The sequence below is a fragment of the Cheilinus undulatus genome, linkage group 17, assembly GCF_018320785.1.
Source record: "Cheilinus undulatus linkage group 17, ASM1832078v1, whole genome shotgun sequence".
Classification (NCBI taxonomy): Eukaryota; Metazoa; Chordata; class Actinopteri; order Labriformes; family Labridae; genus Cheilinus; species Cheilinus undulatus.
The window spans coordinates 41,203,468-41,491,825 of NC_054881.1; the positions used below are offsets into that span (position 1 = coordinate 41,203,468).

Here is a 288,358-nt window from a genome sequence, read left to right on the forward strand (position 1 = left end):
TCATACAGAATGCAATGATGTGTGCTGAACCCATCAGCAGTCATAAATCAGCAGGGATACTCACTGTACAAAGGTTTAAGAGCTGAAACTGCAACATGTCTGTAAATCACATCACCACAAACCAGAACTGATTCAACAACTCTCTTTCTACAGATTAAAGGAGTCAGATTTGTTTCTGAACAGAAAATCAACCTTTTGTCTCAACTTTTTTTCCCTTTTTTTTCCAGCATGCTTTGACTTTCCAGGGAGCCCATGGCTAGAACCTCCATGTGGATAGATACATTAATGACAATGTGTACTAAATACTATAAAACGAGTTCAGATGCAATTAATCCATAGTAGCATAAATCTAAATCTGAGGGTGCAACAAGCTTTATGCTATAAAGGAGGATTTAATTTCACATTTAAATACACCACTTTGTTGAGAGAAAGAGCTGTGATTGGCTGTGGGAGCTGGGAGGCGATAATTGGGATCAGATCGACTTCAGCTGATCACGGCTGGGCGTATGACTACCATGCTCATGAACTAACAACAAAACAAATTCAACTTATTTAAATTTTGTTTTTGCTACAAACTTTTTCATATGAATCAATTTGTGCTGTGAACAAAATAGTTCAAACTCAGTCACAGCAGGGGCCGGATTCTGGATTTAGGTCTAACCTGAGGGCCTAACAGGGTCAACATTTAACCATGACCTATCAACCTCATTTTTACCAGCAATAAAATATGACAAAAACCATCACTGATGATAAATCATTTAGAAATTCAAAAAAGCAAAAGTGATAAGTTTAAAGGCTCAAATCTGAGATAAAAATTCAAAATTATTGTTCAGAAAATCAGAGCACAATATTGAAAATAGAAAAATAATGTTTTTAAAGAGCAAATATTCGAGGAAAAAGTTGAAATCATAAGTTTGAAATGTCAAAATATGAGATCAAATCTGAAATCATGAGTTTAAAAGTCAAAATATGACTTAAAATTTTAAATTGTGAGTCTGATAGGTCAAAATATGGGATTAAAAAGCCAAAATTAGGAGTTGAAAATGTCAAAATATGAGCTAGAATTCAAAAAGATGACTTAAAAAGTTAAAATATGACTTAAATTTAAAATTGGGAGTTTGAAAGTAAAAATTATTAATTGAAAATGTCAACATATGACAAAAGAATTGAAATCATGTGTTTAAAAGTCAAAATATGGGAAAATAAAGCCAAAGTAAGGAGTTGAAAAGGTCAAAATAACTTAAAATTTAAAATTGGGAATCTTAAAGATAAAAATTTGACATTTAAAGTCCAAATTATGAGTTGAAAAGGTCAAAGCATGAAATGAAAAATCAAAATCATGTTTCAGTCCTAATTTTGAGATGCAAAATTGAAAATATGAAATAAAAACACACATTTATTTCTTTCCCCACATTCTTGACTTTTTATGAAATCTTTTTTTATTCTGTACTTTTTCAGGTTTTTATGGCTTAACAAGGAAATTTTAAATGATTAAATTAAAGTTTACATTTTTATACTGGAGGAAATCTGCAGACCTCATACTGGTGGGCCAGTTAGAATACAAATATGATAGGATAATCGGTCCAGGGCCCTGGTTTGGCCCCTAGGCCTTGAGTTTGACAACCCTGGACTAAATAATCGACATGACAGTCAGACAAGTGTATTAATACAAAATCCTTTGTACAGCAGCAATTAGCTGAGTGATTCTTGCGCTGAGTCCATTGTCTCCATCAGTGTCCATACCGAAAATACCAGAGCCATGTTTGTGGATCCATCAGGGACAGAAACCCTGATCTTGAAGTTCATTGGTGACGAAGGTGTTTATATATTAGGTCCTCATTGATCCACATGCCAAAGTGTTTATATTCAGTTACTTTTTCAATTCTAAAGCCATTCACTGTAAAAAAAAAAAAAAAAAAAGATGCATGATCAACGTTTCTGGCCCTGGAGAACAGCATGAATTTAGTTTTACTTTCTTTTGGGGTTGGCGCCCCCTTGGGGGTTATGAGACACTGAAATGGGGTCTCCTGATAACCCTAAAAAAACTATGAATGTATTCTAAATGACACTGTTGCCACTTTACACCAGTTTCATCAAACTTTAACCCATTTTCATCCCTTTTCCCACAGATTTTTGCCAATTTTAACACATTTTTGCCACTTAAAACTCTTTTTGTCCATTTTAAACTTTTACACCAGTTTTTTTTTTTTTGCCTGTTTTTTCCCCACCTTTAAACCAGTTAGATCCACTTTCCATGTAATGCTGCCTCTGTTCACACATAACTGCCACTATTAACCACTTTTTACACCCATTTTAACCACATTACACAATTTGGTATGCCCGTTCCTGCCAATTTTAACCTATTTCTGCCAAATTTTGATTATTTTTCTGTCTCAGTTAACCCTTTTTTGCCTGTTCATAAACATTTTTCATCCACATTTCCTCCCATTTTTGCCCATTTAAAGCCATTTCAGGAGCTTTATAATCCCCCCTTTCTACTATTTATGCCCATTTTTGCCACTTTAACCCATTTTGGCCATTTTTGCCATTTTTTGAAATCCATTTTACCTCCTTCTCCACAATTTTTTGCCCTTATTAACCTGTTTTAACCTATTAACCTATTTTAAGTCTGGCTATAACAAAAGGGATTTACATTTTTAAGAAGGTTAATTACTACATAAATTAATGTATAAGAGGGGTAATTTTTCAGTTCAAATATAAAATATGGATATCACAGCTTAACATTATAATAGACGAGGATTTTGTTGACCTTTACGGGTCCCAGAAAGCTCCATCCCCTCCATTAGAAGAGTAAGATATTTCCTATGAGATTAGTCAGTAGAATATGTCACAGGTGCAACAACACACAGACTCATGTTTAAATATGATCTGAAGCAAGACCTTCAACTAGTGGTGACTCCAGTTTTTAAAATTCCACCACTAGATGGCAGCATTATCGTAGCAATGCAGGCCGCAGGATTGACAACAAAGTTGGCAGAATTTCATCATCCACATGTGGACACAAAGGAACTAGTACTATTAAAGTATGTTCTCATGAAATCATTCCCATGATTAAACACACTTAACCATTATGATGATGATGGCCTAACTGTGGGAAATCTACATCTGGATTGGATGTAGGCCTGAGCAGATGCATCAGGCAACATGATTTAGATACCCACAGAAACAGGCTGTTCTTCCCTTTTAACTGTTTTGTGCTCCTATTAATAAAATGATTTCATTGAATTGTTCTGTGAACCATTCTGTCTGATGTGCTCATAAACAGGCCTGCTTTTCTCAACCTTTTCTCTGTCAAGGCATCCTTAAAAGTTTAAAAATCAATGCATTTTTAAATGCGTTACATGAAGTGCATTGTGGTGGTGTAGCCCTTAAAGACACTTTAAAGTCCCTGTAAAGTGAAATCGAAACTTTGTGTTTTAACACACTAGATATGTTGGACTAAGGATGCTGTAAACATATGAAACACTGAGATCTACTGCATGTGTGGCTGAATTTTAGATTTAGACCATTAGAAAGTCTCTCACCTCTTTCCTAGCTTGCCTTTATTTGGCAAGTATCATGACATCACCAGTCTTGATGGGGAATTACCCCGCCCCCCCATGCTACCACAATATGAAATCCCAGAGCAGTTCATCTCAGTGCAGTAAGCTGACGTCATCGCGTTCAGCGAAAGTTAACAGCCAGTTACATGCTAGGTTTTTGTACATTGTGAGGAAATGTGTCATTAAAGGTATCATAATGGAGAGATTTGTGCCAGAAAACAGTAAATTTAATCCAAATTTATGCCTCTCAACTCTGGCAAAGGGCCAGTAAAGGCCTGAATATACTCGAGCGCACTGCCGCGTAGTAGTTTCCTGTGAAATTTCCCATGAAATCCTAAATTTCCCACAATCCTTGCGCGTTGTTTACATTTTTCTGTCATGGCGTCCTACACTGGTGATGAGAAAGAGGAGCTGCTCTGCCTGCTGGCTTTGCAAAGCAATAAAGAGACGGTGGTATGTACGGCCATTAAATGCCACAAGAGACGAGAAAGAGGAGTATGCCATGTTGGTGAAGAACACATGCCAAGCAGTGTTTTGTGTGACACCAGTATGCCGAGCAGAGTCCGCACGGTCGTAAAATTTGAGCTTTGCACGCACTGGCCTTACGGACGTCCGCTTTGAGTCCGCGCGGACCTCCCTGGAGTCTGTTCCACACATGTTTCGCCTGAGTATGTTTGGGCCTTTAGTTGTTCTCTAATCAGAAGTATTTTTTCATAATCTCAGAGGATCTTATCACTTGTGAGTGGGCGTGGCTTCAGCTCATTCAAATGACATGCCCACACCATCCTACAGCAGATTTTCTGCCTAATTTCTTATGACTTTGAAGCTTAATTTGATAAACTTAATGATGTTTTTCATGACTGGAATTTGGCCTGGTGGTTCATACTACAGTAGCCTGTCATAGACCAAACTAAAATAAAGATTTTTTTTAATCACTTTACGGGGACTTTAATACACTTCACACTCCACAGCACCTGCTCAGACTAAAAAAAACATCATGACCTCTATATGAATGTGATTTAAAGAGCATATGAGAACATTTTTGATTATTTGTGCAGGTATTTCTGATGATCTTCATATTCATAATAATTCTTAGTCACATATAAAGCATTTTGAAGGTACCTGATCATGCCAGAGCCAGAGGGCACCCCAGGCCCCCTTTATTAAAATGTCTTGTGGAGAGGAAATGTCAAAAGAGAAGCTCAGATAAGTTATAAACAAAATAAAAGAGTAATTCCTGGTCAAAATGACCAAACCATTAGTAGCAAATAATTATGTAACATAATTGCATAGAGGATAAAATAACCAATGTAAATAAAACAAGAAGCCTGATATAGAAAATATAAATACATGTATATTTATTAGTAATCTTGGCATTGAGCCTAGGTTCGTGATGCTGTTTAAAACTAGTTTCCTCTATCTACAGATGTTTGGTCTCTGCTTGTGTCAGGTCTTGTGGTTCATGCTGCACCAAAGTTTCAACAACACCCTGTTTGCTAATGGTAGCTCGTGCCAGTTGTGGGCTAATCTAGGGTGTTGTCGGCAGCACGCATAATTACTTTTGGTCTTTCCACGAAGACAAAAGCAGAACGAGAAAGTAGGATTGGGTACCCAGAAGTTAGCAGGCTATCAAACCCTTCGGGGGGTTGTTTCATGCAACATCTGCCAAGGGTGGTGACCCTGTTGAACCTCCCCCTGAACCCCCACCCTTCCACCCTCCACATGTTTCAGCCCGCATTTCAAACCAGCTCTGTCAGAGAACCGAGTGAGTGGACTCCGATATTTGTAAAGGCTTTATTGGACTACCCTGCAGAGACATCCACCCCCCCCACCAGCCATTTTTTTTTTTCTCTCTGTGCCTGTGCGCGCGCAGGAGCAGCTGTCATTGGGTCGAAGCGGGTGCCCGCGCGCGCTGGCTGCATATAGCGAGAGACTATCTTGTTTGAAGATTATGCAGCAGCTCCTAGCCATCTTGTACCAGACAGGATGAGACTTTGAAAGAAAAACAAACTACGAGCGTTGGTGGCCTCCCTCTGTTTTTCTTCCGGAGAGGCAGGTTGACAGGAGAATACCGCAACAAGGCGCAACAAAAAAATCACGTCTGCCTCCGTGTGTGCTGGAAGCACCTCATACGAGTAGTGGATTATTCCGAGGACATCGCACTGAAACCATGAGCTGGGGGTCAGAGCTATGGGTGAGTCCTGCTGCACTTGTACATCGCCTTTTCTCCTTTCACTGAGCTAACGGTTCTGAGGTAAACGTGCGCGTGACACGGCGCAGTGTGCACCCGTGTTTGCCGCTAAAACGACGTTTAATATGCGCAGCTTTTGCGGGGTGCTCAGCCACCGTGACGTTAGCCAACTAATTTGTAGCGCTAATCAGCGGGGCTTATGGATTTTGGCTTCAGTGACTCGCGCTACATTTCGTCTTAATTATCCGTATGACACCATTTAGCTAGTTGGCTACAGCTAACCGTCCATTTTAGTCCGTATTTCAGCGTTTTTAACCACGCTTGCACACACCCCCTCAACACACAGCGGCTATTCCAGCCAAAGTTGTTGAAGCTGTATAGTCATGTAGCAGTTAACTCGTGTTTAGTTTCATATCTGTGTATTTTACAGGCTGTATGGTTACCTAGAGGAAGTAGACAGGGTTAACTTCTCTTTTTTTGGCCACAGAAGAAAGGGTAGTTTTGTTACTAATACTTCTGTACAATTGCGAAATATGGAGATATGAAGTGGTTAAAAACATTCAGGTGTCCATATAATAGTAATTCAACAATACCATTTAATACCCCGTTACACCCAGGAGTCCTGCAGGCACAATGAAGTAGCTGAGAGAAATAACACTACCACAAGTGTAGCTAATTACCATGCGGAATGGTCCTTTACAGCAGTGGTTCTCAACCTTGGGGTCGGGACCCCCAGATGCCTTAAAAGAACTAAGAGTATATTTTTTAAATAATGCTGTTGCCACTACACCAATTTTACCAAATGTTGACCCTTTTCATCCCTTTGTAACACCAATTTTGCCAGTTTTAGCACATTTTTTTCCACTTATAACCCATTTTTTGTCAATTTGAAACCCTTTCCATCACTTTTTCTGACTGTTTTTGTCACTTCTAAACCATTTCTTGTTGACCCTCCGTTGACCCATAATTGCATCTATCAACTGTTTTTTTCAATCCCTCTGCCCATTTTAACCACAGTTAACCCATTTTTGCCCATTTATATCAATTTTTCTTCTCATTCCACCTAATTTACACAATTTTTCTGCACTTTATAGCCATTTCAGCCACTTTTTAATAGCCTCTAACACTTTTCGTGCCCGTCTTTGCCACCCTAACCCATTTTTTGATAATTTTTTCCACTTTCATCCAATTTTGGCCACTTTTAAACTCAGTTATATTCGTTAAAAATCCAATTTCACCACCTTTTTACCATTTTTGCCATTATGAACCAATTTTAGCTATTTTAACCCATTTCAATTATGTTTTTAACAAAAGTTTTTTCATCTAAAGAAGGCTAAATGAATAAAAAGATATTTGTTGATGAGAGTGGTTATTATTCAGGTCAAAAATAAGATATGGTTTTCACAGGTTAACTTTACAGTAGACCATGGTTTAGCAGGGTCCCAGAAACCTCCCCCTTTATAACTCCTTTTGGGCAGCCTTTTCTGCACATGACTGTTCTTGGAGGTTCCTGGCTATTTAACCACCTTCAGGTCCAGTGGGGGTCCTGGTCTCTAGCGCCTTTATTTTGGGGGTCGTGGGCTGAAAAGGTTGAGAACCCCTGCTTTACAGGGCAGCGTTGTCGCTAATGTTAGCATCACTATGTTGCAGCTGGTGAAGGTGGCACAGCTATCAGCTGACTACTTAGTTGTTATTTGGCTGCTCTGTCATAATAAGCCAGGTGTTTGCACAGATATTGTGTTAATATCCCCAAAAGAGCTGCAAAACAACAAATACATGTAGGCTGGTTTGAAGAATTCACAGTATTTCCCTTTGACATGTATGGAAGTGGAAGCAGAACATGGAAATACTCAAATATCTTGTAATAATGATGATAATTATAGTAATACATTTTATTTATAAAGCACTTTTGATCAAAGTGCTATACATAGAATTAGAAGAATAAAAATAAAAACTCCTGATAATAAGAACATTTAAAACTCTGCAAACATACTAAAACTATAGATGAACGGTTTGAGACTCAGTAAACAGTAAACAAGTGTTTCAGCTTTGCTGTAAGTACATCAGTGGACGATGCCTGCCTGATGTCTGCAGGTGGACTGTTCCACAATGATGTGAAGGGGAAGAAAAAACCCGCCTACCAGCCGTCTTTTTACACACCTTTGGGATGCATGAAAGCCCAAAGCATGTGCAGGTATATATAGAATCACCAAATTAGACAAGTATGACGGTGCAATGCCATTCACTATTTTAAAAGGCAGAAGCAGCACCTTTAAGGTGGCTCTGAACAAGAAGCCAACGGAGAGGCCAGCACTAGAATATCTCGCTCAAATTTACTCGATCTGTCCAGAGCATGAACTGCTGTTCTGTACCATCAGACAGACCTCAAAGACTCTTTTTTGGCAAAGAACAGTCTAATCACTAAGAAACAAAAAGCTGAATAAGGATCCCAGCATCCTGGAATGATACGTTCTTGTGTACAACTATGTATGCATCTCTCGTGCAACGTTACATCCAAAGATACACTTATTTATTCTATCCGTTTGCAAATAATCATGCATAAGCATGTCTGTATATGCAAATTCTGTGCAACAGGGCTATGTGCAATCATATCAGCACTTTAAATAAACAGGCCAAGGGCAAATGTGCAATTTCCACTTATAATCATGTGCAATACAACGGCACTACAGCACTTCAGCACTTTATTCCTGGTCAGTCAGCATAGTCATATAGGCACCTTCTGATCTTTACATGATATTGTACTGTGATTTTTGGTCTCTATGTGTTGTGCTTGATGTATCCTCATATATGTACACCCTCAACCTGCCGGGGACTATGGATGGAGTCAGACTATGGTTACAATCTGGCATGGCATGTTCAATAATGTCTCCTATAATCAATCAATCAATAAATAGACACATTTGAATGGAAGTATTCACTGTCAGATTATCTAATGTAAGCTATATTCTGCTTCTCATCATAGGTAATATTTAAATTATGAGTAAATAATTACATTAAAGGCTTGATAACCCTAAAAGAACACATACTTTTAAGGTAAAATTCCTGTAAAATGCTCTAACTTCTTCAAAACCTGTTAAATATAGATTATTAACCATTTCCTTCTCTAAAGAGCAGAAACCAGAAGCCTACCCCCACAGTTAACCTGCACAAAGCAAATCTGGGATGGCCTTGTATCTGATTTATCTTTGATTTGGTTCATCAACATCTCTTTCATTGTGAGCAGAACAGAAGTAGAACCTCACTGACCTGACTAAGAAATTCCTATGAGATGATGCCACTTTTTATTCTGAGGATTGCTGAACTTCTTACAACCCTGCAGTAGCTCTTATCAAGCCAGCTGCCGTATCGCTGGTATTTCCCCATAGTCAGACATGCAAGTCCTTGTGTTAAGGGCAGTATGATGTAGACTAAAGCACTTAAATATTCAAGATTACAGGACTGTGCCGAGCTATTTTTACGACGTGATAATGAGCAGTTGTGGCGAGAGGAATTCCTGTTGTCTAAGGTTGTGTTTCAGTGACTCGTGTTGTTGTTTGGTTGTGGGAATGATGCATTGGGGGAGCTGTCGTTCTGCTGTGTGTGCTGGCAAACTGCCTGGAAGACGCTGCCCTGTTGTGACAGCGTTCAGTGTATGTTAAGTCTAAATCAGGGGTGTAACACACAATCCCAGCAAGGGCCTGATTCTGAATTTGGGTCTAACCTGAGGGCCCAACAAGGTTGATATTTAACCATTGAGTGTCAACCTAAATGATTTTGAGATTAAAAGGTCAACTCGATAAGTTAAAAACTAAAAATCTTGAGATAAAAAGTCAAAGTTATAAGTTTTAAAGGTAAAAAACATGACATTTTAAGTGAAATAATGTTTTTAACAGTCAAAATATGAGATAGAATACTGAAACCATGATTTTAACAATCAAAATATGAGCTGAAAGTCAAAATCATGACTTTTAACAGTCAAAATATGAGCTGAAAGTCAAAATCATGACTTTTAACAGTCAAAATATGAGCTGAAAGTCAAAATCATGATTTTTAATAGTCAAAATATGAGCTTTAAGTCAAAATCACAGGTTTAAAAGGTAAAATATGAGCTAAAAGTCAAAATTAGTAGTTTAACTGATCAGCAAAACTGTGAAAAAAATCTAAATCATGATATTTAACAATCATAATATGAGATAAACATCAAAATCGTGAGTTTAATATGTCAAAATATAAGATCAAATTTCAAATTCATGAGTTTTAAAAGGAAAAATATGAAATCACATTAAAAAGCACGAGTTTTAAACGTAATAAATGAGATAAAAGTCAAAGTTTGGAGTTGAGAAAGGTCGAAACATGAGATAAAAGTCAAAATCATGGCCTTAAAAGGTCAAAATATGATTTAAAATGTAAAATTATGAATCTTAAAGGTAAAAATATGAGAGGAAAAAGTCAAAGTTATGAGATGTAAAGGTTAAAATATAAAAAAAATAGTCACAACCATAACTAGTGTGAGATGCAAAATTGAAAATCTTGAGAAAACACAAATTTCTCCTACGTTCCTGACTTTTTATCAAATTATTTTTACTGTTTACTTTTTTAATTTTTGAGACTCAACAAGGACATTATGAATCATCCAGGCTAAGTTTACATTTTTATACTGGGGGAAATCTGCAGACCTCATACTGGTGGACCAGTTCTAATAAAAATATGACATGATCTGGTGGGCTGGGTATAACTGCACCACGGGCTGGATTTGGCCCCCAGGCCTTGAGTTTGACACCCCTGGTCTAAAAGATGGCATGTTCTTAGCATGTGACCTGCAAAATCATCAGTAAGTCGTTGCATTGAGCTGGCACACCTGCAGAAGCCCTCACTTTATTTACTCAAACTTAGATTTGGACTCTTCAAGTGTATGGTTGCATAATTTTCTAAATTTAAACATCTTCCCTTCTTCAGTTTGAGTGCATGGACTCACATCTCTGCACAACACCTGACCCCAAACAGCTGCAGTGAAGTGAGGCATTTATTCTCTGATAAAACTGCTGTGTGAAGTCAGTTTTAGGAGTTCAAACCTTTCTTGTTTTGGGTCTGGAGATGGGGATTTGTTTTCCTTTCTAAGAAAAAAGGAGGAGACGGGGGTTGCTTCCTAGAATTCTTCGCTAATTTACCTGGTCCAAAGTTCACAAGCAAACCTCTGGTGTCCTACATTCTTTAGGTTTTCCTGGTGATGTAAGTGTTTTTCCTCTCCTCCTGAAATGCTTGACTGAGAGAAAACGACTGCCCAGGTACTCATGCAGAGCATGCGTAGCCTGAGGGTCTTTCATAAGTCTGGAAAACATTTGAAAGGTTTTTTTTTGCAAAAAATTATGTATCACAACCAGATGCCTGCTCTTTTTTACCGAAGCGGGTTGAATGGAATCCAGACACTTGTTACGTTAATCTTAGGGCTGCAACCAAAGTAGAGCGATACTTTACAGGTGGCTGTTGCCCCTGGAGACTGAACACAGCCTGTTATGTTTTTGCCTTGAACCTGATCAATCAGTGAAAACATACGATAACGCAAGAGCTGTTGCTCTGGCAGCAGCAACACTGTATGTAGAGCAAGGGCAGGATGCTGTGGGTTAGACTACAAGTGCCTTTTACTTACTAGGAGGACTGCAGTTCAGGGTTTTTTTCACTGATTGAGACATTAATGCTCATTAGTATATATACAGTCCATGGTGATGTCCTTGAAATGTTCTTCTAACATCCAACACCTTAATATAATCAACTTAAATTGATTTGGTGTTTTAGGAGCCTAGAGTTCTGCCATTTTAATCAGAGATCCTTGACTGAAACAAATGAGATGGTGCAACATGACGGATGAGGGATGATGCACCACATGCACGGCACATTTTACCATCCTGTTGCCTTGCTGCAAACAGAAAAGTAAACGATATTTCAGGAAGTGAAGTCACAGTCAAGCAAGATTTCTCAACCTCAGCACTCTGGTGAGATATTGCGAACAGATCCTGCTCTGATATTTCCCCCCTGGTTTAAGACTTTAGACTCCTCTGGATGCATAAGAGGGCCTGGGCTGTGCTTTGTCAAACTAGTAGTTTACTTGATATGAAACTGTAAATGTTGAGCAGGCTGGCTGGCATGGGTCTCCAAAATGCTGAATGCCTTTGGTGCAGCATCATAGCACTGATTATAGTCTTCACTGTGCACTTGAAGACTCTGGGAATGTTTGCTGCCTTGAAAGCCATCAAAACATGTGCAATAAAACAAACAAGGTACCAGAAGTCATATGAAGTTTGCTAAAGGACGCTCTGCTGCAGTAGAACGGCCTCAAGCAAAATCAAATTCAGTCTCCATTGACCTGCAAATCTCCTGAGCTTTAAACTGCACTACGCTCTCCTGCTGATACACTGGGAGGCTGGAAAGTTGAGGTCATAGTCTCAGAAAATGTCTTTCTTTCTGTGCAAACATCACATGCATGCACACTGCAGAAGAACACAGAAGCCTCTCCAAAAGACTCATTATGTACAAACGCAACCAAGGAAGAAGGAAGTCAAGTGTGGTGAAACATGTGACTGTTTTTCAGCGGAACAAGCGCCAGAAAAAATGAAATTATAAATGATTCTGTAATGGACTGCAGAGACGATTCTGTAACTGTTTAGAGTTAAGTTAGTAGAGAGTTATAGACCACAACTTCTCACAAGGATTTCCTTTTAGGGTTCTGGTGTTGCAACGTGGATGTGTGCTCCTACAACAGGTGTGACAACGAGCAGGCTAGAGTTGACTCTTCAAAAGTTTAGATCAGTGTTACTCAACCCTGCTCAGCAAAAGAGCCAAATTGTTGAAAAATACCTTTCTAAGAGCCACAATCTAGTGGGGAAAGGTGGCAAAAACGGCTTGAAGTAGCAATAAAAATAAGTTACAGGTGGCAAAATGGTCCAAAAGTGGCAAAGCGTGGCATAAAATGAGAGAAAAGTGACTAAAATGGGCAAAAGCAGTCAAAAGTGGCAAAACAGGGCAAATAAAAACAGGACACAAGTGGTTTTTAATGGCAAAAGGTAGTGTAAATGGGTGAAAGTGGCAAAAAATGGCAGAAAAGGGCAAGAATGGGGGAAAAGTGGCAAAAAGAAGTGGCAAAAATGGACATAAAAGTAGGAAAAAGGTGGTATTTAATGGCAAAGGTAGCTTAATGGTGTGAAAAAGGGCAAAAATAGGATAATTGTGGCAAAAATGGGATAAACAGGACAATTATGTTTGACAGTTAAAGCTTTCCTGTATAAGTCTGGGGAAACAAACTGATTAATGTGGTTAATTCTGAGGTCCAAGTTCCCTTTTTTAAGGTTTTCTGGGTTATGATATTTTAAATGAAGACATGAAAGAGCTACAAACCAGAAATCATCACACGTGGCTCCAGAGCCACACGTTGAGTATCACTGGTTTACATGCATGCATTAGAAACATCAGTATGGTCTTTAAATCTTTAAAAAAGTTTAGCTTTATCCCCTGGCTGTACAAACACCGAAGTGAAGACAACTTTCCCACTGAAATAATGTTTCACTTCTTGTGAGTGGTTCATTTGGAAACTGGATGTAGGCTACTTGACTGAGGGCTGCATGCAGGACTTCACTAAACCCTGGCAGTCTATGGAAAAGTGTCTTTCTCTGTCACATCACTCACTAAAGAGGCGTTATGGACAAGGCTGAAACTCTCTTCAAAGAGCAGCAGCTCAAGGTGAGTCTAACTGCAGGGGGGTCACCAGCACTGGGTCTTAGATACAGAGCAGATTTGCTCATGTGTGGTCCCTAATGGACCCACACTTTGTTTATTTGGTGTTAGGTGTGAATATGTTTCACTGTCGTGCCTTTAGGGACAGCTGGAGCAACGAGCGCTTTATCCTGGGGAGTTTTCTACTACTAATATGGTACTTCCCTACTGATGGTCACTGAAGCAGCGTTGTGAATAGGAAGTTCCGTTGCTGTGGCTTCACTGACTTGTTGTCTTTCACATTATAAAGTGTCCTGGAGTTTTCCAGAAGGGTACAGACAGATCAATTCAATCAAAGCCAGTTGTTCTGTGGCTTTCAGTAGCAGCTGTGATCTCCTAGAAGTGTTGTTTTGAGTTCCAAACAGTCCGCTGTTACACTGAGATTTCCTCACTCTCTTGGCTCAGACTCCCTCAGGGTCCTCTCTCTTCCCCTCCTGCTGCTCACTTGACATTCAAGGCTCCAGGTTTGAAACCCGAGCCAGCTTGTTTCCTTCTGTCAGTGTGTTGGCTGGACTCATGGGGGGTCAGAGACTGAAACCTTGGCCAGACTGACACTCCTGCAGCCCCCCCCCATTATTAAATCTCACACTCATCGCCACCCACCTGCTGACTCAGTGATACCCCCCTGAGCACATCTACTCCTCACCCCTTTCTTTGAACCTCCGTGATGGTGAAATAGTAATGAATGGATCTGATCTGAGGCCACAGACTGCACCCCAGGGAGTGTAGGGGTATCAAAAGGAGAGGAGGATGAGGGGGGTGGGTGAGGGGGGGTTTCAAACCAAGAAGGTTCAAAGATGAATTACAATAAGACAATCCTACAGACTGCCTCTGCTTTCAGACTGGAAAAAGGAAAAAGGTGTTATCACTCCCTGGAAAAATAGGGAATGTTTCAGAGATTCTTCAGTTCTAATCATATACACTTAAATGCTTTTAAAGAAGCATTTTCCATACTCTTATAGAGAGACAGAAGTGTTCTCAAAGGGCATTCTCTGGCGATGTGCCGTCCCTCTTCTTCCCCAGAACAAAGAGAAGCACAGGTCTGAGCTATTTTGTCATCTTGTCCCTGTAAAGGTGACTCAATCCTTCCCACCACAGACTGTTGCAGCCTCTAATCTTTAGTCATGTCTCTTCTGTTATTTGTAAAGTCCTTGTAAAGCCTCTAATCAGTGCTGCGACAGTAAGAATTATTCTGCCGTCAGGTCTCAGTCACACGAGCTCTGACTTACTATCACCTGAACCTCACTGCTTCCCATGCTCTCTTAATTACGGCCATATTGTACTACATACTGTAAGTGTCATTTGTTCTGAGGCTGTGACAGCATTGATTTTTCTTTAACAGAGTAATGGAGTAACACTAGCAGGGAGATTGCTCGTGCTGTTTTATGACTGTGAAGGACGGTGAACAAAGGGCTGCAATCTTTTCTCTGCAACGTCTCCTTTAAAACTACACATAGCTACAGGGTTCTGTCAATGTAGACGAAGAAATGTGAAGCATATGGTAAAAACAAACGGGTCTCTTTATAAAGCAAAATATAGGCTATATGCTGTAGAGCGGTGTTACTCAACCCTGCTCAACCAAAAAGCCAAACTGTTGAAAAATACCTTCGCAAGAACCACAATCTAAGTGGTGAAATTGGCAAGAACAGCTTAAAGTAGCAATAACAATGAGTTAAAGGTGGTAAAAATGGTCATAAAGCAACAAAAATGGATGTTAAGTGGTGAAAATGGGGAGGAAAAGTGGAAAAGGGGTCAGAAAGTAGCAGAAATGGGTGAGAAGTGCCAAAAAATGAGTTACAGTTGGCATAAAATGGTCCGAAAGTGGCAAAACCATGGCAAGAAAGGGTGAAAAGTGACTAAAATGGGCAAAAAGCAATCCAGAGTGGCAAAAATGGGCGAAAAAAGAGGAAAGAAGTGGTATTTAGTGGCATAAGGTAGATGGAAAGGGTGAAAAGTGGAAAAAAATGGTGAAAAAGGGCAAAAATGGGATAAGAGTGGCAAAAAGAAGTGGCTTAAATGGGCAAAAACTTGGGAAAAGTGGTATTTAATGACAAAAGGTAGCTAAAATGGGTGAAAATGGGATATAAGTGGCAAAGAAATGGGTTTAAAGTTGCAAAAAAGTATCAAAATGAGCAAAAAAAAGGAAAAAAAGTGGTATTAAATGGTGAAAGAGGCTAAATGGGCAAAAAATGCAATAAAAGTGGCAAAAAGTGGGTAAAAAGTTGCATAAAAGTGGCAAAAATGGGCAAAAAAGTAAGAGAAAAGCAGTATCCAATGGCAAAAAAGTAGCTTAAATGGGTGAAAAGTGGCAAAAAATTGTGAAAAGGTTTTCTGGGGCAATAATATTTAAAATTTAGACATAAAAGAGCCACGCATTGAGTATCACAGCTGTAGAGCATGACCGATAAGAGATTCCCCCTAGATCTATAATGGTCAAAATAATTACACTTTTTTGACAAAAAAAAATTACAAAAAAAGTCTTTAATGTCAAAGTGAAGAACAGATTTCTAGGTAAAATAAGTGACTGCATAAATATCCACCCCTTTAAAGTGACTGATCTAATTCCACAGAGGTCTGGTCAGTTGGTGCTACTAGTCTCACAATTAGTAAAGTGGGGAACTGAGTGCAGTGAATGTGTCTCCAGTCATTGGTTAATCAATAATCCTGGCCACCATTGCACCATGGAGACAAAAGAACACTTCAGAGTTTGGTTAAATCATCATCAAAAAATGGAAGGAATATGTCACGTGTAAATCTGCCCAGATCAGACCGTCCTCACAAACTGAGTGAGCGTGCAAGAAGGAGACTAGTGAGAGAGGACACCAAGACCCCTATGACTCCTCTGAAGGAGTTCCAAGCTTCAGCAGCTGAGATGGAGAGACTCTGCAGACAAAGATTTATGGGAGGGAAATCTGGACTTCAGTTCACCAAAAGGCAGGCATCAGACAAGATGCTGTGATTGGGGGACACCAAACACTGCACATCACCACAAATGCACCATCGCCACTGTAAAGCGCGGTGGTGGCAGCATCATGCTGTGGGGATGCTTCTCAGCAGCCAGCCCTGGAGGGCTTGTGAAGGTAGAGGGTAGAATGACAATAGCAAAAAATAGGAAAATCTTATTCAGTCTGAAAGATAACGACAGCTGGGGAGATTTCTTTCTGGCGAGACAATGACCTGAAGCATACAGCAAAAGCTACACAGAAATGTTTGAAGACAACAAGGGGAATGTTCTGGAGTCAAACCCAGACCTCAATCAAGATTTTGTGGCTGGGCTTAAAAAGGGCTAAAGGTGACTCTGCTAAATACTGACTAGTATTTGTTTAATTGACATCAATTTTTAGACATCTGTTTTCACTTTTCTCATAAATCCCGTCTCATCTAAAGGTTAAGGTGCATCTGGAGGTGATGTGAGAGAAAGAGAGCTTCTCTTGGATCGCTGTGGTGCACAGCAACAACAATCCTCATCCATTATTGAGTCACCTGTTGTGATAACTGAGTGACACCTTTTAGAATGCGAGTTGTGTTACTAAGTTGACATGCACCTAAAGATTATGAGACAGGATCGGTCATACAGGTAAACAGAAGCAGGAGAAGTGCCGTGTGTATTATGGGAGATGTGTGTGCATGCATGTGTGGACAGTAGAACTTAGAGGAAGAAAGTTAAGCAAATCAAAAAAGCAAATAGATGTCACAACAAATATTTGCTTCAGAAAGCTTGCACAATGCGAGTGTTTCTTATAATGTTCTAAAGATGCTAGTGTAAATTTTATTAGCTTTGTTTCTCAGCTCCCCATCTGCCTTGCAGGAAGTTGGTGAGGCCGTGGGTTTTGCTGCTTCTGTTCCAGTAGTGGTCTGTTATTGTGCTTCCTTAAATCTCCTCGTATTAAAGGGATACCACATGTGGCCAGCGCACATGTTCAGAACCATGTGAACCGTTTTTTAGCAGTTACTTTATGGCTGCTTAATGTGAAGTGATTCAAAGCGGTAATGAAAACTGGCTCGTGCAGCTGCACACTTACCACACATTTGTCTCCCACAGCTTGGAAATAATCTAACTGAAGATAGGTCCAGCTTTTTATTCCTGCCCACTCTTTGCCGTTTTTTTTTAGATTCTTCATTACTGATTTTTTTTATCGTCTTCTCTCTCCTTTTATCCCACTGACTCGTCTTTTTCTTTCTCTGTAATTGCCCTTGTTTGAACAATGTTCATGGAAACTTCAGAAGAAAGCTTGTTTGTAAAAATCCCATCTAATTGTTTTAGATTTTAGATCAAAGACAGGATGAATTAACCTTACATATTCCTTTTATTTAAAGGCTGTGTGGGCCTGAAGAGGCCTGCTATGAGATCATACATCACTGTGGTCTACTACAGCTTTTAAATCTCAAATATCCTTGTTGCTGTAGCTGGAATGTATTAGTTAATCTAGGAGTTACTTATTATAGGTCAGTATGTGGGATGTGAGCATATTTATAATGTGTATGATACCATGGAGTGGTCCTGGCATTTGAAATTCTATCCAACACTTACTCTTAGTTTGTACAAGTTTGCATGTCTATAAAATAGTTGCTAGCCTACAATTTTGATTTATTTATATAGAAAACCTTGGATGCACCTGACATGCATGCAAGTGTGTCAAACGTACTCAGAGATCTGAGTCTTTCCAAAAAGAGCTACCTGCTGATCATGTCAGGAAGTTTCTAAAGATGAGAACTCTTTACTCATATCCTGAAATAAGGGCGGAGTGAAAATGCTGCCAAGTGATTCATTGAACCACCCAGGTCCACCCTAACCGTAAAATCACTTCATATTTTTACTCAAGTTCTTCTAAACCCCCCTGAAGAGAAACCATAAAGTCATCAGTGTTAAACAGTGATACTCAACCTGTGGCTCTGGAGCCACATGTGGCTCTTTTGTGACTATTTGTGCCCTTTTTTTGGTCTTAATTTGAAACATTATTCCCCTAGAAAACCTTAAGAAAGGAGTCTTTTTTGCCCTTTTTAACCATTTTTTCCACTTTTGATCCATTTAAGCTACGTTTTGCCATTAAATACCACTTTTTCCTACTTTTTTGCCCATTTTGCCGATTTTTTCCCCACTTTTTACCACATTTATCCCATTTTTGCCCTTTTCACAGTTTTTTTTCCCCATTTTTACCCACTTCATTTACCTTTTGACATTAATTTTTTTTTCCCTACTTTTTTTTTCCAGTTTTTGCCCATGTAAGCTACCATGTAAGCTGACATGTGTTTTGCAACTTTTTACCCATTTTTTTTAACCACTTTCATCCCATTTATGCTCTTTTTCACAGTTTTTTCTCCCCATTTTACCCACTTCATTTACCTTTTGTCATTAAATACCACTTATTTCCTAGTTGTTGCCCATTTTAGCCACTTCATTTTGCAACTTTTATCCAATTTTTGCCACTTTTCACCATTTTTGCCCATTTATGCTACCTTTTGCCATTAAGTACCACACCATTTCCTACTTTTTTGCCCATTTTAGCCACTTCTTTTCGCAACTTTTTTCCCATTTTTTGCCACATGAATCCCATTTTTTGCCCTTTTTCCTCCCCATTTTCACCCATTTAAGCTGCCTTTTGCCATTAAATAATACTTGTTTCCTATTTTTTGCCCATTTTTGCCACTCTTTACTGCTTTTTGCCTGTTTAAGTCACTTTTCACTCATTTTTTTGCAACTTTTTTCCCATTTTGTACCATTTTTTGCTACCTGTAACTCACTTTTTGTCACTACTGACCCGTTTTTGCTGCTTTCTGACCCATTTGCTCCCCATTTTCACCCATTTTTGTTGCTTTTTGACCATTTTTGCCACCTTTAACTTATTGTTATTGCAACTTTAAGCTGCTTTTGCCACCTGTCACTGCTTAGATTGTGGCTCTTGCAAAGGTATTTTTCAACAGTTTGGCTCTTTGGTTGAGTAACACTGCTGTAAAACCTTAAAATGTTTGTAGTACATTACAAAAGCTACAATCAGAAAGTCTCTGAGGGTTTGCAGGTTCAGTTTGTTTGGTCCAATCGAGTGCAAAAAGCAGAGGATCTGAAACTACGTGTGCAGTCAGACAGGGAAATGTAGTATTACAGTAGGTAGGTGTTACATTTTTTCTACAATTAACCGACACACTGATGACATGCTTTGCTTATTGTCAGAATCAGTGTTCAGCAGCTTTATTTGCTTAGCAGCAGCAAGTCCATGAAAAAAAAATCAAAACCAACCATATTTGTTAGCCTGTACTGCCAGATATTGCACTAATTACAACTTACAGTCACATCCATCATACCAGATTGAAAACTGCAAGGACAGATCTTTCTAGCTGCTCTGGGATGTTTCTAAGATGAAGGAAGTCATTCTTACATTTGCTTATCAATTCAGTTTTTGTTGACTCGTGCATGTGAGTTTTTCTCCATAGCAACAGTGGTTACATAACTTACAAAACAGGCCACAACCACAGCTCAGGTTCATAAACAGAAGACATGATATGTCCCAAGAGTAGGGGAGGGAACTGCAGAGTAGAAAACGACATGATAACAATTAGATGAAGTCATAATTAGGATACAATAACAGCGGCTTTTTCAATTAGAATATCAACGCTTTGCACCAGTCCCTAATAGTCGTGTCAGGATGTCAGTATTTACATGTATTGAAATTTTGTCCCAGCCTACTCAAGAGGAAGCAAAACTATAAATCTCAGTTGCAGGTATTGTGCTGTATTGCACTTTATTCTTAGTTTTTGAGCAGGTTAAAAAATGTACTGTCCTTGGTAGGCATTGTCCAGTATTGCTTTTTCCAGGGCTGACTTATTAGTAAATCATGAGACCGATAACCAACTTAAACAATATGCTTTAGAGGTGCCAGAAAATAACAGTTCACGTCAGAATCACATATATTAATTTAAAAAAGTAAGTAGACTATCAGCTAACTGCTGATTGGCACTGACGATGAAATATTGTCTGTTTCAGGTCAAAGACAGGTGTTATGGTTAAAATAGTGACCATGCTAATTGATGACTTTACTTCAAATGCCTGTGGGTAAATAATAGATATGGAAAACTTAAAAACCCTGTGTTGAGTTTTCCATTAAATTCATATTTCCTTAGCATATCTTAGACGTAACAGAAAAAGTTCATTGTTTAAACAATGTTGTTACTATGACAACCTGAGTTTCAGTTTCTGAAAAACACGTTTCCTGTTTAAGCCCACACATTTTATTCATGTTAAAGTATTTTGCATTTTAAGCACAAATTACTGTTTTCTTTTTTGTTGTTGTAAACACCGGATAAAAAAACGCTATCTTGGCCCCATTTTACCAAGCTATTTAATGTCACATAGTCATTTCCAGTAGTGATGCACGATAAGTATTTTTTTGAACCGATACCGACAGCTGATTGTTTCCTACTCCTGATGGCCGATAACGGATAATAACTGATAACTTTTTTCAATTGTGGGATTTTAAAAAGTAAGTTTATTCCATGTACTTATGCACATCTGGGGGTGGGTAAGAAAGGGATAATATGTAGTGAGCAAAGATGTTTAAAACTAATTCTAACCAACATTATTCCCTTTTCCCTGGAATAAATTCTTGACAAGTGGTCAAATCTGACATTTCAATGAACTAAACAAGAATTCAGCTGACTCATGTCAAATCCGACATAAAAACAAATGATAACAGGCTGTCAAACTTAACAAATGGAGATTTTTGGGTGTCTCTTTTTTTGTTTTTGCTGCATAAGTTAGAAATAGAGCTGATGTTTTACATAAAGATTAAGAATATACACTGATATAAGTCATATCAGAGATAGGTTAAGAATGTAAAGTCCACCGAGTACTGCGGCGCCACCTACTGTTTCGGAATGTGTAGTCTCGTGAGAAAGAAAACAAACGCCTTTATTATCGATGGATTTTATTGGTTTATATTTTATTATTGGCAAAATTAAAATATGTAAAATATATGTGTTATCGGCCGATAATTTATTGGTGCTGATAATTATCATGCATCCCTTATTTCCATCCCCTTAATGCACAACAAATTAGAGCAGATGCTAAATTATCACCTCTCCATAAGAAATAGAGGCAGTGCTATGAATTAGGAATAGATTTTTATTGAAACCAGTTCTGAATCAAATCATGAGCCCTGGAATCTCATCTCTAATACACATATATTATGACAAAATTGACTTAATGTGACTAAATTGACATTAAATGATCAAAAAAGCAAAATGAAAAATTTTTCTATGACACTCTCCTGGGTCTCATATGACCCCTAACTAATAATCTAGGGTTGTGGGCGGGATATTAGGGGAGATCTTGGAGCATGAAAACAGCCAGAGAGGAAGACAGACCTCACAGGGGAATCAACGTAGCACACTTTTTAATTGACTGGATCTACTAGTGATGGGTAAAATAAAATACTAATACAGATAATTGGTCTGATATCGGCCCTGGTAATCAACCAGGCTGATAATTGATTGACTCTTTGGTGTCTTTAACCCTCGGAACCTCAAGTCAGTTTTTGCTGTTTTTGGAATGCCTGTAATTTTTATGGAAAAATGCACGTAGAATCTGAACCCTTTTTAAGCACTATCAAATTGCAAACATCTATCTTTTCATGACAACCTGGACTTTCAAAATTTGTGTGCTGCAAAGGTCAGTGTATTTTCTGGCAGATTCATTTCCTGAAACACGATGGAAACACAATAGATGGCTCTTGTTTTGACATGGTGACATGACTTCCCTTTCCTCGAGAATTCCATTAAATGAAGAAAACAAAATAATGGAATTGAAACAAACAAAAATTGGACCCTGTTTTTAAAATGTTGTTATTCGTTGTTATTCGTTTTTCCGTTTTTGAAAAATGGAAAAACGCTCGTTTTTCTGTTTTTTTCTTTTTTGGTCAAAAATGAAAAACTGAATAACAAGAGTTTCTCCCATTTTTTGAGTCTGGTTTCAACCAGGAAATGGATCTGCCAGAAAATACACTGACCTGCAAAGATGTCAGACAAATGCATCAAAAATTAAGTGACTTGAAAAAACAAGTAAAAGAATAAAGCCGAGGTTAAATCTCATAAAATGTCATACAAATCACCCAGATCAACAAAGAGCAAGCCTTTTCACATCTGCCTTTAGTTCCTACAAACCTTGTCCTCCAGGAGAATAATAACTTTCTAACTAACACAGATTAGAAATGCTCACTTTCGTTTATCTTCACAAAACCAATGAACATTTTGTGCACATGCTGTTTTCCAGTGAGTAAAATGTGCACGAATCCCATTTCAGGACGGCAGACGTCCTGTTTTCATTATTTGGGCCATAAAAGGATTTTTTAAATTTCCTTTCCAATCTGTTTGATTATAATCTTGTCTCTTGTTGATCTTTCAGTGGCCCTGATTGGTCGCCAAGAAGACAATAGAAGGAGAAACTGTAGCATTGCGATTGCCAGGCAGACAGGGAGTTGTCTTTTACTTTTGGTGTCAAAATTGAGGGCTGATAGCAACACTGCTAAGTTTTAACACAATAAATAGTCATAATATCATGGATTTCGTAATGTGGATTTGTACTGTCAAAGCTCTGAATAAACACAGCACTCCGTGCCGAGGTTAAAATGTTCTGGAAGGGAAATTAGAGCCAGGAAATAGTTTGTAGATTGGAAAAACCAGTCCATTACAGGCACCAAGCCCTGGACTTACTGGTATAACTTCACTGTTTTTTACCAGGGATGTCAAACAGTCCAAAAAGCAGATTTCATGAGGCCTGCAAGACATTTTGGGATGTTTTTGTGTCTAATGAGGATTCCATAGATTAAAAGTGCATGCATATTTATCAACTATTAGTGGAAATGTTGGTTTATTTGGCTGATTTAATAAAAGCTAAGATGAAGAGCCAGTTTGGAGCTGAGCTGTTTTTATGCTGATCTGAGCCAAATGATCCAGGCCACTAAAAAGAGCCAGAAATACCATCACTAGATTGCAGGAATCTGGCATGAACAGTTTTTATCTTTAGATTCGATGGTCCTCAGCAAATTTAAGGGAGGAAGGGGCTGAAGTGTTGTCAAATCTTGACATTAAGCTGAAGGAAACCATGCCATTAACCACAGTGGCTATGTGTATTAATGTTGGTCAGAGGTCAAACCAGGCAAGACTAAAGAATCACAAAAATCTGGCTCAAAATAACCCCGCTGTATTAACCATACTTGTCTAATTGGCTTTCACTGGCAGGTATCATCTGCAAAAACAAGGGGAAATCAAGGTTTGAGATGAGAGGGTGATGGCACCTATCCTGATGGAGTTGTTCTTAATGAGGATATATTTGATCTCATCAACCTGCGGCTGTAGTGAGTAAATAGCCAAGGAAAGCGGAGCAGCCTTACATGACACGGTCAGAGCGTTGCACACAGATCTATTTATGAACTCAAACTGTAAGCAAATCTAAAAGTCTGTGTGAGTGTAAAAACACATAAAACACAAATCTGTTTCATCTAGTCTCTCATTTGCTGCCATCATGTCTGCCAGCAGACTTAATTACACTCCGCTTCTGTTTGTTCCTGTGAGACTTTCCCTCATGTTGAGCCCCATCACAGCTCATCAGTACACAGTCTAAATTTAAAGACTGACACCTATTGGCAAGGAAGTGCAGCAATCATAGAAGTGCAGTTATTTTGTTAAAATCATGGTGATTCCACGCAGGACGGTTCACGTGAGGCATTTCATGGCAAAGCCTTGGCCTGAGGTTCACCTGAACTATGCAGAGCTTCTGTACTATTAATGGACAGCCCAGGGTGTCATTTACAGTGAGACAGTGTTAGCTCATAACTTTGCCATTCAAACAGTGTTCATGCCTCCTGTTAATGTTCAGCTCTCTGGAAACGTGAAGATAGAGCCTGTCTGAAAAGTGGATTTGTTAACCGACAATGATTATACAATATGGTGAAGAAAGAAAAGAAATTGGACTCTTTTTTAAATGTTGACAGTGAAATTCTACTGTGAAAATTGAATTTTATTCCTAATAGCCCAGCAGGGTGACCAGGGTGATCTTTGTCGGACAAGAGCTTTTCGACCAAACATTTGTTTTTGACCAATCGAATGGAAGCCGTCACCCTAGTGACAATTTTTTTTTTTTGGTTCATTGCAATCTTGATTTTTATAAATGTAGGGCTGGGGACACAGTTTGAGTTTGATGAATGATCTCTGTTTTGAGCGGCCTCATAAAAAAGAAAGAGGGAAAAGGGATTTAAAGAGAACAGCTGTCCAACTAGAACCATGGCATGTACCCATAGCTTATATTTTTTTTATCAGTCTAACATGAAACGATGGACTACATTCAGTGTGTCAAAGGAGGCATGAAACAGCAGAATTATCCCTCTCTGTTTATCTGTAGAGCCTGTATCAGACACCACTTGCAAGGTGGAAATGATTTTTATCCGTGAATGATTGCTTAAGGCAGTGGTTTATAGATATAGAGAGTAAGATGAGAGGCCTACCTTGGTGTAGCCTCTGTCTGAAATATCTCCACACAGCTGAGGGAGGAGTTGATATCCTCTTGATCTCTGCTGCTAACTGTTGGCTACTGCAGCTACTGGTAGAATGTTAATAGGTGTGCAGAAGGAATTTCAAAATAACAGCGTAGATGAAATGTGATGGTGTAAATTGATATTTTGACTCTCTATCAATCTGATTGGATAACTAAGCGACCAAAGGGTGTATCGATAAACATCGATGGATTGTTACACCCCTAATAAATAATTTAATTGACTCATAATTCTGGTACAGATCTGAATTTAACTGTTTGACTAACGACACACATCTCCACATGCTATTTAGTCTTCTGGAGTTCAGGTACTGGTACTGTTGCAGGGCTGCAGCTAGATAGGACTTCCCAAGGCACTCCTTGCCTTCACAGTGAAGGACTATGAGGACTTCACTGCCTTTTGAATGTCTCGTTTCACTTCAAGAAACTCATAGACTGCTCAGTGGACAAGTCAAAGGTCATCTGTACCTCATGGTATCAAATACTTTATTTTTACTGCTCCCTTTAGCCATTGAAATTCACCTTTCTATCCATAACAAGTTATTTTTTCTGCAGTTAAGCCAGTATCATTAGCTACCATAATTTTTTTTACCTGGGACCATTTGACTAAGCCACTTTGTACATGCACTCCTGCATGTTTCTTAATTTAAACATTGCATTCTCCTAATTGGCACATAGTTACAGACAGCTCCAGTCTAACAGTCACATTTATAGAGTGCATTCAGTAGAAAGAAGCTGCAGTCACACCTCTGATTTATCACCCTTTCTTATCCACATAATGTTTCACATTTACAACAGATGGCCTGGCTCAGGCAAATCTGGATTGTCTTTAATTTGTTAATTTAACAGAAGGGATAAATTTGATTAAAGCCATTAGCTCGCTCTGTGATTGTAAACTGTAATATAAAGTGCCCCTGCATTTAACACACATTGTGTTCAAAGTTTTCCTTAAACCAGAGTGTGTTACGTAAGAGTTAAAGAGCTTTTTACTCAGAAAAAGACCAAAACGTCTCAGTGAGAACAATGGCTAATGTGTGTTTTCTAGTTAGGAGGATTAATCCATATAGCATGACGCCCTATTGGCCTGCCAGAGTAGTTAGAAGGGGGTGTTGTAATCAGATTAAAAACGCCATTTATTCAAGTGCTCCCCTGGTTACAACACTCCTGTTCTTTCTCTGAGTTCTCTGAGTTTGGCTTTATTTGGTGACCATATTCCTGAATAAGGCATCAAAGTGGGTATATGCTGTGTTTGAATCTGTTCACACTCCTCTGTTTGGTCGGGACTTCTCACTCCCCTGAGGTGGATTAACTTGGTTTGGTACTTATTTTTCATACTTTATCGTCACATGAAAACCGTGACCATGATGCGCAGAAGAAGCGAGTTTTTCGTCTTCCTGGACAATGTTTATTCAGTGATAGGGGATAAGGAGGAGCGGCGGGAAGAGCTGACTCCCTGTGAAGAGTATCTACAGGTGCTGCTGCAGATGAAGATGATCAGTGCTGTAAGTGAAACAATCATTAACCCAGTGTTCCCTAACTCCAGCCCAACATCCTCACAGTATTCAGAAAACTAACTTTTTGAAAATCTGTATTAAAGCTCCTGTGAGCAGTTTTTAGCTGATTAAACTCTGAAATTGAAAAACTGATGCCTCCATGTCTTCAACATTTACAGATATTCAGCCACAGGAAGTGATAACTCGTAATTTTTACTGCCTATAACCACCGCCACAGGATAAGATCAGATGAGGGAGTTACAGCACACCTCTAAAGAAAAGAGCCTTTGTTTACATTCAGGAGAGGGATATGCTAAGAGACTTGACACTTTACTATCAAAAATATTCAAATACAATCCATCTCACTAACAATTGGTGGTAAAATTGCAGGCATTTCGGTTTCGCTCTCTCCCACAGCTAGCGCATAACCAGTGTGCCAGCTGTTGTTCCTCTGACAGTGGCTCACTGGCACCCAGGAGCTGCCTTCAGATGAGAAATTTTTCACAGTTCAATGAAATTTATTCTTGTTGGAGATCAAAACTTCTCTATTCACATGGATTAGGGCTGAGCAATTAATTGAAAATCAGATTAAATTGCAATATGGCCTACTGCAATTTACAAATCGCACAAGTTGCAATATTTCTTTAACTTGAAATGTGTGAAAATACCAGTTAAAAAAAACAATTTTTCAGAGTTTATGAAGACTATGCAAACACTACTAGAGTGTCAAATTTTGTATGATGGTGTAAAAAAATCTTCATTTTAATGTTTAATGTTTGTTTGCCTTAATCAGAATGAGGGACTTAAAAATGATAATGCCCTTCAAATAAAGCAAATGACATCAAATTTGCAAATGAGCCACAATAATTACTTCATAATATCTAAAATTGATGAAGCTTAGTGTTCACAAAAGTCATACCCCAAGTTGCGATCAGTTGACAGAAAGCTTCACCTCCTCCACCCCAGCCTCCCCCTTTATAGCATGAAGCTTCCCCTCCTTCACCCCAGCCTCCTCCTTTATAGCATAAAGCTTCCCCTCCTCCACCCCAGCCTCCTCCTTTATAGCATAAAGCTTCACTTCCTCCACCCCAGCCTCCCCCTTTATAGCATGAAGCTTCCCCTCCTCCACCCCAGCCTCCTCCTTTATGGCATAAAGCTTCCCCTCCTCCACCCCAGCCTCCTTCTTTATAGCATAAAGCTTTCCCTCCTCCACCCCAGCCTCCTCCTTTATAGCATAAAGCTTCCCCTCCTCCACCCCAGCCTCCTCCTTTATAGCATAAAGCTTCCCCTCCTCCACCCCAGCCTCCTCCTTTATAGCATAAAGCTTCACTTCCTCCACCCCAGCCTCCTTCTTTATAGCATAAAGCTTTCCCTCCTCCACCCCAGCCTCCTCCTTTACAGCATGAAGCTTCCCCTCCTCCACCCCAGCCTCCTCCTTTACAGCATGAAGCTTCCCCTCCTCCACTCCAGCCTCCTCCTTTATAGCTTGTTGCATACTCATATTCAGGTTCTTGCTACTATGGATGACTTGGTTCTGAATAATTTCACCATTTTCAATATACATTATTATAAATGTGTGTATCTACATGGGGATATCTAGCTATGTACTCCCTGCAAAGTCAAAGCAGCTGCTTGACTAACCCAGGGAGCATCTTTTGAGCAGAGCCCTTCTCTGCCAAGTAAAACTCTAGTAGATCCATTTTGCAATAAAATGATTAAATGTATGATGTATGTTCCTGGCTGAATTGAATTGAATTGAATTTGTTGAAAAACACACAAGATGAGGAACCTAAGAATAATCGCATATTAAATTGCACTTGCAATATTGGGGGAAAAAATCACAATTATATAATTTTTGCAAATCGTTCAGCCCTAACATGGATGCTAAAAGATATGATCTGATTCAGTTGTGCGTGCTCATGCATCAGACATTCGATCTGAATAAAACTGCTCAGACATGTGCTGTATCGTCCCACCAGTCAAATCTACTGTAAATTTGCTGTAGAAGAAGAAATGGTTCTACTGTGCATTTGTTGTGAACAGACTGCTGCCACTATACACCGTCTGATCGCTCGTTTTTTTCAACTCCTCATCATGAGAAAATATTGCTCTGCTCTCTTGTGTCTTCACCTTATGTAATCTTTATTTTTACCTGATTTTATTTTTACACGTTCCTTTGTTGTTTGCTGCAAACAGCTCTTTCTGATGCCCTTCATTAAAATTTTTAACTGCGATTAATCTCAGGATTTCTTCAGTTAATTGTGATGAGTCCCACCCTTTCTATCCCGTTCTAAAATACCTCTGCTTTGCATTTTCGTCTGTTTTTGTGTCATTTTAGATTTTTCTACCCTCCTGAACTAAGGGTTATTGACTTCTAGTTTTGGCACAGACCTGCATTTATAGTTACTTTGGAGATTTAAACATGAATTTAAATATGGTCCACTGAGCTGTCTGTGAGATTTTAAAGGTGATTGAGATATTATGGAGGGCTGCACAGTGGCGCAGGGGTTAGCGCTGTTGCCTCACAGCAAAAGGGTCTCTGGTTTGCTTCCTGGTCAGGGCCTTTCTATGCAGAGTTTGCATGTTCACCCCGTGCATGCGTGGTTTCTTTCCAGGTGTTCTGACTTCCTCCCACCACCAAAAACATGCTCATTAGGTTAACTGGTGACTCTAAATTGGCCGTAGGTGTGAATGTGAGCGTGTCTGGTTGTCTGTCTCTCTATGTCAGCCCTGCGATTGACTGGGACCAGTCCAGGGTGTACCCCGCCTCTTGCGCAATGACAGCTGGGATAGGCTCCAGTCCCCTTGCCATAAGTGGTATAGAAAATGGATGTATGGAGACATTAAGGAGTTGTGATGGACTTACTTTACATCTTTCTGGCTGCAGTGATTTAACCAAAGTTTGTAGATGGCAAAAATAAATCGTGATTAATCGCAATAAAGAAGTAGTAGTGCACTAATTGTACATCGTAGTTAATTGCAATTAATCAGATTAATCTTGACAGCCCAAGTAAATGCTCAGCCAAAATGAAAAACAGCCACATATCAAAGTTCAATATTCATCTGAAAAGAGGAGCGAAGGCTAATGGTGCTAGCCGCTAATGTTAGCCACGCTGTACAGAGTAAACAGGCTCACATCACACCTGCTGAGTCTGACACAATGACCCTGTGATGGATTTGACTTTTCTTGTCTTTAGTTGGTTAAATGCAGTTTGAATAGCTGTTAAGCTAAATGGGGAAACAGATGCATAGGATTGTTGTTAATACATACATAAAGACGTCATGTCATGTAGGGCAGAGAGACGCAGCTAGACAAAAAAACACCCCAAACAGGAAGAGATCAGATCGAGTGTTTTCATGGATGCTGATCCGAACAACAATCGGCATAAACCATTCCTTTCACTCTAAATTTGGAAAGCTTCTTTCCAAATGAGCCAGACTGGAGAATATTTTTCTGAATGAAGACTTTATATGAAGCCTTGTGAATCAGACATAGCTACTGGCTCTTGGTTTTTACAGCAGCAGGGTTTGCGGTGTCTTCATCAGGGCTTGCAGCTTTGATAGAGCTGGTTAGCTTGGGGATTTCTCATAAAAGTTCAGCTTCCCTCTGTTATTTATCCCTTTGGGATTTTGGTTTCTTCTCTCACCATTTTCCCCACATATGTTTCACACTTTCCACAAAGTTCCTGCTACTATCCAAAATTTATATGCTTACTCATTTATTCATTGGACAATAGGTGGGCCAACTCCCTATAAACCAATCAAAATGACCTTTCCACCATTCTGGTGTCATGACGACTCTAATGTAGAACCGACTGTTCTTCCAGAGACTGCTCCAGATTGTGGATTATTGGAAAAGCTTTGCATACTTGTTGTGAACAACATAAAGTTGCTGAACCAGTAGTTTATAAGGCATGGATGAAGCTGAGCTGACTTAACCCTCTGGTACCCCTTGTGCCAAAAATGCACACTTAGTTGATATTTAAAAAAAACAAACTTTGCCCTCTTTCACAATTAATATTACCATGTAGTTGTAGTTTTTGTTTATTTTTGCACAATTTTCAAAATTCTGTCCCAGCCTTAACAGTTAGCCCAACATAAATAAAGTAGCTAAACCTTTTTTATAGCGTTAATATCCCTGCTGTGCATAAAGTCCCCATTGAAACCCATTCAAACCACTTCTTTGCAATAATCAAAAAATAAGTTATCTAATTTTCATGTAGTACCTTGGAAAAAACTCATTTTTTGTGTATTCTGCATCTAAAAATAAGGTGACATCATCAATGAAACATGGCATTTAAAGGGTTAAAAAAATTAAAATGATTGAGTATTTGACATTTATGGTTAGGGCTGATCTTAAATGAGAAAAATATAATTCAATAACAGTAAAACAATTTTGAAATGTATGATATTTATAACATGATTTAAAGGTGTGCATTTTTTGCACAGAAGAGTGAAAACGTGAGTATTTTAGAATAACTGACCTCACAAAAAAACTAATAATGAATTTTAACCAATGTTGCTACTAATCAATGACATATGCCAGGCTGCAGTCATCCATAAATAAGTTATTCACTTTCAGTGTAGTATCTTGAAAAAAATCAATTTGTTTTTTTTCCATCAAAAATTTTTGTTTACATTACAAACGTGGCTATTAAAGGGTTAAAAGATATGCCAACTATTGAGTATTTGGTATTTTTGTTAATGGCACAAGTTGATGAAACAAGGAAAACATTAAACAATTAAAAATAAACTAATATAATTTTTTTATTTACAGTAATAACCACCCTGTGCATTTTTTGCACACTAGGAGGAAAATGAGGCAGCCATTTGTAAGGATACCAGAGGGTTAAGGCTTTTGCAGGATCTAAAGACAAACTAAACCTGAAACTGTTGTGTTTTTGAACAGTATTTGTAGATTTTGAAACTGTTAGTACAGTAAGAGTGTTAGCATTTCCCCCATTTTTGAGTCCATATTGAAAGTTTGAGTTAATATTGAAAGTTTGAGTTAATATTAAAAATAGAGTGTATAGGAAATCTTTGGTATGAGTTACGACCAGTAAAAGGGCTTCCACTTTGATGATAAAGACGTCATTAGAAGCCACTTTAAAAAATCCAGCAGTTAGAGTTTCTTTTGTGATGTCCATGAATGAGCTGTCAAACCTTCCAGTTACTATGACTCACAGCAGCAGTTTCCTGTTGCTTAACCAGCCCTGGTATCTCTATCGAGTGAAAGGGCTACTCTTTAGAGTCCATGCAGAGTGGTTAAAAAAACAACACGGCTCTGGCACATGCAAGCCCTCAGAGAAGAGAAAATGTTTTGTGAGCACAGGAGGATGATACACGTGTGTGGACGCCAACACACATTCTTAAATTTCAGACCGGCAGAGGCGTTGTTTCTATAAATATCTACATGGCATGCAAACAAGAGCTAGTACACATAAGGTTGCACACCAGGCCAAACAGCTGTTCATATCTGGAGAAAGCTGGCATGTATTTTAGCCTGTATATTGGTTTTCTGTAAGCGTGTCTTGTGCTCTTTCAGAGGGCTGTTTTGCATATTTTCACCTAGTATCAGGCAGTTGCAGTATGATCCTAGTAATAGTGAAAGTCTGATAGAAAATATCAGATCTGAACTCAGTAACGGGCTGGAATCTGCCATAACGTCAGGGTAGGGTTACATATACTTCTGCTCCTGTTCTGGCTAATTTTGCCAACATTTGAGCTACAAAATGAAACCCTTTGTTTTCATTCATGTGTTAAATCCTCATCAGCGTGGGTGGGCTACTCCTTCTCAACCTTTAATAACCCAAAGGGAAATAGCTGAGGGCAGCTGTTCAGCAGTCGAGCACATGATCATCAGCCTTTGTTTATGTGTTTGCATGAGAGTAATGGAGAGCTAGGATACTTTTAATATTTTCAGAGACTCTTCTCCGTCTCAGAGGTCACACCGGGCTATGGAGGCATTGTTCCACCCTACTTTCTCACACAAAGCCCAGAGTGTGTCTCAGAGAGGGTTTGGCATCTCCCACTAAATATTTGTTCTTGCTGCTGGACGCCCACGGTCATGAATCGAACTGAAGAGCTGCTTTGACCGTCTCACTGACGACTTTAGATTTCACTGGCTCCTCTCTGAGTCATCTCTGCTGCGTTTAGGGGACTAACACACTTGTTTTCTGACACTTTCCTTCTGTTGATGAGCCAGGGCTTCTTCTGGAGGAACAATCGGGCTATTCGTTAATTATTTGAATTGGCAGGACACTCAAAATCTAATGAACAGTTTTGGATAAAAGACGTCTATTTCTCATCCTTCGCATTTTAACTGAAGTTTTAGGGTTTGTCTGCTAATGAGGCTCTTTTGTGTTCACCATGTTGGTTTTGAGACTCGCTGTACTAGTCCAGAATGTGTCAGTTAAAACAAAGATGTTATTCCTTTAATAGTGTATCGTGATGATACCAGCATTTCAAACTTTGTTATAAGATTAGAAAAACTCAAATGATGCATATGCATATTGATCAGTATTCCTGGCTACCATTACACCATGAAGACAAAAGAACTCTCCAAGCAACTCAGAAAGATGCTTACTGAGAAGTCTAAGTCAGGGGATTGATACAACAAATAGTCCAAGGCTCTGAACATCCCAAGAGTTCAGTTAAATCCAGCATCAAGAAATGGAAGGAATATGGCACACCTGCCTAGATCAGGCCGTCCTCACAAACTGAGTGAGCGTGCAAGAAGGAGACCAAAGAGAGTTCTAGCTTCAACTGCCAGGAGAGCAGCAAAGAGAAAGCTCCTGTTGAAGAAAAGTCTGATTAAATCTCGACTAGAGTTCGCCTAAAGGCGTGTGGGAGACTCTATAGTCAAGGGTAAGAAAGTTCCCGGGTTTGATGAGACCAAAATTGTGCTTTCTGGGCATCAGACAAGACACCAACTGCACTTCACCACAAACACACCATCCCCACTGTGAGAAACGATGGTGGCAGCATCATGCTGTGGGGATGCTCCTCAGCAGCCGGCCCTGGAGGGCTTGTAAAAGTAGAGAGGAAAATGAATGCAGCAAAATATCGGAAAATCATGGAGGACAGTCTTATTCAGTCTGCAGTAGAACTACGGCTTGGGAGAAGATTAATTTTCCAGCAGGACCACTGACCTGAGGCATACAGAGAAAGCTACAGAAACAGTTTAAAGACAGCAAGGTGAATGTTCTGGAGTCGAGTCAAAGCCCAGACCTCAATTCAAGAGAGAATTTGTGGTTGGATTTGAAAATGGCTGTTCACGCCTGATCCCTGTGCGACCTGACAGAGCTTGAGCAGTTTTGCAAAGAAGAATGGAGTAAAACAGTGTCCAGAGTAGGGCTGAATGATTTAGGAAAATAATGTAATTACAATTTTTTACCCAGTATTGCGATTGCGATTTAATATGCGGTTATTTCTGAAGCTCCTCATCTCATGCATTTTCCAACAAAAATAAACAATAATTCATTCTAAACTATAGCCAACACAATATTAGACTAAACTAGGGCTGAACAATTTTGAAAAATATCTAGTTGTGATGATTTTGACTCATTTTGACTCATTTTGCAAATTGGATATGAACTGTTGTATTACAGTGAATGATAATTTTATATCATTCTTATAAGAAAACACATAAAAATGAAGAAATATGATTTTTTTTGGAACACTAGTCCAAAAATATGCCACTAAACAGATTGCATGATATGTAATAGGGGTGTAACTATTCATCGATCTGGATAAATATATCGATTGTTTGAGCAATGATTCAGTCAAATCAATTGAAAGTATAACAATCGTTTTCCATCACCATTTTTACCTTACGCTTTGATTTGAATCGTCATTCTGAGAATCGACATGGCATCATATCATGATGAAACTGGTGATTTGAACTCCTAATATGTAATGCATAATGTCTCTGCTGCAAAAAGCATTTTGAACTGGTAGATTGACACAAATTTTAGGTGAAAAAAATATTGCACCTTCTGCGATTTGAAAATTGCAGCAGGCCATATTGAGATTTAATCTAATTTGCGGCTAATTGCCCAGCCCTAGTCCAGATGTGTCTGATTTTCAGACTTTTTTAGTGAGTTTTCTGCTTTGAATCACATATTTCTTTTGGAGACTATCTTTAAGCAGCGATGAAGCTTCAAAATAAAAGCATACTAAACTCCCTCGTTGTCGCTCAGACTGCACTGATGTGACATAATCTCATTGCCTCAGAGACTTAGCTTCTACCTCCAACATTGGACTCCAGGAAGCTCTCATTGAGTTTAGGGTATCTCAGATATTTAACGCACTACTCCATTCACGCCCCTCTCATCTGCTGTCCTGACACAGCACATTAAACCCTATAAAAAGGACAAAAGCATCTGAAAAGCCTCTCGTCCCTTTGTCCTCCCTCCAGGAGAACATCTGTCCCCTCTGCCTCTCTGCTGGATCCTCGCTCATTCTGGCGTGACATCTACTTTTCTTTGCCCCAACAGGTTTCCTGTCAGGGGCCGGTAGACTCAAGGAGACACCAGGGAGCCAATCAGAGAGCTGGAGAAAGATGTTTACAGATGAATTACGCTGTTAGGTCTAGTGTCATATTTGCAGAAACGTCACTTTTTATTTTTTTTCTTATTGAATGAATGGTTTTCAAAGTAAACAGTAAAGCCACTATTTTTATTTGGCATCAGTTATCTGTTTTTGGGTGAGCTCAAATAGCCAAACCCTTCACTTTTCCATAAGATGCTCTTTAATGAAGCCCATTTAAAGTCTGTACCTTATTACATTATCATTTAAATGAATGAGTGATCTATTTGGGAAGACTTTTATGCCTCTGTGCTGGCTATAGCTGATGTCAGAGATATACCATTTTTGGGCTGTGCGTCTGTCCTCCTGGGCGTTTTTTGTGAATGTGATATGTAAATCACACTTAGAGGAATCTTGCACACATCTCCACTCAGAGTCAAGGAAAGCTTTGAGTGAGATTAGGGGTTTTCTCTGATTGACTGATTCATCTGCATTTACATCTTTTTCCATCTTCACCCCACAACTTATTAGTCAGCTATTTCCTCTTGTTCTTTTTGGTCAGTGTGCCAGCAAATTGATTCCCCTTTTCTCTCTTCTCTTGCGTTTTTAATGCTCTATTGATTTCTGCTGTGATCATCAGAGCAGCAAAGTGACCTCTGCAGAGGTGCTAAGGCAAGAAAAGTCCCCAGGAGCTGTTTTAAGAGGTTTTCATGTTAACAGTGCCGTTCTTGTTGTAAACTGCTACCTTACCTCACTGGATCTGTTTTTGGAGTTCTCCTGCCATGATCTCATTAAATAACATGCGCGACCATGTGAAAAGACTCTTATTTAGCATTGTGTGCATTCCTGCAGCTTGACAGGTGCGTTATTATTTAAAGGAGGAAATTTTGGTGAGGCCACAGAGCAGGTCTTCTATTTATTGCAGACTGTGTGTCTATGAAACCATCTGTGCATAGAGATAATGAGTGTAACAGCAATGCAAAAAGAGCAACTTAAAATACCAGAGATGGGTTATGTCATGATGTGGACGGTGTCATCTGGTAGTTGTGATGATGCTCTCTGCTGCCCTCTGTGGCTGAAAGGAGAAGAACAGGAAGCTGTAAAAAATCACCTGCTTCTATTTTAAAACTCAGGCGTTGCACTTGGTGAGAAGCATCACAGACTTGTTCAGCCACTGGTGGGTTTTTTACTTTGAAGAGGGAAGACATGAAGTTTCATCTATATACAGGTGCATCTAAAAAAAAATTAAATATCATGAAAAATTCATTTTTTTCCTGTGATTGAATTCAAAAAGACTTTTTAGGTTTAATGTTGATTTTAACAGCTTAAAGCTCTTGAAAATTAGAAATCTACTGTCTTCGAAGGGAAGGAAGGAAACTCATAGTCCAATGTTATCATTTTTATTTTTTCTATTGTAAAATGTAGCCTTTTTAAACTGTAAACCTCTTTATAAAATAAAAGAATTACCTTTTTTAACTTTAACTTTAACTTTACCTTTATTGTCCCCTAAAGGAAATTTGCTTTGCAGGCAGGTAAAAAACATAGAACATAGAAAACAAAGTCACATAAGTTTAAGTTTAATGTTTACAGTGTGGCACACTGACGGCCTGTTAGCCAGACCAGAATCAAACAGTGATGAAAAGCGGTTAAAAAGTGGCAGGAATATGTAATTTAAAACACCAGAACCCAATAATAGCTTCAAAATGAGGTAACAGTTAGCGAGGATGCTAGCACCACTGCTACTGATCGCACACATGTGCATTGATTTCATCAATGAAACAATGAAGTAGCTAGTTTTAAGCTAGCATTAGCTATCAAACACCTCCTAGCTAGCTAGTAACCATTCAATACTTTACATAACAGCATTAGAAACATGTAAATTCTTGGCTACAAAACATGGGCAATTAGCATGCTAACTGTAAGCTACTACTACTTTTATGGTAATGTTACTTTTTAAAGGATAGTGCTTTCTAGCTTACATTATCTTCTTAACTTCTACAACAATCTATGTTGAAATTGCTTTCTACAGAATATGTTAGCACGCACAGAAAGAAAAATTGGGTGGCAGTAACATTAGCTGTTGTGTTAGCCTTTTGTGACTAATGCCAGGGTTTCCTCCAGGATTTTTTGAAACTGTAACATTACCACGACTTTACAAATAAAAAAAATCACTGAAAATTGAACATGGATATTCCAAAGCTGTCAAAATAATGTTAAGAGTTTAAATGTCTATATTCTGAAAACTAGAAGAAAATGACATTTTTTAGTTCTGTTAAATTAAATAACGTGGACATGCCACAGAATAAACACACAAGCAGTTTTCAAAAAATGAAAATGATATTCTTTATGCTTTTACTTTTCCTCCCTCCTTTCAAACATACAAAAACACTTCAAGATCATACTAGTGACAACAGCCTGGGGATATGATCTGAATGAAAGACTCCTATAGTGGGATTCTGCTGTTATTACGCCCTCTTGCAATTATTTCATCCCAGAGGAGCCACAGGTCAGCCTCAGCCTAGAAAAGTTATTCGTTATAAACATTTATCACTGACGTATTCAACAAGCTAACGTTAGTTCGTTCATGCTTGTTGCCAGACCGACCCGCACTCACGGACGGACACACAAACGGTCTCTCCTCTAGCCTGTTATACACACACAGACACACACCCAACTGCTCCTGAGCCTGACAGTCCGTCCTTGTTGTTTTTATCCAGTCTCGTATCGTAACAGAAACGGAATTAAAGTTCCACCAGAGTTTTTGCGACAAAAAGCTGCTTTTAGATCGCTAGCGTCTCATCTCCATCATGAGATGCCGTTGATGATGAATTTATCTATACAAGTTTATCGCTAATTATGGCATTATAATCAGGGAAGTACTAAACTAAATGAAATTAAAGTTATCAGCTGCCTGTGTGTGACGACAGACAGGAAGTTGAGACGCCGGTGTTCGTTTTTCAAAATGAAGTTACAGAGCAGTGTCACATTTAATGATTGCAATTTCAAACTCCTATTATGGTTCATAAATGTGTGCAGATACAGACTCTATGTTTATATGGATCCATTCATACAATATAATTTACATTTTTAACATCTGAAAATAAAAGATCATAATTCTGAAGGCATGGCGGCTTTTATTTTGGCGTGGCAGTGCGCCACGATCACCCTGAATGCACTTTCTTTCTTTGTTTCTTGAAATATGCTAATTTCAGAAGCTGGTCAATGCCAAAGCAGAAATATTCCTTTAACTTGTAGAATTTTACAAGCCTAGAACATGATGTTGTTTGTATAAAATAAGAATAACAGAAAAGAGATTTTGAGATAAACGCTGCTATTTACCACTCTGTAACCGTCTTTAGGTGACTTTTAATGGGCTTCCAGGGTTTTTACAGCCAAAGTTTGCACGTTAAGACCTGCAGTCTTTTACACTTTAGTGTGACTTCAGTTTTCATCACCACAGGCTGCCGCTTGTATCATAACAACACTTGTTTCCTTCATCCTGAGAGGAAAATTGGCCTCTGTGGCCTAACGTAGATGGGATTAATATGTGACTACACGCCTGCACAGCGCTCACCAGTGTCAAACATTTGTCCTTGAGTTTGTCCTACATTCACGTTGAACATAGAGGAACCAGAACTCTGCATTGCAGGGTTGCAGGTCAGCGTGCTCAGAAGAGTTCTGAAAGATCTGATCTGGACTGGAAGCTAAATAATGTGCATTAGTTCAGATTAACTGAAAGTCTAATACATTAAACTGGACCATAATCTCCATCAGCAGTTGGGAAGGGCTGGAGGTCAGGAGACTGATCCTTAAACAGGCACGTATTTGTTTTTCCTCCAGCGCATGAGCAACATACATTTATATTTAGTAATGGCTGGGATTCTCCTTTGTTCTCAGTTTGAACCTGTTCCCCATTTCCCGGATAATAAAACAATATTTAGCTGGGTGGTTGTATTTATTTTCTTTCATGTACTACTACAATAGTATGTGCAGCTCAGTGAGTCAGGTCCTACAATAACAAGCAGACCAGGCCTGGCTGGTTTCCTGCAGGGATCCCTCCTGTTCCCCCTCCTGTAGGAACAAGGTCAGGTGTCAGAGGCCGCACATGACAGAAAGGAGGCTGGGCTAGAGCAAACACAGGAGTTATTAGTCTTTCAGCACGAGGCCCTTACATCGGAAGAGGTTTTACAAAAATCCTTTTGCACATTGAAAATGAGCCCCTGCCCAGCCAACTGTGAGAGAAATCCTGACGCTGTTTAATTTGCATGCAGAGCACACACGCTAACTTATGTAACTGCAGAGTGAGTCATTTTTAGATTTTTAGATTTCATTTTCTTCATCATATCTAATCTCTAGTCGTAGGCTCTACATAGAGATGCAGGTTCAACAATCGTCTACATCATGCTTGATGCATCCAGCATTTCCTTACTGAAATGCATCAGAAAAGCTCAAACCTAACTCCTTTCAAAAACATGCAATTTAAAAGTTTCTTCTCTTAAGAAGAGGCCTGACAAAGCTTCACTTTTTACTTTTCACAATGATGCTAATTTGGCAGATTTTATTCCTGTTTAATGGTAAGAAAGTCACATTAAAATTTGTTTAGTTTTCTGTCTCATACCACTAAAGTGAACACGAGTATGGCCAATATCTTACATACAGTTTTATTGTTGAAATGAGACGTATGAGGTGATCTGCATTACTCTGGAAAAAAGAGAAATAACAGCCTTTAAAATGTGGGCTTAAAGGACAAATGAGGAATGGAGTCTTACCTGATGGTTGTCATATGCTAACTGCTAGCTTCATCAGAACAAACATCAAATTATTTGTAAACTAATGTGCAGATAATGCCATGTAGAGATAATTTCAGGAGTTTTTCTTTGGTCATGAAGCCCCGTTGTTTAAGCTCTTTTCTAGTTTTTCTACCTGAAATGCTACACTGACAATTGGCTCAAAAATGTGGTCAATATAATTTAGCTTTTTGACAAAAATGAAAAAAAGGAATCCTCTTTAAAGTCACAGTGAAATCAGATTTCTACAATGACAATTAAATGTAAGATGAAATAAGTGACTACTTAAATATTCAGCCCATTCAAGTCAGTATTTAGTAGCAATCACAGCTCTGAGTCTGTGTGGATAGGGCTCAATCAGGCTCAAACATCTGGACTCATTCTTCTTTGCAGAACTGCTCAAGCTCTGTCAGGTTGCACAGGGATCAGGCGTGAACATCCCCTTTTTAAGTCCATCCACAAATTCTCTATTTGGTTGAGGTCTGGGCTTCGACTCGGCCACTCCAGAACATTCACCTTGACCTTTAAACCATTTCGGTGTATTTTTCTCTGTGTGCTTCGGGGTCGGTGTCTTACTGGAAAACAGATCTTCTTTCACACTGTAGGTCTGTTGCTGACTAAATTAGATTTTCCTGCATTTTGTCGCATTCATTTTCACCCTCTACCTTCACAAGCCTTTTCAGCTGCCAAGAAGCATCCCCACAGCATGATGCTGCCACCACTGTGCAGCTTTACATGTGTGCCATATTCCTTCAACTTCTTGATGATGGATTTTACTGAACTCTGGGGAAGTTCAGAGCTTTGGAAATGTTTTTGTATCCATCGCCTAACTTGTACTTTTCAATAACCTTTTCTTTGATTTGCTTGGAGTGTTCTTTTGTCTTCATGGTATAATGGTAGCCAGGAATCCTGATTTACCAATTACCTTCCAGGAACAGGTGTCTTTATACAAAATTATATAATATGAATTAGCCTTTAAGGCAGGGGTTCTCAATATTGGGGTCGGGACCCCATTGGGGGTCGCAAGACCCTGAGATGGGGTCTCCAGATGCTTTAAAAACTAAGAATATTTTTAAGAAAATACACTGTTGCCACTTTACACCCACTTTGGCAACTTTAACACATTTTTGCCACTTAAAACCCATTTTTTCTCAATTTTAAACCATTTCCACCGCTTTTTTCTGCCTGTTTTTGCCACTTCTAACCAAATCTTGACACTCTCCGCCTATTGTTGGCTCTGTTGTCCCATTATTGCCACTATTAACCCCTCTTTACCGCTTTTTATGCCATATTTCAACACTTGAAATGCCCATTTTTGCCAGTTTAACCCATTTCTTCCAATTTTTGCCTCAGCTAACCCTTTTTTTTTGCCAGTTAATATCAGTTTTTCATCCCATTTCACTAGTAGTGCCACCTATTTTTGGCACTTTAATGCCATTTCAGCCACTTTTTAATCCCCTTTTACCACTTAATATGCCTGTTTTTGCCACTTTAAACCCATTTTTGCTTTTTTTTGTTATTTTTGCCACTTTATCTAATTTTTGGCACTTCTAACCCATTTCTGCTACTTTTAAAATCCAATTTCACCAACTTTTTCCACTATTTTTTTGCCATTATTTACCCATCTTTTGAACATCTTTTAATTCTGTTTTTAACAAAATTATTTACCTTTTTACTTTCACTTATGAATGGCCTTGTCCGCACATGACTCTTGAGTGTGCATGTCTGTGTTCAGCCACATTCAGGTACAGCGGGGGTCTCCGGTCTCTGGCACCTTCATTTAAGGGGTCTCGGGCTGAAAAGTTTGAGAACCACTGCTTTAAGGGAGGATACCAGACATGTCTGCACAAGTGAATTAAAATTTAACTCAAAAATGACTGTATGACTTGAGGCTAAAATTTCTAACAAATGCATCAAATGCACAGCGCTAGGTCTCTCACCAGCTGTAATAGCTGGAGGTTGATGTAAGTGCAAAGACTACATGACTGTGTACTCTTGTCTGACACACTTTCCTATAATGTGTTGCTGTCTTTGGAATTTGCCTCACCACCACTCATTATTTATTAACGTGCTCTTTCTTTCTCCCGTATTTGTTTACGACTTTTCCATTTTAGTGGACTTACCGCCTCTCCTACCTCGTCTGATGTTTGCTGAAGATTCATGAGCTCAGAGTGACTCATCATATTTCACATCATGATCTTAATTTAACCTGCATTTTACTGGATTTAGGGTACTGTAGGGTGAAAAGTTTAAGGGGTTCCAGGAGAGGACCCCCCCCTCCCCTTGTTAATTTAATCCCCTCCCATGTAATCCCGCCTCTACTGTCAGTTCTACTCCTTTTAAACCTCCCCCCTCTGTTTTTCCGCTCTCTCTCTCTCCCTCTGTCCCTCACCATCCTCCTCTCTCATCCCACTTATTCCACCTTACGCCTGATGGAGCATTAAGCCTGAATGCTGTAGGCAGCATTGGCCTCAGATTCAGAGTGAACCAGTTTAGCAGCAGTTCCTCTCCGTGCTCTCTGGGATTCTTCCAAAAAAACGGGAAATACTTCGGCTCTTTCTCTGTGGTTTATTTGTTATCGTGTGGGAGTGGGGTCAGTGGGACATTGTTCCCAACCCTTCCCAACGTTCCTGCCTCATTCTCGATTGGATACCTGGGAAATAAAGATCTCTTGTGGATGTTAGCCTCCTCTGAACTGACCCCGGCTAGCTGCTCTTTTGGATGGAAATTTTCTGGATTTTGCTGGTTCAGGAGGGTAGACGTTCCACCGGATAAGATGGTACCCCTGCAGAAAAGGGTAATCTGAGTTATGCATGTGGAGGAGTGTGGGCTTGGAGACAGGCAGGCTTTGTGTGGCTGCTCTGTTTGTGTGCCTACTTCTTGCAATAATGGAATAAATGCAGTTTAATGACTTTAATTGGCATGTAGGCCTGAGAGTAAGCATACTTTTAAGCATTAGAGTTTTTATAGGAGCAGAAAGCAGCAGAAACTAGGGGGGTATGCAGAGAGAGGCTGTCTATTGTGTTTTATCTTGTCATTCTTCTTTTGAGTGGCTTGTTGATGAGTGATTACTCACTGAAACTGACAACAATGCTTACTGGAAAGCCCCTCTCACTCACAGTAATCTCCATTGTTGTCCTTGAGTGCTTCAGTTAATGCATTTCTGCACCTTTAAAGGTGCCACGGTGCTTCTATGTGCTCAAAAAGCTACATATCTGTTTTAATAAACTGTTGCGTGCTCTATTTAGGTCTAGCTTCATAAAGAGATATCTTAAAGGGCTGTGACACTGCAGGCTACAGACGTCTCTCGAACTTCTCATCACCACAACCACTTCCTGTAATATGAAAAGGCTTTTAAAGCAGAGATGCATCAAGCAGTTGGAACACTGTGAAGGCTTATTCTAAGTGACACTTTGCATGGTTAAGGTGTGGCGCAAGAGAAGGCTAGGATAAAGACGCCAGAAATGGGAGAGGAGAGGATGGGGGACTGCTTCAGCTACACCAAGGTCAAACTTTGTTTTGTACATCTTTACACTCTAATTTAAAATGTTTGGAAGATCAGTCATTAGCTTTGGTAGCATCTGTATCTTTCCCAGACCGGGTTGAATTTCAAACCTCAGCCAAGTAGAAGCTCACTTTTTCCTTTAAAAGTCAACTTGTGAAAAATGAGTTCAGCCTCAACAGCTGTATTTGGTTAACAGATGTGGACTCTGCTAGTGCCTGTTATTTTTTTTTTATTTTTAAGAGGATATCAATAAGAAGCTGAGTTGTCACACTTGCTCAGAGTCAGCCGAGGTCCAGGACTTTTAAGGTATTTTATGTGTAAACTATTTGAACTGCATCCATGGGTGAGGGCCAGATGCTTTCATTCGATCACTGACTGTGAATAAACACATTGAGCGACACATTTATGCCTGATTGCTTTGGTTAAAGGGTCACTAAACATCTGGCACAAGGCTGAGTGTGTGGGGTTTTTTTTGTTTTTGTTTTACGACAGCGCCATATGAACGTATTGGTTTTTATTGTTTCTCAGGGAAATGAGCTTACGTAATGTCCTCATGAAATTGATTTAATCTACTGTTATGCCTCTCTTCCTTTCCTTTTGTCAGTATTTTTGATCATAAATGGCTATCCCTGGTTTTTTGAATGATTTAATCATTGTATCTTCTTCCCTCCTGCAGGATCAGTTTGACAACTTGGAGAAGCATACACAGTGGGGGATCGAGTATTTGGAGAAGTACACCAAATTTGTCAAGGAGAGATCAGAGATCGAAACCAACTATGCAAAACAAATTAGGTGAGTGACTGATGATCCATATTCTTGGTTTGAAATCCAGCTGGTTCAGATAAAGAACGCCCCCATCCTTTCAAGGCAGGATTTGACCTACTAAAGTGTCCTTGAAATAAGAGACTGGATCCTTTCCTGGATCCTCATTATGTTGCTGACCGTGACTTCTGACCTCCCTCTGGAGGGTAACCAAAAGAGAATTTTCTTAAGCAGTTTTATTGATCATAAAGATGTCATTGCAGTTCCATAAAAAGCATGTTAGCTGAATGCTAAGTGTAGCGCTGAATAGACAGGCACACAGATTGTGTCTGTTCTGACCTCTGGAGGCAATTAGTGTTTTAAATACTTCACTACTTTTTAAAGCAAATAGTGTGCATACTAGGGATGCATGATGTTATCTGTATGATATCAGAATCAGCAGATATGAAAATTTCTGCCGATATTTGGAGCAGTATTTTGGCTATAAAAGTTTGCCTACATGAGATTCTGCCCCAAGTGGAGGAGTTCAAGTATCTTGGAGTCTTGTTAATGAGAAAGGAAGAAGAATGGAGCAGGAGATCGGCAGTGATGCGGTCTCTGCATCGGCCTGTCGTGGTGAAGAAAGAGCTTAGTTGAAAGGCGAAGCTCTCGATTTACCGGTCGATCTATGTTCCTACCCTCACCTGTGGTCACGAGCTGTGGGTAGTGACCGAAAGAATGAGATCACGGATACAGGCAGCTGAAATGAGTTTCCTCTGCAGGGTGTCTGGGCTCTCCCTTAGAGATAGGGTGAGAAGCTTGGCCATCCAGGAGGAACTCAGAGTAGAGCATATGGAGTATGAGGTGGATCTGGCATCAGGTCCGGATGCCTCCTGGATGCCTCCCTGGTGAGGTGTTCTGGGCAGGTCCCACTGGGAAGAGGTCCCGGGGAAGACTCAGGACACACTGGAGAGACTAAGGCTGAATCCCAATTCTCCCCTTAACTCCCAATCTTACCCTCAATCTCAACCCTCAGTTAAGTTAAGATTTCAGACTGTAGAGGGCAGTAATGTGCCAAAACTGCGTAGTCTGTTGATTCAGAGGAAGCAGAAGAAGAAGAACGAGAACGTGTTAATACTCAACCAAATAACATGTATAAACACCACAACCACGGACATATTCAGTAGAAAGTCACCGTATAACATGGCCATTAGCTAACGCCAAACACCAGCTGTAACTCGTAGGCTTGTCCGCAACGGCATGGTTACCAGCTTACGATCCTAAAAAAAAGTAAATGATGTGCTACAAAAAGGCAAATAATCCATAAAATAACATTAAACTAAGATATTGGAGTGGTTTTTGTCATTTTTAGATCTCTATTAACAATAGAGATCCATATCCATAAAGCCCTCAAACTCACCCCTCAACTCAACTCTCGGGAGAATTGGGACAGCCCTTGCACTTCGCAGGAACGCGCATTTTGAGACTGATGGTTAAGATTGAGGGTTAAGGGGAGAATTGGGATTCAGCCTAAGTCTCTCGGCTGGCCTGGGAATGCCTTGGGATCCACCGGGAAGAGCTGGATGAAGTGGCTGGGGAGAGGGAAGTCTGGGCTTCCCTGTTTAGGCTGCGGCCCTGTGACCTGACTTTGGATAAGCAGAAGAAGATGGATGGATGGATGGAGTTTGCCTACATTAGCTGTAAATATTGTAATATATTATTATTCATCATAATTGCTTACACTTAAAGTGTGTTTTAAGGACTGATAGTTGTTAACTTCATCTATAAACTTCAAATTGTGTGTTTAAAAAACTGAAGTTTTAGGTCTGAACTACATTTAGATATTGGGTATTGGTATTATTTTGTAAATAAACTGCAAAAATCCATAATCGTGCATCCCTAGTTTGCAGAGAAGAATGAAATTGGCTTCCTTAGTAGCATCAACATTACAAGTCAGCTTTCTGATTGGACCTGCTTGATGACACGCATGGAATATCGACTTTGCAAAGTTTATCCTGCCAGGATGTAAACAAAGAATGGATATCATCGATAGCATCCTAAAGGAGCGGAGTGATTTGGCAGTATTTTGATCCAGAGAACAAGGATACAGTTAATTGTAAGGTGTGTCAGCTTACACTGGTATATAACCACTCGACTGAAGCATACGCTCAGTTTCACTCCACTTGCTCCCTCATGCTTTGATCCCATGTTAAAGACACAGAGCTTGTTATGGTCATTTTTTAAGTGTTTGTTTTTTTAACGTCACAGTAGCCAACAAAATGCAATTTCAATGTGCATTTAACAGGATTCAAAACAGCTGCCTTGGAACATCCTTGGAATAATAGGCAATATTGTAAAGCTATGATGCCATATTTTTAGCTTTTACAGAGGGAAAGAGAGTGTGCATTGTCTAAATTGCATTTCCAGCAAAGATGCAGGAGTTTACCTGTAAGTAGAAGGAAGAAATTGCTCAGTTTTGGAGCACAGGACTTGTGGGTTTGTTGCAGTGGTATTGAAACAGATACTGATGCTTTGTAAGATCACATCTAAGAGGAATATTCTCGTTTCGTGACAACCCTTAACCCTCCATCTCTCTTTTTTTTCCTCTTTGAGAGTCTCTCTGTCTGCCACTCTCTTCCTCTCTTTCCTGCATACACGCTGTCTGTTGTTATTGCGAGCTTCTGCTTCAGGCGAGAGGAAGTCAGGTTATGGGGGGGATGGGGTGGAGCTTATGTATCCATAGAGACTACTAGGTATCAGTATTATCAACCCCAGGTCTGACCCAGATTTTTTTCCTCCTACCACATGTGCTGGCCCCGCCCCCTCCAGTTCTCCCCACTCTGTGTGTGTTTTGGTGCAGTCAGTGATTTTTTTTTTAAAGGCGGTGATGAGAGCATGAGCAGTCCTGCACTTAAAGGATCCAACCTCTAAACCCCGACACAGTGGGAGATACCCCTGAAAATCCTCAATCCTTATCTCTAAAGAGGCCTGGCAATATGGCTAATGCTCTCAGTATTGACCCCCCAGCCTCCTATTTCATAGTGACCAGCCAATACCAATCCAATATTTACATAGCATCCCCCTTCAGCAGATTCTCTACGGACCACGTCAGTCCTCTTTTGAGAATTAAGTCAGCTTGAGATAATAGGACTAGCGGTCTGTGTTTACATGCACGCATTAACTTGCACATACATGCCCCTGCATGCAAGAGCTTTTAAGCTTATAGACAAACATATTTAACATTAACAAATTAATGCTGTTTTATATATATTTCTATTGTCTTGATAGCTGATCAGTTTGCTTATTTTCCTCTATATCCTTAAATTAAACTCAAGGACTTTCACAAACTTGTAGATTAGCATCACTAAGTTTGTTTTATTAATTTTATTAGCTATATCGCTGAAGTTTCTAATGTATATATATTGGATTTAAAATTGCTTGGTCACTTTGTTTACTTTCTATAGTGATGCATTAGTCTATTTTACTGTTTTTTTTCTGTTTATAGAGGGATTTTATAACTGCTGAAAGATTTTACTGTGACCTGCCAAGGGACTGCAGATGTAAATCAGCTCCAGGCTGCCTTCACAAGAGATGTCAAGCCTGATTTTATTCCCTTTTTGCACCCCAGATGATCAGGGCACATAGCCCATGTGTCAATTCGATTGTTTTACTGCTTTACTTTTCTGGAGTTGAAAATATAAAATATTTGATGTTTATTATTCCAGGCTGGGCTGCTTCTGAAAGAACAGCAAAAGAGTGCGAGCAGATAGAGCAGTGTTACTCAACCCTGCTCAACCAAAGAGCCAAATTGTTAAAAAATAAATTTGCAAGAGCCACAATCTAAGAAGTAAAAAGTGGCAAAAAGGGTGAACGTGGCAATAAAAATAAGGAGACAAAAATAGTCAAAAAGTGACAAAAAATGGCAAAAAATGAGTGAAAAGTGACCAAAATGGGCAAAAAGCAGCAAAAATGTGGCTAGATTTGGATAGAAAGCAGAAAAGAGTAGCAAAAATTGGATAAAATGGGAAAAACTGGCATTTAATGACAAAAGGCAGCTTAAACAGACAAAAAAAATGGCAAAAAAGGAAAAGATTGCAAAAAGTAGGATTAAAGTGGTAAAAATGGGTGAAAAGTGGCAAAAAGAAGTGGCAAAAATGTGCTTAAAGCAGCAAAAATGGGTTAAACCTGGCAAAAGGGGTTAAAGTGGCAGTAAAAATAATTTAAAGGGTGGCAAACATGGTCAAAAAGGGGCAAAATAGGCTAAAATGGCAAAAATTGTCAAAAAGTGCCAAAAATTTAGTAAAAAATGACTAAAAAGGGACTAAAATGGGCAAAAAGCAGCAAAAAGGTGGGAAGATATGGAAGAAAGGCAGCAAAGAATAGCGAAAATGGGAGATTATTTGGCATCTAATGGAAAAAGGCAGCTAAAATGGGCAAAAAATGGCAAAAACTGATCGAAAAGGGGCAAAAACGGGGGAAGAAGTGGGGAAACTAATTAATGTGACTTGCAGTCAGTATTTTCTGAGGTCAAAGTTTCCCTTTTCAAAAGTTTTCAGGGGGAATAATACTTTAAATTGAGAGATTAAAGAACCACAAATCATCACAAAAGAGCCACACGTTGAGTATCTCTCAGATAGAGTATCACCAACCTGATGCACTTTATAATTCAGAAATATAAAGACAACTAGGGCTGCAAGCAGCACCAAGGGCTCTCTCACCCTGGTACATGAGAGCATGTCTGAACCCCTGGTGTAGAGCAACTACTGGGTGTTGCCAAGCGGCAACCTCCGGTCCTGAAAAATGAAGCCAATGCAAAAGTGCAAAAAATTGCAATGCAAAGAGTGTCCACCTGAGGTTGGGTGCAGGAACACCAGAAGTACCATCTGAACACCTGCTAAAAAGCCGGTTTTTACCCTAGAAGTAAACTGGTTTACAGCCTGGTTTGAAAAACCAAACATGTTTTATTAGCTAATGTCTTCATGTGCTCTTACTGTACGGGGGGTGAATTGTTTTTGTACCACAATCGTTTCAACTATATTTAGAAAAAAAAACTCACTGCAGACTGATTGGCACGTCTCATTTGATTGACAGATAGCTTGACAGGCAGAAGCTATGTTTTTGTCAAGCAGAATGCTAGCTAGCTAGCTGACAGGAAGTCGAGCTTAGTGGGCGGGCCGTTAGGTTGATCCAAAGTTCGGTTGAGACCGCGGTTTGAATATGGAAGCTGCTGCGGATTGGCTTCAAGGGCTGTTTGAGTCTGCCTATTGTAATCAGATGGCTCAATGACTTTAGATCTTCAACTTGTCTAGAATGTTCATTAAAATGTGCAACCTGCAAAATGACAAAAACAGCAATATTTGAAGTATGCCCTGTATGATCTCACTTCCTGTACATATTTCTAAAAGACAGTATTTTAAGGTTTTGTTCATCTGGACATGATGCACATGTGTGTCAATTTTCATGCATGCCTAATCTTTGCTCTCTCTGGCGACTGTAACGAAGAAACCCACAGTACCCAAGTGCCCCTCTGCCAGCATTACATTTTTTAATTCCTGTTAACAATGCACAACAGAGAGTCACTTCCAATAAAAATCATCCAAACTACATTAAATGGATACATGAAGGCCACATTTTTGGACTCATTTTGCAGCAATTGAATAAAATGTAACAGATAAAAAGAACACAAAGATACGATTCTGGGAAAAGGTTTGAATCTTCTGCATCTAACTGACTGGTAAAAACGTCTATGCAGATATTCCGTGATTGAATCAGTCAGCATCTGTTTACAGTATGTTTGAGGAAACAGAGGCAGACACATCTTGCAGTGACAGGCTGCCTTTTATTGAACTTCAGGCTCCACAGATGGTGCGGATGTTTTCAGCCACAGTGACACACACACAAACCCACACACTGTTGTTGGTGCACATTGGCCACTTGCCAAAAGCAGGTGAAAATTAGGCCATTAGGACATTCAGCCAGGATAGCTTGAGTCATCGGCTTTTCCTGTGTTCTCTTACACTGCTGGGGTTTTTTGTTGTTGGTGCAGAGTTCCTTGGTCGTACCTCGGGATTAATCCTCCCTTGTAATCAACTTAACTCATGAGATTAATGTAGAAGGCACTCTTAAACCCAAAGAAAAGCGGGGCTGCAAGATCTGATAAACTAATTGAATTGGGCCTTCTGATTTAGTCCTCTTTTCTTTCATTAGTGTTGGTGGGCAGATTTTTCCTTCTGTTGCTGCCTCATCACACAGAAAGGACAGATATTTAGCTGAATGCTGATACCAATACGAATGTTTTTAATCACTTCTTGTGGTGTTAGACTCCCACTACACACTTTTTTTTTTTACCATGAAAACAAATTAGAGTTTGTGCAACAGCTGACCTCGTCCGCTCTGTAAACTTTCTTTCTTTTGTTCCACAGTTAAGTGAACCAGATGTTAGCATAAAATTATTTTGACAAAAGAGATTAGCTTGGCTACTGGTGTCTGTTCATGCCACATTTTTATCTGATGCTAAACTGATGCATTGGTGTGCCACTAGTACCTATAAAAAGCCACTCCAAGCCACTCCAAAGCCACTCTGTCTAAACTGTTTCTGTGTAGCTTTTGCTGTATGTTTTAGGGCAGTGTCTTGCTGGAAAACTAATCTTCTCCAAGCTGTTATTCTCTTGCAGACTGAATGAGATTGTCCCAGAGGATTTCTCTGTATTTTGCCATATTCATTTTACCCTCTACCAAGAAGTATCCCCACCGCATGATGCTGCCACCACTGTGCTTTACAGTAGGGATGGTGTGTTTGTGGTGATGTGCAGTGTTTGGTGTCTTGTCTGATGTTTTAAAAGCAGCACATTTGTCTTATCAGATCAAAGAACTTTCTCTCACTTGACCATGGGGTCTCCCACATGCCTTTTAGTGGACTCTAGTCCAGATTGAATCTGAGTTTTCTTCAACAGTGGCGTTCGTTTAAAGTGCCCTGAGATGCTTGGAGTGTTCCTTTGTCTTCATGGTGTATTGGTAGCCAGGAATACTGCTTTACCAGTGACTGGTCCTTCCAGTCATTTCACTAATTATGAGACTACTAGCACCAATTTTAAAGGAGTTGGATATTTATGTAACCACATATTTTCATTTTATTGACATTACTTTGTAGAAATCTGTGTTCACTCAAGAGATTCTAAACAATTTCCCTATTTCTATGAGTGACACTTGTTTCCTCTGTTAGAGTAAAAATGCAGTGTTGAAAAGGCCTGCAGAACTGGGCCACTCAGAGGATAGTCTTTATTGATCCCCTGCTACAATATAGGAGGTTCAATGGTCACCATATGATTCAATTAGAGCAAGTTCGATATATCTTAAAGAGTTTATTGATGTAAAAGTTTAACAAGTACTTTTACTAAAGCATCAACGTTCAAAAAGATCAAATATTTGAACAACATAGATAGTAATACTAGAAATAACAGCATTAGATTTATAACCATGCCCTTTCTTTGCAACGTTTGGCCATAACTTTCATAATAAAGCTACAGCTTCTCTCCAGTTGAACGTCATCTTTCACTATGACCCTACATTGTACCATATCTATCACCATACCAACCACACACTGCACTAATCCTTGAATAATCCTCTCCCCCTGTATTGGTGTAAACATGCACAATGCCTCAGTCTAGTCATTGCAGGGTGATGCATTAATGCCTCCTCCTCCTCTTCACCCAAATTCCAGTCCGGCATAATCCATAACACAGTAGGAATAAAGTCCTGCTAACAAAGAGGAATGGGTGAGGGTGAAAAGGCTCTGTTTTAACTGTGGTTAAAGTTTCACCTGAATGAGTGCGTAGAGCTCCTGCAGGTTTACCCTTCAGAGACAGAAATTCATAACCAGGCACACAGACGTGGACATAATCCTGCTCGTTTTATTCTTTATGCTAAGCTTTAGCTGCTACTCTAATTTTATATGTTTTTATTGGACAAACAGAGTCTGACTTTTGACATCTGACTGTGAGTGGATGAATGAGCGAGTGGGAACTGGCACTATTATTAGAGATGGGGTGAGAAGGATGAGATAGACAGATCTGCCTAGCAACAGTGCAAACACCACTAGGGAGGAGACGTGTGGGGGTGGGGGTTGGCAGAGAGCAATCTGGATGGAGTGCAGACACACTTTACATGTATTTGATTTAAGCATGCATTAATTATTTCAGCATGTACACTCTGAGGTTTAGATTCCATCAGTGGATGTTAATCTGAAAACACGGGCAGCAACAGCAGTGACTGTGATCAGCTCTTTAAAGGCAGCAGACATTCATGTACAACTGCCTTTTTTATTCTTCAAGTGGACTGCAGATTTGCAGATTATTTCAACCATTTTAAGAGAATACTCTCAGCATAAGTGAAAAAAAGAAATGATGACTTTAAGAGAGTAAGAGTGATGCAGATCAAAAATTGCTTTTGCTTTTGGCCTGAATATACACACAGTAGGTGTCCAGTGTGCACCCAGATCCATCTTAAAATAGTGCTGGTTATTATGTTGTGTTGACAGAGTAGCCATCAAACAGAGCGTCAGCACCACTGGCTGTGCATGATGAAACAAACTCGTCAAGTTCGACTGCAGCCTGACAAATAACACTAAAGTAGCTGGGATGAGGGAAGGGCATTGAAAGATTGTCAGAGCCACAGTATTACCCAAAGAGACATACATTATCCATCATGCTCACACAACTCTGCGTACTACACGTCCTATTTGTCCTGCACACGTCTCGTGCCACTGACACGCAGCTGGAGTCATAACAAGGGCAATGGCTGCACAAGAAAAGCATGCTTGTGTTATGGTGACTGCTTCTGCTTACATACTGCTTGAGGCCATGATTTATGACCTGGAGAGAGGAAGGCAGGAGCAGAAAGCACTCTGCTGTATTGAATGGCGTACTGGATGATCCTTTGGCAGGTCCATAGGGGCACTGTGAGGGAAACATAATGGGAACGGTGCATTATCTGGTGTGCAGATGATGCTGTTAGGGAAGATACTGCAAGACATGTATGACTAAGCTGAATTCTTCTGTGTTTTTACAGGAATTTATCAAAGAAGTATCAACCCAAGAAGAACTCGCGAGAAGAGGAAGAGAGCAAGTAAGCTGGACAAAAGTTTAATCATTTTTTTAATGGTGTATTTTTAATTTTTAAGTCATCCTGAGGCAGACTTATGGACTCTATAACAGTATACAGTATATACTGTATGCATGCTATTCTATCTTAATATACACTATTGCCAAAAGTATTCACTCACCCATCCAAATAATTGAAAACAGGTGTTCCAATCACCTCCATGTCCACAGGTGTATAAAATCAAGCACCTAGGCATGCAGACTGTTTCTACAAACATTTGTGAAAGAATGGGTCGCTCTTAGGAGCTCAGTGAATTCCAGCGTGGTACTGTGATAGGATGCCACCCTGTGCAACAAGTCCAGTGGTGAAATTTCCTGGCTCCTAAATATTCCACAGTCAACTTTCAGTGGTATTATAACAAAGTGGAAGCCATTGGGAACGACAGCAACTGAGCCGCCTGGTAGGCCGCATAAAATGATGGAGCAGGGTCAGCGGATGTTGAGGCGCGTGGTGCGCAGAGGTGGCCAACTTTCTGCAGAGTCAAACACTACAGACCTCCAAACTTCATGTGGCCTTCAGATTAGCTCAAGAACAGTGGTAGAGAGCTTCATGGAATGGGTTTCCATGGCCGAGCAGCTGCATCCAAGCCAAACATCACCAAGTGTAATGCAAAGCGTCATATGCAGTGGTGTAAAGTAGCCGCCACTGGACTCTAGAGCAGTGGTTTGGCAGTTGCCAGGAGAACGGTACATGTCTGACTGCATTGTGCCAAGTGTAAAGTTTGGTGGAGGGGGGATTATGGTGTGGGCTTGTTTTTCAGGAGCTGGGCTTGGCCCCTTAGTTCCAGTGAAAGGAACTCTGAATGCTTCAGCATACCAAGAGGTTTTGGACAATTCCATGCTCCCAACTTTGTGTGAACAGTTTGGGGATGGCCCCTTCCTGTTCCAACATGACTGTGCACCAGTGCACAAAGCAAGGTCCATAAAGACATGGATGAGAGAGTTTGGTGTGGATGAACTTGACTGGCCAGCACAGAGTCCTGACCTCAACCCAATAGAACACCTTTGGGATGAATTAGAGCGGAGACTGAGAGCCAGGCCTTCTCGTCCAACATCAGTGTGTGACCTCACAAATACACTTCTGGAAGAATGGTGAAAAATTCCCATAAACACACTCCTAAAACTTGTGGAAAGCCTTCCCAGAAGAGTTGAAGCTGTTATAGCTGCAAAGGGTGGACCGACGTCATATTAAACCCTGTGGATTAAGAATGGGATGTCACTTAAGTGTATGTGTGAGTCAAGGCAGGTGAGCGAAGACTTCTGGCAATATAATGTATGTAATATTTTTTTTCTGCCCAAAAATTCTTCGTTTTCTCAAGTCCCACTGGGAAAATGTACTAGTGATGACAGGAAACATTAAAAGAATTGTATTCAGTCACATCCTCAGGGCTTCTGTAATGATGTGGTTTTTAAACATGTTATTTTCGTTCCTTACTCTTTGTTCAGTCATACATACTTTGCACCGTCTGAGCCCTAAACTTCAACATTTGTCAGTGGATAAATTTGAGAGGTTAAAATCTTGGGTTCCAGTTCTTTCTAGCTGGTTCTGAGGCTGGACCAGTCAAGAACCACTGTTTTGGAAATCATTAACCTTACAAATGCAAATTTCTAAACATTCTGGCAAAATATTTTATTAAACCTGTCTGTGTAGTTCTTTTCTGTTATTAGCAATAACATTAATAAAACACGATGTATAAAACCCACTTTTAATATCTACTACAGCCCCAATTCCAAAAAAGTTGGCACGCTGTGAAAAATGTCAATAAAACAGAATGTAATGATTGCAATGATTCAGAACAGAACATATACAACATATCAAGTGTTGAAACAGACATTTTACCTTTTATGAAAAATATTAGCTCATTTTGCATTTAATGGCAGTAAAACATCTCAAAAAAGTTGGGACAGGGCCATGTTTACCATTGTGTAGCGTCCACTCTTCCTTTAACAACAGTCTGTAAACATCTGGGAAGTGAGGAGACCAGTTGCTGGAGTCATGAGAGAGTAATGTCTCATTTTTGTCTCATGTAGGATTCTTTTTGCTTGATTATTTGTTTTGTCACTTGCCAAATGTTTTCTATTGGTGAAAGATAGAGTAGCATCTGGCTGCGGACCTCTGTGGGGCGGTGTTTTGGGCTTATCTGTAGCAGACCTCTACAATGGGGCAATCTCAGTCGTGGGGTGGGAAGTGATGTACTAACCTCTGAGTTTTTCCTTAATTTGTGGGGATATTTTAAATTTTGTCCCCCCTGCCTAACCCTAACCCTCGTTAACTTTTCCTTAGTTTGTGGTGTCTTAAATTTAAATTTATCCCCTTCAGTACATTTTTGATTCTTATTCATGCAATTCTGCTGTGGTGAATTCTGCTCTGTAGAGGTCAGCAATAGATGAACCCAAAATACCCCACCAGAGAGGTCTGAAGCCAGATCCTTTTGGAAAGATCTGGACTGCAGGCAGGCCAGTTCAGCAGGTCATGCTGCTGTGATGGATGCAAGGCCTTCTCTGAAAGAGACATTGTCTGAATAGGAGTATTTGTTGCTCTAAAATCTCTACTTACTTTTCAGCATTGATAGTTCCTTTCCAGATGTGTAAGCTGCCCACGCCATAGGCCAGTTTTATTCAACCCTGTCAACCAAAGAGCCAAATTGCTGAAAAATACCTTTGCAAAAGCCTCAGTCTAAGTGGTGAAAAGTAGCAATGAAAATAATTCAAAGGTGGCAAAAAAATGGTCCAACAGTGGCAAAAATTTGGCAAAACAATGAGAGAAAAGTGACTAAAATGGGTAAAAAGCAGTCAAGAGTGGCAAAAAATAGGAAACAAGTGGTATTTAACGGCAAAAGGTAGCGTAAATGGGCAAAAAAGGGATAAAAGTGGAAAAAATTGGAAAAAATTAGCTAAAAGAAGTTGCAAAAATGGGCAAAAAATAGGAAACAAGTAGTATTTGATGGCAAAAGATAGCTTTAATGGGCAAAAAGTGTTGAAAAAGAGCAACAATGGCATAAAGGTGACAAAAATAAGCGGCAAAAATGGGCAAAAAACTAAACAAGTAGTATTTAACGGCAAAAGGTAGCGTGAATAGGTGAAAAGTGGCAAAAAATGTTGAAAAGGGCAAAAATGGGATAAAAGAGGACAAAATGGTGAAAAAGTGGCAACAAAAAGTGGCAAAAAATGGGTGGTTTCAATGGCAAAGGTAGTTTAATTGGGTGAAAAATGGCTAAAAATGGGATAAATGTGTGAAAAATTGGATAAATGGGACAATTAAGTCTGACATTTAAAATCTTCTATGTAAGTCTAGGAAACAAACTGATCAATGTGATTAATTTCTGAGGTTGAAGTCTCTTTTTTAAGGTTTTCTTGGGAAATAATATTTCAAATTAAGACATAAAAGAGCCACAAGTCATCACAAAAGAGCCACATTTGGCTCCAGAGCCATATGTTGAGTATCACTTCCATAGGCTCTAATGCAACCCCGTACCATCAGAAATGCAGGCTTTTGAATTGTGCTCTGATAACAGGCTGGATGGTCCCTCTCTTCTTAAGTCTGCAGGACACGGCGTCAGTGATTTCCAGAAACATTTACAAATTTTGATTCAACTGACCACAGAACAGTTTTCTGTTCAGCCTCAGTCTATTTTAAATCTGATCTTACAATCAGCACAGAACACTGAGCCCTGTTTCTAAAGTAACAGGTTGATTAGGGAAGCAAAATGGTCCTAAAATGTATGGAAAAAGTCTTTAAAAAGACATTAAAAAGTATTTATTTTTAAGTCTTATTTTCTGTATGTGACTGGATTGAGTGATGTGAATTGTAGGTGAGATTTATGGCCTTAAGATATTACATTACTAAGTTTTATTATCTCAATTGTCTTTATTTCACTGTCCTTATTTTCATGTCGGTAACAGTGCTGTTTCCTGTGACATCTTTTCCCCTCTCTCCCAGATACACCTTCTGTCGAGCCTTCCTGACGACACTCAACGAGTTAAACGACTACGCAGGTCAACACGAGGTCATAGCCGAAAACTTGACGTCTCAAATCCTCAGCGATTTGTCGCGCTACCTGACAGAGCTCAAGGCCGAGAGAAAATCGGTGAGAAATGCTTCCAGACCTCATGCCTTACTGCTTCATCTGAATTCTGCCCGCATCCTCCCTATTCTTGTGCTTTGAATAAAACATTTAAATTGGATTCTGAAACTGGCTCACAAGAAATTAAGCAACCAGCTCCCTGCCTTCTCTGCTCCGCACCAACTGAGGTCATCACTGAGTATATATAGAAACACCCAAAGGCTCCCTAGAAGAGCAAAACGTGACTGACTGGGTCCTTTTTATGGAGCAAAGTCATCCCCTCTGTATCATTACTCTCTCTTTTTAAACCAACTCGCATACGATTGGTGCACCACACGCTATTCTTAAACTCTGCAGTCACTTTTCTTGCACTATTAAAAAATAATTTGGTGGAACGTTGGACCTGCAGCTCATGATTCATAGATAACAGTGTGGGGTGCATGTGAAATTGAAAGAGTTGGCAGATTAGAGAGAGAGAAAAATAGCCAGCTAGAAAAAAAACCTACTTTCTAAAAAATCTGTCATGGACTCTTGTGTCACGGTGGTGCAGCTGAGAGAACTGAAGTGGAAAAGCAAACGAGGTTCCACTCAAAGGCATAGTGACCTTGTCTTTCTTAGAGTAAATGCTCATATGCATTCTTGCTGGTAAGTGTTGCTGCATTTTCAGCTTGAAAGAAGGACAGGAAGCATAGATATGTTTTGATTTTAGACTGAGTTTTAATGCAAAGTGGAGGGGATTTCCAGTGCCTCTGGAGAGGAATCATCAGCCCCCTGTAGGCCTGTTTTTTCCCCTATTTTGGCGTTGATTTATCATCGCTTGGCAGTATCATCTGTCTCTCTAGCGTCCACACAGACAGACCCTGCTTCTCTGGCTGCAGGATGTCACTGTGACACTGCTCTTCCTCTTCATTTCTCTGCACACTTCCTCTCCTTTTCCTCTTTTTCTTTATCTGTAAGCATCTTATTTTTCTCTTTTCTCTATTCTTTATCATAGACCTCCATAGTGTGTCATTGTAGCTAACCATGAATACATGTCATGTGTTTGCCTCTCTTACAAAAGCTCACAATAGTGTTTTTTCAGTTACTCAGAGTATGCGGGGGATTTCCTTTCAAATCATGACTCTGATAATCACTGTATCTTTTCAAAGCAGACGAACATTTCAGTTAAACAGCATTGAGGAAATCGTCTCTCTGAAGAACGGCGTCCTTGTTGGATGAATACAGACTTTGTTTTTTTTTTTTAAGTTTCTGTCTCAGACACACTCGTGCCTTTAACACACTCATGAATGATGGAGAATGACACCCTTTGAGTCTTTGGGTTGTTCAAGTATTGAAAAGGATAACAGCAATCCAAAGCTACAAACAGAGACCATCAAAAGTAGCTTTTATTTTTCCTGCTAAAAATACTTTGCTTAAAAGCAGGTCAGACTTAAAAAGGGATTCCTGTAAATTTAATCCGGACATCCTTTTTCAGTTTCGTAGTCTAAATGACTGCTGGGTACTAAAGGTTTAGGCATTGCTTTAAAATAGAATTATGTCCCATTCTGGACAAAAATGACAGAGGGGTGTGTCCACTAGGGCTGGGCAGTTAATCAAAAATAAGATTAAATTGCAATATGGCCTGCTGCAATTTTCAAATTGAAGAAGTTGCAATATTTTTTTAACCTGAAATTTGTGTCAGAATACCAGTTTAAAACTTTTTCTTGCAGATATTATGCATTACATTTCATGCTTATTTTGGTACATATTTCTTATTTTATATGAGAATGACATAGAAAATGATCACTTCCTTCAATGCAACAATTCATATCCAATTTTCAATTCGAGTCAAACTCATCACGATAACATTTTTTTTTTTCAAAATACTTAAGCCCTAATTTAGTCTAATATTGTGTTGGTTGCAATATAGAATAATTAATTGCTTGTGATTGTTGGTAAATACATAAGATGAAGAACTTAACAAATAATTGCGCATCAAATCACAATATTGGGGAAAAATATCACAATAACTTTATTCTCCCAAATTGTTCAGCCCTAGTGTCCACATTTGATGCAAATCACAGCTGTTATTTGTCCAAATATTCATAAGGTGTCAATGCGTTCTTTTACTGCTCCTGATTGGGTGGATCTGGGATCAATAGGCCAGGCTGCCTGTAATATCTGTAAAGAGCGAGCAGACAGGGAAGCATCACTAACCAGAAACTTTGCAGCTCCCAAATGTAAACGCTAGGGTTGAAAATCACCAGTTTCAATGTGATATTGAGTCATTGGACAAAGTTAGAGTATTTCCTGCTGTTGAAAAGTCTGCTATTATATGATTTTGATGTGCTTAGATTCAACTGACAGTTGATGACATTATGCACCCATTTAACTAGCTAGCTGAAATCTATGATTTTTGATAGATCTATATATGATTTGAAAAAATCCCTGCCAACTCCATTGCCATTTAGTTAACACAGCTTGGAATTTCCCCTTGTGGGACTAATAAAGGAATATCTTATCTTATCTTAAGGACCCATTAAACTAGGTCCCTCTATTCCAAAAAGTTCTGAATTTTGTTACTTAACTATTTTATGTTGGGCCCCTATATGAGTTTTTGCAGTCACATTTGTATGCACACTTCTGTGAGATCTTGTGTCTTTTCAAGGTTTTCAAACAAAGTACGACCACTAATATTGATTAGTTTGTCACTAACAGGCTTAATTTGTTATTTAAAGTGTCACAGGTCATTATTCAGAGTACATCTTTCTTGGTAGAATGAAAGGGTGCTTTTTTATATTTTTAATCTTTTACACAAAACATGACTGTCTTCAGGTGCCCTAACTCCACTGACTTAATACCCTAAAGTCGTGGTACTCAACATGTGGCTCTTTTGTGATCATTTGTGGCTTTTTTATGTCTTAATTTTATCCATTATTCCCTCAGAAAACCTTAAAAAGGAAAACTTTTTGCCATTTCACTATTTTTGCCACTTTTCACCCATTTTAGCTATCTTTTGCCATTAAAAACCCCTTTTTTTCCTATTTTTGGCCATTTTGCAACTTCTCTTTGCCACCTTTTCCCCATTTTTTCCACCTTTATCCCATTTTTGGCCTTTTTAACCATATTTTGCCACTTTTTGCCCATTTTAGCTACTTTTTGCCATTAAATACGACTTGATTCCTTTTTTCCCCAAATTTTTCTACTTCTTTTTGCCATTTTTTGCCCATTTTTTCCCTTTTTCACCATTTTTTGCCACATTTTGGCTATTTAAGGTATCTTTTGCCATTACATATGACTTGTTTCCTATTTTTTGCCCATTATTGCCACCCTTGACTGCTTTTTGCCCATCTAAGTCGCTTTTCACTCATTTTTTGCCACTTTTAGACCATTTTTTTGCCACTTCTCATACATTTTTGCTACTTTCTAACCATTTTTCACTTTTTGTCCCCCATTTTTGTCCCTTTTCAATCATTTTGCTGGTTTTTGACCATTTTTGCCATCTTTAACTTATTTTTATTGCTACTTCAAGCTGTTTTTGCCACTTTTCACCACTTAGATTGTGGCTCTTGCAAAGGTATTTTTAAACAATTGGGCTCTTTGGTTGAGTAACGCTGCCCTAAAGAAACTAAAGTTGCTGGATTATCACCGTCTTGGCAAGCTTTTGCTGACAAACTAGAGGTACATGACTGTTGTGTTTGAAAGGAAGTTAATGTTAAGCATAAAAGAACTGGCTAGGGTTGGTAAGACCTGTGCAATAATCTCAGCGCTTTGCAAGTTAAAGGAGTGTTTTTGTTGCTGGAGAAAAACATGTTGACAAAGACTTCCTTATTCGTATTTTCTCCCTCTTTAAGCACCTCGATTTGCTTTCTTATTGTGTTTTAAATTTGTTGTCATGTCTGACAAAGCTGTTCAGGTAGACCCAGACAGCTGGATTAGAGGAGGGGGTTAAGATCTTTTCTCCCTCGGTGTTTACAGGAAGCTCATTGGGCAGGTAAAATCCCTGCTACAGACCACTGGGAGAAAAGGAAAAATACCTCATTAGTTTCTCATGTGGGTTTGTTATGCAACTGTGCCCGACTCCTTTTTTTTTTGTTGGCGTTTCCCTGAGTGAACCTCTCGCTAAGCTCAGCTTGGGGTGGCGTGGAGGTGAGGCCAAGAATGCCGTCTTAAAGGATTTTACTTGAGATCATTTTGTGGTTGTTTTTAAGAAGTGGGACCTGGTTTCATGAGGGAGAACTTTATTTCATCTCTTACACAAACACATTTAATTTAAATGGAGATTTTGTTTTCTGTTGATTTTGGTGCCCCTTGTGGACTGATTGCTACCTCTTATCCCTTCACACTCGTGTATGACTCAGAGTTAGTGCTGCTGCCTCACAGCCAGAAGGTCCTTTGTTCAAATTCAGTTGGACAGGGCCTTTCCAGATACTCAGGCTTTCCCCTACGGTCCAAAGACATTCTCATTAGCTTAATTGATGAATCCGAATTGCCCTTAGGAGTGAATATGAGCGTGCCTGGTTGTTTGTCTTTGTGTCAGCCCTGTAATCGACTGGCGACCGGTTCAGGATGTACCCTCCTTCTCACCCAGTGACAGCTGGGATAGGCTCCAGTCCCCTGTAACCCCAAACAGGATAAGTGGGGTAGATAATGGATGACTCATCAAAAACCTGTTAAAAACAGGCTGTTTTGGCAGTGTGCAGTCTGTTTTCATCACCTACCCAACCACTGCAATAGGAAGACTGTAGACGGATACAGGTGCATCTGAAAAATGTAAATGTCATGCAAAAGTTCATTTTTCCTGTGATTTAATTTACAAGACATCAGTCCAATTATTTTTTATTTCAAAAACAGAAATGTTGACCTTCTTAATTTACTGCTCACTAATTGGTTAGAGCTTCTTTTGTAGAAATTACTGCATCTGTAATGAAGCCCAGGTCGCTCTGATAGCAGCCTTCAGCTCGTCTGTATTGTTGAGTCTGGTGTCTCTTATCTTCCTCTTGATATTTCCCCAGATATTCTCTACGGGTTCATGTCAGATCACAGTAATACCAGGTCAGCAAAACAGTTTTTGGTAGGTTTGGCTCCACTGTGGGCAGCTGCCAAGTTCTGCTGGGAAATGAAATCTCCATAAAGCTTCTCAGCAGATGGAAGCATGAAGGTCTCTAAAATCTCCTGGTAGTCTACTGACAGCGTTATCTGGACTTGATAAAGACCAGTAGCAGCAGATGGCATGACACCTCAAACCATCACTGACTATAGAAACTAAAAACACTGGACTTGAAGCACCTTGGATTCTGGGCCTCTCTGATCTTCCTCCTGTCTCTTCGTCCTTGATTTCCAAATGAAATCCTTAATATGGTTTCATCTGAAACAGGACTCTTTAACTGCCTGGACCCATCTGTGTTTTGGCTCTTGATCCACTGACTCCAGCCTCAGTCCAGTCCTTGTGAAGCTCCTCCAAGTTCTTGAATCTGCTTTGTTTGATAATCCTCTGAAGGCTGAGCTCATCTCTGTTTTCTTACCACACGTTTCCCTTCTGACAACTTTCCATGAGTCTGCTTTGACACAGCCTCTGAGAACAGCCTGACCTTCCTGCAGTGACCTTGCCCTCCTTGTGGAGGGTGTCAGTGATTGTCCTCTGGGCATTAGTGAAGTCAGCAGTCTTCCCCATGATTGTGGTTGTGTGTACTGAACCAGAGAGAGAAAATGGAGGCTTAGGAAACCTTTGCAAATATGATCCGGCAGATATTTTGCATTTAGCCAATTATCTGCAGTTGACCGCCCACAACACCATCTGATTGGCTAGATGTTGTACAAGTATTAGCCATATTCATCTTTAGTCATTAGTGAAGCTTTAGCCAAGGTTTTTTTTAAAATTAATGGTTTAGATCCCGTCTCATTACTGACACCTTCAGCACATTTTTGCTGTAAGTCCATATTGGCCCTAAAATCAATACCACTATCACACAGAAGAAGAGAAATGAAGCTGTGTCAGCAGCTTTACATGTGACCATCCTAAAGCAGCCACTGCTTGTGTTTCCTGTGAGCCAGTAGGGTTAATATGGGATGAAGGGCCTAAGTCTCACTGGACTGTCATAGTGCTGAGGAGTCATAATAAGGTGTTCAGTCAGCATGCTGCTGTCCTGATCATAGGGCTTAGGTTCCTCTCTAAGTAGGTCTAACAAAGACCCTTATTCACTATATAGGCCGCCCACCCTTGTAAATGTCACTATACACCAGGGGTGTCAAACTTAAGGCCCGGGGGCCAAATCTGGCCCGTGGTACAGGTACACCTGGCCGGCAAGATCATATCATATTTATTATAACTGGCCCTAAAATATGAGGTCTGCAGATTTCCTCCAGTATTAAAATGTAAACGTAACCATGATGATATCAGATATCCTTAAGTCATAAAAATGTCAAAAAAAAAAAAAAAATTGACAAAAATGAATGTGGGAAAAGAAATTATTTTGTCTTTTCATTTCATTTTTTCATTTTTGCATTGCACAATTATGACTTCAATCTATTATCTGGACTTTAACTACATATTTTGACCATTTTCAATTTATTATTTTGACTTTCTTCTCATGTTTTAACCTTTTCAATTTATAATTTTGACTTTATCTGATAATTTTGGCTTATTCAAGTTATAATTTTGACTTTTTATATCATATTTTTAATTTGTAAATTTATTATTTTGACTTTGAGCTCATATTTTGACATTTTCAATTTATTATTTTGATTTTTTTCTCATATTTTTAACTTTTTCAATTTATAGTTTTGACTTTTTATCTCATATTTGACTTTTTAAATGTATTATTTTGACTGTCTTCTCATCTTTTAACTTTATCAATTTATAATTTTGACTTTATTTGATAATTTTGGCTTATTCAATTTAAAGTTTTGACTTTTTATCTCATATTTTGACTTTGTAAATTTATTATTTTGACTTTCTTCTCATATTTTAACTTTATCAATTTATAATTTTGACTTTATTTGATAATTTTGGCTTATTCCATTTATACTTTTGACTTTTTATCTCATATTTTGACTTTGTAAATTTATTATTTTGACTTTTTATTTCAAATTTTGGCTTTTTCAATTTATTATTTTGACTTTTTATCTCATATTTTGAAATTTCATGTGCACCATTTTAACTTGTAAGTCATATTTCTGCTTAAAAACATGATTGTGACTTTCTTTTTTTACATATTTACCTTTTAAAGCATTATTTTAACATCTAATTTTGTGTTTTGACCTTTCTAATTAATAAGTTAGACTTTTTATTTCAGATTTTATGCCTTTTAACGGATCATTTTGACTTTTTGAATCTCAAAATCATTTTTCATCCATGCTAGTTTTTCCCCCATAATTTATTACTGGTGAAAATGAGGTTTAACAGTTTGGTTTAATGTGGACCCTGTTAGACCCTCAGCTTAGTCCTTAATTCAGAATCCGGCCCCTTCTGTGACTGAGTGTGACACCCCTGCTGTACACTATTTAAAGGACATGTAGAGATGTGTTAGTGAAGTAGTCCCCTTCAGGGTGAGTTCAAGGTGTCCTCTTTAGTATCCACTTGATACTGTCATTGTATCTGTCAGTAAGAGTACAGTCTGTCTTATCCCATTGCCAGCTTTGTGACATGTTCAACCAGCTAGCAAAAAATGAAAAAAGAATACATCTTCTTCAGCTGGCAGGGCTGTAAAATAAGCATTACATTGACTGGAAAGTCAGCTGAAAACCATTATGCACTATAAAACCTCTTTAGGTGAGTTTGGCTGAGGGTAGTGCCCCCATATTTCTCTGAGAGGCAGATGCAGCCGTGGCGTAACAGTGAAAGAACAATGTGTCTCTCTGGAGAGGCCTTACATGCCTTCCTGTGTTGAGTGGAAAGACAAATAGGAAGCAGAGAGGAAGAATTGGATGTTTCCACAGTTGCATCTGAATCCAGAAAGTAATATCACTCTGTTTTGGCCCAGGCGTAAAGAGAGCCGTCTCATGAAGGTCTAAATCCCTCCAGTCTGTAGATCCTTTATGACTTGTTGCTATTTCTAGACTCTTATGATTGTATGTGTGCTGACAACTGTGCAGGACTGCAGGTGCACATTCCTATGAACCAAGTCACACCAATGAATGACTAACAGATCACCTAAAGCTGTGAATGCAGAGGTACATGTGCACCTCTTCACACGTGGAAATCGATCGAAAAGGGCAAATTTGTGCTGGGGTGGAAATTCTGCACTTTTCTTGTTTTTTTTTATTCCTGATGGTTCAAACTAGTTGTTTATTCCCTTCCTGTCTCCCATGGCTCTGAGTTCATATTTAACAGAGCAAAGCAAGTAAGCATCAGCATCAGTCAAACAACATCTTGCACTTCTCTTCCTTTCTCTGCAGAGGTGTGGGCGTGTAACTAAGCTCTTGAGAGCGTAATAACTGAAACAATCAAAAAATAGCTTTTTATTTCTTTGTGTGACTGCTTTGTTTGTAAATTAGTGGCACTCACTCTCCCTGTTCTATCACCCGATGCTGTCTCTCTCTCTTGCTTGCAGAAGCTGTGGGTTAAAAATAAGACTGTATATCTGTTTTTTTCTCCATGAATTTATAAAAATAAACATTCAGACATCTGATGCCTAAGATGCTTCCATCAAATCTGTGTGAGAATGGTGAGAGTGTGGAAGTTGTAGAGTAGTTCACCTAACTTGGCAGCATAGCCCATCAGTCCGCTGACTCGTAGAAGGATTTAACTCCTGGTAATGGCTTTTTAATAAAAGTCAGGTCAAAGTAATAATTACAGACTTTATTCATTTATCCTAATTTATTTCAAAGTCGTACAGAGGTGGAACTGTCTCCTGGTCTCTGGAAAGTTTCTGCATAAAATTGCAGCACACTTCCATCAGCTCTCTCAGACAGTAAGCTAATCTTCACTCTATTTACACCATGCTGTTACCATCCTCATCACTAGATGCTTAATGCTATAAGGCCAGTTTGCATGGAAAGGGGTGTTTTTCATAGGGTTGTTCCCATACCGATACCAGTATCAGAAATACGTCCGATACTGCTTAAAATGCAGGTATCGGTATTGGCGAGTACACAAGTTTATGCATATACGATACCGTTTGGTTTAACTTTATAGTTTGCTTCGTTTAGTCATGCTAACTGTTAGCGCTATAACCGGAAATAGTTTCTTCTTCGCTGCCAGGCTTCCGTTTTTTAGCGCAGCAGCAGCGAAGAACAACCATGGGACCCGCTGCAGCTGCAAAGAATGAAGGCTGCTGCGTGACAGTTTTTCTCTAAATGTGATTGTTAAAACGCCTTTCAGACTGGCGCTGTCATGCAAGACAAGAAGTGACACAGTTTATAAAAAGTAAAATAACTTTTGAACCATGAATCGTTGCCTCTCGTTTTCCACTTGAAGCTAGCCATTGTGTTTTCCCATTGACACTATTGATGCCTTTGAATCCCGTGCGGCAGCGTTTTCACTATGCCTGGAATGCGTGCCTACATCTGTACATGTTTCTGATTTCTTTGTGGCTCTAGTTTCAAACCAGGACACCCAAGAAGTCTTATGGGAGGTTTCAGGGACGATTGCAGCAATGATGTGATGTGCAAATCGGCACAGACAGACATGCCGCCAACTATTTAGATTCTGAGATGAAAGGAAGCTTTTCTCTTGCTTTTTCCAACCGACTGTGGGTGCAATTTTTGCAAGTTTTTTTCAATTGACTACAGCCATTAATACAATATGCAAACGTGACCCATAACGATGTGACAAGGCTCCATGATACACATGCAGTGTTTCCCCTACCATTCTGTTCTAGGTATTTACCTTCAATGAGGTAAATACCTGAAGTGATGTGTTAGTTTACTGCATTTGGAGGCCCATTTTACCTCTTCTCATGCTTCTTTACATAACTCCTTTTCACAGCTGTCCTACATTGTTCCACAGTTTTCTTCTTCATGAATAAAACTGACTGGATTCTGTTTAGACAACTTTTTTAAAATAAAACAATAGATTTTGGCACTTGCAGTTACTGTATGACAGCATAACGCTGTATTAACATTTTCCCACCCCTAGTTACTGCAGTCTAATAAGGGACATAAATAATGGTGGTTGAAAGCTGTAATGCTGAGATTATAAACAGATTTTCTCCTAATTCACTTGTTTTTAGTAGCCCTATCCTAACAAAACCTTCATTCCCATTCAGTATGTTCTCCAGGTGAGTTATATGAAAGGTACTGAGGAGGGAAAGTAACCGGAGCATGGCAGTTACAACAGATACCAGGTATAAACTTGTTGGCTGATATTGAAATCTGGGGGGCAGAGACAGGTCATAAAGGATTTTCCTGGCAGTGCCAAGTGTGGCATATCACACCAGACTAGACGACAGCTGCAGGTCCCAACTTATACAGTACACACAGTGGCCTGTGTGTTTTTGTAAACGGCCTCTCTTGGCCCACATCCCTGCAGGGGACCGGGGCGCCCGGCCCAGAGGCAGAGCACATCTCTGTACCGCTGAATGTGTGGACCACAGCCAGATCTTCTAGAAGCATCCAGCAAAAGGTTTTAAATCTATGCTGTGAAAAACAAAATCACTGTAACTCTTAACTTTCCCTCAAAAGCCAAGCAATAACTTTACAATCGCCTGTGGTCATTTTAATGCTAAAGAATCCAACAAACTCAAATCAAATAAAAAACCCACATAAGTGGACTATGAATGAGGTAACCCCTGGTTTCAGAGACTGCGGAAGTAGCTGAGCTGAATATCGATGCTGCCATTCAATAACGGCGCCAGGCTTTTATCCAAAATAGAAAGCTGCTGCTTGTACTTTTTTCTGCACTTCAGTTCTCTGGACTGCAAAAGGAAGTGCTCAGTATTCTGTGTAATTTCTCAAACTAACAAGCAGGAGATGTGAAATTCAGAGGAGCTGAAAGGTTGATCTCACCTGAATAACTGAACATGAGAGCGGGAACATGTCCTGGTTTACCTCTGATAGTCACACTTCTCTTTTCCCACAGGGAAGCTGAGTGAAAAAAAAGGAAGTGCCCCAGTGTTTCAGAGGAAGTATTTGAACTTGAGCAGAAAATGGGACGACTTGGAGTCCCGCTGAAGCAATGTGTAATGAGGCGTTTTGATTTTTTCTTTTTTTCAACTGCTGTAAAACCCTGACCTTCAGATTCCTGTTTGATAAAATCCAGTGATGAGCTTTAAAAAATGTCTCACTAACTGATGATAAGATACAGAGAAGACACCACAGAACCAGACGGCTGACATCACTGCTGCTGTGCACACATCTCCATAACAACATATCATAAAATACACAGCATCCCATGCTGGCTGCATCAACAAATCCTCCATCACTATGAAGATAAACAAACTATTCTGACACTCTTCCCCAAACACCTCCAGCAGAGTCGCAGATCTCTGCAGGAGGAAGAAGATGAAGCATGAAGACTCCATTAAAAAGGTCAGCACACATCTGTGCTGCAGGTATGAAGCTGCAGATGTTCTGCAGAGTTTATATCAACACAGAAATTCAGATATAGACAGACACATACACTCTAGTCAATCCAACAGTAGTTAGAAGCCTCCTGACTTTCTCCTTCACAATCCTCTCAGTTACATCCTGTTACTTCTGGCTCTGTCAGTGACATCTGCTACCGTACTTTAACAGGTGGCTGACCTGAAGCCGTCACTCTCAGGTTGGAGATATACTTACTCTGACTTCCTGTTTGTATGTGCATGATAGCCGCCTCATGTCCCCCGTGTCTTTTCTTAGCGTTGGCTCTGCATTTCCTCTGAAGATGCAGTATGCTTTAGCCTTTTCGTGCATCGAGGTCACTACAGTGGACAGCTATTTATAGACATTTTCTTGCATATGCATGGGTTTTGAAGGCAGAGTTGCACAATCAGTCACTATGGTAGACTCTAGGGCACTGATCATCAACTGGCGGCCCGGGGGCCATATCAGGCCCCCCAAAGCTTTCTGTCCGGCCCCCAGAAGATCATTAAAATCAGAAAAGGAGGAAAAGAAGATGTTGTTGGCTTTAAAAGTCTGCAGCTTTTGAATCCATCCCAAAAACAATTAGTATTGAAATAGTTTTAGAATAACTTAACATTTGATCCTTTTTTTTTTTAAATAGAAATTTACTTGCCAGCCATTATTAGTAAAAAATAAAACAAAAAACAAAATATAGGTTAAAGTTGGCAGAAATGTTGCAAAAATGGACAAAGTGGTGACAAGGGGTTGGCAAGTGGCAAAAATGGGTTGCAGAGTGGCACAAAAGGACTAAAAATTGACAGGAAAAGTGGTGAAAAGAGGTTAAAATGGGGCAAACAATGTTAAAAGGAGGTAAAGAAGTATCAAAAATGGGTTAAAAGTGGCAAAAAAGTGGAAAATAGCAGTGTAAATTGTTTAAAAACTGTCAAAAATACAAGAAAAGTTGCAAAAATGGATAAAAGAGTGGCATAATGGGGATAAAACATGCAGGAAAAGTGATTTGAAAGGGGTTAAAGAATGAAAAAATTTTGGTTGAAGTATCAAAAAGTGGGAAACATATAGAAAAAAGAGCCTGGCAAAGTAGTAAAAAGGGGTTAAAGAGTGGAACCCAGGGGCAATAATTAGCAAGACAGTTTCAAAAAAGAGTTTAAAGAGTGGCAAAATGGATGAAAAGTGGCAAAAACTGGCAAAAATATAAGAAAAGTGGCGAAAAATGAAAAAAAGAGTGACGTCCAGGGGATAAAACATGCAGGAAAAGTGGTTCAAAAGGGGTTAAAGAATGTAAAAAATGGGTTAAAGAGGCAAAAAGTCTCAAAAAGGTGTTAAAAGTGTCAAAAATGAGGTAAAACTGGTGCTAAGTCACAATTTGGGAGGGTCCATGCCAATTCTGTGGGCAGGCCTGTCTTCTTGTGGCCTGCTGAACAACAATATGTTAATCAGACCAAAATATTGATCAAATTTGGGTTTATTTGAAAGCCCTGCCCCCAGAGTTTCTGCCGAGACTAAATCTGGCCCTTGTGCAAATGTACTTGATGACCCCTGCTCTAGGGCATCACTCAGCACACTAACTGCCATTCTATGGTCGTTTTCACACCTGATAGTCTGTTTTGGAACTCAGCTTGCAGCATTGTCGCACTTTCCTGTGGTTTGGTTCACATTCATATCACCCTTGGTCAAACGAACCAAACCATAAGTTTGTGGCGCTGTTGTTCCAAACAAAGAGCAGCGAAGAGGAAAAGTAGACATAAAAGAAGACGAAACCAGAAATCCATCTCAAATTTCTGCTGTCTTGGGATTTCTGCTTTTGTTTTGGGGTGTTATGAGCAGTCAGTGAAGCAGCGAGCTGTCCAGCATGTTGTTCTTAAAATGAGACGAGTGAATCGGTACCAAGGACGAAGGTGAGCCAGCATGTGAGCGAGAGACTAGGTACCGACATGTATTTGAGTGTATTAAATCACATATATAAATCCTAAATTATTACGTTTTGTGCCACCTTATGCCTTTGGTTCACAAGTTGGTCCACTTTGCAAGAGCCTCTGTTTTCAAGTGGATCAGAATCTGCTTGTTTGGTCCCCACCAGAGTTTGTATGAGCTTTCTTTCACACCCCTCCAAATGAACCGACCAAACAGCTCTGGTGTGAACGCGCCCTATGTGCATTTATTTCCTCTTCAAAACAAGGTGGCTGAAAAATATCATAGCATCAATAACATCTAAGGCAGGTGTCAAGTGGCCTTTGGGAGCCAAACTTTGAAATAAGCCAAACAAAAATTAAATGGTCTAATTAAGATGCTTTTGTTTAAATATTTGTATTTCTTTTGGATGTACTAATACTTCAGCCTCTAACATTGAGGTCACTCCCTTCACTGCAGCCAGCCACAAGGGGGCGATTGAAATATTTTAGCTGATGGTGTGGGTGGCCATGAGTGTTGTGGAGGGTGCAGCTGGGAGGATACCTGGAGAGATGGTCATTGGCATGGAGCAGACCCGGAGGAAGGCCATCAGGAGGCGTAGTGCCAAACCATTTACTCCCAAACCTGCCGTTCCTACCACTTATAGATAACAGTGACAAAGTTATGAGGGGTTTTGTTCACTCTAATTTTTCAAGCTGCTCAAATGCAATCATTTGTTTTTCAGCATTCTAATAAAAATTGACAAAAAAACATTTTTTTTGGTCACAGATTTCACAAGAAACTACACATCATGGGGGACTGGTCCTTGCTTTCAGCACAGTCTCTGTCCACACCATGTGACTCTGCAGCTAATGCTGTACAAACAGCATCTGTTTCCCGTGTTTTTAAGGCAACGTGATTCATGTTTGATTCATTCAACTGTCTTCTTAAACTATTCTGTTAATTTTCAGTGCACATGCTTAATAAATAATGAAATCATTTCCTTCTCTGCAGTTTAGCTGAAAAAAACAACAGCTTGGATGCACATGTGGGGAACTGCGGGGGCCGTAGTCTGTCATATCTTTAATCAAACAGACTTAAAGTCATTTGCTTGAGCTTGTGCAGATCTCCAACGGTTAAGCTTGTAGGTGATATGGTCATAATTAAATGTCGCTTCGGTATTTGCCCTACTTTTCCAGTTGACACTAATTCTTCCCTGTCCCAGAGTGAGTAATAATCATAATGTTTAATGGTTTGGCTGGGACCCTCATTGCAGCTGTGTGGACTATGTCAAGGTCAGTTTCACCTGCTTGTAAATCCTTTAAGCTTTTTGAATTGTGTGATCATTTTTTTTTTCTTTTTGTCCTTTTTTTACAGCATTTCCATGAAGGGCGAAAGGCACAGCAGCACATTGAGAGCTCGTGGAAACAGCTGGAATCAGTAAGTAGAGATATAAATGTGCCTTAACATAATTTGTACAGAATATCAGCTGATTACAGATGATGCATTGACTAGAGAGGCAAATGTAGGACATAATATCCTCCTTTAAGAAGCAATAACCTCATGACTAACTCCTAGTTCATTCTGTCGTTAAGGAGCCAGTGCACCTTTATTTTAGAGAGGAATTTAAACACTGAAACATAAATAAATTCCTTTTTTTAGTGGACTGAAAAAAAACAAAAAAAAAAAAACAATAAGAGAAATATGTGAATTTGTGGTGCTGCCTGAGGATCCTGACCTGTTTAATCTTGTTCATTGGATGGACATTAAGTTCTCCAAAGGTTTACAAGGTAAAATGTTAATTTGGAGTCTTTTTAAGCTGCTTATTTGTTTTAGATTTTCCAATTGAAAATCACAAAAAAAGTTATTTAAGTGAAACTGGCCTGTATTTATAACAATAAAACAGAACAGAACAAGATAAAGCTTAAAAACAAGCAGAAAAGCAAGATTTTCTAAAGGTACCTTTCCCTGGTTTAAGTGACTAAAATGCATTTCTAGAAAATTTTTACTGTTTAGTTTTTACTAAAAAATAGAGATGCATGGTCTTGATTTTCTGCAGAAAGAAACTTTTAGTAGGTATCAAATCAACACAAGATACTTTAAGCACTCAGTGAAGAAATCCCTAAACCCAACTATGCTCCTGATATTTGCCTCTGCATGTCAGCTGTGCAGACAACCAGGCAGCAAAAAAGGCAGGCAGCACTTCACCAGGATCCCACGACGCCTCAGCAGGGCTTAAAGCCTGATTTATGCTTCTGCGTCGTGTCGACGGCGTAGCTACGTGTAGCCCTCTGCGTCGACGTGGACCCCTACACCATAGCCTGATGCGCAGCTACAAAAAATCCTAACTACGTGTCCCTGTGACGCGGACCGCAAGGGCAGTCATTGGTCCGCTCAAAACGTCATCCATGTCCCTCAGTGGGTGAACCTGTGTGGTAAATTCACCTGTTCTCAGCCTCGACTCGTTTAGTGGTCGTACAGACCACCTCTGCAAACATCTTCCCTGTCGCCTGCTCTTCAACATTTGCAACAAAAGAATAGGACTGGGCAATTAATCACAAATTAGATTAAATCGCAATATTCAAATCGCAGACAGAGCAATGTTTCCTTAACCAGAAGAGTGCTAAAATACCAGTTTGATACAATCTTTTTTCTTTTTTATGCGTTATACCGTTGTTACTCAATCCTGCTTAACCAAAGAGCAAAAATGTTGGAAAAAACCTTTGCAAGAGCCACAATCTAAGTGGTGAAAAGTGGCAAAAACAGCTTGAAGTAGCAATAACAATAAGTTAAACATGGCAAAATGCTTAGAAAGCAAAAAAAATGGGTGAAAATGGGCAAAAATGGGGAGGAAAAGGGTCAGAAAGTAGAAAAAAATGGGTGAGAAGTGACAAAAAAAATGAGTTACAGTTGGCATATAATGGTCCAAAAGTGCCAACAGTGTGGCAAAAAAATGAGTGAAAAGTGACTAAAATGGGCAAAATGCAGTCAAGAGTGGCAAAAATGGACAAAAAAATGGAAAGACATGTTATTTAATGGCATAAGGTAGATAAAATGGGTGAAAAGTGGGGAATGAATTGTGAAAAAGGGCAAAAATGGGATGAGAGTGGCAACAAGGAGCAGCTAAAATGGGCAAAAACTAGGAAAAAAGTGGTATTGACAAAAAGTAGCTTACATGGGTGGAAGTGGGGAGAGAAAAGGGTGAAAAAGGGCAAAAATGGGATAAAAGTGGCAACAAAGAGGCAAAATTGACAAAAAAGCCTTCAAACCTTCAAGTATCCTTTTTCATTTTTTTTTATGAAAATCTTACTTTTCTTGCTCATGCATTTATTTTTCTTCATCAAAATGTGAATAATATGAGAAATGATCATCCCCTTCAATGAAGCAATTGATATCAAATTTGCTATATGAGCCAAAATTGAAGTAAGATATTTTTTTCTAAATTTAGCCCTAGTTTAACTTATCCAATATTGTACTTGTTATAATATAGAGTGATTTCTTGCAGATGTTTGTTGAACAACAGAAAAAAATGAGGAACCTAAATAATCGCAATCGTAAGATTGCAGGAAAAAATTGTAGTTGGATTATTTTTGCAAATCATTCAGCCCTTCGAAAGAATTTGTTTGTCAATATCGATTAGCTCCACCTCCAAACACACCCGCTCCACCTTGGTCGCCATGACCGGAAGATAAACGATGTGAAACCACACACTCACACACACAGCCACACCCCCCTAGCAGCATGGCGGTGAATTGCAGAGTGATGCGTTCCCTCGACACAGAACTTTGAATGGTCAACGACGGCGTCGCGTCGATGGAAGCATAAATCAGGCTTAACAGTGAGCTCCAGCTACCCAGAACCACCCTCTTTGTGCCAGCTCCCACCAACCAACCATGCTTTTTTCTAAACAGCATCCCCACCTTCAGCAGACCAAGGCTCTGCATGTGAAGGCTTCAGGTGGCAAAGATAAAACCTGTCCAAGCCCATGACCTCCAAGAGCCTCCTTAGAAAAGTCAACTATTCCTGCCACCAACATTACACATGAAAATGGACTGGAAAGACAGCACAACATACGATAGAAACACAGAGAAAAGGCAGAAGAGAGAGCATGGCAGGTTGTAATACATCCTCTGATGCCTACACTCTATCTGCCATAAGATGCAATAAAATAACCTCATAGCATGGGTCAACTTGAGCTGATTTTCTCTTTAAGGTCAGAAAAAGTGCCAAAATTGATTTCAGTGTATTTCTTAATCAGGTAACCCCTTAGGAGCTTTAAAGTTAGATGGTATAGCACGGTTTCAAGAACTGTGTCAGCCTCTCCAAGCTAAGACTGAAAAAAATTGTAGAAATAAAAAACAAAGTAAATTTCTTCTGATGTTAACAGAAGGCTTGTCAAACCTTTTTTTAAAATCACAGATAAGAGGAGATAAGGATTGTTTTATTTATGTCCGTAAAGGAGCTAACATAGAGATAGCACAGAGCACCACTCCTTATCTCTGCCTTGCCCCCATGATGGGGGAGAGAGAGTGTGAGAGACATGCAGAGCTGCCTTGTCCTCCTCAAACTTATGGCCTCGCTCAATGATTCCATTGTGTGCGAGGCAGATAGGCACAGTTCAGAGTGCATGCTGGCCCAACAAACACTGATTGTTCGCTTCGAGGGGTCGAAAGAGGGTTGGATGAATGGTTGTTTTTCTGTACACAGATGACCACTATGAACATTTGTTTAATCTGCAGGCTGCAGACTTTGTCAAACCCCAGGGCTGTGTCATTGGCATAGGCTGACCTCTGTCGCACACAATGCTGCGTCTGACACTGATATGACGTCTATGTATATGTTCTGACGTTCATGACTGTGCTTTTTTAAAGGTCAGGATGTATAGCGCTGCCTGCTACTTGAATTAAATCTGATTTTCTTTTTCTTTCCTAGTGTAAACGAAGGTTTGAGAGGGACTGCAAAGAGGCAGACCGAGCACAGCAATACTTTGAGAAGATGGATGCTGACATCAACGTGACTAAGGCTGACGTGGAAAAGGTATGTGTCATGTCAGTCCCCGCAGCGGCCACCAATCACGCGAGCTCGTCCACTACCCCCCATGCTCCACAGATGCCTGGCCTTCTCCACCCCTCCACTGCTCACCCTCCCTTTTCTTTCGCCATTCTGCTCTAGTTTTTCCTCCCTTTAGTCCTGATTCCTCATTCTGCTGAAAGAAAGAGAGCAAAGATTGAGTGGTCATGTGTTTGATGCCAGGGGACTGTGTGTAAACACTGATCTTCTGCTAAACAAAGCTGATAGCAGCAGCGAGTCCTCATTATCGCTGTTTAGCAGCCACCAAACAAGCTGCTGTGCTGTTCAAGCCCTAGCAACAGAGATGACTGTGTGGTTTCATGTGCGTGAGCGTGTTTATTTTGTAGATTTAACAGTTGCCTTGAATCTTAAAGTGAAAACTTTGCACTGAAACGTCCTCTTGAATAAATAAAAACATGCTACAATCATTAGATTCTCATGACATGCACACTAGAGCCCCTCTGGGCCCTCAGCTGATGTCATTTCCTGTTGTCACAACCAATTAAATTAGCCCTCCAAATTTTCAGCCTGTAACACACACGGCTCCCACGCCCGCAAGGCATCATGGGTCAGCAGCGAATGCTCCCGCTGCTTCATCAGCTGTCCGAGGCAAGCTCGGGCTCAGAGTTGACACAGTTCAGACCTGATTATTATGCAAATATAGGCCAAAAGAAAGAGTCTTTCTGCACTCTGGACGCACAGCCAAAGGGCTACAATGGGCTCAGGCTAGCACTGAACTCAGCTGGAAAGAGCCGGAACAACAAGTCAAGAAACCAGAGAGGAAACAAGAGCGCTGTTGTGTCTGAGGACAGATATTGAATCATGAAAGAGTCATACACAACCAGAATTCAGTGCTTCTATTGATAGGACCACTGTATGTGTAACATGATCATGGAAACAGAGCTTTTATTAGCTGTGTCCTTCTAAATGCAACACTGAACCCTAAAAGAACCAACATTAGTGTATTATTCACACGTGTTATTGGTGCATTTTTGTACTGCTAGACTTGGCTCTTCTTAATTTTGGAACCAGGCACTTAGTTTTCCATCACAGTATAAATTTTGATAATACCTCCTAAATAAAGGCAGGGTTGTCATAGCTGTGCAAAACTGCAATGGTGTCCAACATAAAAACAATGGAGGACGTCAAGGGGGTAGTGTCCTAGGTTTTTTAGTCAGTGGCTTTTTATTGCAGCATAGAGACAAATTTTGTTTTAGTTGGTGAAAAGTTGCAAAAACAACGTTACTGAAAAAAATTAAAAAGTAGTCAGTACAAGTTGGCAAATACAGATTTTTTTGCCATTGTTTACAACCAGTATTTTGGCCATAAATATTGGCCTCAAGCTGTAAAAATCGGCCTATACTGACCCTAAATATTGGTCTATATAGACTGTAAATATTGGTCTATATGGTCAGTAAATATTGGTCTATATAAACTGTAAATATTAGTCTATATAGACTGTAAATATTGGTCTATATAGACTATAAATATTGGTCTATATAAACTGTAAATATTAGTCTATATAGACTGTAAATATTGGTCTATATGGACAGTGAATATTGGTCTATATAGACTGTAAATATTGGTCTATATGGACAGTAAATATTGGTCTGTATAGACTGTAAATATTGGTTTATATGGACAGTAAATATTGGTCTATATAGACTGTAAATATTGGTCTATATAGACTGTAAATATTGGTTTATATGGACAGTTAATATTGGTCTATATAGACTGTAAATATTGGTTTATATGGACTCTAAATATTAGTCTATATGGACAGTAAATATTGCTCTATATAGACTCTAAATATTGGTTTATATAGACTGTAAATATTGGTCTATATGGACTGTAAATATTGGTCTATATGGACTATAAATATTGGTCTGTATAGACTAAATATTGGTCTGTATGGACTGTAAATATTGCTCTATATAGACTGTAAATATTGGTCTATATGGACAGCAAATATTGGTCTATATACACTGTAAATATTGGTCTATATGGACAGTAAATATTGGTCTATATACACTGTAAATATTGGTCTATATGGACAGTAAATATTGGTCTATATAGACTGTAAATATTGGTCTATATGGACAGTAAATATTGGTCTATATAGACTGTAAATATTGGTCTATATGGACTGTAAATGTTGGTCTATATAGACTCTAAATATTAGTCTATATAGACAGTAAATATTGGTCTCATTTGTCTGTAAATATTGGTTTATATGGACTATCATTATCTGTCTATACCAACTATAAATATTATCTTCATTGACTATAAATATCAGCCTATATCAAATGTAAACATCAGCCTATATTGGCTGTAAATATCAGTCTGTAGAAGATAAATATTGACCTATACTTCCTGTAAATATCAGCCTTTATCTCCTGTTAATATCTGTTGATATTGACTGTAATTATCTGCCTCTATGGACTGTGAATATTGAACTGTATCAACTGTAAATATCTGTCTATAGCCTCTATTAATATCAGTCTAAATCAATTATAAATACTGGCCTATATTGGCTGTAAAATCAGCTTTTATTGACTGTAAATATCGTCTGTACAAATAGATTAGTGGAGTATTGAATCAACAGACCTACTCCACCCTCCACCACAACAACATCATAAAACAAATGGTCTTTATTAAGTACTCTATTGATGACTATCACATCATTTGCAGGCTTGAAAATTTTTGCCAGTATTAAAAGTCGTAAATATATTGAATATTAGCAAAAACCCAGTATCGTGCATCCTTAATATTAATCTTTTTTTCCCCTACAAAGATGCAAAACAGCGACTCACCATTCAGCATGATTTAACCAAACTGCTGTATCCCATAAGTCCCAGGTTTCTTTGTTCTTTCTTTGCTTTTCATGAAAGTTTGAAAGAATAAACTTTCCACTGACGCCTTCGAGAGATTTGGAAATTGTTTAAACAAAACTGAAGTCTGTTTGGAAACCATAAAGAGACTCTTGATACTTGACCCAGTTTTCTCTTTTAGTGCTCTCCAATTCTCTGTGATGAAGGTGATTAACTTATTATGATGCATGCTGCAGTTTCCCTCTCAAGTTTGTCGAATGGCTAAATTTGTTGATGTGTTGCTGTCAAATATTTCAGTTTGAGATGTTTTTCTGGCTTTTCTATGAACTTTCTATGAGCTTGATATGGGTTTAATGCTGATTTTAGCTGTTTTATCAAAGTACTGGGTTGCATTATGTTATTTTACTTGAAATATGTCCACTGCTGTAGTTTGGAAAAGGATAAAAATCATCAGATTCTCTGTGTTTAAAACACTTTAATAGTTCTCCTCAATGCTTATAACATGAGAGGAAACTACAGCCTGTGAATACATTAAATGTTTACATTATTATGAGTTACACCAAGTATTTTCTGAAAATGCCCTGCATAGATCAAGCTGTAGGAAAATAGATAAAAGCTAATGGCTCAGAGGAAGGTGGTGAAATAAATCATAAGGCTTTTATTGTGCTGAGGAGAAAGGCGAGTAGCGTAAACAAAATGAGAATTATAGTAAGTTTTCTAAACCAACGGAAAACCATTTGGATGTCCTTTAATTTACTGAAAGTAAAGTTTGGCAGACATCGTTTCACATTTATGTTTAAAAACAAATGCTGCTTTTTTTAGTGTCTCATTCTGCAAGAAAATATTTAGTAAAAAGAAAATTTGTCGTTTTTCTTTGTGGAGAGATTGTTCTGTTAGAAGCAGATGTTACCCACTTCAGCATAGTTTGTTTGGACATACTCTAAATGGACAAAAGTATTTGGCCACACCTGTTAATTGTTGATTTAAGGTGTTTTAATAAGACTTGTTTGCACAGGTGTTTAAAATAAAACACCTAGCCATGCTGTCTCCATTTGAAAACAAAATGGGTTGTTCTGAAGAGCTCAGTGACTACAAGTGTGGCACTGTGATTGGTTATCACCTTCTTAATAGGTCGGTTTATAAAATTTCATTTTACTATTAGAAAGTGGAATAACAGCAACTCAGCCATGAAGTGGAAGACCATAAAAGTGGCCGACTGCTGATTCCATCGCTGAAGAGGCCAGAACTCCCACTGCTGTAATGTAAGCACAAAGACTGTGCAGCAGGAGCGTCATGAACTGGTTTCCGATTGAGCAGCTGCATGCAAGCCTCATATTAGCAGGTCTAATGCCAGGCGTCAGATGTAGTGGTGTGAAGCAGACAGACACTGGACTGTGGAGCAGTGGAAACTTCTCTGTTGGGCAGTCAGGTGGGTGAGTCTGGGTTTGGAGGATGCCAGGAGAACGTTACCGGCCTGACTGCACTGTGTCAGCTGTGAAGTTTGGTGGAGGAGGGATAATGGTGTAGGGCTGTTTTTCAGGGTTAAGGCTAGACCCCTTATCTCCAGTGAAGGCCAATCTTAATTCTTCAGCATACGAAGACATTCTGGGCAATGCTATGCTTCCAACTTAGTGGCAACAGTCCCAGCAGAGCTTTGAAAGCCTCTTTCACTCATGCTCCGATTCACAAGTTTGTTATCATCTGTGTTTTCTTTCTGCTCAAGTGTCGATCAAGTATTAGACCTTCTCGCTGCTCGAAGTCAACCCACAGCTCAGTTCATTGGAAGGTTAACAGGCTGACCAGTGTCTTGGAGCTATCATACAGTAGAAAGTGGGACGAGTACAGCTGTGAGGTAAAGACGTTAGGACAGCCCTATGTTGATGTGTGTTGTCATGATTTACAAAGGTATGATCACAAACTATGGACAGATGTCTCCACACATTTTTTAACGTCCTAAGACCCTGCATGCATGGCTTTCCTAAAATATAGTAATTATTTCCATGCTTTTTAAAAAAATTTCCATTGATTTTAGGGGGCTATTTTGAGCATTTTTGGAAGTTATTTGCAGTGAAATTTCTGATAACTGGCAAATAAAATTGTAAATTCTTTTTTCATGGATGTTTGGGGGAATTTGGGAGTAAATTTCCAGGTATTTTAATGTAAGTTCGGGAAATTTTTTGTAATTTCTGGGGGGGTTGGGAGATTTGTTTTGAAATCTTTAGGTATTCCCAAGGAAGCTTGGGAAATTTATCTTTTATCTTGGAAATTGGGAGGCGGGTTGTTCTTTAAAAAACTTCTAGAATTTTATAGAAATTGCAGGGGATTTTTGTCATTTTTATGTCATCTTGGGAAATATATCAGTACATTTTGGGAGTTTTCTTTTGCAGTTTTGGGGGATTTTTTAAAAATTTATAAGGAATTTACAGGGGATTTTGGCAAACATTTTTATTGAAAAGTTTCACTGAAACATTTGAGGAATATTTGAAGAAATGTTGGGGTACTTTTTATGGGAAGAAATATGTTTGAGTATTTTTCACATAAATCTTAGGTGGTTTCCTTAAAATTTGGGGGGAATTTTGTTTATATTGGAGATCATTTTTGGGTCAAAATGAACTCCTATTCAAAAACAAGGCTGATATTTTAAACTTTCCAGGTCTTAATTATTCTAAATAAGTGTGAAAAACTAAAAATGCATTCCAAACAGGGTTAGGACAGGCACATTGGAGGGCAGCTGGTTTCCCTGACGACAGTCTAGGACTGAAACGCTGCAAACACATAACACTTTTTTTTTTTTCTTTGCAAACTGGACAGTGTGTGGGAGTTTTCTTTGAATTGTTTATTGTGATCACAGACAAATAAGGGAAATTGTGTCATTTGACGTTCTGATTTGGAGCAGAGTAAACAACCTTAAGTTGTGAAAGCACTGAGGAATGCCCTCATATTACTCAGTATGGAATGAAATGGGACTTTCTTTTCACTGTCTTGTTTTGAGCGGCCTTCTCCTAACAGGTGCTTGGTTGGTTTATGCCGTACTGTCTCTGCTTTGTCAGTTCTACCAGCTGTGATTTCTTTCTGATCTAGACGATGTGTGTGGATTTTCAAGAAGAGAGGAAGGAAGTGTGTGCACGCTTTAGTCATTTCTATATTGCACAGGTGTCAAACTCAAGGCCCGGGGCCCATGGAACGATTATATCCGGCCCGCGAGATCATATCATATTTGTATTCTGACTGGCCCACCAGTATGAGGTCTGCAGATTTCCTCCACTATAATACTGTAAACTTTAATTTGATTAATTAAGATATCTTCGATAGGCCATAAAAATCTGAAAGAGTAAAGAGTAAGAAAGATTTCATTAAAAGTCAAGAATGTGGGGAAAAAAATTAATTTGTGTTTTTATTTCATATTTTCAATTTTGCATTACAAGATTACGACTCAAACATATGATTTTGACTTTTCATTTCATACTTTGACCTTTTCAACTCATAATTTGGACTTTATATGTCACATTTTGATCTTTAAGATTCACAATTTTAAATTTTAAGTCTGTTTAAATTTTCATATTTTGACCTTTTTACTCTTTACTTTGTTTTTTTAATCCAATATTTTGACTTTTGAACTCATGATTTCAATTTTCTTCTCATATTTTGACATTTTAAATTCACATTTTTTACTTTTTTATATCACATTTTGATCTTTTACACCCCCAATTTTAATTTAAATCATAGTTTTAACTTTTTAAGTCATCATTTTGAATTCTAGCTCATATGTAGACATTTTCAACATGTTTTGAACTATTAGACTCACAATTAAAAATTTTAAGTCATATTTTGAATTTTAAACTCATGATTTTAATTTTCTTCTCATATTTTGGCATTTTAAATTCACATTTTTTACCTTTTATATCATATTTTGAATTTTAAACTCCCAATTTTGAATTAAAATGACACTTTTAACCTTTTAAGTCATCATTTTGTATTCTAGCTCATATTTTGACATGTTCAATCCTAATTTTGGCTTTTTAATCCCAAATTTTGACCTGTCAGACTCACAATTAAAAATTTTAAGTCATATTTTGAATTTTAAACTCATGATTTTAATTTTCTTCTCATATTTTGGCATTTTAAATTCACATTTTTTACCTTTTATATCATATTTTGACCTTTTACCCTCCCAGTTTTAAATTTAAATCAAATTTTTAACCTTTTAAGTCATCATTTTGAAGCCTAGCTCATATTTTGACATTGTAAATTCAGAAATTTTACTTTTTATATCATACTTTGACCTTTTACACTCCCAATTTTAAATTTAAATTATAATTTAAACCTTTTAAGTTACCATTTTGAATTGTAGCTCATATGTAGACATTTTCAATGTCTAAAACCGGAATCTGCCCCTGCTGTGACTGAGTTTGACACCCCTGCTATATTGTGTGTTAAATAAAGCAGCTGTGGTTTTCACACTTTGATCTTCTTTATTTAAAGACATATTTGCATACTTAAAGTCAGGCAGAGGGCAGCTGCCATTTTTAGAGTGTATCTTTAAGGTTGTGTGTTTCTCCCTACACAGATTTCCCTCATATGAAGGGTGAGAAGGGATATCATGTTTAAACGTTGGTGTTTTTATTCCTTTTAAAGCCTGGGGTGTTGAAAAGCAAAGAAAACAGATGAAAAAAGAGTGTTTATTCATGTTAGTATTCTTAATACGTCTTTGTGAATTAGCATCCTTCAGCTAAAGGGTTTAATAGTTTATAAGTGAAGAAACAAGCTGTCTGCGTGTCAGTAACAATAAGAAATAATCCGCTTAAGATAGATTTCGTCAAGCTCTAGGAGAAGCATTTGTCAGTAATGTGATGCTAAAATGCTGCTGTTAGTTTGAGCTGAGGTATTGTGGTTTTTCTCTGCAGCAGGAGAAAACCTTCCCTCTCTTCTTTTGGCAAACACACCCCTCAATTTGAGGTTTGGATTTAAAGCTGTGATACCCACAAAGCCTGCTACAGCTCCTCATGGACCCCCCCATCATACACACACATTCAAAAGTGAAGCATTAAAATGAGCAGACCCCTCCTTTTTACTCGAGCGTGGTTAACATAACCTGTGTTTTAGTGGTGTTAATGTTTGTTCTCCCTGATACCAACTTCCCCTTCAGAGCGATGACACGCCTGGTGGTCCAGGAAGTGCATCTATGGCAACTTGTTGTTTAGCTGGAAACGGTTAACAATCCTCTTTTTTTGTTTGTGTGTGTTTGTATATTTATTTAATGCCATGCCTTGAAGCGAAGTTCCCACAAGGTAGGTTCCAGTGGACAGAGCCAGCCTGTGATATCTGTGGGAACGCACAAACACTGTCTCGACTCACACGGCTTCGACTGGGTCACTGCTAACACGCCCTGTCCTGTCTGGTTCTGTGATCTGCCCCTCGTGCAGTGGCCTGTCTCTCTGTCTTCACCCCCCTGAGGGTTATTTGTGTGATGTAAGGAGCGTTAAGCGAGAGACGCGCTGAATATGTTGCATAAGACAACAGCTTTCATACCAGCTTTCATTTGGAAATTTCTCTGTTCCTCATTGTCATCCATGTTTGTAATATTGCTTCAGCAAAAGGATGGACACATTAAGATAAACAGAGCTTCAATCAGTCTGTACCTACAGAAAGTAAACAGACCCTCTTCACTTTTTTCTATTTTGTTGTATTGCAGCCTGATGCTACAGTCGAAAAAATTCATTTTTATTCTCATTAATCTACACTCAGTACCCCATCATGACAAAGTGAAAACAGAATTTTAGAAAATTTTGCAAATTAATTAAAAATAAAAAACTGTCATAGGCAGATTGGTGCTGCATCAGCAGAATTGCAGACGTTGCAGGCAAAACTCTCAAATTACTGGTCAGTCTTCGCTCTAACCCTCACCTTTGGTGAGCTCTGGGTCATGACTGAAAGAATGAGATTCCTAAGGGGGGGTGTCTGGGCTCGGCCTTAGATCGGAGCTTGGACATCCTGAGGGATTTCGAAATAGAGCTGCTGCTCCTTCACCTCAAAAAGAGCCAGTTAAGTGAAATCAGGCATCTGATCAGGATGCCTCCTGGTTGCCTCCCTGGGAGGTCTTCCAGGTGCGTCCATCTGGACGAAGACCCCGGGGTAGAGCCAGGACTCGCTGGATGGATTATATATCTCATCAGGCCTGGGAATGCCTTGGAATCCCCCAGGAAGAGCTGGAATATGTTGCTGAGGAGAGAAATGTCTGGCTATCTCTGTCAATATATCAATTAAAATAACCTAGTAACTAAAAAATATTTATTTATTAATATTTTCATTAATTGAAGACCTTTTGGAGGGAGGTTGCAGCATTATTGATAATTTAAATGTAATTTATTCAGCCTATTTATTTTAATATAATTTAATGAAAGAAAAAAGTTATCCATTTGCTTTCATTACTGTACCGAAAACATACCGAACCGTTAACCTGACATGCCAGATGGATGTGTTTCACACATCTATCTGGGAAAGCTTCAATAGAAAACACTTGAGAAAAGGCAGAGGCTTTGAAAAATCCTTGGAGTATGATTGGGTGAACATTCTGTCTGTATGGGCCAATCAGCTAGTGAGGAATAATGCGAAACATGGCGACTATAGACATGTAAGTACTCGACTTTTGTCATTTTTGAAAAGAAAACAACTCACTACTGTTCTTTGTTCCTCTTTTAATGAAGAAATGCCGTCAAGTTCTGATAAAACTTCTGTAGTAGATGGACATGCTTTGGAAAGGCACACACCTCTCAATAGAAGGCCTCACTGCTGAAAATGATATCAGAGCAAAAACCAAGCAATGAGGTCAAAGGAGCTGCCTGCAGAGCTCAGGGACAGGATTGCTGACAGGCACAGACCAGGGGAAGGCTACAGTAAAATTTATGCTGGCTGAAGGTTCCCAGTGGCCTCCAAAATTCACCCGGCCAAACTGGGGAAGAAGGGCCTTACCAAGAGAGCTATCTAAGAGATGTAAGGCCACTGTGGCTGATAAGTAATGTCCAGTCAGTTTAATTTACAACAGGTGGACTCAGATCAAGGTGTAGAAACATCTCAGCAGAGATCCAAGGGAATGGGAGGAACCTTGGTGTGATATTTCATTTTTAATTTTTAGAAAATGTGCAAAATTTTCTAAAATTCTGTTTTCACTATGTCATGATGGGGTACCAAGTGTAGATTAATAAAAAACATATATATTCTTTAACTGTGGCATCAGGCTACAACAGAACAAAAATGAAAAAAGTGAAGGGGGTCTAATACTTTACAATTGCTCTGTATATTAATCTGTCAAATGAAAATCCACTTCTGCCACATTAAATGAAAGATTACTCCTTTCTTGCATTTGAGGTTCACACGTAAATATTTTTTTGTCTTAGACTTTTAAATGTACAAGAAAGGTGGTCACATACTGGAGTTTCTAGAATTTGCTACGATTATAGCAACAATCAAACAATATTTATTCCTGTTTTTACACCACAGCAGAAACAAATGCATTTTCTAGATTCCAGTAGTGTGTTATTGCTTGTTTCTAAACACCTTAAAATGCAGGCAAACTCCTGCACAATGTCTAAATTACATAAATGATATTCTACAATATTGCCAGCTTATTTATGCAGTGTAGAGAAAGTCTCGCACTTGTGGCAGCTTTTGGTTTAGAAAATAACCAATTATCTGTATTTTTTTTAAGGAAAATTTTGTTACTTTTCTAATGTGACTGTCAAAAACATCAGAGATCATATCATTTTAAATGTACACAAAAAAGTGTACCATAAAAGCATAAAGAAATCACTGGTTTTGACAACCTGATGCACAAGATAAGACCTGATTTTTCACTCTTTTATGACCTTAGATAGATAGATAGATAGATAGATAGATAGATAGATAGATAGATGATAGATGTGTAACAGGACAAAAAAACTGCATACACAGGAAATGACAATAGGAAATGATGCATCTGCAAGCTCAGAAGCCTGTTACGAAGTTTTGTTGTCTTGCCAAGTTGCCATAGCAACATTGTGTACCCATGCAGCACACTTTGCATGCACCTTACTCCAGTGGCAGAACCACAAATGTAGAGCTGCACGCTCACTGCTCACATGCAGTCGATTTTCACCAGCTGGACTTTCACATGTGCTTTTTTAGCTTTTGTCTGGAGTTCACATTTTTGAAGGCAGTGACGATCATTTTCCACAGAGGTATTAACTGTCAACCCCCCCTTCACTGGAAATAACATACCTTTGTGTCTGACAAGTGTCTCCAGTCTGAAGTCTGCCTCTTTTAACGTCTAGGATGTCGTCTATTACTTACCCACGTGTGTTTTCGTTTGTGTGAGTGTGGGAGAGTGAGCTCTGCCCTTGATTGGTGTGTGGGTGAAAACTGGATGAAGTCTTTTTAATGTTTCCCCTAGGATGATGACAGATCCGGGTTATACTCCCACTACTGCCCCGCATATGCACTCCCCAACATCAGCTCCTAAAACAAACGAGAGAAGAAGAAAATCAGAATAGTCAAACACATAAAGATAACCCATTAATAGAACAGATCCAGCAGAAACTAATGCAAAAGTACTAAAGATAAAAATATGTGTCATATATAAATGACAAGCCACAACAATATTCTCAGTTTTACAGAAAATGTGCTGCAATTGAGCATCTGTTGCATTAGTAACCTTCCTGTAATAGCTTTTAAGCCTTCAGAGGAAGTTCTCTAATTCATGCCTGCTATGAATGGCATTGGCGTCAATAAGAAAAAAATATTTCCAGAAAATGCATTTATTTTCTCATTTTAAAGTCACATTCTGTCAAAATCATTATTGGCATTGCATAGAACAGGGCTTTTCAATTACAAATTTAACTGGGCCAAATTTTAAAATCAAGAAATGTAGCTGGGCCGCACATGTTCGGCGCCCAGTAAGCAGCTGGTAATTTCAAAATTTGAACCAATACAGATCAGTTTGATGAAAAATATGCACTTTTTATTCATAGTCTCCCTTTTAAATTTGGCAACGTGACAAAAGCACATCAAAAAGTGTATAAAATCACAGTTACAGAGCTGCATCAGAACATAACCTGAGGTAGTGGAAATGTTTTTTTACCTGAATAAGAATAAAATAAATAGAATGAAAAAGTAAAATGAAATTCTGTAAATAATAATTGTGGTCACATCTTACCCAGGCATATCTTAAAGTGCATAAAAACTAAATTTGCACAATTGTAGCTACAGTTGAAAAGGACATGTTTTTACTCGGTGTTTTGGGGCTACTTCTGTCAGCATCGCTAGCCATGGAGTGTTGCATTCATGGTCTGAAATAGTAGTAGTAGCCACATTTGTAAGGATCATGCATTTGTGGGATGGGCAGCAGAGCTGAGTAAGTGGGTTGCACCCATGATAAATTTGCCAAATCTTCTCTGCCAATGCCAAACAGCTTATTCTGCCATTGACTCTTGAATCTCTCATCAGCCTGGTCACACACTGCTGGCACCACATTCTCCAACCAGGATTTATTCCAAGTCAGTCAATGTGGTTGTATTGGTCGCTCTGGACAAGCTGATCCCACAGGTGTTCAGTGGGGTTGAGGTCAGGACTGCTGGCAGGCCATCCCATCCTCTCCACTCCCAAATCCTGGAGGTAGTCTCTGATAAACCCCGCTCTGTGGGGGGTGAGTGTTGTCATCTTGGAGGATAGAGTTCGGTCCCTGACTGTGGAGATATGGGATTGCCACTGGTTGCAGAATCTCATCTCGATATCTCTGCATTGAGATTGCTCCCAATGATGATAAGCCTAGTTCTTCTAGTGAGGGAGAAGCTGCTGCACACCATCACCCTTCTCCTGGAAAAGATCTTACTCCATCGGTGTAACAATCATCATGGCATTCTCTGTTTTTTCTCCACACTTTGACCCTACGCTACAACTGCCATATCTGGACTCATTCTTGAACATCACAGGTGCCAATCAGGCACCTGAGTGTCAGCACCTGGGGGCACCAGAAGCTCAGAACAAGAGTCAAAGCAACTGCAATAGGCAGATTTTTTATAGGTGCAACCCACATATTAAGCTCTGCTGCTCATCCCATAAATGCATGTTTCTTACACATGTGGCACCATTGAAAAGGGAAATTAACAGACTTTCCAACTGGATAAGATTCATAGCCAAGAAGCATTGGTACAACACAGAAATAATCTACCAAACACAAATTTTCTTAGCTTTTCTACAAAGTTTAAATCATGCACAGTGTTGGCACCATGCTCTGGTGATGTCAGACTTTTAAAGTTGCACAGCCTGCTGTAACATGAGTTTAAAAACATGTTAATTTTGCTTTCTGTGCTTAGATCAGTGATGAGAGAAAGGGAAGTTTTGGCTTTTAATAGCCACAGGTGCTTTGTGCTGCAGCAGCAAAGTCAAGCACACTAAAACCATCAACAGTTTAAAAAAAAAACATTTAAACCTATCTTAACCCATTTTTATGTGAAATGTAGATGAAGCCAATCAGTGCTGCTTGGTAATTTTAGGCTCTAAAGTAGTCTGTAACTTTGAAATTCAAAAAGCATCAACATTGCATGAAAAAGGAATTGTAAATTATTTTGGGGGGACTTAGAATGTCAAACATTTATTTTAAAGAGCATTTAACAATTCAAGAAGAAATGCCTTTGCAGATAAATTATAAGCTCGTATAAGATATATCGAACACCTAAATGCTACTTTTTGATGTTTGGTTGTTAGCTAATATTTGTGTGTCTGTATTCATTCATTCACTAAAGTTAGCAGGGGTTCATACGGTGGTCCTCTTCTAAATCTGACACAATAAAAACACTATTTATGTCTGGACAGGCCTCACATCTGATACAGAGAGGAAACAGATATTACTACTTAGCAACCCATACACAACACATGCTCAGTGCACACATATAAACACACCCCACATGCTGTCGAGATGAGATAATCTCATCTCCATCTGCTAGCCTTGGATTCTGTAATAGGCTGCTCCTGCTGCGTTTCTGACTGCCTTTCCTCCCCGAGACTCAACGAGCTTAAAATAATCAACGTTACCGACAGCAGAGATGCCAGACAGGACAGGCAATCAAAATCCAAATCCCTCCGTTCTGCAGCCTGTTGTTTCTCCTTTTATATGTTTGTTCTACTTACAGTAAAGTCTGACGCTAATAGCCACTGCAGATGCCCAACTCGGGTTTGCACCTGTGGCCGAATGCTCTTTGTGTTTATATAGGTGTGCACGCATGAACACTTGTGTAGGTTTCTCTGCTCTGGCTGTGCGTGTGTGTGTGTGTGCGTTTGTAACCCATTTGTCCGTGTTGATCAGGAGACAGTGAGGTTAGCGAGGTTAGTGAGGTGAGCGTGTCTCTGATGTGCATGTTTGTGTTTTTTTTCTTCTTCAGGCACGGCAGCAAGCTCAGATGAGGCACCAGATGGCGGCGGACAGTAAGGGCGACTACTCCGCCTACCTGCAAAAGTTCAACCAGGAGCAGAATGAACATTACTTCACAGTTATCCCCAACATCTTTCAGGTAAATATGGCCGCCCTGCACCATACGGCCAGCTTCCATCTGCCATGCTGCAGATAAAGTTGTGAAACAAAATGACCAGTTCTGGGTAAACAATTTTTCCCCTCAGACATACACACCTTTTCGTTATCTTCTCTGTTTTTTTAAAATCTCCCTGTGTAAATGCATCTGAAAGTGCCGACAGATTGAGGAGACTGGCAGAATGGAGCATTCATGTGCAATCATTAGTTGCAGCCGCCCCCGCTCCCCTCTAGGTCGACGACTAAAAATAAAAATCTGAACATGAGGGAAACTCTGAGGGCAAAAAGGCTCGTTATGAAGATTGCACTTATTTTGTACATGCTGTTTGGGATTTTAATCTCGAAATCTGTCAAAATTTAACAAACTGGTGTTAAAAATCAAAATGAATTATTTGAATAAACAGGAAAAGAACATTGCTGCCTCTGTGCCCGACTCAGCGTTGTGTTATTTTGATCTGATTTAACTTAAATACAACGTTCTGGATCATGGTTCTTTTATTCCACAGAGAGGGTTTTATTTGAAAATTTATTCACTGTTTTTACTAGTTGAGACTAGATGATACAATATGAAATGCTTGATAGAATACGATACGATTCAAGACCATACCATACGTGACTGTAAAGCAGGGGTTCTCAACCTTTTCAGCCCATGACCCCCAAAATAAAGGTGCCAGAGACCAGGACCCCCCACTAGACTTGAAGGTGGTTGAGTCAGCAAATCATGGTCCATTGTAAAGTTAGGCTGTGATATCCATATTTAATATCTAACCTGAATAATAACCACTCTTATCAAAGCAATAAATATCCTTTTTAGTTATTTGTGCTGTAGTATATAGCCATCTTAAAAATGCACATCCCTTTTCTTAAAAACAGAATTTAAATTGGTTAAAAATGTCTATAAAAAGGTGGTGGATTTGGAGTTTAAAGGTTGCAGAAATGGGTTAGAAGTGGCAAAAATTTGATGAAAGTGGCAAAATGTGTGGAAAATTTGGTGAAATGGGATTTACAAGTGGGAAAAAGCAGGTGAAACTGTGAGGAGGATTATTCTGGTCACTCACTGAGTGTGAATCAGTCAGTGCAGTGTCAGGTGTGTGGAGCTGATTGCCACTGATTGTGGCCAGATGTGGCAAGCTTATGTATACTCCTGGGTTGCAGCACTCTGTGCTGACTCATTATCTCACCACCAGAGATAGTGAGGACATCTCCTTGCATTTTCCTGTGTGTTTGTGAGAAGTAGAGTTTGTAAAGCTTTTGAGAATCTTCTCCTGGGGATTGTTGTTGATATTATTACTAGCTGTTTCAAGAGAGCTGTGTGACAGTACTGAGTGTCTTTTCTCAGCATTTTTGTTTCTCTTTTCATACCAGCCTTGTGGCTTTAGTATTTTAGTTTAGGAGAGTTTCTCCTTCTCCCTACAAGTTTTAGTTTATGGTCGGCAGCGGTGGATTAGTTTCTGGATTATATTTTGAAAGGGAGCTTTTCAGTTATTGCATATAAGCATTCCCCTTCCCCATTGATGGCTTGTGATTTTAGTGGTTATCCTGTTAGGATAACTTTCAGAAACCCTTGGTCCAAAATTGTGTCCCAAACCCCTTCCTTACGACATAAACTGGTAAAAATGGGTTAACTGTGGCAGCCAAAAAGGCAGAATTTGGTTAAACTGAAAAAAATGGGCATAACAAATAGTGAAATGTGGTTAAAATGGGGAAAAAGGGGCGTAAAAAGTGGTGAAAAGGGGTTTATAGTGGCAATAATGGGTCAACAGAGGCAACAATTGGCCATAGATGGGTTTAGAGTGGCAAAGTTGTGTTAAAATTGGCGGAGAAAGTGATGAAAATTGGTTAGAATTTTGCAAAATTGGAATAAAGTGGCAAAAGCAGGTAAAAACAGTGGTAAAAATGGGTCCAAATTTTGCATAAATTTATTAAAAGTGGCAAATGATAGTGACAAATTTGGGTGGGAAATTAAAAAAAAAAAAAATCCTAATTTTTAAGGCATCTGGTGATTCTAAGTGTCTTGAGAACCACTGCTATAGTGTACCATATGAGATGAGACAAAACGATACGAGATAAGACCATACAATATCACAGTGATTCCCAATCTTTTTTCCTTAGAGCTCCCCCTACTCATATCTAAGAGAAGCTGAGACCCCCCAGGACCTACTTCAAAAAATTAAACATCAATTTTAATTGTTTTCATTGACAGAATGCCAACATAATAGGCCTACAGACACTTGTTCTTGATCATATTGTACTTAAAACACTTAAATAACTTATACAACTGAACGTATTATATGACACCAGTATATCCTATGTTCATCAATGATTGGGCCTGATTTTTTTATGCAGAAACTTCAAGACATGGAGGAGAAAAGAATCGAGAGGTTAGGAGTGTGCATGAAGACGTTCGCAGACGTGGATCGCCAAGTGATACCCATCGTTGGGAAATGTTTAGACGGCATGACGAAAGCAGCAGAGTCCATCGAGCCCAAGGCTGTGAGTATCCAGCATGAGATACGCTCATGCACACACGCAAACGCGCACAGAGACACTGCCATATGGGACATATTACTCACTCAGCCAGGGTGTCAGTCTCAGCCCACACACCATACCATTTAGGCTTTCATATAACCCACAAATGTGGCAGTGGGCTGTTTCTCTAGGGGGTTATTTGAAATAAAACAGCTGAACCGTGAACAACAAAGTGCTGTGGGAGGAGAGTGTTGTTAAACGGAGAGAATACCTTTAAAGATGGTTCAGAATGTGTGTTAACCTCAGATTTATACTTAGAATTCTAGTGAGGTGTGAGAAAGGCACTGACTGATATCAGAGAACCAACACAGATACAGGTAGTATAGAAGCATTACTCATCTACATGTGAATGCCTACTGCCCTGGATGTTTCAACATTTTATTGATCTTATAAATCAGTCATGGTTAATACAAAAAAAATTCTCTTTAGAGTAAAAGGGAAAACAGATTTTAGTATTTTAATTTTAGTTAATAGAGTCACCTTTGGCTGCAATCACAGCACTGAGTCTGTGTGGATAGGTCTCAGTCAAGACTTGCACATTTTGGCAGTTTTACTCCATTCTTCTTTGCAAAACTGCCCAAACTCTGTCAGGTTGCACAGAGATCATGCATGAACAGCCCTGTTCAAGTCCAGCTACAAATTCTCTATTGGATTGAAGTCTGGGCTTTGACTCGGCCTCTCCAGAACATTCACCTTTTCATTTTTAAATAATTTCTGTGTAGCTTTTGCTCTACGCTTCAGGTCGTTGTCTTACTGGAAAATAAATCTACTCCCAAGCTGTAGTTCTCTTGCAGACTGAAGAAGATTGTCCTCTAGGATTTACCTATATTTTGCAGCATCTACTTTTACAAGCCCTCTTAGGGCAGCTGCTTAGAAGCATCCCCACAGCATGATGCTGCCACCACCGTGCTTTACAGCGGGGATGGTGTGTTTGGAGAGATGTGCAATGAACATAGTGTCTCATCTGATGGCCAAAAAGCAATCTCCCATAAAGCTTTGACTGGGGAAGAACCCGGCCAACAGTTGTTGTCTGCAGAGTCTCTCCCATCTGCTGAAGCTTGGAACTCCTCCAGAGTAGCGTTAATTTTGGCAGCTTTTTTAATTTTAGTTTTAGTTTTAGTCTTTAAAAGAAATGCATTTTAGTTTTAGTCACATTTTAGTCATTTTTACCCTTTTTAGTTTTAGTCTAGTTTTAGTCCATAAAAAGTCCTCACATTTTAGTCTTTACTTTTAATCCAAGCATTTATTTTCTTGCCTAAATCTGGTACCAAATCATGGTAGTGTGTTCTCTGCACTCTGCAGAAGAGGCAGAAGAGCTACAGATGCATTGTATTTTGACAAATTTACCTACAGTGGAGAAATATCACAGATTTTGAATGTCTGATGAAAACTAAATTACATTTTAGTCTAGTTTTAGTCATCTTGGTGAAAACTAAACTTAGTTTTTGTCGGTTTAAGTCATCACAGATCTATTTTTGTTAGTCTTAATCTAGTTTTTGTCATGGTAAAAAAGGCTGTCGAACATTTTTAGTCATAGTTTTAGTCGGTAAAATTAACACTGCTTCAGAGTAGTCATAGGTGTCTTGGTGGCCTCTCTCACTAGTCTCCTTCTTGCACGCTTACTCAGTTTGTGAGGACGGTCTGGTCTAGGCAGATTTACACATGTGACATATTCCTTCATTTCTCTGTGATGGATTTAACTGAACTCTGGGGCAGTGGTTCTCAACTGGTCCAGCCTCAGGACCCACCAGTCTGTCTTATGACAGATCACGACCCAAGTTTCCAAAAAATGTTCAACAAGGCATGTTTAGTTAATTAAATATGTTGCAGTTTAAGCATGATTGGACCAAAACACCTGATATAAAAAAGAAAAGGGACAACACTTAGAAATGTTATACCCTCTTTCCCCATCATTATGTGTACATTTTTGCTAGTTTTCCAGAGAACTTGTGAAATTACTTCATCATGGAAAAGGTAGCCATTTGTTGCAATCAGAGGAGATAAATTATTTGAAATACTGATCAAACATTTATATTTACCCAATTTTACAGTAAAACAGGGAAACATAAAAGGTGTTGGATGCATGTCAAAAAAGGACTTTAGGACTTTTGCCACCATTTTTTTCTCAGACACCTAGTCACGACCCACTGAAATCTGCTCCACGACCCACTTTTGGGTTCTAACCCACCAGTTGAGAACCACTGCTCTGTGGTATATTCAGACCCTTGGACTGTTTTGTATCCTTTCCCTGACTTATACTTTTCAATAACCTCTTTTCGGAGTTGCTAGGAGGGTTAATTTGTCTTCATGGTGCAATGGTAGCCAGGAATACTGATTAATAAAATCAATTAAAGTGAAAAACATCCAAGGGGGCGAATACTTTTTTTTAGCACTGTATCTGAATTGGTGTCATATCCATGTCAATAAATAAGATGTAAGTACCACATGGGTTGAATTCCAGTGCATATTAATTGATATTGTTATGATTATAAGAGTATTTTCTTGATAACACTCTATTAGAAGCAGCTATTTCCCAAAAATGTCTCTACCTGTTGCGGGAATAGGAAGTTAAAGCACTTTGCACTTCCTTTAAACTGAAATTAGCCTTTTGTCTTTTTCTGTTTATCAACTTCCAAGAAGCTAATAGAGACTTCTGTTAAACGGCTTTATTGTCTCTCATTAGGATTCTGAAATGGGAGGCAGCCGCCGCCTACTTTAAAGACGAGACGAGCGCTGTGATATATTGAGATGTCACATGTTGGCTGCTTGCCGTATGACAAAAAGCAAGACTATCCTAAGGCCCTGCATAGTGTGTGTTGAGAGTGTGTGTGTGTTGGTGTTTGTCTAGCTGAGTGCGTGGCTCGGCTCCAGGGAGATGACTCCAGCCTGTGACTGTCTGCAACAGTAAACAACAGCGGGAATAACACATCACATGCTCCTTCCTTTATTCTCTCTGTCATGGTTCTTTTAATGCTCTGTCTTTAACTCTGTGCTTTGATTTCCTCTTTGTTTCAATGTTGATGTCTAAGAAACTTGCTTTGCCTAACTCTCCAACCAGACCTCTCTTATCAGCTCAGATAGGCCGATGTACGCTGTTGATTTATGTCCTTCTTCCTGTGTCTGTGGTCACTGTTTTTGTCATAACTCCTGCCTGACAGATTTGGGTCTTTTCCTCTTTTCTTCAGTGGCTCACAAACTCAGAAACGACTGTCTCGCTCTGTCTCCTTTATGACACTGGTGGACTGTTATCAGAAAAAACACAGTAAACAAGAGAGTCACCAGGCCTCTATTGTGCTGTATCTTATCTGCAGTCGTGCTGATTAGCCGGACAATCTAAACAATGCAGACATCCTTCTTTAGGCTTTGCTTTGCTGTTTTTATGTAGAAAACGTGGTAAAACATAAAAGGTGTCTCGGTTTCTCTACTATGAAAATAATAAAGAGGAATCAGTGATTCTCCCAGTATTTCCTCTCCCTATTTGCATGAGTTCAAACGATTAAAAAAAAAAAACACTTCGAAGAGGACACGGCCCATCTCACCAGGAGCCTGCAGCTACACATTTAAAGAAATCATGGTCACTGGTGGAGTCACAAAGGGAAGAGAAAGAACACAAATGTAACCAAAATTCTCCTGTTTCCATGAAGTCAACAGCATGGGCACATTTTTCCTCCTTTTCAGACTGGCTTACAAGAGCAGACATTGGCTCTTCTTCTGAAAAACACAATACTCCCACAAAAGAGTTTTTTACATAGCTGATGAAAGTTAAAATTCTTCTAATACTCCTGTTTGTATGCAGACGCTAATGCAGTGATACTCACTGTGTGGCTCTAGAGCCAATGTGGCTCTTTTGTGAATATTTGTAGCTCTTTTATGTCTTAATTTTAAATATTATTTCCCCGGAAAACCTTAAAAAAGGAAAACTTTATTGCCCCTTTTCAACATTTCGTTCCACTTTTCACCCATTTAAGCTACCTTTTGCCATTGATACCACTTTTTCCTACTTTCTTGCCCATTTTTGCTTTTTTTTGCATGTTTTTACCCATTTTTGCCAACTCAGGTTATCTTTTACCTTTTAATACCACATTTTTCCCTACATTTTTGCCCATTTTGAAACTTCTTTGCAACTTTTTACCCATTTTTGCCACTTTTATCCCATTTTTGCCCTTTTTCACCCTTTTTATCCCTTTTCACTTAGTCAAGCTACCTTTTTGCCATTTAATACCGTTTTTTTCCTTGTTTTTGCCCATTTTAGCCACTTCTTGTTGCCACTTTTATCCCATGTTTGCACTTTTTCACCCTTTTTTCTCCCTTTTCATCCATTTAAGCTACCTTATGCCATTTAGTACCACTTTTTACCCATTTTTTAGCCACTTATATCCCATTTTCCACTTTCTGCCCATTTAAGCTGCCTTTTGTAATTAAATACCACTTGTTTTCCTAGTTTTTGCCCATATTTGACTGCGTTTTGCCCATTTCAGTCACTTTTCACTCGTTTTTTTGCCACACTGTTGGCACTTTTGGACCATTTTATGCCAACTGTAACTCATTTTTTTGTCACTTCTCACCCATTTTCTGCTACTTTCTGACCCTTTTCCTCCCCATTTTTGCCCATTTTTGTTGCTTTTTGACCATTTTTGCCACCTTTAACTTATTGTTATTGCTACTTCAAGCTGTTTTTGCCACTTTTCACCACTTACATTGTGGCTCTTGCAAAGGTATTTTTCAACAGTTTGGCTCTTTGGTTGGGCAGGGTTGAGTAACACTGCGCTAATGCTTGTTACTGTTAGGGATGCACAGATGTATCGGTTTAAAATCAGACTCTGCCAATATTTCCTCTGTTAACAAACATCAGCCATGGGCCGAATTATGAGCCATGTTCGGATATCAGTCTGTCTGTTGTGGCCAATCAATTTTATGCTGGTATCTGGTATATCGAGCTGCTGAATTAAATAAGAGATTTTCACCAGACAAAATAAAGCGACCTGCTGGACAAACTCTGATCGTTTATGGTCCAAGGTGAGAGAAAATGTTGTCATAGTAGTGTTACACCAAAGGAATAGATTAAAAAACAGTGGAAATGGTCAAATCATTATCTTATGAATATCTTCCTTAATTTTTACAGTCAGCTCATCTCTAATTATAACAGACGGTTTTCAAATTTGGTTGGACTAAGAGAAGCAACACAACCTCGAAGCTATGTATCTCTCACTGGTCATTTCAATCAGGAGAGACTTAATATGAGTTTAACAATAATTTATTTTACTAATTGAATGAAAGAGTGTAGTGCAAAGTCCTTGGCAAATAGACTCCACTGCGACGATATCATATATTTGAATAGGTAGAGAAGCAAATGGCAGGAATAGGAAACCCCCCTTGAAGTTTAGACTCCACTGGTGGTGGTGTTGAGAGATGCATCAGATGAGAAGTAGACTTCTGAGAAGTTGCCCAGAAACCCAGGAATGCAGGACTAGATAAGCAGGAGACCTGTAAGGATCTGGACTAGATGCTGAATAACTGAATGGAAGTGGCTGGGGTGGAGGAGGGTTGCAGGGTTGAATGACAGATTTAAAATCTAACAGGTGCATGATGATTAGACAAACGGGGTGTGGCAGAATCTGATTAGCTGAGAACTTTGAAGAGTGAACGTCCATAATCAGCTGATCGTCAGAGTGGGAAGAGAGAAAGAATGGAAAAGGGATAGATGTGAATGAGGGGTGACTGTAGAATGAGCAGAAACAGTCTTTCTGCTGAACTTTCCTTGAGCTCCATATGTCTCTGCAGCCGTAGCACTGCAGCATCCTCCTCCATTCACCTCTGTAGTGACAAAGATGCTCAGTTAACTAAGCATTTTATACCATAAGAAACTATCTAGCTTAACGGACATTGTTAAAGTAAAACAGATAAGCAGGAATGAGAATTCATGACAGTCCTGGATTCTGGATTATTAGGCTTAGATTATTAAAAGAAGAAGAATGTGTATGTAAGGATGAGGCTGCTACTAACTGCTGAAACTCCTCTCCCCTTTCTAGGACTCGAAGCAGGTGGTGGAGTCCTACAAGTCCGGATTTGAGCCCCCAGGTGATGTGGAGTTCGAGGACTACGGCCAGGTCATGAAGAGAACAGCGTCAGAAACCAGCCTATCCAAAGAGGGAAAGGAGAAAACTGCCAGCAAGAGCAAGGGCAAACTGTGGCCTTTCATTAAGAACAAGAACAAGGTAACACACCAGTGAACACATTTACACCTGAACGTGACGCATCGATGCGCTTTTATTCACTCAGAGGTCACTGTAGACTTCACGGGGGTCGTTGTCTGGTGGGTGGAGGGCTGGAGGGATATTTTAGGATTTGTCTTGTAAATCTGTAGAAATACAGTGCCTATAAAAAGTACTCATCCCCTTTGGATGTCTTACCCTTTTACCCCATGGTCAGTATAATTTGGCTTTTTGACTTTAATGTCAGATTGGAAACAGATTTCTGCAAAAAAAAGTCAATTTAATAAAAGTGTGTTTGGTAAAATAAGTGATTGCTTGGATATTCAGCCCCTTAAAAGTGACTAACCTCAAGAGAGGTCCAGCCAATTGGTGCTAATAGTCTCACAATACTTCAGTATTACTGGCTACCATTACACCTTGATGACAAAAGAACACTCCAAGACACTTAGAGTAAAGGTGATTGAAAAGTACAAGTCAGGGGATAAAATCCCAGGCACAATCCCCCGGAGTTCAGTTAAATCAGGGGTGTCAAACTCAAGGCCTGGGGGCAAAATCCGGCCCGTGGTGCAGTTATACCCGGCCCACCAGATCATATGATATTTTTATCAGAACTGGCCCACCAGTATGAGGTCTGCAGGTTTCCTCCGATATAAAAATGTAAACTTAACCTTGATGATTTATAATATCCTTGTTGAGTCATAAAAATTAGAAAAAGTAAACAGTAAAAATAATTTAATAAAAAGTCGGGAAGATAGGAGAAAGTTGTGTTTTTTCTCTATATTTTCAATTTTGCATCTCACATGACTAAAAGTTATAGTTTTGACTGTTTATTTCACATTTTAACTTGTCATCTCATAACTTTGACTTTTTATGTCATATTTTGGCCTTATAGATTCACTATTTTACATTTTAAATCCTAGTTTGACATTTTAAAGTCATGATTTTGACTTTTATCTCAGTTATTTACCTTTAAAACTCCAAATTTTTAATGTTATCTCATATTCTGACATTTTAAATTCACGATTTTGATGTTTATCTCACATTTTGATTTTTAAATATCATGATTTTCAATTTTATCTCAGTTTTGCTAACATTTCAACTCCTAACTTTCACTTTAATCTAATTTTTTTTTACCCTTAAAACTCATGATTTTGAATTTTATTTTGAATTATATCTCATATTTCGACTGTTAAAAATCATGGTTTCAGTATTCTATCTCAAAATTTTCTTTTAAAAACATTATTTTGACTCTAAATGTCATGTTTTACCTTTAAAACTTAAAAGTTTGACTTTTATCTAAGATTTGGAGTTTTTAACTCATCATGTTGACCTTTTAATCTCAAAATCATTTAGGTTGACACTCAATGGTTAAATGTTGACCCTGTTAGGCCCTCATGTTAGACCCACATTCAGAATCCAGCCCCTGCTGTTACTGAGTTTGACACCCCTGAGTTGAATCCATCATCAGGAAATGGAAGGCATATGTAAATCTGCCTAGATCAGACCGTCCTCACAAACTGAGTGAGTGTACAAGAAGGAGACTAGTGAGAGAGGCCACCAAGACACCTAAGACTACTCTGAAGGAGTTCTAAGCTTCAGCAGCTGAGATGGGAGAGACTCTGCAGACAACAACTGCTGGCCGGGTTCTTCACCAGTCAGAGCTTTATGGGAGAGTGGCAAAGAGAAAGACACTGTTGAAGAAAACTCAGATTTAATCTGGACTAGTAGAAGAAAGTTCAAAAATGGTGCTTTTTGGCCACCACAAACTCACCACCCCCGCTTTGAAGCCCAGTGGTGGCAGCATCATGCTGTGGGGATGCTTCTCAGCAGAATATTTATGCAGGTAAAGAAGTTTTTGTCATAAAGCCAAATTATACCGACCATAATTGCTTTATAAGATCCAAAAAGGGTAAAACATCCAAAGGGGTTGAATACTTTTTTAGGCATTCTGTACGTGTTTGGTGTCACATTTTTAATATCTGCTCTGTTTCTAGCTCTGGTTGTGTTTAAATTTTATTTTTGTGTAGACCTTTTGTTAATTTCTGTTTAGAAATTTGTTGCTGGTTCACATTACTATTGCCATTTTTGTTGTTATGATTACTCGCCACCCGTCCCCCCCCTCCCTGGCAATCACCCTCACCGATATTGGGAGCCTCCCTTCCTCTGTAACACACACTAATGCATTTCTACCTCTGGATGGACTCAACTGGCAGACTTTAACTTGATCTAAAATAACTGTTTCCTGGTGTTCAGACTCCTTCAGTTTCCTGCTTCTGAACAGCAAAAAAACACGATCTTTTGACTGTCTTATGGGCTGGTGGCACTGTTGGTGTTGAAATAGGCCGATGCACGAGTGAGTAATCGGGTGTGTGTGTGTGGGAAAGACGGGCTGGAAGCAAGTGTGTGCAATCGTAAAGGAGAAACCCTGTGTAATTTAAGAAAGTGGTGTTTGAACTGTGTGCAACCTCAGAAAAAGTGAAGCACACTTATTCACAGATCACACAAATGCATGCAGCAACCACAGAAGCACATAATAAAATCAAACATTTTTAAGATAATTCAACTTTAAAGCACCATTGTTGAGTCTGGTGATTTTTCAGCCTTTTTATGTTTGAAAGAAGGGTTTCTAGATCACTTGCCCATGCATGCGCTGCTTCAATCTCCTAACTCTTCAACCCCCAGTGATGAATAATGCAGTCAGATGTTTTAGGACAGCAATAAGCAATTAAATTTTACTGTGATGATGACCTGAAAATTCAGCGGCTGATATCCTCGGGGATGTTCTATCTGGCATGTGTCGAGGTCGGGAAAGAGAGGATTAAAAAAGAAATGGTTTTCCAGAATGGAAGCCTGCATGCGCTTTGACTCAAACTCTTTGCTTTGTTGCAGCCGCTTGCTTTAACATTTTACGCTTCCTACTCACTCTGTTTTTGCTTTTCTTTAACAGTTTTTTATGTTTAATATGTTTGACATTTCCTCAACATAACTGACTAGGTTTGGCGTTCCTTTGGTTGTCTTTTACATTCTGTTTGGGTTTTTCTGTTGTGTGTTTAATTTTTTTAATATTTGTCCGAGGCTTATTTATTTCGTTTTGTGTTCCCTCCTCCTTTTTCCTCCTTCTTCCGTTCGATCTCGCCCCCTTTATTCTTCTTCTTCCATGTTGTTTTTCCTCCTCTTTTTCCTTCCTCCTCTACCGTCACGGCTCCCTCTCTTACTGGTAGCTTATGTCCCTGTTAACGTCCCCCCACCAGCCCCCACCTGCCCCCCCAGCCACATCCCCGCCCTCACCCTCTGCTGTTCCCAACGACTCCCAATCTCCCAAGCAGCAAAAGGAGCCCCTCTCCCACCGCCTCAACGACTTCATGGCCTCCAAACCCAAAATGCACTGCCTCCGGAGCCTGAGGCGAGGGGTAAGTGCGTGTCCAGCTAGCTTTGTGCATGTGTGCGTGTGCGTCTCTACACCTGAATCTGAGCTGTGGAACTGCAACACTGTATGGGTGAAGTCACATAAACATTGGCCCTCTCCCTGAGAGCATAAGGAAAAAGGACCAGCATCACAAAACTGCCTTTAAAAGTGGCAGTATAATTCATTTAACGGTAAAATGAGTGAGTGCTATCCCACAAAAGGCCTCCTATCTTCACTCATACAGTGCTCAGCCTGTTTTTTCTTCTCTGGCATGCTTACGTAGCGCTTAACTACCAATCCATGGTACTCATCTGACTCACCAACAGTCTCTCCATCGTCCCCTCATCTTTCACTTTAAGTCTGTACTCACAATGACAGTCCCTCCTTTTGCCCAACCTTCCCCTTTTTGATTAGCAAGACACCTAAGAGTCTTGGCAGCAGCATGGAGACTGCAGATGCTCCCTGCGCACTTTTCCTCTGCAGTCTTTGCTGGAGGCGGCGAATTGTTTTGATTGTTTTGCACATGAAACTCGGGGTGTAACGATCCGTCAGTATGGACCATATCATCGATAAAAAGTGGAAACATCAATCTAGATTCTGTGAGATGTAATTTTATTTTCAAGCCCTGCACTTCTGTGCCACTGTTTTCATCTGAGCAGCAGGAAGAAGCCAAAAAAAGCCTCCTTATAATGCTCAACTAATATCAGAGCCGAGCCAATACATCAGTTTTAGAACATATTTTTTCACAGTTTATCAACATGGTGGCTGATATCTGGAGTTTTTGTGCTTATCTGATTTAACTGTGTACCTATAAAGCTATGTAGGGATATTTACCAAGGCTGCCATTGCTGGAGGGCTCTACCTGCAATAATACAGTTCAGTCAGGAAACACACATCATTTTCGGTTGTACCTTTTCCTCTTTATTAGCAGTTATATACTCGCTCTTAGTGCAGGGACAGCATGTGTTCCTGCTCTTCCTGTGCCTACAGGGAGAGCCTAAGGCAGTGAGAGAAGCAGCAATAAACCCAGAGCAGATCAAAATCAGTGACAGCAGAATAACATTGATTAAATCAGATCAAGCATAAAGGAGGAGCCAGGGTGGAGGAAGGTTGCAAAAGCAGCTTGCAGAGGGAGCAGCATAGCATAGCCAAGCTAGAGCAGTTTAAATATGGCAGCATGAGTGCAATTAGCCAGTAGTGATGAGGGCTGCACTCTGATCTGAGAAAACAAGTCAATATAAACATAACCTAATATATGATTAATTTCTGAGACATGTGGTTCTGCAGTTAAGTAGTGTAAGTTTGATTTTTGTTTATAAAGGGTCTGTAAAACGTTTATTCACTGGCAGTGGCTTAGGCTTCCTGTCACATTTGTACCTGTCTGCTGCTCAAAATGGCGTAGAGAGGAAGGAGATACAGACTGAGATCATGCAGCAGCGTACATAGGCTAATAGAGGGAGATCATTGATTATACTGTTTAAAATGTTCTAACCCTTTAAGCGCCAAAGTCGCAAAACTGCATCAAGCAACATTGCTGAATTAAACAGGCTCTAGCTGCAAATATGGTGCCTAATGTTGTTACTACTTTACACCAGGAGATGGCGGACATGAGTAACTTCAATCCCAGCAGCATTTTTGGGTGTGTTTCTATTCAAAGTTTTGGAACTTATGGAGTTTGAAAGATGCACCCCCGCTCGATGAGACGAGTTGGAGCTTAACAGAGAGAAAGACAGCGAATTGTAGCATAAATACTCACAATGCCGGAAGGAATAGAGGAATATTCACCCTCTGACATGACGTTCAGTCGTCTGGTGAGACCATGGGTGAGACTGACAGTTCATCTGTTGGCACCAACAGGCACTCCGTGCGTTGTGACAGTCCACATGCAGCGAAGCTGATGCTTTGCCTCACTGTGCTTTCCACCCACTGGAGTGGGAGTAATTGGCGAATGCTGTAGTGGGGGGACGTGGGGATGTGGTGGGGGTATCTGGGGGCATCAAAACACCGTCAAAACACCGCAAATATTGATGGAGATTGGGAATAATGTGCAAATAAATCATTTTTCTTCACACTGATGGTTTAGAAAACCACGACACAGCTCCATTTAGGACAGTGAAAACTTCTTAAGGACTAAATCTGAAGTTTCAGTTTCATTCCAGCCATATATCACTGCTGTGTCAGGGGGCAGAATGGGAGGGGGTGATGTAGCAGGAGACTAGAAGTTATTGGGCCGATTCTATGATTAAACAGCTTTTGCAGATAGCCAGTACATTCTATTTCTTCATTAACTGAGATCACACACCCTTACATTAGACATATGGCAAACCACTGCCCCAGGCCAATCAGCTCTCTGAAATTACACCTCCGACCAGACGGTCATACAACAGGTGAGCCAACCCCCCTCGCAGTGAACCTCGAGTGTACACTTTATGTTATAAGTAACATTTATTAGTTTAAAGAATAAAACAGTTAAATAAAAGGTCACTGACTTCCTACCTGTGGGTAAAGGTGCTGTTACAAATGGTCTGAGAAGACAGAGGCTAGCACAGTGATAATCAACGCGTGGCTCTTAAATCACATGTGGCTCTTTTGTGATTATTTGTGGCTCTTTTATGTCTTAACTTGAAATATTATTCCCCCAGAAAACCTCAAAAAAGAAAACTTTGACCTCAGAAATGATCTATCAAGTCACATTCATCAGTTTATTTCCCACACCTGTACAGCAGGCTTTAATTGTCAACCATTATTTTTTGTCTGTATATTTTGATTGCCCTTATTAGTCATTTTTCCTCTTTTTGCTACCTTTAATCCAGTTTTGCTGCTTTCAGCCAATTTTTGCTACGACTTTGTTTCATTTTTGCCTATTTTTTACCATTTTATCTTGCTTTTTGCCCATTTTTTCCCAACTTTTTCTGCTTTTTGTCGACGTAGTTACTTTTCCCTAATTTTTTTTTGCAATTTATTGCCACTTTATGTCCATATTTTCCACCTGTTACTCCTTTTTCTGTCACTTTTCACCTATTTTTGCCACTTTCTACCCTTTTTGCCACTTTTCATCACTGAGATCACGGGTGTCAAACTCAAGGCTCAGGGGCCAAATATGGCCCACAGTGCAGTTGAACCCGGCCCGCGAGATCAAATCTTAATTAGAATTGGCCTGCTGCTATGAGGTCCAGTATAAAAATGTAAGTTTAACCTTGAATATTAAAAAAAAAAGCCTTGTTAAGTTATAAAAATCTGAGAAAGTAGACAGTAGAAATAGTTAGCTAAAAAGTCAGGAATGAGGGAATGAAATTAATTTGTGTTTTCATTTCATATTTTTATTTTGCATCCCAAGAATATGACTGACACATAGAATTTTGACTTTTAATTTTTATTTTGACCTTTTAAATTCGTAATTTTGATCTTTTTCTCTCATATGGTGGTCTTTTAGATTCGCAATTTTTCATTTAGATCAAATTTTGACCTTTTAAACTCCTACCTTTGACTTTTACTTCCATGTTTTCACTTTTTAAACTCCTTATCGACTTTTTAAACTCTTGATTTTGTATTTTATCTCATTTTTATCTTATCTCTTGACCTTTAAATGCATGATTTTAACTCTGTCTCATATATTTGCCTTTTAAAAACCTTATTTTGACTTTTAATTTTGTATTTTGAGCTTTAGGTCTTAAAAAGTTGACATTTTATCTCGGATTCATTGATGCTATGATATTTAATCTTTTTTTTTTTTTTGAGAAATCTTAAAATCATTTATCACCACAGTTTAATTTCCCCCAAAATTCATTACCTGTGAAAACACGGTTGAGTGTTTTCAGTAAAATCTTGACCCTGCTAGGCCCTCAGGTTAAACCTAAATCCAGATTTCGGCCCCTGCTGTGATTGAGTTTGACACCTCTGACCTAGACTGTGGCTCTTGCAAAGGTATTTTTCAATAATTTGGCGCTCTGATTGGGCAGGGTTGAGTAACATGGGGCTAGAACCTCATTTTAGGATGGTGCAGACACTGCAGAATTATGCAGTGTGAGTGTTTTTAGAATCTGCGTAATTTATTCTGAAAATCATGTTGCTCCTGATGTGCATAAAAGGCTTGACAAAATTCACCTCTGAATTATTTGCATTTTCCTGTAGATTGTTTGCGTTATCCTCAATGTGCAAAGGCCTTTATCATATAAATTTGGTAATTCTTTCATATAAAGTTGAGTGGTAGAATGGTTGGGAAATTAATTGATATTTAGATTAAATCTCAATATGTCGCAATTTTCAAATGGCAGAAGTAGTAGTATTTCTTCAACATGAATTATGTTAAAATACCAGCTTAATATGATTTTTGCAGCAGAGATGTTGCGCTTGCTCCAACGTCAGCAGCTGAGGTGTATCTGTTGTGTCACTTCACTTCAGCTGGAGTACCTAACTGCAGATTCAGAGAGGATATATTTTTGTCAGGTAGATGAAGTCACCTCTTGGGTAAATATTGATTTGTTTTCATGGTCAAACATGGAGGAAAAATGTCAGCAGTGTGGGAGTCTTCCATCCTTTCTTGTAAAGATGAGTGTCCTGCAGTTTGTGAGACATTTTCCTGGAAGATTTAAAAGGAAAGGGACGACTATCAACAGTTTTAACTGATTAAAAAGAAGGAGCAATACAAAACAAGTACAGGAATCGTCTTAATTTTTATATCAGATAGTTTAAGCCTTTTCACAGCTGGTGTGTCTCTAGTTGTGGCCAAACGCCAGCTGAGTCACTTCAGGAAGAGTCAAGGGGGACATCAAATCAGCCCCAGCCCAGGGTTTTAGTGGGCATCCTCACCAATTACTGGTCTGAAGTCCAGTCCAGCGTATGTTTGTACTGGGTCCAGTGGGCTTGGGGGGGGGGGGGGGGTCAGATCATGCTTTCCTGTCACACCCTCGTCTCTCCCTGACCTCAGGATTGGGCGGTACCTCACGTTTTCCTTCCGCAGCCCACAAATATAGCTTTTGTATGCGGTCATATTTAAAAAGGGCAGCAGTTACTCAAGGTAGAAAGTTTGTATCGATGCTATCCTGACGTCTGAAAAGGCTCCGAGAACAATAACGTGGGTGCGACGGCCCACTGAGAGAGCATATCGTAGAGGAAATGATTGAAGGTCAGCAGAAGAAAGGGGAAGTGTGTATTTTTCTCAAGCAGGAAGTGCACGTTTCTAAAAGCGGAAGCGCTGAAACGGCTCTCAAGCCGAGCGATAAAAAAGGGGTTAAATCACATGGATTGTTTTTGAGTTGACACAGGTAAAAGCGATGGAAGTCTGACCTTACTGTAACATTTAGACCACGATAAAAAAGTCAAAATGAAGTCCACAACAGGTCAGAAGCTCTGTCACCACAGAGAGGGCTTCCTTTCTAAACCGATCACCTTTATCCATAATTCCATCGTATCAAATATGCATATTTCTATGTCTCATAGCAGAGGCTTGTCTGTGCTTTTCATGTCTATAGATGTTTTTATAGAGCACATTTTAACCACCCTATTTCTCTCTGTTTAAGATTAAAGCCACCACATTTAAAGGTCTGTGAAAAGAAGCAGAAGGTGCGTGATTAATCCGGTAAAATAACAAGAAGTCATTCAGGGACAGCCGCCCTACTGCCTCACTGACTCAGACAGCTGAGACTAAGTCCTCTAAACAGCTGATTTTAATTCTTTTAGTTCAACAGCTTAAACCAAGCTGACTAGCTGCACTTTATCACCTGAATCACAGAACCTGTGAGCGTTTAAAAAGGGAGGCTTAATTGTAGTGAAGGATCAGCTGTAGGGCTGGGCAATTCATTGAAAATTTGATTAAACCGCGATATGGCCTGCTGCAATTTTCAAATCGCAGAGGGTGTAGTAATTCCTCAACCTGAAATTTGTGTCAAAATACCAGTTTAATTTTTTTGTTTTTTTTTCAGCAGAGATGTTATGCATAACATACTATGCAATTATTCAAGGGCCATTTTTAGAATAGTCTACATTTTTGTACTTTTTTCTTATAAATGACATAAAAAACCACTCCCTTTCAGACAACAGTTCATATCCAATATGCTATATGAGTCAAATCATCATATATAGATATTTTTATTCAAAATTGATCAGCCCTTGTTTAATCTAATATTGTGTTGCTTATAATATAGACTTATTTATTGCTTTTGTGTAACAGAAAACACATAAAATGAGGAACTTAAGACATAATCGCATGTCAAATCACAGTCGCAATTTTGGGGGGAAAAAAGACAATTAGATTATTTTCCTAAATCCTTCAGCCCTAATCTGCAGGTTTAGAAATGCATTTTAAAGTGCAATCATTTGAATTACTTGAATTGATGAAAAATAAACCACATTTTGTGATGCCACTTGACAGCACATGCTTTAAATCCATAGTGTGGTCAGGTGATTTTATAAAGTAGAAATTAAAGGCTCTTCCAGCAGAGTTTCAGTCCAAAAATTTATCCTGATTTTCCTTGTTTCTAGCTAAAACTGCTCTGAAGTTCACTGTCTAATGCCGAGGTCAGACTACACCACATTCTTGTCTATTAGGATATTCAAAAATGTCATAGCAGACATTACCCCCCCGGGGGGTCCTGGACCCCAGGGTGGAAACGAATTCTCTATGTTTTCCGTGTTATACCTCATCTTAGTAGGCTGCTTGTTAAGATAAAGTGGCTGGTAAAAATGTGAGTGGGTGGTAGATTTTTGATTACACCAGCTAATGTGGCAGGTAGGAGGTAAAAGCTAGCGTCAAGCTAATGCTAACCACAGTTACTCTACAGCAGTGGTTCCCAACCATTTTGCCTTAGAGCCCCCCTACTCGTATTTAAGGCAAAGCTGAGGCCCCCCAAAACATACACAAAAAATTCTCAACATACCAGCTTAAAAAATCAACATCCATTAAAGTGTTTCACCAATAACACCTAAGAAAATGGCTGAACATGTGTTTTACTTACTAAAAGACCATTTTAAAGAGTTTCATCATCATTTTACTAAATATATGCAAATCTAATTCTGACGATCTCAGAGCAGAGCAAGCCTTGCACCCCCTCTGTGGTCTTTGGTGCCCCCCCGTGGGGGGTAACCGACCCCAGGTCAGTCTTTCGTGGTCGTCCCGTTACAGTACAGACCTCTACAGTCTGTTTAAACATGACTTTATTGTGTGCAGACCTCTCTGTGCTCTCAGCATCACTAATGTGAGGCAACAAATCCTAGAAGACAGACAGGAAAATCAAACATGATCTTTTGTACTTTGTACCAGAAGGCCTTAAAGTGTCCCAGATGTGGCCTTAATTAATAAAACTACACTGGAAAAAAAGCTGATTATAAAGCAGACTGGTCCCAGAACCCTACGACTGCTGGAACGTGCTATAATCATGCTCAAAACATGTAGTCTGACCTCGGTATAAAGGGATAGAGTGGATTTTTGCAAGAAATAAGAGCGAGATAAACAGAAGGATTCTTTTTTTGCTACTTTTCTGGGTTCAGATGGTACCAGTTTAGCTAATTAAGAACTACTAGGTGCCACAGGTAAACTAGAGAGCAGTGGTGATCTCTTCAGATTCACAGGTTGGGAAACACTGACATGTCTGAAGTCTAAGTGGTGTTAAAGTTACGTTTATATATCTCTTTAAAAGGCGAGAGCGGAGGAGGTGGCATACTGTTAATGTATTTGTGTTATTTAGGCAGCATGCAGGAATTTTCTAGCAGTTCTTGAGAATAAAATAGAGTAGAACTACTAAATGTAGGTGCCCAGACTATATTTGTTTTGCTGTTTGCTGTTTCGTCACAGCTATTTTACTGATGTTTAAAAATCTGGTAATGTGAAATCCCATGGCTTAGCTGTCTCTTCAATTACAGCTACAAAAACGTCACTTAATAAGTCCTGATTAAGGTTTTTAGACTCAACAGATGTGATATAAATCTACTTAAATGAAGAAAACAGGGTTGTATTCCTCCCATCTCCTGCAAAGAAACCTAAGTATCACCGTCAGGATCAGATTAGTCGTACCAGAGGAGGTGGTGTTCTGTGTCTCCCTGCACAGCGGAGGCACGTCTACCCCCTGCAGGAGAGCCTTTGTGTGGTGCATATTAGCCATCTCCATCCATCCACAGCAGCCTCACATGTGTGTGTGTCTTGTGCTAGCGCTAAAAAGCCTATGAGCGTGTAGAGTATAAGAGCTTTAAGACGGTCGGTGCTGATTTCACTGACCACGCTGTGTTCTCTCTGACAACCACTGCAGCAGCAATCCCCGCGCTCGCTCATTTGTCACAAAGAGCTTATGAAGAGGACTCTGGGTCGACCCACATATGCTTTCGAAGCAAGGCAATATGTTGTAAGTGTGTATGTGACGGGCATGTGTTCATGTGAGCAGGTAAAGGAAGTGTGAATGAGGAGCGCTCAGAAGCCATGCACGGCACATGCAGTAGCCTCAATAATACAATTGAATTATGGGAGATGTCCCACTCTAAGATGACGATGTTCACCTTTAATGAGACAAATTTCCCTCACAAAGAGGCTAGTGTGTGTATGCCTTTCTGGGAGTTGGTCACATGGCCGTGTCACGTGTTAAACCCGGACGAATGATCAGAGGAGATGATGACTTCATCCCACATCACATGTATATGCTTTAGGGTTTCTTGTTGCTCGTCATCCCCGCAGCTGATTTAGGGCTTTCCCTCCCCACTGAGCATCAACAAGGGGTCAATTCACAAAGTGTCACAAGCACCTGAGGCACAGGGGGGATTATGGGTGTGAGGATGCTAATTCATCCGAGGAAAATCAACCCCCCTTAGTCTCACTTTAACCTTTATGCAGTAAAAGGCGAAGTGCTGGTCACACTTTGGGTCTGGGTTCAGCCTACATTACCCAGAATTCACCCCTCCAGGGCTTTATATGTGCTGGTGTGCCATACTGCAGCAATGTTTATGTCTTTAAGGGCTGAAATATATCTGTGTATCTGTGTCTGTCTGAGTGATGGAAGGAGTTTAGGTTCATCTGAGGACGAGGGCGCGGCATTTATAAGACTTTTAAGACTCACACTGAAGATGGCGCTTACCTTGAACATATTTAGCACAATGTAGTTTAATTTTGCAGGAGAAGGTGCTCTAGAGTGGTTGGAGTGGTTCATCTCATATACACTTAAAGCTACAGTATCTGAGAAAGGACCAGTAAAGAAATATTTTACAATTAGTTTATTTACACACAAACACTTACAAAAATCAATACACATTGTTTACATGTATATTTGTCATGAAGATCCTCATTTTTCAGTGTAGATGCATGGCAAGAGGAAGTAAATAAATGTAACACAGAAAGTAAATAAATTTGTGTTTGGTAGATTATTTCTTTGTTGCTGCTTGGCAATAGATCTTATACCACTGGAAAGTCAATTTATTTCCTTTTTAAATGGTGCCACATTTGTAAGGATCATGCATTTGTGGGATGAGCAGCAGAGCTGAATATGTGAGTTGCACCCATGATAAATTTGCCATATCTTTTCTGCCAGTGCCAAACAGCTGATTCTGCTACTGACTCTTGAATCTCTCATCAGCCTGGTCACACACTGCTGTGGGATGACATCCCATCCTCCAACTAGCTTTTGTTGCCAGTCAGCCAGTGTGTTTTTTTTGGTCACTCTGGCACAGACAAGCTAATCCCACAAGTGTTCAGCGGGGTTGAGGTCAGGACTGCTGACAGGCCATTCCATCCTCTCCACTCCCAAATTCTGGAGGTAGTCTCTGGTAAACCCCGCTCTGGGGGGATGAGCGTTGCCATCTTAAGTTGGGCTTACACCAAAAGATTTTCACAGTCACAGATTAAAAAATGAAAGTCTTTAGTAAATTTTAGTAGTCTTACTGGAGTCACGGCGCACGCCGTCATCTCTATCGTTAAGTTTAAGGTGGTAATCTGCGCTGTTTTATATCAGTCTTTTCCTAGTCTTGGACTTGCGATCATATCAAAGGTGTTTGATATGATTGCAAGTGGCAGTGACGTAACACTATCAACAACCAATGACAAAACCGGAAACAGAACACCTGCTGGTCAAAACAACCACAAAAGCGGCAGAGCGGCATGGATGGCAGAAACACCGGCAGTGAAACGTCGAAGGTCCCAACCAATGTAGACCGTCCAGAAAGTGGAGCGGCTGGTGGAGCGTGGGCAGATCAGCCCAGCCTGTTCGATGTGAATTGTCCAACATATCATGACAGAGTGGTAAAGGAAAAGAGATGGACTGACATTTCAGAAGCTCTGCAAATAAAAAAATTGCCAAAAGAACCTAGTAGTAGTCTTGCAAATAGTGACCCTGCAAGATTCACAGTCTTCGTAAAATCTCAGTCTGAGAGTAGGCTGTGACTAAAAACTGTAAAAACGTGTCTCATATTCCACATGTTCAGGTTCCAGTGCACATGTTGCCGACACCAGCGCAAACGGGCCTGGTGGTGAAGGGCAGTCATGACAGGCCTCCTGGCAGCCCTATGAGACCAGAGATTGGCTGTGTGCAGTCTGATCTGGATCGTCTGGGCAGAGAACCGTCAGCCATGTTGCTCTGCAAACCTTGACTGCAGATCTGTGGAAGACAGCCTACAGTTTCTAAGTCTGACAGGGCAGGGAAACTGTCTTCTTGGGATGCCCACTTCATGGTCGGCTCCTGACATCCCTCATTCTATGGAACTTGACCTTCAGTTTAGAGACGATACTAGGGCTCACTCCAAATTATGCTGCAACTTGGTTTTGCAGATTACCAGCTTAAAGTTGCCCTATCGCACATGCCCGCTCTAGCAGGGTCCATGCTCATGCCTGGGGGCACCAGAGTAGCAACAGTAATTTTTAATGCGTGTAGCCCACATGCTCAGCTCTGTTGCTCATCCCACAAATGCATGTTCCTTACAAACGTGGTTCCATTTAAAAGGGAAATAAACAGGCTTTCGAACGGTGTAAGATTTATTGCCAAGCAGCAACAGAGATAAAATCTACCAAACACAAATTTCCTTCATTTTTGTGCTAAGTTTAGTTCCTCAAATGCCAACATGATAAAAAATCAAGCCCAAGAAATACTTTCTTGTCTTTGAGGACTGCTTAATTCTGTGTTACAGCTTGTTTTTAAGCCTAAAATGATCAGCTTGGGTTAATGAAGGCACTTTAAAGAGGGACAGTAGCCTACCTGTTATGCCAACTTACTTTATGTTCAGAGGCTGTTGTCACTGACTGTGATGAACCTGGTTTAAATCTGCTTTCCCACTCTATCAAGCCCAAAAATCATCTTAAAAAGTCACTTAAACTGTTTAAAAGACAGTGCTTTTGAGTTTTCTTGTGATTTTTATGTTCATTTGTCACTTTGCAGAAAGAAAACCATCCTTAGTCAAGTTCTTCCAGTTCTCCTCTGACTTATTATCTCAGTAGAAACACAAACAAGGCTCAGTCTAGATCCACTTAGTTGGAAAGCACCTTTATCTTGAGAAAGAGAGTCCTACAGAAAGCCCCCTTCATGAGTTCATGTGAAAACCTAAATCTGTTTGGTACTTTCTGAGTAAAGCTTACCACGAGTGAAGTGTGACAAACTACAGAGGTGGGGAGGTGAGAGTGAGGATCAAAAAGCAGAGCTGACTGTAAAAGGCCATTCCAGGTGCTTGACTCGATTAGTAGACTAAAGTGAGTGAGCACCTCCAGTGCACCAGCCTGTGAGCCTTTAACAGGATTACAAGTCATCTGCTGCAGCTCGACCAGCGGATGGTTGCTAAAACGCTCTGTACTCTGGTCTCTGTGATTAAAACATAACCAAATCCTCACAGAAATCTCTTCATTAAAGCATTTAATCCAACAAACAGCCATTTATTTTGTTCCTTTGCTTTCTTTTTTGGGTTAAATATTTTTTACTGCCTTGTTAAGCTTTTTTTATTTGTAGTATGGATTAGAGTTTCCTTTTTAAAAGGGAGTCTGGTTTTCAAAGCGTCTCTCCAGCTTGTCTGTTTCTGCCTCCATGTTGACGTTTGGACCTGCTGACACATGCTTTTGGCGCCCTCTGCTGTCGTTTTTGATGTAACGGCGGCAAAGAGGGATAAAGAAGTAAAGGGCACATTCATCCCTGTTGCATCCATTCTCCCCTTACTTCTTTCTCTACATTTACTTCCATCTACCTTCCTTTTTTGTTTCTCATTATTTACCTCATGCTTGTGCTATAGGTTGGGGTTTTTAACCAACTTTTTACTCATTTTTCATTCATGCATCACACTAAAATGTTAAACTTCACCGTATTGGAAAAGAGAGGGGCCAAACGATGAGAATGCTGCTTAAAGAGCTTTTCATAGCACAGCTAGCATAAAAATCTTAAGCCTCTAAGCGGTTCAGTCTCTTTTCCTTGAATGGTGAAGTTTGGCAGAGCAAAGGGTGTGCATAATCCTCATTTGTGCAATTTGTATTGATGACCAAAATGATCAGAAATTTCTCCTGATGCTGACATTTGTCTGTTGTCTCTTTCTCTCTCCCGCTCCTTGCCATTTCTCTCTCCTCTCCCCCCCATGAAGCTTTCTCTCAAGCTGGTAAGCATGACCGTATAACCGCACGACCATAGCGGCATGACCATGTCACAAGCATGTCACGTCCTCCCCGTAACACATTGTTAATAACGCTGTGTACGCCGTTTTTTTTTTTTTTTTTTTTTGTTAATTTTGGATTTTAATTTTTGCCGTGACACAGCGATGGACCCCAGACTTGTCCTTGTCTTTATATGTGTGTTAATTTGTTTTTTTGTTTTTTTTGTTTTGTTTGTTTTTATGTCGTGTTTGTGTTCATGTCTCTCCCCGACTGTATCTGTGGTCTCTGTGGCGCAGATCACACTCAATTCCCACGTCCGGAATCTCATTGAGGTGATCAGATTTACTCAATGTTTTACCCGTCTGTGTCCTAGTCCGTCTGGTAGTCCTCCTTGTCTCGATGGATCGTGTGTCCTCATAACAAATACTAATCTGATACCGTGTAGTATTTGATCACTCATATTCTTACACTGCATGCTCATTTGATGATGATAAGGAATGCTGTTCCCTTAATCTGATGTACTGAGAGATGACTGTAGGATTAAATCAGCTCTACGTATCTTTAATGAATCATTAATACTAAAAAGATTACATGAATAGTCTTAGAATATGTGATAATCGTCTTGCTGAGAGTCTCATTTCTGCATGCTAACTATGAAGCTACAACAGCAAAGTTTAGCTGAGCATTAAGATTGGAAATACTGGCTAAAGACAGTGGCATTCACTTTTTCTCATTTTGTCATGTTGCAGCCTGATGCTACAGCATTCAGCATTCAGTCCCTTTGCAAAAAAAAAAAAAACTGTGAACAACTGTGAAACTGCTGACATCAGAGCAAAAACCAAGCCATGAGGTTAAGGGAGCGGCCTGCAGAGCTCAGAGACAGGATTGTTGCAATGCACAGATCTGGGGAAGGCTACAAAGAAGCTCTGCTGCACTAAAAAGTTCCCAAGAGCTCAGTGGCCTCCATAATTCCCAAATGGAAGAAGTTTAGCACAACCAAGACTCTTTTTTATTGCCTTTTAGAACATTAACAGCAATGAAAAAGTTACAAATAATAAGAGAAAACAAAACTAAATAGTACTCTAAAATAAAAGTAAAAAGAATATACCAACCATTCAACTAAAATACACACATAAAAAACAAAACAACGACAAACAAAAATAGTAAATTAGAGGAAACATTCACAGGGTAATTATTGACAGTGGCCATCTCCAGTGTCCACGGATAATCCTACAACCCTTCTGCACCATATAGTCTGTTGAGTTGATAAACCCCTTCTGTAATTATACCCAGTATGCAAAGTGCAGGGCTCTGAAATAAGTTTGTTCTGATTATTTTGTTTAGAAATAAAATTATGTTCTACCATAAATTCAGTGTCATTTGGCATTCATATAACATATGTGGCACAACCAAGACTCTTAAAAGAGCTGGTCATCAGGCCAAACTGAGCAATCAGGAGAAAGGTGACCAGGAACCTGATGGTAACTCTGGCTGAGCTCCAGAGATCCTGAGTGGAGATGGAACAAAGTTCCAGGAGGAAACCAGGGGAGAAGGACCTTAGTAAGAGTCTTTTTGCAAACACCATGCAGGCTGGCATGTGTTTTGCAATGACGAGAAGCTTCCGTCCAGCTACTTTGCTGTAAAGACCAGACCAGCGGAGGGCTGTAGTGATGGTTGTCCTTCTAGAACTTTGTCCCATCTCCACACAGGATCTCTGGAGCTCAGTCAGAGTGACCATCAGGTTCTTTGCTACCTCTTTTTCTTAGTCCCCGCTTCCTTCTCAGTTTGGACGGGCGACCAGGTCTTAGAAGAGTCCTGGTTGTGCCAGACTTCTTCCATTTGAGAATTATGAAGCCCCAGATCTGTTCCTGGCAACAATCCTGTCTCTGAGTTCTGCAGTTCCTTTTACCTCATGGTTTGGTTTTTGCACTGGTATGCATCGTCAGCTGTGAGGCTTTCTATAGAGAGGTAATTCAATTAACCACTGGTGGACTCTACTGTGTAGAAACATCTCAGCAAGATCTAGAGAAATGGGAGGAACCTGAGCTCAATTTCCAATGTTTTTGCAAATGGTCTGAATGCACATTAGTTCTGAGTGTCCATTGATGAGAATAAAAATTATGTTTTTGGCTGTAGCATCATCATTCTGAATGCACTGTTTGTTGCTAAAAAGTGTAATCTCCCCCTTGTGGCTAACTGTAGAATAGGCGGTAGGAACTGATCTCACTCTTGAATGCCTAGAATTAGATGCTTTTTGAGGAAAATGAAAATAATTCAACAATAATATGTTAATTAGACCAAAATATTTAATTTAGTTTGTTTGAAGCATTATTTAATCAAACAGCTGTCCCTTATATGAACATCATGGATGGCCTCAGCCACAGGAAGAAGAGTGCAACTATTTGATTTAACTTCCTTAAGTGCATTGCCAAATAACTGTAGCCTACATGTAGATTTATTTCTCAGAATGTAGAAACCTATTGTGTTTCTTTGCAGAGTTTTTTTAAATGCTAGACTAAGCTCTCTATCAGCTACCTTTATGTTTAGCATGCAGACATGGGAATATATCAGTGCATGAACACCAGCACTAAGCTAACGTAGCTCATATGTAGCTTTTAACATGATCAAATCAATTCCTAACTCCACACAAAAATATTTTGATTATTCTCTAAATGTATCACCCTGCAGAAAGGGCAGACGTGTCCCCATAGTTGTAGTCTGGCTTTGCATCCTCGTGATTTCATGTGTTATGGAGAACGTAGAGAGTGAGCATGTGTAGTCTCTAACACGTACCTCCACACTGAACTTGATCATTGAGAAAAAGCAGCATGACTCTGCATGATTATTCACACAGTCTTTGTTATCTTGCATGCCCGGTAAGTGTTGCGTGATGATTCAGGGAGACGGGGTAAGGTTGCCATGGTAATCTAGCTGCTGTGTTTGACCTGGCTTGCGTGTAGTGAATCCTGTAGCTCCAGCAGTCAATATCCCATGGTGCCGCTGTTACCCGTCTCAACGAGATTCATTTAGGCCTTCACCTGTTCAGTCCATGGACGGATAGTCCTGAATCTGCACATGCTCTGTTGAACCATAAAGTGTTAATAATTAATGACATGAAACTTTCAGACTGCAAAAATAGGAACCTTCTATGAATCCCAGCTGTACTTTACTTCATCAGTGTCAGATTTCTACAAAGTAATGTCAACTAAATAAAAATATGTAATGTAAAATAAGTGCATAAATATTCACCCCCTTAAATTGACTGACCCAGTTCAACAACTGGTGTTAGTAGTCTCACAATTAGTGAAATGGGGATCACCTGAGTACAGTAAATGTGTCTCAAGTGGTATAAATTCACCTGTGTCTAGGAGGTCCAGTCACTGGCTAATCAGTATTCCAGGCTACCATTACACCATGAAGACAAAAGAACACTTCAAGCTGCTCAGAGAAAAGGTGATTAAAAAGTATAAGTCAGGATGGATACAAAAACATTTCTAAGGCCTTGAACATCCCCAGAGTTCAGTTAAATCTATCATCAAGTAATGGAAGGAATATGGCACATGTGGAAATCTGCCTAGATCAGGTCATTCTAAGAAAAAAAACTGAGTGAGCGTGCAAGAAGGAGACTAGTGAGAGAGGCCACCAAGACACCTATGACTACTCTGAAGGCAAAGAGAAAGCCACTGTTGAAGAAAACTCAGGTCAAATCTGGACTACAGTTCCCCAAAACGCATGTAGGAGACTCCATGGTCAAGTGGAAGAAAGCTTTTTGGTCTGATGAGACCGAAATGGAACTTTTTGGCCATCAGAAAAGACGCCAAACACTGCACATCATCATAAACACACCATGCCCACAGTGGTGGCATGGTGTTTTTATGATGGTGTGGCTTGTAAAGGTAGAGGGTAGATAATTCTGGAGTGGCCGAGTAAAAGGCCAGTAAAATTGGCCTATCCACACAGACTCAGAGCTGAGATTGCAGCCAAAGGTGACTCTACTAAATAACTGATTTAAAGGGAGTGAATATTTATGAAGTCACTTATTTTACAGTACATATTTTTATTTTATTGACACTTCTTTATAGAAGTGGATGTTAAAGAGGTAAGCGGAGCTAATCCATTTCATTTGGAATGATTATTTGGTCTGTATGGAGGCCTGTGGTTGGCTGAAGGGGATTAAAGTGACATCAACACTTTTAGGAAAACTATCAGGCAAAAACCTGTAGATTTATTAGGGCTTCATGATTGATTTTAGAAATGAATGCGTCACAGTCTTGATGTTGAGCTCTTTTAGGACCCATATAGACCAGCTAGCACCTGAGTTCAAGTATTCTTCAGGTTTTAAATACTGATGCATAAAGCCCACAGAATGTCTGAAAGACTGCCTGGAAGTGTGACTCATCAGGTCAGACTGGAAACCTTCTCATCAGGAAATCTGACACCTGGCCAGATCAACAAACCTCTCACTCTTGCAACCTTTAGTTCAAGAACACACTGCCTCAAAGCCATTAGTCAGCTCCTACTGGAACACTATCTGAGCAGTAATATTATTACTATATTACATTTCTGATGCTTTGATAGAGAGCACTAGATTAGGGCAGAGACTGAATAGGTGAAAGGCCTCAAGTCTACAGACAAATATCCCAGCTCTCAATGTGTTAGCGAGCAGCTGCAGTATCTCCTTTAGGAGAATTATTAGAGCATAAAAGGAGCTCAATTTGGGTTTTCAGTTTATCCCTGACCTCTGTCTCACAGGGTCTACAACAAAAGGGAGATACTGCAACTAACTAGAGAATACCCCTAAAAAACCAGCAGCACAACTAATGATGAAAAATCTAAGTTGGATTTTCTCTATCTTACGGCTTCTTACTATATTTTTGTTCCCACTTTCTATTCCTCCTTTCTGTAATCACAGGGATCTGGGCCTGAGGACTTCAGCCACCTGCCACCAGAACAGAGGAGGAAGAAGCTGCAGGCCAAGCTGGATGAGCTGAACAAAGATATCCAGAAAGAAATGGACCAGAGGTAGCTTTTCATATAAACTTTGCTTCAGAGATGACTTTGCTGGTGCCTAAAGTTGTATTTTTTAGGGATACCACTTTTTTTTCCAGACAAAGCACAAGCACCAATACAAATCTGGGTGCTTGATAATACAAAAAATATTATTAAAATTGTTTTGAAAGTCAGATCAGATGGTATTCATCCCTTCTCCACAATTTATCAGTGACTTTGACTGCATGCTCACATTATAGGAGGCCAACATTATGCTTCAAAATGACATGAAGAACAGTGTCTGCAATTTTTTTATGAGTATAAGTACTTAAGCTTAGTATTGGCATTGCATTTTGTCTAGACTTCAGCTAGTGTGATTTATTTGTTTCCTCAGGGACGCCCTGACTAAAATGAAAGACGTGTACGTGAAGAACCCTCAGATGGGAGACCCGGCCAGCGTCGATCCCCGGCTATCAGAAATAAGCCAGACCATCGAGAAGCTCCAGTCTGAAGTGCAGAAATTTGAAGTGAGTTCGGTGCCTGTCTGAGCTCTCGTTACTGTGGGAGTGTTAGTGTTGGCAGGGATTCCTTGTTTGGTTTACGTGAGTCAGTAAATAATGACGAGTGCAAACGTGGATCTCCAGCTGGGGTTCTTCCAGAGAAGTATGCCGCTCGTCCATATTTGGAGAAGACGAGATGCAGCTGGAGAGAGCTGACTGCAGCTCTGTACAGAGAGAGAAGCCCATCAACCTTGTGATAAAAAAATCACGTATGAGACCTGATAAGGAAGAAAGTTGCCTCTACAGCATTCAGTCATTCCTGATAGTTGATACATAGGAGGGCAACATCCTACTTATTCCATGGGACTTGCTTAAAACCAAAAATAGACCATGTTGCTTTCTATGTCATGCATTTTGCAACCAAAATAAGGTCTTTCTCCATCTTTAGTCTATAACTTTATAATATAATTTTACCTCCACAAGAACATCATTTAGCGGTGTAGCTCAGGCAGAAGACTGAAGTCATTTACTGTAGTCACCACCTCCTCAGTGACAAATCATGACCCAAATTTCTGACTTTTTTCAATCATTACCAAATGTATTACTGAAAAATGAGGCTGTTTGGGCGAGATGTAATAACATTACAAAGGAACCGAGGCATTTCCTACAAAGTAAAAGCACATCAAAAACCTTCTGCCACACGTTTCTTCCAAGCACACATCTGCCACCTACTGAAAGTAGCTTTGCGACCCACTTTGGGCCTGGATCCACCAGAGAACCAAGGGTTGACATGCATTGTTAAGCCAAGCAAAGTTTATAGTGTGATTTGGCAAATGAGTGAGCGAGTTGACTCTGGGGTGAGGCGGGGGGGCGTCTTAGCTCCTTAGCTCTTCTGTTCCTGGGTAGACTGGATAATGTGAAAGGGACCAGGGAGAGCGTACTGTGGAGCTGTCATTTGGCGATGTCCAGATCACTGATCCGGACATTGCTGATGATGCCGTGTGGAGATTTTAGATGTCCTTGTGGGGCTCTCAACTTGCTGAGTGAGGAGGCTCAAATGTTGGAAATCCACGTCTCTTTGGCCAAAACAAAGATCCAGGCATTTGGCGGCGCCTTAGTTGCTGCCATTGAATCTGTGTCTGTGGATGGTGAGAGTGTGGAAGTTGCAGAGCAGTTCACCTACCCTGGTGGCATTATCCACTGCAGTCAATCTCATGACTGTCGGGCTGAGATCAACCGCAGACTTGGACTGATCAAGACAGTGTGGCTTTCCTGGTATCCAAGCATGCGGACGAAAATCAGAGCCTGTCAGTCCTTTGTCCTCCCGGTCTTACTGTACTCTTGTGAGGCCTGGACATTGACTGATGGCCAGAGGTGCCAGTTGGACTCCTCTGTGACAGCTTTTCTTCGGTGCATGTTGGGTATCATTGGCGTCTAATGCTCATGTGATCAGGAGAACGGGAATGGGAAGGGAGCAGCAGTTGTGCTTTTAAGGGCCCCTGGCACACCTGATATATTTACCTGCATACTGGGCTCACAGGATCCGGTGGGCTGGTCCTGACGATGGTGATAGGGCAGCTGGAGGATACCTGGAGAGATGAGGCATGGCCATCAGGAGGCTAAAGCAGTACAGGATCCCCATACCTGACCTGACGTGTTCTTCCAAGCACACATCTACAACCCAATGAAAGTGGCTTTTGCACTTTACTTTTGGCCCCTAATCCACCAGAGAACTAAGGGTTTGCATGCATTGAGAAGCCAAGAAAAGTTTATCATTTATCCTGCCTTGCTTAGCATTTAGGTTGTTCAACTTGTGGAGCAAAGCCTGGTGTGTAGACCGGGGAGCATGTGCAGAATGCCTAGTCCTAGAGAGCTACCATATTATCTGGGTGTCTTGGTCCAACTTTGAGAATTTACTAGCATGTTTACATGCCTTTCAAAAGTCTAGATTTTATTAAATGAACATAATAATTTGCTGTCTTTCCCTCCTTTCTGTGCAGCACTTATTGCGGTAAAACTAAACTACAGACCACTAACAAAGTTTGATGTGTTTCAGGGCTGGTTAGCAGAGGTGGAAGAGCGAATGCCATCAAAGAGCGACACACAGCGGAGAAGTGGACTCTATGAGACCCAGAACAGCACAACAGTGAGCAACAACTGTGCACAGGACAGAGAGAGGTATGGTATACTCTGACAATGACAAACACCTCGCTCCAGCAATGCTACACACATGACTACTGCTTTAGAAGACTATATATGTTTTCACAGTATATTTACTGTGTGTGTGTTGGCCCTTGAGCAGCCCGGATGGCAGCTACACGGAGGAGCAGAACTCAGAGACTCAGGTGAAAGCCAACATCGCCCCCAACCCCACGTCCACCACGCCAGAGTTTGACGACGAGTTTGACGACGAGGAGACCCTGCCCACCATCGGCACCTGCAAAGCCTTGTACCCATTTGAAGGTAACTTGGACCACAGGCGTCATAGAGAAAATTAGATTTGACAGAACTGCAGCCTCTTACAAATACAGCTGTTGATGTCAGGTTATTCTTAGAAACAGAGAGAAAGCTGATGATATTCCAGATGCAGAATGGGGGAGTAGGGTTTGACCTTTCTGAAGAAATGTAGTGGAATTTAGTAACTTTCCTGGTAGAGGTTTTTCAAAATAAAATTTCAACCGTGTTTAAAGCATTTTGACAAAAAACAAAGAAGGCAAGAAAACTAAAAATATTCACCTTGAACTATCTCATGACTGCTTTATCTAAGGATCCTGTGACTTACAGAGTGGGAACTTCTCTTTAAATGTATTATTCATCCTCTTATCTTGCCTCTTCTCCTCTGTTTCCCTCCGCTGCAGGTCATAATGAGGGCACCATCGCCATAGCAGAGGGCGAGCTGTTGTACGTCATAGAAGAAGACAAAGGAGACGGCTGGACACGAGTGCGCAGGAATGAGGACGAGGAGGGATATGTCCCCACATCCTACGTTGAGGTCTTTTTGGAAACAAATGCCAAAGGTGCTATGACATACATTTAACTGAACTGGTGTTTGTTACTGTGAGCCAGGAAGCGTGTTACCACTTGTTCAGATAAGATTACGCCCCTGTCTCCTGTCCAGTGGGGGTCAGATTTGTCCATTGTGCCTCAGACAGTCGTGGCAGTGTGTTCTGTTTTATTTAGCGCTGAAGAAAATGTTTGATTGGAGAAACGACACTGGAATTGAGCTGAGCCAGGCGGAAGTTTTATGGAAGAAATGTGTGAAAAGGAGCTTCTTTTTCACCTTTTGTTCACTTCAGTGCCACCTAGTGGCCATACAAACAAACAGCCACAACCACAGCTTAGCATGGTGAAACTGAACAATCACATGCACATTTAAAAACACACAGTATTTGATTTTTTATATACATGTTGATTCCTTTGTTGTTAATATTTCATTTTTTAAATAATGTGCTTTCAATCGAGAATTGGATCAATCAAATATTTGGATCTGTAAAGTAGAAGTCCCTGTTCTCTGCTGAGTGAATGTATGAACATCAAGTGAAAGTACTGTTTCAGTACCTAAAAAAGAAAGCATGCTTGACGTGCAATCACAAACATGTAATTTTAATCTGCTGTAAAATGTGAATACATACTAGAAAGTTATTTTTGTAGGCAACAAAGAAAAACACAATAAAAATGACCCCTAACCCTGCAGAGCTGCATGCTGTAGATCGTCACAGTGCTGTTAAAAAGCTGTGATTCCCCTTCTCTCTTAAATGTTTGATTTAACTCATAGCTCCTTTTAATGTCCACTTTTTGATAATGATAGTGTTGGGCTTTTGTGGTCCTTCTTTCCAGGCCAGTGGTAGAGGAATGCAGGATTGAGAATTGTCTGTACTGTGCTCTACGGTGAGACCGGGCTGAAGCTGGACTCTAAAGTTTTGTGGTTTTTCCTGCATGGGTCCCTGAAGTGTTAAAGCATGGTGTGTCGTTCCACCTGGCTACAACTGAGGGACGTTCTGTGCTACTTTTCTAGATTGGCATCAACTCAGAAATAATTCCTTTCATAACTCATTACATAAGCTTTTGTTTAGCTGCCTTTTAATCAGCTGTGATGGCTTGTTACTGGCACAGCACGGGGTTGTTACTCGGAGTGCTGTAAATACACTTTTTGTGCATCGTGTAGCCATTGAAAAAGAACGTTCAAAACTGGGTGCATGATGCAGCATTTGTGGATTTTTTTCTCCTCATCATGACGAGAGTTCTGGCATGTTATGAGAAAGCTAAGAGGCCGAATCCTAACATGCATTCAAGCAAGGGAAACACTGAAAAGATGGAAGTTACTGGTAAAATTGAAAGTTACAAGGCATGGCTATAAAATAATGAGACTGTGCTTATGAGGATTAAACCACGTTCATCTACATCTGGTCAATGAAGGCCAACTACATTGATCATACAGAATACAATGATGAGTTAAGTACTTACCTCAGTGCTGCATGATACCCAGTACCTAGAGATTTAAGGCATTGAGAAGATGCATGCATGTACAGAACATCACCATAATCAGAGGCATAAAAGTGGCATAAACAAGTGTTTTCTTTGCAGCAAAGAAAACACCAGTTGCTTATTATAAAGCTTAAAAGACAGCGACTCGTCAATTAAAACCCAAGATATTTATACATAAGATAAAAATTAGAGCCCGACCGATATGGGATTTTTGGGGCCGATGCTGATATTGGGGGCTAAAAAAAGCCGATATCCAATATATCGGCCGGCGTATGAAATAAGAACATTGATATACACAGGATATATACTAATTTACAGTTGCATTTGTCTTTATTTCACAAAGATGCAACTTAAACGACTGAAAGCCTGTACATGGCGCTGTATTGTTGCCACGGAAATGCACTAAAAGAGAAGAAGAAGCTCACAGAAAACTGACATGAACTTTAGTTAGTTAGTTGCCCTTCTGGTTGTTCTCTGTTTTGCATTTAAGAACATATGGTGTATGCATTTTGCAGTGGTGGTAAAGGAGCATCAGATTTTGCTGTAGCTCAGTACCTTCTGCAGCACAAACACAAACGTGTAGTCTGCCATGTTTGTTTTGGTTGGACCCGTGCAGGCGTCTTCAGAGAGCTACACTGCATCCACACGGAGAAGAAATGGGAGTCAGTTACAGATTTATGCACTCTGGGACCTGTTTTCAAAAAGTATCATTTCCAGTCACCCAAAACGCCGTTTCCATGTGGAATGAAACACCAATACGACAAAAACTTTTGCATATACTCCTGAATTCGTCTCCGTGTGGACAGGGCCTGAGTGGGGGAGAGAGAGAGCTGCTTGTGTGTGAGGGGGAAGGGGCCAAGCACTCGGGCTGAGTTCAGCAGTGACACACAGAAGCAGAGCGACAAAATCCCCGCGCAGCAAAAAGTTGATATATCAGCAACATACTGGCCGATGTTGATTAATCTGTGAAACACTATAATCGGCCTGATTAATTGGCCACAGATCAATCGGTCGGGCTCTAATAGAGATGGGATCTTCTGATACAATTCTGAGATAAAATGGAAGTCAATGCATTGGAAAACACCATTGTTACAAAGGATGAAGAAAGCATGACACAGCAAGTCCAAATTCAAGCCATTTGGATTGTTTTCTTTGACATTAGGGGTATCAATTTAGAGGAATTGGTTCCAGAAGGCTCTATGGAGAATTAACACTATAAACAAACAGGTTCTAGAAAAACTCTGAGCAAAAGTCTGAAGAAAGACTTGTGTGCAAAAAACAGTTTCATTCCTCATCAAAACAGCGCTCCAGCTCACACTGAGCTCTCGGTAAAGAAGTTTCTGGCCCAAAAAAGTGCTTGATCACCCTCCCTATACACCTGATCGCACTGTGTGACTTCTCCCTTTTCCTCAGATCAAATCTCACTGAAAGGAACACGTTTAGAGTCTGTGACTGAAATTAAGAAAACCACAGGGGTTTAGAGACAACTGAGACCACTGCACTGCTTTGATAGGTGGAAGGCCTGAATGCTGCGGTGTGTTAAAATTAAAATAAATTGTATTACAGCACTAGTCTTGTTTTTAATAGCCATGCCTCATACATCTGTGATCATTTCAAGGATTTTTCCTCCTCTCCATTTCTAAGATCTGGGTTTCTGTCTCTTTTTGACTGAATTTTATCCTTACTTTCCTTTTCTCACTTTGTTGTTTGTTTTTTTTTTAACTTGCAGATTCCTAAAAGTGTGAGAGGCTGGCTGAGGAATGGCAGGGCAAGCAGCCTCGGAGAAAACACCGACCACGTTCCTCGCGCGCTCACAGAGTCAGAGAGAGAAAGTGAAAGATGACCCCAAACGAGAACGAGTCGCATCTCAATTTGTCATAAACTATGAAAACGTTGCGATTTGAAGCAACGATAAGAGAAATCCATCTAAATTAAGCGCTCCTAACCTTACTCCATTCTTAACTCTCATACAGCAGTCACAAACACAGTATTCAATTTGCTTTTTTTGTTGTTTTCAGCAAAGCTATTGCTTCCTAATGGAACTAACTCAGCTTGCAAAGCGCTCCATTTTTGGCAGCAGCTGCTGGCTTCCTCGCTCTGAACGTGCCCCTTTGCCCCCCCCCCACTTCTCTTTGTACATCAGCGCCCCCCCCATGCACACACATGATCCCTCTGACATGGCAGTGGGTGTGGTCAGAGACAGGACGGGGACCTGCAGGAGCCAAAAGTCATGCCGTTGTGTATGTGTGAGACATGAACTCCTCAAAGAGAACCATCCTGGGCTCATCTGCCTACATCAGGGGCTTTAAGAATCACCTGTTCACCACACTCACTAAAATCCATTTTTGCAGGGTAAACCATCTGGAACAATAAGAAACGAAGGTGCTACTCATCTATGTGTTGGCTACATGATTCCGTCACGTGTTTGTTTCTTATCTGGATGCTTGTATGTACGTCTTTGTGTCATCACATGTTCCCCACATCCTCACTCATATCCTGAACCAGCTGAGAGGAAGAGATGGATGATGCATCCTTTAAATTCTTGTCTTGTCACTGGTGTCTGTTCCTCTCTCTGACCACCCCCCCCTCCTCACCTCCACAGTCCTCCCCCCCTTCCTCAGGCAGCTCAGGCTCTGCTTTGGCTCAGGGCAGGGGGGTACCTCCTAGCGTTGCGGTGTGCTGCATGCTTGCCCTGTCTTCCTCCTCGCCCTCCACTATGCTAACAACACAGTGGAGGTGTTATCGGGGGGTGGTGTTTGGTCAGCTTCGTCCAGCCTTTCTGTTCTGTTAACCCTCATTGCCTGGTCTCACTGTTTGAATTAACCTGAATGCTACTGTTTGGGTTCAGTGCCTGTGGTTCTTTTTTTTATGTCTTAGGAAGCATGTTGTGTTTTTCACAGCGAGTGAGTGATCTCCTCCTCCTAGTGTTCCCCAAATAAATCTGTAAACTGTCAGAAAAGGAGAATAGGGACCTGAAATGTTGTTTTCTGAATGATTTCTTTGCATAGGTAGGTCTTGTGCATTTGTTTTACTGTTAAATACACAGTACAGTATGTATGTAAAAATGTTAGTATTGTATGTTTTTCAGCAGAGTGTCTAACGCAAGTATTTGTTAGTTTACAGTTGATCACCCTGTGGAAACGCCTACACTCATTTCAAGCAACAGTTTGGCTAAAATAAAACCTTTTCACCATTTTCACATGAGAGCTGTTTTCCTCTAATGTTGCACTCAAGGCGCTGATGATAGAGTTAGCCAATGCTAGCAGATTTAGCATTGGTATCCAAACAACATGTTGTTTATCTCATATCGCAGTTACAACGATGGCTAATGGTTACGTAGTAGAGGAACAGGAAGAGAAAAATGCTAATGTTTTGTTAGCGTGACTTACCCACTTTATGAATCATCAGCTAAGGTTTATACTTCCTAGGAATAGAAAGCTAACTAACTGCAGCTGTGACTTAGCTTTTGGTACCGTATCAGCTGACCTACTCCCTCCCTACCTAACTAGCTAGCTAGCATATGATATTTGCTTGGAAAAGAAAGCTAACTTGCTGCTTCTGTTACTTAGCTGTTGCTACTTTATGGGTCTTAGCAGCATTCAACCACTTCCCTTCGAAATAACAAGCTAGCATTTGCTAAAAACAAAACAAAAAAAAAAACATATTGCTGCTGAGACTTGGCCTTTGATATATTATCAGCCAGGGTTAGCATCCAACTACTTAACCAAATAGCTAGCTACTCTATGACCTTTCCAAGGAAAGGAAAGCTAACTTATTGCTGCTTTTGGTATCTTATGAGTCATCAGCTAAAGTTAGCTTTCAACCACTTCCTACCTAACTAGCCTGCTAGCATACATTTGCTAGGAAAAGAAGGATAACTACAGCTGCTGTTGCGCCCTACGTAAGAAGTGATAGGCTAGAGTTAAACACCTACTAGCCAACATTACAGTTTGATATTTGTAAGTGATGCAGAAAGACCCAAAGTCCTGACAGAGTACTACCTAGCAAACTGTAAATTAAGCTGCTTTGACGTCACGTCTAAAATTAAAATAAGGTGTTCAGCTGGAAAGTTAACCCTTGTTATATTATTGTTCTATATGAGCTAACATTAACACTCATCTAGGTGTCATTGAGTCATCTTTCACATTCACAAGGTGTAAATTCTTTGCGTTTAGTGCTGTTTTATAGCTAAATATGATGCTAGCGATGAATTAGGCTATGCTAGCTGCTGCTGAGTCATCAACTTAACTTAAAAATGCCCTCATTTTATTATGTAGACTTCCTTTCCCTGAGTGTGACAACAGAGAGAACGGCCACCATGTGAGTCTGGTGAAAAGAGGATTTGATTTTACCTTGTGTTTTTGGGATGGTCCACTATTAACTGTCTACTGTATATGAGAATATACTGTGATCCACATTTAACCTGTGAGTCTGTGACTGACCCAGAATCACCTGTCGTGGGCCTTAACTGGGTTTTCAAAGAGAAGGAATGACGCTGGTGAAATGACTATGATGTGATTATCTCAAAGTTTGGGGGCAGATTTGAGACTTTTCTAATAAAAAAAAAAAAAAGAAATCTGTGCGGATAGAAATTATGTCCCCTCTTCCTGCTCAACGGCACATAAAGTACGTGATTTTAACATTTCTGTTTTATATTTGATGATGATGAGTCGACTTTCAGCTTTCTTTGCTTTTTATTTCTTTGTTTTTAAAGCTGGAAATCTGTCGTAGCTTATTCTGCTTGGATTGCAAATATGAGCGACATCTGTGCGGATGAAGCCTTGTTAAGTGATGCATTTCATGAACATGGAGGATCCATGAACTCGCCGACATTTGGACTCTTGATGGAAGGAAAGATCACACCCGTGTTGAATCAAGCTTCATGTTTGCTTTTTACCACCCATCGCTCCATGTGTAAAGATGTCAGACAAAATGCTTTCTTTTGTTTATTTCAGTCAGTAAAACTGATGAGGCATAGAGCACCACTTTAACGGCAGCAGTAGACTGCCTGTCCTCTGCAACAACACCACAAATCTTCAAGTCAAGTCAATGCCCCAATTAACCTGCCTGTACAGAGGAAAATGGCACGTTGGAATTAGAGAGAGTATATATGAATATATAAATAAAGTTTTAAAAGGAAAAACATCTATTTTAACTATTGAGAGTCTTACCATTACTTTATCTGCTTTGCAAAGTAAGACTTCTTTTCCTTTGTAAAGGTCTACCAAATGGTGTGTTTTTGCACTTTTTTGTTTGTGTTCCATTTGGTAGCCCATGCTTGTGTTTTTGGAGCACTGAATACTTTGTATTGTGTTTACTGTGCCAATTAAATATGCCTGAAAGTTAACGAGCTGCTATTTGTGTCTTTGTTTTCCTTCTGCAGGCAAAATTAAGAGGCAGGATCCCACAGAATCTGTCCTTAGAAGCTGCAGGTATAATCACATCCAGATATAATCTCTGTGTTTATGAGGATGCTCATCATGTCAGACCCAAGAGATTATCAATCAAACTTTAATAGTTCAGCGATATTTCATAACAAATGTTATCTCAAGACACTTCAGCAACACTCAGAATTCACCATGAGCGAAGTAGTCGGTAAGATTAACAGACAGAAACCGCGAGAAGAACCAGATTTACCTGGGCAGCCCAGCTTAAGGGATTCAGCTGTATTGATAGTATAGTTTTAGGCAGGGTTTTCAAAGTGTGGACGAGTGAGCCTCCCCTAAGAAGAAATATTCATTCAGTGGACCCCCACCCACAAAAAGGATTCAAATTGAAAAAAAATTAAAAAACATTTCAAACATTTATGTCAAATCTTTAAACATTTTTTCCATGAATATATTTTGGTTTTCAAATGTCCTCAAACATCTGCCTTTCCCTCTCATTCAGTTATAATGCTATTAAATACCCCTTTTTCTTTTTTTGGGCCATTTTACAACCTCTTTTTGCCTCTTTTTCCCCATTTTTTTCCACTTTCATCCCATTTTTTTTTTTTTTTTTTTACCCCTTTTCACCTTGTTGCCTATTTAAGCTACCTTTCATCATTAAATATCCCTTCCCACCCCCCCACCCCTTTTTTTTTTCTCATTTTTGCTATATCTTTTGGTCATTTTTTTCCATTTTTTGCCCTTTTTTTTGTTTGTTTTTTAATAATTTTTGCCACTTTTCATCCTTTTAAGCTGCCCATTGCCATTAAATACCACTTGTTTCCTTTTTTCCCAATTTTTTGCCCTTTTTTTAACCATTTTTTGCCACTTTGTGTCCATTTAAACTACCCTTTGCCGTTACATGCCACTTGTTTCCTCTTTTTTTGACCATTTTTGCCACTCTTGACTGCTTTTTGCCCATTTAAGACACTTTCCACTCACTTTTTTGTCACTTCCCACCCATTTCTGCTACTTTCTAACAATTTTTGCCATTTTTCTCCCTTTTTGGCTGTTTTTTTTTTTTTAACAATATTTGCTACTTTTCGTCCATTTAAGCTGCCCATTACTTAGCTACTTAATACCACTTGTTCCCCCCCCCCCAATTTTTGCCCTTTTTCACAATTTTTTTTGCCATTTTTCCCAATTTTTGCCACTTTTATCCCATTTTTTGCAACTTTTTTCCCATTTATTTGCCACTTTTTGTCCATTTAAACTACCCTTTGCCATAACGTACCACTTGTTTCCTCTTTTTTTGACCATTTTTGCCACTCTTGGCTGCTTTTTGCCCATTTAAGTCACTTTTTTGTCACTTCTCACCCATTTCTGCTACTTTCTCACCATTTTTCCACTCTATCCCCAAATTTCTCCCCTTTTCACACATTTTTTGCTGCTTTTTCACCACTTTGCCACCTTTAACCTATTTTTATTGCTACTTCAAGCTGTTTTTGCCTCTTTTCACCTCTTAGATTGTGGCTCTTGCAAAGGTATTTTTCAAAACTGTGACTTTTTGGTTGAGTAACACTGCTTTATAGCATGGTCCCTATAGTAACTATAAGTCTATCCATTCAGCTCCATGCACAGCAGAGGTTCGCAAAGCAAATCACCTTTTTTCTGGTTTTTGGTTCCACACAACCCCTGAAGCTCTGTGGCGCCCCCCAGGGGAGGCCCGCCTCACGCTTTGAAAACCACTGCTTTTAGGACTTGATTCATCATCCGAAGAATAAACATCTGCAGAGCTTCGTAAGGCAAATGCTCAATGCAGTTAAATTTGTTGTGTTGCAGCCTGATGCTACAGTCAAAAATAGTGTAGAAGGGGCACTGAGTGTAGATTAATGAGAATAACAATGATTTTCTTTGACTGTAGCATCAGGCTGCAATATAAGAAAATTAAATAAGTGAAGGGGGTCTGCACCGTATGCTGACATGTTTTGGTTACGTATGGCCTGAGTGTAGCTATTTATTTAACACCATCTGATCAGGATACATAAAGATCAAGTGTTGGATGCCTAAAACTTCCTGAATTGGATCCTCAGACCCACCTCTTAATACCTGTGCGTCTCTTCTTTAATGAAGCAGGCTGACCAGTCCACACATGGAGGGCCCTGGTTTTTGTTGCTGTATCAGTAAGATATACTAGAATTCAGGGTTGGGCAACCTGCGGCCCTGGGGCCACATGTGGCCCTCCACTTCATTAAATGCAGCCTCAAAGTCAATTTCAAGTACCAATAAACTAAAATCCTTAGGAAAACTGTAAAATTTGCCAGAAAAGCATAAAAAACACACATTTCTCATATGATATATTCTGGGATATGGTTAGTTATTTTTTTATCAATTCTTTTTATTTGATTGAAACAATTTAAAACTTTTTTTCAAATTTCTTTTAATTTAAAGATATGTATATATATATATATACATCACCAAGTGCCATGCAAACTGGGATGCAGTGGTGTAAAGCACGCTGCCACTGGACTCTAGAGCAGTGGAGACGCCTTCTCTGGAGAGACCAATCGCGCTTCTCCATCTGGCAATCTGATGGACCAGTCTGGGTTTGGCGGTTGCCAGGAGAACGGTACTTGTCTGACTGCATTGTGCCAAGTGTAAAGTTTGGTGGAGGGGGGATTATGGTGTGGGCTTGTTTTTCAGGAGCTGGGCTTGGCCCCTTAGTTCCAGTCAAAGGAACTCTGAATGCTTCAGCAGACCAAGAGATTCTGGACAATTCCATCCTCCCAACTTTGTGGGAACAGTTTGGGGATGGCCCCTTCCTGTTCCAACATGACTGTGCACCAGTGCACAAAGCAAGGTCCATAAAGACATGGAGGAGAGAGTTTGGTGTAGATCAACTTGACTGGCCTGCACAGAGTCCTGACCTCAACCCCATAGAACACCTTTGGGATGAATTAGAGCGGAGACTGAGAGCCAGGCCTTCTGGTCCAACATCAGTGTGTGACCTCACAAATACACTTCTGGAAGAATGGTCAAAGATTGCCATAAACACACTCCTAAACCTTGTGGAAATCCTTCCCAGAAGAGTTGAAGCTGTTATAGCTGCAAAGGGTGGACCGACGTCATATTGAACCCTATGGATTAAGAATGGGATGTCACTTAAGTTCATATGTGAGTCATGGCAAGTGACTGAATACTTTTGGCAATATAGTGTATATTCTATTTTTTTATTTGTATTTTTTATTTTTAGTTATTAATATATTGTTTTGTGTATCTTCATTTTTAGGTTTTTACATTTCATCAAAATATGAAATTCATTTATCATTGACTCCTGAAATTATTTTAATGTGTGATAAATTCATTTTCTTGTTTTGTATATTTTCTTGTTTTTTTCTTTCTAAATTTTTTCTCCATTAACATTAAATGTTTGTTTTACTTGTGTCAATATTATTTCTTCTTAGTTTTTAAGTTTCATCAAATCAAAAAAAAAATTTTCTATTTTTTTATTTTATTTTAGGTGCATTTTGTATATTTCAATTTACTTTATAAATATTTTATTCATTTTTCTTCAAATTTATTTATTTTTAGTTTTTGATTTCATTAACATATTGAAATGTATTCTTAAATTCTTTATTTTCCTGTTTCATTTTTATTTATCTATTTTTTTCTGTTTTTCTTTTTCTTTATTATTATTATTATTTAGTTCCTTTATTTCTTTTTAGAGGATTTAATTGACTGGAATTGTGTCTGTATTTTTTATATGCATCACCATCACGAAATGCACTTGTTGAAAAAGCAAAAAGTAAAATACCAAGTATCACGTTCACTGCACTGAAAAAGCTGCTTGAACTTGATTTATTTCTGTGTTTATCTCATTAAGTAAACTATTTCTCTCTTTCATTGAATGATTAGAAATCACTGAGGTTAAACTGAGATTAACTCTGAACTATTTGGCCTTTTGGCACTGGCAGTGAAATGAATGCGGCCCTCTTGGTAGCCAAAGTTGCCCATCCCAGCTCTAACTGGTCTCTAAAGTTACAGAAGGCTTCATAGATAATAATAAAGATTTTCAGTGATTTTATTGATAATCTGGATCAATGTTTTTCTCTTAAAGCAGGTAAAAAGTTTAAATGATGAGGCTGCAGTTCTCCCTTCAGCCAACAGATGGTAGTCATGTTCCACCAAAACCTCAGACTGGAACCTTGAGGAACTTCTCCCAGAGTGCTTTTCTCCCTCCTCTTTTTTTTAATCGTGCTATTTTTCACAGACAATGCAGCACTTTTCAGGGACTGACACGAAAAAAACCCTTCCAGAGGTGGTTAATTATGCAAACTGCATCCCTAAAAACCCTCTTACCTCTGTGTTTGGATTCTGACGGCCTTTCTTTACGTCTCCCTCCCGGCGCTTTGATGCCTCTCAGCCTCTGTTAAAACCTCCCTGGAGGAATTTTTCCTCTCATCTTTCTAACTTCCTGTTGCTGGATTGTATTTGACCATCAGACAGCGCAGCAGTCACATGTATTGATCTGGACTGCCAATTGATTCTGGCCCGCTGAGCTGCAGCTGTGATCAGTCCCAGTTGCCCCACAGAAATATGCAGGCACATGCTGTGTAGCAGATGCAGCGCTCACCTCCTCCAACACAATCTCCAACAGCCTAATTGGCCTTTGCTCCCTTGGACCCAACAAGCTGCACTGTTTGTTCTGTGGCTCGAAAACAGCTAAAGAAAATGAATAGCTGCGCCGAATCCTCAGGGATGGGGGAGTTTCTTCTTTCCAACATGATTCGGAGCCTTTTTCCGCTTTGCTTTCTTAATTGGTTTATTTGGCACAGGCTGTCTACTCATCAGTTTGCATTATTTGCAGCTGAGACAGCTTAGAATGGCAAGTTTTTCCTCTGCGGTCCCTCGCCTTTTGTGAAATAAAACAAGGGCAAAATGAATATTCAAACTTCTTGCAGTGTTTAAACTCTATGAGGATATTTGCAAACATGTGCGGCATCTTTGAAGTGCTGCAATAAACACCAAGGAGAGGAGGCAGACATGAGTAAGAGGGTTAGACGAGACAAAACATCAGAAGAACAAGCAGACTTTGAAATGAAATTCAAGCTGGATGACAGAAATCCACCCAGTCCTACACCTTGAGCGATTCTGTCTTTTTCATCTGTTCAGCACATGAGCAGGTCATCACAGAGAAACAAGCTCCATCTCTGAAAGAGGAGGACTTCACTTTGAGGACAGATTAAATCCTGGATCAGGCCTAAATTAGTCTCAGATCATTCCCTGAAGACTTATGAGGAAGGCAATGGTGGACGGTTCAGACCTTTGTGAGAAGTCTTTAAAGCAGCGCCTTTCAAAGTGTGTGAGAGTGAGCCTCTCCTACGAAGACATTTTTCATTCAGTGGACCCCCTCACAAAAAAGATTCAAATTTAACAACATTTCAAACATTTATGTCTAATCTTTAAACATTTTTTACATGAATATATTTAGGATATTTTGGTTTTCAAATGTCCTTAAACATCTGCCTTCCCCTCTTATTCAGTTATAATACCATTAAATACCCCTTTTTCATTTTTTTTGGCCATTTTCCAACTTCTTTTTGCCTCTTTTTCCCCATTTTTTTCCATTTTGATCCCATTTTTGCCCTTTATTCACCTTTTTATCCCATTTAAGCTACCTTTCATCATTAAATATCCCTTTTTTCCCTCCAATATTTTTGCTCATTTTTGCTGCAACTCTTTGTCACTTTTTCCTAATTTTTGCCACTTTTCGCCCATTTTTTGCTTTTTTTTTTTATTCTACTTGTTTCCTTTTTCCCCCCAATTTTTGTCCTTTTTCACAATCCCCCCCCCCCCAAAAAAAAATAACCATTTTTTGCCACTTTTTGTCCATTTAAACTACCCTTTGCCAGTACATACCACTTGTTTTATCCTTTTTTGACCATTTTTGCCACTCTTGGCTGCTTTTTGCCCATTTAAGTCACTTTTTGTCACTTCTCACCCATTTCTGCTACTTTCTCACCATTTTTCCACTCTATCTCCAATTTTCTCCCCTTTTCACCCATTTTTTGCCACTTTTTGACCATTTTCCCACCTTCAACCTATTTTTATTGCTACTTCAAGCTGTTTTTGCCTCTTTTCACCTCTTAGATTGTGGCTCTTGCAAAGGTATTTTTCAAAACTGTGGCTCTTTGGTTGAGTAACACTGCTCTATAGCATAGTCCCTATAGTAACTATAAGTCTATCCATTTTGCTCCATGCACAGCAGAGGTTTGCAAAGCCAATCACCTTTTTTCTGGTTTTTGGTTCCGCACCTCCCCTGAAGTTCTGTGGCGACCCCCAGGGGAGGCCCGCCTCACTTTTGAAAACCACTGCTTTAAAGTATGATGAACGTGTAGAGTCCGGTTCATGAAGTCCAATCTTTTTTATTAAGTGTTAGACAAAACTCGTGCATGTGTTCTCATCCCCTTTAAAGTGACTGACCTGATTCAACAGAGGTCCACCCATCTGGTGCTACTAGTCTCACAGTTAGTGAGGTGGGGACCACCTGAGTGCTGTATGAAAGACGCCTATGTCTGGACAGTCCAGTTACTGGTTAATCGTTATTCCTGGCTGCCATTACACCATGAAAACAAAAGAACACCCCAAGCAACTTAGAGAAAAAGTTATTGAAAAGTCTAAGTCAGGAGATGGAAACAAAAAAGGCCCAAGGCACTGAAATGCAGTTATAGCCTGTTTAACTCAGCAATGTTGCTTGTCGCAATTTTGCGACTTTGACGCTTTAAGAGTTAATTCCTTTTGAACTCATTTTATCGTAATAAGTACACATAGTCATAAATGTATCGATCCATGTGGGGGTTTCTAGCCATGCACTCCCTGGAAAGTCAAAGCATGCTGCTCCACTAACGCTAATCTTCAGAGCAGAGCTTTCTCCACCAGGTAAAACTGTAGATCCATTCTGCTATAAAATGGTTAAATGTATGACAAGTGTACTGAATTGAAATGGTTAAAGACAACATAGTGAATGTTCTGGAGTCAAAGCCCTGACCTCAGTTCAATAGAATTGTGGCTAGACTTGAAAAGGGCTGATCCCGGTGCAACCTGACAGAGCTTGGGCAGTTTTACAAAGTCGAATGGAATAAAATCGTTGTGTCCAGATGTGCAATCAAGTTAAATTGAGCCTGATTGATTCATAAAATCAATAAAGGGTTAGACATGAGGGGGGAATACTTTTATAGGCTCTGTAACAGCGTCTCCAGTGTACTGGGAGGCTGGTATTGATTGAGCATTGATGTCCACTAGTCAGTAACATTACTCATCCATGTCCAGACAAACACGAGGAAACACCCATGTAAACCAGTGTGTTTAATGAGGAAGTTTCTTAGGGGACCAAACTGGGATGGTGGATTAAATCTTTGTGCCTCTGCGCTCAATGCTGGTCAATTATTGAATGGGCTAACGATTCCTGGTAAACAGCTACAACACAGCAGCATGTAGGTAAAATCAGCCTTTAAGCTGCATAACTCTCAACCCTGGAATGATAAAAGAAAAATCACCACTGTGGACACCAGCAGTGTTTCCAAGTAAAGAGAAGAGCTACCAGCACCTCCTTTTAACCAGGCTGTGATCATTCTCATCAGTTATTGCTGTTGCAAAAAGCAGGCATGTATGTTGGGTTTACATGTATGCATCAAACCCTCATACATGCACCCAGGGGCATAGCTAGGGAATGTGGGCCCCCAGAAAGAACAGGGACCCCTTTAGCCAACAAGTCAAGCAACAAATGTTGCATAATTTTTGCAAATATCTATGCATTTAAATTTATTTCTGGACCCTAATTTCCTGATGTATGAGAAATATTTTTACTATGGTTATAGTAAATTTACTTTCATTATTTCGCAGTGCTGGACTAAACCATTTCATTTAGTTGCTTTTCATTCAATAATGAAACTAATTACTAAGAAAAAATAAATAAAAACATACTTTTCATTGCAGGTTTCCCAAGGGCCCCTCTCTACTGTGGTCCTGAAATTCTTTTAAAGTGTTATAAATTCATTTTCTTGATTTAGATATTTTTTAAAAAATGTTTCTTTCTTTTTTCTTTATTAGTTTTAAATGTTTGTTTTACTTGTGTCAATGTTATTTCTTCTTAGTTTAAATTTTCATCAAATCAGAAATTTATTCATTAAATTCTTAATTCTTTAACATTTTTATTTTATTTTACGTGCATTTTATACATTATACATATATATTATTTTTCTTGTTTTATTAATGTTTGTAATGTTTTTTTTTTTTTTTCAAATTGATTAATTTTCTATTTTTTTATTTCATTAAAATACTGAAATGTATTCATTCTTAATTTCTTTTATTTTGCTGTTTTGTATCATTTTTATTTTTTATATCTTTTTTTTCTGTTCTTCTTTTTCTTTATTATTTTCCTTTTTTTAATTGACTGCAATTGTTTCTGTATTTTTATATACATCACCATCACTAAATGCACTCGTTAAAAAAAGTACAAAGTAAAACACCAAGTGTCATTTTTACTGCATTGAAAAGCAGCTTGAAACTGATTTATTTCTGTCTTTATCTCATTAAGTAAACTATTTGTATTTGCACTTGAGTTTAAAAACATAAATGTTGGTATCACAAATATTAAATATCTCATTCTTTGTTCTTCAAATTGATTTATTTTTAGTTTTTGATATCATTAATATAATAACATGTATTCTTAATTTATTTTATTTTCCTGTTTTATCTAATTTTTATTTTTTATCTAATTTTTTCTTTTTATTTTTCTTTATTATTATTATTATTATTATTATTATCATATAGTTCCTTTTTTCTTTTCAGAGGATTTAATTGACTGCAATTGTTTCTGTATCTTTATTTGCATCACCATCACTAAATGCACTCGTTGAAAAAGCAAAAAGTAAAATACCAAGTTCCACTTTATCTGCATTGAAAAAGCAGCTTGAAACTGATTTATTTCTGTTTTTATCTCATTAAATAAACTATTTCTATTTGCACTTGAGTTTAAAAACATAAATGATGGTATCACAAATGATCAGGAAAGCAGCATATTCTTCCTTTCATTGAATTCTTAGAAATCACAGGTTAAATTGAGAATATCTCTGAACTATTTGGCCCTTTGGCACTGACAGTAAAATTAATAAGGCCCTCTTGGAAGCCAAAGTTCCCCTACCCAGCTCTATCTGGACTCAAGATCTCTGGGTAATCAGTACCCCCAACCCCTCCCCCGCTATGCCCATGCATGCACCAGCTATTTTACACCTTTGCAGCTATTCTGACTGTCTGCGCGATGGCCACGTCTCAGCTGCATGAAGAATCTTGAGAATAGAGGCCTTGCCTATTTCAACCACAAACCTTGTGTACATCTTTGACAAACTAGACAGTAGATTATTTAGAATCATCTTCAGTTGCCTTGTTTTAGCAGGCTGCCAAAGGTCTGTTCATGCAGAGAAAAAAATGGTAGAAAGTTGGTACCAAATGTTGACCAATTTTTCTTGTTTTGGACAGACGTGGTGAGAAGATATCTGGTCCTTTCTCGCAACAAAATAGGGTCCAGGTTGGAAAATCCTGCCTTCATTCATAGATCATAAATCCTGAATGGGGAATGCTCTGGTGAATTTTATTTTAGTCCATGAATTTTGGATAAGCGCGACAAGGATCTGAGATTCTGAATCACCTTAATGGATTGGACAGTCTTCAGAAGTGGAAGTCATTCTTTATTCCTTCAAATCCTTAAGGACTGCATGAGTGTTCGCAGTTTAAATCACTGTAAATACTGTAAATACAACTTGGGATTGAGTCAGATGGGAAGGACAAATCTTATCAACAACCACATTCTTAGAAGAGTGGACTCATCGCTTGGACTTGGCTTGATAACTTGAAATATTTAAGCTGTGTCCAAAGCCAAGAGTGGAAGAAGCTTGGCAGGATTAGGAGTATTTTCCCAAAAACGGAGTTCCTAAAAATCTCCTTCACCACCATTATTTCCTAAACAACCAAACAGAGAAATCACAGGCCTTTGTGGGAGAATTTCTGGACGTGACTCTAACTCTCTGCGCTTCTCATTGAATGTTGACCTTTTTAAGCAAATCGCACGTCGTGTTTGCCGGTAGTAAAAGGTTTCTGGCAGGTCGCGGTGGGCTGTTTCACCTGCTGGTTTCAGTCTGTTCCATTACTGCTGTGTTCCTGTCTGGCCTGGTGTGAGAGTGAGCAGGCAGGCGGCCTGATGGGGAAAGCACACCTCTGGAGATCGGCCCAGTCTGCCCCGTCATTAGGGGACTGGAGGGGGGCCGGCGTCTGTCTGTAAAATGCATCAACAGATTGCACTTGCTATGGTGGTACAAAAGGTTTGTTCACAGCTTTTCCTCCCCTCCCTCTCTGAGCAGAATTAAGATTTACCTTTAAGTGGATTTTTAGAGCTTGTTTACTTGTGTAAAGGCCACAGTTTAGTTCCTAAGTGGAGCTGCCACAACATTGGCTCAGCCTCTCCTATTGATGATAATTTGATTCCATGTTTTCATGTCCTAAAACCGGTGTTAGCCAGAGGACCCTGAGGGCCTTATGGACTTCTCTCCCAGTTCTTTCAGTATAGATAAAGAGCAGGTGTTCAGAACAAGAAACACTTATATTCTTAGTCTTTGTGATGGCAATGTCAAATAACGGCTGGAATGAATAAACATTCATGAACAGCACTCAGCTGCTGGCTTGCTGAAGCTCTGTCTCATTCACTGGACAAGATTGGTGAACATTTTCTGAGCTCAGTTTCTCCAGAAACATTCAGGAACGCCAGAAGGAAGCTGAAAGCAGCCACTCAAGATACAGTGCGTAAATTCTTCTTTGCAGAAGTACTCAAGCTCTGTCAGGTTGCAAAATGGATCAGGCGTAAACAAACCTTTTCAAGTCCAGCTACAGATCCTCTATTGGGTCGAGGTCACCTTGACCTTGATCATTTCAGGGGTGGAGGAGGTGAAGCTTTAAGCTATAAAGGAGGAGGCTGGGGTGGAGGAGGTGAAGCTTGGTGCTATAAAGGAGGAGGCTGGGGTGGAGGAGGTGAAGCTTGATGCTATAGAGGAGGAGGCTGAGGTGGAGGAGGTGAAACTTTATGCTATAAAGGAGGAGGCTGGGGTGGAGGCGGTGAAGCTTTATGCTATAAAGGAGGAGGCTGGGGTGGAGGCGGTGAAGCTTGATGCTATAGAGGAGAAGGCTGGGGTGGAGGATGTGAAACTTGATGAAATACAGGAGGAGGCTGGAGTGGAGGAGGTGAAGCTTGGTGCTAAAGAGGAGGAGGCTGGTGTGGAGGAAGTGAAACTTTATGCTATAAAGGAGGAGGCTGGGGTGGAGGAGTTGAAGCTTAACCAGCAGTAGCAGTGTGGAGCATCAGCATCAATGCAAGTAGGGATAATTGGGAAGTAAGTCATATTTAAATACACTGCTGTGTGGAGAGAAAGAGCTGTGATTGGCTGTTGGAGCTGAGAGGAGATAATTAGGATCAGTTGGTCACAGCTGGGCGTATGACTGTGCCCTGTAGTAACTAACGCCAGGCTTCATTTCTGTGTAGCTTTCGCTGTCATCTTCTCCCAAGTTGTAGTTCTTGTCCTCTTGGATTGCCCTAAATTCTGCAGCATTCATTTTACCCTCTACCTTTACAAGCCTTTCGTGGATGCTGATCCTTCAGAGTAGCCATAGGTGTCTTGGTGGCCTCTCTCACTAGTCTCCTTCTTGCACGCTCACTCAGTTTGTGAAGACGGTCTGATCTAGGCAGATTTACACATCTGCTATAGTCCTTCTATTTTTTGATGATGGATTTAACTGAACTCTGGAGGATGTTCAGAGCCTTGGATTTTTTCTTTTGTTTCCATTCCGTCTTATACTACTTTATTGAGAATTGCTCTGAGTGTTCTTTTGTCTTCATGGTGTAATGGTAGCCATGAATACTGATTAAAGACATTAAAACATACATAAGAAAGTTTTGTTTGTCAAAAAAAAAAAACATAATTATGTTGACCATCATTGGTTTATAAAATCAATAAAAGGGTAAAATATCCATGGGGGTGAATACTTCTGATAGGCACTGTGAAGATGAGCTCTTCTTGGATGTATTTAAGCTGCATGTCAAAGACAGAAATGGCACTCATAGGCCAGAATTTAATATTACAGACAACCCAATGGCATACACAATGACACTTTGAAAATATAAGCACAGACTTTCTGTCAGTGTAGTGAAGAGGGTCTCTGGAAACCCAGAAAAATGAAAAATATGTTCAAGAAGGAGGTCAGGGGGAAGCTGGTTTCTCCATCTGGAATAGATATGTTGTCCCGAGCTGAGCTGAGCTAATACTTGGACTGTGGCTCCACTTTTCTATAATATTCTGCACATTATGGCCCCAAATGACAACTCAGCACTCAAATCCACTCACAACAACATTACTGTGACCTTGTCGGGACGCCATCTGGCAACACGTCCTCAAATATCCTCAACAAGTGTTTTAAAAAGGACAAAATTCAGTGAAAGTGAGCAGAAAACAAGCTGAATGTGCTGCAGGGTCGATTCACAGCACACGTATCAGTTTCAGCAGTTATAATTCTCTCAGAGGCGTAGCGGCAGGGGTTATGCCACCACTGATGTGTGCTATATGTTTACACTGAGCTTTAAGGTGGGGCGTTTTAGCACATACTTTTCACTTTCCCCGCAGCTATCCGGGCTGCTGCTGGACGCTCTTTAATTAGCATGCTGCTAATTAGAGACGAGGGCGTACAAGCGTGGGTCAGAGACTGTAAAACACCACACAATCAGGCAGGAAATCTCTAACTCCTTTAGCCCTCTCTCTCTCTTCCCTTTACTCTCCCTTTTTAATGTTTTTTGTTCCCTCCAGCTCAGCTTTAATGGATCCCATACAGTCTTTGGCTCAATAGTGGAAAATATAAGTGAGGAAAAGTAGAGCTCCCTATCAGGCCAGCTCAGCAGAGCTGCATTTCTGTTCACGTGGAATACTAAGCTACTGGAAAACCATACTCATGACGGACGTCTAACTTTGTAAAACAGACTCTTTGGTACAAAACAGTGAGAAATTAACCCTCGGATCCTACAAAGTTATTATTTTTCTTCATATTAAATAAATGAATAAAATGTGTTGCCCATAGAACTCTACTGACGCCAAATAGCTCCATCCATCCTTGTTTGTCCAAAATCTGGACAATAGACTTCCATTAAAAACATGTTTTTTGACTGTGTGTCTATGGCACCAAAACAACATACAGCAACCTTTTCTATGCAGTCACTCGATCACCAGGGCTCTAAGCTTCACAGTGATCCAGCAGATAGTGCCAGCGCACCATTTTAACCCCTTCAGCAACTCACATGCAGGTTTTCTTCCATGGACTCAGAGTGTTTGAAGTGCTATTTCATCCACTAAATATCATCAGAATTAAATGAAACAATTCATGCCACTAGAAATGGATGTCTGAGAGTCAGCTACATGTGTAAGGAAAAGTCAGACATGCCGTAAGTGGAGTGTTTACAGTCCAAAATGCTACTTCCGGGTTCTGCAGTCTGAGACTAAGAAAGGGGGACATTTGGACAATTTCAACTTTTCCCTCACTTCATAGCAAGTGGATGGACATGCATGAGGATGCACAGGTCCTTTCGATCAATAGGTAAGAATATATCATACATTTGTGATGATGGATACTGAACACAATAAAATTAGTTAAAAAGGAATTAATCCTTACTAGCCTAAATCTGAAAGTGAGGGTGCAACAAGCTTTATGCTATGAAGGAGGAGGCTGGGGTGGAGGAGACTAAGCTTTACTAGCAGCATCAGTAGCATGGTGCATCAGCGTTAATGCAAGCAGGGATTAGTGACAAGTAATTCATATTTAAATTCACCCCTGTGTTGAGAGAAAAAGCTGTGATTGGCTGTGGGATCTTAGTGATAAATATACCAAAATATACATGTAAACCTTCACAAATCAATCACAGGGAATTTAATGTTTGCTGCTAAGCTAACAACAACCACAAGCATCTTTTGTTATTGCCAGCAATGGAATTTGGCTCATTAAGAACACCTTGCTAGCACTACATAGCCATCATTTGGCATTTTAGTCAAAACTATCTTACCTTGCAAAGCAGCTGGATTTGCCAGACTCTGTCTGCATCAGGCAAATCTATGTTGCAAAGCACCAATCTACCCTGACCAATCAGCACCATTTAGGAGAATATGGTGGTAGCTATGGGCGGGGTTTAGTTGCACTAGAAGCTGATAGCAATGGCTGCTGCTGATGTAGCAATTAGCCCGGGTGTGGCTGTAGTGTAGCTGTAGTTTAGAGGCAGCTTTATCAGACCTGGAGCACATTTCTTTAGGAAATAAAGAAAAAAGAACAGCTCTGACGGCTTTTCATGATGGAAAAGATGTTTTCACTCTTCTGCTGACCTGCTAAGCAGGAGTTTTTGGTTATTACAGGTGGGGTTAAGTTGTACTGTAAGCCGGTATTTCCAATGGCTACAATGCCAAGCCTCTCGAGAAATGGGCAAGAGCATCTTCCGATGGGGCTCTCTGCTCTTGATTTGATAAAGAAATGCAGTCAATATCTGATTAAACCACCACTTTTCTACAGCTACATCCAGGCTAATCACTAACATGGCTGTAGCTGTTGTATACACCAGAATAGAGAACAACTCAACCCAGGCTGTAACGCTCACTTGCTATATTACAGCTACATCCAGGGGTGTAGTGCAGGGTATACGCAAGGATACGACTATACCCTCTTATTTTATAGTCTCCACAGAGTACACTCACTTCTAAATAAAGACTATACACACTTCTGACACACCACTACACCACTTGCTACATTCAAGCTAACTGCTACACTGGAGGCAGCTATTGCTGATAGATCAATAGCTGCCTCACAGTTGCATCACAGTTGTGTCACAGATGGGGGCGGGGCATTTTGAGGGGAAAAACAATCCTTTCCCCCTCGCCTGCAGCACTGTCAGCCTGAGGATTTTAAATTAGGATATATATGCTAACCGCTAAAATGTCATACATTGATTCCTTACAGCCAATTGACAGAGATAGAAACATTAAAAAATTACTCTGATATGATCCATTTCTTGTCCGTATCTTATTAAAGAGTGGACAAATGATCCTACTCAGTGGCCTGATGTTTCATTCCCTGACATCAGGGATGTCAGGCAAAATCACATTTACTGATGAATTAAACCTCATATTATTTCAATGACTGACAAGGAAATTAGCATGTTTTAGTGAATTTGTGCACCACACAATGGTTGTTATTGCACAGTACATAACTTTTTTACAAGTGGCTTCGTCAAAGTTGTGCTTCTTCACACACTAATACGCTGTATACTCGTGAGCTTTTGTAACGAGGCAAGGTAGCCTGCATAACGTAGTAGTTAATTAACTTCTCTTAAAACTAGTAATTAAACATTCACGTTAACTACGAAACAATCTAACACTGTTTAAATAAGGTGAACATAACGTTGTCACACCTGTAATGAAGGGCTGACTACAGATGCACACATGCTTAGATTTTGGATCCCACAGGTGACAAAACTCATCCTCCCGACGGATCGCTTGAAGTCACCGCGTTCTTCTCCTTGGCTCTGTGCTTCATTTTGGTAAAAAATAAAACTTCAGATTTGGATTTTTTTTAAACTTTTTTTTGGTTCAAAAAGGTACACAACAGTTCCTCTGCATTGTAGAAAGCGGTTTGTTTTCCCCCTCGGCGCGCAAACCGAATGTGACATTTTGTGGGCGTTCCTCTTTAGGCTGACTGTATCTATGGCTCACAGTATAATATAACCCCGCCCACAGCTACTGCCTCGTTCTCTTTAAATAACGCTGATTGGTCAGAAATGTTCTCGGTTCAGCCTGAACTCTGTGATTGGAGCTTTTCAAGATGGATTTTCTTGATGCCAGTCTGGAAAAATGTGTCTGCTCTGCAAGGTTAACTCAAGACTTGACCTTTACAAAGTCTGACAGGATTATGATCTCATCTGAGTGATGTGTTCTTACAGCTTTTAATATTTCCAAAGCTTTTTAAGAGTCCTCTCTACAGTCTATCAACAGAAGCTCAATCTTTGGAGAGCTATTAAAGGAGAGCTTCTTACGTAATGATCCCAGAAGCCCCTCATACTGTTATTTTTCTGGTTCTGATGGATTTCAGGGAATCTCACGTTCTTGGATTTTGAGAGATCTGATCTCCACGTTTCTAACGAAAGCTGACTAGACTTTTAGGTCACCTCTAGACGTGTTTATTTGAGAGTTTGCCTGAGAAAACACTGAGCTAACTGTCACTGTTAAAGGAACCCCCACCGTCTGGGACAGAAAAAAACAAGACTAACCAACAATGAGATTCCTTGGCTGACCTCTCCACCTTGAGTTGTAATTTGGTTTCAGAGCCACACGCTCAGATTGCAGTGTGACATTTTTACCGTTGGGACGCTTCTCCCAGTGTCCTCATCTTCTTTTAGCTCCCACAATAAATCACACACGCATACCGCTATGGAAAATGACATTTGGAAACAAACGGTGTATATGCAGAGCGAATACCACAGCGTATGAGAGTAAGGAATGCCTTCACCGCAGGACAAAGGAACGTCTGTTACTGCAGCCACTCTTTGTAATCTTTGGATGGTTTTATAAGGCCTTTTTCTGCCCGGTGTGACTGCAGCTGTGGCAGACGTCCAGACCAGTCGACCACCTCTGACTCCGAGCAGCCGCGCCACAGAGAAGCATCTCATGAGCGGAGATGGTCCAACTGCTCTGGTACGGAGAGGGTCTGACCGCATTCGTACAACGCCAGAAATGAACCCAGAGAAATTAAGAGCTGATCTTCCAAACCGAGGACATGGAGCATGGAAGCTAACCCCAAATGCAGATGAGGATCTTGTTTATAAAAGTCCTGTTTTCATTCAGCAGACCAAAAACAAAGTTTCTTCCATTAGATATTTCATAAAAGCCCCGAAATACTAGAGAAAATAGGCATGTGTTGGGATTTATTTAATGTACGAGTTTGTCGATTTGTCTCCAGTATCACTTTCAGGTTATTATTCATGTGCATTTCCAGTTTGTGCCCTAAAAACCTTGACTTGAAACATAAAAAACATTAAAATACTGCTAAAAAGTACTAGCAGTACTTCTCAGCCAAGTAAAACTGTAGATCCATTTTTCAATAAAATGGTAAAATAGACAACAAGAGTGTTTCTGACTCACCAGGAATTAAAGAGGCTATATATATGGCTATATATATGGCAGCCATCCCCGAATGGTGGCCCGCGGTCCACTTCTGGCCTGTCAGCAGGTGTCATCTGGCCCACAAGACATTTGGGAAAAGATGGAAATTTTTAAAAACATGTTCATTTTCAATATTTACCTTCTTACGTGGATAGAATACAATTTTTCACTGATTTATTGTGATCTTTCTGTAATTATAGCAAGGATGCAATAAATGAGTTAGACATGGTGCATTAAACTCTCTTTATGGAGGAACATTTTAAAAAGACACAGCAGAGCTTCTTCATCACCTCAGCTCTGCAAACATGCTGTCTAAAAAGAGTCTGATACAGACTGCATGATTTTTAAGACTGAAGGAGACTATTTTGTCTAGTTTTGATTTTTCTTTTTTTAAGATGAAGAATTTAACCACCATGCACTGCTGCACGGACTCTCATAGTCCAGCCCTTCTGCATCTCTGACTAGTTTTCCTCATCTCAGGCCTTCATGAATGTCAGAGGTTTTTGCCTTGTAAAACAAAACATCTATCTCTGTGGGGGATTAAAACAGCAGCTCTCATGATAGCAAACACTTTCCCTGCATAACTGTCCATCAGTCACAAACGCATCGTATCTCGCTTTGGTGATTCAGTTCAATGTCAGCCTGATTTAATCCCTCATTATAAAGAATCTGTAATGCCAAACTGATATCAACTACATTTATTTACATACGGCAAGGCAAGTTTACTTGTATAGCACATTTCAGCAACAAGGCAATTCAAAGTGCTTCACACAGGTCATTAAAATACATTGACAAAGGGAAAAAGAAACATAATGAAAACATTTTGAACAAAGCATGTGAAAGGTGATTAAAAACAGCAAATAAGACCCACACAAGATAGACACATCCCTAGTGCCATTTGTCTGAACTTTATATGTAAAACAGCAGATAAACGATTTGATTTAATGTCAACAAGACGAGCAACTATGTTCTTGATCACTTACATTCAAACGGGACAATGTTTGTAAATCCTGTGGCGTATTTGGCTCCAGGTTGTATTACATGGTAAAAATTCCACTCATAGTGACAAAACAGATTCTTTATAACTGAACATTTAATCCTAATCTGGACACAGGCTGTCCTATGACATGAGAGGTCGGCATTTTTTGTCTTGGCGCAGCGCTAAAAGACACCATTATTCGCCACTTCATGACGCGTGCACGGATGTTGGGGGGATTCAGAGAGAACGGATATGCAGAAGAACGACTATTGGAGCACAGACGTGTTTTTAAGTCAAGTTTTCTCTCAGCAGGTGAAGGTTTTAGCTCTATGAGCAGTCAGGGAAACATCTCCGCAGGATCCTCTCTCTCTGGACACTGTGCACTGATCCCAGGTCAGGTGAAATAATCTCAGGGTCAGATCAGATATTGTGGACAATAGCTGGGGTTTTAAAGCCATAAACAGTCATGTTGAATGTATATTTATAATGAATATTCCAGTCTTGTAAATTTAGTGTCAGAGGGTCTTAAAAACATTGATACAAAGACAGCATATTTATGACTAAACTGTTTAGATTACCTGTGAGCAAATCCTCTGTCTAATTTAGCTAATTAACCCATATATATCTATCTATCTATCTATCTATCTATCTATATATATGTATATATATATATGTATATATATATACATATATATATATGTATATATATATATATATAATAAAGACATTTGCTGCTATATGGAAATAAATTTGGTGTGCCTTAGGCTTTTGACTCGATCTCAGGTGTGCCTTGGCTGTAAAAGTTTGAAAACCACTGCCTTAGGAGACGTGACTGAGACTACAACTACAGTAAACGCCTGCAGGCTGACATCCAGAACTGACCATTAGCATTAACATCCATGCTGTCTGAATTTACAGACATCAGAACTGTTCACTTGGATTTCTCAGACTGGATGTAGTCCTCTTAAAAGTGGTATGTTTGACCAATAATCACTAGCATAGTTCCCTATATAAGGGCATTTCTCTCTTTTAAAACAATTAAATTGGATCTAACTCTGTAAAATTCAAAGGAAATAGCTCCTAATCATCATTTTTAACTCTGACATTACTTCTTAGTCATGTTATTTTGCTTGACCTTATTGCGCTCTCTGCCAATGAAAAAGTCAACAAGTCTTTTGGGTGGACAATGCTCAGTATTCAGAAGTCTACTTGGAAACGACCTTCTATTTCAGCATGACCAAATGGGTGCTTTCAGAGATGACTCAGGCTTGCTGTTATGAATCACCAAAAGCAGAATGGTGCTGCAGCTTCTGAGGGAGTTTCTGCCTCCCTCTGAGTGATGGCCTCCACTCTGAATGACCCAAAAACACAATTTAATTAAGAGCGCACTGTCACCAGTGAAATCCCAGGGAGCCGGCGGGACGGCTCATCTCATTTCATCTCCAGCTAATTCATGAGACGACTCTTACCGCCGGGTTCATCTCACTTCTGAACTGATTACCGATCACAGAACACACTCCCCAGGCTCCACTAATGAAAAACTCGCTGAAAGCAAACGAGAACGCACATTTAAATGAAGGATTACTCCTCTTTTATCAATTCATGCCCTCTGAGGATGTGAGAGAGGAAAGGCTGGATGTGTATTTTAGCATATGACTAGAAAGTTAATCTGAGCTCTTCCTCATTCTGTCACTCAGATTATACAAACACTTACCAGGTCATAGAAAAAGTATTCAACCCCTGGATGTTTTACCTTTTCACTGGTTTGATAGGTCAATCATAGTTGGTCAAATTTGGCTTAAATGTTAAAGTGAACACAGATTTCCACTCCTTTAAACGTGACTGACCTCATTTAACAGAGGTCCAGACAAATGGTGCTAGTAATAGATCAGTAGATCAGTATTCCTTGCTACCATTACACCATGAGGCCAAAAGAACACCCAAAAGAGCAAAAGGCACCAGTTTTAGCCATTCTCTCTTAGAGACTTGTTTTGGGGTTTTATGCCTCTGCTGGGATTTGATAAAGAGCCATGACATGCAAGAAAGGAGCCACAGGCCGCCCACTCCAAGCACAGCAGCCTCCATGCATGTGGAGCACGGTTATAACTGCTGGTCTGCTGGCGCCTTCACCATTCAGCAGTTCTACCAGCTTTAAAATCAACCAATCACGTTGGCGGCGGTGCTATTAATTAGGGGCTGGAGCCAATCCCAGCTGTCATTCCACAAGAGGCGGGGTTCAACCTGGACAGCTTGCCAGTCAACCACAGGCCTTAGGAATAGAAACAAACCACCATTCAACAGAAAGTAATCCAACAAACCAGCATTTCTTACCCATAACCCACACGGGCCGACGCCACTCAGAGGAGGAGTCTGCAGAGTTCAGCTGAGGATATGAACCAGGAAGCCTCTAACTGTGAAACAACAGCATCATTCAGTGTCTCCGTGTCAGTGACAATTAACAACTCTGTCTAATGGCTGCTTCCACTGAAGAATGCATTGAAAATCTTGTTTACACCACGTTAGTGTCTGAAGATTCATCCTGAAGCCAGACGGTCATCATAATGGAAATGCTGCCTCAATCCAGCTTCAGTCTGGAGACAGGCAAAGAGTTTCAGCATGACTAGAGGGAGAAACCTAACTACTAGCTTGACCAGATGACATCTTAGGACTTCTTTGGAAAATGGTGACGTATTTAGATGCTCTTTATTCACTTTGTCCCCATTATTTACAGTCATATGTATGAGGCTTAGGCATGTAGGGCACTGAGGAATTTATCATGAATTTATCATGTCGACACATGCTGACACAAGTGTGTGCAACTAGGCAGCCAAGGTCAAGCTTAACAGCATTTCTTTTGTCCAGAACTTTTCACCCCTGGTGATGGGACAGGAGACCAGCGGTGATTTTCAGGCCCTTGGAACATCCACAGCATGGCCATGCCTACTCCTACTGATGGGAATTAGATCTTTCAGGTATCAAACATTCACAACTCTACTGATCATAACAGTTTTGAAGTTCTGTTGCTGAAATGGGACACTGATTGGTGAAAAAGAAGAAAAGTTGAAAAAAAAAATCTTTTTTTTAAATTTAAAGTGTTTAAAAATGTGTTATTTTTACAAAAGATGCTTTTTCTATGCTCCAGAAGACAGCCTGGGTTGTGTCAATCCTTCTTTTCACCAATTGGTGCCTTCAGGTCTAAAAAAAAGCCTCGGAGGGTGATTGGATGAATGTTCTGTCCGTCACATCCACACTAATGTCTTCCGCCATAATTGCACTGGCCTCTTGTTGCTGCTTGCAAACATCGGGACTCTGCTGCACCCGGGAATACTGCCTCTTACTCCTGATTGGTGGTGTCACTTTCTTACAGGGTCCAATGTGTTCAGATGGGAGCTCAGAAATCCAGTGGGATTTAGAGGAATTAAGAAACAAGTCAAACGCCAGGCTCTAGTCTCAATAACAGAAAGAAATTTTAAATGTATAGCTCTAATGATGTAACCTTGCAAAGCAGATGGATTTCCCATTTCTGTGTTTCTCACTGGTGAATCCATCTTACAAAGCTCCTGTCTGAACCATTTGGGCCCGGTTAGAAAGTGACAGGACCAATCAGTGATGAGGGGCAGTACTTTCAGGCGTGGCGGAGTTGAGAGGTAAGCGAGGAGCAACAAGAGGCCGGTGCAGTTATGGAGGAAGAGATTAGCGTGGATGCTGCTAAGGCCGGCCACACACTAGACAATTTTTTAATCTGAAACGGTTTTAAAACCGTGAGAGACCACAGACTTCAGGACTATTTTGACCCTTTGAACGCACACACTAGACAACTCAGCCAGACCGTCAGATCACTGGAGACCACACACCTGCCGACCTGCCTACAACCTCACGTGTTCATGTGACTTCATAAAAAAAAACAAACAAACAAAAAAATAAAACCAAAACACGGATGTCTGTCATACCGTCTTGCTGTCTCTCCACAACAGGCTGTCCTGGCGTGCATTACAGGTGCAGCAAAAATCATAAAACATGGGAAAGACTCAGGATGAAATCATGGCTGAAATTAAGCTACAGTTGTGTTTATGGTTGTGAGCAGTGAAAGTACATATGATCTGGCTGTGACACTACCCCGTCTGCTCGCTCTCATTGGTTGTTGTGGGTACTCCACCAGCGGCATTACGACCTAGAACCGTAAATATCAAACGTGTTTCATATTTACGATATTTACTGTATATTTACTGTAGTGTGTGGCCGGCCTAAAGCACCAGTTTTATCAGAAGTTGACGGCATTTCTTAGTTAAAAGAACAAAGAACAGCAGTGAGTTGTTTTCTTTTCAGAAACGACAAAAGTCGTGTACTGACATGTCTACAGTCGCCATGGTTCGCGTTATTCCTCGGTAGCTGCGCACGCGCAACTTGGTAGCGGCCATGCCACGTGTTTTGTTGCTCTGATTGGCCTGTAAAGATTTAGCAGACAGAACGTTCATTCAATCACAAATGAGTTCTTTTCAAATCCTCTGCCCTTTCCTAAACACTTAGAATTGAAAGTTTTTCGTGTCAGGTTACTAATGATGTACACTTACATGGACCTTATCTTTAGGCCCCTTGCAGCACTAGGCTAAAGGCCATTGCCTTCCTTGCCTAAAGATAAAACCCCTGTTCACTAAACATGTAATGACTTCTTTCAGAGTCATGAACAGTTTTACAGTCATGTACGAAAGTATTGGCACCCCTGGAATTTTTCCAGAAAATACACTATTTCTCCCAGAATTTGTCACAATTACAAATGTTTTTGTTATACATGTGTTTATTTCCTTTAGGTTCATTGGAACAACACAAAAAATCCTAAGAAAAAAGACAAAATTGACATAATTTTACACAAAACTCAAAAATGGGCTGGACAAAATGATTGTCCCCCTTTTAAAACTGTGGGTAAATCATTTTATTTCCAGCATGTGATGCTCATTTAAACTCACCTGTGGCAGTAACAGGTGCTGGCAATCTAGAAATCACACCTGAAGCCAGTTAGAATGTCTAAAAGCTGACTCAGCCTTTGTGTTGTGTGTCTGTGTGTCACACCAAGCATGGAGAAGAGAGAGAAGAGCCCAGAATTGTCTGAGGACTTAGGAAGCAAAATTGTGGAAAAATATGAACAATCTCAAGGTTAAAGACCATCTCCAGAGATCTTGAAATTCTTTTGTCCACTGTGTGTAATATAATCAAGAAGTTTATAACCCATGGGACTGTGGCTAATCTCCCTGGACATGGATGGAAGAGAAAAACTGACAAAAGAATGCAATGCAGGATAGTTGGAATGGTGGATAAACATCCTCAGTCAACTTCCACACTAATTCAGGCTGTCCTGTAGACTCAGGGTGCAAAAGTGTCAGCTGGGACCATACGTGGTCATCTGAATGAGATGAAGCGCTATGGCAGGAGACCGAGGAGAACCCCACTGCTGACAAAGAGACATAAAAAAGCCAGACTGGAGTTTTCAAAAATGAGTAAGCCTCAATCCTTCTGGGAGAACATTTTGTGGACAGATGAGACTAAGGCAGAGCTTTTTGGAAAAGCACGTCATTCTGCTGTTTACAGAAAACAGAATGAGGCCTACAAAGAAAAGAACACAGTACCTACAGTCAAACATGGTGGAGCTTCAAGGATGTTTTGGGGTCATTTTGCTGCCTCTGGCACTGGGTGCCTTGACTGTGTACAAGGAATCATGAAATCTGAAGACTATCAAAAAATTTTGGGCCGTAATGTAGGACCTAGTGTCAGAAAGCTGGGTCTGGGTCAGAGGTCATGGGTGTTCCAGCAGGACAATGACCCCAAACATACCTCAAAAAGCACCAAGAAATGGTTGAAGACAAAGCTGGAGAATTCTGAAGTGGCCACCAGTGAGTCCGGATCTAAATCCCATTGAACACCTATGAAGAGATCTCAAAACTGCTCTTGCAATAAACACCCTTCAAATCTGAGAGACCTGGAGCAGTTTGCAAAAAAAAAAAGTGGTCCAAAATTCCAGCTGAGAGGTGTAAGAAGCTTGTTGATGGTTATAGGAAGTGATTGGTTTCAGTTATTTTTTTCCAAGAGTGTACAACCAAATATTAAGTTGAGGGTGCCAATAATTTTTTCCGGCCCATTTTTTGAGTTTTGTGTACAATTATGTCAATTTTGTCTATTTTCTTCAGATTTTTTGTTTTGTTCCAATGCACATAAAGGAAATAAACACATGTATACCGAAAACATTTGTAACAGCAACAATTTCTGGGAGAAATAGTGTATTTTCTGGAAAAATTCCAGGGGTGCCAATACTTTCGTTCATGACTGTAAGTCTTTTTGCACAACTACAACGACATACATTGGTTAATAATATCCAAATAAAGACTAAAATATCAGCCTGTCTAGTCTGATAATGATGTAAAAGCCTCTACACTACTAAAGCTTTGGTCTACCCAGTGATGTGCCTCCTCCTTCAGGATGCTTTAATAACGTCCCAACTATTCCCATCATAAGACTTTAAGGCTCCTGAATGCTGCCATTGTAGCGATATAATTACAAAGTGTGCTGAGAGTGATTCAAAGTGAAATAGAACAACATGTGCAATGTGAGAAGAAGATTGAAATGACTTTTTAAAGAAGTGTAAAAAATGTTCCCTAAGGTGCTGGGACAAGTTCATATGTGGAGTATTGATTTTGGCCCATGACTGGAAACTGTCAAAGAAGTACGGCGGGGTTCTTATTTTACACTTTTACTTCCTCTTTGAAAATTCAGGCTAGAGTTATTCAATGGAGTCAAAGCGGCTTCTAGAGAATATTTGAGCTGTCTCAATAATTGATCACTTTTATGGAGCTTGCAGTGATTGTATTTTCTTAAAGGAACTCATGCCCGATACTTCTCCTGAAAGTGAAATGAGGATTTTCTCCACCATACTCTGGGAAAATAAACTCAGCAGACTGATTTTAGTTGGAGCATTGCTACCAGAAGAAACCAAAGCCCAGTGGGAGATTTCTCCCGCTCCTCTGTCTGTATCTTTGGATGAAACCCTAAGCCATCATGTCAGGTCAATTCACCGATTACATCTAAAGTCAATTGAGCAGCTAAACATCACTTGATTACGAGCTCCAGCTGAGAAAAACAGAGCACCCAAAGGTGCCACACAGATCAGGGCAGATTAGCCTGAGCTGGGAGATCCGTCACTGCGCCTTTGTAGTCAAACCACCCAGCAGAGAAAAACAGAGAGGGGATTTGGATTTACAGGGAATCGAGCCAAGGTTTGGCCTTATTTTTTATCATAACAGAGAATCAAAAGCAATTGTCTGCCGTCCAGACGGATCATTTGCTTTGAGTTTGGTGTCCTCAGGAGATCTTTTTATAGCAGAAGAAGAGAGTTTCAGTCGAGTGTGGGTGGGCTGAGGCCTAAGCTTCATAGCTACAGAGGTAATCTGATTAAAGTTAGCGATTAGCTGCTAAAGTGATCTTCTCAGCTGTTTCAAACACATTCAGCTAACACGGACAGTCATGTGCCGAAGCCCCTTTTAATGATTTTATTAATCAGTCATGGTAAATATAATTTGGTGTTTTTGACAACAATAAAAACTGAAGATTTCTATGAAGTAATGTAAAAAAAAATGTACAGTAAAATAAGTGACTGCATAAATATTCACCGACATTAAAGTGGCTGACCTAATTCAAAAGAGGTGGTGCAAGTAGTCCCGGGCCCCGTCCAGACGGAGACGAATTCAGGAGTATACGCAAAAGTTTTTTTGTTGTATCAGTGTTTCATCCACATGGAAATGGCGTTTTGGGTGACTGGAAATGATACTTTTTGAAAACGGGTCTCAGAGTGCATAAATCCATAAACGACTACTGTGGACAGCTATCTGCATCTTTCTTGAAACAATTATGTCACACACAGCGTAGCTCTCTTAAAGCGCCTGTGCAAGTCTGGCCAAAACAATAATGGCGGACTACAGGGGTGTGTTTGTGCTGCAGAAGCTACTGAGCATGTTATGGCTTTTACAGCAAAATCTGATGCTCCTTTACCACCACCGCGAAACGCACACACCATATGTTCTTAAATCCAATGCAGAGAACAACCAGAAGGGCAACTTGCAGGGCAACAGCGCCACGTACAGGCTTGGCATATGTATTACAGTGTTTTCAGACGTTTCAGTGGTTCCGTGTTTACGTGGCTATTTCCTGAAAAAATTCAATTTTTACTGAAAACTTTTTCAAAATGAAATGGCAATATATCGTTTTCATCTCCGTGTGGACGGGGCCTCACAGTTAGTCAAATGCGGATCACCTGAGCGCAGTGAATGTGTCTCAAGTGATTGTACACACCTGTGTCTGGAAGGTCTAGTAAGTGGCTAATCAGTATTCCTGGCTACCATTATACCATGGAGACAAAAGGACACTCCAACCGACTCAGATAAAAGGTTATTGAAAAGTATAAGTCAGGGGAAGGAGACAAAAAGATGTCAAAGGCACTGAACATCCTTTAGAGTTCAGCTAAATCCATCGTGAAGAAATGAAGGAATATGCCAGATGTGTAACCGTCCTCACAAACTGAGTGAGCGTGCAAGAAGGCGACTAGTGAGAGAGGCCACCAAGACACCTATGACTGCTCTGAAGGAGTTCCAAGCTTCAGCAGCTGAGATGGGAGAAACTCTGCAGACAACAACTGTTGGCCGGGTTCTTCACCAGTCAGAGCTTTATGGGAGAGTGGCAAAGAGAAAGAAAACTCAGATTCAGTCTGGACTAGAGTTCACCAAAAGGACTGTGGGAGACTCCATGGTCAAGTAGTTTGGTCAAATGAGACCAAAATGGAGCTTGTTGGCCATCAGAGAAGACACCAAACACTGCACATCACCACAAACACACCATCCCCACTGTGAAGCATGGTGATGGCAGCATCATGCTAAAGGGATGCCTCTCAGCAGTTAGTACATTTTTACTTTGTAAAAAAAAAAAGTTTTTACTTGTAACTCTGTAAAACATGCTGTCTCTGCCAAAAACAATCCCATGGTAAGACATAGTTTTGAGATAGTCCTAATTATGAGACCGTTTTTAGACTTGATTTTTTCTGTCAGTAGCTGGACCAGGACCAGGTGTGTGCCCAGGGCAGTGTTTGGGTGAGCTGTTGTCCCAGTGTGTGATAATTTGATATCCATTTGCTTAATTTGACCTTCTATACTAGGAAAGTTATTAGTTGTAGAAAGGTAGTTCAGTGAATAGCCTGTAATTTAGTAACTGCAGTAAAAGGTTGTGAACTAAAGTGGGCTGGTCTGAGCCGTGAAACTCTGAATGAGTCCCAGCCCTGGTCTTTGCAGAGGAACAGTTTGAACAAGCTGAGAAAGTCAACAACCTCCACTGGGGCTTGATTCATCATGGTTTCTATCCAAAGCACGGCATGGACATTTCATTTAGACCACAGGGTGTTAAAAGCTGGAACAGCCTTCACCTTTAAGGCTAAATCGATTTAACAGACAAGCGTTTTTCTAATGATAGAGAGCTAAACGTGATGAGAGGCACACATGGAGCTAATCACATTAACAATCACTTTGTTCCAGTGCACCAGTGAGTCATCGTGGACAAAACCAGAGCTCTCAATGGGATTACCAAAATCAACAACAGCCACTGTTAAAGTAAGGCTAACACCTGCTGCTGACAGATCAGAACAACCAGTATTAAACAAAGGTTTAGCTGTTTCTCCACTGAAATGTTCAGATTTACTTTTCAGTTGTAATAGAATACTGTTGTTTTAGCATGCAGAGTGTAGCATACTGTTGTTTTAGCATGCAGAGTGTAGCATACTGTTGTTTTAGCATGCAGAGTGTAGCATACTGTTGTTTTAGCATGCAGAGTGTAGCATACTGTTGTTTTAGCATGCAGAGTGTAGCATACTGTTGTTTTAGCATGCAGAGAGTAGCATACTGTTATTTTGGCATGCAGAGTGTAGCATACTGTTATTTTAGCATGCAGAGTGTAGCATACTGTTATTTTAGCATGCAGAGTGTAGCATACTGTTATTTTAGCATGCAGAGTGTAGCATACTGTTATTTAAGCATGCTTTTATTTTATGTCTTAGAAGTAATTATGCGAACAATAGCTCACTTTAGCTTCAGCTTTAGCAAATAACTACACAGTTTTGCTAGCAGCCTAGTTTACGCTACTACATAAGCAGATGAAGCTACATTCACTTTCTGAGCCACGGTTCACATAGTGACTTATTAAAGAAGTCAGAGTTTAGTGAACATTAAATAATCTAATAAATTTACGTAGCTTCATTAGCTGTAGGTTCAGCACTGTTAGCTGGTTATCTACATTTAGCTTCGTTAGCTACATTATCTACATAGGTAGTGTAGCTTTGTTAGCTTTAGATTCAGTTACATAGATACATAACCTACGTAGCTTACATAGCCAATATAGCTTTGTCTTAGTGTTATTGATGTAGCTAACATTGCTTTATTAATTTTTAACTATGTTAGCTATAATTTCTACATAGAAAATGTTGCTTCCAAAAACTTTAGATTAAGCCATGTAGCTACCTTACGTGTGTAGATAATATAGCTTCATTGGTTCAAGCTGTAGTTATTTTAGCTATGTTGCTACGTTAATAACTTAGCTATGTTAGCTTAATCTTTAGCAACATTGCAATGTATCTTACATAACCTACGTAGCTAGCTTAACCTCATTTGCTTTATATTTAGCTATGTTGGTTTCATTATCTACATAACAAATGTAGCTTTGTTGGCTCTAGATTTAGCCATGTAGCTACGTGGTATACTTCGCAAACATAGCTTTTTAACTTTGAATTTCAGCTATTTTAACTTTGTAGCTACTTTAGATTTAGTCACATTGACTATGTAGCTATGTTAGCATTAAATATGTAGCTAACTAAGCTTCATAAGCTTTAGATTTAGCTATATGAGCCATGTAGCTTACCTTTACACTTACCTCAGCTGGAAGTTTAATCTTGATTTCTATTTGACGTATATTTCAGTTCTGCAGCATCCAACCATCATGGTCTGCTAAGGGGGCATCTGAGAGCTGAGGTCTGCAGACAGACTGCCTTGGAGGATGTTGAGGTTAGCCTCTGATGTACTGAAGCTAATGCTAATTTAGCTTGTGGATGTAGCTGAATTCATCCTCATGACTTCGGTCACTAGGCTCCATGTATTTCCGTATAAAGCCTTATGGCAGAAACACACAGCACTGATTTCATAGTTAAGAAGAGACCGTCTACATTTTTATCTTCTACCTGTAAATTTTAAATATCAACCAAAAATCCGGTTGAAAGATATTTCATGTCAGGGGAACTTTTCTCTAACGTGTTAGTCGTCTTTATCGTGTTTCTTGTCTGACAGTGACGGGGTTGTAGGTGAGTTTCTCCCCTCCAGCTGGTGTCTGAGGCCCAGATTCCGGTCCAGCTGGGGGGAGTAACAAGGGCCGGGACAGCTCATGTTATTCCTCTCTAGCTTCCCCCTAAACACCACCACCTTCATGATTCCCATGAGATCTGAGACCGGCCTCATGCTGTGGACCAAAGTTTACCCCCCCCCCCTTTAAACTCTCATGCAATTTATTTACACTGCAGTCTCCTGGAAACCACCACAACACTGGGCAGCCCCTCCTCCCCTTAGACTCCCTGTGTCACTGCTAGTTAACCCCCTTTTTGAAGCAGAAAAAAAACACATCTGCTGAGGACAGATGTGCACATGTTCTGGGATGTTCAGGTACTGTTGGTAGTCTAGGGGTGAGAAGTACAGGCGCACACAAACTCTTCCAAAGACTTTAGGGTCATATGGCGGATAATTCAGTGGAAAAAAAGAGTGTGACTCAGAGAAAAACCCCCACAGAGTCGACTAATCAAAGAAAGATAAGTCTGCTTTTAACGCTGTGAACTCCAAATGCAGTCTGGGAACTTATCAGCGTTTCGCTCTTCCGCCTCTTGCTCCCTCTCATCTGCGATGAATGTTTTGTGGAGAAAAAGGGAGAGAGAGGGATCAGAGTCCAGTGCCTCCGGTCTGCCATGACATCATCCCAGCACACATCTGGAACCGCTAGAGCCAGCGTGTGGATGTATGAGTGTAAGGGAAGGGGGAGCTGCAGAAAAATAGGGGGGCTGGTGACACATCAGCAGTATGGGGAGAAAAGGGGGAAAGGGAGAGGGAAGAAGGGGAGAATGGCTGTTTATCTGTGTTAGAACAAAGATGGTATGTAGAAGCAATCAGTGTGCAACATTAATAATGCGCTCATGTATGGAGACAAGTTCTTGGCTCCTAGAATATAAAAGAACACAATGTTCTTCCTGAATGAATCCATTAGGGAGCTTTAAATCGTGACCAATTTCCAAGATGATGCTGTTTTTCAAAATAAGTGCAAAGTTTTCCTATAAAAGGGGAACATTTAGATCAAGCAGCTATGCTAGCATATAAAAGGTATTCCACCCTTTGGATGTTTTACCTGTTTATTGATTTTATGAGTCAACCGAGGTGCAAATAATTCGGCTTTTTTTAAAAATACAACAAAACAAATCATTAATGGCTTTGGATTTAGCTACATGTCTATGTAACCTACAAAAACAAATCTTTAATGTCAAAGTGAAAACAGATTTCTACAAATTAATGTCAGTTTAGCCTTACATGTAGCTACGCTACCTAGTTATCTGTTTTCTTTTTTAGCTATTGAGCTGTGTAAGCTACATTAGCCGTGTTATTTATCTAGCTTTTTTACCTTTAGAAGTAGCTATGTAGCCACATAACCTATGTAGTTTAAGTGGCTAACATAGTTTCGCTAGCTTTCAATTAAGCTATGTTAGCTTGATAATTTTTTAGCTATGTTTTAACTACATTAGCTACATAGCTATTTAAGCATTTTTTCTATGTAGTTTTGTCAGAATACGCTCTTATTTGCTACGTTATCAATGTAGCTAAAATACTTTGCTACCTTAAGATTTATCTACTTAGCTATGTTAGCTTTGGATTTAGCTACATGCCAATGTAACCTACAAAAACAAGTCTTTAATGTCAAAGTGAAAACAAAGTTCTACAAATTAGTGTCACTTTAGCTTTACATTTAGCTATGCTACCTAGTTGTCTATTTCTTTTAGCTATGTTGACATACATTAGTTATATAAGCCGTGTTTACTATGTAGCTTTCTTAGCGTTAGAAAGAGCTATATAGCCACATAACCTATGAAGCTTATGTAGCTAACATAGTTTTGCTTGCTTTCAATTAAGCTATATCAGCTAATAGATAACTATTTAGCTATGTTTTAGTTTCATTAGCTATATCACTACTTAAGCCATTTTATTCATGTTAACTATGTAGCTAAAATATCTTTGCTACCTTTAGATTTAACTACTTAGCTATGTTAGCTTTGGATTTAGCTACATGCCAATGTAACCTACAAAAACAAATTTTTAATGTGAAAGTGAAAACGGAGTTCTACAAATTAATGTCAGTTTAGCCTTACATGTAGCTATGCTACCTAGTTATCTATTTCTTTAACTGTGTTGACATACATTAGTTATATAGGCCAAGTTTTCTATGTAGCTTTCTTAGCGTTAGAAGTCGCAATGTAGTCACATAACCTACGAAACTTATGTAGCTAACATAGTTTTGCTAGCTTTCAATTAAGCTATGTGAGCTAGATAACTTTTTAGCTATGTTTTAGCTACAGCAGCTACATCGCTACTTAAGCCATTCTATTTTGTTTTGTTAGAATTCATTCTAATTTGCCATGTTAACTATGTAGCTAAAATATTTTTGCTACCTTTAGATTTAGCTACTTAGCTATGTTAGCTTTGGAATTAGCTACATGTCTATGTAACCTACAAAACAAATCTTTAATTTCAAAGTAAAAAAGGATTTGTGCAAATTAATGTCAGTTTAAATTTAGATCTTGCTAAATTGATAGTTATTTTTAAAGAAATGTTTTAGCTTTATTAGCAACATAGCTACTTTAGTCATGTTATCGATGTATCTTTGTTAGCTTTGGATTTAGTGTCATAAGCTCGGTGCATAGCAGTGTAACTAACATGATTTTACTAGCTTTAGATTAAGCTATGTTAGCTACACAGCTAGATAGCCAATGTAGCCCTGTTAGCTTTAGATTTAGCTGCCTTTCTATGTAACCTACAACCTTTTGCTGTATGCTTCAGGCCACTGTCTTTCTGTAAAATAAATAATTTGCTGCATTCATTTTACCCTCTACCTTTACAAGCCTTCCAGGGCCGGCTGACAAGAAGCATCCCCACAGCATGATGCTGCCATCGCCATGCTTCACAGCGGGGATGGTGTGTTTGTGTTGATGTGCAGTGTTTGATATGTTGATATACCATGGAGTCTCCCACATGCCTTTTGGCGAGATTTGATGTGAGTTTTTGCCTGATCTAGGCAGATTTACACATGTGCCATTTTCCTTCCATTACTTGATGATGGATTTAACTGAACTCTGGGGGATGTTCAGAGCTTTGGATTTTTTTGTATCCATCATAACCTTTTCTCTGAGTTGCTGGGAGTGTTCTTTTGTCTCCATGGTGTAATGGTAGCCAGGAATACTGATTAGCCAGTGAGTGAACCTTCCAGACATGTGTCTTTATACTACAATTACCTGAGACACATTCACTGCACTCAGGTGATCACCATTTCACTAATTAGCTGCACCAGTTGGTTGAACCTCTGTTGAATTAGGTCAGTCACTTTAAAGGGGGATGAATATTTATGTATATTTTTGTTTAACTGACATTGCTTTGTAGAAATCTGTTTTTTCATTGACATTAAAGAGTCTTTTTTGTAAAATTTTTGTATCAAAAAAGGTAAATCATATTGACCCTGATTGATTTACAAAATCAATTTAAGGGTAAAACATCCAAGGGGATGAATACTGTTCATAGGCACTGTATTTTTTAAAATATATTTCTTTTGCAGGGGATCATTAATTTCTGTCTCTGTTTTTCTTTACCCTGAAATTCAACAGCACAAAGAAAAGTTGGCCCTGTAATGATTCTACTTCCTATTCTCACCACTAGGGGGAGACACTTTCCCTATTGTGTTGGCTGAAGTGAAATCATGAAAGTGACTGCCTGTCAGATCATGAGAACTGTTATGACTGTTGTAAAGATCCAAAAGAAGAATCAGGAGCTGTGATTTATGCTTTCCTCATCATTGGATTGTATGTTCGTTAGACAAAAAACGGGGGGAAAACAAAGCAAGTAGCCTCGTGTAACAATATCCTGAACATCCACATCACATTCATGCAGTAGTGTTGCGATGGGAACTGTTGAAAGAAGGAAGTAGAAGAAAAAAGAAAGAGGATGGTTCTATGAGAGGATGTGGAGAAAAGCTGCTCGCCAGATGTTTGTTCCAGTTCTGCAGCATGCTTGAGCAAACAAAATCTGAACACACGTCACTCAAAATGACTCAAAACTGTTTTATGTTGCATTAAAGTTAATCTTTTTCACATATTTTCTTCATTTTTGCAAACATGGGATGAGGAAAGAAAGCTTACAGTGAGGAGGAAGTAGGAAAAGTTGTACAAGGGGAGCAAATGTAAAGGGTCTTCCAGATGATGCAACAGAGAGGCAGAAAAAGAGGGGAGAAGGAGAAAGGAGAAGGTGGGGAGAGTATGCTGGAGTTCTCCCATGTGTGTTGTACTTTCAGGAGATGATTGAAGAGCTTTGTCAGAAAAACAAAGAGAGAGTCAGAGTGAGGGAGAGAGAGAGAGACGCGTGACCTACTGCTGCAGCCACAAGATCCTGTAATGCTGTCGACTCCAGCAGGGCCTGTGGAGCACAGCGGACCGCAGCTTGAGCTGTTGCTCTCCAGAACCCTGATCCTGAACTCTGCTGAGTCGCATTAGCAGAGGAGCCAGAGACACAGCCATGCCACATAACCAGTCCTCTTCTTTTCCTGTCACGTTCGGGGTAATCAGGCTAAATCATGGCTAAACTGACCGTCATGACCAACCATTTTTCCATGAACAATTCTACCCCACTTGGTCATGAAACTCTCCAGAGGAGGGGGAGAACAGGAAAGAGGCTGAGGTAGTCTGAGAAGAGGAGTGAATAAGCAAACTTCCACCCCCGTACGACAGTCAGAACAAGGCAACCCACCCCCCCATAGGGGTTATCCTTCCTTTAGTCTGGAAAAGTGGAAAAAAAGTCTGACTCACAGGGTGATAAATTCCTTTCCTATGTTGAAGGATTCCCCAAGGAAACCATTACCAACACAAGTTAGCACAAGTCAGGCGACGTATGACAAATAAACTCTGGCTTTAATGCTGCAACAAAACAATCTGCACATATTACCTGGAAATATTTGTAATTTTACCTAATGGAAATGGTTTGATTTGTTTTTAAAACACAGGCTTCTGCTTTCTTTTTTAGAAATTTGAAAAGTGGTTCACATTTTCCATGTTTTTGGATGTTATTCTTATTGATTTATGGCTCCACTGGCTGTAGTAGGTTTTAAAATCCTTGTGTCAGAGCTTGGCTTCTGCAGAGGCTTCACACAGTTGTGTCATGATCATCCTGGGCATGATTGTTCTTGTTGCTTGGCACGGCTTAAAGAAGTGCAAGTTGTTGATGGCAATTGACTGGCATTGTTAGACACACTTTGCATTATTGATGTGTGCTAAATGAGCTCCAATTGGCTCTTTCCATGTTTAAACAAACAGAATCTTGAACATGACAGGAGTTTGTCCATTCAAAAAGTGATCGTCCAATGGCAGGCCAACTGTACACACAGCTGTGAGTTTATAAATCATGCCTGAGAGTATCTGCAAAGGCAGAGGAACAGAATAATCCCCAGCTGCAGGCTTAAGTAAGCCTTGCCTTCATCTATCCTCAAAACATCATGGTAATATGGACCAACAAGCTGTTTTCAATCAAACAACACAAACTTCACATTGCCTACGCCTTCTTGCTATTTCCTGCTGTATTCCACACCTTCATTTAAATAAAGGGGGACAATAGGTTTTTAAAAATCCTTTTTTATTTGTTGAGTGATGGAGAAAACATGCAGAAACCATCTGCTGTTGAAGGTTGAGTAATGCCAAGATTCAACACAAGAAGAGGGGGGTCTGCTGAGACTCATGACAAGCAGGCTTGGGAGAACAAAATCTCCATGTTTAGATCTGTCTGTGCAGAAACAAAACTCTTAAATCATGGAGGGGGGTTTCTGAAAACGAGGTACATAAGAGGATCTTCTCATGGTACTCCTAAAAATACAATCCTCAAATATTCGTAAAATCATGCCAACTGACATCTCTGCTTGGATGAAATACCTCAATCCTTGGCTGTCCGACTCATTTTGCCTTAAACTCATGGGAACGCTAAACTTTCACAAACGCACAAGACTCCCAAAAACTTCCCTCCAGGTGCAGTTTGAGGGTGCTTTCTCACTTACAGCTCATTTGCATGCATTTTTCTCTTTGCTTGTTCTGTATTCTCACTGCAAAACAGACATCAGAGGTATTACAAATATACAAGTGTTGCATACTTGGACAAAAACAGGGACTTCCAGGTGCGCATGGGTTCATTTAATAACTTTAAACTGTAGATACAAGAACACAAGCACATCAGCTTGGCGTGGCATCATACCAGCGGGCATCTCGGTCTACTGAACAACATGTACGCGTACTCGCTCACTGACACATGCTGCTTATAAATGTCCATATCTTCCATCATTCACACACACACTGAAAATATTCTGCACACTCACACAGTACAATTTAAAGCAGGAAGTCTGATAAACTACTAGCGTCTTCGCAGGCAAAAAACACGTCAGGTGTGGCACTTCAAAGACTATCAAATAAGTTGCAAACTTCGACATAACGTTTCTTATTTTTGCTCACAGATGTCTGTTTCTGCACACACTCGTCACACATCTGTTCCGTTATGTTTTTACATAGTTTCATCACAGTTTAACATGTTGCTCACCTGTAAATACAAGAACACAAGCACATCAGCTTAGCGTGGCATCATACCAGCGGGCATCTCGGTCAACTGAACAACACGTGCGCAACTCTGCGCCATCAAGACCACTCGGCTGCCCCAGACAGTGCCTGTGTAATCTTTACTCGTTTTTACCACAAATAATCCTGCTAAAACTTTACTAGTGTTCTGTGCATGAATATATCAGGTTAGAGCTGAACTAAGTAATTTACAAATTAATATAAAAATAAAATATATTAAAGGGGGTCGCTCCCTGAGTCCATTTAAATGCACAAAAGTGTCCATTAACATGCTTCACATTCCTATGGGTCCCACACAAGGGGGTACCCCAAGGTTTGGTATTGGGACCACTCTTATTTAATATCTACATTGATTGCATTAGGCAGAATATTCCAAATTCTTCTTTGCATTTTATGCTGATGACACTGTTATTTACGGCTATACACCTTCACATGCACAAGCTTTTACAGAACTTCAGCAGGCCTTTGTTGGAGACCTATACTGTCTATTTTTAGCTGCAACTTACTCTAAATGCAGATGAAACTAAACTCATATTCGTTACATCTTCGAGAACAGCAAATAAACATTGCTTGCGAACGGACGTCTCAGCTGTGATAGAATTTCTTAATCCCTGGCTGCCTGACTCTCTTTACTGTTAGTTGATAGGACAGCAAAGCATTCACAAATGCACAAACACCTGAAAAACCTTACCTCAGGGGCAGTATTCTGGTTCTTTCTCACTTGTTACTCATTTGCATGCATTTTTATTACCTCCACCAAGGAGGTTATGTGATCGGGAGGGTTTGTTCGTTTGTTAGTTTGTTAGTAACATAACTCATAAAGTTGTGGATGGATTTTGATGAAATTTTCAGGAAATGTCAGAAATAGCATAAGGAAGAACCTATTAGAATTTGGGACAGATCCGGATCACCGTCTGGATTCAGGAATTTTTGAAAGGATTCTTTACTATTGGGAGATAGGGCTAATGGTGGAGGTCTGCGCTGTTACCACTTTACACCAGGAGATGGCGGACATGAGCAACTTCAATCCCAGCAGCATTTTGGGTGTGTTTCTATTCAAAGTTTTGGAGTTTATATAGTGTGAATTTGAATTTTGAATTTTTTGAATTTTGTTCTTATTCTGTTTTTTAAAGGACAGATCCTGATGAACAGCTGACCAAAGGTCAATGATGCACCGACCTCTGTATGGACAGAAGCTGAAGCTGACCTCACTGATCTACTTGGACTTTTTATCTCCTGCCTTGAACTTTTTTTTAATCATGACTTTTTTTCCTTGTTTAATATCCCATCCCAGCTTGTTAAGGACTCAGTATTCTTAGTTGTTAAGTTTGTTACTATCATCTTTATTTAAGCTTCTCCTTTATTGTGTAAGAGCTAAACACTTCATGTGTGCCTGTTTCTGATAAAATAAACATTTGAACTCCTTTGATTGTTTGTTACTTGTATGAAAGCATCTGTCTTACCAACAACTATCTTACACCACAACTATGTTAGGTGACTAAAGTTGGTGACAACTATCTAAGAATCTTTGGGGGCTTCTAGAAATAACCAGTCTCTGTGGTCAAGTGGAAGAGAGGTCTGTCTGAGAGTCTGAAGGTTGCAGGTTCAAAGCTTTCTTTGGTTTGGTCATGTTTTTAAGAGCTGAGTCTGAAGAAAGAAGGAAAAGGCTTTCGGAGACGCTAGGTGTCTGTCTTTGTGAGCTTGGGAGGTCGAGGTCTGTCTAGGAGTCTGAAGGTCACAGGTTCAAATCTTAATATGGCTTTGTCAATTTTCAAACTTTGACTCAAAATAAAAAAGCTTCTAGAGATGTCAGTCTCTGTGGCCAAGAGGAAGAGAGGTCTGGCTGGGAGTCTGAAGGATGTGGGTTCAAATCTTACTTTGACTTGGTCAAATTTCAAGCTTCGACTCCAAACAAAGAAGAGAGGCCCCTGGAGGACCACTGCAAGAGTCTGTTTCTGTAGTCTAGTGAGATAAAGGATTTCTTGGGAGTTCTGAGGTTGCTGGTTCAAGTCTTACCATGGTTTGGTCAGTTTTCAAGATTTGAGTCTAAAGGGAGAATGTAAAAACCTTTGGAGGACTTCAGCAAGCGTCTTTCTCTGTGGCCTTGGGAGAGAGTGGGCTGCCTGGTAATCAGGAGGTTGCTGGTTTGAGTCTTCCCATGGCTTGGTGAGAACGTGAGTTCAAAGTGAGGAGGGGCAAACCTCTGGAAGTCTAGGGGTGGAGGTTGTGAATTTTAAAGGTCTACATCCCAAATGAAGAGGATAAAAGCGCCAGGAGAAGATCCCCCAGTGTGAAAGGTACTGGTGGCGCAGTGGGTTTAGCACACTCTCAAGCACCCAAGCAGGCACGAGCACCTGTGGCGGGAGAGGCTGGGGTTTGGAACTTGGTGTGGCCAGTACCTGGATCGAGCAGTGCCCTGTGGGATGGGGTCAGGGGGGGCCGTGTCCCCCCTGGCATTCTGTGACATGCATCAGCAGGGGTTATGAAAAACATTTAAAATAAAAAGACTGTAAAAAGTTAAGTTATTGATAGTTGTCACCTACTATGTCTTCATTGTCGCCAACAATATCTTGGGTGACAACTGTAGTTGGCAACAACTTTAGTTGCCTACTATAGTCGTCACCAACTATAGCTAAAAGACTTTAGAACTACGACTATAGTCATCCCCAATAATATCCAAGGCAACTGAAGTTGTTGCCAACTACAGTTGTCACTGACAATGAAGACAACTATAGTAGGTGACGACTATCAATAACTTAACTTTGTAAAATGTTTTTTCCATAACCCCTGCTGATGCATGTCACAGAATGCCAGGTGGGACACAGACCCCCCCTGACCCCATCCCACAGGGCACTGCTCGATCCAGGTACCGGCCACACAGAGTTCCAAACCCCAGCCTCTCCCGCCACAGGTGCACATGCCTGCTTGGGTGCTTGAGAGTGTGCTAAACCCACTGCGCCACCAGTACCTTTCACACTGGGGGATCTTCTCCTGGTGCTTTTATCCTCTTCATTTGGGATGTAGACCTTTAAAATTCACAACCTCCACCCCTAGACTTCCAGAGGTTTTCCCCTCCTCACTCTGAACTCAAGTTCTCACCAAGCCATGGGAAGACTTGAACCAGCAACCTCCTGATTACCAGGCAGCCCACTCTCTCCCAAGGCCACAGAGAAAGACACTTGCTGAAGTCCTCCAAAGGTTTTTACATTCTCCCTTTAGACTCAAATCTTGAAAACTGACCAAACCATGGTAAGACTTGAACCAGCAACCTCAGAACTCCCAAGAAATCCTTTATCTCACTACACTATAGAAACACTTGCAGTGGTCCTCCAGGGGTCTCTCTTCTTTGTTTGGAGTCAAAGCTTGAAATTTGACTAAGCCAAAGTAAGATTTGAACCTGGACCCTGCAGTCTCCCTGGCAGTCCTGGATCCCTCTAGGCTACAGAAAGAGTTACAGATGAACGTCTGAGGTTTTCATTATTTCCTTTGGACAATGGACTTCAAAATCAACCAGCCCCACCTGGATTAGGTTTGAACCAGGTGATTGAGAAGGTTTGTTTGATTGTTAGCAACATAACTCAAAAAGTTGTGGACAGATTTTGATGACATTTTCAGGAAGTGTCAGAAATGGCATAAGAAAGAACTGATAAATTTTGGGACTGATCCGGATCACTGTCTGGATCCAGGAAATTTTTTTTCAAGGATTCTGTACTATTGGGAAATAGGGCTAATGGCGGAGGTCTGCGCTGTTACCACTTTACACCAGGAGATGGCGGACATGAGTAACTTCAATCCCAGCAGCATATTTTAAGGTGTGTTTCTATTCAAAGTTAACAGAGAGAAAGAAAGCAAATTGTAGCGAGAATACTCACAATGCTGGGAGGAATAGAGGACTATTCACCCTCTGCCATAACTTCCAGTCGTTCGGTGAGACCATGGGTGAGACTCCCACATAGCAAAACCAATCCTTTGCCTCACTGTGCTTCCACCCCACAGAGGAAGGTGGAATCAGCGAATGCTGTGGTGGGGGGCACATGGGGACGGATCCAGGAATTTTTGGAAGGATTCTTCACTATTGGGAGATAGGGCTAATGGTGGAAGTCTGCCCCCTCTGAGTGCTTTTCTAGTTCTTAATGCAGATCAAAACTTCTTAATCCTTGGCTGTCCATTTCATTCTGCTTTAATTCATGGGACAGCAATGCTTTCACAAATGCACAAAACTCATGAAAACCTCCCCCAGGGGCAGTTATATTGTGCTTTCTCATCTGTCATTTGTAGCTCATTTGCGTGGATTTTTCCCTTGGGCTGTGTTATGCTCTCACTGCAACATTCTAAAACAGAACTCACAGGTACTTCAAATACATAAGGGGGTTACCCAAGGTTCCGGCCCACTGTTATTTCCTATCTGTTAATCACCTTGGACAGAATATACCAAAACTCTTCTTTGCATTTTATGCTGATGATACTGTAACTTACAGCCATGCACCCTCACCTGCACAAGCTTTTGCAAATCTTTAGCATGCATTTGGTCCAACATAGGCTCTGTAAGCTGCAACTTCTTCTAAATGCAGATGAAACTTAGATCATATTATTTACATCTTCATGAACAGCAAAAACAGCATTGTCTTGGACATGAAATGTGGGACAAGAGAGCAGGATGATATTCCAAAGAATCAGGACCAGTAGGAGATCCTGGACTTTTAACTTTACGCTTTTTTTCTTCCTGACCTGCCAAAATTATGATCAGATCAAAGAGGTCATATTTCCTCTTTAGTAGCTACATCCTTTTAACCACAGGATGGTTTTTGAATTTCAAACTTAGCACGTAATGACATGTCCACAGTTTCAAAGAGCCTCTTCCTGGGAGGGGATCTTTGGATCATCATAAACGAACCAAAAAAGTTTGTCTCTGACGAGACTGAAGCACAACGTGGGTGGTAAAAGCTTAAACAAGGCTGGTTTAACAACTCAGATTCTTCCAAAATAGCATCTTCTTTACAAGAGGACAAATAAATGCTTCATGTTGTTTAATCCAGACAGACTCTGTCCTCGAGAAGCACAACTTTTCTCTTCTCTTTAAGGACCAGTTGTCTAAGAAAACCTCCTACAGATTTAGTTGGTTATAAAAGTCAGCAACCACACAGTTCTGAAACTCTGCAGACTATTGTTTTTTCATCTCGCTGTAAAGCATGGCCAGAGCTTTCCATGGTTTTCATTAAAAGCATCAAATCAGGGACTCGATTCAGTTTGGGATAACTACACGGATGAAAGCTGCAGTGTTTGTGGTTTTCATGGAAAGGCTTCAGCGCCTGGATTGAACTGATCGGCTATCTGTGTTGGATGACCCTCAGAAAAGTTCTTGTTGGTGCAGAACTGAATCTTCTAAGAGTCGGGGGATTGTTAGACAGACATCAATGCTTTAATGTGTTTAGTTTTAACTGCAGAGAAACAGACAACAGCAAAAGTACTGCTGAAAATAGAGCACCTTTGGAGTGTTGATATTCGCCATATGGACAAAAGTATTTGGCCATATCTGTAAATTATTGAATTCAGGTGTTTCATTCAGACCCATTGCCACAGGTGTTTAAAACTGACCGGCCCACACAGAGCCCTGACTAAAACCCTATCGAGCACCTTTGAGATGAACTGGAATGGAGATGGCAAGCCAGGCTTTCTTGTCCAACTTTAGTGCCTGACCTCATTTGGCATCCTTTTCAAATTGTCCATTTGGCATCCATACTAAACATGTCCCATTGCCCTCCATGTTAAAATGTCCCATTAGCATCCATGTTAAATGCCCCATTTACTTCCATTTTACAATGTCCCATTGCCTTTCATATTAAAATGTCCCAAAGTCATCCATTGTAAAATGTCCCACTGATATCTAAGTTAAAATGTCCCATTGACTTCCATGTAACAATATCCCATTGACTTCCATGTCAAAATGCCCCATTGGCATCCATGTTGAAATGTCCCATTGCCCTTCATATTGACGTCCCACTGACTTCCATGTTGAAAATGTTCCAATGACATACATTATAAACTGTCCAATTGACTTCCATGTTAAATTTCCCTTTGACTTCCATGTCAAAATGCCCCATTGGCATCCATGTTAAATGTCCCATTGCCCTCCATGTTAAAAATATTCCAATGACATCCATTTTAAAATGTCCACTTGACATCAATATTAAAATGTCCCGTTGACTACCACAGAAATATGTCCCATTGACAGCCATGTTAAAAGTGAGCCATTGCCAGCTGTGTTAAAATGTCCACTTGACATCAATATTAAATTGTCTCATTGACCTCCATATTAGAAATGTTCTTGAAAAGTCCTTGTTGACACAGTCTGCACCCCCAGAATGCTTTGCTAGTAGCCTGCAGAATGAATCAGTAGGGCTACTCTAACAGCTTTTCTACCCCAGTGTTGGAGATTCATCCATGAAAGCTCGATTAAGGTTTTCATTTCATCTTTTGTTGCTGTTTTAACCGCGAGCCCCCTGGTGGTAGAATGACCATAATAAACATTTAATGAGAACTGAGCTGAGTATAAATGATAAATGATATTTTTAAATGTTCTTTGCACTATTGTTTGCTTCAGAAACAAAAATAACCTCTGTTTATTGCCTTTTCTTCATACATATGGAAGCAATTATCAATCAGCCAATGTGTGGTTGGAGCGAGATCCTGTAGGCAGCCAGAGTTTTGTAAAATTACCCATCTCCTGTGTTATGGGGACTTGTTTTTTTCTTTCGTCTCCCCTGCAGATCAGCGGGACCTCTCAGCTCAGAGATGTTTGAACCAATATTTTGTGCCTGTCAAGGACCACTTCTGTTTGGGCTCCACTGTTGGATTTGATCTCTTTGTGAAAATAAACTCAAGTGCAGTACCTACTCTTCAGGAGGACTACTGTTTAGGCTTTCTCATGGGGCTACAATCACAGGTCACTTGTGTCAGTTTAAACTGCTAGATGCGTGTCATTCAGCTCGTTTGTGTTATGTTTATGTCTGAGTGTACATCATGGAGGCATTACAGCTGTGCAGAGGAACAAGCAGCTGGATTCTCTGTGGCTGAGACGAAAGACAGAAGAGGGAACTCGACTCTGTCTCATTACCTGCCTATTTAAGAAAATGCCTGTCAACCACACCCCCTGTTTTACCCCTGTACCCCTGACCCCCTGCCATCCAGGACCCTGAGGCAAAAACAAATGACCTCACCCTCTCCCCCTCTTCCATCTTCCATACTTCTCTCTCTAAGTGTACAGCCAGGTTTAGATTAACAAAGATATCAGCTGGGAGATCTAAACCACACCATCCCTGACCTTTTAACCCGCCATCTTCACCCCCTTTCTGGATGTTCATGCCTAACAGCTTTTCCGCTCGGCTCCTAAAAGTCTAAACAACATCCCCCGGAGTCATCTTGTTCTTGTCGAATGCTAGTTTTTGTGTCTTGTAAACCTCCCTGAGGACGATCAGCTCCTCCAGGTTGATGTATCAATTTTCTGAAATTGCCGTGTCCTGACCTCAGCTTGTTGCCACATCACAGATCCATGACCAGCTCATCCTGTCCAAGAAATTAATCCAAACCATGTCATGACATCGTAAAATGGACCGCAGAACAAGAGACTGCATATTTATTTCCATTCCCACAAAATTTAGGGTCTAGATTTTTTTTTTCTGGTTGCTTCTCTGCGGCAGCTGTTGGAACGGGCCTGACTGGGATTAGTCAGTGTCTGTGCTGGAGTCCATGCTGGTGATTACTGTGGGTGATTGACTGTTAAATACCACAATGAGGAAAATGTCTTCCTAAGTATCCAGTGAGTCACTCAGAGCACTTCACCTCAGAAACATCCACACAGAATGTCTTTTTTTGTGTAACGTAATGTCTCTAAATCTGATGAGTTTATACAACATGATAGCTCTAATCCTGATTTATATGTGTACAGCCAAGTATCTAAGTCTGATATATCTGTGTTAAATGATAGCTCTGGTTCTGGCAGATTTGTGTGGTTCTAGTTTTATTTATTTGTAAAAAAATAAAATAAAATAAACAAAGGTCATAAACCTGACAAGCTAAACCTTATGAAAACATTCTAAAGCTGCCAGTGTAGCTGAAATAGCTCCAAAAGCTGTTAAAGCTACACAGATAACAGTGCTACATAGCCAATAGAGTTATATTGCTTAGATAGCCTATGTAGCTAAATGAGCTTTAGTAATGTGAGCTTTAGCAAACATAGCTAAAGTAAATGTGGCTTTGTTGATAACGTAGCTTCATAGCTTATGTAGCTAAGTTAGCATTGGCATGTAGCAAACATAGCTAATGTAGCTAATGCTAAGCTCACAGAGCGGCTATGTAAACTATGTAGGTATGTTGTCGCTGCAGCTACATTAGCTTTAGCTATGCTTGCTAAAGCTTACCTTGCTAAAGCTCATGTTGCTAAAGCTAACTTTGCTTTTTTGGCTCATGTTTTGATGTTAGGTATGTAGCTAGTCTGATTGTAGCTGTTCATTTCTGGTGGCCACTCTTACGATTGTTCTTCTGAGACGGTAATGGAAGTACACACAATAACGTTTAGCCAGTATGGCTTAAATAACTCCATTAGCTGTGTAAGCTTCGTAGATAACTGTGCTACATAGCTAACAGAGCTACATGGCTTCATAGCTTATGTAGCAAAGTTAGCTTAGTCATATGAGCTTCAGTAACATGAGCTTTAGCAAACATAGCTAAAGCTCATGTTGCTATGTCAATAACATACCTACATAGCTTACATAGCTTATGTGGCTACGTTAGCTTTAGCCATATAAGCTTCAGTAACATGAGCTTTGGCAAAAACATACCTACATAGCTAACATAGTTTATGTAGCTAAGTTAGCTCTTGCAATATAACATAGCTTAAGCTCATGTTGCTACTATGACGATAAAGTATCTACAGAACTTACATAGCTTATGTAGCTAAGTTAGCTTTAGCAAACAAAGCTAAAGCTAATGTAGCTATGTTAATAACATACCTACATAGCTTACATAGCTTATGTAGCTATTTTTTGCATATAATTTTGCATAAAACCACTGATCCTTTAAGCAAACATTAACCTCTTAACTTCCTAATGTACTCACTCAATGGAGGAAGCAATAATATCATGGACTTATATTGGAAAGGATGATAAATTAACCCCAAAAGGTAAAATAGTCCGCTGTTGACGTACTATTCCTGCGTGAACTCGCAGTTCTCCCGTGATCTCTTCCTGCTGATCAGGACTGCACGCCACAGCGCTGCGCTCTAGACTCGCTTCCAGTGGGTGAGGTCGCTCGCCTTTCTGTCAGAATAAACCCGCCACGCTTTGGTGCGCAGCACGCACGCTGTATATGGAAATTCGGGTTTATGAATGTTCATCTGAGACGATAATGGAAATACACACAATAACGTTCAGCCAGTGTGGCTCAAGGAATTTTCCTCATTAGCTCAGGGAAACCAATTTTATCATGGGGGTTAAGGGTTGATATGGATCAGTTGAAAACTTAAGAGAAGATCTAAATGTGCTTGTTTTCACTTGAAAAACTTGATAAAAATGTACGGATGTACTGTTTGTCCACACACTTTTAAAGGCTTTTTGCCACATTTTTTCCTGGCACACTTTTGCAACCCATTGGAAAGAGGTTCGTGACCCACTTTTGGGTCCCACAAGTTGAGAACTACTAGTTTATACAAAGGTCATCTGATAGGAAAAGCATGCATAGGCTTTTTTAGTGTTTTATCAGTGAAACAATTAAAATCAATGTTGGTTTTTGGCTGTAGTCTGTCTGGGGGGGGGGGGTCCAAGGAAAAATGGTTGGGAAACACTGCCCAGTGTTGACGCCCAGTCTGAGGTCTCAGGTTTTCATTGAGGATATCTCTGAACTTTTCTCCATTAAGCTTTCCCTCAGCCCTGATTGGTCTCCCAGTGCATGCTGCTGAGAAGCACTCCCACGGCATGATGCTGCCACCACCATGCTTCACTGCTGGGATGGTATCGGGGAGGTGATGAAAAGAGCCAATGAGGCCAAACAGTTCCACCTTGGTTTTATTGGACCAGAGAATCCAGCCACATCTATCCACTCGGCCTTAAAGCCCAGACCGGCGGCGTACGGTCATTGCTCTTATTAGAACTTCTTCATGCAGCGTGATGGCTTTATGTCTGATATGACCATGTAACATAGTGACTCCAACTCTGATTGAACTGTGTGACATGATGGTTCTAGCCCTTCTTTATCTGAGTACCATGATGCCTTTAGTTCTGATTTCAGCGTTTAATAGGACAGCTCAGGTTCAGATCTCTCTGTGTAACATAAAGGCTCTAAGTCTGATGTTTAGATACGTATGCATAGACTCGGAGATATCCTGCTCCCAATAAATCAAACAAACTGACAGAGCAGACTCTACAAATGTTAACATCGGCGACCGTCAACACTCCGGATCTCGTCCCAGTGATTGCTCAACTGTTTGGATTTGTCTGCATGCGTTTTTATTTGCGCATGTGTTTTTGTGGCAGAAACAGAGATGGCGACGTGTTTCAGAAAAGCCTGCATTTATTGTAATCTAATGCGCCCTCATCATCTTCTCCCCTGTCCTCAGTCTTTCCATTCAGACCACATCTATCTCATCCACCCACTCCTCTTTATCCCTGTGTCTTGTGTTTTAGCTGGCAGACATAAATCAAGAGTCTGGAATGGAAACACTCACGTTTCTGCTGCGCCACATGTGTTTATATTTAAAGCCTTTTCCTCTTTTTTCAAACTAATTCGCAGAAAGAGCACCTGAAAAACACAGGACGGGGAAACCGCTGGAAAGTGTGATTCAACTGAAAATGTCTGCGCCCCCAACCCCCCGTCCCACTCCGCACCACCACATCTGAGGCTCCCACTCCTCAGATGAGTGTACAAACCAGGCAAGAGAGGAGGAGGAGGAGGAGGAGAAGAGGTACGCTTCTGCTTCTTGACCCGCAAGGCCGACAGAGGTGGAAAGAATTTGCTGTCCAGCCGGTGAACACGTTAACACAGAAAGGGGGGAAAAACTTCCTACAAGCAGCTTTCCCACCATCCCAAACTCCCCCTCCTCCCTCCCTCACCAGCCATTTACACATGGAGAGAAGGAGGAAGGGGGATGGAGGAGGAGGAGTAAAGCGGATGGGGAGGAGGGGAACAAAAATGCTAACTGCAGAGGGATGGAAAAAGTATTAAATATCTAAAAAATTAAGGCAGAAAGGGGGAGAAAGTGGGTGGCCCAGAAAAGGAAGAAAAATGTGAAGGATGCATTTTAGCCTCGATTTATTGACAAAAAAAGCAAGGTTTTGTTTAGAAGAAGGTATGATCCAGCCAGTCGGAACCACTTATCTCACAGCTGACTCAAACACCAGACTGGGTTGAAACTTCACAGGGATTGGTTTTCTTTCTGGGAAAATCAGGCATCAGCGTTCCAGTTGAAGCCAGACAGGAAGACTGACGCAAGTGGACTGGTTTTCAGAACAGAAGAATGTTGACTAGACAGGTTAACGAGAGGAAAGTTAGCTTAGCTTAGCTGGAGGGGGAATACTTTTTCAATAAGGTAAACAGATTTAGTATAGTTAGTAGTTATCAAATGAATAACCACCTACTACCAGGGTCATCAACTACGTTTGTACAAGGGACAGTTTTTCATAAACAGGCACTTTGGGAGCTGAACTTTCAAATAAGCTAAAGACATTTTCATAATAGTCCAGTGTATGTACAGTTGAAACCAGAAGTTTACATACACTATATAAAAAGGCACATAAACTTTTTTTTCTCACCGTCTAACATTAAATCAGATTAAACTTTTCCTGTTTTTGGTCAATTAGGATTACCAAAATTATTTCTATTTGCTAAATGCCAGAAAAATGAGAGAGATCATTTTTTAGACAATTTTTTATTATTTTCTTGAGAGTCAGAAGTTTACATACATTTCATTAGTATTTGGTAGCATTGCCTTTAAACTGTATGACTTGGGTCAGACGTTTTGGATATGCTTCCACAAGCTTCTCACAATAGTTTGCAGGAATTTTGGCCCATTCCTCCTGGCAGAACTGGTGTAACTGAGCCAAGTTTGTAGGCCGCCTTGCTCGCACATGCCTTTTCAGCTCTGCCCATAAATAAATGGGATTGAGATCAGGGCTTTGTGATGGCCACTCCAAAACATTGACTTTGTTATCATTAAGCCACTTTGTAACCAGTTTGGCAGTGTGCTTAGGGTCATTGTCCATTTGGAAAACCCATTTGCCCCCAAGCTTTAACTTCCTGGCTGATGTCTAGAGATGTTGCTTCAGTATTTCCACATAATGTTCTTTCCTCATGATGCCATCTATTTTGTGAAGTGCACCAGTCCCTCCTGCAGCAAAACAACCCCACAACATGATACTGCCACCCCCATGTTTCACAGTTGGGATGGTGTTCTCAGGCTTGCAAGCTTCCCCCTTTTTTCTCCAAATGTAACGATGGTCATTATGGCCAAAAAGTTCAATTTTAGTTTTGTCAGACCACAGAACATGTCTCCAAAAATTAAGGTCTTTGTCCCTGTGTGCATTTGCAAACTGTAATCTGGCTTTTTTATGTTTCTTTTGGAGTAATGGCTTCTTCCTGGGAGAGTGGCCTTTCAGCCCATGTGGGTACAGGACTCGTTTGACTGTTGATAATGACACACTCTTACCAGCTTCAGCCAGCATCTTCACTAGGTCTTTTGCTTTTGTTCTTGGGTTGAGATGCACTTTTCGGACCAAAGCACGTTCATCTCTGGACACAGAACCCGTCTCCTTCCTGAGCGGTATGATGGCTGGACATTCCCATGGTGTTTATACTTGCGTATAATTGTTTGAACAGATGAACGTGGCACCTTCAGGCATCTGGAAATTGCACCCAAGGATGAACCAGACTTGTGCAAGTCCACAATTCTCTTCCTGATATCTTGGCTGATTTCTCTTGATTTTCTCGTGATGTTACACAAAGAAGCAGTGTGTTTCAGGTGTGCCTTAAAATACATCCACAGGTGTGCCTCTAATTAACTCAAATGTTGTCAGTAAACCTATCAGAGGCTTCCAAAGACATGACATCATCATCTGGGCTTTCCCAAATTGTTTAAAGGCATAGCAATCTTAGTGTATGTAAACTTCTGACTTTGAAGAAAGTAAAAAAAGTTGTCTAAAAAAAATCCTTTTCTCATTATTCTGGCATTTAGCAAATAGAAATAATTTTGATAATCCTAATTGACCAAAAACAGGAAAAGTTTAATCCGATTTAATGTTAGACGGTGAGAAAAAAAAGTTCATGTTCCTTTTTATATAGTGTATGTAAACTTCTGGTTTCAACTGTATTTTTGTATAGATATTTTTACTTTATTTCAGATGTACATTCTTTTGGCTCCATCAGTGAGATCAGTTCCTACATCGCAGCCAGAGGGCGGCTGACATATTTGATCTACATATTTCTGTGGCTGTCAGGTCGTCCATCACTGGGTTTGATGCTAACATGCTGTGTAGTGATAAGTGAGAAACCCAAGCAGGAAAGCTGCACTCCAAAATCACCTTAAGCTGAAAGTTTCCAGTGAAAACAGCAGATTTTTAAAATCAAGAATCAACTGAAAAACACAAATTTTACATTTTTAATCCCATAATTATATTTATATTCTTTATTCCCATTTCTAAATTTTTACTCTTTTTCCCCATTTTTATATTTTTATTCTTTATTCCCATTTCAATTTTTTATTTATTCCCAATTTATGTAATATTTTTATTTTTATTCCCATTTTTTATATTTTTATTCTTTTTTCATTTTTATATTTTGTTGTTTACTCCCATTTGAATGTTTTTATTATTTAATATAATTTTTATATTTTGAATCCTTTTTTTAATCTTTATAATGCTATATTTTTGTGCCTTAATCCAACTTTAATGTTTAAATTTTTACTCAAATTTTTATATTTTTATTCTTTTTTCATTTTTATATTTTGTTGTTTACTCCCATTTTAATGTTTTTATTATTTAATTTAATTTTTATATTTTGAATCCCTTTTTTCATCTTTATAATGCTATATTTTTGTGCCTTAATCCAACTTTAATGTTTAAATTTTTACTCAAATTTTTGTATTTTTTTTTTATCTTTGTTCATATTCTAATGTTTTAATTTATTCCCATTTTAATATTTTTATTTTTTCCCCATTTTTTATCAAGTTGATCTTTTTTCATTTTTATATTTTTATTGATTACTCCCATTTTAATGTTTTTATTCCCATTTTAATATTTTTATTTTATTCCCATTTTCAATATTTTTATTCTTTTTTTTCATTTTTATATTTTATTGTTTACTCCCATTTTAATGTTTTTATTATTTAATTTAATTTTTATATTCTGAATCCCTTTTTTTCATCTTTATATTGCTATATTTTTGTGCCTTATTCCAGTTTTAATGTTTCATTTTTTTACTCAAATTTTTGTATTTTTTTTTATCTTTGTTCATATTTTAATGTTTTTATTTATTCCCATTTTAATATTTTTATTTTTTCCCCATTTTTATTATCAAGTTAATCTTTTTTTCATTTTTATATTTTTGTTTATTCCCATTATAATGTTTTTATTCTTTAATTTCATTTTCATATTTTCGTTCCCTTTTTCCATCTTCATGATGATATATTTTTGTGCCTTATTATTCATTGTTTCATATTTTACTCAAATTTTTATATTTTTATTCTTTGTTCAAATTTTAATGTTTTCATTCTTGATTCCTATTTTATTACATTCTTTATTCCCAATATTATACTTTTTCATTTTCTTTAATTTTTTTTTGTTCATTTCCATTTTTATCAAGAATCGACTGATAGATTTATGTTTAACATACATCACTGCCAATAAAGACAAACAGGTGGATTTCTAAAAATGAAACAAAGTCAAGTCAAGCCAGTTAAATTGATTCAGTCTCAGCTGTTTTAGAATTGTTTTAATAGCTGTAGAGTTTATTAAGAAAATAACATATAAATTTAAAAAACAGTCCCAAAATACCGCATATAGCATAAAATACCGATCATGTTCTGGGGGCCGGATGGGAAGATATGGGGGGCCTGATGTGGCCCCCGGGCCGCCAGTGGATGACCACTGATCTACTAGTTAATATTAATGAATGAGTAACTAACTAACAGTTTACCATAAGTGGCTGGGTAACAACCATTTAAGCATTAGTTAACCATGACTTATGAAATAGCTAAGCTACACAAATTTTGCAGTTTGTTGGAAATATATGAATAACTAACTTCTAGTTAACATTAATGAATGAGTAACGAACCACTAATTAACCATGACTTAACTGACTCCTAATCAACCATAAAAAATGTCTGATTAACTGTTAGTTAAGAATTAACAGAGTTTCTTACTACTCTTCAAAACTGTTTTCAGCTGTAAAATTTTCAGTGAACATGGACAAACAGAAAAAAAAATCTAAACTGCATGTGTTTATTGCTACAAAGGGAAATTTAGATCCATCATCTGGCTCCAGGATGTGCTTTTAATCATTTCTGGGCAGTAATAAAGTTTTATAGCATAGAGAAATAAACATGAGTGACTTTGTGCAAACAGGCAACACTTGTTAGAAGGATCGTTAAATGTGCACATTTGCAAATCCAAAAGGCATTTTTATTTATTTGAATTATTTATAAACCCCATACACATGCAACACACAACATGACCTGTATGTTTTACATTATTTACAGTAAACGGACTCAAGCTTGGAGTATTTGAGCTATAAAAATAAATTATATAGGCCTGAAAAATGTTTAAAGATTCAGGAGGATGACTCTGTACCAAAGACTGAAGAAGATGCAGGAAACATCCTGAGCGATGTCAGTTATTTGGTTAGAGGAGGGGACTTTTAAAGGTGATCTGCAGTAGTCACTGTTTGAAAATGCTCTCTAACTTTGGATCAACAGAGAGAAAGAGATGGAGGAGGGTCTGAAGCCTCCTGACAAACAGCCTCACCATGCTGGCTTACAGTCATGTGTCTTTGAATATGCAGAACTCATCCTTCTTAAAACCAAAGTTGGTAAAAACTAGAACTTCCACCATGCCTCTGCAGCCGTGACAAATAATGTTGCTGTATGTTTGTTTATGCAAAGTCTAGAGCAACAAAAATCAAATCAAACTGCGTGCATTTGCTCATGTGAAAAATAAGGAATCGCCTCTAAGAGACTATAAAATCATGTAGTTTCCCCCTTAAGTTCAATTTACGTCTGTGCCAAATTTAGAAAAAATCCCCCAGTCAATTCTTGGGTGTTTCATGGTTTTTGGTCACATGACCTGTGTGGAGCTCTGAAGGACAAAAAGCCTAGAACAGTAGCAGCTACCACTGAACACATGTTTACATCACCTGACAATGGCAGAAATGTTTTCGTTTGAAAATCTTTAAAAGTACTGACAGTTTTTCCCCTGATGGAATCAGAATCAGCATTAATAGCCAAGTATGCTTATGCAACAAGGAATCAGACTCCAGTAAGCTTTGCTCTCAGTCTATAATAATAAGAAATAAATGCAAAAAAATAAATGAAGTGGTACAATTATAAAGATGCTGACTAGACATAATCAGAGTATAAAACATGAAAGGATGTGGGCAGGTTTACATGAGCCAGGCTAGATCATTTTAGACAGTTGATTAGTGCAATGCGCATTTAAGGTGAGGCATTTTACCTCTGAGAGCTTTCTTACAGCACTGGAGTTACAGCGAATAAATAACTTGCAGCGTTTGAGTACGGTAAATAGATTGAAGAAGTAATTTGTGTGGTAAATAGATCAATTAGTTCAAATTTGCATGTGAGGTGAGGCTCTTTACCACAGAGAGCTTTCTTACAGCATTTGAGTTACAGTGAATAAATTACTTGCATTGTTTGAGTACGGTAAATAGACAACACTAGTAATTAGTACGGTAGGTAGACTAATTAGTGCAAGTATGCCTGTGGTGAGGGACTTTACCACAGGGCGTCTTCTAACTACAGCATTTGTGTTACAGTGAATGGATTAAAAACTTGCCACATTTGAATACGGTAAATAGATTGAATTTAACCTTGCAAAGCAGATGGATACGCCTGTTTCCGTGTTTCTTTGGGCCCGGTTAGAAAGTGAAAGGACCAATCAGCAATGAGGGGCAGTACTTTCAGGCATGGCAGAGGTTTTGACGTAAACAAGCAGGAACAAGAGGCCGGTGCAATTATGGCGGAAGAGCTTAGCATGGATGCTGCTAAAGCGCCAGTTTTATGAGAACTTGACAACATTTCTTCATTTAAAGCAGAACAAAGAACAGCAGAGAGTTTTTTCTTTTCAAAAATGACCAAAGTCGTGCACTGACATGTCTGCAGTCGCCATGGTTTGTGTTATGCAGGTCTCTATGGAGTTTACTCCTTGGTAGTGGCTATGTCACGTGTTTTGTTGCTCTGATTGGCCCGTAAAGATGTGACAGACAGAATGTTCATCCAATCACCCTCTAAGTTTGTTTCAAAGGCTGTGCCCTTTCCCACACGCTGTCTATGAGCGGGTTATCAGATAAATGTGTGAAACAAATCCAGCCAGGTTAGATCAAATTAGTAGAAAGTAGACTAATTAGTGCAAATGTTCACATGAGGTGAGGCACTTTATCACAGAGAGCATTTAAATTACAGTGAATAAAATAATTACTGACAGGATTTACAGTCAATTGATAAAGTGAATTATTAGTAAGTTAAGTAGGTAATTAGTGCAAATGCATAAGAGGCAACCAGTAATTAGTAAGGTAATTAGACTGATTGGTACAAATATGCATATGAGGGGAGATATTTTACCAAAAGTCTAGCCTTCTAGCCTTCTCATTCCAACCAAAAGAGTTCTGTGAAACAGGCTGTAAGTATGTTTTTTTCAGCTGTATAAATGAGCATTTAACATGGAGTGTTTATGGGACTTTTGGTACTTCTGCAGCTAGCCCCAAGTGGACACTCAAGGAACTGCAGGGCTTTATTTTTTGTTGCAACACTCTACAATGTGCAAGTTTTCATGCATGCATAGAAAATTATTTAACAAAAAGTTAATATTTTTATCCAGGGGTCAATTTCAGTTTTATAGTAATCAAAAATGGTGTGGGCTGGAGGTAGCCTTCTGCTGAGAGGACTTCAGGGGCCTCTGGAAGATGGAAAAATGTCTGCCTGCCAATGCTTTAAAAGGATCACTGAGACTTTAAAATGTCAACAGCTGGAGACATTGCAGCTGGAAAGTTACTTTTTTTTTTAAAATAAAATGCTGCATTTCTAGAACAATCTTAAAGACTGGGCTGTGAGGGTGCACTGTCTCTTTAAATCTCTAATGCAAAAGAACAGAAAGCAGAGAAATGTTAACTAAACCCCTGAAAAACACAATCAGAACACTGAAATGTTGACAGCACTGATGTTTCCTGTTGTTTCACTAAACAACAGGCCCACCCAGCCGGCCCTGGGTGTGTCTGTGTGAGAGTGTAAGAGCAGACACACATGTGTAGGTGTCAGGCCTTCTCTGGGGGTCTCTTACCCTGTACGGGGCAGTTTATGGAGAACAGACCCACACCTGCTGCCATCTTCCTGGAGAGGAGACCCCGCTCAGGTTCCACATGGAGCCAGCTTCCTGCCAGGAGGGCCATCCCCTCGTCATGATTTGGGATGACCTCCCAGGAGTGTAGGTTTTCTGTGTGTCAGTGAAGAGTCCCTCTGGAGAGACGGCGTAAATCAGAGTCAGAGAGGAGGACGCCTGGGGGAGAGCCAGGGAGGGGTCAGAGGGGCCCAGTCTGCCCAGAATATGGCTCCCTCTGCCTGGGATGACTCAACTGCAAAGCATCTCTTTCCAGGCAGAGCATCCACGTCAGCGATCTCCCACAAGCCCACTGGGTCTGCTAATTACTGCATGGCCCAACATTGCTTATCTGCATGAAAATCCGGGGCAAATCATTGCATTTCTTGTTATTTCTGTAATAGTCCAAGAGGAGGTGAATCTGTTCTTCTGATGTGACTTTCTCTCGTCTTTAACAGTGTTCCAGACCATAATCTGAGCTGGCATGAGGTTACACATGGCTGTTCCTCAAGTGTTGATAGCTACAGGGAGAAGGCCCTGATGTCTTTAGCAGACTGTGGGTTTTGTAAACAGGGCCTTTCAGCTCCCTGACCCACTCAGCCCTGCACCCCACGACCTGCTTCCTGTCCTCCTGTGGGACCCTCGTTTATTACAACCCCAATTTCTTATAACTTGTCTTCTTTTCAGCTCCCAAATGCATTTTTCCAGGGTGTAAAACCTCTACTGAAGCACTTCTTTTATATAAATAAAGCTCTTACTAAACCCTCATGGCATTGCTTCACATAGTCGTCACATTCACAACATTCAGCAAGTATCTGTCTCTGAAACTTAAACTATAGAGTAGCTTGTTTGCTGCCATGTGATCCTGATGCACACAAATCAGATGGGGGCAGAAAGTGATATCATTGGTTGGGAATCTTTGGGAATGGAGGACAGTTAGTATACTAAAGCAGGGCCGTACATAGATTTTTAGAAATACTTTGTCCCAGAAGCTGACCTTTAAGGCCATGTGAACCAGAAAATGTATCTTCCCCCAGCGTCAAAAGCTTTATTTCCTGTATTTCTGTGTATTTTTACACATGACTGTAGTCAGTAAGGTAGGACTGAATTAAACGAGAAAAGACAAACAAGTCATGAAACGACATTTACAGTGTTACGTGAAAACTGCAATTCTTACATCCTTTAGTCCACACTGGCCATTTTCAGGTACAGAAAGACAAAAAGAGTACTTTTTTAGTGGTTTCCAGGAAACCAGTAGTGTAAAACTAAGTACTCAAATATGGCCCCGATGAGGAAGTTAGTTTTCAATCTCTGCAGTTTCCAAGTTTGAAATCTGTCTACCATCTATCCACCAGTGGACCCATCAATACCCATTCATCCTTGTCCAGCAGGCCATCCATCCATCCATCCATCCATCCATCCATCCATCCACCCATCCATCCATCCATCCATCCATACATCAATTCATTCATCCATCCTAGTTCATCCATCCATCCATCCATCCATCCATCCATCCATCAATTCATTCATCCATCCTAGTCCATCCATCCACCCATCCATCCGTCCATCCGTCCATCCATCCATCCATCCATCCATCCATCCATCCATCAATTCATTCATCCATCCTAGTACATCCATCCATCCATCCATCCATCCATCCATCCATCAATCCATCCATCCATCCGTCCATCCATCCATCCATCCATCCATCCATCCATCCATCCATCTGTCCATCAATTCATTCATCCATCCTAGTACATCCATCCATCCATCCATCCATCCATCCGTCCATCCATCCATCCATCCATCAATTCATTCATCCATCCTAGTACATCCATCCATCCATCCATCCATCCATCCATCCTAGTTCATCCATCCATCCATCCATCCACCCATCCATCCATCCATCCATCAATTCATTCATCCATCCTAGTACATCCATCCATCCATCCATCCATCCATCCATCCGTCCATCCATCCATCCATCCATCAATTCATTCATCCATCCTAGTACATCCATCCATCCATCCATCCATCCATCCATCCTAGTTCATCCATCCATCCATCTATCCACCCATCCATCCATCCATCCTAGTTCATCCGTTCATCCTTCCTAGATCATCATCCATTCATCCATCCATTCATCCATCCATCCATCAATTCATTCATCCATCCTAGTTCATCCACCAATCCATCCATCCACCCATCCATCCATCCATCCATTCACCCAATCATTTTAGTCAATTCATTCATCCATTCATCCATCCATCCATCCATCCATCCATCCACCCATCCATCATAGTTCATCCGTTCATCCATCCTAGATCATCTTCCATTCATCCATCCATTCATCCATCCATTCATCCATCCATCCTAGTTCATCCATCCATTCATCCATCCATTATCTATCCATCATCCATCCATCCATCCTACATCATCCATCCATCAATCCATCCATCCATCCTAGATCATCCAACCATCCATCCATCCATCCATCCATCCATCATCCATCCTACATCATCCATCCATCAATTGATCCTAATCTATCATCCATCCATCCATCCTAGATCATCCATCCATCCATCCATCCATCCTAGATCATCCATCCATCCATCCATCCATCCATCCATCTTAGATCATCAATCCATCCATCCATCCTGTATCATCCATCCATCCATCCATCCATTCATCCATCCTAGATCATCCATTTATCCATCCATCCATCCATCCATCCTAGATCATCCATCCATCCATCCATCCATCCATCCATCCATCCATCCATCCATCTTAGATCATCCTACATCATCCATCCATCAATCGATCCTAATCTATCATCCATCCATCCATCCTGTATCATCCATCCATCCATCCTAGATCATCATCCATTCATCCATCCATTCATCCATTCATCCATCCATCCTAGTTCATCCGTCCATCCATCCATCCATCCATCCTACATCATCCATCCATCAATCGATCCTAATCCATCATCCATCCATCCATCCTAGATCATCCATCCATCCATCCATCCATCCATCCATCCATCCTAGATCATCCATCCTAGATCATCCATCCATCCATCCAGCCATCCCAGTAGTGGTTAAAATCTGCCTGCATTGTAACTAAACAACCTTGTTGACCTCACAAAGACTTGCCCTGCAGTGACCAAGGCTTCTTTTCACCGACTTACACTTAACCAGATGAAACCACTGAGGCAGCATTGTGGTTTAGGCTAAAACAGGGAAAGTAAGAATAAATGCTACTGTTGAAATTTCATTCCTGAGAGTGAGCTTCAAACTCAACAACTCTGAACAATCAGCATGGAGAGGATCCCACTGGACAGGATCCCCCAGAAGAATCCCTGTAAATGGTTTTCAAAGTCTCCCTTTCTCTAAATAGATTGTGGGCCCCTGGATTTCATTAGGAAACACTGATGGTGTTGTATTGTTTGGCTTTATTGCTTGCCGTAAAATAAAGGCAGCTGAAGTTGAGGCTCATTAAGTGGTGCTAAAGACCATGTCCTGGAGCTTGGGAGAACTTCAGAGTAACGGGGTGAAACATGCCGGCAAGAGAGCCCACAACACTCAGTAGAAATGTGGAGAAACTGGTGCCACAAGATGCCTATCACTATATGTCAGAGGTGGTGAGTGGGGTGAATTAGGAGCAAAACCACATACATTTTTTTTCCCAGGAAATGAAGTGATCTGACTGAGAGCATTTTTGCTTTGCGCTGGTACAACTTCCAGTTCAGTCATGTATTTTATTGAAAGTTTGCATGTGACTTCCATCCCTGTTAATGGAAGAGACCCAAGGTGCTGAATCATGGAAGAAACTTTATTGCAGGGTAATCGTAACCCCTCTAGAGAGTTTTCCACTAAGTACAGGATGGTTTGCCGAGAAAACCTCAGTTTTCTAAAGCTTTCAAACTTTAGGTAATATGCACCTCTGTCAGCAGTGTTTGAAAAGTCAGGAAAATGTCTGCCTTCAGATAATTTCAGTGGGTTTTGAAGGGGAACCTGACACTTTTTGGCTGAGCTGCATCATGAAAATAACTCTCCAGTATAATGCATGAGGGTGGGTGCAGGGAGCAGAGAAAGGTGGGAACCGTAAGGCGAGGTTAATATGAAAGCCCGACCTCTGGAGACCTGCTGTGCTCTGATGTGACCTGAGGCTGTGCTGGGGCAGGACGAGATAGAACAGGGACAAACATCCGAACATCCACCTCTGCTCAGACGGATTCAAAGAAAGGGAGAGTCCTCTGACACTGTGGAGTGTTTTCTCTCAAGTGAAGAGACTTTCACATGACTTTTTTAAAGCTGTGGTCAGACCCACCTAAGGAGAAATGTACTCGGCTGGCCCGGCGTTTCCATAAGTCATCTTTAATTTGATATCACCTGACACCTAAATTGGCTGTCACCTACCATACGCTGCAGCTCAAAACAAAACAGGCAGCGTCCTGGCCACATCCATCCACTGTGACCGCGGACTCAGAACAGTGTTAGAGATGAGCCTCCTCCAGAGCATGATTTAAAGGCCTGTTTGACTCCAGAAGCTAAAAGTAATGAAGCCTCAGCCTCGTGTGGCTGTGGTGCCTCCCTGTCATTTGCTAAATGTGATAAGTGTCTTTAAATAGACGGATGATGTTTGCTGTTGGGGATCAAAGACACAGAATACTGTCCAAATCAAGTAGATTCTTCTAAACCAGGGTTACTAAACCCTGCCCAACCAAGGAGCCGGATTGTTGAAGAATACCTTTAAAAGAGCCACAATCTAAATATAAAAAGTGGGTGGAAGTAGCAATAAAAATAAGTTAAAGCTGGCAAAATAAGTGAAAAAGCTACAAAAAAAGAACTGGCCAAAATGGATGGACAGGAGTAAAATAGGCAGAAAATGGCAAAAACTGGGTGAAAAGTGACAAAAAATGTGGAGAAAAAGTGGCAGAAATGGGTTAGATGTGACTAAAAGTTACTTACAAGTGGCAATAATGGTAAAAAAGTAGCAAAGAAATGAGTGAAAAGTGACTAAAAATGGCAAAAAGCAGCATAAAGGTGGGGGAAAAGAGTGAAAAGTGACTAAAACTGAGAAAAAGCAGCAAAAAGGTGGGGAAAATGAATGAAAAGTGACTAAAACTGGCAAAAAGCAGCAAAAAGGTGGGGAAAATGAATGAAAAGTGACTAAAACTGGCAAAAAGCAGCAAAAAACAACAAAAAGGTGGGGAAAATGAATGAAAGTAACTAAAATTGGTAAAAAAAAAAAAAAAAACAGCAAAAAGGTGGGGAAAATGAATGAAAAGTAACTAAAACTGGTAAAAAAAAAAAAAACAGCAAAAACGTGGGGAAAATGAATGAAAAGTAACTAAAATTGGTAAAAAAAGAAAAAGCAAAAAGGTGGGGAAAATGAATGAAAGTAACTAAAATTGGTAAAAAAAAAAACAGCAAAAAGGTGGGGAAAATGAATGAAAAGTAACTAAAATTGGTAAAAAACAGCAAAAAGGTGGGGAAAATGAATGAAAAGTAACTAAAATTGGTAAAAAAAAAAAACAGCAAAAAGGTGGGGAAAATGAATGAAAAGTAACTAAAATTGGTAAAAAACAGCAAAAAGGTGGGGAAAATGAATGAAAAGTAACTAAAACTGGTAAAAAAAAAAAAAAAAACAGCAAAAAGGTGGGGAAAATGAATGAAAAGAAACTAAAATTGGTAAAAAAAGAAAAAGCAAAAAGGTGGGGAAAATGAATGAAAAGTAACTAAAATTGGTAAAAAAAAAAAAAAAAGCAAAAAGGTGGGGAAAATGAATGAAAAGTAACTAAAATTGGTAAAAAAACAGCAAAAAGGTGGGGAAAATGAATGAAAAGTAACTAAAATTGGTGAAAAAAACAGCAAAAAGGTGGGGAAAATGAATGAAAAGTAACTAAAATTGGTAAAAAACAACAAAAAGGTGGGGTAAATGGGAAAAAGGGGCATGTAATGGCAAGAGGCACCTTAAAGGGGCAAAAAGTGACAAACAAGGGAAAATGCAAAATTCGAAAAGCAAGAGAAAGGGGCAAAAAGGGTAAAAAAGTCCAAAAAATTGCAAATAAGGGCAATGGAAATATACAGACAAAAAATAAGAGGTTGACAATTAAGTCTGACAACTAAAGCCTGATGTTTAAGTGTGGGAAACAAATTGCAATGGATAATTCTGAGGTCATAGTTTTTCTTTTGTTATAGTTTTCCAGGAGAATAATATTTTAGATTAAGACATAAAAGAGCCACAAATTATCACAAAAGAGCCACATGTGGCTCCAGAGCCACGCGTTGAGTATCACTGCTTTAAAAGTATAATAAACTCATGTATGCATAAATGGAAGGATGATAATAAAAGCCATAGGGTTAGGGTTAGGGTTCAGTTTCCCATGCTCACGTGGTAAACAGGCCGCGGCCCAGGTGGGTTTGGATCTGGCCTGTGGCTCCTTCCCCACATGTCATTCCTCACTCTCTCATCCCTGTCTTTGACTCTATCCAGCAGAGGTGGACTCTGGATGTTTGAGGGTCAGGGACAAAATGACAAAAAGGACACCTCTGATTTTTTTTCAGTTGGATTATATCTACTGAACTTCTGTAAATACAGACTAATATCACTTATAGTTAACTTGAAGGGCAGCATGGAGTCCAGTGTGTCATATTTTGTTTATTACCACAGCCAAGGAGGTTATGTGATCGGGTGGGTTTGTTCATTTGTTTGTTCGTTTTTTGGCAACATAACTCAAAAAGTTGTGGACGGATTTTGATGAAATTTTCAGGGAAAGTCGGAAATGGCATAAAGAAGAAGTGATTAAATTTTGGGAATGATCTGGATCACCATCTGGATCCAGCAATTTTTTTTAAGGATTCTGTACTATTGGGAGATAGGGCTAATGGTGGAGGTCTGCGCTGTCACTACTTTACACCAGGAGATGGCGGACATGAGTAACTTAAATCCCAGCAGCATGCTTTTAGTGTGTTTCTATTCAAAGTTTTGGAGTTTATGGGGTTTGAAAGACGCACGCCCGGTCGAGGAGACGAGTCAGAGCGTAACAGAGAGAAAGACAGCCAACTGTAGTGAGAATCCTCACAATGCTGGGAGGAATAGAGGAATATTCACCCTCTGCCATGACTTCCAGTCGTCTGGTGAGACCATGGGTGAGACTGTCAGTGGGTCTGTTGGCACCAGCAGGCAATGCTTCCCTCATGACAGTCCACACGTAGAGAAGCCAATGCTGTACCTCACCGTGATTCCACCCCACCAGAGAGGGAGTAGTTGGCAGAAGCTGTGGTGGGGGTCACATGGGGATGGATCCAGGAATTTCTTTAAAGGATTCTTCACTATTGGGAGATAGGGCTAATGGTGGAGGTCTATGCTCTCCGAGTGCTTTTCTAGTTTGAAAAGCAACCTGGAGACACTTTGTCATAAAATTTTAAAGTTTTGGTTTTGACCATTTATTTCATATTTCAACCTTTACATCTCATAACTTTGACTTTTTATCTCAGGTTTTGACCTTTAGATTCATCATTTTACATTTTAAATCCTATTTTGACATTCTAAAGTCATGATTTTGACCTTTTTCAACTCCTAACTTTGACTTTTTTCTCAGTTATTTACCTTTAAAACTGGTGATTTTTAGTGTTATTTCATATTTTGACTTTTAAAACTCTTGGACTTGAAATTGAATCTAATATTTGACATTTTAAACTCACAATTTTGATGTTTATCTCACAATTTGATTTTTTTCTCAGTTCTGCTGACCATTTCAACTCCTAACTTTGACTTTTATCTCAATTTGATTGTTAAATATCATGATTTTGAATTTTATTTCATATGTTGACTTTTAGAACTCTTGATTTTAAAATGTTTTCATATTTTGACCTTTAAACTCATGATTTTGACTTTTATCTCATGTTTTGACCTTTTTCAACTCCTAACTTTGACTTTTATCTGTTATTTACCTTTAAAACTGGTGTTTTTTAGTGTTATTTCATATTTTGACTTTTAAAACTCTTGAACTTGAAATTGAATCTAATTTTTTAACATTTTAAAATCGCGATTTTGATGTTTATCTCACAATTTGATTTTTAAATATCATGATTTTGATTTTTCTCAGTTTTGCTAACATTTCAACTCCTAACTTTGACTTTTATCTCATTTTTTACCCTTAAAACTCATGATTTTGAATTTCATTTCATATTTCGACTTTTAAAACTCATGATTTTGAATTTCATTTCATATTTTGACTTTAAAAACCCCAGATTTTGGCTTTTATGTCATTTTTTGACTGTTAAAATCATGGTTTCAGTATTCTCATATTTTGCCTTTTAAAAACATTATTTTTACTTTGAATGTCATGTTTTTACTTTTAAAAATTATAAGTTTGACTTTTTATCTCCGATTTTGAGTTTTTAACTCATCATGTTGACCTTATAATTACAAAATCATTTAGGTTGACACTCAGTGGCTGAATCTTGACCCTGTTAGGCCCTCAGGTTAGACCCAGATTCAGAATCCGGCCCCTGCTGTGACTGGGTTTGACCCCCCTGGTCTAGATAATCCTGAAATGAGATCAGCTGCAGGTGAAGAAGCTGTAGGAGGCAGAGCAGAAGGGCGATGTCTAAGAAGTGAGCAGAGTTATAATGGAGTAAGTTACACTGGTTATTTGTGAATATTATCTGACTTAAACTGGAGGAAAAGCCTAATAAATAGAAACGTATGTCCTACAACGGCTTCGTTGTTTTTTGACCATGAAAACCGCAGAAAAAGTTTTGCTGCAAAGATTTTTCTACGACTGATGCTGTCAGTATGAATAAACAACCCCGTATCTCTGTCACCGTCCTAAAAACAACTCTAAGCTGTAAAGCTGTCAAACCTTGAGGCTAATTTTCTGCATACGGCGTTTAGTAACTATAGTTTGCTGACTTTTTCTCCCACTCCCCCAGAGGAGCTCTGCTAGCCAGCTGCTGTCAAACAGACCCAGAAACTGTCCAGCAGCCGACAGAAAGGCGATATTTCTAACACTAAAGAGCCGTTTCCTTCTTTCCTAATAATAAAAACACTGAATAAAAATATAGACACAACTTTTGACTGAAAAACGGCTGTTCTGAACCGCAATCCAACTTCACAGAAGCACTCAAAGCTTCCCGGAGGACGCTGTGCAACTACTGTCTGCCATTCATGTCATTTCTAAAGCATCACTGATGTGGGAACTCCTCTTATTACCACCACACTTGACTTCATTGAGAGGAAGTCTTGAGAAAATAATGACCCTCTCTCGTAAATTGCTGCTGTTTACATTCCCCCCCGGAACGAGCCTGGATTCATCCTCCCTTTTTTAGTAAACACCCAACCAAGAAAAGTATACACCGAGGAGACAAAAGTGAAGGAGAATGAGCCACCATGAAGCTGTGTGAGACAGACATGACAGCCGCTGCTCTGACTCTGACTGAAGACCTACCTCTGCTTACAGGGCCACTCAAAACCATGTGCCCCATGGATGTTTCACCCTTTTATCGATTTCATACTTTATTTAGAAAAGCAATTACAAAATACAACCTCTTTAACCCTTCAAACCCTGAGCACTTTTTAACTGGATTGATTATCTTTAAAAGCTTGTAAAACAGGGGTGTCAAACTCAAGGCCCGGGGGCCAAATCCGGCCCGTGGTGCAGTTTTACCCCGTCTGCAGGGTCATATAATGTTTTAATAGTTAGAACTGGCCCGCAGGTCTGAGGTCTGCAGATCTCCAACAGTATAGAAATAAAAAAGTAACCGTGAAGATTTAAAATATACTTTAAGTCAGAAAAATCTGCAGAAGTAAAGAGTAAAAATATTGAGAAAGTCAGGAATGAGAGAGGGGCATGAATTTGTGTTTTTTTTATCAAATAATTTTAACTTGCATCTTAAAATTATGACTTGAACAAAGGATTTTGACTTTTTATCTCATATTGTAAACTTTCAGATTTCAATTTTGAATTTCAAATCATATTTTTGAAATTTCAAGATCATAATTTTAAATTAAACTCATATTTTGCCCTTTTAAACTCCTAATTTTGACTTTTAATCCCATGTTTTGACTTTTTAAACTCATGATTTAGAATTTTATGCCATATTTTGACCTTTTAGAGCCACAATCTTAAATTTTAAGTCCTACATCAACCTTTTAAACTCTAACTTTGATTGTTAATCCCATATTTCGACCTTTTGAACTCAATATTTTGAATTTAAACACATGGTTTTGGATTATATTCCCATTTTGACCTTTAAACTCATGATTTTTACTTTCTATCTCATATAGTTGCCTTTTGAAAGCATTATTTTGACCTTTGTTTTTGTTTTCTGACCTTTTAAACTAGTATTTTATATTATAGCTCAGATTTTGAGCCTTTAAACTTATCATTTTGACTCTAAAAAAAGTCTCAAATTCATTTATTATCACTTTTCCCCCTTAGTTAATTACCCGTGAAAATTACATTTACAGTTTATGTTTAAAATCTAAATAACAAAAATGTTTTCCCTGTTAGGCCCTCAGGTTAGACCTAAATTCAGGTTGAGTTTGACACCTCTGTTGTAAAACATTAGCCCTTTGGTTCACAGTCAAACTCTAAATATCCTTTTTTTTTCCACACAAACTTGTTCTGCCATGTCTTTGTGATGAGGTTATCATTCTGTGATGAAAAAATCTTCAAAATATTAACATATTTATTTTAAATAGTCCTTGTGCTTTGTTGTATTGTCTCTATTTGTGCAGTCATTCAAAGCACTTCCTGTCTGCAGAGACACAGAGGGCCATGTCACAGGCTCTCTGTCTTGCTTTCTCTCTGTTATGAGCTATCCAGGCCGTCTCTTGTGTCATCTAAGGGTTAAAGGTCAGTCTCAGAGGTCCCCAAACATGCCTGTGAAGTTTGTTACTGTAAAAACTCTCCAGTATTGATTTCTGCATGTCTAAAAACCCCCTCTGTTTCAGCCCTGCTCAGAACGAGCTGTTTCTGTGTCTGTGGTTTTAAATGCACTCTGACTCATTGCATAATATGTTCCCTTTAAGACATGGCCAGTTTGATAAAACATGACGCAAAGATGGAAAACTCTGCTGTTACAAAGCATTGGTATACAAACTGAAGTTTAGCATTAGCTGCTAGCAGATGAATTAATTGAAAGTGGATTAAAAATGGATAAAAGGATTTTCAATATCAGATTTACTGGTGTGGATTTAATCTATGAAGACCCGGGAGAGTCACCAAAGTTCCAGGCTCACTAGAAAAGCTTCCATAAGGAATTAAAATGCATGGATAGCATCACTAGAATGGCAAAACAGCTAGCTTCAATAGGGATAAAAAGTTAGGGGCTTGGGTTTATGGTTGATAAGTTACTTAAGTTTTAAACTACATAACAAAGCTGCCACAAATTCTCTATTGCAGGGGTCATCAAGAACATTCACACAAGGGCCAGATTTAGTCCCAACAGAGACTCTGGGGGCTGGACTTCCAAATACACAAAAATTAAAACAATATTTTGGTCTGTCTGAAATGTTATTGTAGTAATATTTGTATTTTCTTTCAAAACGCAGGACATTTTTAGTCATTACCAGCGAGATCTGTCCCTGTCATCTATAACGCAGAGACACAAGGAGACCGCCCTGACAACAGAGCTGGCTGGAGCCCTGAACATCCCAGAGAACGGACCCTCCACAGCTGTGATGAGGTACTAGTATCACTCATTTTTGACACTTTTTAACCCCTTTTTGTTACATTTTTTTCAACAATTTTTGCCACTTTTAACACATTTTTCTACGTTTTGCCTCTATAACACATTTTTTTTTTTACCATTCTTTAAACCATTTAAACCACTTTTCCTGCATGTTTTATCCTCTTTTTGCCACTCTTTTATCCATTTTTTGCCAGTTTTCTTCTATTATTGCCACTTTTTTTAAACCCTTTTTCTTTATATTTTTTCAACATTTTTTGCAACTTTAAAACCATTTATGCCACTTTTAACCCATTTTGATAGTTTTTGTCTCTTTAATCCATTTTTTTTTACCATTTTCCTGCATATTGTATCCCCTTTGTACCACTCTTTTATCCATTTTGCCACTGTTTTTCTATATTTTGCCACTTTTTATCCCTTTTCATCACATTTTTTGCACAATTTTTTGTCATTTGTAACCAATTTTTGATAGTCTTTGCCTCTTTTTTCTTTTTACAAATTTTTGCCACATTTTAACCTCTTTTTACCACTTTTTCTGCCAATCTTTGCCCCTTTTTGCCACTCCAAAACCCATTTTGCCACTTATCACCTATTTTTGCTACATTTTAACCTCTTTTCACCACTTTATCTGGTCATTTTTACTGCACCTCTGCCAACCTTAACCCTTTTTTAAATATCTACCAAATATGACAGTAAATTTCAGTAAAAACAGATCAAATGTTCAGTCATTCTAAAGTTATTTCAATATTAATTGTTTGTGGGGTGGATTTAACAGCTGCAGACATTTAAAGCCAAAGAATACTCTTAAAACCACGACATCTTCTTCTCCTCCTTTTCTGAATCTAATGATCTTCTGGGGGCCGGACAGGAAGTTTTGGGGGGCCTGATATGGCCCCCGGGCTGCCAGTTGATGATCAGTGCTCTATTGGATTGAGGTCTGGGCTTTGACTCGGCCACTCCAGAACATTCCCCTTGTTGTCTTTAACCCATTTCTGTGCAGCTCTCTCTGTATGCTTCGAGTCATAGTCCAGCTGGAGACTTAATCTTCACCCAAGCTGTAGTTCTCTTGCAGACTGATCCAGGAATTTCCTATATTTTGCTGCATTCATTTCACCTTCTACCTTTATGAGCATTCCAGGGCCGGCAGCTGAGAAGCACCCCCACAACATGACGCTGCCACCACCATATACATGTGCCATATTCCTTTATTTCTTCATGATGGATTTAACTGGGGGATGTTCAGTGCTTTGGGTTTTTTTTTCTATCCATCAGCTGACTTATACTCCTCAATAAACTTTTCTCTGAGTTGCTTGGAGTGTTCTTTTGTCTTTATGGTGCAATGGTAGCCAGGAATACTGGGGATGAATACTCAGTATTGGCCCTGTCTGCATGTAAGTGCTAATTGTCTCGGATGATTGTTGTTTTGGGTTTCCTCCCTGTCTTCCTTAGAGTCACAGTCACGAGATGCCTCGCCCTGATTGGTTCAAACCATGCTGACAGTAGGACACTGGCTCACGGTCACAGTTAATGACAATTCTGTCGTCCAAGACCGAAATGGAAGCAAAACCAACCTCCAGGATAGGTTACAGAGAGGGAGAATGAGGGCGAGAGGAGCCCGGAGGAGAAATCTGGAAGGAAGGGGTCGTAAAGCAGAGGAACAGAAAGAAAGGAGAGAGTTAAGGAGAGAAAAGAAAGGAGGGAGTGTAGAGAGGGAGGGGAGAAAATCGATGGAAAAGGAGAAAACGTGGGAGCTGTGAGAACGTGAGGCAGAAGGAGCAGTGAGTGATGCAAAAGGGTGGGATGGAATTTGCACAAAAGCAAGAGCCAAGGCAAATGTGCAGCTGTCAAGGAGTTTTTGTTCACTTTAAAAACATCTTTCAGTCTTTGTGCGACTTGTTTCATCACACGGAAACGGTGGAGAATGAACCAAAGAGCTAGGAGACGGAGCGAGAAGTGAGCAAACCAGATAGGCAGAAGAAATGAGGAACGGAGATCAGAAAGTTTGGTGAAACTGTGGGAGGGAAAAGTGCACGGAGTTAAAGTGAAGAGAAAGCACAGCAGAGAAGAAAGCATCGAAAAACAGGAAGAAAAGGAAAGGAGAGGAATTAATAGTATTTTCTCAGTGCACCATGTATCCCTCAGCCTCCCTGTGGACCCAGAGCCTGCGCACATGTCAGCACAGCAGTGCGCATATGTTTCTACTATTACATGATAGGCTGTGGAGAAAATATAGGAAAACCGTATCTGTGTGTGTATTGGGAGGGGGCAGAGAGAAGAGAAAGGGGTGGGCTGAAGCCGACAAAGCTCCGACAATGAGCTCCACCTTCATCTAGTGTATCTACCCGCCTGCAGTTTTCCAGATGCACCGCCCTGTCCCACCTCCTCCCTCTCTCTCTTTCAGTTTAACCTCAGACTGAGCCAGACACATCGACAGCATTATCTCCTTCTCTGTTTCAGATCATGACAGCTGTTTTCCACCTGCCCAGACTTAAACATTCAGACCCAGGATAAATCTCTGATTTGGGCCTTTTTAGAAAAACGTGGCTGTAGTTATTAAGCTGAAGTCACTCACACATCATTTCACATGAACAGTCGTGGTGATGTCATTGAAGACTGTCTGGTATGTGGCTGCCGTGTCGTCTGCGAGGTAGTCACGTGACGCTGATGTTTGGCAGGGGGCCGCTACAGTCAGGATAGAAAGAGGGGGTTCACTAAGGCAGGGCTTCTCAACCTTTTCAGCCCACGACCCCCAAAATAAAGGTGCCAGAGACCAGGACCCCCTGCTGTACCTGAAGGTGGTTGAATACAGCCATGCACAATCAAGAATAGTCATGTGGAGACAGGGCCATCCATAGAGGGGGGATAAAGGGGGGCTTTCTGGGGCCCAGCCAAACTGGGGGTCCATGGAGTCAGCAAATCATGGTCCATAGTAAAGTTAGGCTGTGATATCCATGATTAATATTTAACCTGAATATTAACCACTCTTATTAAAGCAATAAACATCATTTTTAGTTATTTGTTCTGTAGTGTAAAGCCATCTAAAACATGTAAATCCCTTTTCTTTAAAACAGAATTTAAACTGGTTAAAAATGTCACTTAAAAGGTGGTGAATTTGGAGTTTAAAGGTGGCAGAAATGGGTTAGAAGTGGCAAAAAATTGATTAAAGTAGCAAAATGTGCAGAAAATTTGATGAAATGGGATTTAAAAGTGGAAATAAGGCAGGTTAACCTGGTAAAAATGGGTTAACTGAGGCAGAAAAATAGGCAAAAATTGGTTAAGTTGACAAAAATGGGCATAACAAATAGTGAAATGTGGTTAAAATGGGAAAAAGGGGCCTAAAAAGTAGTAAGAAGGGGTTAATAGTGGCAATAATGGGTCAACAGAGGCAACAATAGGCAGAAAGTAGCAAACACTGGTTTAGAAGTGGCAAAAACAGGCAGAAAAAAAGTGGTTGAAAGGGTTTCAAATTGGCAAAAATGGGTTTAGAGTGGCAAAACTGAGCTAAAATTGGAAAAATTGGTGGAGAAAGTGATGAAAATGGGTTAAAATTTTGCAAAATTGGTGTAAAGTGTCAAAAATGGGTCCAAATATTGCAGAAATTCTTTAGAAGTAGCAAATAATAGTGAAAAATTTAGGTGGAAAAAAAATTGTTCAAAAATATTCTTTATTTCTAAGGCATCTGGCGACCCCCCCCAGTGATTTATATTAGTGGTTCTCAAACTGGGGTCCACAGTTCACAGCTCAGGGGTCCGTGAAATAATTCAAATAAATGACTAAAGGAATGCCATGTGATTAAAAAGCAAATAAATACATATAGGAACCACAGCGCCATAAAACAACCACACTAAACCAGTGAGTTACACATATGTCAGCTTTTGGCCAATAAAAACTCAGATATGACTGTGACTTATCACGTAAATCTCTCACTCGTCACACATCAGTCACTTTGCTCAGGACACATTGGGTGTGCATGTCCAGCTAGCACCAATGGATAAACATTTGAGCGGGTCCACTTGATCAAGTGATGCCAAACCAGCTAAACTGAGAAAATATGATTCAAACATGATGATTAGAAAGCATGCAGAGTTTAAGGACAAAACAAAGCATTTTTTCTAACAAAAGGGCAACAAGAATGAAGGTTAACATAAGTTTAATCAGCGTTGGGGTTATATGTAACCTTGCAAAGCAGATGGATACGCCCGTTTCCTTGTTTCTCACTGGCGAATCCATCTTGTTAAGCTCTCATCTGAACTGTCTGGGCCCGGTTAGAAAGTGACAGGACCAATCAGCGACGAGGGGCGGTACTTTCAGGGGCAGCAGAGTCGTGACGTAAACAAGCAGCAGCAAGAGCTGGTGCAGTTATGGAGGAAGAGATTAGCGTGGATGCTGCTAAAGCGCCAGTTTGATCAGAACTTGACGACATTTCTTCGTTAAAAGACGAACAAAGAACAGCAGTGAGTTGTTTTCTTTTCAAAAACGGCTAGTCGAGTACTGACATGTCTACAGTCGCCATGTTTCGCGTTATTCCTCAATAGCTGTGCACGTGCAGCTCGATAGCGGCTACGTCACGTGTTTTGTTGCTCTGATTGGCCCGTAGAGATGTGACAGACAGGACGTTCACCCAATCACACTCCGAGTTTTTTTCAAAGCCTCTGCCTTTTCTCAAACGATTCCTATTGAGGCTTTCCCAGACGCATGTGTGAAACAAATCCATCTGGCGTGTCAGGTTAGGTTATATGGGGATCCCTGGAAAATGTTCTGCCCTGTAAGGGGTCCCTATACCTGTAATTTTTGAGAGCCCCTGATCTATATCAGCAACAAATCTGGGTGGACTGAGAGCTGGACCGCTGTATTTTAAGGGTTAATAATTCAGCGTTAAACTCTTAAGAGGATGAATATCTTATTCTAAATGAGATTGTTTAACCAATAATTAGTCAAACATGCCACAGGCCTACTGTATGTTCCCTTTCCAAGTTTATTTGATGGACAGTCTGTTTACATACCCAGTAGATTAGCAATGCTGGCATTTATTTTGGGTTCTTGTTTTTGGCTCGCTGACAAACAGAATGATATGAACTGTGCAGGGCTCAGAGAGTCTTTTACAAAGAGAGTAGCCTGATGAATCTGAAAATGTCATGAGGAAAGGAGCAATAATGTAAAGTTTTTAAAGCTGTGAGCTAAAAGACGACTCCGAGTCAATGACGGCGCCCTGCCTGATCTTAATAATCTTATCTAGTTTTTTATGCCACAAGTGTAAATCATTAGCTCATCTTTAAACTGGGAACGTACATCCTTTACATGCTCTAATCCTTGAAGACCCCAGAGGCATAAAAGAGGAAATACTTTGTACCGTCCCCTCATGGCAGATGGGCCTGTCAAACAAACCGTGTGTGGGACTGAGCGTGTTTGAAAGAGACGTAAAAAGACAGCAGAGAGAGACGGTGCACTAATAAAGCCTTCATGTTCTTATATATTAACAGTCAAAGTACATATTTAAATAAATGCATGAGCTCAAGCAGCAACTGTCCGTTGTCTGCACACGCTTTAACATACTGAGCATTTCTGTGGGTGTATGTGGAGGTGGCTGGGTTAGAGACTGACAGATAGGGTGTGTGTGTGTGCTCTGTGTCAACAGACTTTAAATTTAGCCGGTCCTTTGTGTATAGAGTCAATCCATCTTAAAATAAATACCAGCTAACCCTCTTTCTCCTGTTATCTGTGTCATCAGAGAACAGGCATGCCCAGGTGGCAGCGGTGTTGTCCTACAATAGAGCATGACGGGATTATCGGATTTGTGTTTGTTACCAGAGAGGGTATGTTTGCAGGGTCTCTGTGTCGTGAGCTGGTATCTCCTAATTAGCTATTTATGGCCTCATAATGTGTTTCACTGGAGGGTATGGAGGGTTGGTTTATTATTAATGACTAAACAAGAAAGCCAAAATTATACAGCCACACTAGCGACTCTCTGAGGGTGAGCTTGGGTACAGCGGTGTTCTGAGGAAACAGATAAAATCAGCATGCTAACAAGCGGGGCTAATATGCTGATGTTAAGCAGTTAACGTGTTTACCTTGGTCATGGCCAGAGTTTATCATGATGATCAATGCTAATTAGAACAAGCACTAAAGCACTGATACCCAACATGTGGCTCTTTGATGTCTTAGTTTTAAATATTATTCCCCTAGAAAACCTTAAAAAGGGAAACCTTTTGCCCCTTTTCACCACTTTTTTTCCACTTTTCACTCCTTAACTCTACCTTCTGTCATTAAATTCCACTTGTTTCCTCTTTTTTCCCCATTTTTGCCCATTTTAGGCAATTCTTTTTGACACTCTTCTTCCATTTTTGCCCTTTTTCACCCTCTTTGTCACTCTTCGCCCCCTTAAGCTACCTTTGTCATTAAATTCCACTTTTTTTCCACTTTTTTGCTCGTTTTACCACTGCTTTTTGCCACTTTTAGCCCATTTCTGCCCTTTTTCACCACTGTTTACCCATTTCATCTACGTTTTGCCATTAAATACCACTTGTTTCCTCTTTTCTTGCCTATTTTTGTCACTCTTGACTGCTTTTTGCCTATTTTAGTCACTCATTTTTTGCCACAGTTTTGCCACTTTTGGACCATTTTATGCCAAGTGTAACTCATTTTCTGTCACTTCTCACCCATTATTGTTATTTTCTGACCCTTTTTCCACTTTTCCTCCCCATTTTCACCCCTTTTTGCCTGTTTTATTACTTTTTAACCATTTTTGCCATCTTTAAATGCTGTTTACTGTGATGAAGCCATACAGCCATACAGGGCAGGTGCAATACAATATTCTACCTGTAACTCTCTCTTATTCTGGGTCAATGTGGACCACTCTCTGTCTGTGTGTCGCCTGTTTGTTTTTGTTTTCTTTTCTTTGTGATGAATGTACTGACTATGAGCAGCACTGCACTTATGCCCCAGACAAATATGTCCTCCTGGGGACAATAAAGTTTATCTTATCTTTAATTCATCTTTATTGCTACTTTAAGCTGTTTTTGCCACTTTTTACCACCTGTGAAGGTATTTTTCAACAGTTTGGCTCTTTGGTTGAGCAGGATTGAGTAACACTGCACTAAAGGATGAGTCTTTAGAAATGTTGTTTTCAAGCTGTTACAATGCCTTTAAAATGTAGTCACCTTCTTGGATGTCCACTAACTGGTTAATCAGTATTCCTTGCTACCATTGCACCATAAAGTCAAAAGAACACACCAAACAACTCAGAGAAAAGGTGATTGAAAAGTAAAAGTAAGGGAATGGATACAGAAAAAAAACAAAACAAATGATCATCCCCTGGAGTTCAGTCAAATTCATCATCAAGAAATGGAAAGAGTGTGTCTCGTAAATCTGCCTCAATCAGGACGTCCTCACAGACTGAGTTGGAGAAAATTGCTTGATCTGATGAGACCAGCGTGGTGCTTTTTGTCCATCAGACAGGACACCGAACACTGCACATCACTACAAACACACCATCCCCACTGTGAAGCACGGTGGTGGCAGCATCATGCTGTGGGGATGCTTCTCAGCAGCTGGGCCTGTAAGGCTTGTAAAGGTAGAGGGCTTCTATTTCCAGTAAGACAATGACCTGACCGAACAGCAGAAGCTACACAGAAATGATCTGAAGACAACGAGGTGAGTGCTCAGGAGTGGGCGAGTCAGCCTAACTCTCTTTCTCAATCCAAAGGAGAATTTGTGGCTGGACTTGAAAAAGGCTTTTAACACCTGGTCCCCATGCAACCTGACAGAGCTTGAGCAGTTTTGCAAAGAAGAATGGAGCCAATGGTGTATCCAAAAAAGCCTAATTATATTGACCATGACTGATTTATAAAATCTATAAAAGTGTAAAACATCCAAGGGGTTAAATACTTTTTATAGGCCCTGTTTTGCAGACTAGTTCCCTAAGCTGTCTGCCTTTGGGACCATGCATTTGCTCAAATAATCTTGTAAAAATCCTGAATTAGCTTTTTCCTTGCACATCATAGCAAGCACTTCACTCAAACCTCCCTATAGTCAAAACTTCTGCAAGTAATTACAAGTCACAAAGTCTAATCTCCAGGGTAAACAGGAAAAGTGTTCCTGTGGTGCTTTCCTCCCTCTTCTTTGTAGACATCCATGTGGTGCACATGCCAGTTCGTGGGCTGAATGTCAGCAGAAGTTATTGAGGGCTAATCATTTTAGCTTGTTGGCATCATAGCCTGTAATGTTGATCGATGAGCCATCCATGTCTCCAAAGTGTCATTAGCAATAATAGTGATCTGTTTTATGATACTGATGTTTCCTTTTTTTCCTTTCCAGACTCTCCTCTGTTCTTATCCAACAAGCCTCAGATGTTAATCACATGCGTGCTGGACAGCAGGTTTGATATCAGGCTTCAGTGAGACTGCTAGCATTGTTTTATGTTCTCATGTGGCTCATTGGCACGTGTTGCTTAAAGTGACTCAAAGAATCAGTGGAATTCTAAACTGTACATTGGTGATGCAATAACCGCGCTCGTACTCAGTGACCTGAGTGTCTCCGCTGTATCGTCCAAACACAGGCAGGTAGCCATGAAAAGACACAGAGCTCCAAAATGAATAACAGTGCGAGTCGCCGTGACTGCCAGAAACCTGCAGCACATGCCGGCATTAGATGTGTGTCCATCTGGACGTCTGGTGGAGGAATGCGATCTCAGTCCCTCACAGGATGTGGTATAATTTGGTGTCTTTTTGATGGGAACACAAACGGCTGGGTCAATTACTATTCCAATGCCGCTGATATGGAAAGGTGCCTCGAAATAGCCTTCAGGGCTGTTTCTAATTATGAGAAAGCAATCACAAAGCAAAGCCAAAATCTTTCACTGAGGCAGAGATAGAGTCAGTATGGGTCCAAATCAATGAAGGCATCATGATGGTGTCATTAAGAGCTGTGAGGAGTCGCCAAACCAAGGCCAACTGGCATCCTCATACTAATAAAGAAAGCCATATGTGAGGCGCAGTGCTTCAGGACTTTCGAGACATTTTAGCAGTCTGGTTTACAAGGAGTGGTTTTTCCCAACTTAATAGGTGCTTTACACCTATAAGAGCTGGATTCTATCTGTTTAAATACAGTCTTCATTTTTATTCTACCAAAGAGTTCCAGTAAACATCCATAAATGGGTCAAAACTTGTAACTTTCGCTGTATACTTCAGATCATTGTCCAGCTGGAAAATAAATCTCCCAAGCTGTAGTTCTCTTGCAGACTGAATCAGATTGTCCTCCAGGATTTTCCTTTATTTTTCCACATTCATTTTACCCTCTACCTTTAAAGCCTTCCAGGGCCGGCTGCCGAGAAGCATCCCCACAACATGATGCTGCCACCACTGTGCTGGTGGGGATGGTGAGTTTTTGATGGCCAAAAAGCTCCATTTTGGTCTCATCAGACCAAAGAACTTTCTCCCTCCTGACCATGGAGTCTCCCAAATACATTTCAGTGAACTCTAGTCCAGATTGAATCTGAGTTTTCTCCACCAGTATCTTTTTCTTTGCAACTCTCCCATAGAGTTTGACTGGTGAAGAACCCGGCCAACAGTCGTGGTATGTTGTACTCCTTCAGAGTAGTCATAGGTGTCTTGGTGTCCTCTCTCACTAGTCTCCTTCTTGCACGCTCACTCAGTTTGTGAGGACGGTCTGATCTAGGCAGATTTACACATGTGACATATTCCTTCATTTCTTGATGATGGACTTGACTGAACTCAGGGCATGTTGAGTTGCATAAAGTATTCTTTTGTCTTCATGGTGTAATGGTAGTCAGGAATACTGATTAACCAGTGACTGGACCTTCCAGACACAGGTGAATTTATACTACTTCCACTGCATTCAAGTGAGACTACTAGAACCAACTGTTCATCCAATGGGGTGAATGCTTGTTATAGGCTAGTTTAAGTTGATATGAGTATGTTAACTCTTTGGTCGCCAGAGTTTTTTCAAGAAAATATTCAATTTTGATATCAAGATTTCAAAAGGCTGTAGCTTGACAGTGCTTAGAGATAAAGGAATACTGTAAACGAGAAAAACCTTCAGTATGACAGTATGATGAAGTTTGTGATGGGAGTAAATTCACTAATCTAATTTGCATATTCTGACATCACCAGGAGGCCTCCACCGCCATTGGCTGTGCGTTTTCTCACACGGCTTCTAACATGGCTGCCCCTACCTCTGCAGTGTTTTTCATTCCTTACCTCCGTCACTATTCGCAGTGTTTTGACCACCCCGATACCCCCACCACATCCCCTCCCTCCCCAGCCACGGTGTGGCATAGCATCGGCCTCAGAATGTGCTGCTTGTGGACTATCATGGCACACAGACACCATCAGTCTCACCCATGGTTTAATCGGACGACTGAACTTCATGTCAGAGGATGAATATTTCTCTATTCCTCCCAGCATTGTGAGTATTCTCACTACAATTTGCTCTCTTTCTCTCTGTTACACTCTGACTACAACCATCGCTTCCTCGTCTCCTTGACCGGGGGCGGGTCTTTCAGAACTCTCGCTCCAAAACTTTGAATAGAAACACACCCACAAATGCTGCTGGGGTTGAAGTTACTCATGTCCACCATCTCCTGGTGTAAAATAATAACAACTTTAGGTACCATATTTGCAGCTAGAGCCTGTTTAATTCAGTGTTGCTTGTCGCAATTTGGTGACTTTGGCGCTTAATGGGGTTAATATCCATTTAATGCCAGTGATTTATAACAATAACAATGCATCAGCGTTGTTCTTGCTCTGAGCTTTTTTCTGTGAAGGTTATGTTGTTGTAAGGTCAGAGGGTTAGATTTAAATAAAGCTTTAGCTTCAGCCTACACTCTACCAGTTAGAATTTTCATTCATTCATGGGCATTGTACGAGCTCTTCAGCGCCCCCTCTGCTGCAAAGAGGCACTGCTTCAATGTCTGCCCCAGATCAGGGGTAAACGGTGATACCAATGATTTATAAATGACATGACGGATTGGCTTTCCCTCTCAGGATGTACTCGTTTGCTGTGTTTGATCTTCACGATGCAAACGTCGATAAGAAAGCTTCCTTTGCTTTGCTGATTCTGGGCCCTGGCCTGTAGGTAGCATAAAGGAAAACGGTGTCAGTAAAGTTACAAACCATAATGACCTCCTCCCTTCATGCCATGCTGTCAGTGTAATAAAACTCATTCAGTTACCAACTAATTCCACTGAGGTGTGCCAGGGAGAGCTTGAGGCACTGATTTGTTCCAGAAAAGATTTATCTCTCTATCTGTCAATGTCTTGGCCTACAAGCATGGTAAGTCTGGATATAATTCCACTGCATTTAAATGAGGGATGTACAAGTCTACATTTGTCGAGTCACTGAGTTTACAGTGCTTATAAAAAGTATTCACCCTGTTGGATGTTTTACCCTTTATTGGTTTTAAAAATCAGTCATGGTCAAGAAAAGAGCCAAATTATTTAAAAGACCTTTGCAAGAGCCACAATCTGTGGCGAAAAGTGGTAAAAAAAGGGGTGAAAGTAGGTGAAAAGTGGCAAAGTAGGCGTAAAATGGCAAAAGCTGGGTGAAAAGTGACATAAACGGGGAGAAAAAGTGGCAGAAAAGCAGGAAATGGCAAAAACATTGGGTTAGAAGTGACAAAATAAGATACAGGTGGCAAAAATGGTCAAAAAGTGACAAAAACATGGCAAGAAATGAGTGAAAAGTGACTAAGGCAGGCAAAAAGCAGCAAAAAAGTAGGAAAAATGGGCAACAATGAGGAAAAAAGTGCCATCTAATGGCAAACGGCAGATAAATGTGTGAAAAGTGGGAAATAACGCCAAACAAGGGGAGAAAAGATGCAAATAGCAAAGCGAAGGATAAAGGGGCTAAAGTGTAACCTTGCAAAGCAGATGGATACGCCCATTTCCTCATTTTTCACTGGTGAATCCATCTTGTTAAGCTCCCATCTGAACCGTTTGGGTCTGGTTAGGGTCTGGGGCAGTACTTTCAGGCACGGCAGAGTCGTGACGTTAATAAGCAGCAGCAAGAGGCTGGTGCAATTATGGTGGAAGAGCTTACCGTGGATGCAGCTAAAGCGTAAGTTTTATCAGAACCTGACAACATTTCATTGTTAAAAGAAGAACAAGGAACAGCAGTGAGTTGTTTTCTTTTCAAAAACAACAAAAGTCGTGTACTGACATGTCTATAGTTGCCATGTTTCGCATTATTTCCAGTAGCTGTGCACGTGCAGTGGGATAGCTGCTATGTCCCGTGTTTTGTTGCTCTGATTGGCCCGTAGAGATGTGACAGACAGAATGTTCATCCAATCACACTCAGAGTTTTTTTTCAAAGCCTCTGCCTTTTCACGAACGTTTCCTATTGAAGCTTTCCCATCTGGTGTGTCAGGTTAGCTATAGTGGGCTTAAAGCTGTAAAAATGGATTATAAGTGGCAAAAAATGAAAAAAGTGGCAAAAACAGTGGCAAAAGTGGGCTTAAAACACTAAAAAGGAATTTAAAGTGGCAAAAAAAGGAAATCAGTGGCAAAAAATGCAAATAAGGGCAATTGAAAAATATAGATAAAAAATTAAGGTTGACAATAAAAGCCAACTGTAAAAGCTCAGGAAACAAACTGATTAATGGATAACTTCTGAGGTCAAAGTTTCCCTTTTTAAAGGTTTCCTGGGGGAATAATGTTTCAAATTCAGACATAAAAGAGCCACAAGTGGCTCAAGAGCCACGTGTTGAGTTTCACTGGTTTAAGTAATGTCAGGTAATTGAAAAAGTAAGGTAAATCTAGTGGTAGTGGTCTCACAATGACGGCATGACCTTAGTGCAGTCTTAAATAATCGTAGTATAAAGACACCTGTGTCTGGAAGTCCAGTCACTGGTTGATCAGTATTCCTGGCTACCATTACACCCTGGAGACAAAAGAACACTCCAAGCAACTCAGAGAAAAGTTTACTGAAAAGTGTAAGTCAGAGGATGGATAAAAAAAAAACATTTCTAAGGCACTAAACATAACCCAGAGTTCAGTTAAATCCATCATCAAGAAATGAAGGAACATGGCACATGTGTAAATCTGCCTAGATCAGACCGTCCTCACAAACTGAGTGAGCGTGCAAGAAGGAGACTAGTGAGAGAGGACACCAAGACACCTATGACTACTCTGAAGCAGCTGAGATGGGAGAGACTCTGCAGACAACAGCTGTTGGCCGGGTTTTTCAGCAGTCAAAGCTTTATGGGAGAGTGGCAAAGAGTTAAAGAAAATTCAATCTGGACTAGAGTTCACCAAAAGGCATGTGAGAGACTCCATGGTCAAGTGGAAGAAAGTCCTTTGGGGCTGATAAGACCAAAATGGTGCTTTTTGGCCATCAGACTAGACGCTACCATCCCCACTGTGAAGCACAGTGGTGGCAGCATCATGCTGTGGAGATGCTTCTCAGCTACTCGAAGGCTTAAAACTGCAGAGGGGAAATGAATGCAGCAAAATAAAGGAAAATCCTGGAGGATAATCTCACTCAGTGTGCAAGAGAGCTACAGCTTGGGAGAAGATTTATTTTCCAGCAAGACTAATCTAAAGACAGCAAGGTGAATGTTCTGGAAAGTTCAAGAGAATCCAAGAGAGAATTTGGGGCTGGACTTGAAAAGGGCTGTTCACGCCTGATCCCCATGCAGACAGAGCTTGAGCACTTTTGCAAAGAAGAATGAAGCCAAATGATATTTATAAATTAAAAGGGTAAAACATCTAAGGGGGTGAATACTTTTTATAGGCTCTGTATTCTCAGCCATGAAACTGAGTTTCTACATCTGCATGAATACTACTGCTCTATCAGCCCATCTCACCATTGTTCTCTGACATCATATAAATTCCCCTCAGCCCAGACGCCAACAAAATTAACCACAGAAAACGTTAAGTCATCGTGTCCCACTCACTTAGCTCAGTATTTCTTCCCTTCTGTATCTGAAAGTGGTGAGAGAAAAACACAAACTGTGCCAGCTTCTGCTTTTTAACGACTTTCTTGCTGTGCATTTTGCTCGGTGCGTTGTATAGCTTATTAAGTGTCTGCAGCTCCAGTAGAGAAGACAAACCTACATGATCCCTTCCTTTCTTCAATCCTCCCTCCTTCCTTCGGCCTCCCTTCTCCTTTGTAATTTTCTGAAGACTCTGGAAAGCGCTACCTCACCATTTCAATAAACTCCCCTCTAGATGTGGTGATACTTTATGTGTGACTGGTTGAAATGTTTCCACCACTACTGTGAAACCGGATTCTTGAAGGACTTCTTCCTTCATTGAACTAGAATGCTCTGATTTCTCTGTCTAAGCTGTGGTGGAGTCATTAGTGCTGTCATGTTTTCTGGTGAGAGGAAGTAGACTTCAGAGTTACTCGCCCCAAGGGAGATCAGACAGAAAATCAATTAGAGCGTCCAGGTATGTGTCCTGTCTTTGAGAAGTACAAATATGCACACATATATAGGCGCACACATCTAACGTCTGCTTGGAATGTGGTCGGGGGGCCAGCATTGAAGCGAGGATGGAAAATGGAGTTAAGGAAAGCAAGGGAATAAGGGGAGAGAGGGGGAACATGGAGGGGAAGGAGAGCACTGGTAGGATTATGAATGGAAAGAGGACAGAGCGACGGGCACTGAGACGGTAAACCCAGAGATGATGGTCTAAAATCAGAAGATCTGGACTAAGCCTCGTCAGAGCCTGGCACACATGCCCCGGGAGAGCAGCACGCATCAGTAGCACACACATCAAAGAGAGCAAAGGCAGGCCAAGAGAGGTCTAGACACGCTCTCCCCATCACTCCATCCAGTCCCAGCTTTGTTCATGTTGGCTTCTCACCATTTCTCTTATGTTTTTTCATCTTTATGTCCCTGTTTGGACCGAGTCAGTGCTGTATGACAGTAATGGCTGATTTAAGCCACATTTATGAGTCCTGTCAGAGCTCAGACGCTGATCTGAGGAGAAACTACAACCCCACTAGACGCTCTGCATTCATATACAGTCATGATTGAAAGTATTGGCACCCCTGGGATTTTTCCAGAAAATACACCACTTCTCCCAGAAATTGTTGCAAATGTTTTTGGTATACATGTGTTTATTTCCTTTATGTGCATTGGAGCAACATAAAAAATCTGAAGAAAAAAGACAAAATTAACATAATTTTACACAAAACTCAAAAAATGGGCCGGAAAAAAATGTTGGCACCCTCAACTTAATATTTGGTTGCACACCCTTGGAAAAAAAAACAAAACAAAAAAAACTGAAACCAATCACTTTCTGTAACCATCGACAAGCTTCTTACACCTCTCAGCTGGAATTTTGGACCACTCTTCTTTTGCAAACTGCTCCAGGTCTCTCAGATTTGAAGGGTGCTTTTTGCAACAACAGTTTTAAGATCTCTTCATAGGTGTTCAATGGGATTTAGATCTGGACTCATTGTTGGCCACTTCAGAACTCTCCAGCTTTGTCTCCAACCATTTCTTGGTGCTTTTTGAGGTATGTTTGGGGTCATTGTCCTGCTGGAACACCCATGACCTCTGACCCAGACCCAGCTTTCTGACACTAGGCCCTACATTGCGGCCCAAAATCTTTTGATAGTCTCCAAATTTCATGATTCCTTGCACACAGTCAAGGCACTCAGTGCCAGAGGCAGCAAAATAACCCCCAAACATCCTTGAACCTCCACCATGTTTGACTGTAGGTACTGTGTTCTTTTCTTTGTAGGCCTCATTCTGTTTTCTGTAAACAGCAGAATGACGTGCTTTTCCAAATTTTGTGTGGAAGTTGACTGAGGATGTTTATCCACCATTCCAACTATCCTGCGTTACATTCTTTTGTCAGTTTTTCTCTTCCATCCACGTCCAGGGAGATTAGCCACAGCTCCATGGTTATAAACTTCTTGATTATATTACACACAGCTGACAAAGGAATTTCAAGATCTCTGGAGATGGTCTTTAACCTTGAGATTGTTCATATTTTTCCACAATTTTGCTTCCTAAGTCCTAAGTTCTCTCTCTTCTCCATGCTTGGTGTGACACACAAAGGCACACAACACAAAGGTTGAGTCAACTTTTAGACAGTCTAACTGGCTTCAGGTGTGATTTCTAGATTGCCAGCACCTGTTACTGCCACAGGTGAGTTTAATGAGCATCACAAGCTGGAAATAAAATGATTTACCCACAGTTTTAATAGGGGGACAATCATTTTGTCCGGCCCATTTTTTTGAGTTTTGTGTAAAATTATGTAAATGTTGTCTTTTTTCTTCAGATTTTTTGTGTTGTTCCAATGAACATAAAAGAAATAAGCATGTGTATACCAAAAACATTTGTAATCGCAACAATTTCTGGGAGAAATGGTGTATTTTCTGGAGAAATTCCAGGGGTGCCAATACTTTCGTCCATGACTGTATTCAGGCCGTCCTCCCTGATGCTTATTTTGGCCTGGTGACCAGCTCTCAGAAGAGTCCTGTTTGTGCCAATCTTCTACCATTTAAGAATTATGGAGGCTGCTGTGCTTTGTGGAACCTTCAGTGCAGCAGATGTTTTTTGTAGCCTTCCTCAGATCTGTGCCTTACAACAATCCTGTCTCTGAGCTCTGTTCCTTTGACCTCATGACCATGTTTTGGACTGACATGCATTGCCAGCTGTGAGGCCTTCTATAGAGAGGTGTGTGCCTTTCCAAATATTCTCCAATCAATTTAATTTACCACAGATGGACTCCAATCAAGGTGTAGCAACATCTCAGCAAAGATCAGGAGAATTGGGAGGAACCTGAGTTACATTTCAACAGTTTTTGTAAAGGGTCTGAGTACTGTCAATGTGGCACTTCAGTTTTTATTTTTAACAAATGTGCAAAAATTTTTAAAATTCTGTCTATACTTTCTCATGATGGAGCACTGAGTGTAGATTGGTTAGAATTAAATTGAATTTTTTTGACTGTAGCATCAGGCTGCAACACAACAAAACAGAAAAAAGTGAGGGGGGTCTGAATGCGCTGTAGCTTGGCTCTGGTTGAGTTCTAGGAAAGTCCCCCTCTTCCTCCCCCTCTAGATCTCCTCCTCCACTCTTGAGCGAGAGCCGTATCCTTTAGGGATGATGTCTGACTGGGAACGCTGGCCTGGTTCAAGGTTATATATTAAGCTGACAGTAAGCAGAATCTTCCACAGACGTGCATCAGGATGTCTTTGTCTCCCAGTCGTCTTGTTTATGGAGTGAATTTAATTTCGGGCCGGTCTGTTGTAGTCTGGAGTTGTACTAGCAGGAAAATCTTCACAGACAGTTTTTGTTCATTCAGACTTTTGTGGTGTGGGTGTGTAAGTGTGTCATCAACCACATGAAAGACTCAACACGCTGGGATCTGTGACGTACCGTGCCCCCTGGTTCCACTCTTTCTTCAGACCATCATGACCTGTGGCTGTCTGGGAAATTTCAGCAGCACGTGCTGAGACACCCATCTGTGTTTGAACAAAGACAGCAAAGCAGTTGTAAAGCATTTGTTTCCAAACTTACATCTGCCATTTGGACTACAGTTATCCCCTTACGACCCCCCAAACTCTCCAAACTTTTTTCCCATCCAGGCGACATCTGGATTTCAACTGCTGAGTCTTACATGGCAGCAGCTCCGGTTTACGATGTTACGGAGAAAAGTGGCAACTAGTAGCCATTAAATGGCAACCCTAAAGGAGTGGCACTGCTGTAAGAATCATGATTAATGGGAAAATTGTGCCTTTAGGGTTTTATCATCTGAGCTTTAATGAAAATGTTCAAATGTGCTGTAATAAATCGACATGACTGTGCTGTACGTCTCTGATCCAGACATTGTGTTTATCATGACCAGTGAGCACTTTGGCATGAGTTTCAGTGTTCAGATTTTCCACAGGAGTGCTGCCAAACCTCAATGAGATGTTTCTGATGAATGGCGTTAGACGGAAAGTGTATTAAATGAAGCTGAGACTACCAGTGAAGCCATGAGCAATGGAACAGTCGTGTGCTCGTATGCATTTTATAGAGGTGAGTGCATGCTCAAACCCACACTGAGGCAGGAATGCTTTCATAGACAGGAATATCACCAGCAAGGCCGCACTTAGGGGGGGAGGGAGAGTTTTGAGGGTGTCCAGCCAAACTGTGGAGGTCAGCAAAATCATGGTCCATTATTGAATTAAGCTAAAAACCATTTACTATTTTAACCTGAGCAATAACCACAATTAACAAAGAAAAAAAAGTTTTATCTTTTAATCTTTGGTACGATAAAGCCTTTTTAAAAATGTAAACCCCTTAAAACAGAGCAACCCATTTAGGAAAGTAATGTTAGACTTCATAGTTAGGTCAGAATGCCCACAAACACTTTAGGATGGCAGAAAATAAAGAAGAAGAAACAGAGACAACCTGAACAGAAAAGAACTGAATAATTGTGATGGGTAAAAAAACTGAGAAAATGAGTGAAATCTGGCAAAAACTGGTTTAGGTGGCAAAAAAATGGTTAAAGAGGCAAGACAAAGCAGCAAAAATTTGGTAAAAAGTGGCCAAACAAAGCAAAAATGGGTAACAAGTGGCAAAAATGCACAAAAGTGGTAAATCTGTGGCATCATGGGAAAAATATAGCAACTAGAAAAGCACTAAGAGCATGCAGACCTCCGCCATTAGCCCTATCTCCCAATAGTGAAGAATCCCTTTAAAAATTCCTGGATCCGTCCCCATGTGCCCCCCACCACGGCATTCACCGACTACTCCCTCCCAGTGGGCTGGAAACACGGCGAAGGGAAGCATTGGCGTCGCTACAGGTGGACTGTCATGGCAGAAGCATTGCCAAGCATAGCTATTGTCTTTCAAACTCTATAAACTCCAAAACTTTGAATAGAAACACACCCAAAAATGCTGCTGGGATTGAAGTTACTCATGTCCGCCATCTCCTGGTGTAAAGTGGTGACGGCGCAGACCTCCGCCATTAGCCCTACCTCCCAATAATAAAGAGTCCTTAAAAAATTCCTGGATCCAGACGGTGACCCGGATCAGTCCCAAAATCTAATCAGTTCTTCCTGAAAATTTCATCAAAATCCGTCCACAACTTTTTAAGTTATATAGCTAACAAACAAACTAACTAACAAACGAACAAACCCACCCGATCACATAACCTAACAGGCTACTAGTAGTAAAAAACAAAGTTGGAAAAGGACAATGGGTAAAATGTGGCATTAATGGGCGAAAAGCAGCAAAATTGGTTAGCAGTAGCAACAAAAGGGGACGACAAGGACAAAAATCAGCAAAAATGTTTTAAAGTAACAAAAAGAAGTGGCAAAAATTGGTTTAAAGTGGCCAAACAATGGCAAAACAAGTCAAAAAGGGTTAAATGTTTGGCGAAATGGGCAAAAATAGTAAAAATAAGGTTAAAAAATTCAAGAAAGTGCAAAGGCTAAGAGAAGTATTAAAATGGGTTACAATAGGCACAATGCATAAAAGTGGAAAAATGTAGCAAAAGTGGGTGAAAAGCAGCAACAATGGGTTAAAGTAGTAATAACAGCAATGCTAATGGTCCAGCATACATGGACTGACATCACCATCAATGAGGAGGACCAGATCTCTGGGTTTTTCAGGGGTCCAGATAATTCTGTGGACAGGCCTGATCACCAGATCCAAAACTCTTTTATTCAAGGCCTTGAAGAAGGAAAGAGGCCGGTTTAGGACTTTAATCAGGTCAAATCTGTCTGAGTTTCAGCTCCACCTGGGTGTTCGGTGGAGTTTCTATGGGATCTTCTTACCCTGCAGAAATGGAGCTCAAACTGTGAGCGATAAAACACCAAAGGGAAATAGTTTGAATGTCTGAGATGGGCGCTCCTGGACTTCAGAAAGACCAGGACTACAGGAGAACAACCCTCTATATCACATGGGGCGGTGTGTTTAGTGTGTGAGAACATCTGCTGGGCAGGTCTGGGATGGGATTAACATGAGAGAGGGGCTGCTCTTTGGGACCCTTTCTACCCTCTGGATTATTTAAAGTGAAAAGTAGTGAAAGAATAAAAAATCTAGAACACTGTGGTCAGACTCAGAGAGGTGACTTTCCTCGGAACAAAACGTCAAAGATGGTCAAAAACGGTCAAAAACGGTCTTCAAGAACGGGTTGTTTTTATGTGTAACTTTCCAAACTCACATTTCTCAGTTTGAGGTTAAAGTGAGCCAACGAAACGTGACTAGTTTAGGAGGAAAAAAAGAGACGACCACAGTTTGACTCAGCACATCTCACAGTTTCCAGCATTTCCTGGATGTCCGACAGTGCATCACACACAGAACATCTGTAGACTGTAGAGGCTTTCTGTCCTAGATCGGCTGACACAGAGCTACAACCAGGGTTTAGATGCTGTAGAGGCTTTCTGTCCTAGATCGGCTGACACAGAGCTACAACCAGGGTTTAGATGCTGTAGAGGCTTTCTGTCCTAGATCGGCTGACACAGAGCTACAACCAGGGTTTAGATGCTGGAGGGTTGGGACCCAAAAGTGGGCGAACTGGTGTGCTTGGAAAAAAGAGTGGGCAGCAGTCTATAATGAACAGAAGCCCTGAGCAGACGTGCACCAATTCTCCTTAATTCTCCCGTGGTAACGAGTCAATTTCAGTCGTTTTCTCAAGATTTTACCCAACCCTCATGTCTTTCCCTGCAGGTGGTGGGCCCACAGGGTGGAGCTGCCGCCTGGTTCTCCTCAAATGACACTAATGAGTCCGAAACGTTCCCGGTCTCTTGCAAACGTTGAGGATTGGAGCTTTTGAAGATGGATTTGCCTGATGACAGACTACAGAATCTATCTGCTTTGCAGGTTTTAAGTGGTCCATGCAGTCTACAAATACTGGGTCCTGTAAAGGCTGGGTACATGTTAGAGCAGTGATAACCCGTGGCTCTGGAGCCACGTGTGTCAGTTTGTGAGGATTTGTGACTCTTTAGTGGCTTAATTTGAAATATTATCACCCCAGAAACTCTTAAAAAAGGGAAACTTTGACCTCAGTAATCATCCAGTTTAATCAGTTTGTTAACACAGTTATATAGCTGGCTTTAATTGTCAACCAATAATTTTTGTCAGTATATTTCCATTGCCCTAATTTTTTGCCCTTATTTGCCCTTGTTTTTGACTCCTTTATCCTGATTTTTGCCATTTAACCTCCTTCTTTTCAATTTTTTGCTACTTTTCACCCATTTAAGCTGCCTTTTCCATTAAATGCCATTTTTTCCAACCTTTCTTGCTGCTTTTTGCCTGTTTTAGTCTCGTTGCACTCATCCTTGCCATGTTTTTGATCATTTTTGTCACCTTTAACTATTTTATGTCACTTGTCACCCATTTTTGCCACTTTCTCCCCTTTTTGGCTACTTCAGGATTATTTTGCCCCTTTTAACCCAAATTTTTCATTTTATTGACCATTTTTGCCTCCAGTAACATATTTATGCCACCGTATACTTATTTTTATTGCCACTTTCACCCATTTTTGCCACCTTTAACTTATTTTTATTGCCCCTTTTACCCATTTTTGCCACCTTTAACTTATTTTTGATGCCCCTTTTACCCATTTTTGCCACCTTTAACTTATTTTTATTGCCACTTTTACCCATTTTTGCCACCTTTAACTTATTTTTGATGCCCCTTTTACCCATTTTTGCCACCTTTTACTTATTTTTATTGCCCCTTTTACCCATTTTTGCCATCGTATATAAGTTTTATTGCCACTTCTACCCACTTTTACCCATTTTTGCCACTTCGACTGTGGCTCTTACGAAGGTATTTATTTATTTATTTTTTAAAGTTTGGCTCTTTGGTCGAGCATGTTTGAGTCACACTGTGTTAGAGTGTCACCCCTGAATTGGGACACAGCTAAAGTGAGACTGTAGCTGCTGTCAGCATGTGTGATGAGGGTCCGGTGATCTAGAATGATATATTGCTGTGGCTGTTTGCATCAATCAGTCTTTTTTTGGGGGAACATTGTAAAAATAAAGTCTTCTTTACTGGAGTAATGCTTGTTTTTAAATCCAGCTCAGCATCTGTATAAAAGTTCATGACTTCTGTTCAATAGCTTTGGGGATATTTTTGGTTTCTGGGACCAAAGTGGTGGATTAATGACACACATAGCCAACCGTAGAGCTGAAACGTTAGCAGACGCTACGAAAAGATTCAGTGTTTAATTATTTTGTCACTGAGCGGTTTGCACCACAAACCTTCCCCTTCAAATTGAGCTGTTCTGAAGAATTCTTCCATCGCTGCTTTATCATCTGGCTGGCTATTATAAAAGAAGATCTCAGTACATCATAGAATCATCAAGGCTACAAATCAACAGAAACATGAGAGAAAAAAAAAGATAAAATATCAGATCCAGATTTTGGGACAGCCCCTCCATTGCTCATGTATGTGGGCATATCTCTCTGAACCCGTAGACATCCAGCTGGCCGTCCCAACTTCTATCTCAGAGTCTGTAATTAGCATATCCTGCTTGCTGTTAATTATTACAGCCTGTATGTGATGTTTAATTTATGACATCAGCTTTCTAAAGAGTAAGAACACGAGTGCAGCACCGAGAACAGCAGAACCGGAGTGAGCCAAGATCTGGGGCTGCGTGCCACATGTGAGACCGAGGTAGTGTGTTAGAGTCCATGGTTGCCTGCAGATGAGTGTGCAGTCAGCGCTGAGGAGATGAGCAATCCATGGTAGTTCTCAGCTGATGACACTCAGAGAGGTTGTCCCTTTAATGCATGTGAAACACAAGATACAGTTTCTATGAAGAGTACCCACCCATGGAGGTTTTACCCTTTTACTTCGTTTTATAAATCAGACATGGTCAAAATAATTTGGCTGGTTTTGACAGAAAAGAACCTATGAAGATTTATCAGGCTTGCACATTGGGGCTCTGCAATTTTACTCCATTCTTCTTTGCAAAACTGCTCAAGCTCTGTCAGTTTGCACATTGATCAGGTGTGAACATCCCTTTTTAAATCCAGCCACAAATTCTCTGTTAGATCAAGGTCTGGGTTTTGACTCGGCCACTCTCGAACATTCCCCTTGTTGTCTTTAAACTATTTCTGCGTAGCTTTCTCTGTCTGCTTTGGGTCATTGTCTTGCAGGAAAATAAATCTCCTCCCAAGACGTAGTTCTCTTGCAGACTGGAAAAGATTGTGCTTCTGGGTTTCCTAAATTCGCATTCTTTCTACCCTCTACCTTTACAAGCCTTCCAGTGCTGGCTGCTGAGAAGCATCCCCACAGCATGATGGTGTTTAGTGTCTTGCCTGATGGCCAAAAAGCACCATTTTTTGTCTCATCAGACCAAAAACCTTTCTTCCACTTGACCATGGAGTCTCCAACATGCCTTTTAGTGAACTCAAGTCCAGAACTGAATTGTCTTTAACTCTTTGCCACTCTACCATGAATTTTTGACTGGTGAAGAACCCGGCCAACAGTTGTTGTCTGCAGAGTCTCTCCCATCTCAGCTGCTGAAGCTTGGAACTCCTTCAGAGTAGTCATACGTGTCTTGGTGGCCTCTCTCACTAGTCTCCTTCTTGCACGCTCAGTTTGTGAGGACAGTCTGATCTAGGCAGATTTACACATGTGAATTATTCCTTCCATTTACCTTTGCTCTGAGTAGCTTGGAGTGTTCTTTTGTCTTCACGGTGTAATGGTAGCCATGAATAGAAAGTTTTTTTTTTGGTTGATATGCCTTTGCAGAAATCTGTTTTCATTTTGACATTACATTTGACGTTGCTTTTTTTTTGTCAAAAAGGCTAGATTATATTGACCATGACTGATTTATGAAATCTACAAAAGATTTCATTGTCAGCCGTGAGGTCTTCTATAGAGAGGGGTGCACCTTTCCAAATCCTGTCCAATCATTTGAGATAACACAGGTGGACTCCAGTCAAGGTGTAGAAACATCTCAGCAAAGATCCAGAGGAATGGAAGGAAGCTGAGCTTCCAGAAAATAAACTAGAAAAGCAATCAGAGAGCACAGACCTCCACCATTAGCCCTATCTCCCACCAGTGAAGAATCCTTTCAAAAATTCCTGGATCCGTCCCCATGTGCCCTCCACCATGACATTCGACGACTATCCCCCCTGGTGGGGTGGAAACATGGTGAAGGGAAGCATTGGCTTCGCTGGCGATGGACTGTCATGGTGGAAGCATTACCTGCCCGTGCCAACAGATGCACTGACAGTCTCACCCATGGTCTCACCGCATGACTGGAAGTCATGTCAGAGGGTGAATATTCCTCTATTCCTCCCAGCATTGTGAGGATTCTCGCTACAGTTCACTGTCTTTCTCTCTGTTACACTCTGACTCGTCTCCTCGACCGGGCATGCGTCTTTCAAACTCTATAAACTCCAAAACCTTGAGTAGAAACACACCCACAAATGCTGCTGGGGTTGAAGTTACTCATGTCCGCCATCTCCTGGTGTAAAGTGGTAACAGTGCAGACCTCCACCATTAGCCCTATCTCCCAATTGTACAGAATCCTTAAAAAAATTCCTGGATCCAGATGGTGATCCGGATCAGTCCCAAAATCTAATCAGTTCTTCCTTATGCCATTTCTGACATTTCCTGAAAATTTCATCAAAATGCGTCCATGACTTTTTGAGTTATGTTGCTAACAAACTAACTAACTAACCCTGCCGATCACATGACCTCCTTGGTGGAGGTAAATATGGATGAAATGACTGGAGTATGGACTGAAGGCTCCATCAGTATCTGTATGTGCATGAATGAGTCCTCACCCTTCCCCTGGTTTGCTGATAAAGAAACAACCTATCAAGACCAAACCTGCTGTATGCACCAGTCTGTAAACATGTTTAATCTGCTGTTAAAGTGGGTTTTTTAATATGGTTGCTAATTGGACTTCTGTGGCTTTTAGACACAGCCTCTAGTGGACACTCTTGGAACTGCAGTTTTGCACACTTCCACATTAGCTTTGTTTTAAAACACCAGAAGCTGCAGCTCTTTCTTGCCTCTTCTTTCTTCAAAATAAAGCCCCTAAACATTTACAGTTTTAGCTAAGGTTTTATTCTGGACTCTCAGTCATAACCAAGACGAGATGCCAGACAAAGCAAACCACGATGCTTCAGTCAGCTTTAAACAGCAGAAGAGAGTTTCATAGATTACTGCCTTTGAGTTGAAGGCTGTTTCTTGATGTTACTGTATATTTGGTCAAATTCTTCTGTATCAAAATATTTGCTTTCATATTAAATAAAGAAAGAGCGGAAGTAGTAATTATACTTAAAGTGTTTTTCTCTGACAGTTTTGATGGCTGCTTATACATTTTTGTAGAATAAAGCCAACATCACAGACAAAATAAACCCCCCTCTGCTTCACTGTTTGTTTTGATGATGATGATGATGGGTGCGAAAGGATGCAGACGGTTTCCACTGGCCTTTACTCTGAACTGAGCTCATATAAATATTATCATGACTGCAGAATACTTGTGCACATGTGAAAGTGTTCAGCAGCAGCTCACAGGAGAGTAATACACCAGATAGACCATAAAAGCAAGGTTAGCACAAACACACACACCACCTCTCTGCGTACACACTTCACACACTTAACACGCTGTCATGAACTCAGCAGCTGCCAGTTATCAACCCAGTGCAAATCCCACTTTGGCAGACGACCCACAGCCTGCGTGTTTGTGCCCTGAGGAGCAAGTCTCCATCGCGGTGGTCGAGATACAGTCCTGTTTTTGATTTTTATGTTGCCTACAATCATTTAAATTCATTTTTCTCCTTATTTATCTGCACCCACATGCCCATCAGAGCAAAAACCAGGGGTACAGCTATACCCGGAACGCGAGATCATATTTTTATTCTAACTGGCCCACTGGTGTGAGGTCTGCAGACTTCCTCCTGTATAAAAATATCAATTTGACCTTGTTAGTTTGAAATATCCTGGTTAAGCCATCAAATTATGAAAAAGTAAAGAGAAAAATGATGAGTTAAAAAGCCAAGAAGGTGGGGAAATAAAATCAATCAGTATTTTCATGTCAAATTTTCAATTTTGCATCTCAAAATTACAACTTAAACTTATGAGTTTGGCTTTTAATTTCATATTTAGACCTTTTCCATTCATAATTGTTACTTTTATCTCGCATTTTGACCTCTTAGAATGACATTTTCAAGTCATATTTTGACCTTTTCAACTCATGATTTTGAATTTATCTCACATTTTGGTCTTTTAAACTCCTAGTAGACTTTTTATCCTAAAACTTGACCTTTGAAAACTCAGTTAAAAATGTAAAACTCGTGATTTGAATTTCATCTCGTATTTTTACCTTTTAAACTCATGATTTCAACTTTTTATCTCATATTTTTACCTTTTAAACTCAGAATTTCTGTTTTTATATAATATTTTGACCTTTTAAACTCATGATTTTGAGTCTTATTTCATATTTTGACCTAAAAACTTGTGATTTCAAATTTCTATTTAATATTTTGCCTTTTAAAAACTTCATTTGACTTTTAATTTCATGCTTTGACCTGTTAAACCAATAAGTTTGTCATTTAATCTTAGATTTTGAGCCTTTAAATGTATAATTTGGACTTTTTTTAAGCTCAGAATCATCTTTCATCAGTTCTGTTAGTGGTGAAAATGAGGTTGGCCCTCAGGTTGGACCTAAATTCAGAATCCGGCCCCTGCTGTGATTGAGTTTGTGACCTGTGGTCTACAGGGTCACATCCCTCACACTGCAGACTAAACCATGATGTGATGGTTAGTCTGACTGTGAACCTGGACTTTTAAAGTCTGTGATGTTGGCTAAACAGAAATGTTTGAGTCAGTTGTGGCCTGGTTGCCCTTCATTTGTTCCTAAAAGCTAAAATCACTGCAGTAGCGCACGGTCACAGGGTGTAGATCCTGAAACAGTGAGCGCTGCCCACACTATGACTGGTGGCTTGTTCTGGAGGCAGCAGGCCCCATAAAAGATGACCCTGACCTTGAGCTGTTTGGTTTGAATGCAGGGACAATTGCTGCATCCTGCAGGCAGAAACTGTGGAGGCTTGTGAGCTAATGATATACTGAGATGCCATGTTATGTAATGCCTCACAAGTTGAGAACTGTACTTTGTAATCAAAGCGGGCGTTTATAGGGAGCCACTGGAAAGAGGCCCTGACAGAGGTTATAGGTTTAAGGTTTTTATTTGATAGGTAGATGTCCATGTGTTAAAGCTCAAGTATGCTACGTTACTGTCATTGCTTTTATTCGTATTTGGCGGTATGGCTGTTCCAGGATCCCCCTGCCTCTCTACAAGCCTGAAGCAGGAACAGCACAGCTCTTCCTGTGCCTACGAGGAAAGCCTGAGGCAGGGAGCGAAGCAGCAATAAACTCCAGAGCAGATCAGGCATCAGAGACAACAGAACGGCTTTGATTAAGTCAGATAAAGCATAAAGGAGGAGCTGGGGTGGAGGAAGGTTGCAAAAGAGTAAAATAGCATGTTTGGAGCGAATCAGCTGGATGTCGGCTGATGAAGGCTTGTGTGAAATCAGCTGGACTCTGGTCTGACTGAACTAACGTTATACCGGGGGGCATCACCTCCATTTTCACAATGGCTAGCTTTTTCTTGGCCGACGCCGTGGGGGCCGGACACTGAAATAAACTGAGAATCCATTTTTTTCTAATTATTATATATTCTTGTAAAAAATCTTTTTTAAGCCTTTAACAATGAGATCAGTCCCTATCACCTATACTGCAGCCAGCCACAGGGGGGCGATTGAAATATTTGAGCTACATATTTCTGGAGCCATAAGGATTTCCATCACTGAGTTTAATGCTAATATGCTGTGTCGTGATTGGCCAAAAACACATGCAGGGTACAGATCATCACAGATCTGTAAAGATTCTCGGAGGGGGAAATTTCATCTCAAAGAACCTTTATGTGGAAAACTGATGCAAAAAACTGCAACTTTAATCAAGATAACAATGATGAGTATGTGTTTCTGTGGTCTTCTGGGATCGTCCAACTAGAGGGAGACCTCAGGGGAGACCCAGAAAATACACCATTTCTCCCAGAAATTGTTGCAGTTACAAATGTTTTTGGTATACATGTGTTTATTTCCTTTAAGTTCATTGGAACAACACAAAAAGACAAAATTGACATAATTTTACACAAAACTCAAAAAATGGGTCGGACAAAATGATTGTCCCCTTTTAAAACTGTGGGTAAGTCATTTTGTGGACAGATGAGACTAAGGTAGAGCTTTTTGGAAAAGCACGTCATTCTACTGTTTACAGAAAACAGAATGAGGCCAACAAAGTAAAGAACACAGTACCTACAGTCAAACATGGTGGAGCTTCAAGGATGTTTGGGGTCATTTTGCTGCCTCTGGCACTGGGTGCCTTGACTGTGTGCAAGGAATCATGAAATTTGGAGACTATCAAAAGATTTTGGGCTGCAATGTAGGGCCTAGTGTCAGAAAGCTGGGTCTGGGTCAGAGGTCATGGGTGTTCCAGCAGGACAATGACCCCAAACATACCTCAAAAAGCACCAAGAAATGGTTGAAGACAAAGCTGGAGAGTTCTGAAGTGGCCACCAGTGAGTCCGGATCTAAATCCCGTTGAACACCTATGGAGAGATCTTAAAACTGCTGTTGAAGAAGCACCCTTCAAATCTGAGAGACCTGGAGCAAAAGAAGAGTGGTCCAAAATTCCAGCTGAGAGGTGTAAGAAGCTTGTTGATGGTTGTAGGAAGAAATAGTTTCAGTTGTTTTTTTCCAAGGGTGTGCAACCATATATTTAGTTGAGGGTGCCAATAATTTTTTCCGGCCCATTTTTTTGAGTTTTGTGTAAAATTATGTCAATTTCGTCTTTTTTTTTCGGATTTTTTGTGTTGCTCCAATGCACATAAAGGAAATAAACGCATGTATACCAAAAAGATTTGTAGGTGCAACAATTTTTGTGAGAAATGGTGTATTTTCTGGGAAATTTCCAGGGGTGCCAATACTTTCGTCCATGACTGTATATTTCATCTGTCCTGGGAATGCCTCAGACTCCCCTTAGAGGAGTTGGAAAATGTTGGAGGGAGAGATGTCTGGGTTGACTTGCTTAGCCTGCTGCCTCCGCGACCCCGGATAAGTGGAAGAAAATGGATGGATGGATGTTTGAAGAAAGTTATGGAGTAAAAATAGATGAGCCACTCATTGAGAATTCTTAAACCAGCACATTTCTGTTCTACCATTAAGAGAAAATACACTATTGTCTACCTTTAGTCAGTACTTTCAGGTATTTTCATGCTACACCTGTATTAGAGCAAACTAAGTCAAACCTCAGTGGATGTAGACTTGTAATGTTTACACAGTGTCACTCCTCAGACCTTTGTAATTATGGGACCAGCCGCCCTCAGCAGTAAGAGAAGAACCTAACGAACGGGTCTTGTTAAAACACAAGGGTATGAACTGCCTTCCATAATTACAGTCACCACTACAAACAGCCGACAGGGCGGAGCTGGGCTCCCAGGGGTGGGGAAGGAGACATGGTTAGTTAGTTCTTCAGACAACAGGCGACAACTTTGGCACTTTTATTCTTGTTGCTATGGTCCACAGATTTCATTTAAGGGGTTTTTAGTGAGAAAGGGGGACGAGGTATGAACCCAAATGTGAACACGAAGAGTTTAATGCCCAGAAAAGGCTTACTTCAATTAAAGGTTGGCTGTACTTGTAATTTAGGGAAATTAAACATGAAATATATTCTGCTGACAGTGTTTTAATAAGTATAATTTAGTCAGAAAGAAGAAATAGTGGTTCAATCACAGCGTTAGACGACTCAAAGCTCATTAACATCCACATCAAAGACGGTGTAATGACTCAAAGTGTAATTTGTTGAAGTGTTCCCCTCACTCTTCACATGGAAACATGTGTCGACTCGTGCTTTTTCTCTCATCATCTTTGTGTGTTGGCAACATGCCTTATTCATCAGCCCTGAAGAACTCCATGTTTCATAGCTAAAGGCTTTGTCTGTGGGATTAATACCCTGAAATAAACATTTCACATGAGCTGGAGGAGCTCCACAAAGTGGGAGGCCATCTGACATTTTTGTTTACAACTCTGGAGCTATTTCATATGAATAATCTGGGAAAACATGTATGCTTTTTGCTTTTTTATATCTAATAACATTAAGCCGATCATGTGTAATGGATGCAAAACTAGAACTTGTGTTACAGATTCTTAGATTTTTAAGAGACTGGATGACTTTTTTCCCCACAAAACGAGCAGGGTGAAAATTTACCCTGCTGGTTTAGGTAAACTTGGTGCACCTGAGGTAGCTGCTCCCAGCTGAGAGCTGCTGGTAATCAGCAGGGCTGGGAGGCTACATAGGGAGCAGACTGCTGCTCAGTTCGGGTTGGGTTGTGAGTGTGTGAGGGTCAACACCATCAGTTGGCTCTCTCTATTTGTGTTTGAATTTCAAGAAAAAGAAAAAAAAATCAAAAATTATTTTTATTTCACTAACCCCTTATTTGAAATGCCTCCCACCTATCCTTATTTTGGAACAATTTTTTAGTTATTCTATCATTTTGATAGACTTAGTGGGTGGCAGTGTGGAGAAATAAACCCCTGCCACCTTTTAGAAACCTCAGACACATTTTGTTTTGTTCATGCAGTTTTTGTTAGTTTCCCCATTAGCAACCTTTGTTATCAAATTTGTGTTTTCTTTGGGGGGAAATGTAACAAGAGTGAATTCTAATTATTTTTTTTAGAGATATGTGAAATGACAACACCATGCGTACAAGTGAAGTACCTAGATGTAGTTTTGTCATGTACTTTAATTATTATTCAAAACGGAACGCTGATGACAAAACAAGGAGGGTAACAATGAGAGGCTCAGACATTGTAACACACAAAGGAATGTAACGCAAAAGAATTTAACGCAACAGAATGTAACGCAACAGAATGTAACGCAACAGAATGTAACGATAAATAATGTACAGCAACAGAATGTACCACAACATAACGCACCACAACAGAATGTAACGAAACAGAATGCAACGCATTATGACGTACCACAATAGAATTTAACACAACAGAATGTAACGCAACATAACCTTGCAACAGAATGTAACACATGATAACGTATCGCAGCAGAATGTAGCGCAACAGGATGTAACACAACAGAATGTAACACTAAATAAGTTAACAACACAACATCATACTATATACAACATGTAATGTAATGTAGGGCAACATAATTTTACGCAATGCAGTGTAACATACAAGATTTTATATAACATAGTGCACTGTAACATAAAGCAATATAACACCACACAATATAAGACATAACATAATGTACATATGGCAACATAACATAACCACCACAACATAAAGACATAATATTATGTAGCGCAATGTTATATAACGCAACATACAAAAATAATGAAACACAACACACCGTACAAGGTGTGATGTAATATAGGGCAACGTAAAGTCATGCAATAGACATGGCGTTATATAACACAGTGCAGTGTAACAATGTAACACAATGTAACGCAAAGTAAATGTAACGAAATGTAAGGCAATGCAACAAAAAGTAATGTAAGACAAAATTTCACAGTGTAACATAACCCAATGCAACGCAACACAATGTAGTGTTATGCATGGAAATGTGACGTAACGCAGCCTAATGTAACCTACACACAGTTCAATATAAAAAATAATGTGAGTAACAACATATAAAATCTCGTATGTAATTTAATGAAGTATGATTTCATTGTAACTTAAGGTGGAAAGCATAGTGTAGAGTGGCATAACTCTGTCTCCAATAAATTTAGAAGTGAGTTTTTGCAACTAATGTAATCACTAACATAATGTAATGTTATACAACATTATGCAACTTAATGTAACATAACCTTTGCCTAATGTATCATAACCTGTTACTGCATAACATAAATACCATAACTTTATGTAACACATGTTATGTCACATCACATAACACAATATAATGTAGCATAATGTAATGTTACATAACATAATGTCACATAAGGTAGCATAGTGTAGTGTAGCGTAATGCTATTTTTCACTGCTGAAATTGAACACAATCCCTCTCCGGTCTCTTAAACCAACCAGGCTGTGATTACGTCATAGTTTTTGGTTTATTTTGATGTTTTTCTCTATTATTGATGTAGCTAAAATAATAACCAACAATCTCACTAGAAGGAGTTTTAATCCAAACCACAACACTCTTTTAAATAAACATCGTCAATGTGCAAAAACTATCATGAAACAAATGTGCCACAGTGAAATAAAGCTTGCGTTGTTTTTGGATAGTTTTTCATAATGAGAAATCCCTGGCTCATTAGCTAACACTTCAAAAGTGTATGCAGATGATACTGATTTCTTGAAAAGCACAAACTGGACCAGGACCAGTGTTGTCTAAACAGGAAGAGGGTTGCAGACCTTTGAAACCAGGGATCTTAGAGAACAAAGCACACTGAGTCATCTTTTTTGTAACCCATCAGGCTTCAGAGCCAAAAAAAAAAAAAAAAAAAAAAAAAAAAAAAAAAATGAATAAAAAAGGACTCTGTGCATATTTATACATAACATTCTATACAAGGTCATACATGCTTGGTTGTCTCATTAGGTCTAATTCTAGTCAACACCCAGTGATTGATTCATGCTTGGCTTCAGTGTTTTTGGCATGCATCTTGATATAAGATGGCATCTATGCTTCAAATCTTCCAACATGTTGAATAATAGATGAGCTGCAGGTGGGAGCATGAACAGACCGGTAAGACTAACTAATCAAATGTCAGGTTTTATTTTCTCTTTAGCTGACAGACTTTTTTCCCTTTTGTCATCACCTCAAGTATCTCTGCTCTCTTCAGACGGTTCTTTTCACGCTAGTCTTAACAGTCAAGTCCTACAAAATTACCCGTCAAAGTTTTAAGGAAGGTTTGCCACGACTAAGTCTGGCACAGGCTGGATTTAGATTGTCGAATGGAAAATATTATGTCCTGCCATGGTTCATTATGCCAAACAGGCTTCAACAATGAAAAACAACACACGTTTGCATCCACCAGGCAAGACACCGGGTTCATCTTCTGTCTAACATGTTTTTTCCAAGATTGCATTCAATATTTAAAAATTGTTTTTATTTATGCAACAGCTTGTTCTGCAAAATACTGATCATCCTTTAAAGCGTAGAGAAATTGAAACAAGGGCATCTGCAGTGACACGTTGCACATTTGTACTTCAGATGGCTGTCTGTCTTTTATTTGCAGTTTTCATAATAGGCTATAACTGTGCGAGAAACTAACATAGCCTGCATGATGTCAGCACTTCAAGTGAAGCACACTATGTGGACAAAAGTATTCAGCCGCCTGCTATGTATTCAAATACATGTACTTTATTATGGAGTAACGCTTCCACTCTTCTTGGAAGGCTTTCCACAAGATTTTGGAGTGTTTCTGTGGGAATTTGTACCCTTTCATTCTGTAGAGCATTTATGACACTGATCATCAACTGGCAACCCGGGGGCCAAATCAGGCCCCCCAAAGCTCCCTGTCCGGCCCCCAGAAGATCATTAAATTCAGAAAAGCAGGAAAAGAAAATGTGGTTTTAAGAGCATTGTTTGGCTTTAAATGTCTGCAGCCGTTATAAATCCACCCCAAAGCAATTCCTATTCAAATAGTTTAAGACTTCACATTCAATCTGTAACAGAAATTCCCTTGTCAGCCATTAATAGTAATTTTTTTAAAAATATGTTAAAACTGGCAAAAATGGCCAGATAAAGTGGTTAGAGAGTGGGCGATAAGCGTCCAAATGGGTTGTAGAGTGGCACAAACGGACAAAAGTTTGCAGGAAAAGTGGTGAAAAGTGGTTAAAATGCGGCAAACCATTAGTGTAAGAGGAAAAAAGGGCAAAAAGTATATCCAAAATGGGTTAAAAGTGGCAAAAATGATGAAAAAAGTAATAAAAAATGGCAGAAAATAGACAAAAAGTGGAAAAAACAGATAAAGGAGGGATAAAACAGGCAAAAAAGTGGTGAAAAGGAGTTAAAGAAAGGCAAACAAATGGTTAAAGAGGCAAAAAGGGCTAAAAGTGGCAAAAATGGGTTTAAAGTGTCAAAAATGGTGAAAAAAGAAATTAAAAAATGGCAGAAAATAGACAAAAAGTGGCAAAAATGGATAAAGGAGGGATAAGACAGGTGAGAAAAGTGGTTTAAAAGAGTTAAAGAAAGGCAAAAATGGTTAAAGAGGAGCCCAGCCAATCCTGTGGGTCTACAGCATTATAGATCAGGATAGATCTCACTGGTAATGCCTAAAAATGTCCTTCGTTTTGAAAGAAACTACAAATAGTGATAAAATAATATGTTAATCAGAACAAAATATTGATTTAATTTTTCTTTATCTGGAAGTCCAGCCCACAGAGACTCTGTCAAGACTAAATCTGGCCCTTGTGCAGATGTACTTGATGACCCTGGATTTCTGAGGTCAGGCACTGATGTAGGATGAGAAGGCCTCGCTCGCAATCGTTCAAGTTCGTGCCAAAGGTGCGGGATGGGGTAGAGGTCAGAGCTCTGTGTGGGCCAGTCCAGTTCTTCATCAAACCATGTCTTTCTAGTCCTTCTTTGTGCACAGAGGCACAGTCATGTTAGAATAGAAGAAGGCCTTCTCCAAACTGTTGCCACAGAGGTTGAAGTTATAGCATTGTACAAAATAATGAAGTATGCTGAAGCAGTAAGATTGGCCTTTACTTGAGATAAGGCCTAAACCAAACCCTGAAAAACAGCCCCATACCATCATCCTATCTCTACCAAATTTTGTAGTTGGCACAACGCAGTCAGGCAGGTAACGTTCTCCTGACATCTGCCAAACCCAGACTCACCCATCTGACTGCCAAACAGAGAAGAATGGTTCATCTCTCCACATCTTGTGCTTACATTAACGCCAGTGGAAATTGAGAACTCTTAGAAATAGCAAGGTTGGCAACTTTTATGCACCTTAGAAGTTGTTGAAACCTCTCTGTAATTTAACATGGTCTTCTGCTTTGTAGCTAAGTTGCTGTTGTTCCTACACTCTTCCACTTTCAAACCATATCACTTATAGTTGACTGTTGAATATCCAGCAGGGATGAAACTGCACAAACTGTCCTATTGCAGAGGTGGCATCCATCACAGCACCAAGCTTGAAGTCCCCGAGCTTTTTAGAACGACCTGTTTGGGATCACAAATGTTTGCAAGTGGAGACAGCATGGCTAGGTGCTTGATTATACCTGAACACTTTTGTCCATATAATATAAGTCTATTTGGATGAAAGAGTTGGACAGAAGAGGAAGGAGTATGGGGAAGCTATGTAGCATGTGCTGTGAGCTAGTTAGCTACGTTGTTTATATCACTAGTCCAAGATAACGCTGAGTTCAGACATCTGTGTTTGTGTCAGTGGCTAAATAAAACATTCCTGTGTCTTCTGCCTCAGCTGGTTCAGCAGGAAGACTTCCCATTGCCTCTGATGTTTCCTCTCTTTTCTTCTTTGCTATCAATGCAGTATAATCGGCTGAAGTGCAAAATTCAACAGCTCCAACTGCAGAAGTATATACTCAGTTTCATTTGACATGGTTGCCTGTGGATGAACAAGCAGAAAATTTGCTGGTGGGACTGGGAAAACTGCACTGCTGAGCGGTGTTTGGTGAGGGTACTGCAGAGTGATGCAGACGCACTTACGCGAGAGTGGCGCTCACATTAGCATAAGTCACAACAGGATAGCATAGACTCACTGCTGGGCACAAATCAGACCTGCAATTTCCACTGTCAGTCTGCGCAGAGTTCGGTCCATGCTGCACACTTGGGTGTAAATCACGTCATTCTCACCACACATGCACGGTCCATCCGCCACTCCACTCTGCACATCAGATCTACTTCAGCAGAGCAGTATGCATCAGTCTGCGAGGTACAGATACACCCAAACAGGAAGACATGTATACAGCATCCAATCAATTTCAAAATAAAACTCTGGATACAGACTGCTGATTGTCCGTCTCACCATTAAATCAAAATTACATCAAAACAGGAAGTGAATGGACAGGAAATCAACCTCTGATATGCAAAGTTATGTTGTTCTTATGCTGTCCCCATTTATGTATGACCTTTATCTTGTGCTCTGTGAAGGACTACACTCTTCTTCAGAAATAGATCCTGTGGGTAAAGATGCAGGGGCTGCCCGGCGATGCAGGGGTTAGCGCTGCTGCCTCACAGCAAGAGGGTCCCTGGTTCGCTTCCCGGTCAGGGCCTTTCTGTGTGGAGTTTGTGTGTTCTCCCCATACATGCTTGGGCTCTCTCTGGGCTCTCTCCTCCCACCACCAAAAACATGCTCGTTAGGTTAATTGGTGACTCTAAATTGGCCATAGGTGTGATTGCCCACACAGTGCCTGGATGAGTGGTATAGAAAATGGATGGATGGGTGAGGATGCACGGTTGGAGCAAAACCTCGGTGCAGACCAAACACTGCAGACATGCACCCTATTGAAATTGCAGGTAAGAGCTCAGACCGCTAATGCTGCCTCTTTTATTGCTGATGGAGCGCGTTTCAATAAAAGCCCGCCTCTAGTGGCTACTTGAGGAACTGCGATTTCTGTCTAGCCTCAGAGACCAGTGTTTGTGTCTGACTCATGCCGCCTTTTTCTTTTTTTCCCGATCGACCGTCATCTCCCGGGTTTCCCCCTCTTTGATTTTGCACTTGGCTCCTAATGGAACTCTTATCTGTGCCAGAATACACAAAACAGAGACTGACACATCCAAGCTCATAATGTGAGCGTATTTCAAATCTCCTCTGTAAGTCTCATCAGCGATACACAACATTACATAAAATTCTTAAATTAAAGCTGCCAAGAGCCTTTAAGTGCCAGGATCCACAATTTATCTTATCTTTTAGTGTCTTTCTTCGCCTTTCTCGTCCAGAATCAGTCATTTCAGTGAAACCACAGAATCAGCTGATCATCTTCATCACAACACCAGAGAAGGAAGTTTTGATGGAGGAATCTAAGAAATGATTTGATGTTTGGGAAATGACTGAACAGTCCTACAGGCAGTAAATATGTGTAACTTTGGTTGTTCAGATTTATAAGTTGTTGACAAATGAAGTTTTGGTTTACAGGGAACCTGAGGAGGAAGACGTGCAGATGCAAGCTCTTGTCTATGTTTACTCTTTTTACAGCTTCGCCTGTAAAGATGTCTTCTTCAATCCTTCATGTTTAAGTCGCTGTGGTCACAAATAAAACCACACGTGAATTTAAAAACACTCTTCATGTTGTGCAACAATTTAAAATGGAAGCCAGAAAAGTCATTTTAAAGAATGAGTTTTAAACATGAAATATTTAGACAAAGTAGAGCTGAAGTATTCAAAAAATGTGGTCTGTCCTTGACATGGTCTCTCCCGTTTATGGAGGCCTTTCTGGTTTGGGTTGTTTCAGTGTTTTAACTAAGACAGGGGTGTCCAAACTATGGCCCGAGGGCCAAATGCGGGCCTTGGCCCATTTCAATTGGCAGGCAGAAAATTCTAAAACATAAATGAAAAATGGCCCACATTAGAACCTGAAGCCTGTGCTTGACTGTAGTGTATATTTTATTTGTTTTCTTATTAACAGGTGAGTAGAGTTTCATGTTAGCCTGGGGGCTCGTCCAGAAACTCTCCTGTCAAAAAGAAAAATGGTTTGTGAAGACAGTATGAATTTATATAGAATAGTGAAAGTTTCAGCTCTAAGCAGTGATACTGTGCTAGTTTTGTAAACAAACATTTTGACGAGACAATTTATTTATGTGCTTTTTCGTGACTTAAACTGAGACAACGCTAAGAGCGAAATTCTCATTCTGACCATGGCAGATCCAGTGATAGCCAGGGCCAACCAGGGCTACCCTGGAATCTGACTAGCCTCCTTAAAATCCTTGAAATGTCTGGCCACTTGCCCTGACGGTTATATACTAGCCATTTTATCATATCCAATCATGCGGCACATCTTTACCTGAAATTAGAATGGATTTACTGACTTCAGAGGTGAGGTATATCAAAGTGGCCCCACCATCTTTGCAATTTTCTGTATTTGGCCCTCAGTGGAAAAAGTTTGGACACCCCTGAACTAAGACATATGTAAAATCTGTCTCCTGGCAGCCAGTCAAAAGGTTGAAGTTAGATAAATTCTAAATGACAGTAAAGCAACCCTCCTAAGCATGTCTTAGGTATGCCTTTCTGCATATAAACTGTGTTCACTGTGTTGTTTTCACACCTCTACTTTGGTTCATCTGGTCTGAATCAAGGACCAATTGTTGCACATGATGTCAGCTTTGGGGGCATTGACAAGTCGACCAAAACCTGTGATGAGTGAGGATAATGCTCTCTGATTGGTCAATTTCTTCCAGTTTATGATACATCTGCACTGATATACAACCTCAACCTGAGATAAAACATACACTATATTAGGGGTGTCAACGACTAAAGTTTTTCATAGTTGAATCTGATTAGTCAGATTTTGCCTTTAGTTGACTAATAGTTGAGCAGCGTTTCCACTAGACTTTTTTGTCCCCAGATCAGCAGTCCTCAAGAATTCCAGCCATTTAGAACAACTACCGGACATTTGCTTTAACATTATTTTGTTGCATTAACAGCAGCAAAACGCATTAATCTCTCTCTTATTTTTTTGTGTAAGTGGTTTAAAGTATCAAGATGAAAGCTGCGTGCTTTTCCTTACACAGATACACAATATACGCCCATGTTAAACTCATAAACAACAACCACTAGCTTCACATCAGCACCATTAGCCTGTTAGCACCTTGGCCGCAGTTTACAACAGCCAAATACCATCCTCCACCGACAACAACAAAGCATCTAAACACATAACAAAGGTGCTCTCTTAACTGGACACTGCGTTAAAACTCTACATCTCAAACGAAAAATTAGTCTTACCGTCACTTGCTGATATCAGTCCTCATGATGATATCACTGTAACCTCTGCTAAAGCTGGAAATCCAACCATCCTGGTTTACTTGGACTAGTCCAGAAAAGACAAAAGCTCCACAGCAGATAGTTCAGTCCAGTCCTCCTTTCATTAACGGCTTATCCAAGACTACTTCTGATAATTAGCTGGCGTAGGCCTCTCTCTCTCTCTGCTGCTGCATCGGTGTTTCAGCAGCTCAGTTATAGTTCCCTTCATTTCAGTCTCTTCATTACGCGCAGCGATGAGACAAAATCCCTCCATACCGCTGATGATATTAAGCCTTTAGGTTAACTGGGAAAACCTCACTTAGATTCAAATTCAGCATTATGAGAAAGCTCTGGTCAAACTTTCCCACTTTCCCTTCATAGTCCCTAGCGACAATGAGCTTGCCCCGAGAAATAGACTCGCTTTGACGTCATCGTGCATACATAATTAGCCATGTGCTTGCCGTCTGAGGAGATAAACAAACCCAGCCCCGCAGGACAGTGGGTGGAGTCTGATTTGACTATGAGGCTCATAGTTGAATCAGACTCTGAAGTGAATCGTCGAATCACCGACTGTTCCAGAGGTCACCCCTACACTATATTGCCAAAAGTATTCGCTCACCTGCTTCGACTCACATATGTACTTAAGTGACATCCCATTCTTAATCCATAGGGTTCAATATGACGTCGGTTCACCCTTTGCAGCTATAACAGCTTCAACTCTTCTGGGAAGGCTTTCCAAAAGGTTTAGGAGTGTGTTTATGGGAATTTTTCACCATTCTTCCAGAAGTGCATTTGTGAGGTCACACACTGATGTTGAGAGAAGACCTGGCTCTCAGTCTCCGCTCTAATTCATCCCAAAGGTGTTCTACGGGGTTGAGGTCAGGACTCTGTGCAGGTCAGTCAAGTCCATCCACACCAAACTCTCTCATCCATGTCTTTATGGACCTTGCTTTGTGCACTGGTGCACAGTCATGTTGGAACAGGAAGGGGCCATCCCCAAACTGTTCCCACAAAGTTGGGAGCATGGAATTGTCCAAAACCTCTTGGTCTGCTGAAGCATTCAGAGTTCCTTTGACTGGAACTAAGGGGCCAAGCCCAGCTCCTGAAAAACAAGCCAACACCATAATCCCCCCTCCACCAAACTTTACACTTGGCACAATGCAGTCAGACAAGTACCGTTCTCCTGGCAACTGCCAAACCCAGCCTCGTCCATGAGATTGCCAGATGGAGGAGTGCGATTGGTCACTCCAGAGAAGGCGTCTCCACTGCTCTAGAGTCCAGTGGCGGCGTGCTTTACACCACTGCATCCCACGCTTTGCATTGCACTTGGTGATGTATGGCTTGGATGCAGCTGTTACCATGGAAACCCATTCCATGAAGCTCTCTACCACTGTTCTTGAGCTAATCTGAAGGCCACATGAAGTTTGGGGGTCTGTAGCGATCGACTCTGCAGAAAGCTGGCCACCTCTGCGCACTATGGGCCTCAGCATCCGCTGACCCCGCTCCATCACTGTTGCACAGGTGGCATCCTATCACAGTACCACGCTGGAATTCACTGAGCTCCTGAGAGCGACCCATTCTTTCACAAATGTTTGTAGAAACAGTCTGCATGCCTAGGTGCTTGATTTTATACACCTGTGGCCATGGAAGTGATTGGAACACCTGATTTCAATTATTTGGATGGGTGAGTGAATACTTTTGGCAATATAGCGTATGAAAAATTATTCAAAAAACAAAAACATCTGACCCTCTGGAGAGGTCAGAACTATGACAGAATGAGACTTTCAGCTCCACAGAGAGACTGTGTGTTAAAGGGGCAGAGTGTGTTCATTGATTAATCTCCAGTCCTGTTATTTATCCAAAAGTAAACCAATAAATATAAATCCTGGTAAAGTTTATGTGTGAGTAACAATAGCTGTCCTTCAACTTTGTAATGTTTCTCACAGAGACAGCAGTCTGATGTTGATCATTTTTGTCCCTGGCCCTCTAACACCCTGAGTCCACCTGGCTGTTGGCTGTTCACATGGGGATTATTCTAGTGGGATAGCGATAGCTTCATCGGTTTTAGCTAATGCTAGCTTTGCAGCAGTCCCACGTTACTTGGCCTAAATATTTAAAAAGACCTAATTTTCACACCACTAATAGTTTAATTGGCGGTTTCAATGAAGTAATGTGGAAACGTGAGCTCAGTAAGCACTTTGATTTTAACTACAGTATGAGAATGAACTCATGAGCAGCTGTTAGAATGGCCTCCTGCTGGGAGTACGCTTGAGTTAAGTGTCAGGGAGAGTTTGGAATCTGTCAGCTGGCTTCAGTAAAGTCTCATTAAACAAAGGTGTTACTTTAACAGAGGAGGACATCGAGAAAAGATGGACTGAATTAGGAGCTGGTCCAACCGGACACCTGGGAAATGTAAAAAACGTGACAAAGGGAGCGAACTAGAGAAAAATGCTCTGATATATTCTTCAGACTTTCTGAGCGTTTGGAACTAAATATGTGGGAGATTATTTGATCTGAAACCACCAGCTCTCCCGTTCCACATCAAACTTCATGCTCAGGGTGAGGAGACTCTTTATGAGAGCGAGCGGAGGCTTTGTTCAGGAGTAGTGTAGATTAGTGTGGTGTAGGTATAAACCAGCCTAAATACAGGCTTCAAGCCATAATTTCAACCATATATTTGACCACGTAACCATTACATGTTTAAGTGGTCAGTCCAGAAGGGCTAGCCTGTACTTGATATAAATATTCTCCTCCCTTTCCATGTAGTACAGTCGAATCAAAACGCCTTCAGGCCCGAGAAAGTGCAAACATCTGGTAACATGGGTCACCTGAGGTAGAGCTGCTGTGACAGCTGCAGAGGCAAAAGTTTGATACGGTGAGACAAGAGTGAAAATAGTTACAGTCTGTGCACAGAAAGCGTCTGAATTCTTAAAGTGTTTCACCGAACGGGTCTGACCCCCAAGTAGGGATGGTGGCTGTTTAGATTTTTAAGTCTAGCCTGCGTTCTTAAGAACAGGGGTGTCAAACTCAAGGCCTGGGGGCCAAATCTGGCCCGTGGAATGATAATATCCGGCCCGTGGGATCATATCATATTTGTATTATAACTGGCCCACCAGTATGAGGTCTGCAGATTTCCTCCTGTATGATAATGTAAACTTTAACTTGATTATTTAAAATATCCTTGTTAAGCCGTAAAGACCTACAAAAGTAAAGAGTATGAAAGATTTCAAAAATGTCAAGAATGTGGGGAAACAAACTAATTTGTGTTTTTATTTCATATTTTTAATTTTTCATCTCAAGATTACGACTCAAAGTTATGATTTTGACTTTTCATTTCATACTTTGACCTTTTCAACTCATGATTTGGATTTTATATCTCACATTTCTATCTTTTAGATTCCCAGTTTTAAACTTTAAGTCATATTTTGACCTTTTCCACTCCTTACTGTCGCTTTTTAGTCCCATATTTTGACTTACAGAGTCATGATTTCATTTTGTTTTTCATACTTTGACATTTTAAATCAATAATTTTTACTTTTTATATCATATTTTGACCTTTTAGACTCCCAATTTTAGATTTGAGTCATATTTTTAACTTTTTAAGTCATCATTTTGAATTCTAGTTCATATTTTGACATCTTTCAACTCGTAATTTTGACCTAATGTGACCTATCACACTCACAATTTAAAATTTTAAGTCACATTTTGACTTTTAAACTAATTATTTCAAAATTAATTTCATATTTTGACCTTTTAAACTCATGATTTCAACTTTTTCCTCATATATTTGCTCTTTAAAAACATTATTTTTCTTGTTTTAATATTGTGTCCTGATCTTTTGAACTAAAAAGTTGGAATTTTTATGTCACACTTTTTTGAATTTTCAGATGATTTATCATCAGTGCTGTTTTTATTTCACATGTTATTACTGCTGAAATGAAGTTGATAGTTATGGTTAAATGTTGACCCTATTAGGCTCTCAGGTTAGACCTGAATCCAGAATCCGGCCCCTGCTGTGACTGAGTTCGACACCTCTGCTTTAGCGCATACAGGTGCAGCTAAAAGAATTCTAAAAAAATACTTTTTTTGTTTTAATTTTGATGGTTTACAGCTGACAAAAATCTAAAAACCTCAACCTCAGAATATTAGAATATTAAGGAAATTTGCAAAGGTTTACTAAGCCTTCATTCTCGCTCTCACACAACCACAGTCATGGGGAGGACTGCTGACTTGACAAATGTCCAGAGGACAATCACTGACATCCTCCACAGGGAGGGTAAGCCTCAGAAGGTCACTGCTGAAAGGTCAGGCTGTTCTCAGAGGCTGAATCAGAGCAGATTCATGGAAAGTTGACTGGAAGAGAAAAGTGTGGTAAGAAAACAGGGATGAGCTCAGCCTTCAGAGGAAGCAGATTCAAGAACTTAGAGGAGCTTCACAAGGACTGGACTGAGGCTGGAGTCAGGGGATCAAGAGCCACCACACAGACGGGTCCAGGAAATGGAGTACAAGGCACTCCTGAACCACAGATGTCATCAGCGTCCCACCTGGACTAAGGATAAGGAGAACTGGACTGTTGCTCAGTGGTCCAAGCTCCTGTTTTCAGATTAAAGTCAATTAAGCATTTCATTTGGAAATCAAGGTCCCAGAGTCTGGAGGAAGATCACAGAGGCCCAGAATCCCTGGTGCTTGAAGTCCAGTGTGAAGTTTGCAAAGTCAGTGATAGTTTGGGGGCCATGTCATCTGCTCCACTGGTCTTTATGAAGTCCAGAGTCCACGCTGTCAGCGTCTACCAGGAGATTTTAAAGACTTTCATGCTTCCATTTGCTGAAGCTTTATTGAGATTCTGATTTCCTTTTCCAACGGGACTTGGCACCTGTCCAAAGTGAAGCCAAAACTACCAGAAACTGGTTTGCTGACCTGGTGTTACTGTACTGGGTTCTGACCTGAAACCCACTGAGAATCTCTGAGGAAATTTGAAGAGACACCACACTCAACAATCCAGATGAGCTGCTATCAGAGCAACCTGGGCCTCATGACACCCCAGTAGTGCCACAGGCTGATCGCCTTCATGCCACGTTGCAATTCTGCAGTGATTCATGCAAAAGGAGCTCCAAATGTTCCCGAAGTCGAACATTTCTGCATTACAAAATGCCTCTATTGTTCTGCCAAGATGAGGAAGCACTCGTTAACGGGCTGCATGGAGCGTCAAACATGTGGTTACTAGAGATCACATGGCCAATACTGTTGCACGTTCAGCTGTTTGTGCCATTTTGTGCAGAATCAAACCATGCTTTCAACCACTTCTCTCTCCTGTTCCAGGCAAATGATGTCAATGATGGCTTGAAAAGAGCTGGTCCTCGAGTGCGGGTTTGGAGTAGAGGAGGCGCCCCTGTGCAGAGCCTACAGTCCTCGATGCACCGGTCACGGTGTCGGTGCTGTTTGGTGCATGTCTTTCCCCCAATCTCTCTCTCTGTTTTCATGTCTCTTTTCAGCTGGAGGCAAAAAAGACCAAAGAAGGAGAAAGAACTGGTTGCCATCCCTAGTCAGAAGTGAGCCGAGCCTTGAGTTCTGGAGCTGTGGGCAAAGACAGATTTACAGAGGATCAGTCTTCTCTATCTTGGAGCATCCAAACTGCCTTAAATAAAAGCTCCTTTTGAATTTTTGTTTTTAATTCTGCAGCACAGATTCATAAAAACGTAAGCGGCATGTTCCAGCCTTGGTCCAAATTTACGATGACCACTTAGCATCCGCTTCCAGACCCGCTCTTTCACACTACTTAGAATGTGAAACACAGTCAGATGTGTCCCCAACCACCATACTGTTTGTTTACTGTGCTGAAACTTTTACTGGGCAGTTAAGAGCAGTCTGCCCCCCTACTGGAAGAGTCATGTGACAGCTTATAAAAGACAGCTGCCCTTTCTGGCCGTTCTGGAGACAATGCGGCAAGAGCTTGGGCTTCAATCTCACCAAGTACTGTTTGTCATTTATTTATTTTTAGAAGCAGGACTTTTGTGTGATTATGCCATGTCTGAACTGCTTTGTTACAGCGGGGACAATTGTTACTATGTTGGTATACAAACGACTATTTTACTTGATTTCAGACTCCCAGAAAATGTCTGTTAGGACCTCACGTCACATACTTTTTAACAAAAGAAAGGAGCAACTTTTTAGGCCCCGACTGAGTCTAGAGTGGAGCTGAGGAGCGCATCTGGGCTTTGAAATGTGAACTTTCTCTTTAGTTGTAACAGAAATGTGAGGAAAACTTTAAAACGTGAATTATTGTGAATTAAAATACACTTTTGGAAATGCTAAGTACAGTGTTTTACATCATGGTGGGTCTCCTCTAGTAAGAACAAAGCAGAACCAACCTCATAGCAGGGGTGTTTGGACCCCAGAAAGAATAAGACACTGGGCCCCTCTTGACCAGTGACAAATGTTGCATCATTTTTACAGATATCAATGCATTTAAATGTAGTTCTGTCCCATAATTTCCCAGTGTATGAGCAATATTTTTACTATGGTTTAATTAAATTTACCTGCATTTTTCTGCAGCACTGGACGATACCGTTTGGACTTTTTTTTAAGGGAGGAGCAGCTGCCCCCCAGTATTGTTTTTCACTCAGTCAGATACAAATTTCAGTCTGTTGACCAGTTCATGTAGTTCAGGGGGGTCAAACTCAAGGCCCGGGGGCCAAATCCGGCCTGGGGTACAGCTATACCCGGCCTGTGAGATCAGATCATATTTTTATTCTAACTGGCCCACCAGTGTGAGGTCTGCAGATTTCCTCCTGTATAAACATGTCAATTTGACCTTGTTGGTTTGAAATATCGTTGTTAAGTCATCAAAATTTGAAGAAGTAAAGAGAAAAATGATGAGTTAAAAGGCCAAGAATGTGGGGAAATAAAATTAATTAGTGTTTTCATGTCAAATTTTCAATTTTTCATCTGAAAATTACAACTTAAACTTGTGATTTTGTCTTTTAATTTCATATTTAGACCTTTTCAATTCATATTCATGACTTCTTATCTCATATTTTAACCTTTTGGAATGACATTTTTAAAATTCAAGACACATTTTGACCTTTTCAACTCGCCAATCAGCTTTCATCTGAAATATAATCCAAACAATCGTGGTACAAAAAAATTCACCCCCCGTACAGTGAGAGCACAATAAGACCAGCATTTCAACAAGACTTTTTTGTCCCCAGTCAAAACGACCGGCAGTCCTCAAGAATTCCGGCCATTTAGAACAACTATCGGACATTTGCTTAAACATTATTTTACTGCATTAACAGCAGCAAAACACATAAATCTCTTTTATTTTTCTTAGTGTAAGTGGTTTAAAGTATCAAAATAAAGGCTGCGCGCTTTTCCTGACACACGCAGTCAGTTACACAGTTATACTATACGCCCACGTTAAACTCATAAACAACAACAGTTAGCTTCACATCAGCACCCTTAGCCTGTTAGCACATTGGCCACTATCATAACTTTGCAGCATACAACAGCCAAATACCATCCTCTACCGACAACAACGAAGCATCCAAACACATAACAAAAGTGCTCTGTTAACTGGACACTGCGTTAGACTCTACATTTCAATGAAAAATGAGTCTTACCGTTAGCTGCTAATATCAGTCCTCATGATGATATCACTGTAGCCTCTCTGAAGAGAGACAGCGCCTTCGTTACCAGCTTCAAGCGGTCCATGCCGTTCTGCACGATGTGATTCTGTGTTGACTACAATCCAACTTTATCTGAGGATTGGTCATAGGTAGTTTATCGAAGTCCAATACAACTCTGCTCGGCGTTGGCCTCCTCTCTGCTGCTGCATCTGTGTTTACGACGCTCAGCTACACAATTCCCTTTGTTTCAGCCTCTCCATTACTCGCAGCGATGACAGAAAATCCCTCCATACGGCTGATGATATTAAGCCTTTGGTTAACCAGGAAAACCTCACTAAGATTAAAATTCTGCTTTACAAGAAAGCTCTGGTCAAACTTTCCCACTTTCCCTGCATAGTCCCCAGCAATACTGAGCATGTGCAGAGAGATAGATTTGCTTTGACTTCATCGTGCATACATAATTAGCCATGTGCTTGCCATCTGAGGAGATAAACAACCCCAGCACTGCAGGACAGTAGATGTAGTAAGATGAGGCAACTTTGAGTTTATATTAACGCATTCTCGCAACATATATTCTAGGTTACACAAAATATAATATGCAAGTATTCAGTGTGTACTTATCTGGTCATTTGCATGTTTTCTGCCCGACATTTTGACCGGTTATATTTTTATCTGCCGGACTTCCGCCCTTTTTACCGGCCAATGACCGGCAAATGCCGGCTAACGGAAACTCAGAATAAGACACTAGCTAATGAGACACGTTTGGTGTTTTGAACCAGGCTGTAAACCAGTTTATTTCTAAGCTGGTTTACAGCCTTTATAACAGGTGTCCGGTGTTCCTGCAGCCAGCCTCAAGTGGACACTTGATGTATTGCAATTTTTTGCACTTTAGCATTGGCTTCATTTTTCAGGTTGCCGCTCGGTTTGATGCCACTGGTCTAAAAACTCAGCGACTTGTTTACAGGTTGTCAGATATCAGTCTTTTCAGAGTCTTTTAAACATTTTAGAAAAGTCCTCTGGTGTAAGGCTGGACTCAGATGCTTGATAATGCATTGTCCAACAGCTCTAAAGCGGTCCAGCTCAGCCCGGTCTCCCCTACAGACAGACTCAGTCCCACCTGTTGATTTCTCTCTTCACTAGATCAGTCTCACGGACAGACTCTGAACTTCTTACATCTGAAAACCCTCCGTTTGTCCTCATATCTGTCTGAATCAGTTTGCTTTTCCCGCTCGGTCCCTCTCCTCCTCTCTCTCCATGTAAAACAATCCGGAGCGTAAGAATAGTAGGCGTGAAACTTTCCCCTGGAAACTTTTTTCCTCCCACCCACGGCCAATGACAGGGCCGCCTCTTCTGAACGGACTCCTCTGATTTGTCCGAGCCTCCTGTCCGACCAGTGACTGACAGCCCGGAGGGGGGGAAGACTGGCTTTTTTTAACGTGTTGCCCCGTTGGACTTGAAGGGGCTGTACGTGACGACTGAAAGAGGGGGCAACACCGCGGAGCAGGACAGTTCAGAAGCGCAGAGAGGAGAGGAGCTGTGCGGGAGAGAGACGGGTGCACATCCGTCAGACTAGCCGGAGGAACGCGCACCAACAAACCCCCTATGGCTGCTTGAGACATACCGCTACACCCCCCCTCCCCCTTTTTCTCTTTCTCTGGGACTTTTGGCTTTTAGTTTTTTTTTTTTTAAATTTTTTGTCCTGATCTGAAGTTGTTGCAAGTCTAATTAGTTGCTTCAAGTTGAATCCACTTGCCGTGGACGTGTGTGGCGGTCATGGATACCCATATAAGATGGAAAGTTAAACGGAGGATAAGGGACGCCCAAATCACTTTAGCGGTGATTCTGCTTTTTGTCACATCGCAAGCAAGTTCAGGTAAGATGCAGACGCAGTTTGGAGCTGCTCGAACTTTTTCCTCCTTGGTTATTGTGGAGCCTGCTCCTCCTCCTCCTCCTAAACTCATCTTTGTGCCTTCAGTGGAGCCCTAATGTATTCAGCCTGCTGTACCCCAAACTATGGGACTTGTCAAAGCATCAAAAGACTGGAGAAAAGAGGGAAAAAAGCTATCTAGAGCAGGGCAAACTCCTCTGTGCCAAAGTTTATCTGTCTTAAACATAGATGAAGGCCTTTATTTACATGGTAACTCACATTAGGATCAGGTTTATGCAGAATATAGCAATCATGCTTGCATTTTGCAGACCTAACTGCCTCCATGAGCCTTCTCAGAGGTGCAGAAACCTCCAGAAAGAGTCTTTTTCCAGAGTTTTTTTCCTCTTTTCTTAACTGATGAGAGGGATGAGCATACTTTTCATCAGAGGGAGGGACTGTAGCTGCTCTGAAGTGGCAGGGTGGAGCTGCCTAAGGACTCCAACATCAGGAGTCAAAGCAAAGAGCTCCTCACCACAGCTTCAAATTTGACTTTTCTTACCTTAAAACAACTTTTTATGCCTTCAGGTGGCTTCAGTGTGTGACAATATGATTGTTATTGTTGGTGAAAGTGATGCACATGCAGGGTTGAGAGAAGATATGATCAATTTAATCATTAAGACACTCCTGAGTGGCACTAGCCGTGCCCCCCCAGGGTGTCCAGAGGTCACACAGTGCTGCAGAAGTGGGGCTGGGGTCTGCAGGCCTGCATGTATTATTAGCAACTTAGGGCTGCTTGGCATGGTTGGTGGTCTGTGTTGGGCTGTGACGCTCTGACGCAAGACTATGAGGTGAACAGGTGGCTTCTTCTGTCTGCTTCAGGAGGTGATAAAGATTGTGCTGAGTGTGGCCGAGCCAGACGCTCCGTTTCAACGTCAAAAATGTGCAGTTTTTACAAGCTAAGCGTAAAGGGGGGACTGCAGCCTGTCATGCTGGGTGTAAAAGTGGTTGTTTAATCAAGATAAGGAGTGGGAGTTTGACTGGAGGTCTGATGCAGAAGGCTGGATTTAATCAGCTCTTTATATGACTGAGAAGAACCAGAGTCTTGGAAGCAAGCATCCAAGGTGTCGCTCCTAATCCTGAAACGTGACACTTGACAAAAGCCAAATGGGAAATGCTTCATGATTGATTGCTGATAGCGTGCCAACTACATGCAACTTTTGTGTAAACTCATTATCTCGCTCTTGGAGTGTCAGCTTTTGCTTCATAAGCATCGATTATAATAAGATATTGCTTTGATTTTGCATTTATATCAATTCTAATGTTTTATTGTAGTCAAATTTGACATTTTTAACAATTCTGCAGACAAAGCTTGCAGAGTTTGTGAGCAGTAAAGAAATCATCTTGACCCACGCCAGCTGACCTCCTAGCCTTAGGGAGGATTTGGATGTAGGCCCACATTCACCTGAAAGCTTGCAGGGGCTTGCCCAGGCACAGCATCACTGCTTAACTGGGACATGTCAACGTAATGCTCGATTGGTCTGCATTCAAACACAGTTCGGAGAAATATTTTGAAGAAATTCCCAGAAATGCTCATACTTTGTATTAATTATAAGAAGTTTAATATGCCACCTGATATGCATTATGCAATTTATTCATTATTTTAGGTAGCCAAGGAGCTTATCTTACATCGCATGCCTGTTGTATCACACTGAAACTGAAATAATAAAGTGGTTTGGCAACTTTATAACCACAAGCTGCCAGTAAAACTTTATTCAGTTTGTTACATAATCATTGGATGATAATTTTATGGACTTAAGAAGGCAGGGGTAACTTATTAGGATGATGTCAGTCAGGAAAAAGCTTCATAATTGGTTGCAGGGTTTGAGTTTGGATATATGATTTTTTGAGACCCATACTGATTTTATAGGGGAAATATTCACTGAGCACTGGTGTGGCTGCCAATTTTTTGAGTTGTAAATGAAAAAAGATGGATTTTCCAAGATATGTCTCAATAACTGTGAACAGGCCTGGTCAGATGGCTAAGCTCTGTGTCAAATGTCTAGAAATGAATGTAAAAATCAGAAGTTGAAGATGAAAAATTCTATTTTTTTGTCAACCCATTATAAAAATCTCTTTTACAAGGGAGTCCCTGCTGAGAAAGATGTGGCGCCCTCTGCTGGACAAACAATGTGATGACAGGATATCCACATCACCCCAGTTACTGTCTGTTGGAGTAGGGCTCAACAGTGTGGTTCCGGAAGTAAAAATCTCATTCATTTTCTCTGTAGTGGATTTTATTATCAGCCATATTATCTGAAGTGTCCAAGCCAGATTTCCAACAAGCTACCTGAGTGTGAAACAAAGGTATATGCTCCAGTAGAAGACAAAAGTTCACACGACCTCAACCTCGTTTTAAGAAAAACCTCGCCTATTCATGACCTTAGTCAAAAATACTACAATACCCACAATCCTTGAGCATTCCTCTGATAGGTGGACGACAAGACATTAAGCTGCAGATGAATGCTTGACATATTCCAACATGATCATTCAAATACAGTCACTAAAGATACAATAAACATGTAGAAAAAGCTAAATACAAGGCTTGAAAGCTTAAACAGTAATCATTTACAATGAATAATATAATTCAAAATGCATTGTGGGATATGTAGTTCCTTCCTCCTTGTAAAGAATTATCTACACAGTCTTGTACCCTTGCCTTTTAAATTTTTTTCAGTACCCTTTCTGCACCTAAGCAAACGTTTTATAGTAACGACTACTCGGGTAGCTGGTTAGCTTGGTTCATGTAATAAAATGGAACCAGTGCCGACACAGGAAATAGTGTCGCCATAGCCAGTACTGCAAGCTCCATGTCCCTGAAATGCTATTAGTTTTAGCAAGGCTAGCTAAATTTGCAATTTTAAATAGTCAGCCAATCATGCTAACCAACTGTGCTAGCCAACTAGCTGAAAGCTGTGCTAACCAACTTGCTATCAAACTACTGAACCATGTGCTATTGCCTGATACAAATTTATATGGTAAGGGTGAAAAAAACAATAACTGCAGTCTGTTAACCAAAACATATTAGCATAAAGATGCTACATGCTCTCTAAAAGTTTGAAAAACAGCTATTTCAGATTGCAAAAATTCTGCTTGTTAGCTTGTGTAATAGTAAACAAGCTAGCCTGAAATTTCATCATACACGGTAAATAAATCAGTCATTTATAAATGTAGGCTATGAAAAGATAAATTAATCTGAAATGAGTTGGTGTAACTGTTTCATATCTGCCTACTGGGCTAGCTAAATTTGCAATTTTAACTAGTTAACCAACCATGCTAAGCAAGTAGCTAACCAACTGTGCTCCCTAACAAGCTAATAAACTGTGAACTAGCTAACTACATTGTGTGCTATTGCTTTACACAAATTCATAGTGTGTGTGTTAAAAAATAACTGCACGTTAGCATAAAGATGCTACATGCTCCCTTACGTTATGCTACACACTGTTTTCTGTGTTTTGTTTGTTAGCTTGCTTAACAGCAAACAAGCTAGCCTTACCTTTCATTGGAATGTCATACAAGATAATGAAACTTCTCATTTTTCAATCTATGAAAGGAAAAACTAATTTAAAATGAACTGGTGTAACTTTTGTTGTTTCAAAGCTGCCAACTGTGTACTAACACGGTGTGTAGTACGCTTAGCTAGTGTCCGATCTTAGCAGAGGTAAACACTAGCACAGCTAATGGCTAATGCTGCTAGAGCAGCATCTACCCATGGACTGACAGGACTTACGAGGGATTTGTATGTTTTTCATGATTTTCAAAGAGGTGGCCATTAATTTAAGTCTTTGATTTGCATCACTGCACTATAACAGAGTTGGAGCTTGTTCTCCTGGCATTATTATAGCTTTGGTTATGCTATTATCCTAAAATGAGTGTCTTTTAAACAGAGGTGGAAAAAGTACAAAACTATTGCACTCAAGTGAAAGTACAAGTACTGTGGTTAAAATTTACTTTTCATAAAAGTAAATTTACTGGTCTGTAAATCTACTCAGGTAAAAAGTATTTAATTTAAAGTTTACTGGAAATACTCAGTGCTGAGTGAGATACAGGAAAATATAACATCCCTTCCTTTTCCAGTGTTAACTGAACTCTTATATGTGGTCTCCTCAGAGCTGAGAGTCTACCTCATAGCAAGGCATTGCATAGTGATGGAGAATAGTCACTGTGTGTCTTACTCAGTGGATAACTTCACTCAGGGTGCAAGCAGTCTCACATCAAAAACAACATCAATCAAACACCCCTAAATTACAGTAATTTGAGTTGATGTAATAAGTAACTATCCACACTGCTTTTTAAACACTTAATCGATGGTGTTCTTTTTGTTCTGACACCCTACTAACATCTGAGAAGTTCAAAGACGCTTGGGTCATGTAGGATCAGCACACAGTGTGTAAGTCAAGCTTTATGAGAGCGACTGAGTGAAGTCATCGCTCACGCTTCTCAAAGGAGGTCATATTGGCCTGGCATTAATGAGGAAAGCATGCTTTAAACTCATGTGAAAGGTGGTAATAACAGAAGGCCTGTAAGACACGGGGGTTAAGAATGAGAGGAGGGGGTCACATGTCAAAGGTGAAGGTCAGGACTTGGGGTTTGTCACTGTTGTCAGGTTTACAGTTTCACTGCCTGAAGAAAGGAATTCTTGATTTGGAAGCTTCCCTGCTCCTTTCAGTAAATTCCCAGCTGAATATTGGAGGTTAAAGAGAGATAAACAGGTGTTTATCTTTAAAATAAAGGCTAGGTCAGCAGTTAAGACTCTCTTAAGAAGCAGAATTTTCACTGGAAGTTGTTTTTTTTTTCTCTCTGAAGTCTTGCTAGTTTTACTATTTAGATGAAAGTTTTGGAAAATAAACATGCATTGTGTTGAGAGGAGATGCTATTTCTTGTTTCACAGCGGATGCAATCAAAGAAGTTTGAATCACCCCAAAATCTCCACACAGACAGAAAAAGGTTCAAGGTTTAGTTTTACTGATGCATAAGACGTTCCTCTTCCTGCCTGCTGCAGGACTATCTTCGCTCTGCTCTGGTTGGTAGATGAGCATGCTTAGAAATGCATGTGCCTAATAGGTGTCTGTTACAGACAGATAGAGCAGAGGAGAGAGACAGCGATGTCTCCTGGTCCTGACCTGCAGACTGATGACAGCCCTGCACAAACACTGACACCCATAAAATCACAGAAATATGAAAGACAGAGAGCAGAAGCACTGCAGACACTTCTTCTGGCTTATTAATGTCAACATAGAGGAGGATATATTGGTAATTCAAAATTCTGGCACTGTGACATGCATGTTTTATATCATGGGCCCTAAAAATATAAGTCTGAGGCACTGAATATTTGGTAATTTAATAACCAAAAATTCCTCTACATTGTCTAAATGACTCATCTAATCTTGCAATGTCACATCCTGTGATCTCTTTTTGCACCAACACACATGGTTTTTGTGTCTTCATGAGGTTCCAAATGAACTTGAGAATCCAGGAGTCTGGATTTGTGTCTCACTCCTGGCAGTTTGGGGTTAAAATACGCTTGTAGATTTGTAGATATGGGGTTAGACATTTAAAATAATAAGGGTTATATTGTGGTATAATAGCATTTTGATCTAACCATTGTTGGGTGCAATACTGAATGAATTGTTAGGAAAAGTAACATACATACCAGGAGCAATGCTCAGTAAAAGATTGTAAAATTAAAGGGATATTTCAGTATTTTTGAAGTGAGGTCATATGAGGTACTTAGGATTAGTAGGGCAGTTAGCCTCCAGTTATTCAGTGAGCATTGCTCCTTTATGAAGGATTCTGAGCCAACTTTGATTTGTGGCCCATTTTTACCAAAAACTCAGTAAATTCACAGGAGAATCTGTATCCATCTGTTACACTGTATAGCCTACTTCCTGGCTGGTACAACCACCCAGTCCTTCTTAAATCCAGCCAGCATGCCCTTGTGTGCCCCACATGGGTTATATGTGGGCTACAGTATGGCTCCCATGTGGGTTTGTCCTTGGGTTGGGTGGCACTACCTGTGATTGCCCATGTGAGTCCCATATAGGCCCCATCTCTACAGATCCTTGCGATTGCCCATGTTTACTACAAGTAGGATCTCTCTTGAAACTATTATTATTATTATTATACTGTTCTACCATTTGGAAGATAACTGAGACCCCCGTTTTTAAGTGGACCAGAGTTCACATTTATGGTCCGTACCAGAGTTTGATAGGCTTTCACACTATCTGGACCAGGGTTCGTTTTAAGTGGACCAAACATCTCTGGCTTGAATGCGGCCTTAATGAAACAGCAGGTTTGCATGGTTCTCATGGCAAAGTGCTGAAAATAAGACAAAAAGTCATTACTATAAATGGTGAGAAGTCAACCGAGCTGGATTTCAGACCTTGGCAGAAATGTTCTTATCCATCGATACTGATGTGCTGCTAATGTTGCACATCCCTACAAATGGGTGGTTTATTTTATGCACATTTTTTATCTACTAACACTGTTTTCTGTCTGAAAATTGTGATGTTTGGTAACTATTCATGTGGATTTGATGTCAAACTAGGGGCCAGGGCTATATTTATCATGCAGGGAGATTATGCAGTGCATTTGAAAAGTGTTAAGACTCCCTTCACTTTTTCCAATTTTGCAGCTTAATGGTGCAGTTGAAAAAATTGATTTTTATTCTCAATAATCTACACTCAGTCGCCCATTGTGACAAAGTGAAAACATGATTTTAAAAAATGTTGTGGTTAAATAAAAAAATAAAAAACTGAAATACATAAATAATCGCCCAGGCTCAAAATTACTCAGAACTGTTTGTTAATTCTTCAAAAACAAAATCAACTGAAAATTATACCACCCAGCCCTACTGTCATTCATCAGAATTATGAAGCTTCATTTATTTAAAGACGCGTTATTAAAATTTCAACAACCGAACCTGTGGGTGTGGTAGCCCCGCTCTGATCTAGTCTCAAAGCCAGTTACCTCCTGTAGACCAGATCAAGCTCCCATTCCCAATGGCTTTCTTTGTTTTTTGCTGAGTTTTGTTTTCTTGTGGAGTTTTCTCAATCAATAGATCCTTTATACAAGTCTAAGAATATCTGCTTTGACTCTTTTGACTGTGGTTTGTTATCGTTAATCAGCCAGAAGTTTTTACGATGTCTGCAACAAACATCCACACAGGACCAGAGCCTCCTTTGGCAGAGTACTTTAGTCATCAAAAATACTGAAATAACATTCTTTGAATACCTTTAGCAAAGAAAACAGGGACCGTTTCTGGCCAACGCCACTGATAGCATGTTAAAAACGAGCAGGGTAAGCTCAGGCATCAGCAGACGATTGTGATACATGAATCGGGCCGTATTTAAGGGTATAGCATTTGTTGTGTCCTTTTGTACATTTTAAGGGGATAAACAGAAGAAGGCCTTCGCTGTTTTACAGAGCGCCTTCACATCTGGAATCGATAAGTTCCATTGTGCTGTCTGCTAAGTCCTCCAAAACGCCAGAAAAAATGTCTTCCAGATGTTTTCTTCCCATTCGTGGTGGAACAGGGGACTATAAAAAAAGAGGGGACTATTGCATTTTTAAAAGAAAATACACCATTCTGAGAGAAGACTCCTAATCGGATAACATCTGCAGCCATATAGCTGAGTTTGTTAAAATAATAGCAGCGTGCCTGCACTTTTCAGCCAGGTTTGCACATAGCCTACACATCCAGGGTCATTAAAAGGTTCTTTTTGTTCAACGGGCCAACTTTATGACAGGGTTAAAGGTTGAATACAGCTGGCCGCCAGCTGTTTTTCATTTACAGCCTCTCCATATCTGGGCAGCTCCTCCTCCAAAGGAATTTATATGAATAAGAATATCTGGCCCTTTTGTCACTGTGGGTGGAGTTTCTTTATGAGGCTAATTAAAAATATCTTTAAATTGATTTAACTCGTCCTCTCTGTCTTTAAACCGAGATTTAGTTTGTTTGATGGAGGCTTTAAAGACTTTTGAATACTTCCCAATTTAAATAGATGCAGTCTCTGTAATTTTAATGATGATAGCTGCTCTAAAGCGGGGGTGTCAAACTCAATCACAGCAGGGGCCAGATTCTGGATTTAGGTCTAACCTGAGAGCCTAACAGGGTCAACATTAACTATAAACTGTCAACATCATTTTTACCAAAAACAACACTGATGATAGATTATTTAAAATTCAAAAAGTAAAAATGAAAAGTTTAAAAACTCAAAATCTGAGATAAAAAGTCCAACTCATTAGTTCTAAAGGTCAGAACACAATATTAAAAATAGAAGAATAATGTTTTTAAAGAGCAAATATATGAGTAGAAAGTTGAAATCATAAGTCTGAAAGGTCAAAATATAAGTTAGAATTTGAAATCATGACTTTAAAAGTCAAAATATGACTTAAAAATTTAATTATGAGTCTGATAAGTCAAAATATGGGTTAAAAATTCAAATTCAGGGGAAAATGTCAAAATATGAGCTAATATTCAAAATAATGGCTTAAAAAGTTAAAAATATGATTTAAAGTTAAATTGATGAATCTAAAAGGTCAAAATATAAGATAAAATGTCAAAATATGAGAAAAATAGAAATCACGAGTTTAAAAGGACAAAATACGGGATTAAAAAGCCAAAATAATGAGTTCAAAAGGTCAAAATAGGACTTAAATTAAAAATTATGAATCTAAAAGGTCAAAATATAATATGAAAAATCAAAATTACAAATTTAAAATTTCAAAGTATGATATATAAAGTCAAAATCGCAACTTAAAAATGTCAAAATATGAGAAAAATAGAAACCATGAGTTTTAAAGGACAAAATACGTGATTAAAAAGCCAAAATAATGTTGAAAAGTTAAAAGTATGACTTAAAATTTCAAATTGTGAATCAAAAGACATAAATATGACATATAAAGTCCACATTATGAGTCAAAAAAGGTCAAAGTTTGAATTAAAACGCCAAAATCACAATTGTGAGTCATAATCTTGAGATACAAAAGTCTGACTTAATTTTATAACTCTTTATTTTTCGTGCTTTTATGGCTCAACAAGGATATTTTGAATCATCAAGGTTAAGTTTACACTTTCATACTGGAGTAAATCTGCAGACTTCATACTGGTGGGCCAGTTAGAAATATGATCTTGCGGGCCGGGTTTAACCATTCCACGGGCCGGATCTGGCCCCTGGACCTTGACTTTGACACCCCTGCTCTAAAGTACCAAAGCTTTAAAAAAACAGACATCTTCAATCATGTTTAGTCCACAGAGAGACAGAGCACCGTCTAGATACTGATTTAGACACAAACATGATTCATGGCTGTAAATATTTCTTTATCAGCAGTTTTTAATTAATTAATTGGATCTCTCTGCTCTGCCGTGAGTCTGTGTGGAGAACATTAAGCAGGAAGAGCACACCTAGGCCAGGGAGGGAAGCAGCAGACCCCCAGAGCAGAGCAGGCATCAGTGCAACAGGATGACATTGGTTTAGTCAGAAGCAGAATAAAGGAGAAGCTGGGGCGGAGGAGGGTTGCAGAGAGAGCAGCAGAGTGTAGCCAGGCGAGAGCAGTTAAAATAAGGCAGCATGAGAGTCAAAAGCCAATAGCGTGCTTCGAGCAAATCAGCTGGCCACCAGCTGATGAGCTGTTTGTTTTGATTTTTGGAAGAGTTAACTTTACAACATTTTTAGTAAGATCAGCTGCTGATTAAAAAGAAATAATTTGGCAAAGAGAGGAGGGCAAAAATTGGTCCATTGTTTGTTTTATAGGTACCCGTAACATTCAGAAGAACACAGCCAGAGATGGCCGCCTTTGTCGCCCTAACTTTACATCACATCCCTAAGCTTGATTACATTTATTCCTATCCTGCATGCCGTATCCAGACTGCCTGCTAGCAATGCAGCATCCCTGTTGCCCTGTTCCTATTGTCTTCTCTGTTGCTTGTGTTAAATTGGACAAGGAGCAAGGAAAGATGCAGATGACAAGACACCAGGAGCGTCTGATTTTCTTTCACTAAACAGATGGTTTACAAAATGGAGATAGCGGTGCATTAATAACATCTGTGTTTGAAATGCTATGCTCTGACTTGTGTCAACATGGAGGCGAAACTATTCATATCAAAGCTGTAAAATGCTCATCAGAAGAAAGCGCCACACTTCTTGTGTGGATTTAGAATAAAAGGACTAGATGTCATGTCAATTCTGGTTGGAATGGGGGGGGGGGGGGGGGGGGGGTGGGTTGAAGCTCTAGGGGTGCATGGCCTTTCAAAAGGAAACTCAACAGAGATACACTCCAAACCACCAGAGTGTGGTGAGAAATATCCTTGGATGTTTTGTGACTCATCAGCAAGATATGAAAATTATAGCAGCAGTCTAATACTGTGATTTAATGTTGTTTCAATTAAGGATTTTCCCTTTTGTGCTAATAGCCCATTTAAACTGACTAGTCTAAAGAGGAGAGATTAGAGAACAGTCAGATTCATCACAGGGTCACTGTGTCAGCAGGTATGATATGAGCCGGATATGCTGTGTAGAGTGTGGCTAAAGTTAGCAGCTAGCTCCACCAGCCCTCACTTCTCTTAGCAGAGTCATATTGTATTCAATGTTGTTCCTCAAGTAGTTACATGTGAGAATAACCCTCAAGAGCCTAAAAAAAAAACCTTATTACCATTTCTAGTGAAATACGGTCATACTGCGCCGTTCCTACGACATGCTAACTGCTAAGCTTCTCATGTTTACGCCCGGTGAAGTGCAGGGGAGAGCTGTGACAGGACAGGACAGCCTATAAATGAAGCCACAGCGACTACTAGTGGCAGGAGGCTTCATTACAGTTTTTAAAGAGTATTTGACTGGATTTCAGACCAATGTTTGTAAAAATTGATAGGTGATTAGTTTAACCAGCTTATAAATCTTGTGCTGGCTAATATGATTGATAAATTTATCTATAATTTAGGGTTTGTTATATTTTTGTCCCGTCTGTTTATGAAAAATTAGTCTACGACTCTGAAACTTGAAGGGTTGCCAAAGTTACATCTGAGGTTTGCAGTTGCAGTGCAATAATGCAAAATCTGTTTCTTTTTAAGATATATTTTGGGTCTTTTTATGCCTTTATTTTAAAGAGAAGGATAGCGTAGATTGGGATGAGAGTGCAGGGGTGAGACTCTTGGGACAGAGGCTGCAGGCCGGACCTGAACCCGGGCCACTCGCAAACATGTGGCGAGGCCAAACCGCCGAAAACCGCCATCTTTAATTTAACAAAAGGTTGGATATTCGTATTCTCTTGCTTTTTGCACATGGAGGAAGAAGTTAATTTTACTTTTACCCTTTCAGTTATCAGAAATAACCACCCAGCACTCAGTTATTTGAGTAAATATTAGATTATTTTTTTTGTGGATCTATAGACCACTAATTTTACGTGGGTACAATATTCTTGTACTTTTTAATTTCAAAGGACTGTTGAAGCACTGGACTGAGAGTTTGAACCTCTAATAAAAACTTTTGAGTCTTAATTTAATGAAGAAGTAGAGTTTTTTTTTCCATCTGGTTCCATGGGGACCTTCCCCCCTGCTGGCCATTACAGATAATGCATGTTTAAGCTACTTTAGTATGATATAAAGCCAAGTAACGTCACTGTTTTAATGCAGGATAAAAGCACAAATAAAGACTTTGCTCCTTATATTTGAACGTTTGGTTCGACATCATTTACTCTCATTAGAAAGCACCTTTCAGTCGGACATGTATTTTGTTCTTCCAGAGGTCTGATTGGGTTGTTTCTTACTCACCTTTAAGTGGCAATCCTGAGGTCGTGTCCAACTCAATCAGATAAGCGGTGGTGAGAAAAAAAAGCCTCCTTGAATGCGCCCATTGCCGGGGCTCAGAGGAAGGAATCTGAGTTAGCTGGACTGTGGAGAGAGGCAGTGACCCTGCAACTGCATGTGCCACTCCGGCCCTGTAAATGCAGGCTTTGTGGAAAGGAGTCTGTAAATCAGCTCTAATGCCCCGATAACAACATGGGAGATAAAACAAAATATGCAGGACAAGTTTTTGACCCCGTGTTCGGGTTTAGGAGAGCCTTTGTGCAGCACAAATAGGGCTTTATTTGCAATATTCAGAGCAGTATACTGTCTATTTCCAGACTAATCAAGGGTCAAATAACTGCTGCTGCTTAAATGCTGCTCTGTACTAATTACACAGCATGCTTGATTTGGAGCCAAATGCTTGTCTTTATTATAATTTTATTTCCAAAGCTAGTAATTGCTTAAAACAAAAGGCCTTAATGAATAATTTCAGCTCCAGCTATCAGATAGAATGTGCTCTCTGCACCCTGGACTAGATTTATAAAGTTAGATATTATTCTGCTAAAAATGAACAATGTTCACTCTGGTTTTGGTACCAATTAAAGCTGTAGGCTCTCATTCTGGGGTGTCAGTTCTGGGTACCACAATGATGCCGACGAATTTGTGCATGAAGCCACATTAACATGGAAAATCCTCGAAAACAGAAACTTTGGTTTATTTGTTTATATGTTTGAATGACAGTGTTGTAGTAAAATGCTGTAGAGGCCGCCAAATGACCCTAAACTAAAAACGAATGAATCTGAAGACAGGAAGTGAGTAGCTCACCCAGAACTAGGGAATCAGCTGTTGTCACAGTAATCTGCCTACTAGTGCATGGCTAGTGGCTGAGAATGTCTGCAGTCAGTGAAATTTACAGCAAACAGATTTTTATTTTTAAATAAGAAATCCAAAATTAAGAAACAAGCCGTTTCTCCAAGTACCATAAATAATAGGAAAACAAAACAAGGGGAAAAGTGCCCCCCTTTCAGGCAGTTAGACATGAATTTGAAAACCAAATAATGATAAATGAAAATGAAACGGTTTTTGTTTTCCATTTCTCATTTTTCCTTTCTTCGTCCTTTTCTTGTTTATCTCATTTTTAGTTTTCTGTCTCATTTTCAGTTTTTTTTCCTATCATTTTTTGACTAATTTTTTCTCATTTTTTTATGTCTCATTTTCTGTTTTTTTGGTCTCATTTTCTTTTTTTTTTTGTCAATTTTTTTGTCTCATTTTTTATGTCTCATTTTCTATTTTTTATCTAATTTTTCCCTTATTTTTATGTCTCATTTTTTGTCTTTTTGATGTCTTATTTTCTGGGGTTTTTTTGTCTCATTTTTTTTCTAAATTTTTTATGTCTCATTTTCTGTTTTTTTTTCTCTCATTTTTTTTCCAGTCACATTTTCTGTTTTCTAACTCATTGTTTGTGTTTCCTCCTTATTTTCGTTTTTAATTTTTTTTTTTTTTTGGTTTCAGTCTTTTTTGGTCTTATTTTGTGTTTTCAGTCTTTTTTGTTTTGTGTCATTTTTCAGTGTCTTTTCCTTGTTTTTTTTTATCTCTAATTTTTTGGTCTTATTTTGTGTTTTCAATCTTTTTCTTGGCATTACGTCTCTCATTTTTATTTTTCCGTATCTTTTGTCGTTTTATTTTTGTTTTGTTTCTCATTTTTCGTTTTCAGTGTCTGTTTTGTTGTCCGTGCCTTAGTTTGTCATTTCATGTCTTTTTTTATTGTTTTCATTTTTTGTTTTCTGTACCTCATCTTTTTCTTCCACTCCCTCTCTCATTTTATCGTTCTTGGTTCTTGAACAGGCGTTTTCTCAGGACACTTTCACCAGGTCACACAGGTGGAGAGGAAAGAATGTTACAGTCCTAGTGATCTGTCCTTTGACTTTACTTTTTTGATCCAAACATAAAAAATCTATTAGGAAAATGAAAACAAAAATGAAAATGCGAGAAAAGAGAAAAAAAAGTGTGTTCATTTATTGTTTTGTGATTTTCAGGCCAATCTAAACCTGCCTGAAACGGACAATTACATGTGTTTTTCCATGATTAGCTTTCATATTTTCAAACTGTGTTTTGGAAACGGTGCATTTCTTGTTTTTGGATTTCTCATTTCCAAATAGAAATCAGTTGGCCATAAAATAAATACCGTAATTCACAAAAGACTCCAGTTTGAGAGAGAGGGATACAACATTATGGAGGCCAGTATCATGATGGAGACCACAGGTATGAATGACAGGAATGATGTATCCTGATACTCTGTTTCTGGAGCTGGTCGGAGACAAAATCCTGGCCAGGCGTTTTCAGTCCACATCTGCACATAAACATGACCCAGCAGTGGACCACAGTGTCCATACTCTAACAGATAGAAGTGAATGTTAGAGTAAAGTCAGTGTTCATCCTCATGGAAGAATTAACAGCTTAACAGCTTTTAGGAGGCATTTTTAATGTAACTGCTGTCAGTCGTGTTTCTTTGACTGTGGGGACGCCAAACCTACAATCCCAATAATAAGTCAATTAACTGTGCAGCCCTAGAACTCCATATTTCCAGTTTACATGACCACAGAGTTGTGGTGTTTTCAAAAGTTTGCACTCTGCAACCCTTTTGAAAAACTTTCCGCTTTTTTGCATCCAAAAATGCTTTTATTATGCAGAAGAACAGCTAAACGCCCTCAAAGCGTGACCATGTTTGGACGAAATGGTTGTGCAAACATGGCCAAAGACATTTCTCTCTCACCGTCACACAGGACAGCCCGGGTTAAAATTATGACTGAACAACAGAGATCGCATCAGTTAGATCATGCAGGACTGTGAGAAATGAGAGCAGTCCCACATCGGTGATGTAAAACCTGGACGACGAGCTCCACCAGGATGCATCACCTGCTCCTTTCTTTGACTTTCAACGGCACGCTCTGCTTTCCTGCAGCTTTCGTGCTGGTGCAGAGTGAAAACGTGAGGTCCAGGCTCACAAGCCCAGCATTCACTTCAGCTGGGAAACAGTGCTTTTCTCTGTAATGGGGTATTATAATCATTGAGCATGGAAAGCAATGTATGACTCATCCTTTCCAACCCCGTTCCCCCTTCCTCTGCCAGAGCTCAGCCACAGCCTGGGCAGGAGAATACTGAGTGTAAGCATTTCTCCTCGACCAGGGGGAAACACAATGGCTTTTCTGGTTAGTGCAGAAGCTTCACAGTCGTCTGATGATTTCTATTTTTACTTTAATATGTGATTTAATTAGCGAGAGCTGCAATGGAAGGCGGCATTAGATTAAGACGAGTCTTTGCTTATTAAGCAGTGTTATGTAATTAAGCCTTGGGCTTTATTAGTTTGGTTTTGTTGCAACAAGGGGCTCAGTTTGAGTTTGACCGCAAACACTCGTCTGTGTGCAAGAAGATGAAGGAGAGGAGTAAGATGAGGCAAACTTTCCATACCAGTAGGAATAAATGTTAAAGCAGCGCTCAATCCTATATGAAACGTGTGGTTTTAATCAAGAGCAGCTGCTTCGTCGTCTTAGAACGGTCTCAATTTTGTACCAGAATAAAAAGAAATCTTTATTTTGGTTGTTAACACGTCTGCCAAGTTCTCTCACATCTTTAAAGTAAAAAAGTTCACTGAGAGTAGGAATTAAAGCTTCTGTTGAGAGTTTTTAGCTCCTACTAAACTGACTTAGATTGATGGCGGTGCCTCTGTGTGAGCTACAACAGTAAAGAAGAACATCATCAACAAATTTATGGAACATTTACTTATACTGACAGATTAAGCTTAAGTTAATGAATAGACTTTTGTAGTTACTAGCTCCATGTTGAGTGTAAAAGGCAGTGAATTATGCCTGAAACATAACAAGTCAACTGCAAGCTAAACCGTTTTTCTTTGGCTGACCTGAGCCACATTGCTGTCGCTGATTACCAAAAGAGTCGCACAGGAGCTTTAAAGCAGGGCAACCCTGACTAGATTATCCCGTTACACGTTTGGCTCAGTTAAAGGGGAAGTCTTTTGGTGTTTCTTGTTTCATACTGAGTGTTAAAGGCTGGGAAATGCCGCAAAAAATGCTACATACTGCAGAGTTAATGGCATGTAAGCTATGCGTACATTTTTGATGCTAAGGATGCACCACGGGGCCCTGACCTGGGGCCTGGAGGGGATGCAGAGTCAGGCTTGACCCATGTCGACACACACTTGTAGCATCCCTTTGGTCCGAGCCTTTAACGCTGCTGCACTGATTTGCTACTTGCTAAAAAAGTGTGGATTATTTGCAAGATAAATGTGCGAGGCTATCAGTGCTAGCACTGCTAACGTTAGCCACATTCTGTGCACCATATTAGCATCATTGTGGTGTGATGTTTACTGTTGCAGTGGGATGTTATCTTAGAGGATGTACTTACTTGCCTTTAGCCTTCTGGTCTTAATGGAATTATAATTAATCTGATGGGGAATGACTCGTCTTTGAACGTCCCCCATCATGAGTCTTCAGGTTGCTGGTTTGATCCGTTCCTGGGTTAAAAATGTTGATGAAACATCAGTGGAGGATTTGAATCAGAGATTTACTCCACCGAAAAAGTGGATGGGCTTCAGCTCCATAAAAGTTAGCGTGATAGAGCTAGCAGAGACATCGGTACTTACAGGTTTGTTGGATTTTCTTCAAAGACAAAACAGCGGTGGAGGAGAGATGACCTCCTGACCCTGCAAATAAAGACATCAGATTTGAGCTCTCCTGCAGTACAGTAATGATTTCTGCTAGTAGAACTTTAGAGATAAATGTCCAGAATGTCCACTGAAGGTTCAGCAGTTTGCCTGAAATGTTGGGAGGATGTGCTCTGACACTTTCTGGAATTTTCATGGATTTTTAGGGGGAATTTGATTGGATATTTGGGGTTGAATATTCAGGGGAATTGCCAGGGAAATTTTCAAGCCTTCTGGTAAATACTTTTGGATTTCATTTGAAGGTATGGGTGAAATGTGCTTCGAACATTTTATGGCATTCCCATTGAATTTGGGGAATTTATTTGGATGCTTGAGGGAGTGTGGCTTAGGTTTTTCGGGAATATCTTTAAAAAAGGAAAACTTCAGAAATAAATTCTTATAACTTTTTGGGAAGACATGCTCTGAAATTATTTAAAAAATAATAAAATTTTCTGGAAAAAATATTTGTACATTTTGGGGAATTTGATTAGGAATTTTGGGGGTGATTCCTCTGAAATTTTCAAGAATTCTGATGGAAATTTCAGGGAATTTGTTCTGATATTTTTGTGAACTTCCAACATTTTCATGAAAATTTGCAGGAATCATTTGGAGAATTTTATTGGAGGTTTTGGATGAAATGTGCTTCAAATATTTTATGGCATTCCCATTAAATTTTGGGGATTAATTTGGATGTTTGATTGAGTTTGGTTTGGGGTTTTTTCAGGAATTTTTTGAGAAATGGAAAATTAGGGAAATTCCTTTTTTAATGGTAAATGTCATTTTAACTTTTTTTGAGGGGACATGCACTAAAATATTTTGCTATTGCATGGAAATTTCTGGAAGAAAATATTTATACATTTTGGGGAATTTGATTGGGAATTTGGGGGTGATTCCTTTGAAATTTTCAAGAATTTTAATGGAAATTTGAGGTAATTTTTTTCTGATATTTTGGTGAACTTCCAACAGTTTTATGGAATTTGGGGGAATTTGGACATTTTTAGGATTTTGCTTGAAATTTTCAAGAATATACATTGATTTTTTTTGTTTGGGGGGTTGTTGGATATTTTGGGGGATATGCTTGGGAAATTTACAGCATCTTCATGGTGATTTTGGGGGAATCATTTGGAGAGTTTTGTTGGAGGTTCTGAGTGAAATGTGCTTCAGAATCTTTTAGCATCTTCATGGAATTGCATGGGAATGCATTTGTATATTTAGGGGAATTTGCTTGAGAGTTTTCATGAATTTACACGGAACAAAGCTCAACTGGCCAAAACATCTGCTCTAAAACGGATCCAGGTCTGTATTTCTACAGAAACGAGTCCTTTGGGAGATTCTTGGACATCATTTAAGGTCTAAACAACTTTCTGTTCAAACAAACCTCAGATTTTAAACTTATCGGATTCTACTGATCCCAGATAAGAGAGAGAAATAAAAAAAAAGTATTCAGACTGAAACTCAGGTTTCAGGGCGCAGAGATTAATTTAGCAAAATCACTAGAAAAGTTTAAAAGGTCTAAAGCTCTGAGGAGAAGTAAAACAGAACTGTTACTGAGGTGAACTTACCCCACACGGGCCAAACCAAACAGCCACAAAAAAGGACTTTTTAAACTCTTTGTCTGGCTGTCAAATACAAGGAGGGGGACGGCGGCTTCTGTCTGACAACAAAAAAGATAAAAATGTCGCCCCTCACCCAGTACTGCTGCAGGATACCAATAATTATCAATGCTAAAGTTAGAATACGACACTTTCATCATATTTTCACCTCCTGGTAATATTTAGATGAGTCTTTAAATCCAGAACTCCCCTCTCCTGCACTCAGAGTTGGCTCCTTCCACTTCCTTTTTCAAAATAAAAGCCTGCCTCAAACTACTGCTCATCTTTTGGCCAAATGACTCAGCAGCAGGAGAAACAGAGACAGAATCAGGTAAAGTTTACACAGACGATCAACAAATGACAAAAGAACACGTGGGCTTTACGTTTGATCAGGGATGTTTGACTCAGGGAGGAGGTTTAGGGCAGGACCTGAGTCTAAATGGACATGTTTGGAAGTTTGTCTTTATCCATGTGGACTAAACCTCCTGAGACCTGAGAGCTTTAGTTTAAGAACTGTTTTTACATTTCTCCTTCTTATTTGGGATCAGAGGAACCTGATAAGTTTAAAAGCTCAGGTTTGTCTTTAACAGGAAGTAGTTTAGACCAAGAATGATTTCCACTGATCTCCTGAAGGTCCTGTTTCTGCAGAAAATACAGACCTGGATCTGTTTTAGATCAGAGATTTTGGCTGAGTGTCAGCCAGCTGGTCAGCTGTTCTCAAAAATGTACGAATGCATTCCCCCAATTCCATGAAAATGACAGAAAATTCCTCAAAATATCCAAACAAATTCCATACATTTTTACATGAAAATTCTTGAGAATTTAAAGAACATAACCCCCAAATTCCCAATCAAATCTCCCAAAATTAGAAAATACGTTTCCTAAATTTCCATGAAAATACCAAAAAAATTTAAATCACATTTCCAATTAGAGACAAATTTCCATTTCTTGAAAAAACTCCTTAAACTTTCAAAAAAAAGCTTGAACTGTTCCAGTCAAATGACCAAACTCCCAATTTCCCAAAATCTTAAAATAAATTCCCCAAACTTCCATGAAAATACCTTTACATTTTAGTGCAGAATCTGACTGCAGACTGAAAAATTATAATCAGATTTCCTATTAGAAACTCATTCCCTGAATTTCCAGTACTTGAAACAATCCTGAAAATTTCAAATCAAATTCCCCCAACATCTCCAAACAAACTCCAATGGAAATGCCACTAAAAGCACAAAACCCAACCATATTTCACCTGAATCCTCCAATGAAACCCTTTAGAAATATTCTCCAAAAGTTCCTTGATAAAAATACCAAAATAATTAAGTGAAAATTCCCCCCAAAAATTCAAATCAGATTTCCCATTAGAAACTCATTTCTGGGATTTCCATTTCTGAAACGAAAAAAAAAAAGAAAAAAATCCTCAAAATTTCAAATCAAATTCCCCCCAAATGTCCAAACAAACTCCAATCAAAATGCCACTTAAAAAAAAGAACAAAACAAAACAAAAAACAAAAATATTTCACCTGAATCCTCAAATGAAACCTTCAAAAATATTCTTCAAAATATCCATGAAAATGCTTAAAAATTTTCCAATCAATACCAAAATACTTCAGTGAAAATTCCCACAAAAATTCAAATCAGATTTCTGATTAGAAACTCATTTGCGGAATTTCCATTTCTTGAAAAAGTCCTGAAAATTTCAAATGAAATTCCACAAAAGCCCAAACAAATTCCAATGGAAATGTCACTAAAAAGAAAAAAATCAACCCATATAACCCATATTTCACCTGAATCCTTAAATGAAACCCTAAAAAATATTCTCCAAATTATCCAGTCAAATCCCCCTGTATTAACAAACCCCCCTCCATAATCCCCCAACTGTCAAAACAAATGCCCCCCCCACATTACACCTGACTCTTCCTATGACCCTTTCTTAAATATTCTCAAAATTTCCATGAAAATGGGTACAAATTTCCCGAGCAAATTCTCAAAAATTAGGAAATTTGTTTATGGCAGATTCTTCAAAAAAGATCAAATCACACTTTCTATTAGAGACTGATTTCCATTTCTTGAAAAAAAATCCTAAAACTTTCAAATCAAATTCCCCTGATGTCCAGACAAACTCCCTAAATCCAATGGAATGCCTCCAAAATCCCAACCATATTTCACCTGAATCCTCCAATGAAATCCTCAAAAATATGATGTAAAATTTCCATGAAAATACTTTAAATTTTCCAATCAAATAAAAAAAATCCCCAAATTGTCAAAACAAATTCCCATAGATATGCCCCCCTCCACCCCCCATAAATAAATAAATAAATAAAAATAAAAATAAACACACTACACCTGAATCTTCCTATGACCCTCTCAAAAATATTCTCAAAATTTTTATGAAAATGGGTGAAAATTTCCCGGGCAAATTCTCCAAAATATCCAAACAGTCACCCCTAAAAAAAATCCATGAAAATTCCTGAAAATGTCATAAAATTCTGCCAACATTTCAAGCTGATTTCTTAAACCTCTTGGACATTCTGGACAGTTATCTCTGAGCTTCTCGTAGCAGAAATGATTCCTGTGTCGTAGGAGCGTTAGAATGTAATGTCCTCATGTACATGCAGGGTCAGGAGGTTAAAGTCAACATTTTATGTTTTATGGCGAGTTTGTGATGGTTTTATTGAATGATTTGTGCACACTGAGGTGTTTACCCTCTGACAGCAGCGTCGGCTGTTGTTGCTCGGTGACTGAAGTGTCAGTATAGACGATGAACTGATGGCTGACTTGGCTGTCATTGCAGATTATCTGGCACAGCAGACTCTGGGAGGTTTCCCTGCTGCAGGGTCTAATTATTGGAGTGTGTTATCACTTTCATAGGAAAAAAGATGGATGACATTAGATTTCCTTTTATTTTTTCTGTTCTGGTGTTTTGTCACTCTCCCTGAAGCAGAGCCAGGACTGTTTAAACTCTCATTGTTCACATTTAGCCATTGTTGATATGATTTCCTGTGTCATTCAGCTTTTACATGATTACATTTCCTCTTAACTGGATTTTAACTTGACGTTTATGGTTACCCGTGTAAGTCGGCGCTGCTTTCACTGCTCTGTCATTGGTGTCATTGTGATTGTGCGGACCGGTTGGAAATGCAAATGTTTATGGGTCGTTGAGGTCTCTCGTGATGATGAAACTCTGCCTTTGTTGGCAAACATGTCATATTTGGATTGATTCCCATCATGAGATAATAGGCCAAAGTGTCCGAGTGAAGTGTGCCGGTTTAACTTGTGATGGAGAGTGCAGAGCAACGTGGGAAAAGCATCGTTATCATGCAAGGTTTTATATTCATTAGATCCCGTTTGTGTCAGCGTGTTGGTGCTGGATAATGGCTGTCTGTGAGAGCGGGAATGGCTCTGTAATGTCAGTGCTGCAGGGGCCTCTTTATATCATAAAAGTCTCTGCAGTACGCCATAAAAAGAGCGAGGAAAAAGGGTACAAAATAAAACAGAGGGATATGAAGTGGCAAATGGACATTTTGATTTGAATCCTCAAAATGGTGCAAATGAAGACAGAAGAAGAGGAGATAAGAGTGTCTAAAAAGTCATTTTCCTGCAGTCCTCTGCTGTTAAAGGAGCTTTCAGAGGTGCACCGTGGAATCTTGACTCAGTTTTTCCATCTTGGTCTGTGGCGGACGGGCAGCAGGCGGTGATTTATCTGCACTGCTGTGAGCTGCAGCAGGGAGACAGTGAAGTAAACCATCTGGTATTCCTCCTGTTAAAGCAATAAGAGTGGAAAGGCTAAAGCGCTGCTGAGCCTCAGGAGAAGCTCAGGTCTGAAAAACTCTTTGTACTTCGGATCGTCTTTCAAGTCTGAGTTTGTGCGAGTCAGAGCGTCTGTTGGTGTTAGTGAAATTGCAAGACTTTCTGCATTTTTTCTCTCTGTGCCTTATTCTGCTGTCAGAGAAGCTCCTGAACCTCTCCATGATAAATATCCAGTGTAACCATCATAACCACGGGAATGAACGTCTATAAAGTCCCACTATTTTCCCCTCCTTTCTTCCCCGTCTCTTCCTCCTGCGTTCTCATGCAGCTCCGGGTTCAGGTCACTGGGTCAGCGTCCTGTGACGTCTGGACTGAAGCTAACTGATAAAAAGAAACTGAAGTGGTACCGGCTTATGAGTTCATTTACAAAACGCTGTCCTCAGTTGACTCAGGAGTTCTTACCCCATCATAGTTGCATACTTTCACCTGGCTGGCATCCAAACTTCATCTTTACTCAAAACATAGCAGCTGACAACATAATTGCTAGTGCTAAGGCTAATGCTCTGGTATTAGCCGCTACTTCTGCTGTTTTACAGCTACAGCATGATGGCAACATGTGAAATAGATGAAAATAGACCCCTGTTGTACAGTCATTAGTTTGACCCACCCAGCATCTTTTTAAAGTTTGCTAACATTAGCTTACATTAGCCAGAATTAACCCTCTGAGACCAGTGGTAATGTAAAAGCTGAACCATAAATTGTAGCCTCTTACTTTTTTCCTCTTGAAGCTAGCCTTTGTGCCTTTCCACTGACGCTATCCATGCCTTTGAATTCCTTCTGGAAGCTTTTCTAACAAGTCTGGAACTTGGGTGACTTTCCAGGGTCTTAAAATATTAAATCCACACCAGTACCTCTGACTTTGAACATCTTTTTTCTATTTTATAATCAATTTTTGTTTGTTTCTGCCGCTACAAGCTAATGCTAATCACCATTTTGTTATACTTTGTGACAGGCTGTGAGGCTGTTTCAATGAGATCCTGGTTGAGATGGCCTGTATAGCTCTCCGAATGGAGAGAAACAGAGACAGAGAGCCTGTGATGTGGCCCAAAATAGAGCTAATACTAAAAACCGCAAGGACTTTGTTTTGTAAATATGTAAATATTTTGAAGACTTGTTGTCACAGAATGATTATTGTTTCAGTTTTTAGTCCCTAAAAAATAGGAGAAGAAGTTTTTGCTAAAATAATCTTGGTCAATATTGTTTACTGTGTTTTGCTGATAAAAATCTTTGAAGTTCAATTTACTTTTAATTATTCTTTTGTCTTTATAGTCCCTTAACTGGGCTGTCATTAAGTCAGCTGGCTATCCCTGTTGGTTACATCTTCTTAAAGGTACAGTGTGTAATATTTACTAGCATTTAATATTCATTTAGAATAATCATGTTATTTATCCATAAGAAGGGTCCCCCTCTAGGACTCTGCCACAACAGAACACACAACAGAAGGGACCATATAACAGTCCCATTTCTTTGGTTTTGCTGTAGATTATTTTCGGGCCTTTATTTTGATAGGACAGCTTAAGGGAGACAGGAAATTAAGGGGGGAGAGAGTGGTGGAAAGGATGCCCTAAGCATGTGCCAAGACCGGAAATCGACCAGAGTCAAGCTTGACATGTGTGTCAGGGTCAAGCTCGATGGCATCTCTTTTGTCCAGGCCTTTTCACCCCTGGTAATACACCTAGTGGTTTTCAGGACATTTGGACATCCCAAGACTGACCAGGGGCTCTGACTCTAAATAAATAGGTTTCATTCACTATATATGTCACCAATCAAAAGGACTGTCTAGATATATCTGGGTGGATTTATTCGATGTAAATAGCTGAAATGATGGCATTATGGCCGAAATAACTCCTTGCATAATTCAAGTAACTTGATTACCTAATTACTTTATGATCAGGGCTTATAGTCATGTGCATAAGTTTAAGGCATTAAGGATCGATGTGCCACAACCTGGGGCCTTGAGCCAGAGTCCAGCCCATGTGTGTTGCTCGGCCTCCAAGGTCAAGCTCGACGGCATGTCTTTTGACCAGGCCTATTCACCTCTGGTACTACTCCCAGCAGCTTTCGGGCCTTCGGGACATCCACAGCCTGACCAGGGGCTCATGGCAGCCCTTACTGGCACAAATGGTACCCTAGGCCGTTGCCTACTAGCCATATCCACTTCTAACTGTAGCCTCCAGGTGTGGACTGATTTTTTTTTCCCAACAGCCCATGACCCTGGTGATATGCAAGAACATCCAGAGCACAACCAGGGTTGTGTCAATCCTCCTTCCCGGTTGATGGTGCCCTAATGTGGCTAAGGTGTACTTTATTTATAAAACTTTTTAGATAGATGGATGGAATAAAGATAAACTACTAGTGATAGTAACTGTAATGTAAGATTCTTATTGATATATGTGTGGCTTGGTCTTTTCCAGGTTAATAGAAACTCTATTGCAAGTGCGTTCATACATGTGGCTGCTTGCTCTCTTGCTACCTGACATCCCATTCAGCTTTGTCCTAGTTATTAGTTTACTCATGTGTTTCTTCCTTGAACTAGTGTGTGTGTTGTCTCTCACAGGATGTCCATGCAGTGTGTGTAATGCGTTCAATGTAGCACACGTAATGCCTGCAGTATGATTTCCAGGTCTGGTCACATGAAAGCCAGAAGCAACAAGTTAAGGTCAATGTTTCAGGAAGTGTCTGAGCATTTTGCAGGAGTTACGTGAGGTAAAATCTTTAAAGGAAGGAAAAAAAGTCTTATTCCCCTCTGTAAACACCAAATATTTAGAGTCTTGGTGTTGGTGTGGTCCATTTCAGGTGGCTTAAATCCTGAGCTTTGTAATTTCCTTTGGGGAAACCCTTCCTGGTATTTTTAGATCATAAAGCAGGTCGTTGTATCTTTGCTTGAAAGCAGCTACTGTGGCGACCAAGGTTTTCATGATACCAGGATCTAAACTTTAATATGATTCTTCAAACAAGTCCTGTAGCTGGATTTCAGCGGCAGGTTCACAATACAAATAAAGCAATAGGAGATATACACATCAAATCAAGTCTAAAGAAGAAATATATGAATAGATACAGTACCAGTCAGAACATTATGGCATGTTCGGGCACAAAAAAGTGGCTAAAGTAAGGCGTAGATGTGGCAAATAAGCTCCATGGCTACAAGGGGTGGGAATGGAGGATTGGCACAACCCTGGTTGTGCTCTGGATGTCCTTGCATAATACCAGGGGCATGGAAAAATGATCTGCTAAAAAACTAACAAAGTCCACACCTTTAGGGGATGGATATGGTGACTAACAGGGGTTTGGTACTGTCCAGGGAGGTAGGAGGGCTGCCACAAGCACCTGGTTGGGCAGTGAATGTCCCAAGCGCCTGAAAATCCGCTAGCAGTCTACTGGCATGAAAAGGCTTGGACAAAATAGGTGCTGTCAAGCTTGACCCTGGCTGCATGTGGTAGGACATGTTGAGCTTGACAGTAATCTGCAAAGAGGAATGAAGGCTAGCTGCTAACTTTAGCCAAGTTCTACATAGCATATCAAACCCACTGACACAAATACCCTGTGACAAATTTGACGGTTCTGTGGACAAAAGGAGCCTTTCCTGAACTTGTCCTTTACTTATGTAATAGTGATGTTTTTCAAACAGAAACTCTCATCCTGTTGTCTTTAACAAATACATTTATCACCCATTTATTCACTGTAAAATCAGGATTATAGGTTGCACCCATGTGTATGCTAAAGTCTATTTTTGCGCCTGTCCCAGAGGGAAAAACATTTAAACTGTTGTTCTGCAAGATAATTCCTATTGCATTCATCAAAGTCCACAGGGTGCAGTTTCTACAGCTTTGTAGCTGTTTTAGAACTGTCTGTTTTAGCCATCAAGAGTTAGCACCTCTGCTAGCTATAAAACACTTTTAGAGCTCTCAGCCTGCAGGGATTGTAGTGACGATGACAAAATCTGAGTCCCACCGCCCATGTCTGAGGGTCTGTCTTTACTGAGGATTCTTTCAATCCGACAAACACTCCACAAGGCTTATATACATACCAGTATACTCCTGCTTTCATAACAGGCAGGATTATAACCTAATGAGGGAGAAAAGATGGTAAAAAGTGGCGCCAACTCTGATCAGTCTGGTCTGCAATGAGCAAGAAAGGGCTGCACTTGTGGTCATGACAATGCATGTCTAAACATACTGCTGTTAAAGATGTGCCCTTTACACTCGTGCTGGGCAACTAATTAAAAAATAATCAAAACCAAATTTTAGAGCCTCAGACAGATGTAAACCTGCCATGTCTGTTATTTTTTTTCCCCTTGTAATTCTCTTTCAACTAATGCACCATCCCCTTAGCTAGGTGTCGCAAGGCATGAAGTCTGCTGGAAACCCAAATGACGCAGAAGTAGTCATGTGACTCATCCCCATCCAATCCGCTACACCGAAGCACCACGGAGGAAAAGCCGAAGACTGAGACGACTGTGCAACGCGAGCAGCTCAGTGTTTCCCATTAGTTACCTAGACTATGACACAGCACCATAGTCTTTTCTATTCTGCCATAGTCTAATTTGCCCAACTAAAGTCACATTTTTATGTGATTTTTAAAAATCTTTGCTATATTTATGCCATGCTATTATCAGCCTCGTCATTAGATGCAGTACGACCAATTTGCACAGGAAGGGGTGTTTTTTTTCCCCCCAAATAACTACATAATGGCTCAGCGTCTCTGCGCACCAGTATGTATGTGCGTTGATTGGCCAACAACACCATAAGGGGAGCATTAAAGCTGTGCCTTTGGACTTATTCACAAAGTTTTAGAGTGTGCACTTTATTCTGGAGCTTTAACAAAGCAACACCGTTTGTTTGCACAGAGACGGACACAAATCAAACATGTTTATGCAGCGCCGCCAACTACAACCAACAAATAACAGCAAATATATTGTGATTTGGAGAAGTGTTTTCAAGACAGCTTACTTTAATCAGGGATCATGGAGCAGATTTCTCATCAAACAAAGGCAAAAGGCGCAACTATCTGGGATTTTATAGAAAATCTGTACATAGTTATGTTTTTTTTTATTGCACCAGTTTCAAACCAGTACACCCAAGACATCTTCTGAGAGTAGTCAAGGACAACGGGAGAAATGATGTGGCATGCAAATCAAAACAGACACGCCACCATTTACAGTAGTTTTACAGCACCATGTGACCGTGGGTTCAGACATTTAGAATAAGAATATAGAAATAATCCGACTGCTGAGGGTCATAGATTGGCATCTGTATTATTCTAAGTAATGACCAGTGAAAAATCTTCTCACAGAAGTTTTTACTTAGAAAGCCTTTCAGTGCCGTTAAAGTTATTTAGTCTAACGTACAGTAATTACAGTCAGGGCCATAACTGTAACCTCCTGTACTCATACTGAGGCTCCAGCCTCCCAACAGTTGGCTTCACTTACAGTTTTATAACAGCATCAGGTGATCAACAACAACAAAAAAACTCTCTCTGTGATGCGCTCTAGGAGGTGGAAGTCTTTCATTGGGCACCCTTGTTTTCGGCGGTGCCGGTTTCCAAGAGTGGCAGGGTCCTCTTTATGGCTGCTAATTACTCCTTGTCCTCAGCGCCAGGTCAAGCATGTGCCTGGAGAATCAGGCCTCACTTCAGGAGGGGTTTTGAGGAGGAGAAGGGGGCAGGGAAAGAGTGAAGAATGTTAATCTCCCCCCCATGAAAAAGTCCTAATTCATTGGTCCGGCACCCCTCCTCCTGTCAAACCAAATGGTGCCGTCTGGAGACGCTAAGTGTTGTTTCAGAATGTGTGCATGTGTGAGTGTGGAAATCAAGAGTGGGTGGATAAGTCAGAGGAAGGGGATACACCACAGCCTTGGCGTGGAGCCGAGAGCAGGATTATGAATCTGGTGCTCAAGCTACTGTTCAGAGAAAGAGGACGGATTGAAAGTGTAGTGGGAATATCCATGCTGAAAACCACATCATACAATCAGTTGGAAGAGTTACCACACACTTAAGTAATTCACATGTAAGTGGTATACTTTTATGAATTCATTACACTTTACAATGCTGGAAACCTCGTCCAGCCCATGTCTGACAAACAAACCCATAAAAGACTGAAAAGAAGCTCCTCTTTTAGCACAATACATCAAAGATTGAGCACTTTGCTTGCTAATTTTGAGATTATAAGTACAAGTTGTGACAGTGCATGTGGCAAAGAGAGACATAACTGAGGGATTAGATGGTTTAAGCTCATCCGTCTGAGAGTTTTCAGCCAGCCCAGCTTCATCCTATGTCCTCTGCTGCACTGTCTCATATTGATGCTGTAAATGCATGCTCTCATTGACAGCGAAAGCCCTTCGGCTGATATGAGCATTAAACACATCTGGAATATTGCCACTGTGGTTATGGAAGCAATGTAAGGATAACATGAGAGGCAAAGGAAGGAATCTGTTTTAATTTACACATGAAAAAGATTCAGAGGCTTAAGAGATGCTCTGAGTTTTACAGCAATGCTTTTATGTGTCTTGCAAAAGTATTTAAAGCTGCAGAAGAGGGAAGGCAGACTGTGTACACAAGACCGTGTCGTATAAACAGTTTCTGTGTACCTGCTCTCTTGGATGTAAGGGGCTGTGGTCAGAGGGAAGAAGTATTTTTAGCAACTGGAGCAAGAGGTGTTGGTCTCGAGGGGTCTGACATGCTAAGTAGGTAAACATCTCAGCTTAACAAGGTGGGACTGAAGGCCATACCTGCGGCTTGGGATGTGGTCAGGACAGTTTCCGCTGTAAGGTCGAGTGCCGGGGACAGAAATCTATGAATGAAGGTGTGTGAGAGGAAGGGAATGGAGAGTTTTCATTGAGAGAAAAGCCCCACCTGTTGCTTTTTGCATTAGGAGACATTTGCTGATTTTCAGATGGGTTTTTTATTTTGCACCTTGTATCCGCACAGATAGCCCATATATTATGGTGTCCTTTCACCTTCCTGCTCTTTTCCTGTAAGCTGCTAATTGGCCCACTCCCCCTGGCTCACCTCCAGGTGACCCTGCAGAGGCCCTGTGGTCTCTTTTAGATCCTTCAGAGGATATAAAAACATCCATGAAAAAGCTGATAGAACACATTTTGCCTGAGGAAAAAGGAAATTGGAGAATGGAAATGATAGAGTGGAGCATTTGGATAACACTTTGATTGATGGAGGGAAAAAGTGGGTATGAAATGAGAGGCATCCTGATGATAATCAACCGTATTCACACTGCAGTTTTCTATGATTTCACTACGAGGATGTGAAGCAAAGTGCTGTTTCATTTTCCCACTGTGTTCCAGATGGTATGCTGTGAATGTCAAGACAGTCTGACTGCAGACTGTTCATCTCTGACGGCCACTCTCACAGACCGTTCATCTGAGACGCCGTCTCTTTCAGAACAGAAATACACACTAAAACTTTTGAAATAAAATCACATCAAACTTCCATTTGGGGTAGGTTAAATGTTTTGGTTATGGTAAGGATACCAAAAATTAAAAGTTAAATCTGACCCGGAAAACCTGATTACCAAACATTCAATAAATTTAGGTAAAAAGTCTGCTTACAGGGAAAAAAAAGCTTATACTCAATGAAAACATTCTAACGCAGCAAGTTTACATTAGCTAAGTTTGCTGCCTAAGCTACGTAGATAACAGAGCTAAAGCAAAGCTCACAAAGCTGCAATGTAAGCTACTTTTTCTACATAGCTATGTTAGCTTTAGCTCGTTTGCTGAAGCGCACGTTGCTTAAGCTAACTGAGCCATAGATAACCTAGCTACGTAGCTAACGTATCTAAAGCTAAGCTCACAAAGCAGCTGTGCAATCCATGTAGATTGGTATTTATATAGTTATATTAGCTTAAGCTCTGTTTTCTACAGCTCATATTGCTAAAGCTAAAGTTTGATATCATAAACATAATGGCTTTTTAAACTACTCAAGAGCTTATGCTAATCCTAGCTAATGTTGCAAATGGAAAGTAGTTAAACACAAGGCTAATGCCATTGTTTACAATATAGGCCTTCCAATGTAAACCACAGAAAACTATAAAATAATTTTAGCTAATGTTGCAGTTAGAAGAAGAGGGGTTTGAGGCTATGGCTACAGTTTTGACTCATTAAGACAATGGTATTCTGAACTACTTCAGAGCTTATGAGCTCATGAGAATACTAGCTACTATTGCAAATAAAAAGTGGCTACAGTAGATTAATGTTATTGTTTGATATTGTTAACAATAAAAGCCTAGGCCTACCATTGCATACCACATCAGAATATATGATAATGTTAGCTAATGTTGTAGTTAGAAAAACAATAGTTTAAAAGCTAACATTATGGTTTAATTTTTATAAACATGGCATTGTAAACAACTCCAGAGCTGATGCTAATACTGGAAGTTGCTATCAGCTAACACTACAGTTTGATATCGTAAACATAATGGCATTGTAAACGACTTCAGAGCTTATGCTAATACGAGCTAATGTCACGATTAGAAATTGGCTAAAAACAAGGCTAATGCTACTTTTCAATATTGTTTACAATGCAGGCCTACTATGGTAAGCCACATCAACATAAACAATAATGTTAGCTAATGTTGTAGATTATAAAAGGCTTGCTGAAAGCTATCACTACTTTTTGATATCATAAACATTATGGCATTGTTAACAGCTGGAGCTTATGAGCTTATGCTAATACTAGGGATACGCGCGGTTAGCTGGCATGGGATTTACTTGTGTGTTAAACTAATTACCTTTCTTTTTTTGCGGACACAGGCTTGAAATCCCGGTCCATAATGCTGTTTTAAACTGTGATGAACCTCCCGCCACTAGAGGCCGCTGTAGTTTCAGTTAATGGCCGCTGCCTTCCTCTCTGGCATTTCACCAGATGTAAATATGAGAAGCTCAGTGGTGGCTTCGTGGTTAGCGTGTTGTAGAAAGGCTGCAGTACGACAGTTTTCTAAAGTGGTAGATGGAAATGAGGTGGTATCTAAGATTGTCGAGGTAATGGTAGCTAATTTTGTAATGTTAGCTAATTTTGTAGTTTTAATAAAGTACTTGAACGCTAACACTGTTGTTTGACATTGTTCTAAGTATAGACTAGCCTTGGAAAACACATATAAAGCTTTTGTTGATATTGGCTAATGTTGTAGTCAAAGACAGTAGTGTTGTCAAACACTAACACTACTACAAATATAAAACATTTAAAGCCAACTGCTACATTTGCTAGAGGCTATCTCCTAGCTAGCGGTGACTTAGCTTGAAAGTAGTCAGATACCAACAGAAGCTGCTGTCTACTGTTGCCGTATTTGCTGTTTTAACACAGCCTTTTTTCCCTCCAGATTTTCTGTTTCCATCGTGTTTTATATTCAAGAGCGTGCAGCACTGAAATGATAGCTAACTTACCTTGCAAAGCAGATGGATACGCCCGTTTTCTTGTTTTTCACTGGCGAATCCATCTTGCAAAGCTCCCATCTGAACCGTTTGGGCCCGGTTAGAAAGTGACAGGACCAATCAGTGACGAGGGGCGGTACTTTCAGGCGTGGCAGAGTCGTGACGTAAACAAGCAGCAGCAAGAGCTGGTGCAGTTATGGAGGAAGAGATTAACGTGATTGCTGCTAACGCGCCAGTTTTATCAGAACTTGACGACATTTCTTGGTTAAAAGAAGAACAAAGAACAGCAGTGAGTTGTTTTCTTTTCAGAAACGACAAAAGTCGAGTAGGTGTCTATAGTAGGTGTCTATAGGTGCCATGTTTCGCATTATTCCTCAGTAGCTGCACATGCGCAGCTTGATAGCGGTTACGTTACGTGTTTTGTTGCTCTGATTGGCCCGTAGAGATGTGACAGACAGAACATTCACCCAATCGCACTCTTGAGTTTTTTTCAAAGCCTCTGCCTTTTCTCAAACGTTTCCTATTGAAGCTTTCCCAGATGGATGTGTGAAACAAATCTATCTGGCATGTCAGGTTAATAGCTAACTTCAACACTGCTAACTCCCTAGCATACAGCAGTACGATAAACACACATTCAAGCTTCCAAAAGAGAGCTTGATGTAGCATAACAATGGCTAATATGAGATAAACCCTTTCTCTCCCCAAATAAACTGTTGAGCTCACTGAATTTCTCTTTGTCAGTGTTGATTAGCTAATAAACTCCTCAGCGGGGGCTGTGACATGGTAAGCAGCACTGACTGGATGCTTCTTTTATGAGTTGTGAGCCAGCTACAGTCATTCTGTTGTTATTCTTGTTGTGACAGTGATATTGTTATGGTGGTGAGTCTGTTGCCTGGGGGAATGTCTTTGAATGATTTATCACTGCTTGAATGTGCTGCTGCTATTTATAAATTAATAAAACAGTGGGTGCTTGTGGGTAAACATCTGATTAATTGAGATAGTTTGCAGTGCTAGGGTTCAGGCAGTCGACTTTTCAAAGGAGTTTTAAACCATGGACTACAACTTTGTGCCCAAAGTGACATTAACATGCAGAGCAACTGATTGCAATGTTTCCTGTATGAACTTTAAAACTTTTTGGGTTTCATAGAGGTATTTTTTTTATAATATTAGGTAAGATATGAAGTGAGTGTTGGTGCCTGTCACCACCACAGTCTCTGGCTGTGAGGCTTACGCAATGCTATTTCCATATAAGGGAAGAGGAGATGGAAAAGGGAGGCTATGGCTGTTTAACAGTCTGAAAGTCACAGACTAAAACCGCATGAACGCGATCAACTGTTGCTGGATTTTTATAATGCAGCATGAGGTTAATCTGACATTTAAGCTCCACCCTGTACGCAGAGGTTTAACTGTGAGGTTGTGCCCATGCCTTGTAGGGCCTTCTCCCTCTCGCAGACATCAGTGATCGATTGATCTACCTCTTAAAGGATAATGTGGTGATGGATGCTGGCAGCTCAGAGGGAGTAGTGCAGTGTTGCGGCTTTTTACAGTGAACATTTGTGGCTGTCTGAGTAAAGGGCAATGACTGTGAGCTTTGCTTTTGGTCAACCGAGGCCCTTGTTAAAATGGTATTAAATGAAAATGATTATGTGCCAGTATATGTGTCACCTACTTCTCTCATATTCCTGGCAGAGACACTGAAGCTTTCTGTGTCTAACTCTCTGAAGTGGATTTTTAAGGATGCCCAAGAGGGATTTTTCTGTAGTAGTATGAAGATTGAGACAGCAACACTGAAAATAGAAGACTTTGCTTGCTCTATTTATTCCTAAATATTGAAGGCCCTATAAAATATGCAAGTATAAACCTTTATGAAATATTTTTGGCAATGTTTTCTGACTTTTGCACAGTCTCTCAAAGTCAGCACTATAATGAATTATAAGTATGTTCCTCAAAATAACAACTTTGATGATGCTAAAGGGGTTGTTCTGAAGGGCTCAGTGACTTTAAGTGTGGCACTGCCACCTTTGAAATAAGACAGTTCATGATTTTTTCCCTGCTGGATATTCCACAGTAAACTGTGATATAAGTGATATTATTAGAAAGTGGAAGAGTTTAGGAACAACAGCAACTCAGCCATGTAGCAGAAGACCAGGTTACACAGAACAGGGTCACCGGTGCGTGAAAGTCGCCAACGCCCTGCTGAGTTCTGAACTTCCACTAGTGTTAACGTAAGAACAAAAACTGGGGGGGCAGGAGTTTCAAGTATGGGTTTCAATGGCCGAGCAGCTGCATGCAAGCCTCACATCACCAAGTCCGATACCAAGAGTAGAATGGAGTGGTGTAAAGCACACCGGACTGGAAATAAATGCATTTGAATGCACCATTTTCACAGTCCCTGCTGGTGTAAAGGCCAGCCGGCCAAATGCTATTGTCCGTATAGTGCACATTCAGGCCTCAGAAGAAGTATAATGGATAGTTCAACAGATTTTGAGTGGTGACAGCTCAATCAGAGTATTTGTTAGAGACCTACTTTTCCCATCACTTGACATCCTGACACATGATAACGCTGCTGTCCCCGAGCTTTTAGACAAGCTCATTAAAAGAGCCTCTGTCATGGTGGTGAATGATAGACAGCCTCAGGCTGATGGATGATTTTCTGTCTGTTTCTTCATTACAAGTTGTTGACAGACTGAACTGTCTATTTGTTTCTACCCTCCTCTTGCTAAGACTGTCATCCTGTGGTGTGCACGTCCACTAATATGACTGTTGGAACATTTTTAACCTGTTAATGCTGGACTAAGTGTTTTTCTTTTAAATGCATTACTTTGATTTGAACTTTGTCTCATGAGCTGTTAGCCTCTGCCTGTTAAGTCATCTCAATCAATATTACCCTGTAACATAATAACTACCCAGGAATGTAAAACAACAGAAACACAATATAAATCTGCAGATTTTATGGTGTTAATCCCATGAACATAAAAGTGTTTGCCTACTGTAATAACAAAATCCAAGCTAATAAAATAACTATGACATTTGCAAGTTTTTACATTTGTGTGAAATTTTTACTATTTTCCAAAAATTTAGTATGAGCATGAAAACTAAATATCCATGATCATGTTTTTTTTTTTTTTTAGAGGCTTTTAACTGCCAGTGGGTTCCATCAGCTAAAGCTCAAGTCACATCAAAAAATGCAATTTTCTCTTTTGAAGAAACAGGAAGAAGTTTTTCTGTCGTCTTAAAAGACTGGTATAGCCATAAATCTTAGCGCACATATTACATTTATGGAAAGGTAAAATCAGTGTCCCTCAAAATTGTATGAAATCCCACAGATATGTGTGCAATAATGAAAAATGAAAGTTGAGGTTATTGCTTGTTGCAGCCTTTGTTGTTCACCATGAAACAGGAAGAAGTTTTTTTGTCGTCTTAAAAGACTGGTATAGCCATAAATCTTAGCAAATATATTACATTTAAGGAAAGGTAAAAAAATCCCTGAGTTTTCTTGATGGAAATGATGTTTTTGCCCTTGGATTTTGTAGAATTTTCCTTTTTAATTCACATTTTTTTGCTAAAACTTATGGCTCTACAAGTGCCTACAAGTAGAAAACTCGGGGAAAAAAAACTTCCTGTTTCATGGCGAGTAAAAAAATTAACATAACTACAGTTTTTGTTGTGACTTGAGCTTAAGCTGATTTGAACCCCTTGGCTGTTGTAAAAAAGCATTGTAGCACAACTTTCTTTTTCATGTTCACATTAAATTTGTAGGAAGAAGAAAACAATTTTGAAAGAAAAGGATTTTTACCTTCCCATAGATGTAATATGTGTGTTAAGATCCATGGCCCTACAAGTGTTTTAAAACTCTAGAAACTTCCTGTTTTTTGGCAAACAAAAAAAAATATTGCCGCAAGTACGTTTTTGACCCACTGACTGAGTTGTAAAAATGCCTCTGGAACGATGACCACGACTTTCTTTTTTTCTATGTTTATGTAACATTTGTGGGAAATCAATACAGTTCTGAGAGACATGATTTGTACCATGCTAAGATTTATGGCTTCACGTGTTTTTTTGAAAAAAAAACTTACTGTTTCATGGAGAAAAAAATATTGCCCTAACTATGTTTTTTGATGTGAGGTGAACTTAAGCTGATTTGAGCCAAATGGCAGTCGTGAAAAGTTAATACAATTTTGAGAGAGAGTTACTTTTACCTTAATATAACCATAATAAATCCCTACAAATAAATAATTGCCACATTTGCAGCAGTCAAATGCTTTCTCGTTTATGGGAAATGTATTACATTTGAGGGATTATTATGTGAAAAGCCGCAGATTTGTGTTGTGTTCACGGTTCGTTCCATTTGTGGGCAGCTACTCTTACCACTTTAGATTTCATTTCAAAGTTTGGTATTAGATGACAGACTTCCTTTAAGACAAGAAGAGTGGGCAGGTTTTCTAGAGACTGAAAGGGAGAGGAGTCATCAGATTGAAGTCAGACTAGAGGACATGTGACTTTTATTGTGTTCTAATTAGAGTGTAGAAAGTAGGACTGTGATGACTCAGAGTTTTGTCTGCCCAATTGGATTTGTCTGCTCAATAGGCGGATCACTTTTTGTTCTTTTTTTTTCATATTGCAGCTCCACACCACTCCTCTATCAGTCTAAACAAGTCTCCTTTTTTAACCTCAAAGATACAAGTGAATAATAGTTGAGTTTTCCAGCTGCTGGACAGACATCAAAGCATTCTCTCATGACTGTCTTGGTGCTTCATATCAAGTCTTAATATCAACATGAGCAGACAAAGATGAAGGCAAGATCTGATCTGGTCTCAAAGTTAGCTGCAGCTCAGTTGGAAGGCCACAAAGAAACACAAGAGACAAGCATGTGGGAACTCTGCTCACAGCCCCTTTGTGGGATAAATACATAAAAATCTGCTTTATCCTTGTTTGTGTAATTTGAAGAGGAGTCTGGCTGCAGACCACAGGTCTCAGAACCCTCCTCTTGCAGACCACGACTGTGAGACGCCACCTCCGTCGGAATGCAAGTGACTTAATTTGCTGGTGCAATTTCAAGTTTAAATCTCGCTTTTTATATTCAACTGTATTCATAAACAGTCTGATGGCTAACGCTACAGACTAAACCACATTTTATGAACTAAACGGAAAAACAAGGCTAATATAGCTTAATTAGCCATGTAGTTTGCATTACTTTGGAAGCTTACATAGCTACATTAGCCATGTAGTTAGCATTACTTTGGAAGCTTACATAGCTACATTAGCCATGTAGTTAGCATTACTTTGGAAGCTTACATAGCTACATTAGCCATGTAGTTAGCATTACTTTATAAGCTAACATAGCCACACTAACCACGTAGTTAGCATTACTTTGGAAGCTAACATAGCTACAATAGCCACTTAGTTAACATCACTTTGTATGCTAACATAGCTGCATTAGCCATGCAGTTAGCATTACTTTGGAAGCTAACATAGCTACAGTAGCCATGTTGTTAGAATTACAATATAAGCTAACATAGCTACAATAGCTACTTAGTTAACATTACATTGTATGCTAACATAGCTACATTAGCCATGTAGTAAGCATTACTTTGGAAGATAAAATGGCTACATTAGCCATGTTGTCAGCATTACTTTGGAAGTTAACATGGCTACATTAGCCATGTAGTTAGCATTACTTTATAAGCTAACATTGCTACATTAGCCTTGTAGTTGGCAATACTTTATAAGCTAGCATAGCTACAGTAGCCATGTAGTTGGCATTATGTTCTAAGCTGACATAGCTACATTAGCCACTTAGTTAACATCACTTTGTATGCTAACATAGCTACATTAGCCATGTAGTTATCTTTACTTTATAAGCTAATATAACTACACTAGCCACTTAGTTAAAATTACTTCGGAAGCTAACATAGCTACAGTAGCCCGTAGTTAACATTACTTTAGAAGCTTACATAGCTACATTAGCCATGTAGTTAGCATTACTTTGGAAGCTTACATAGCTACCTGAGCCTCGTTAGCATTACTTTATAAGCTAGTATAGCTACATAAGCCATATAGTTGGCATTCCTTTATAAGTTTACATAGCTACACTATCCACCTTAAGTATCACATTGCTACAGGGCTAACATTAGCTAATTAGTTAGATGTTGCATGAGCTAATGTGGCTTCGGTCGCATAAGCTCTGGCTATGTAGGCTGCATAGCTACATTTTCTGCATAGCTTACGCAGAGAACGTAGCTTGGTTAGCTTTAGCCTGAGCCTCGTTAGCTGTGTTATAGTGTTATCTCCTGTAAGCAGACTGTTTATTTGGCTTTATGAAACGTCCTGTAATCAGGTTTTGCAGGTCGGGTTTTTGGATTTTTAGGACTTTCCTTAACCCACTGGTTCCCAACCAGGTGTGGGACCCCTGTGGAAGGGTGCCAGAGATTTCAGGCTTGGCACAGGGGTCTGTCTGCCCTAAGGTTGTTATAATAAGTTCACTCATAGTGGCTAAAATAAGGATTAACACTGATGGTTCATGTAAAGGTATTTTGGGCTGAATTGTTCGGCTGCTTTAAAGGCTAAAAACATTTAGAATTAATGTGAATTTTTGACAGCAGCATATCACTATTTTGGCCTGGGGCCCTTAGCTCTTCTTAGGTACAAGTTCTTTAACCTTTATCCCTAACCAGAAGTTTAAGTGTGCATTTCTTCTGACAGAGGTGGCATCTCAGAGAAGTGGTCTGCAAGAAAGATGTGGTCTTCAGCCAGACTGTCTTTGGGGCAATTTGTGCTCATTCAGATAACCCATAATACACTGTTACTGGATAAGTATTAGGGCAAAATGTTAGCGTAGGTCAAAGTAGGCTGCAGCTCAGCTGGCAGCCCCAATAATGAGAATGCATCAATCTTAGTGTCGCCCTGCCTTAACCTTGTGAATGATAGTGAAGGAATGCTAACCTGAAAAAACACTAATCTCAGCTCACAGCCCATAGAGTTTTCTTTAGGCTAAATACCATTTAAACATCTTTTAACACAGTTTGCTTTATGTTGTGTTTCCACTTGCAACCCTGTAAAACAGTGGTTCTCAACCTTGGAGTCGCCACTTTCTGCCTATTGTTGCCTCCACCATCCATTTTTTACACTCATTTTTCACCCATTTTTGCCAGTTTATATCAATTTTTCATCACAGTCCACCTAGTTTCCACCTGTTTTTTTGCACCAAAAAGTCATTTCAGCCACTTTCTAAGCCCCTTTTACCACTTTTTGGAGCCATTTTGGCTACTTTTATCCAGTTTTGGCCACTTTTAATGCATTTATGTTCTATAAAAATCAAACTTCAACACCTTTTCCACCATTTTTTGCCATTATTAACCAATTTTAGCTATTTTTAACCCTTTTTAAGTATGTTTTTAACATTTAGGTCAAATATAAAATATGGTTTTTCACAGCTTAACTTCACAATGGACCATGGTTTTTCTGACCTCCATGGGCCCCCAGTTTGGCTGGGTCCCAGAAATCTATCCCTTTATTCCCCCTTATGGAAGGCCTAGTCTGCACATGACTATTCTTGGTTGTGCATGACTGTGTTCTACCACCTTCAGGTACAGTGGGGTCCCAGATCTCTGGAACCTTTATTTTGGGGGTCGCGGGCCAAAAAGGTTGAGAACCCCTGCTGTAAAAGATGAACTTTGAAGTTTATATATAAGGCTGTACCTGTTGAACTTTGTGTAATGACATTTATGCTGAAAAAAATGTGCAGAGATTTGCACACATTTCACTTGGTGCACTTGCAGTCTTCCTGACCAATGATTGAACTCTTCCCTCTTTTAGTGGATTACCTGCTTGCATGAGTCTGTGGTGTGTATTTTGTGAATGCACAGGTATAATAGCTGCCAAAAGGTTAGGAGGTTTTTTTTTGTGAGGTACTTTTTCCGTTTGTCAGTGTCTGTGTGGATGTTTTATGGGCAGGTGATTTGACCTTGATGAACCAGGACTAAAACACCCTTCATCCGGTTGATTATAAGATAAAATTGTCAGCAACGTGCAATCAGACCAAGGCTGATGCGGAGGAAGATTTTCCCCCTGATCACTGTACAGCTGTGGCCAAAGCACTCATAAAAGGAGACCTTTGTTGGAGGATGTCTTTTTTTTTTGACTAATTGATCTCTGCTCCACGTGAGTCATGCGTAATGACATCCAGCTGGAGGTTGTTGCAGGGTAACGCAGAATGTACAAACACTCTTGCACGGCCTGTTCCCCCTCTCCACCTTTCCCAGCCTCCCTCCTGCTCTCAGATGGATGGAGCCATTGAAGGTTTTTTTTCTCCTGTACCGTGTGTGTGGTCTGTGTAGCCTGACACTCGCCCTGCTGTACCTGAGTGTGGGTTGACACTCCGCGTTCACATAACAAAAAAAAGCATCCAGCAGCAAATACCGCAGCATTTTTGCCTTTGTCTCTCTTTATTTCTTAAACACTCGTGCCATAAACTCCTTTTGTTTAGTCTGCTTCCTTGTTTAAGTGCTTCTAAAAACAGTCCCTATAGACGTAACCTAGTGTCCTTTTCAGCCCATTCCTGTCCCGGGACCAGGCTGGGATGCTAATGCCTGTCATTGTGCAGCTCGTTGTGAGAGCATCTGGCTGCAGGAACAGCTGTTTGTCCTGGGTGGTTTTGGCACACACGGGGTGCGGTCCAGGGTCAAACCCTGTGTCACATTGTTCTGACCCAGTGTTCCTCTGCGGTGGCCCGGTTGCAGCCGTGACTGCCGGGCTGAAAGTGTGCTAATTGCATGGTTGTGGCTCAAAGGGAGGCAGCGGTGGATTTAGTTCTGCAGTGAGCTGGATAGAAGGATGGCTTTTTGCTGCAGCTGTAACCCATGATCATGATCTATAAAGGGGCACATCTCTGTTTACAGTCAAAATAGATAACTGAAGTCTCCTCTGAGCCGCAACAGCGAAACGTCCTGCTGAGTAACTGGAGCTTCTGAGTCAGCAGAGGACAGAAAATTGAGTTAAAATGGCCATAATTTAGGCTAATTTGATAAGCAGAAATTGCAGGATGTTATGCCTATTTATGCGCTGCATAAGCAGCATGATAAAGGGTTTGGAAAGTGTGTATTTTTAAAAGCAGTTCAATCCTGACATCCTTTTTCTTTTGTCCCTTCTCTCTCTCTCCACAGTGGAACCAGCAGACCTCTTGAAGATTTTAGATTTTCACAGTTTACCCGAAGGTGTTACAAAAACATCGGGTTTGTGCTCACATAGGAGGTCATCACAAGGACCCGATGTGGCTTACAGAGTATCCAAAGATGCCCAGCTCAGCGCCCCCACCAAACAGCTGTATCCAGGTGAGTATCTGACACGGCACGCTCACATCACAGTCCCCTGCCCTGACTCTCAGCACACTCTCAGTTTTATCAGCACAGATTCTTCTGCTCAGCCTTAAACTTTCCTCACAGGTCGTCTCCCCTCTGTCCCACCATCTGGCCAGCTCTTTGACCTTCCACCCCACACTCTTGTAAACTGGGGTTATAACATTTAAACGTAGCTGGAAAGCAATTTGTATTTGTTCCCACCTGGCCCGTTCCCTTCCTTCCCCTCCGGGTAGAACTTTTATTGGCTCCTGTAACTTGATTATTTATGTCAGCTCTATCTTTGCTTTATGAGATTTTCAGGCAGGGAACGCCTGCTGTTTCATCCTTCACGCTGCTGTAAACTTGTTTACCCTCTTACTAAAACATACAGCGTCTACAGCGTCTACTCTTCACCCTGTATTTGAAAAATTAGACGAGAGGAATGGCTGTTTTCATGCATGCAAAACTCTTGAAATTTGTCCTAGAATCTTCAAGGAGAGCTGAATGAGAAAATGCAAACAGCCAGGACATATTCCTGCCAGCCGCTTGGTGAAATCTTCACATGATGTTGCAGTGAACTAGAAATACTAATTTTTAAATTTTCCTATGTTGCAGCCTGATGCTACAGTAGAAAAAAATCATTTTTATTTTTAGTAATCTGCACTCAGTACCCCATCATGACAATGTGAAAACTGAATTTTAAAAAATTGTGCAAATTAATTAAAAATTAACACATGTATTCAAAACCTTTGCAAAAACACTTGAAATGTAGCTCAGTTTCCTCCAATTTCTCTGATCTTTGCTGAGATGTTTCTACACCTTGATTGGAGTCCACCTGTGCTAAATTAAACTGATTGGGCATGCCTCTCTGTAGAAGGCCTCACAACTGATGACGCATATCAGAGCAAAAACCAAACCACGAGGTCAAAGGAACTGTAAATAAACAGAAGAAGTTTGGCACAACCAGGACTCTTCCAAGAGCTGGTCGCCAGGCCAAGCTGAGCAATCATGGGAGAAGAGGTGACCAAGATCCTGATGGTCACTCTGACTGAGCTCCAGAGATCCTGTGTGGAGATGGGACAAAGTTCCAGGAGGACAACCATCACTGCAGCCCTCCACTGTTCTGGGCTTTATGGCAGAGTAGATAGAAGCATCTCAATGCAAAACACATGATGGCATTAAGTTGGAGTTTTTTGCAAACTCCAGGCATGTTCATGTGTTCTGTGTGTGCCAGCTCCCTGCTAACATTTCCATGAGGAGTCATGATGAGCAGATGTGTGATGGCAGCAGCAAACCTTCAGGAAAACTCCCTACTTTTAGTGGAGGTGATGACATTTACATTTCATGAGAGATGTGATCCTTATGCATATATAGAAGCTTTCTGAAAATATCTTTAATATGGGAAACACTGCACATGAAAACAGTTTTCTCTCTTATTTTATGAGGACTTTTCCTGTCTGTCCCCTGTGGAAATTTCCATATGAAACAGGCAAATGTGTGATTGCAGCAGGAAAAATTTCCCTAGTGAACGTTGTGATAAAGTTTGAGCTGCATCATGGGGCTGGTGCTGCCCTGATGTTTCAATGAAGCTTCTTCAATCTCAGTTCTGCTGAAATGTTTCATCTGACTTGAATGGAGAAAAACAAACTGCAGAATTTACACTCAGTCAGCCTTCTAGTAAAATTTCCACTTGCAATTTGGGTGAACAGATAGATTAGCATAGGTGGGAATATTCTGAAAGAATTATTTCAAGCAAGTTGGGTTATGTTTAAATCACCTGTTTGGTGAATTGATGAAGCTGCTTCTTACTCTTCTCTTGCTTTTTCTGCATGTATTGATAGTAAAATAAGTCCAGTTACACATTTCAGTGGTTAAAAGGCATGAAATATAACAGATTGTAGCTTCGATTTCCATCTTGGATATGCACACCAAGTCCTGCCTTCTTAGACCCCCTATATGACAGCATTTACAAAAATCCAGGGGCTGACTTGTCCTGAATTTTCAGATAATTTCAGGTTTGCAAGCATGAAAACAGCTCATGTCATGGATCCAAATATGCACACCAAGTCCTGCCTCCTTAGACCACCTATATGACAGCCGGTACAACATTCCAGGGCTGACTTGTCCTGAAGTCTTGCAGGAATGTCCAGGTTTGCATGCATGAAAAATGTTACAGTCACGGATCCAGATATGCACACTAATTCCTGCCTCCTTAAACCCCTCTAAATGACAGCATTTACAAATGTTCCAGGGGCTGACTTGTCCTGAATTTTCAGAAAATTTCAGGTGTGCATGCAAGACAGCAGCTCAAGTCACGGATTCAAATATGCAAACTAATTTCTGCCTCCTTAGACCCCTCTATATGATAGCATTTAACAAATATCAGGGCTAAATTGTCCTGAAAATATTGCAAACATTTCTAGGTTTGCATGCATGAAAAATGCTTAAGTGACAAATCCAGATATGCACACCAATTCCTGCCTCCTTAATCCCCTCTATATGACAGCATTTACAAAATTCCAGGGGCTGGTTAGTCCGGACTTTTCAGAAAATTTCAGGTGTGCATGCATGAGAACAGCTCGAGTCACAGATCCAGATATGCATGCCAAATC

At 40.0% G+C, this 288,358-nt stretch overlaps 2 protein-coding genes across 17 annotated transcripts in view; both read left to right on the forward strand.

Annotated features, from left to right (window-relative positions):
* The first annotated feature begins 5,324 nt into the window (after positions 1 to 5,324).
* LOC121525056 (formin-binding protein 1) lies at positions 5,325 to 130,163 on the forward strand. 15 transcript variants are annotated; one of them, XM_041810786.1, is made up of 18 exons: positions 42,256 to 42,663; positions 44,048 to 44,163; positions 53,179 to 53,235; positions 57,211 to 57,358; positions 72,083 to 72,145; positions 75,638 to 75,742; positions 90,018 to 90,146; positions 92,510 to 92,656; positions 98,722 to 98,907; positions 102,126 to 102,314; positions 115,139 to 115,174; positions 119,755 to 119,864; positions 120,226 to 120,358; positions 122,388 to 122,509; positions 122,634 to 122,794; positions 123,190 to 123,348; positions 124,169 to 124,219; positions 126,546 to 130,163. In XM_041810786.1, the coding sequence occupies exons 1-17, from the start codon at positions 42,544 to 42,546 to the stop codon at positions 124,177 to 124,179; spliced, it is 1,992 nt and encodes a 663-aa protein (XP_041666720.1). In that variant the 5' UTR covers positions 42,256 to 42,543; the 3' UTR covers positions 124,180 to 124,219; positions 126,546 to 130,163. The 15 variants fall into 15 exon arrangements, with proteins under 15 accessions (XP_041666728.1, XP_041666720.1, XP_041666721.1 ...); XM_041810787.1 differs by lacking the exon at positions 124,169 to 124,219; XM_041810794.1 differs by lacking the exons at positions 42,256 to 42,663; positions 124,169 to 124,219; positions 126,546 to 130,163 and adding an exon at positions 5,325 to 5,757 and having other exon boundaries at positions 123,190 to 124,161.
* A 114,486-nt stretch (positions 130,164 to 244,649) lies between these two features.
* Positions 244,650 to 288,358, forward strand: part of col5a1 (procollagen, type V, alpha 1) — a 164,141-nt gene continuing 120,432 nt past the window's right edge. Inside the window, exons 1-2 of one of the 2 annotated variants that reach the window (XM_041811099.1) lie at positions 244,650 to 245,085; positions 285,573 to 285,740. In XM_041811099.1, the coding sequence (XP_041667033.1) occupies positions 244,986 to 245,085; positions 285,573 to 285,740 (268 nt within the window). In that variant the 5' untranslated portion in view covers positions 244,650 to 244,985. The remainder of the gene's footprint in view (positions 245,086 to 285,572; positions 285,741 to 288,358) is intronic. The other variant, XM_041811100.1, reaches the window with a different exon arrangement.

Bases quoted from the DNA above. Each gene is read 5' to 3' on its own strand.
- LOC121525056 (XM_041810785.1), top strand. From the start codon at position 42,544: ATGTTAGCCTCCTCTGAACTGACCCCGGCTAGCTGCTCTTTTGGATGG. The intron at 53,236-57,210 runs GTAAGCTGGACA...CCTCTCTCCCAG, and splicing joins CGAGAAGAGGAAGAGAGCAA to ATACACCTTCTGTCGAGCCT. The intron at 119,865-120,225 runs GTAGCTTTTCAT...TTGTTTCCTCAG, and splicing joins CAGAAAGAAATGGACCAGAG to GGACGCCCTGACTAAAATGA.